The sequence below is a fragment of the Thunnus thynnus genome, chromosome 9 (genome assembly GCF_963924715.1).
Source record: "Thunnus thynnus chromosome 9, fThuThy2.1, whole genome shotgun sequence".
Lineage (NCBI taxonomy): Eukaryota > Metazoa > Chordata > Actinopteri > Scombriformes > Scombridae > Thunnus > Thunnus thynnus.
In genome coordinates, this window is record NC_089525.1 from 20,208,474 (window position 1) to 20,496,831 (window position 288,358).

The 288,358-nt window shown below is 39.8% G+C and overlaps 14 protein-coding genes and 1 long non-coding RNA gene across 44 annotated transcripts in view; 7 read left to right on the forward strand and 8 right to left on the reverse strand.

Annotated features, from left to right (window-relative positions):
* lnx2b (ligand of numb-protein X 2b) overlaps positions 1-5,665 on the forward strand; it is a 16,424-nt gene extending 10,759 nt beyond the window's left edge. For all 3 annotated transcript variants that reach the window (XM_067599561.1, XM_067599563.1, XM_067599562.1), the window contains 6 exons: positions 506-937; positions 2,016-2,162; positions 3,084-3,258; positions 3,425-3,668; positions 3,768-3,926; positions 4,031-5,665. In XM_067599561.1, the coding sequence (XP_067455662.1) occupies positions 506-937; positions 2,016-2,162; positions 3,084-3,258; positions 3,425-3,668; positions 3,768-3,926; positions 4,031-4,166 (1,293 nt within the window). In that variant the 3' untranslated portion in view covers positions 4,167-5,665. The remainder of the gene's footprint in view (positions 1-505; positions 938-2,015; positions 2,163-3,083; positions 3,259-3,424; positions 3,669-3,767; positions 3,927-4,030) is intronic.
* A 1,733-nt stretch (positions 5,666-7,398) lies between these two features.
* On the reverse strand, positions 7,399-14,308 carry chic1 (cysteine-rich hydrophobic domain 1). The gene is made up of 6 exons (XM_067599564.1): positions 14,137-14,308; positions 11,581-11,635; positions 10,441-10,596; positions 9,989-10,045; positions 9,436-9,495; positions 7,399-8,864 (listed from the first exon to the last, which is right to left on the reverse strand). Exons 1-6 carry the CDS (start codon positions 14,280-14,282, stop codon positions 8,814-8,816), a joined length of 525 nt encoding a protein of 174 aa, XP_067455665.1. The 5' UTR covers positions 14,283-14,308; the 3' UTR covers positions 7,399-8,813.
* A 2,495-nt stretch (positions 14,309-16,803) lies between these two features.
* cdx4 (caudal type homeobox 4) lies at positions 16,804-19,885 on the reverse strand. The gene is made up of 4 exons (XM_067598377.1): positions 19,444-19,885; positions 18,897-18,899; positions 18,056-18,201; positions 16,804-17,249 (listed from the first exon to the last, which is right to left on the reverse strand). Exons 1-4 carry the CDS (start codon positions 19,883-19,885, stop codon positions 17,016-17,018), a joined length of 825 nt encoding a protein of 274 aa, XP_067454478.1. The 3' UTR covers positions 16,804-17,015.
* An 11,689-nt stretch (positions 19,886-31,574) lies between these two features.
* Positions 31,575-76,589, reverse strand: kdrl (kinase insert domain receptor like). The gene is made up of 30 exons (XM_067599565.1): positions 76,041-76,589; positions 69,476-69,566; positions 68,151-68,350; positions 66,561-66,688; positions 65,257-65,416; positions 64,990-65,126; positions 64,720-64,891; positions 64,346-64,472; positions 63,994-64,163; positions 62,474-62,630; positions 60,337-60,451; positions 57,601-57,709; positions 56,130-56,414; positions 55,794-55,940; positions 54,925-55,053; positions 53,707-53,813; positions 53,094-53,223; positions 52,508-52,612; positions 49,826-49,939; positions 49,519-49,607; positions 49,189-49,342; positions 48,338-48,435; positions 47,552-47,674; positions 47,084-47,195; positions 43,831-43,930; positions 41,156-41,261; positions 39,303-39,427; positions 37,768-37,846; positions 36,468-36,571; positions 31,575-33,882 (listed from the first exon to the last, which is right to left on the reverse strand). Exons 1-30 carry the CDS (start codon positions 76,102-76,104, stop codon positions 33,699-33,701), a joined length of 3,921 nt encoding a protein of 1,306 aa, XP_067455666.1. The 5' UTR covers positions 76,105-76,589; the 3' UTR covers positions 31,575-33,698.
* Positions 76,590-80,334: 3,745 nt separating this feature from the next.
* Positions 80,335-97,108, forward strand: tex11 (testis expressed 11). 3 transcript variants are annotated; one of them, XM_067599567.1, is made up of 30 exons: positions 80,336-80,578; positions 81,640-81,752; positions 82,134-82,218; positions 82,365-82,444; positions 82,514-82,594; positions 82,685-82,804; positions 83,029-83,109; positions 83,203-83,288; positions 83,388-83,445; positions 83,553-83,648; positions 83,761-83,842; positions 84,252-84,330; positions 84,478-84,629; positions 84,783-84,868; positions 85,399-85,536; positions 85,680-85,782; positions 85,923-86,047; positions 86,668-86,753; positions 87,221-87,274; positions 87,351-87,391; positions 87,500-87,577; positions 87,770-87,840; positions 88,472-88,585; positions 88,807-88,879; positions 88,998-89,147; positions 89,259-89,367; positions 89,476-89,596; positions 90,230-90,397; positions 90,629-90,714; positions 97,020-97,108. In XM_067599567.1, exons 1-29 carry the CDS (start codon positions 80,551-80,553, stop codon positions 90,698-90,700), a joined length of 2,730 nt encoding a protein of 909 aa, XP_067455668.1. In that variant the 5' UTR covers positions 80,336-80,550; the 3' UTR covers positions 90,701-90,714; positions 97,020-97,108. The 3 variants fall into 3 exon arrangements, with proteins under 3 accessions (XP_067455669.1, XP_067455668.1, XP_067455667.1); XM_067599566.1 differs by lacking the exon at positions 97,020-97,108 and having other exon boundaries at positions 80,337-80,578; positions 90,629-90,978; XM_067599568.1 differs by lacking the exons at positions 82,514-82,594; positions 97,020-97,108 and having other exon boundaries at positions 80,335-80,578; positions 90,629-90,978.
* On the reverse strand, positions 91,053-174,685 carry dlg3 (discs, large homolog 3 (Drosophila)). Of its 9 annotated transcripts, none has more exons than XM_067599571.1 (26): positions 174,667-174,685; positions 174,257-174,283; positions 172,276-172,407; positions 164,574-164,659; positions 159,301-159,405; positions 123,619-123,672; positions 123,031-123,081; positions 121,611-121,735; positions 120,989-121,158; positions 120,509-120,645; positions 119,029-119,173; positions 117,641-117,785; positions 116,656-116,781; positions 110,944-111,100; positions 109,869-109,971; positions 101,610-101,724; positions 99,158-99,334; positions 98,949-99,024; positions 98,275-98,374; positions 96,653-96,694; positions 95,694-95,744; positions 95,493-95,594; positions 95,235-95,407; positions 94,829-94,938; positions 94,648-94,739; positions 91,053-94,274 (listed from the first exon to the last, which is right to left on the reverse strand). In XM_067599571.1, exons 2-26 carry the CDS (start codon positions 174,270-174,272, stop codon positions 94,168-94,170), a joined length of 2,697 nt encoding a protein of 898 aa, XP_067455672.1. In that variant the 5' UTR covers positions 174,273-174,283; positions 174,667-174,685; the 3' UTR covers positions 91,053-94,167. The 9 variants fall into 9 exon arrangements, with proteins under 9 accessions (XP_067455672.1, XP_067455673.1, XP_067455671.1 ...); XM_067599572.1 differs by having other exon boundaries at positions 172,276-172,411; positions 174,667-174,671; XM_067599570.1 differs by lacking the exon at positions 174,667-174,685 and having other exon boundaries at positions 174,257-174,602.
* On the forward strand, positions 173,351-179,008 carry LOC137189610 (uncharacterized). Its single transcript, XR_010929674.1, has 5 exons — positions 173,351-173,553; positions 173,804-173,949; positions 177,401-177,486; positions 178,251-178,282; positions 178,955-179,008. It is a non-coding gene; the product is annotated as an uncharacterized lncRNA (long non-coding RNA).
* On the reverse strand, positions 176,122-190,498 carry gdpd2 (glycerophosphodiester phosphodiesterase domain containing 2). Its single transcript, XM_067599578.1, has 16 exons — positions 190,385-190,498; positions 187,722-187,959; positions 186,813-186,916; positions 186,557-186,650; positions 186,310-186,369; positions 186,100-186,198; positions 185,906-185,999; positions 184,867-185,012; positions 184,272-184,354; positions 180,761-180,920; positions 180,401-180,607; positions 180,159-180,307; positions 178,578-178,725; positions 178,365-178,447; positions 178,237-178,265; positions 176,122-177,556 (listed from the first exon to the last, which is right to left on the reverse strand). The coding sequence occupies exons 2-16, from the start codon at positions 187,806-187,808 to the stop codon at positions 177,480-177,482; spliced, it is 1,620 nt and encodes a 539-aa protein (XP_067455679.1). The 5' UTR covers positions 187,809-187,959; positions 190,385-190,498; the 3' UTR covers positions 176,122-177,479.
* Positions 190,499-192,660: 2,162 nt separating this feature from the next.
* pdzd11 (PDZ domain containing 11) lies at positions 192,661-197,900 on the forward strand. 3 transcript variants are annotated; one of them, XM_067599580.1, is made up of 6 exons: positions 192,661-192,764; positions 193,510-193,616; positions 193,841-193,981; positions 194,092-194,190; positions 194,771-194,831; positions 196,346-197,900. In XM_067599580.1, the coding sequence occupies exons 2-6, from the start codon at positions 193,524-193,526 to the stop codon at positions 196,378-196,380; spliced, it is 429 nt and encodes a 142-aa protein (XP_067455681.1). In that variant the 5' UTR covers positions 192,661-192,764; positions 193,510-193,523; the 3' UTR covers positions 196,381-197,900. The 3 variants fall into 3 exon arrangements, with proteins under 3 accessions (XP_067455681.1, XP_067455682.1, XP_067455683.1); XM_067599581.1 differs by lacking the exon at positions 192,661-192,764 and adding an exon at positions 192,783-192,979; XM_067599582.1 differs by lacking the exon at positions 192,661-192,764 and adding an exon at positions 193,075-193,098.
* Positions 197,901-198,064: 164 nt separating this feature from the next.
* On the reverse strand, positions 198,065-204,479 carry stard14 (START domain containing 14). The gene is made up of 6 exons (XM_067599579.1): positions 203,934-204,479; positions 203,657-203,804; positions 203,008-203,111; positions 202,641-202,758; positions 202,458-202,510; positions 198,065-199,575 (listed from the first exon to the last, which is right to left on the reverse strand). The coding sequence occupies exons 1-6, from the start codon at positions 204,108-204,110 to the stop codon at positions 199,378-199,380; spliced, it is 798 nt and encodes a 265-aa protein (XP_067455680.1). The 5' UTR covers positions 204,111-204,479; the 3' UTR covers positions 198,065-199,377.
* Positions 204,480-205,468: 989 nt separating this feature from the next.
* On the reverse strand, positions 205,469-213,507 carry rab41 (RAB41, member RAS oncogene family). Of its 5 annotated transcripts, XR_010929676.1 has the most exons (9): positions 213,280-213,507; positions 212,072-212,130; positions 211,235-211,288; positions 210,839-210,944; positions 209,747-209,858; positions 209,208-209,301; positions 208,691-208,784; positions 207,715-207,781; positions 207,433-207,504 (listed from the first exon to the last, which is right to left on the reverse strand). XR_010929676.1 is itself a non-coding variant. In XM_067599594.1 (8 exons), exons 1-8 carry the CDS (start codon positions 213,356-213,358, stop codon positions 207,440-207,442), a joined length of 636 nt encoding a protein of 211 aa, XP_067455695.1. In that variant the 5' UTR covers positions 213,359-213,507; the 3' UTR covers positions 205,469-207,439. The 5 variants fall into 5 exon arrangements, 4 of the variants coding, with proteins under 4 accessions (XP_067455695.1, XP_067455694.1, XP_067455693.1 ...); XM_067599594.1 differs by lacking the exons at positions 209,208-209,301; positions 210,839-210,944 and adding an exon at positions 210,200-210,305 and having other exon boundaries at positions 205,469-207,504; XM_067599593.1 differs by lacking the exons at positions 208,691-208,784; positions 210,839-210,944 and adding an exon at positions 210,200-210,305 and having other exon boundaries at positions 205,469-207,504.
* Positions 212,185-241,107, forward strand: inppl1b (inositol polyphosphate phosphatase-like 1b). 5 transcript variants are annotated; one of them, XM_067599587.1, is made up of 30 exons: positions 213,781-213,871; positions 214,371-214,464; positions 224,002-225,063; positions 225,288-225,446; positions 226,707-226,770; positions 229,009-229,147; positions 229,327-229,447; positions 229,949-230,089; positions 230,294-230,381; positions 230,537-230,614; positions 230,895-231,032; positions 231,155-231,269; positions 231,387-231,487; positions 231,574-231,676; positions 231,794-231,990; positions 233,674-233,791; positions 233,974-234,070; positions 234,163-234,301; positions 234,462-234,561; positions 234,870-234,958; positions 235,576-235,657; positions 236,129-236,218; positions 236,310-236,423; positions 236,508-236,596; positions 236,693-236,780; positions 237,290-237,442; positions 237,855-237,936; positions 238,274-239,063; positions 239,154-239,269; positions 240,357-241,107. In XM_067599587.1, exons 4-30 carry the CDS (start codon positions 225,310-225,312, stop codon positions 240,448-240,450), a joined length of 3,663 nt encoding a protein of 1,220 aa, XP_067455688.1. In that variant the 5' UTR covers positions 213,781-213,871; positions 214,371-214,464; positions 224,002-225,063; positions 225,288-225,309; the 3' UTR covers positions 240,451-241,107. The 5 variants fall into 5 exon arrangements, with proteins under 5 accessions (XP_067455684.1, XP_067455687.1, XP_067455686.1 ...); XM_067599583.1 differs by lacking the exons at positions 213,781-213,871; positions 224,002-225,063 and adding an exon at positions 212,185-212,604; XM_067599586.1 differs by lacking the exons at positions 213,781-213,871; positions 224,002-225,063 and adding an exon at positions 212,185-212,604 and having other exon boundaries at positions 214,376-214,464.
* Positions 213,940-219,376, reverse strand: arr3b (arrestin 3b, retinal (X-arrestin)). Of its 3 annotated transcripts, none has more exons than XM_067599589.1 (17): positions 219,287-219,376; positions 218,981-219,014; positions 217,698-217,728; positions 217,496-217,556; positions 217,353-217,397; positions 217,070-217,263; positions 216,897-216,956; positions 216,720-216,796; positions 216,481-216,616; positions 216,307-216,391; positions 216,092-216,164; positions 215,820-215,957; positions 215,574-215,651; positions 215,441-215,464; positions 215,289-215,342; positions 214,993-215,022; positions 213,940-214,431 (listed from the first exon to the last, which is right to left on the reverse strand). In XM_067599589.1, the coding sequence occupies exons 2-16, from the start codon at positions 218,986-218,988 to the stop codon at positions 215,010-215,012; spliced, it is 1,077 nt and encodes a 358-aa protein (XP_067455690.1). In that variant the 5' UTR covers positions 218,989-219,014; positions 219,287-219,376; the 3' UTR covers positions 213,940-214,431; positions 214,993-215,009. The 3 variants fall into 3 exon arrangements, with proteins under 3 accessions (XP_067455690.1, XP_067455689.1, XP_067455691.1); XM_067599588.1 differs by having other exon boundaries at positions 219,291-219,369; XM_067599590.1 differs by lacking the exon at positions 214,993-215,022 and having other exon boundaries at positions 219,291-219,369.
* A 5,759-nt stretch (positions 241,108-246,866) lies between the features above and the next one.
* Positions 246,867-250,459, forward strand: p2ry4 (pyrimidinergic receptor P2Y4). Of its 6 annotated transcripts, none has more exons than XM_067599597.1 (4): positions 246,877-247,354; positions 247,434-247,748; positions 249,062-249,122; positions 249,229-250,459. In XM_067599597.1, the coding sequence occupies exons 3-4, from the start codon at positions 249,114-249,116 to the stop codon at positions 250,408-250,410; spliced, it is 1,191 nt and encodes a 396-aa protein (XP_067455698.1). In that variant the 5' UTR covers positions 246,877-247,354; positions 247,434-247,748; positions 249,062-249,113; the 3' UTR covers positions 250,411-250,459. The 6 variants fall into 6 exon arrangements, 5 of the variants coding, with proteins under 5 accessions (XP_067455698.1, XP_067455697.1, XP_067455699.1 ...); XM_067599596.1 differs by having other exon boundaries at positions 247,486-247,748; XM_067599598.1 differs by having other exon boundaries at positions 246,877-247,115; positions 247,233-247,748.
* Positions 250,460-274,021: 23,562 nt separating this feature from the next.
* Positions 274,022-276,185, forward strand: sox3 (SRY-box transcription factor 3). The gene has a single exon (XM_067599601.1). It carries the CDS (start codon positions 274,489-274,491, stop codon positions 275,389-275,391), a length of 903 nt encoding a protein of 300 aa, XP_067455702.1. The 5' UTR covers positions 274,022-274,488; the 3' UTR covers positions 275,392-276,185.
* Positions 276,186-288,358: the final 12,173 nt, after the last annotated feature.

Consider the following 288,358-nt stretch of genomic DNA (forward strand, 5'->3'; position numbering starts at 1 on the left):
CATTAGCTGCAGTTTTTTTTGGGCTGCTGGATGTAAAGAGATATGGTGACAATTGAATCAGTTATTTCTTGAAACTCAATCTTTCTCCTCCACTTGAATCGATGCATTGATTTGATTTTTTTTTTTTTTTTTTTTTTTGGTGAAGGGTCACTGTTACATCAGATTTGTGAAGCAAAGATGACTTTGACAGAAGAAGCATTCAATTCCTATCTTGTTATGGTTCTGATGAGGAAAAGACCAAGAAATTAACTGAAAGTCAGATATTCAGATGTCACATATTGAAACAGAGCAACAAGTTTCAGGAAGATCAATTAAATGCTTTTTGTCTGACTTTAACATAATTATCTATTGAGGAAAAGTAAGATATTTGTTCAGTCTTGCTTTCCTGTTTAATGTAATACTTCTCATATCTTGCCATAGTGGCACTCATGTTCAGTATGTACTGACTTGTTGGTGGTAGACTGTTGACTCTCTTGTTTTTCCGTCTGTGGTGTCGTGTTTCCAGGTGAATGACGTCAGTCTGGCTTCTGTCCCTCACGCTCGGGCCATCGCAGTGCTGAGGCAGCCTGGCCCTCTCAGGCTCACTGTAATGCAGGAGAAAGGTTTCAAATCAAGAGATCCACGCTCTGATCATCACCCTTCCTCGTCCAACACTTCCACTGCCCCCCAGCCTTCCCACAGTAACCATGGCAACGCTACCTCCAATCACAACCCTGGCACAGTCCTGCAGGTGATGCTAATGAAGAGTCTGCGCACCGAACCACTCGGCATCAAACTCATCCGCAAATCAGATGAGAGTGGGGTTTTCATCCTGGACCTGCTGGCCGGTGGTTTGGCAGCCAAAGATGGAAAACTGAGGAACAATGACAAGGTGTTGGCCATCAACGGACATGACCTGAGACATGGTACACCTGAGAGCGCCGCCCAGATCATACAGGTATTTCTCTGTCATATACAGAAAAGCCACATTAAACATTAACTACAAACTGAGTTTGATAGGCAGTCCATTACAGTGAACATTTAGACCTTTATTTTTTGTCAAAGTTTTATCATGTGATAGTGTGGAACTGTTTTAAACTCATCCTTGTTCGTGGATTTAAGGAAGCAACAATAGCTGCCAAAGAGCATCAAATTCCTGTAAAAAAAAAAACCCAACAAAAACAAGATGATAAATAATATGTAAACAGTGACATTCTGAAAAGGATAATGATACCTTTTTTTTGTTGCTTTTACTAAATCTTTTAAACATACACAGTATATATGTACAGCAAGGTAATATATTTCATCCAAATACATATGACATATATATTGTGTGACCTTGCATCAAACAGTGTCTCCTATTTTCCAGCCCATTCTGATGACATTCCCCAACCAACATAACCTCCACCCCAAGAATGTAAAAATCTCAAAATAAATGGAGATTACAGAAAAAGACAAACACTATCAAATTGATAAACAAATAAAACAAATAACAAGGATAATGTGAGTTAAGTAACTAAAGCATTAAAAAAGCAGTTGTTCAGTAGCCAGGTCTTATTGGTTGTTTAACACCATCAGTAATTGGAATTTCCACCAAATTCAGTAGGAAATGTCCTGTGAGGACCATAAAAATCCATTATTTTTTCATAGTGATCAGGACGGTTCTTTTCCAGATAGCTTGTTCTGAACTGAAGTGTTACAATACAAAAGGACACAGAAACCATCATGGTCATTCACCCCACTGCTAGCAGAGTAAACACAAAGCTGGTTAAGTTTTACAGTTCAAGCCATTTTTAAGAATTAGCAACTTGATTTTCATACCATCCTGAAATTAATGTAAACCAGTATCATCAGGAGGCCTGCAAATCAATTTGAAAACTCATGATTTTGTTTGTAAAATAGTTGGCACTAATGTAAAGTACTGTATGTTTGTTCATTAGATAAAACATGGAAAACTATTGGTGACCGTGATGGTATTTTACATAATGTTCTGTTTGCATTTGTTGTCTAATAAAATGCTTTTTTCTTGTGTGCAGGCCAGCGAGGTGCGTGTGAACTTTGTGGTGATGAGGCCTGCAGACACTCAGGAGGAAGGAGGAAGCAGCAGAGAGGGACAACACAGCAGAGCAGCCAGGAGGGCGCCTGAGCCGCAGTACTTTAGACGGCGGTCCACCTACATGAAAGTAATACGGAACATTTGCTTACATATCAGTGTTCAAACTAAAGATTGCTCTTGGCCTCCCTTTTTAATCAAATATATTTTTGTTTGGGCCCTTTCCAGCTGTGGGCTACGTGAATTTAACCTCATGTTACGCTACTAGCAACAATGCTGATTGTAGTATCCTGTGCTTCTGTTTACACAGTGTAATTGTGAATCACACTCAGTTGTACCATACACTGTCAGCAGAAAGAATAGCAACCCCCCACTTGGGAGTGAGAAGCTTTGAGAGCAGACACCTGCGTCGGTGAACAAAGATGAAAGCCCTTCTCGAGGGCCTCCCTCTGTCCTGATCAAAAGGCCCGGGGTGCTGCTCACTCTGCCACTACGGGGCCACTGTCTTGTTGTTTTTTTGGTTGTTTCTTTGGGTGGCAGAGGATCAAAGCTAGTAACAGTTAGCTTTCGCCTGCAGAGTCGAGCCTTTTCGTCTTGCTGGGGGGGGATGGGTTCCCTGCTGGGGGGGAGGAAGAGCCTCCCCCCCTCCCCCAAGCTTCCCTTCTGATGGTTTACAGACTCCAGAGAGCAACAAGGAGGCTGGTTGAAGCTGTCATTTTCCACACATCTTTTCCACTACGAGAGCTTAGTGTTGATCCTCACACGTTGCCTCTACCCTTACCTCTCAGCTCCATCTCAAATGTTTCACATTTGTTTCTACGAGTGGTATCAATTAAGTCAAAGGATCCTGGAAAGGCTAAAGTTAATTGGCAGCACAGATTTCATGTATGTAACTTGGAAACTTGATGTTTTTGCGGAGAATTTGTGGAACATGAGATCTTAAAAACGAGTAGAGATTTTCAAAAAAAAAAATCCATACAATCTTGAAATCTAATCTTGATCAACATGTTTGTCATTATGAAGTATTAAATCTGGCTCATTGTTCATACAGGATCCTCCAGGTGGGTTTTCCAGCCAGGAGAAGACCGTGAGCCTGAAGAAGGAGCCTCGGCTTTCCCTGGGCATTACTATTGCTGGGGGGAGAGACTGTCGCAGCCGCCTGCCTGTCTACATCACAAGTGTGCAGCCCGTCGGTTGTCTGCACCGAGATGGCACCATCAAAAGAGGTACAAAACAGCATCTGTGATTTTATGTTTTAAAAAAAGTTGTAACAGAAACTACATGTTGTGGTTAAATGAAAATGCATAGGAAGGGGTTTATATTGTGAGTTTACAGATATAAAGAATGGGATCACTTCTTTAATTTCAAACTCAACTGAAAAATCATTTGTAGGTGACGTTCTGCTGAGTATCAACGGTGTAGACCTGACCCAGCTGTCATACAACGAGGCCGTTTCTGCACTGAAGGCACAGACAGCTCAGCCCCAGGTGGTGCTCCGTGTCATCCAGACCGTCTCCGAGGACTCAGAGGAGGACCCCGAGGCTGCCAACAAGGATGAAATGGACCCCATGGACGACCCACGAGAAGACGCCCTCAACTGGACTCCGCTGTGGACTCGCTGGCTTGGATTACCGAGGTACACACCCTAATACCATCACTCAACCTGAATTCTGTTCCTCCACTTCACCTGTGCACATTGCAAGACTTACCTCTGACTCTGTCTGTGTCATTCCAGTCCAATGCACTGGTGCCGGGACATCGTCCTGCAAAAGACCAACAATGAGAGCTGGGGCTTCAGTATCGTCGGAGGCTACGAGGAGAGCCACGGCCAGCAGCCCTTCTTCATCAAAACCATCGTGCCTGGTACACCTGCTCACTTTGACGGACGCCTTAAGTGAGTCAACCCCAGTTTGACACCCGTAACATGACATTATCGACTCTTGTGTCCTTTCATCACTCTTACTCCACATTCACCGATGGGCTGTGGTTTCTCTCCAGGTGCGGTGATGAGATAGTGGCGGTCAACGGAGCCACAACAGTGGGAATGAACAACTCGTCTCTCATCCCCATGCTCAAGCTGCAGAAGAATAAAGTCACGCTGACTGTGGTGTCGTGGCCTGGGAGTCTGGTGTAGCAAAAAAGAAACTCACTCACTCTTGTTTTCCTTTCTCTCACTCTGTTTGGTGTGCACACAAACATGTACGTGTTCAGCGGCATTCCTTGCAAGGCCACTCACTGTCCCTGCCACTTTGTTAGGTTACTTTGTTGTAAGGGCTTTTTATCAGCTATGTAATACAGAACATGTGTGTACTTAAGAATCACCCCCGTGCACAGAAGAAATGACTCTCACAAGCATAATCTCGGCAGTTACCTGTTTGGTTGTATTGTCTGGTGCATGCAAAGGACGTTGATTGTGTAACTCGGTGAACACTTTGGGGTTTATTCAGGGTGCAAACATGATGACAATCAGTGAATTATATGCAAGGAACAAAGTGGAAGGATTGTTATTTTATTGGAACACCTTTTTGATCCTTTTCTGAAGCTCAGTATATTTTTGCTTACCTGTTAAATGATGTTATCATTTGTTAGTCATGACTTGATTCAAGTAATTTGCATAAACAGCATCCAAAGATGAAATACGGTGCAAATATGTAGACTTATATATAGATGAGTACATATATCAAAATGACTCCTGACTGTATAGACTGATGCCAAAGACACAAAAATCATCCTGTCATACCTGTTATACCACTAGTGTGATTTTATCAACTTTATTTTTATTGCACTTTTTAAAACCTTGAAACAGAACGCTTTAAGTAGGATAATAAAGCCATTATGGAAATTTGAGTAACGAATCAAACAGTCACATTTTCCTACAGACGATTTGCTGGAGTTGACTCAAGCTGCATTCAAGTTCTTAAGGGCTTAAAAGGTTGGGAATACTTATAATGCAAAGATACTGTCCTATCCAAGTAACCACTTATATTCCACACACTCCTAAAATTAATAGGAAACCTGTATAAACCATTTAATTGGGATTGCACTGGCAGGAAACTGCTTGGGTCCAAGTTTATTTCCTGTCAGCTGTTGATACTTGTAAACAGTGCAGCAGGAAATACGTTTGGACATATTTAGAAACTGTGAGTTGGTGAATAGAAGGTAATATTAAGGTATCAATCCCATTGCGGATGTTTGTTTTTTCTTTCTTTAAAAGGGTTTGTCATCAATAAATAAAGACGTTCAACAGCTTTTCATTTATTAATTGATACATGTAAAATTGCCAGTGCTCTGTATTTATTTTGAAATGATATAATGGCTCATACTGAATGGCTTTGATAAGTGAGTGCTTTGTAGACACTGAAGGACAAACCAGAATGTACACTTGCCTTAAATGTCCACAGTACCAAAATGTTTTTTCCCCTCATGATTGTTGCGGCCTTGTTAAGATCATTTGTGTTACCTCTTTCTTTTTATGTCGACACATTCCCAGTGGCCTTTCTTGTATTGATACAAGACATTATTGAACAGTTCAGAATATTGTTTTCAAGTCCGGCTGTGAAATAATAAAGTTGGTAATATGTGCGTTGGCCCCGTCCGCTGTTTCATCACGTTCAATAAAAGCATAACAAATGATGCTGTTTCTCTGTTTATCATGGCTTCTAACTGCACTGCTGGGGGTCAGTTGTCTAAAGCGGTATGAAGCTGTTCTGGGAAGATCACACAGAAAAGGCTTTTTGGGGAGGAAGTTAAAGAACAAGAACAAATAGAATCACAATATTTTATATTTTATATATACATCTTCAGTGTGAGGGAAATGGCACAGACTCACTGCATCTTACAAGTTAATTTCATTGTACAGTATATTACTTGACTTAATGAGCTGCTTTTTGTTCATCATCATTTTGATCAGATGTTTTTTTTTCTTTCATTTTTGGTGGTTTTGGCTGATTAGAAAATAACATTTAGAGTAAACCACAGCATGAGTGCAAATGGTTGAAATTATTTACAACCATAAATGTCCACTACACTGCACAGTCTGTTCATGGCTCAGTGTGACACCTAGTGGACAGAAACTGCATGAAATAAAGAGATGATCCAGGTTATGTTCATTCTTTAGCTTTCAAAATTACAATCAATCAATTTTAGACAACTGAAACACTCCTAAAATGTATTTTTTATTTCCACATGACACTTGATTAAGTGATATGTCCATGCATGCAAAGTTAAAGATGATCAAACTTAGTGCATATTCTTATAAAGTCTGTGCACCACACAGGATCCAATGAGACACGGAGCATCTGAATACTGCACAGTGTGTACATAGGCGGCAGGGTTCAAGTGTGTCAATATCTGCATGTACAAACACACACACACGAGTTCTTGACTTTCTAACACTCTCTCTATCACACACACACGCACCCAGACACATTTGTGTTTGTGCTTGTAAACACACGAGGCTGTAAGACCAGTACAACTTGCTAGGAATGTAAAAAGTACACATGCAGGTCACACAGACACTCAGCATAGTGTTATTGATATGCAGTATGAGCAGCAACCCTCCATAAAGGTGACAAGTGTCAGAATACAATGTATGATTTACTTCTGTTAATGTAAAAAGACCTTTGTGCTGTTTGCTAATTGTAAATTTGTTTACATCTAAATACCTTTCAGAAAATTCAATGTACCAAAGTTTGCTTGTAAACTATCAGGATGTAGAGACACACAGCCTAGTTTTCATGCATTTTTAAAAATGTTATAACTATTTCTAAATGTATGTGCTGTTTTTTTCATAGGAAATCCTTAATTAATTCAACAAATAAGCTTCTTGGCTAAATCTTCTGAATATATACCGTAATGCTGTTAATAATTCTTTTCCAAATCAACTAAAACTAAAGCTGACAGCTACTTGAGTTCAAGCTCTTAAGAGCACTGGTGAAGCACTGTGCTGAAAACCTCTGTCTAAACAAGGACAGACAATGTGAAAACAATAAAACAAAGGACCATAAAACCAGCCACACTGAAGTGAAGCCCACTGCTTTAGTATTCGGGGGTTGTGGTGAGATGCAGCGGTCTGGTTCAGTATTCTCTGCTCTCTGACCACTTATCCAACATTAGAAAGTAACAGCAGGTTATGGTAACAGTACTCATTCCTGAGTTTTACAAAAGTGTCGAGTAATTGCAGGCTGTCTTGTTAAAGTTAACGATTCAACACCTTGTTAAACATGACAAATTGCCACATTTCTGATAGCGGGGCTGCAGGCTTTGAGGAAAAAGGTCTATAATGATCTGTTTTGTTGTTTTTTTTTTACAAAGATGAAACAGAATTGTTTCAAATTAAAAAAAAAAAAGATAACAGCAAAGAAAAATCAAAATCGACAATTTATTTTCTCTCTCCATAGGGATTAAGTCATCATGACAAACATTTACAAGAATTGTAACAGGGACAATACTGGGTGGAGAATTTCAAATCTCCTTTGTATAAGAGAACAGATTTCAACCTGTACTTCTCTGTGGTTCCACAACTACTCCAGAGGCACTCTAATACAAAGCAATGCAGCAATCTCTTGACAAAGATGCAGGAAAATAACACTAACACCGGACAGAATGATTGAAACAAAGGAGCCATCTGCTCAATACGCCATGTACGGTAGACGAGTGTGCTTCCTAACACATCAGGAGGACCAAGAACACCACAGGGAAAAGTACAAAACTATAAAAAAAATTAATGCAAAGTTGGGATAAAATAATTGAAAAAATATTTAATAAATGAGCGGAAGTGCAGAGTTCAAATCGTTACCTTCCAACTGCATCTTGAACGGTCTCACCGAATGTCATCTTCATTGGCAAAAAAAATAACACATGATAAAATGCACTGCTGTTGTCACTGGATGAATATTCAGGATGCATGAAATGCTGAAATCCTGACTTTCTATCGGGCTCAAGTGCAATTATCAGTCCTAACTGTGGCATCATGTACATTGTAACTATATGGCTTACAAAGGTAAACAGGTCCATATAAACTAGAAAGGTACATAGACATCTTTCATTAATCAAAACTATAGTACAGCAATATATTGGCAAAAAAAAACAACAACTAAAGAGCTAAGTAACTTTATGTAAACAATGGTATACCACTGTACAGCTTATCCTAACATGGTATTTACAGGTCAACTTCCTTTACTAGCTAGTTCCCATGTACAGAGGGTTAAATGTAAAGAAAACACACAGGGTGATGGCGTACACCGTACATTAGGCAATTTCAACCGTCCCATCTACTTGCAAAGATTCAAAGAGGGGAAACCCAACAAACAGCACTGGAATCTACAGACTTGTTGAATCACCCGATGCCTTCGTCCTCCTGTTAACATATTTTTTTTTTATAAAATCATACATAAGGCAAGGATACTTGAGGAAGGTGGAGGCATCACATTCTTTGCAAGGATTCACTGATATAATAGATGGGATACAGGCTGATGGTTCTTTGGGGTAAATGCACTTTTCGAGAGTTACGTTTTGTTTTTTTTTTCACTCATTTGTCACATGTAACAAAAACACATCAGAGTGCAACAAAAGGGGACATGTCCTAGTTCTGTCGGGAAAATGTGCAAAATCTGCTCTAAAGCAAAGTGACAGTGTTGCAAATTCTAATGTACAAGGTACTGGGAGATGTACAGGGTCGTCACGAGAGACACCAGTGCAGACCCTTATTCCAACATACTGTATATACAAGGCACTAAGGATAAGATTCAAGGGCCACACGTCCGGTCTGTTAACAGCCTCCTCAGTCTGGTCGGAATATAGGATATTTGGGTAAGAATTCTATAAGAATCACCTGCGGGAGGAAAAAGACAACACAAATGATCTTTCAGGACAATTGTAAGACGTTTGTTGACTAGAGCTGATATGATGAGTCAGTTAATTGATAGACAGAAAACTTATTGGCAACTATTTTGATCATTGATGGATCGTTTCAGTAATTTTTTGAGCAAAAACGCCAAAAATTCTCCGGTTCCAGCTCCTCAAATATGATGATTTGCTGCTTTTCTTTGCAATATATTATAGTCAAGTGTAAAACTTTATAACTGCAACTAATGATTATTTTTATTATTAATTAATCTATCAACTGTTCTCTCAATTACAACCAAAAGATAATCAGTTTATTATTACAGAAGACTTAAAAAAAACAGAAAATATTCACATTTGAAAAGGTGGAATCTGATAATTTGGAAATGTTTTTGATCATTTGAATTAATAGGTTGCAGCTGTACTTTATAGACAAAGCAGTTGATTGATTAACCAAGAAATATTAATCATTTAAATCACATAGAAAATAATCAAGATGTTCATGAAGTTATGCAACAATCCAGTAAATTATAGTTGTTTTGTTGTGATAGCCTACTTACATATTCCATCATATTACTGCTTTCACATTTTCTTTTACTGAGTTTCCAGTGCAGCCCCAGCTGAAGAGAGAAGAAAAGACACAGACACAATGAATGAAAATCTCTCTCATTCTCAAACAGACACAAAGACACACACACACACACACACACAAATACACACACAAAGGAAAATCTGTCTGAAATCTCCCCTTCAGTGTCAGGGGAAATTTGAGAGCAGGGCTGTCTGGTCTCGCCGGGGTCAAACTGTGGCCAGACACCCTGAAGAGCTTCCTTTATGCCTTTGCACAGCTACTAGCTGTAATTTGTTGCTGCGAGACAAAACAAAATTAACATGGCATTTTACTGCTGACCTCACGGTCCTCTCAGGCCCCGTGCACCAGATCTGACTCAAACAGCTTTGAAGAAGAAGACCCTGTGTTGCAGCTTAAGAGTTTACAAAACAGATTAATGGTCTTTATCCATCATGATGATACTTTGCCTTACACTGATCACTGACACAGACAATTAAGCACTTTCACACAGGTGCTTATTCACAATTTGTTGCTTTTCTTACCTTGTGGTATAGTCTGTTATTTTCCCACTCTAACAACTTCTGAATAGACCTTCTTGTCTGTTGGAATAGAAAATAACATGCATGTACATGAATGAGAGCAACAGAATATAAATTACTCAATTTTACAATTTAACAGGTAACAGTAAACAGCTGCAGTGTTTGGATTTATGGACTGAACTCCCAATTTACCAGCTAGTAATGTCCACTTTGTTGTCAGTGATTCTGAGTGGTAATACCACCTTTAAATGACACACCCTTGAGCTGGGTAGAAGAGGAGCTGTGCGGCGCAATGCGTCATTTCTACACAGAGCCACTAATTGAACACAAGTTGTTATTACCCTCTATACTTAGACCAACGTGGCTGAATTGCTATAACAGCCCCGGAGTAATCAGCGCTGATGTAAGGGAGAGTTAAACTGTCCAACTCGTGTCACGGGAGGTCTGGAACTTACTCTCTTGTTGAGGCAGATAACAGGCCATAGACTGCAGCCTACTGTACAGCAACAACACAGGCAGCCGCAAAGAAGCCACTTCACATTCACAGGCAAGTTCTTCTTCAAACAAGCGTTCACCCTGCTGATGCTGGTTTTGAATTCTTCTGGCGCTACCTAGAAAAAAAACAAAACAAATGGATGCATGTATATCAAAATAAATAGCTCCTATGTAGTTGGGATGCCAGAATCAAACAGCAATGGTGAGAGAGGGGGGGGGGGGGTCTTAGGTGGTGCTGACATGAAAGATTCCTAATTGCTCAAAAGAAACCTGTGCAGAAAGATCAGAGAGCTTAAGAAAACCAACAGGTAGATATTTGTAGATGTTGTCCAGAGATGAGATGAGATCTCTAAATACTCTGCCTCTGACTTGCTAACCAAGCTCTAGACTGTTCAAGGCAAGGAGGGACTCAAAGGACAGATAAGCTCAGTGCCTGTGGCAGCGCCGGCCAAACAACTTGAATGGATGCTCATTCCTCGCCGAGTCTGTACGCCATAAAACAGGGGTCGTAATCTTTTATGACAGGATGCAAAGGTCTCTTTGCAAACAGCCAAAGACCTCAGAATAAAGCCCAGCAGGGCCTGATCTGCACCCTTCAATCATCATAATTGTGACCTCATCCATCACATGTCACCCTGGGTCACAATACTGAAGGTACTTTTTATTGCCCCACACTTCCCTCGGCCTGCTCTTACCCCTGCAGCCTTTTTGTGTTTCTGCGTCCGACCCAGGAAGCTTTCCTTTCTTGTCTGCGGCAGAGTCTTCATTTCATTATTTTATCACCTGGAGCTGGACCCTCCAAAACACTGGGGTCCCCGACAACCAAGCCCCATAGACGGCTTACTCATTTACAGAGCTGGACAGCAGCACATTCAGGCTCTTTTCTATGCACTGTGGTGTGTTGCTTGAAATGCATCTCCATCAGATCAAAACCACTTGGAAAGGTTTGACTGGGGCGATTTGGGGAAGTCAGGGTTGTTAAAGCCCCAATAGAACAATAGAATCACTGTGGCTTTAATTACTTAATTCTTCCCACTTGGAATTGAACAGAAAGCAGCCTGCAAGACTGAAGTGCAAGAAAGCTTTAAAGCAAAATGTACCTTTCCCGTGAGAACAGACGGAAATTCTGTATCAAATCTGTTGCTCAGTCCAAACCTGAAAAACAACAACAAAAAACATTGTGAGCATTAATGTCATGATACAATGTGTTTTAAACTAAGTACAAAGTCTGTTATCAAAATTTATATTCAAAACATAAACAAAAATAATCCAGAGTACAAAGATATTTTCTGATTCCATGATAACTTGTAAAATGCGGCTTCACTGACTATTAATAGTAGAGTGATGCAGTAGATGTAGTGAACTTTTTTAGGCTTTAACATACAGTGACAAACAAAAGTGCCCACTTCTCACTGGGCACTTTTGCAATGTGTGTCTGCCTTTTTCTGTGTCTCTTGATGTGCAATATGAATAAAACCCTCTATCACTATATGTGTTAATTTATATAATGACATCGACATATATTATGATAAAATACATTTTCTGGAAAATCAACTGAGTATGTATAAATGAATCAGACAGGAACGTTTGATTTTGCATAATCCAGCGAATGAAACCTGACAAACTACTGATGCAAAGATCATGCAAAAGTTTAATACTGGCTTAAAGTAATTCTGCTCATTTTCTTTGCGACATTGCCAACATTTACCTACTTATTTCTGCAACTAACGATTATTTTTATTATCAATTAACGTGCTGATTTTTTTCTAGATTCATTATTTTGTCTATAAAATGTCAAAAAATTGTGAAAAATGTCTGTTATAATTTCTTCGAGCCCACGATGACGTCTTCAAATGTCTTTTCTTGTCCCATCAAGGGTCAAAAATCATAAGGAATTCAGTTTACTGTCATATACGACACACAAGCTTCAAATCCACAAATTTGAGACACATTTTTGCTTAATAAATGACTAAAACGTTTATGCAATTATCAAAATAGTTGCCCATTAATCTTCTGTCGATCAACTAATCGATTAATCGTTGCAGCTCCAGACTTTCTGCACCCACAGATGTTAAGGAGATATCTTGTATTATATGATATCTTATCTTGTATGTGTGAACCTACTTGGCAATAAACCCGATCTGCCATGGTATAAACAGTGAGGCAAAATCTCAGTTGACAAATTTATATCATCTCATCTCATGATATATATTGTTATATTACTCACAACTACTTGATGATATGCTGTTTCTCTCTTGCATTTCACTTTGCTGTTTTGAAATATCTTGACTAGGAAGGCAAAGCTTGATAATAACAATGTCCGTCTGACAAATGATGATAATTTGATTGTGTTTTGGATGAGCATGAATTTCCTCCAGTTAAACAGCAGCAAAACTGAAGCTCTCCTTGCCGGCACCAGGTTCAGTCATCCCTCACACCTCATCTCACCTTTGACTGCCACGACATCCCCCTTTTCCTCCTCAGTCACAAATCTAGGTGTTAGGTTTGACCCTCACCTGACTTTTGATAAACATATAAGACATCTGTGCAAAACCTCTTTCTACCATCTCAGAAACATCTCTAAACTCTGCCCCTCTGTAACCCTGTCAGATGCAGAGAAACGTGTCCTGGCCTTTATCTCCTCAAGACTGGACTACTGCACTGTGCTCTTCACAGGGATCCCTGGCAGGAGCATCCAGAACAGTCTCCTTCAGGGTTAACTACAAAGTCCTGCTACTCACATACAAATCCATCAACGGAGATGTGCCTCCCTACCTACAGGAACTGATCACACCACAAACCTCCACCTGCACCCTCAGATCTGCCAGCAGCTCGCTCCTCCAGGCCTCCAGTACTGAGCTCCGCATCATGGAGCCACACTTGTGGAGCAGCCTTCTTAACCATCTGAGGTCAGCACAGACCCAAGTCTCTTTTAAAAACAGGCTTAAAAACCTTTTCATTCAGGGAGGCTTTTTCATCTTAACTCTTCTTATATTTTCTTTATATGTGTTTTAACGCTGTAGCACTTTAAGATTCACTGTGAATGAGAAGTGCAGAACAAATTAAATGAATTATTATTATTTTAAAATTGTTTTTGTTGTTGTTGTTTTGTATCCAGATGCAAAGCTGGCTAAGGAGGCTGAAAAAAACCCTCCCCAGCTGGGAGTCTCTGGTCAGGTTGATGTCAGGATGAAGATGATGACGACAGTCAGCTTTTACAGTTTGTTTTCACTATGCTGTATGACGTCACACTAGGGGGGATGGGGGGCACGCTGAGTGTGATACAGACCCACAGCCTCAGTCATAATGTGGTCAGCTAACTCACTGACACCCCCGGTGATGAAACCTACAGTGAAAAACATCTGGGATAAAGCTCGTATCGGCAGACAACTTCATCATGTCTGTGTTTAAAAGACAAGACTGATGACGATGTATTTTGCTCGATTATAACGTTACTACGTTTACAGTTGCCATGGGGATATTAGACAGTTAAGGTTAGTTTATGTCGCAGTAATGTTGGGAACCGTTCGTGGTCAAACCTGCTGTTCCTCCGAGACAAACTGTGAGTTGTTGTGATTAGCGTTAGCAGGCAGGCTAGCAGCGGCTAAACAGGCTAAAGACCCCAAAACAACCGCGACAAACGCGGCTCCGCTTACACTGTGATGTGCCCGGCCCCTCGCATCACCACGGGCTCCGGACAGTATCTGGGCAGGTGTTCCTCACTCACTACGCGCTCATCCTCTTCGTCTTCTAACTCATAAATGGTATCAAAGTCCGCCATGTTGGGTAGTAAGACGCTCATGACGTCTCCGACGGGGACGCGCACGGACGCACGAGCGCGCGCGGAGCCGGAGTTTGTAAAGTAATCAGATGAGCAGAAAACTAATCAATCACTAATGTTACTCACTGTTTTCATCTTAAAGTTATCAATTGTTACTTTTACAGTTTGAGTCACACGTCTCTAAACTATGTTGTTAACTTTTTTATTTGATAGGGAAAATGTTTTATTCACAAACGGAAGTTTTTAGGTTTCCAACCGTCTTTCCCTCCTTTTTTGGACTGAGTTTAACTCTTTCTCTAACAAACAGTAAAGAAGCAACAGGTTCATAAAATTTAACAGAAATATATTCGATGAAACTCCCAGAGGTCAAATTAATCGCCATTTTCTAATGTATATCTTTATTTTATTGTATTATTTTAAAGACCTTTTAATCTTTTTAAAAATATTTTTATTATTCTTATAATTATTTTATTTTCAACTTATTTTGAATATTCATGTGTCTCTCATTGCATTGATTTATATTGTTTTCATCCCTTATTTTTTTAAAAATATATTTATATACTATTTTTTGTTGTTATCAACACTCCTTTATTGTGTTGTGTACTTATTTTGTGCCTGATGTAATATGTACAATTTTTTCTTGAATAAAGTTTTGCAGTATAAATAAATAAATAGATCATTTTACATTAATGAGACATGACAGGAGTCAATAAGATAACTGACGTATTTACTTTTTCTTCGACATTAGAAATGATAAATTTTGCAGTTTGCATCAGAGATAATTAAGTTCTTCAGTCATGGACACGAGGTCAAAGTCGGGAAAAGTCCTTTTCCTTAAACAGCCAGTCTAGCCACATGACAATTAACATGTCACTTCAACTAATTACGCATGAACCTACACTTTGAACCCAAAAGCCTCAACTTTCGTTGCTTTAAATGCTTTACAGTGTCTTACGTTTAGTAACCTATAACAGACAAACTACCTGAAGTATATGGACAAAATATTTCACAATATATTGGATGTATTGGATTAACTGACAATAAATACGAAATCTAAGGGCACTTTATGATGACATATTACCCTATTTGACATGTGTTCAAAAGCCAGAAAATGTTATTCTATTTTAACGAGTGTTAAATCAGATTAGTGTTATATTGTCAAGTGTTAAATTGAATAGAAAAACTAAACCCCATCAGTTTAATTGCTGTATTCATTTGTGGACACTCACACTGGTTCTGGTTAAACTCGCAAGTGAAACTATTTCAGAGATAACTACAATAACAACAAATTTACCTCGACTGTAGGCTCCACATTTACATAAGATGCAGTATAAAGTCTGGTCATTCTCCTTTGCTAATGTTTTGTCTTCAGAAATGAAGCTGACATCTATTCTATCAAAAGTTTGGAAAGTAAAGATAACAAGTAGATGCGTTGAACTGACATATATGTCAATTTTATCACCTTTCGAAAACAATATATCACAGCTAACATGTTTTACTCTTGATAGGTCTGTATGTTGATTGTTTTGGACATTTTTAGATTTTTTTTCTTTTTTTCGGAGAAGCCTGTCAGTATTTAATAGATTTTTGAAATTAGCAACAGAATAAGAAACCTCCATCTAGCTTCAAACTCCTGAACTGAAGAGAAGAACAACTTTATGTTGAGACCAACGCGTTTCGGCTTGTGGCTTCATCAGGGTCAACACGCTGCAAAACACATTTAAATAAGATTTAAGATAAGAAATCTTGTCTAACAAGTGCGTGTTTGTATATGATTGGTTGTATTATACATATATTGTAAACCTTTGTAAATGATTTTTTATTTCACATCTATCCTGTTTAAATGTTTCTTTGTAGTTTGTGTTGCCTGCTGACCCTGAAGGCCACAACTCGAAAGAAACGTTTAAATAAGATGAAACAAAAAATCATTTACAAAAGTTGAAAAAAATATATAAACTACAACCAGTCATATACACACACGCAGTTGTTAAACAAGATTTTTTTTACCTTAAGTGTCGTTTAAATGTGTTTTGCAGTGTTTTGACCCTGATGGAGCCACAAGCCGAAACGCGTCTCCGAATAAAGTTGTTGTAGTTTCAGACTTCTTTCCTTCTTCAAGCACACTGGAAGAAGGTGAACTATAGATGCACTGTTCAAAACAGATAGATAGATACACAATTCAAACCAGAGAAATGACAGAAAACGACAGGTTTACTGCAAAAAAAGCAATTTATTTACATTTTTGAACGTTGCCATCAAACGACCCGTATCATCAACAGCTGCTCGCTTTTCTTTTCCCTGCTTTCACTAAAGAGGATAAATTGTGCTGAAAAACTGGTGTGAATGATTTGTCAAGTCAAAGCAGTTAGTCCACAGTGTGACATCCAGTTTAAAACTTCATTTAAAAAAAAAAAGGTCCCTGAATTCTCATTTTTTTATTCACAAACACATACACGTCATCACATACAAAAAGGATATTTATATCTTATCAACTCACAAACAATTTAAAGCTTTTAAGTTTTGAAACACGTTGATTTTTTCGTTTTTTTTTTTAAATCCCCCATTTTATTAGAACTATTCTATTTAAAAAAGCGATATTTCAAGAGCCTCCAGCATTTCGTTGCTGTGAATCAAATCTTTATCCACAGCTTGGTGCTTCAGGACGTGAGCTGATCCTCTGGCTGCCTATCAAGTGTCCTGTCAGCGTGTCGGAGTGCTCAGTTATGTTATGATGGTCCAGAGGGTGAAACTCTTTCACTGAGTCACAGTCACTGGCTGTATATTCCTGATAGATGGCAAGGTGTTCATTCCCTGTGGAGGGTACAGAGAGCCGTGGATGTCTGTGGGGCTGAGGGACCCCGGCACCGGCAAAGGGCTCACTGAACCCGGGTCACTGTGCACAGACCCCCCGCTGCCGTCAGACTGACCCATCTTCTTCTTGATGAGCTTCCTCTCTTTGGCTCTGCGGTTCTGAAACCAGATTTTCACCTGAGAGTGCACAAAGAAAATAAGGTTAAATATATTGTATGTTTTTAATCTATGTGCTATTCTATATAAAATAAACATGTATGTACACAGGGAATTAATACATTAATAATACGTAAATAACAATAATAAACATTATATATAGAGGATATTTCTGGGCGTGAGCTACTTCGCTTATGCATCATATTCCTCCAAATACAATAAAATGCCTTTAAAAGAATAGATAGGAAATTTAAGAAATAATAGATAACAAATATATAGGCCTAATAATAAATAATACATAGGACATATAAATATACATAAAAAATATATAATAATAAATGTAAATTTAATTTAATGCATTTAGTTTAAATTTAAGTAAATAAAGTAAATAAATAAAGGAATACATTTCCATAATTTAGGACTAATATTTGCTGACTAACTATTTAAAAATTAAATTAAATATATTAACCTGTGTATGCATCCTGAGCATATACAGTATATTTCTAAATATCAGGAAACGTATTACTTCTGTATTTCAAAACAGAATTATCACACATTAATAGCCTAATTTATTTAATAAAATAGCTAACTAAAGATAATAATAGTTATCCCGGGTTAAAACTGCTTTAAATATATCCAAAGTAATGCTTTTATGTTCCGTAACTACTACGTATTGTAACGGCTGTTATATTGTTTAAAAGCCTATAAGGAGTCCACTCATGAGGGCTATGAGATATACTGTATGTCGTGTCTTTAAATAGTTTGTTGCAACTTTCTACGTTGAAAATAAAGCCAGCAGGAGTATTTTTTGGATCTTTTAGACCTACCTGTCTTTCCGACAGACCGAGGTTGACAGCCAGTTCAGATTTCCTCCTGATTGTGATGTATCTGTTGAAATGAAACTCCTTCTCCAGCTCCAGTCTCTGATGGTCTGTGTACACTACCCTGTATTTCTCCTTCGTCCGTGTCTTACCTGTGAAACAAACAGAAACAAGATTTTTTTTAAATTTTTTTTTTTTAGACTCCAGTGATCATCTCCTGGCATCCAGGTGGTTGAACTGGAAGATTTACCCAGAGGAGGCTGCATGCCGGGACCGGCCTATCTGCGCATAGCATCTTTATTAGCTGCGTCTTAAATCCACATCTCTTTGCTTTGTCTACACATACGCAAATTGGGCTTTTTGATGTCGCTTTGATGACAGCTGTAGCACAGTGAATTTCAAACAGCCACCAATCAGATCCTCTAGTGGCATGTTAAACATCACACACGACACTGAAAATAAGAAAACATCAAGTCCTGACAGCGTGCAGTTCATGCTGGAAACGGTTGTACTTGTTTTACAATCATACAGGCCAGTTATGAGGCTGCAAGTTTGAATATAAATGTGACAAATGTTATCACAAAATAACCCATTATGGGCACAACTTCATATAAATTGACAAATATAAGTTAGTGTAAAGCAGAATGGCTCTTTAATTCTAAGCCTATATAGGCCTAAACACATATATTGGATTGGTATCAGTGTTATTTACAGGCTACTGAAAAGGCCTACAGTATGTTGGAGACGTTAGCTGTGAAAAACGTCACTCTTTCCGGCAATATAACTCTCGGAGAGGAAGGGAGCTTGGTGCATATCAAAGTGAAGAGGTGTTGAAAGCAAAGGCCACCGCCTGGATATGACGGATAACACTCAAAACACGAAACAATGTGACAGGGAAGTCGACCTCACATCTACAGGAATTAACATCACAACTGGGCCTGGCGCCGGTTCCTCACACCTTTGTTTTTTTTTTTTTATTTCCACAGCAGACTGAGATGATCTTCCCATCAAAATTTATTAGCTATGGAAATAATGAATGTGCACATTTGATTCTGCTGTGCTGTTATTATTGCACATGACTCTCACACACCTATTAAATGTAAGGAAATTGCACAAGGCTAGTGTCACATTAGTCCATTTTTCCCTCTCTTCTTTTAATTTTCGACGAGGTTCTTGCGCATTTTCATGTTTTATACTTTTGACATTATTTTCCAACAATGCATTTTGCCTTTTGATGTGTATCATCCTTATTTAATTGGACAAATTGATATGCAACTGCCAGACAAACATAACAAATTGTGCACAATTTGTTTTGTATTACAAATGAAACATAAGGCAAATATTTCAGCTTATAAAATGACACCACAAAGGGAAAATGATTTAGATAGACTCACCTGTGGAGGACGACTGCGCGGTTTTACTCATCCACTGGAATGAATTGCGTCTTTCTCTGTCAGGAGAAAGTTGTGCAACAGTAACGTTCTCCGGTGGCGGCTGTAACACCGCAGATCCTGGAGGATGCATATGACTGTACTCAGATGAGCAGTAAGGAACCTGTCCAGGAGATGAGTTATTCATGGGTGTGGGAATAGTATTAGGTGGTCCCAGACTATATGCACCCCAGTCCTCCCGTGGAGCGCCATATGTAGGTCCCCAACTTCCCGCAGACTGTGTGTGTGCGTGCGTATCCATGTTCGGCACATGATGGTATCCAGTAAAGTCGGGGTACTGAGGCGTAGAAACAAAGTTCTGTGGAGGCAGATTGATGCTTGATCTTCTTACTGGACCTTGGTGATACATGCCGCTTTCTTTATCCAGTAGGTATCCCACATACATGATTTGTATTAAAAACAATTATATATAATAAAAACAGCAAAGGGGGGTGTTGTGGCCTGTTTTAAGGCGACATGGTTGCCCTGAAACTGTTAAAAAAAAACAATCCCTGTGCTGTTTTTGTAGTCCAAATGGGTTCCCCAAAGTCAAATGCGACGTAGTTCCAGTCTTTCTCTAGTCTCACATGATGTGGCTCTGTTGACAAGATGGTAAAGGTATACTAAGGCCTTCCTGACGTCAGCCAACTCCTCAACTCTTGGAGATTTGCATCCAAATGAGAGTGGACGGTGCTGCCGGCCCAGCTGTCCCCTTGCGCCTGTCCCGTAGCGCGTCATCACCTGACAGCGGGCCTATCCTGGACATGAGTACTCCACTTCATGAATACATTAACACCACGGCCTATCAGCTGCACATGCTGCACGAACCAGCAATAAACCGAGGCAACAAGTCCACAAACGCATAAAGTAAAAAAAAGGCCTGTGCGTAATTGCGCGCTGATATATTTTATCATAGACTGTTACAAGAATGCACTTTCCATTTATAATTAATTGCATTAAAGCCCAATAGAATACAGTTAGAAAACTATTTTCTGCATTAGTCCTAGAGGTTTTTTTCTTTCCCAACTAAATCCAGCAGATCCAATACGTTTAAGATTGTCTTGGGCCTAAAAACCTGTTATTATGGGAATTCAGTCGTTCCCAACCACGCTTCACGCGTAAATCCTACTTTATTTGTCAAGATATTCACTTGCAAACGAGGTGCAAAGTATGAGAGACTTTTTGTTGGGGCAAGCCGGACCTTTCGTATTCCGTGTTCACACCTCAAGGTCGCACTTCACAGCTAATTCCGGTTACAAGGAAACTCCAACAACCCCCTCTGTGACAAACAGCGGCCTTCGACACATCATCCTCTGCTGCCGCGTGAAAATACATTCAGTTTATTTCTCTGTGCTTTTTACTTGATTTTGATGCAGCAAAGTTTCATGAATGTCATGAAGAAACTAAGATCCAGTCACTTGGTTACTGAAAAGTGACAAATTCAACCATTCTGATGATGGAAAATAGTACATTTAGGTCAAGACGTTGAAACTTAAATCTAAATGTCAGATGGGATGTTTAACAATAATTTTACAATGTCCTTTTTCCTGTGGATGTCATCTATCAGGCCCAAGTTTTAGTCAAACTCTTGTGCGTCTGTAAAGATCTTCATACTTGGACAACTCTACACACCACTTTGTGGCCTGAAGCAAAGTTATTTATGCGACTTACTTCTTATTCTCATATTTATCTGTCATTTCTTGGTATTTTTCAAATAATTTGGCAGGTGTCTGAGGCCCTATTTAGCTGAGCTGACTAATTGGCTTGTCTAAAAGTCATAAACACTGATGGATGCCTCTCAAGCATCTGTTTATTGACCACAAAATATTTATGAGACAAGTCTAATCGAGTTGTCCTCTGACAGTTCACGGCCAACTCTCTGTTCGTCAGCTGTTTAAAGAAGATGACGTTAAGTATCAAGTTTTACCAGTTTTTTCTGGCTTATCAGTGTCTGCAGCAGAGATTTTACACATTTTGGTGCACTGCCATGTTAAAGCTGGAGAAAATAACAAACTAACAAACTAAATAACTAACTGTTACATTCACTAAAATAAACACATAATGTGGCTGTCAGAGCTCTATAGTTTCTGTATATTGTGTCTGATTTATCAAACCCTCTCAGTTTCTTTATCTCAGAAAAGAAATACTGATCAGACACAAAGGTCAAACAGGTCAAGAAGTAACTTCTTGAACCAGTAAACACATGGTAATACTGTACATGACTTTCCCATTGTGCATTTTATTAAATTTATTAAAATCTTTTATATTTATTCCCAGCCAGTTTTCATCAGTCTACACCTCTACACTGTAGACTACTGTTCTTGCACTGAGTTTTATTGTCCTGCAGTTTCCACAATGTGTAGGTGGATGATTGTGACTCACTGTTGCCCTCTTGTGGATTTCAGAGCTGCTGTAATTAAAGTGATCATTGATGAAAAGCTGTGCGACTACTCACACGAGTATTTACCTCAAGAGGGCAGCCTCCACCAACAAAGAAGATTTCATAATGTACAGTAGACTATATCCAGATTGTGACCAGAGTCAGAGCACTATGAGCATTATTTATTAAGGAAAAGGTGTATTTCCTGTTAACAAGCTCTCCAAAATTGTTAACATCGCAGGGAAAGTGATTGGCAAGTCACAAAAACAACTATGCAATATATCTGACAGTGCTGTACACAGGAAGGCTAAACATATAACTGCAGATGCCTCACACCCACTATACTCAGAGTTTGAGCTGCTCTCGTCTGGCCATCGATTCAGGGCCCTGAGGACCAGCCAGAATATATACAAGAAGTCTTTTATTGCCCATGACATACAGGCATTGGACACAGAATGACTCTATCAGATGACTTGTTATTATATAAGACTTGCTCTCTGGTATTATGTATACCCATTTGCTGTTACCTGCCCATTTGTTTTTTTTTTAAATATTGTATTGTATGTACTTTTTACTGTATTCTGGGAGAAGCCAAAGAGAAAAAAATCCACTGAGATGGACAATAAAGTCAATCTATCAATCAGTCTATCAAACTGTAGGGACTCAAAGGGGAAAACCCGCCTCGAAACTGAATTTACAACCTATTATTCTGCCGTTTGTAGTCAATAAATCATCATGTACAGTGTGCACATCAGACAACTGTCTCTCCGAGCTGTAAATCCTGAGATAGCCTAATATTTTACTTAGTAGTTCAATTAGAGTGTAATAAAAACTTTGCACCGATATTATTCCCTGCATGAAACAATCATAAATAAATAATGTTTCAGGTGGATTTTGGTGCACTTTTTAATGAACACATCGTAGAGAAAGAGTGTTTATAAAAAGGGGAAATACTCGGAAAGATATCTCAGTTGTTGGCAATTGTTTCATTGATAGTCATTATGAAAATGTGCACTGAGGAGTAATTTAAACAGGAAAATCACATGGATACTCATTTCTTGCTACATTTGTTGCTTCAGACTGAACAGTTTCTGTTCATATTTGTGACCTTCACCTACCAGTATATACTCTATGTTTATATGGTCCTTTCATGTTAAGAGGAAGCTTAAGCAGAAAATTATTTGTGCAACTGATAACGTCATCAGATAATTCATGATTAACTGATTTGCTTTGAGATATTTTATCCAAAGTGATTTGAATGAAGTGCCTATACAGCTGTGATTCATGTGTAAAACAGCGTTGTCCTGTTATTCAGACTCAGAGCAGCTCCAGTTTCTGTCTCAATGACATCATCGCCTCGGTTTGTCTGATGTTCAACAAGAACAGACTCGTTACAGATTAAACTGAGCACACAGGAACAAGATGTGACCTCTGTTTGACGGCACACTTTCCCTTAAATCTGGAGTGGATAAACATCTTACTTCAAATCCGCCTGTTTAGTATTTCTGAGCCATTTAATAAATGATTTATTACACCCATAAAAGGAGGCTGGTGTATGAACAGATAATGAATGACAGTATGGTAAAAGACAGTTATAAGAATATAGTGTATGTCTTCATGAGAGAAGTTATAATTGGTTGTAAAATACTGTAAATACATTAATAAACACTTAAAATGTCCTTTAAATCTTCTTAAAACCACATCATAGTGCTGCTTATAAATGATAAACAGGAAGCCTTAAAGTAAAGTGATACTCTTGAGGGTAATGATTAATAGTTGATTCATCACCTTTTATTTTTCATTCCTTGTGGAATATTTATAGTCTAAGATTCAATTCTTCAATTCTTATACTATCTGATATCTTATCTGTGTCACCGGCAATAAACACGCAGAGATTAACTAGGAGTGTCCAGTTGTATTAAGAGTAATAAAATAAGGTGCAGCCTTTGAGTGAGGCACAGTAAATACCCTCCATGAACAAAGTGCACATGTATTCACTAGATGGCACAATTGAGTCAATTATATGATGTCCTTGGTCTCCTCAAGGATGCACAGATATAAATTTCTTCAGCTGTATCTGAAATATTTGTAGATTTAGTGTGCTATCATTTGAGATAGATCGATAAAGAAAGGTAAATAGATAGATAGACGGATATGAATGTTGTCTCAGTGTTGAAACACGTCAGTTATGTTGTTATGTGTGAAGTCAGCAGAGGTTTCTCTGCACAGCTGTACAGCTCAATATACTGAGGTACAGAGTTCAAGCCAAAGGATTGACGGGGTGATTGTGATGATATCCAACATGTTTTGGGTTTAGGTTTCCTGGAGTAAACCCAACTGTATTGTAATACCAGTTTTATAGTACATGTTTGGACAAATTGCATGAGCTCTGAGCAAAAAAAAAAAAAAAAAGCAGTTAGTTTGTCCATTACAGTGACATTGTAGGTGCTCATATATCCAGATTTTTTTGTTTTTTGGAAAACTTTAAGGACATCCATGTCCATGTTGGCTTAGAAGCTGAGGTTCAAAAGTTCATTTTTGACCTCAGAAACCACAGTTAAGAAAACAATCTTACCTCAATTTAGTCAGCTGCTCTCATAGATGCTTTGATTGTTTAAGAAAGTGGAGCAAACCTCTAGTTTAGAGTGACCAGACGTATGTTTCAGTATCTTTAAAATGACTCCAGTTATTGCATTTGCTGTGCATGTGGTGATTAAGTGAAGTAAACTCTTTCATGCTTTTTGACAAACGTCCTGACAATCACTGAATGGACTTGAAATGAAATGACAATCCCTCAGATAACCTCACTGGACTGGACAAAAGTCACTTCTTTCCCTGACCTCAGCAGTCTGTATATGGTGTAGATCAGCAACAGTCAGCAATGAAGCAGCCCAAGAATTTAGTTTGTTGCATAACTTTATTGGTGTTATTGAAGTGGCCACAGCGTTTCTCTGCGGGGAAGGAGGTAAAACGGGACCATCTGCTACTATTTTTAGAGAAACTCGCCTTGCATGGCTGAAACACAGGCAACGATCTTTAGTTTGTCGTCTGTAATGTAAAACACATGGAAAGAAGGATACTGCAAACACAAAGTCACATCCAAGGATATTTGATTTATTTATTCCGGCTATAGCAGAAATAGATGTTGGCAAGATTGTAAAATATGTTTTACGAGTTGTTTTTGTTTGCGTGAACATTTTCTACACCCCGGGGGTAAGTGTAAAAAAGGCCTAGAAATTATAAGCAGCAACCCTGTGATAGACTACTATGACATCATAACCGCAGGGTATTGTGGGAGTTTTTTCTAGTGGGAAGACACACAAACTGGTGGTGTGGGAAGTGAACATTTTGTGAAATTTCACTTTGACTTTGACATCCACACATTCTGTGGGAAATGAGAGCGTCATCATTTGAAGCCCCCAAGATAAAACATGTGGATAAAACATTTAGCAAAGAAGTTCAGCTTCAGTTTCTATCTCACTGTGCTCAAGGATCTTAAAGTTTGCTCTCATTTCTCAACTTTTGGCCAGAAAAGAGCAAACAAGCCTTAAGATTAACAAACATCTGGTGACTCCACCTGTGAGTACCACTTGCCTGTGTAATTTCGAGGAAATGATTCATGAAAAATCTGTGATCTTGCTGATTTTTTAGGGTTTTCAGAACTTTAAAGTCCCCCTCCGGTCAAAAATGTGTTTTTCTTCTTTGTTCCCTCAGTTGGATGTTTGAGCTTCACTGTGCAGAATGATGTATGTGCAGAGTTTGTTACTAGAAGTCTGTTTTCACATTCATCTGCTGAAAGTGGAAAGTTTCTCTGCGCTCATGTTAAATCTGAGTTTAAGGCCTGTACTTACGAGCATGTTTTGTGACATCACAACTAGTTTGGAGCCAAATGGGGTCCGGTATACGACTTCCTAAGCCTGCAGTGCACATAGTTTCTGGATTTTTAATAAGGAGAAGATGCCATTTTCAGGATTCTTAAACATGTTTTTGTGGAAAAACATGTCAAACACAATTTATCATTCCAAGCAGAGGATTTTTATATGTCCCAAATCATGTCTTTAGGGGATCTTCAAGCTCACTTCAGGAAATTATAAAGTGGCATTTTATCCCAGTCAGGCAACTCATGTGTTGTGCATTAGTGAGATCAATTCAACGGGGTTCAAATATAATTTTTTTTTTTTACTGGATCTGTTAAAAACACATTCTACGAAAGCTTGTAACGTTGGTCTGAATTTGAAGTTTGAAGTCCAGCCATATATTGCTCAATGTTTACTATATTCATAGCATGTGTTCACCCTCCTGCCATTCCCTGTTTGTTTACCGATGGAAAAAACAGAAAAGAGGCTTGTGTCTGATAAGTAAAGCACTCCTGATCATCTCCTGATTCTATAAGATTCAGTGATAACATGAGCTGCATGATGCTGATCTTCAAATAGTTTCCAGAGAACTAACGTACGAATGTCAGCCATGCACCCTCGGGTGCCTTCAGATTCATCAATGCCCATTCAAAGGCAAAAGTGCAGAGAAACCAGCTCACCCACTTGCCCCCATTGTTTACCTCTCTGGCAGGGGGTAAAGGGTGTATAGAACGCTCGTACACCAGGAGATCATGGGAAAAAATGCCGGGACCACAGGGGCATAATTAATGTGAACATGGTGGGGTTATTTTGGAGCTGTGATGCATTTTTGTGTGTGTGTGCGGTAATCCTTTTTCTGTGAAATTTCTTCTGTCGACTCACCCTGCTGCTCTTGTGGCTGCTCTTGGAGGACAGTTGATGAACCCAAATGTGGGACATCAAACGTCCTGTTTGCTGCCACGAGCAGTTTGCAGATGTTGTCTCTGATCTCTGCTGCATTGCCAACATTTGCGGTGGTATTATGTGGCTTAGTTTACCATGAATCATTCATGAATCAATATAAAATGCCTGATTGTTTTTTTTTTGGGGGGGGAGTAATTGGTTTGCTGAGTCAACCAGAGTTTGCTGAGTCAACCAGAGAGTGTGCGGCTTAGGTTATCATACATTATTCATGAATGAATATAAAATGCCTGATTTTTTTTTCCCTTGGAAGTAATCGGTTTGCTGAGTCACCCAGAGTTTATAAATGATTTACTGGCACAAAATCGTAGCGTCTGCATGTTGCTTTCTAGTGACGGCAACGTCCATGAGTCCACGACTCTAGTCCAGACTGAAATATCTCAACAGATGTCTCAGTTTTGAGTGAAATTACTCAAAAACTAGCTAATGGATTGTTATGCAATTTGGTACACAAAATCAGAATAAATTGTAATAACTTTGGTGATCCCTTAATTGTTCATCTGGCACCATCATCATGTTACAATTTCTTTTTATCCAGAGCTTTGTTTTTTAAGGGAGTTTTTTCTTATTCAAATTGAGGTCTCAGGACAGAGGATGTTGTATTGCTGTACAGATTGTAAAGACCCCTGAGGCAAATTTGGGATTTGTGATATCGGGCTATACAAATAAAAATTGACTTGACCAAATAAAATAAAAAAATAACATTGCTAATTAGCAAATGTTAGCATGCTACGTCACTAAACTAAGAAGGTTTAGAGCTTGCTTGGTTTAAAACATTCATGTCTGCAGACTCTTCGTCTTATGAGTAAAGAAATATTGTGTGGGAAAAAACTGTGTGCAGATTCTGTTTTTTGATATTTTCTGTTTTGTACAGCACCTTCATAATTTCAACATTCACAAAACTATTACACATGGCATCACATTAAACCTGATGATGTTGATCTGTTGTTTGTTTTCTCATTGACCTTTGCACCAAAATCTTTATTTAGCTTATTTAGCTGCTTGTTAAAGTTGGACTGGAGTTAACGCTTTTTAGAGGGACAGTATCCGGCTTATTGTTCTGCATTTAGGTGAGAGGCTCGGATGTGGCCTACCCACCATTCACCTTCATGGGCAGGGGTCTGGGAATAGCATTGTGTGGCCATTTATATAGGGAGGAGGAACTTTTTTTTCTTCTTCATTGTAGTGTTTGGTCAGTGGCCCCCAAATCAGTGTATGATGGGATTTCAAGCTGCACCGATTCAGTTGGATCCCGGATGTGTATTTGGCTTCAGTTTTAGAGGCTACTGAATTAATTAACATCATTTTTTCTCGGTGATTGATGGAGTGTTTTGCAGCTCTGTTTGCTTTGGGAAGAGACCCTGGAAGTGGTCAGGGCGGGGAGTGGTTGTTTTCATAAATGCAATTGTTAAATAAGGGAAATACAAGCAGACTGCTCAGGTTCTTGACACAAACCGGACATTTCTAAATGTTATAACCTCTCAAACCCTGATTTTTAAAAAAACTCTATAAGTCCTGACGGAGCAGATCTTGGAAGATGGATCCTTCCTGTTGCTCTTCTTAAGGTTCCTCCTTTTTTCACCCTGTTACAGTAGCTTTTTGTGCAGTTTCTCTTTATTTATTGAGGGTCTAAGGATAGAAGGTGTCATTTATTGTACAGATTGTTCAGGCCTCTGTGGAAAATTTGTAATCATTTTACATTGGCCTGTATAATTAAAACTTACCTCACTTGACACTTAGGAGTCTTACAGGATTCTTGTAGGCCAAAACATAGAAAATTAACTACTATCACTATTATTACTATTATCACTTCTAACAGTGGTGTAGCACAACAATCTGGGACAAACTCTGATATAGATCAACAAGACTGTTTTATAATGTACAATAAATATTTGATGTTAGTATCGCAAATCTCCTTTCAGTGTAAACTACTGCAAACAGCTGTGACTTCTCAGTAGCCACTTTATGATTTAGTATAGTTTACATATAATGTTAACAATCTAAAATTTCCAAATTGCAGTTAAAACGAACTTTTAATTCCAGGATTTTTGATGTCAGGGCCCTTTCTACTCACTACTACATGCCTGGATACTACTAATAATATTTATAGTAATATTACATTGTGCCTTTTTCAGCTCCTTAGGACACTTTGCAAATTCATTACAAAAAGGAAAATGCACATGCAATACTGTGTAAAAGTTTTAGGCACTAAATGTAAAGTGGGGATTCTTTCAAAAATAGGGCCATGAATAGTTTTTATTAATAGATTAGCATCATACAAGCTTCAGTAAACAGAAGAAACCTAAATCAAATGAATATTTGCTGTGAGCAGCTTTAAAACAGCAGCAGTTCTCCTCCTGCACACAGATTTTCAAGGTACTTGGCAGGTCGGTTGTTCCAAGCGTTTTGCAGAACTTGGCCGAATGTTTTGGGTCGTTTAAACTGCATCATTATGATTTTTTTCTTTAATATACCTGTCAGATAATTTGCACTGGACTTGGAGCAAGGCAAAGACTCCCTGTGTCATTTGTCATTGTCATTATTGATATAAACAGTGCTGCTTTGACTAAAGAAAACTGGACTGGCTTTTGGGATTGGAAATGGTGAATTATTATTAAGGTTTTATAAACTCTCTTTAGTGAGTGCCAGAGCTGCTGCACAGCGGTCCCTCAGGAAAGAAGAAGGGCAGTCCTCATACCTCTGCCTGTATGGAAAAACACTGTGTGTAAGTGTTTTTACACGAGCCTGTTATGTTTGTTACCAAAAGAAAAGAAAAAAAAAAAAAAAAACATGACAGTCAAGAGCCCCCCTCCCTTCAACATCCTTCCCTTGTTTGTTTGTATCTGATATTCTGGAAATAGTCCACAGTAGTCAGAGGTTGTTGATATGTGTTTGGGTGTGATGTTGGGCGCTCACCTTACGGTAAACATAGTAAATCCTGTGAGGACAAGCGGGCCCTTGAGGACAGTTGATGGCCCAACCTGTCCTGTAGCGTGTGTTCCCCGCGGACACACCCAGTGCCAGTAAGCAGGGGCACTGCGCTCCCATAGGAAGCCTTGTGTGTGGCGTCCTCCGGTCGTGACCAGGATGATTAAGAGTTCCTTCCTTTCCCGCTTGGAGGGGCATTGTCCCGGTGAACAGACAGGCTGCCAACACCTTGTTCTGGCAAGGAAGTGAGTCTCTCAGTCCAAGGAGCCACAGCGGGGCTGAACACTGATGGCACATTCCAATCCAAACATACCGCTTCATTAATGTTTTAAGAATTCAAAGGGGAATAATCAAGGCGCATTTGATTCTGTGAATCAAAAGTAGGTTAAAAAAAAAAAAGGCTGAGGGACTTTTTATAGGTCATACTTACTTGTGCCAACGGTTCCCAACCTGGGGGTTGGGATCTCACAAGGGACTGAGGGATGAATCTGAGGGGTCTTAGGAAGTTTCAGCCACAGAAATTCCTTTAATTTTTCTGTCTTTTCTCTCTTTCTTTTAAATTCTGAAATAGAGGAATAAAAACTGTTTATTGTATAACTATTACAAAAAATATTCAAGTTAAAAATGGGAATACACCTCTTCGGTGCAATGCAATGTTGACGAGGAGTCAAAACAGTTTGTCTGAAGGGTTACAAGTCAAAACTGTTGGGAACCACAGACTTACATATGCTACAGTTGGCTATATTATCAGTCTTAATGTGGACTCTATTTTACTAGCAAATACTGTAATAAAGAAGCACATTTGGAAGACTGTATATATATATATTTTTTTCTTTTTCTGTTGATTGAAGATTGAGTTTTCTTTTTATTTATTAAACTAGATGTATATATCTTAAAGCCCCCCTCCACTCAAAAACATGTTTTTCTTATATTTTACTTCACTGTTTTTCTCTGTTTCCTGTTTTCAGAATGATGGATGTGTTTTCACATTTATCTGAAGAGGTGAAGGTAGGAGGACAATTTGTGACATCACAAATATGTTGGAGACCAATCAAGCAACTTAAAGAAGTGTGATTTACACTCTTATAACTTCCAGCACACATACAATGAGAGTGGACTTCATGGTGAAGTAGGAGAAACATTGTTTTGAGCAGTTAAATATTTAAAATGAACAGTATTTACATATTCAAAGATTCTGAAGTTTTCGATGAAAGGAGAAAGTGTTGATGTGCTTTTAAGAACTAACAAGTTAAATCAACTTTTCTTGTGGAAAAACCATATGTGACACACTTTATTTTTGAAAGGAGAGTCATTTTAAATGTCTCAGTGCATGACTAGAGGAGACCTTTAACCTTTAGTGATCATCACTGAGAAGAATGTGCATATGACTCATAAATAGCCTGTAGATTTATTGGATTTCCTGGATTAAGAATTAAATTAAAGTTTTCATTGGACTGATTGAAACCATGTAGTCATGATGTTTTGAAAACTTATCCAAAGCTCACAAATTGTGCATAGATCTGTGAGCCTTTTAGCTGGATTTGAGTCATTTTCAGCAGATTATTTCTTGATTAAATTAAGCAAAATTGCTACATGTTCATGCCAGTCTGTGGCCATGCTAGCAGATTTGTGAGGGTGTAATGCTAATTGTAAAGAAAACCAAATTGTTAGATAAATCAAAGTATTGGATGCATTTTAATTTTTACCTGATGATGGGGATGAAAATCATGATATTACGAAAGTCAGTCAGATTCATCCTCTGGAGACAATTGATATCAGCGCAGAATTTCATGACAGTCCATCCAAAAGTTGTTGAGATATTTAATTCATGCTAAATTGGCTAAAAAATCTTTTGAGCATTACCAGTTTGTGTTTTAATAAAATAGAGATGTAACTAGTTTTCTGTATTTCATGGTGTTTCCAGGGCTCCTCATTAAGATTTCTAAGTAATTAAGAGTCCAGACAGCAAGTAATGTATAAATATATAGATCTTTATTTATTTATTTACTTCATATGCTCAGTTAACAGTGTTGGGGAACATTACTTTCAGTAAAACTAACTCGTTACACTACATGAACAACACAGGAAGAAAAGCTTGGTAGATGGTTTGAACTGCTGCAGGTTGTCATTAGTTGTGGTTATTTATCCAAATATATTTATCTTTGCGTTCATGTTTAAATCTTTGTATGTCATTGTAACAGCAGAAGCTGAGATGAAGCTTGAAATTTAAGACAGATAAGAAGTCAACATAATCCATTAAGTGAAAACAATACATTGATGTTAGGTTGGCAAAAAAAAAAAAATAATAGAACAAATACTGTAAACGTTAATTTCCTATGTAAGATACTGATGTTAAATAGAAAAGCAAAATAAAATCAGTTCTTTGTAACATGTGACCGTCAACACTGCTTGATAATAATATAATATACCTTTAGAATACAAAAACATTATATTTGATATACAGTATCAGTGCATAATCATTTCCTCTCCACATAAACAACACGTTATACAAATAAGACATCATTTGGAAATACACAGGGCTTCAAAATATCCATTTTGTAGTTTACTCACTGACAAAAAACTGTTTTCTTTAGTGGTCAAAAAGCACAAAGCTAGCCGCTCTCCTACAGGGTATCTGTACTGTAATACATGTGTGAATGAAGGTTTGGTCCAAAGTACTTTCAATATATCCTGAATTACAACAAATGGTGTTAAAAACAAGGAGATTTGAACACATAATAAAACCTACAGTGAACCAGAGCAGACTGGTGCTACTTTTATACACATGTAGAGTTTCTGTAGCCTGCCCTGCAAGCTTCACTAACACTTACGCACATGACGAAGGACGGAGAATACCTACACACACATTTCTGCAGAAGCAGATTCCCTCAGATTTACTACCAGTGAATACAGCAGCACGAACAGCATATAAATCTGGATTGAAGTGTCGATATCAGGAAGACTGAGCCGGTAAATCCTCAGGTTAACCTTTAAATATGTATCTAAATGTACAACAGAACTGGATGACTAAGTGACAGTGTTTACAAACTAAATAAATACACAATTTATTCTTACTAGTGCTTTTGAAGAAGACTGTTCCTATGAAATCCTGTTCCAATCTCATGTTTCTAATGTTTGTACACAAGAAAATAAACAAATTCATGAGGCTCTCTGGTTTTCCTTTTCGCTGTCATTCTTAGTTTGACCGAGCAAAAAACACAAAGCGTTTGAGTTTCTTCAACACCAGATCGGACAGGAGGAAGAATCGAAATATAACTCTTCATTTGAATGCCTTCGAGGTTGAGCTGTAAAGTTAAATGTGAAGCCGTCTGGTCTCTCTCTCAGCTCTACCCTGTTTCCTCCATTAACATGTGATTTTCCATAACTTGGAGAGCTTAAAAAAAAGAGCTAGATGACAGAGTACCCCTCTCCTCTGTCACTCTGGGTCAACCTGAGTTAGTTGAGCTTTAATGAAAATACAGGAGCAATTACACCTCAAATAAGAGACCTTTCATAATTAATAATCAATGTCATATTGGTATCCATCTGCTTTTTGCTTTAAGCAAAACTGAACCTTCATATGGATGGATGTAGCCGCATTAGAAAATACTTTCCAGTTTTTAATTTATGAAAAGAAAATTAAAACAGATAAAATAGTCTCTATATAAACTTGAAAAGCCTCAAATTGTAGTATGTTTGAATCTGTGGTAAAGTTGGAATCTTTGCGGTTTTTCACAGTAGATCAAAGAAATACCTGAGCCTGTTTTCAGCTGTTTGACATATCACAGTGAATGTGGAACGGACCAGCAGCATAAACGTCAGCCTACGTCTGAAAACTGGGAAGGAATGATGAACAGTTTACAGGTTTCCTTTAGTTGCACAGCAGGTGCCCTGTAAGTTGGAAGATGCTAGTTACAGTTGTTTCATGAGTCATTTCAGAGTGTCTTTTCTAAACACTTTGAGAGAGAATATCACGTTTTTTTCCCTCTCAAATGTTTGGTAAAGAACAGTCCACAGATTAGAGTCAAAACAGAGGAGAACAAAGCAAAGGCTCTGAGGCTGTCGGTCAGACTCTCCAGGGGTGAAGCAGGAGGTTACACAGGTGGGGTGGAGTAGCGCACCACGTAGTTGTAGTCAGGCGGCGGGCTGTGACACTCCAGGTCAGCATCCAGGGCTGAATCATCCAGACTGAAGTCCAGAGAGGAAACAGTTGGTGGATATTTCTCCTTTTCTGTGTCAGTTAGCACTGACTCTTTGCTCTTACTCGCTGCCTTCATGCTGAAAATACACACAGACAAACAGAATATATACATAAGCAGGAAATATCACCATCACAAGGCTGCTGTTACACTAATCTGTCACTATATGGAAGCAGGTTTTATGCCCTTTACACTCAAAAATGTGTTTTCCTTGTCGTGAATTCACTGTGATGTTTGAGCATCACTGTGTAGGACAATGAATGTGCAGTCTGATACTAGAAACCTGGGAAAGTTTCTCTTTGCTCACAAGTATAATTCTGTGTAATCACAACTAGGAAGTGAATCATGGTCCAGTATGAAGTAGCAGACATCTTATGATCAGTAGTCAAACTTTTTTGTATATTCATAGATTTTTTCAATGAGGGAGAAGGAATGGATGTAATTTTAAGGATGTTTAACGAGGTATTTGAACTTTTTTTGTGGAAAAACCATATGAGATTCAAATTATTGTCTTAAAACATGTGTGGACGGGATCTTTAACCCCGCAGCAAAAAGAACGGCAACAAAAATGCCTCCTGGTTCTGTCATGATCTCAATTTTCAAATCTATCCGCTGTCTTTAAAAAGTTCGCTTCATTTCTCCTAGTCGTGGCAGCATAAACGTGCCTAATAGAGATGAACACATCATCAGCCTTTTACAATAAACAGACACTGCTAATTCCAAAAAAACACTGAAAAACAAACACAGACACAACAAACCAATGTGGCGTAACAGCATGATCAGCTGACTTTCCGGTAAAGAGATGAGACACAGGACCAAAATTTGCCACAAAGCTTTTCTCTAAATGCATGACTATGTCCTCTTTAAAATACTTGAAACCCCTATATCAAGACTTTTTATATGATTGCAGAGTCTTTAAAATGATTATAATGTAATAAGGTTTTTATTTGTAGAAAAAATAAACAATCAGGGTGAAAACTGGTGCTGCGGTAAACAAACAACTGTGAACTTATCAACCCTTCTGTGAGACAAGATTGTTTTTTCCAAGAGAACTTGACTTAATCGCTTTCACAATGGAACCAGGAGTTGTTTTGATGTTTTTAGATGGAAAAAATGCTCCTTGTGAAGCTGTGCGACCACACAAACCTTTCCTCATTCATATATTATGTAATCAATCATCCTGAGATTTTCTGCTTCATTTGATACTCAGAATATGAGTAATTGCCTGCTATTGTCTTTGGAGGTTGCCAAGGGTTTCCAGAGCTCCTCTCTCGAGGCCAAAGGGTCAGAGCCCAGCAGGGGTAAGTGACACCGCTGTACTGGAATGCTTCCTTGATGAAAACCTGCTAAACCAGGCATCAAAAATAGATGACAATAGTACAATGTGAATTGAAATGAGTCATCTTAATGCAGTTTACAGAAGTTCTTTGCTCTAAAAATCAGCGCTGACTTAAAGCTGTCCTGCGTGTTTAGGATTGCTGAAGGCTGAGGGATTAACAGGTGGACTTGTGATAAACAAAAGGAGCCGTGGAGGCTTTTGTAAACCCCTCCTAAGTTCAAAGGTGGCAGTGATTGAGCGGTTGCCCAGCAAGGAAGTCCTCCCCTCAAAGTATAGATCATTCTCTGCATGCCTGGACTGATTGTCTTTGCCATGGCAGGGGCCCTGATGACACGAGCGGGACGGTAACGAGTCTCTTTAGCCTTGACACCAGTTTCTGAGGTTTTAAAGAGACGTGAGAGGATGTGGGTGTTTGTAGAAGTGAGGAGATTAATTACAGCACTACAGACGGTGACATTAACTTGTCTTACACTCTTTCGTCTTTAACGTAACAGAGATTTGTGGAACATTAACATTTGCTTTATTGCTGTTCCTCCGTTTAATCTTTTAAGTGGAAACCACAATACTTTGAAGGAGTATCAATAACTGCTACTGTGCAGAGAACAGCAGAATAATGATGTGAGGTTTAAAGTGTAATTACTGAGTTCAGGGGTATGACCATGAAAATTAACCCGGTCCTGGCTGCTGTACTTAATATCTAAGCCTTAAGACACCTACAGAGACCCTCATAAGAAAAAGATTTACAGAAACTTTACTCAGATTTGACTTTATCCTCAGATAACCTTGTAAACAAGAACATATTGTCTCAGTATTTTTTCCGCTTTCTTTCAGTTTTATATACTTTTCTTCACAGGATCCACATCTTAAAGTCATCAGATGATCCAAAGGATTTTGGGGAATACATTGTAGACGTACGTCACTCTTGAGATCATTTGTTACCTAGCAGTGGATAACAGCGGACAGCTGTGACTCATAAGTTAAATCAAGATGGGAGGAATGTCATTCAGGACTCTTTTGGTGAAAACAAAGAGGTTTTAGTGTGTGCTCTTAAAACAGCTGAAATGTCCTTCAGTTTGTAACCTTCAAGCTTCATCCCCCCCACTTTTCCTTTGTTTATCTTCAGAAAACTAGCCACTGACTTCTTTGTGGGCCAGCAGCAACTTTGTGTGTGTGTGTGTGTGTGTGTATGACAATTATTGTGTCTACATTCCAGCACATCAGGGAGGTTTCCAAGCAATATTCTGCACTCTCTTCCAGTGTATATATGTGTTAATGTATGATTGTCAGAGCATGTAGAGGGTGCTGATGTGGTTTAGTGTACGTACGCCAGAGCCATGATGCTCAGCGGTCGGCCTGCCAACGATTCCAATCGCTTCAGAGTCTTCATGTTGTCAGAGGACAAACCCATCCCGCTGTCTGACTGACCGCCCTGTTGAGGATGGAGAGACGGACAGAAAGTCATTAATTAAAACTCCAAATGCCATCTTTCTTTCTTTCTCTCTTTTTTTCTTATCTAAGGTGAACAAATATCTAAAAATAAGAAATAAAGTAAACTTTGTTTCTATAGAATCTTTCAAAAATGTTACAAAATGCTCAAACAGGTCAAACAGTGATATTTCACCAAAAAAAAAACCCCAAAAAACTCAAAATCATAAAAGTGTTAAGAGTAATAATTTATAAAACTGGCTGCCTATACAGGTAGGTTTTTAAAATGTGGCACAGATTCAGAGTTTGTTCTTCAGTGTTGGAGCTAAAACAGTAGAAGTATGATCCCTCTTTGCTCTGAGCCTGGACCGGTTTGAGAGGCAGACTTTCTTGATGCAGAATAAGGAGTTAAAGATCAGAAATATATAGCCGAGCCAAACCACGAACAACTTTAAAAGTAATCAACAGCAGCACTGTAGAGATGTGTGTGTTCTCTTCATCTAGTGTTGGTCTGACGCCTTGCCGCTGCATTCTGCACAAATTGCTGCATCATATTGAACATAGTGCAACTAATGAATTGTAATAGTTGAGACTAGAGAAAATAAGCATGGATAATTGCTCAGCTATGTTTTTGGGAAGCACTGGTTTTATTTTGAATTTGGCAAAAATTTGCATTTGTACAAAGCAAAACTGTACAAGACTCTTGTTGTGATGATTGAAGTTGATGTTTGGATAAAAAAACAACTCCTACATTTCTGTGTGAACGTTTTAGGATAGCTGTGGACTTTCCAAGGTGGGGCTGGCGGTTAGAAATATGATAAGCACCAATAACCAGAACTTCAGTTTTATCATAACTCAGTTGGAGAAAGTTGGAGGCCATCCAGTGTTTGATGGCAGCAGTGCAGGGAATCCTGATTCTCGGGACTAAATGAAACATACAAACTTGTATCTGTAGGACACGGTGTTGATATGACAAGTAGTAGCAACAAACTGAACAAAATCGAGCCAAGTATTAAGTCTGCTGGGATCTCACATGACATAAGAGCAGAGGAATAAAGTTATCAACAGCTACTTTGAACACTGGATGAAAACCAATTCAAAGCAGTTTTAAAATGAATGTTATACCCTCTCATACAGTAAACAGTAAGATTGAGGATCCAGGGTGGAGTGTCTGGTTTAGCGTCAGGATGAATAACTCACCCCATGGTTCTCATTTGTCCCGTCCTCTATGGTAACCTCGTCGAAGGTTTTCACACTAGCGGGACGGATCTTGATGTTCCTGGCAAAAAAAGAAAAAAAAATTCCAGGGTAAGACTCCAAAATAAAAATGTTCTGTTTCTGTTCAGAGAATCGTTTGATTACACTGGAGCCAAGAGGCAAAGTTCAGCAACAAAACCGCAGGAACTTAATCACTTAGATCAACAACGTGTAGCATCTATGACATTGTACTTTGAAAACACACCTTGTTGACTTTGCATTTCAACACTGAGAGGCTAAAACGACTGCTTAATTTAGCTTAAGGGGTAACTGTCATTACTGCTTTTCAACACCTCCTCAATAAACACACTTGGAGGATCTGTGAAAACCCAAGAGCTCAAACAAATGTTATTTTAAGTGGACATAAATCTAAAGGGAGGCGCTATGGTTTTTGGGGAAATTCCTTACAGAAGCCACAATACTAAAAGCTCTCTGGCCATCGAGCTGGCCATGTGGTGTTCTTATCATGTGCCAATCTGGTCTGTCATTGTCCTCAAGTCAGACCTTAATGTTCTGCTGGAAGAGTTTAGTCTGAGTGCTGCAGGAACAGTAATTGTTTTGGATAATATTCAGTGCAAAGTGGGAAAATGATTTAGGCATTTCCTTTGCATAACAGACCACAGTGTTGGAACTGTAACAATTTGAGGGTAGGTTTACATGCCTTCAAGATAAGGAGATTTATTTCCTTTGAATGTCTTAACAAGTTCATTGGGGACTGTAACAGATTTGAGCCAATAAGATTAAGAGTCTACAGCCATGCTAGCGGCTCTGTGAGGCTGTGCGTAGACACAGAGGTGCTTTGAGCAAAATGCAAATGTCAACATGCTAATATGCTCATGATTACAATGCTAACATACTAATGTTTAGCAGGTATAATGTTTACCATGTTCACCATCTAGGTTTTCTGTGTTAGCATGCTAACACTTGCTAATTAGCACTGAACACAAAGTACAGTTGAGGCTGATGGGAATGTTGTCAGTTTTGCAGATGTGGTAGACAAATGGCAATTCATAAAAATGTTGTCAAGGTTGCAGACAAACACAAATGTCAAACTCATGGTGGCACTAGACAAAAAGTCAGAGAATCACAAAAGTCAGCAGGATTCATCCTCTGGGAACCATGAATATCTGCACAAAATTTTGTGCCAATCAGTTTAGTGGATGTTGAAATGTTTTACAGGATAAGTGAAAACTCAGTAGTGCTAGAGGAAAAGTCAAGGTATCTCCCTAAGTGATAAGAATATTTGTACTAAATTTCCTGGCAATCCATCCAATAGTTGTTGAAATATTTCAGTCTGGACCACAGTGATAGACTGACCAATCATTGCCTAACATTGTCATGAGCCACGGTGCGAGCATGGCTAAAATCATCTCAGCATTGAGAAGATTAGATAAAATAGTTAGTCTGTGAGTACATGAGTTTACAGTTACAGCCTGTTTTATGTAAACTAGACAATGAGCAATGATTCATGTTCTCACCAGTTGCCCCCTGAGTCGCGGTGTGAGACGGGCCGTGATGGCGTCTCCTCTGATGGCTTGGTGGCAGACGGGTCTCCCACCTTGGCCAGCAAGGCTGTGTTGATGGGTATGTAATGCTTCCCCTCCTAAATCAACCAAGCAGAGACAAAACATCTTAGAGTGCAGCCTTACGCTTGCACAGTGTAAAGTATAAAGCACTGAGGGCGATACGGTGTGCACACTATGTAAACACACACATCCACAGGTCGTGGCGAGCAGCCATAGAAACTAAGGTCATGCCTAATAAATCCAATACAATGCGCATGATTTTGGTGGAGACTGCAGAGTCCATGACCAGCCTTCCTGTACTGTAACAATAGCTTTATTAATGAGAGTCAAAACCCTCTACTGTTCTCTCTGTCCAGTCTAGATTGTTTCTCATGAGAATAGGTTTCACAGACTCATTTGTAATGCAACATGTTATAGTTTTTATGTGATGTGTTGTCTGGCTTTGTCTTTATATCCTATTAATTCACTGATCAATCTACAGTCTTCTGTAGTCACTGTAGCAGTAGTAAAATTTAATTCCTTTATTGTGTGCGTATCTGTCTGCAGTAATGTAAAATCTGGACAAGAAGCCAGTTCTCTTCAGTGGCTGGAAGTAGGAACTTGACTGTAGGCATCTTGAACATCCTGATGACTGAAAATGATCTGGTCTTGTTATGGCTCAGGCCAATTTTCTATCATCAGTGAGAGTTGAGGCTAAGTGCCCTTCCCTTTTCAATTTCCTTCTCCTTTTTCCATCCATCTTCCTTTTTTAGTATCATCTTGTTATTCCTTTGGTACAAGAATATTTATTATTTTATTTCAGTCCCTCATTAAGATACAAAGTATACAGCCATAACTTATTTTGTGCTTTAGGGAGGTAAAGATGAGAGCTTCAAATATGTTGTTCATAGTCACATGAATTGAGAATAGGACTAGAAGTCGTCACAAATTCACTTTATCTGAGAGAGACCAGTATAATTAAACAAAAAACAAAGAGACCCGATCCAAAAGGGACCTGAAGCAAGTGAGACCCAGTCTGACATAGACACAATTCTAAGTGCTGTTGACCTGAACAGACCCAAATAGAAAAAGAGTAGGAATACATGTCATATTTTCAAACACTAAAGATTCTCCGTTTTGCCTCAAGAAACAATTTTTTCTTCCGTGATGATTATGATGCGTCGGCCCAATTTGGGTCCCTTGGTTAGCAGCAACCAAGTGGTCAGATGAAGACATCTAAATTGAAAAATGAATGTTTCTAAATGTTTACATGAAAACCAAATACTGTGATTTTTCCTGCGAGTATTTTGCAACTTTTTTGACTGATGGGAACAGGGCTGTTTTACATTCTTACCAAATCTATTAACTTTCAACAGTTTGTGACATTTCACAACATTCATGCCACACAATGATACTTTGTGTCAAAGAATGAAAAAGTTTTTCCATGCATTCAGACATGTGGTTCCTCTTACGAGGCTGATAGTACCATTTCTAAGGGAGCTAAGTGTTTGTGATGACTGTTACTTCCCCTCTCCGTCACTCTGAACACACCCACACTGCATCTCCTTTTAGAAGTCTGATCAGTGAGTGTCAGCGGTGATTGTGCTCATAATGCAGAACTATTGACAAATATTATTCAAAGAAGTGTCTGGTTGGTTAGAATTCCAAGAATATGAGTAAATTAAATCTACCGTCATGAGTTTTTAGGGTGAGTTCACATCACAGCTGTTGATGATAAACTTTCTCTCAGATATTTTCTGAGAATGGATGTTCTGTTCAAATCATATGTGGTGTTCAAACAGCACACTCTAGTTTGTCTATCATACCTGCTGCACGCTGGCCTGAAGCAGGTCTCCCAGTCTTTCCACCAGCTCAGTGAAGGTCGGCCGCTCCTGTGGCTCCCCCTGCCAGCAGTCCAACATGGTCTGATATCTACGAGCAAAGAAAACACCACTGAACAAACACCGCAACATACATGGCACACACAAATCCTCAGCATACTGGATGGACATTCCTAATGCTAATGCCAAGATAAACACATATTTGGGTTGAGGTATTGTAAAATGGGACCTTATTGGTGCCAGAATATTTAGCACCTTGAGGGAGAAACTATCAGAGTTGGTCGTCTTTTCACATCTCTGTGTTAAGACTGGTACAGAGGTGACCACATCTGGTCCACCTATACATCGACTGTCATCTAGAACATTAGTACATACCCTATTCATTATTTTCAGGGGATTTTAAGCCTCTGGGGCTGTATCTGATTCTCTCCTGGTCTTGGGTGTGAAGACCAGTGAGAGTGCGCAGTCTGTCTGGTCTCTGACAGGCTGTCAGCGTCTCTGCCCATGTGGGAAGACTCAGAGCCTTTATGTGAGTTTCCATCGCACAGCTCTGTCTCATTTCATGGAGGAATTTAGAAACAGAGCACCACGGCTGCTGTTTAAATTAAATTCACAGCGTGTTACTGATTGGGATCCGTCAGTGATGGACCCCTATCCTGTTTCTGCTGCAACAACCACCGCTTTCCCCACAGAAATCTTAAGTTTTTATGTAAATATAGCCATTATGATTCCCTTCTGGCATCGTATTTAATCAATCTCAAGTTTTAAGTTGCTGACTGTAAAAAGCAGATGGTCTGTTGCTGCTGTATTGCACACCCTCCTCTCCATCTGTGTTTTTGTGTGCAGGTCACACTCTCAGTGCTGTCAGGCCCGGCTGAAAGAGGCCAAGCGGCTGTGAATCCCATGTTAATAAACATAGAGTACACTCCAACAGGTGGTAGCCCTCGTAACGGTGACAGGATGTGGAGAGCATGATCGCAGCCCTTATGCATATCATTGATGGGGGAAGAAGATACATGGTATGATTGCACAATTTAAACCACATTTCCTGCCTGGTCTGTAATGAGAATAAATAGCCTTCCCCCGCATGTTTTAGGTCTTGAGGGAGTGCGGTGTGTCTGAGGGAGGGGAGATTCTGCAGAACTGAGTTACATTGTGTGGTTGGGCAAGTGTGTTAGGATAGGAAGTGAGCATCCTATTTATTGTATTCCCACTCTCTGAGAGGCATCCGCTAAATTCCTCTGCAATGCATCAGGACCGGGGATCCTATTAACAGGCAGTAGTTCCTGATGAATCAGAACTGCAACATTAAATACTCAACACGCTGCGCAGCCTCATGTGTTTTTCATCATTCGTGTATTAGGGGTTTGGGGTCAGGGTCAAGGTGTCAAAACCTGAGCTTACAGACACAAGTGATCAACTGCAGACCTCTGGAGGGGATCAGCAGAATATATTTAAACCGATAACAGCAGGTTTTTTTATCTTGGCTTCAAATCAGAGACCGGCCTCACAGTCATAAGAATGCAAAATACATAATCTGGCAGTTCAATTTTCATCAAATGGGTTGCCTAAATCAAGCCGGAAAGTACTAGAGATTCTTGGCACCAGTAGGTCTGCATCTACAGATCTTATGTTCTGACTGAAACCTACAGTCTGGATTACATTTTGTGTATCATTTCCAATCACTGTCTTCTTTGTAAAGCTGATAAATTCATTCAGTTAGCTTTACTTGGCACACGATGCTTTAAAACTCTGGACCTTTTGATACCACATCATTATTAAGCAGAAGTGTAGTATTATGCTTTCAAAACAAATAAGATTTGTGGAGTTTCACTATATGAGTCATTCTAAATGAAAACCAGACAATGTATGCACACTTGTTGAGAGCGATCGCTGGGTCTGGATCCTGAGAACATGTAGGACTGCATACTTTTTCAAAGTTTAGGCATTTGACAGAAAAGTTACAGTATCCTGCATCACTAACTGACAACACTGATACCAAAGAAGAAGACTCTCTGTTCTCCCACAGATATTTATATCTGGCAACATCCACCAGCCCCTACTCAAAAAATATCCAGTCTCACTCCAGACATTCCCTTTAAATACGGTGCTCAGTTACATCTGCGCCACTGTCAGTCAGAAAAAGTTTCAGAGCTTCAAGCTCATGGCCGCAGAGCCAATCAGTAGCTAATGTTTCCTTCTGCAACATTCAGAGCTGGATTACCCATGATGCTTATCAGGCACCCCTGACCTTTTGGTACAACCACAAAGAGGTAGAAAGAAACAATGGCTCCTCTCAGTTGTATATCGATATGGGAGACAATTGCTGCCTTTATTTTCTTGGCCTCTATGAGGTCCCTGTTAACTACAAAGAGGAGAACATACAGCTGAGGTTGTCGAGTATCAGTTTTTTTCACTGACTGAACTGCCTCTCACACATTTTTGTTTTCTCACGAAATGCAAACAATAACATGTTGATACTCCTAAATGTCTTAAAGAAATATACACAGGATAGGACAGAAAATCAGTAAATGCAAAGTTAACGTTACCAAACACAGTCCACTTGACTGTTCACTTCATTACCCCTGACTTAATTGACATGGACAGTGTGAAGGAACCTTTTTCTTTCATTTGCTGTTATTATTCATATGAATTCTTACATTTCAGAGGAAGAGTATTCTGGGGCTCTCATCCTGGTCCCCTCTTTCAGCCTGCAGCAAAATTCCTCGTCAATTTGGACGCCGGGGTACGGTGAGGCACCTGAGAGAGGAGAGAGAGGGATATGCTCATTACAGAGTTATTTGTTGTGTATAAAAAAGGCAATACACACTCCATTTACTTTATAATATAGACATGATGGAAAATATGGAGGCATGATGTAGATTGCTATCACACAATAAGGTGTTGTTACAGTAAATTAGATTTACATTTCAAAATCAAATGTAACAGTAAAGTTAAGTTAGTAGTCTGTGCTCAGTGTTTTCCATACGATGATAATACCTCGACAGACTGTCCAGGTATTTTAATAGGCTCCAAAGCGAATCCTTAGGATGCTATGTTTTATAAAGATGGTTCTTGCCACTTTCAAAATAGTAGTAGTATGCACAGATAATGTTTGCAGAATGGAGAAAAGTTAAAGGATGAAGAAGATTGTGAAACAATAATTTTGCAATGAAATTATTTTGCTGTAAATTGGAAACTGGGCTCAAAACCAAGTCCCAACTAAATATACACATTCTTAGTGATTCATACATTAAGGTTTTAAAGGATCATTATTTGCTGTTACAAAGACACACCTGCCCAGTCTCTGTTGCATTAGTGATTCCCTACAGATTATGATTACTGACCTAAGCCAAAAAAGTAAAAAAAGTACTTCTGACTATTTGTCAGCCAGCTTGCTAACCAGTTGTGACAGAAGAAGCTCACGTTTATGGGAAACATTAGACTTTGTTTGCTGGTGAGTGTGATCACTGCAGCTTCACATCCTCAATAGTCTACACGAACAAGAAGAAGAAGAAGAAGAATTCTTCTTTTCTTTGGAAACTCTTGCAGATTGCATAACAACCTCTGTATACATGTATAAAAAAGGCTACTACTGAGTCATGAATCTGTTAAGGGTATCACTCATCAACCAAAAGGGAACCACCACCACTTTTATTTACTTTTGAACTGTAATGTTGGCAATAAAATTTGAACTTTGAGCCAAAGCCTACCTCATGCTCGGCTCGCTATAAAAACATAGTCACGCACTGAACCATCTTGTATCAAATATCTAATTTTATTGACTTTGGAGAATGTTGCCCATTCTGTGTAATCAACAACATTTCGTAACTCATCAAATTATGTTTTTGTGTGCTTGCTTGGATCCCTAGACATAATATCAAATACCATCTTTGTAGCTTTCCAAATTTATAGGGAAACCTATAAATTTGAATCCTGGAAGAAAGAAAGAAATATTTACAGAATAATAAAAGGCACATTACAGTCACACTTAACATGGTCCGTGTTCCAGTTGCAGCCAATGAAGACACTACCACAATGTGAAGGTCGGTGCATAAACATGTTGTACACCAACTGAGCCTTAAATGGTCCTTGCCACCGACTGCGAAGTGAATTTTAATTTAAACTTTTTTAACCCCTTACAGCCAACGTTATATTAAATACTGGGAGCTGAAGTCCTTGTTCCAAATTAATATAAAGGTTCCAAATAATACTAGAATTTGCACAAAAGTTTACAGATACATGTGGTGTCTGTTAAAACAGTTTTTGTACATTGTATTTGAAATGTTTGTTACGTTTGTGTATCTGAGATTTGATGAATGTTTTGTGGAAGGAATAATGATCTGCTTCATCTTATTGTGCAACTGAAGCAAAACTTGTAGACAATTGAAAGTGAAATTCTGTATTATACCTTAATATATTGTACATAACAATGATGAGATAGAATATTCTTTCATCTCTTGCCCTATATAATTATAAGCCAAACAGTTCCAACATTTGATAATGTGTATATCTAGTATGACAAACATCATGTAGAGCTGATTCACATTTTGCCATCAACACTATATAAACAAAAATAGGATATTTAAACCCACAAGACAGAACTGACACACGTTTGGTTCACAGAGACATCTCAAAAATACACTTGGGTAACCATCAAACGTTTGACCTCCAAACATTATCAGGTTGCAAAGCTCACTTCTTTGCCTTTTTTTTTTGGTCATTTTGTATCCTTGTTTCCTGATTTATTTTTCTGAGGGCCAGCTAACACTACCCAGATGTGTAAGTGTTTCTTTAACAGAAAATGTGGTGAGAATATGTCAAGAGTGAAGAAGAGGGAGGAGAGAGAATGAGGGGAAAAAAGGAGAGAAAAAAGGAAAGGTGTCACTATGACGTCAGTGTGCTTTACATCTTAAAGAATATGCAATTTGACACACTTTTCTTTCAACGGCAGTGGGTGACGACTCCGTATGGCGGTGATTCAAAAGCAGCACAGTCGAAAGTACAGTATAGCAATACATCCATTTGAGGCTCTCCACATTTTTATGTTTACTCTTATGTTTTCCCTGCTTCCCATGGTGACACTTAAACATACAATATTTCATGTTGAGTCTAGCTATAGAAACGTGTGCTGAGCTCTGTGCCTCAGTACATAGGCAGACACAATGCTGCCTTAAAGACTGCAGTGGTTTCACAGCAGGGGCGCACATTTACACTGATCTGGCTGCTTGGTAACTGTGAGTTTGTGTTGCCAGCTGGGGAGAAACGAATAGCTTACATAGGAGGTGTTTTAATGTCCCATGCCTGTACTAAAAATCACAGTCACTAACGTTTTTATACGAGTGGCATGAAAATTGTTTTCTTAGGCTGACAATGCAAGCAGGCTCTTTGTCCCAAAAGCACAATTACACAGTGAAAGAAGACTATTACCCTGTGCATCTGGCGAGGCTGTACAGCCGGGGGCACAGAACGAGTCTACCGAGCTACAGCTCTTTTCTCACTGAACATCTCTAATAACAACCCTGTGTTTAACTGAGATGCCAAGCTGTATGCGTATGTGGGGATGTTAAGAATAAACACAATCTACAAGTAAATGTGAATTAAATGTCAATATTTTCATGTCACTAGGAAATAACTGTATCATCATATTGCAGACAGGGGTGTTTTAAATGTAGTATTTGTATGTAAGGTATGACAACATTGTAAGAAATTCATGATAAAAGCTTTAAATTTAAAATAAAGTCCTTATACCAGTTGATTGTTCTTCATGTCAGCATAAGACATGTCTGAATATGTGTAAATGATCAGTTTGGACATGTGATTTCTGCATAAGCAAGGTTACTTTGCTTGCTTGTATGTATGTAAAACAGTATGCGTGTGAACTATGAAACTACAATGAGCCATGACACTTACCCAGAGAGAAGATCTCCCACATGAGAACACCAAAGGACCACACGTCACTCTGAGTTGTGTAGATCTTGTCAAAAATGGCCTCAGGTGCCATCCACTTGAGAGGCAGTCTAGCCTGTATACAAGTATTGAGATAAGAGATCATTTACTGCCTTATCTCACCTGTGTGGACATGTGACTTGACAACACCAACACTGATTCTACTGTCACATCTGTGGAGAGTCAGTAGGTTTAAATTGTGTGAGCAGGTGCTGCTTTTTGGATTCAGCTAAGCTTTGTTCAGTCTCCTAAGCAGGGAGATCTCAATTATTTTGTGACATTTCCAAGAGCTGCTGAATGATTCAGTCCTCCTTTTTTCTGCCAAGTAGCTTACTGTTTTGCATGTTCTGTATTAACGGAAATGCTTTTGAGCTGAGACATCTGGAAAAATAGGCTGTAATATACAACAATTCTAGTTTTTAATAAACTTACATCTCCTTTGCGCACATAATCCGGGTCTTTGTAGATGTCTCTGGCAAGTCCAAAATCACAAATCTTCACAACATTATTCTCAGAGAGTAGGATGTTTCGTGCAGCCAAATCACGGTGGATGCACTAATGAAATAAAGGAATAAAAGAAATCTTATTTTATGCAACGTTTACATGTACAAGTTGAAGGTTTGTGCATGCAATCAACTTCACAGTAGTACACTGCCTGCTTATAATGCATATCAGCTTGTGGAGGAACACATGGTCAAGTCATCAGTGATATTACAATGGGAGATGATGTTTTCCATATCCAGGCTAAGAAATGGTCTTTAACAGGTTATTTACAGCAATGGCTTCATTGTCTAATCAGTCCCATCCGCTCTGCGCAAACTTATGAATGACTTGAAAAATGAATGAGTTCTGGACTAATAGATGTACTAAACACTGGGCTTACAAACACATTAATAGTTTATTAAAATGTGTCAAAGTAGTATTCAAAGTGCAGAGTAGTCAAATCTTTTAAAGTTTAAAAAAGTTTTGACTATTCTTAACTTTGAATGTGAACAAGTTTACCTCTACTGACTTTGCTGGTTTAAACGCACCAGTCAAACAAGGATGAGTGCAGTGATCCTTCACTATACTGAGTAAAATGTGTCCAAATTTAAATCAAAATGACATTATCTTTAAATTAAAAAAACAAAAATTCCACAATAAATTTAAAGAAATGTATATACTACGGTTTATATTAACAGACATTATCTTAAATGATTTGTGTGAAGTAAGGAATACCTTGCGTGAGGCCAAGAACTCCATGCCTTTTGCAACTTGGAAACTGTAGCAGATTAAATCTTCTAATGTCAGGACCCGCTTATATAAATCCTCAGATTCTGTGAAACAAAAAAGAATACGTGAAGTCTTCCCAGTGAGAAAGATTTTTCATACTGGACGTATATGATCTTTAAAGTTAGGACAATAACCCTACTCATCTAAGCATTTTTTTAAATGCAGGCAGCTTTATACACCTGTCAGATAAATCAGGTAAGATGAAACAGTAATGATTCTCATGGGGAAACTGCAAATGTAAAGCCCTGGACTGCAACATGTCATCCTAACAATCCATCCTGTCACGTATGCGTCTCCTCCTACACACTCTGTCTTTAAAACATCCTTTACAGAAGAGAGATAAAAGCAAATTACAATTCCTCCTATTTGTCAGATGTCAGGTGAAACGTGTGGTTATGGGCCCGGTGTGCTGGTCGGGGGTCTGAGAGAGGAACTCACGAGGAGTCCCTCCACTGGCCCACCTGAGTAAACAGCTAATCAAACCAGAAATAACACATCAGGAACAACATGGCTGACGTGCCGGGACTGAGCTAGAGCTCGAGAGGAGAGTAACACTCAGGTCAGGACAGGAAATAAACAGACGCCTCCCCAGACTCAGTGGGGTGACAGTGGCTCCTGCTGAAGTGATTGTACTGCTGAACAGGAGGAGGAAACGTCCCATCAGACTCAGGCTAGAAAACATTAGGCAGGAGGGGTGGAACAGAGGTGAGAGGGGGAGGAGGGAGACAGCAGGAGGGACAAACATAGGTGGGAGGAGTGCGGGGGTTGAAGGGAAGCAAGAAGTGCTCGGCCTTTACCTTCTTCCTCTTCCTCTGAGTCGCAGTAACTCTTATCTTCGATGAAGCCAGAGCTGGCTGAGCTTCCGGTGCTGGCCACGCTCTCTAGGCGGCGCTTCATCAGCTCGCTCAGCTCGCAGCCTGATCCTGATGACACCACCTTACCGTCCTGGCTCTGACCAGCACACATACAGGATATCATGATAAATGCTTGTGGTTTTACTACATGGTTGTTAAAACAGTCACTCACTGCTCACATTGCTGACTGCTCACACTGCTGACAAGCTAATAGCTAGAATGATGAGAAAGCAAGAGTGCTGGAAAGTCTAAACCATGAAACTTGTTACTCACCCTATAAACAATGAAATCATCTCTCTTGCTTCTCAAATAGTTGGACAAGTTGCCGTATTTGCAGAACTCCACTATCATCATCAATGGGCCTGTTAAGAAGGTATATTTTTGTGATTATTCAATTCCTACAGCATGTGATAGTTCACAATGAAGAAAAACCGGCAGGATACATATGACAATTTAAACTTTTAAAGTTAAACTGACAATTCAAACAAGCAATCTGCTAATTTAATGTCCTGTTCTTATACTTTCTATTTAACATACTTAAATATAAAAAACAGAAGTATTACTTCTAAAAAAAACTCACCTCCAGGCTTTGTGCACGCTCCCAGCAGGTTGACCACGTTCAAATGATGGCCAATGTGGATCAGGATCTTTAACTCTGACATCAGAGCTTTCCGCTCATTTGATGTAGCGCCTCCTGTAATAACGTAAACACATGTAGAGCTTGTTCACCATTGGTTAATTATCATTAAACATCCTGACAAAAAAGATTTACTTTTGAGCCCTTTTGATTTTGTTTTAAGATCTCGCCAGCAAGGTTCATGCACGCTTGGAATCCAAACTGCATGAAAAAATAATAGGGAACAGATTTTCACTTTTATAGAGTAAAGATGGAAGACAAGACCTTTTCATTAAACAAAATAAGCCCATCTCACAGGAAAATTCAGTTAAGATTGTATGCAGAGATAATAATATGAAAAGAAGCAAGTCTGCACAGGTCTGTTCTCATCTTAAAAGGCATTTTTTTCATACATAGAAGGGCACAAACCTTATTTAACACATCAAACACACAACATGGAATCAATATTTTAATAGTAAACATTTTCCTCACCTAAAATAGAACATGAAGTTTTCTGAGGTTTCATGAAATTATTTCCACCTTCATCTGGACTGTGAACACCATGTGATCATAAATCATCATAAAGATGCCTGGTTTCCTAATTATTCTAATTATATTTCACTGGCTTCATATTTAAATAAATATAAGGTAGTAAAGTGTTGCTGTTTCTATGTGTTTGTGTAAGGATCATTATTTTTCAATAATACAAAATTCCCAGTAAAGTTTGCAGAGAACCACTACATAAACATAGTTTAACGATCCATTGTTTTTACTTTGATGCATAATTAGCAGCTTATTTGCACTTTCTCGTCTTCTTGCGGGAGGAAACACATGTAACATACGCATAGGGACTTAAAATTCATGTGAAATTACTTTAAACTCCTTCACCCCTTGAAAAAATCTGTAAAAACAAAAGATGATGAGCCTCAAGTTTGTTTTACTTACAAACTCTAAATATGTTTCATATATTTACTAATCAATGATTAATATTGTAATATCATATTTTAAGCCAAGAAGTGCTTACGAAACACACTGCTAGTTCCACGAAAATTGGGCAATTTTTTCTCCCGCTGATGAAGATCATGTGATGTGATTCCAAGTTCCGGAGTAGCTACTAAATTGTGCTGTTCTTGTTCTTTTGAACTTTGAACGTTTTATATTTATGATATTAATTTATAATATGTATAAAAAATAAAAAGGTCATTAAAAATATGAATACAAAATTTTCACATATAAAAACTACTGTGAACACTGAGATGATGCATCTTGCGTCATGTATTTCAAGAAGAAATTCTTCCTTTGCTTTTCTCATGTGTACAGAGAAAGCATTAAAAAAAGGGTGAATCCCGGAAGCTGGATCACCTCGGAATTTAATTTTGAGAGTTCATTAAATATAATGAAAAAATAATAACATTGCTTTAGAGCCAGTGATATGAACCTGCTTTTGATGGAGGACATAAAACAACAAAACTGGTGGTGCTCAGATTACATGCCTGATTTTGATAAATTTGAACTATGATGCAGTGTCTTCATCTTGAATTATGATGGCAATGAAAATCAAGATGTAGAGATGTAGAGTTTGTTTTATGTTGCTTCGACCAACCAGATATTTATGAGTTAGAAGCCAAAGCAGCCAGGGAGTCTCTAACCAAACCACGGTCAATTTGAGGAGACCTGCTGCTTTCCATTAAGTTTGACCTAAGACTAACAACAGCCAGAGAGTGTGTTGCTCTCAGAGAGTCTGTGATTTATACTGAGATATGATTAATGCTATGACAGTGACCAATACATCTAACCAACAGCCCTATTTTTCATCCTTACTGATACATCATCCCTATATCACCAATCACTGGTAGGTCTGCAGTTTACTTATCTAGTACCACAGAAGAAAGTTGGCTTTTTCAAAAATTAGATATGTCATTCACACATTAAGTTGTGGTGGATAGAATAGCTAAGTGTCTGTAACTTATTGGTTTTCCTGTTTTGATTTTACAAAACAGGAAACATTTATGGCTCTCTGCGAATCTGAAAATATGTTGGAATGAGATTCTAAATCATTCCTCCTAAAACTCAAGGCTGGAGGCAGAGGATAGTTTCCAAATGTTTGAAACTCCAAAATGTGGACAATATAAACATACTTTTTTTTGCTCATTTTGTACTTGTATCTTACACTAGTGAACCCTTCATAACCTGCAGATCTCGGACAGTCTGATCCGAGCTGTCAAATCTGTATACTCTCAATCTCTTCATCAAGGACAGAGGTTAGAGGTCTTCGCCTTTACCTCTGACTGCACTTTCTGAGGAACAGACATTGCATGCTTTGGTTTGAACTGATACTCCATACAAACATTAATTGCAGGCACATGTGGTTCTGTAGCTCATGAGTCTATCATGTGCACAAGAAATAAATCTTCTGCTGAAATGACAGATAGCTGCTATTCATCTGTTATTCATACAACAGTAAATGCCGTGATGTTAATGCTAGCCAGTTTATCTGGATGGACTCAGTGTTACCTCCATGATTAATCGGAGAGGCCATGTAGGCAAACTACAGTTATGTGAAAAATAATCATTCAATCAAGCCTATTATTTTCCAATAATGTCAGAGTCACAGTATTAAAATCCATGATATTGATGACAATGTACCTTTCAGCATTTTGACAGCAACTGTCTTGCAGGTTGAGAGCTTGTCGATCCCAAAGGCAGAGGCCTCCACCACTTTTCCAAAAGCTCCATGGCCAAGAGTTTTGCCTGGCAAAGGAAGAAGGTATGTGATAAGTGGGTCGACATTAGAGCATCCTGTCCCTGGGCAAATCAGACTGAATTCCCTGTCAGTTAGACTATGAGCCTGTAATTAAAACAACATGCTCGGGCTCTGATTACCAGGCTGTTTTTCTAGGGGATTTATGGTTCACTTAAGACTGGATGACAGCACAGGTCAATGATAAGTAATGACCCTACACACCAGCTGCACGAGCGGTAACACCTATTCCATGTACTTTAATGTGGTTGTGTATGTTATTACAATGAACTACCTTTAAGATAAACTTTTAATCTTTTGTTAAAATATTCAATTTATTAAGATGCCAACTGTCATATGTGGTTGCTGCTACCATTGCTCTGACTAGTTGCAGGTGACTATGTTTCTGGTATAATGCCCATAAAATCTGCTAAAAAAAAATTAATAAGAAACTAATTTTTCCCCACATTGATAGGATTGCACAGTGCTCACCTAGTCGCAAGCGGTCACGGGGAAACTCCCATTTGCTGCTGTCATACTGAAGGAGGTCATTCTGATCCTCGAGGGGACACTCGTCAGGGTCAATGATGATGGATGGACCCATCTTATAGTGTGCTGGTTGCTGAAGGGGTTAGAGGACAAATATGCATTTCATGATTATAATTAAGATATAGTTTTGAAATTATAGATTTGAGGTTATGTTTAATTTTGAGTCAGCAACAGTCCACATGACTAACATTATTACTCTGTGTAACATCCCTACATAGTGTTTCCATGCTGTTCTTTTTGGATGAGCACATTATGTTCTCCTTTTAAGCCATACCGTAAATATAAACATGAGCTCAGCCCTTCCCAGCTGTCAGGAAATGTGGAAATTATTAATACTGGCTAAATTTATCCTTCCATTAAACTATATTTCACAAGAGTGCCTCAGTCACTTCCATAAAATCAGCAAAGCGAAATTTGTTGGTATCAAGTTCCTGTATGAAGTTCTTCAAAAATATCAGAAATGTAATGCCACCTGTTTGACTGTTTGAACTCTCAAATCTTGGCAAACGCTGATTTTGTGCAGTTTGAGAGAAAACAAAGTAATATAATGCCTTACCTTCCTTAGCTTGCGGATGAAGAGGATAAGCATGAGCCAGAGGAACGTGGCTGCAGCTCCCGTGCACACCAGAATGATTACCTCAATGTTTGGCTTCCCTTCATCCCCTGGAAAGAGAAGAAATGTCCTCAACTACCAGGCAGCTTTGGTTAAAATCACTGTGTTCTTTTTGTTATCTCATAAACTGTCATATTATATTAACAAGACAATTGTGCTTAAAAGAAAATAGTATGTTAAAAATTTGCAAATATAGAGAGCCTGGTTTCTGACTGAAGATACTGAGACTTCTATTTCACGTCATTCTTTTGTTTATTTGTTTCTTCCTACATTTTCTCTGACAGACTGTATACAAAAAGCAAGTGGAAACACGCTTTGATGTTTATTCTGGTTTGTTTGGGACATGCATACCACACTTTTTCCTATAGTGTTTTTCTTCAAAACACTGTTTTTCAAACCATCCATGTCAATACTCTGTAAGCTCTTATCCCTTAAATCTGCATACAGTTTCTTGTGGCTTTCATGTGATCTTTGACTAAACAGCCAAAGCAGATGATGATGATTGAATGAATAACAACGACTCTGAAGTTGAACATCAAGAGAAATCAAAGTGTGGCTTAATAAGACTTGAACTATTGGATTATTTAAGTGCCTGCACATAGACAAAACATGGTTGCATGATATCTCATCTACATTACAATAACAACATTTACATGTCAACTTAATTTATATGTGGAGCATACAGACACACACAAGCACACACACTAACAGACAGGTCTTTGCCAATAATCTACTGTGTGTTTCCAGTCCCTTAGCTGTCGTAGCAGTCAATCTCTTTGTAGTCATTAGTGGACCTCTTAACACTTCACAGAGGTCATGTCCTCAAGGTAAGGACTCTCAGCCAGAGCCTTGATCATAAAACCCAAGGAAGAATTCACTTGACATTCCTGGCAGCCCAAGATTTTCTGTCAGGGGAGACTTTTCATACTGAAGTCAGACCAGAGCTATTGGTAGTAGCGACAAAAAACATTGCGAAGACGGCCTCTGAGATGTTTTGACTGGACGTGCAGTAAATGCTGCTGCTCTGCTGCTTTTTCTGAAGATTAGTGTATCTAATGTGATCTATAGCCAGACTGACTGAAGCACACAGCAGTTCAAACTGACCAGAAAGCTTGGTGGTTAGGTAATTAACATCTCAAGGTGCAGTTAAGAATGACTTACCGAGCACAGTGACGACAGCACTTGTTTTCGCGAAACCCTCATCGTTGCTGGCTATACACTCGTAGAGACCCTCATCATCTTTCTTCACCCTGTCAATGGTCAGGTTACCGTTCTTTCCCAGTGTGATTCCTGCAACACACATCCTCACAGTTAAAAGGGTACCATGAAGTTTTAAAAAGACTTGTGTAGGTGCAGGCTGGCAGTAGTGCAAAAGCAGGTGCAATGTCATTTTCATCAGGTGCTAGCGCTTTTGTGACTAAAAACAAACGTGCTTGCACTGCAGTGGGTTAATGTGAGCAGCTGAAGTTATATTTATGCAGATCAGGTGGCACATTGTAATCTTAATAGATCTCCTTAATAGACATTTTTTCATTAATCCAAACTTCAAACACCATTAACGTGAGATAATATTTTCTCTGGTTTTAAATGCAAAACTCAGTTTATTTCTGTGCATGTAAACATAAATATGATTAACTGAAACCAACCAACTTATTATTTTACTATACAAAAGTATAATCAACTGACTATATTTAAACACACTATATTTATACTTCAAGTTACTGTAAGTGTACAAGGGACCACAGACAGGGACCTCAGTCTCTTGGAAATGTAAATTCAGTGTAGGATGGGACATCATCTACACTTTGAATCATATTTGAGGTTTACTTGTGCATCTGTGCCTTGCAATGAAGAACAGTTTTCTCTGAGATGTTGGCCTGCTCCACCTGCTGATAACTTAGGTCTACTATTAACAATGTATTCTTTCTCTTCCACCCCCTCCTTTTGCTCTTGTACTACTGGCCAAAATTATAAAAAAATTGTATATTATATCATGATCATAGCACATGCAATACTATTGTCAGAGTTACCTGGGGCTTCTTCCACTGGAACGCCATTTTTGTACCATGTGATGTCTGGATGAGGGACTCCCAGAGCTAAGCAAGTCAGAATCAGGGTGCTGCTACTGTTCACATCCTGATTTGTCAGATTTTGACTCAACCATGGGTGTTTTCTTGCTGCACCGAAAAAGAAAAAAAAAATCAGAGGCACTATTGCTCAATCAATCTTGTTTAAACAGTGACTTATCAAGTGGTGCAAGACTGTTTTCTGTGTTCCTGTGTGTGCTAATGTACAGTATCATGTGCAGCTATCATTTGAGTACAAGTGGTTTTGCAATCATAAGCTTCTCATATCCTCTTTCTTACCATCCACAGTAAGTGCAGCAGTCTTGAGTTCAACCCTATTGTTGACCTTGTATGCCTTGCACCTGTAACCTGTACTGCTGTTTTTGGACACATTATGCAGATAAAGAGTAAGGAAGATGGAGTAGTTGCTGAACTGGAGACTGGACACTCCAGAGGTGACTGTTTGATTCCTGGAATCCAACCACCGTAGGTCTGTGTAGAGGTAACGAGAGGCTCGACAGGTCAAGTTGACGTTAACCCCCTCGATGGCTGTCCGAGGTTTGATGACAATTTCCTCATGTTGATCTAGTGTGAGAGGGCAGAGAAATGTGTTAAATCAGGATCATGTCACAACATCCAGAGCTCCAGACATATTAAACGAACGGCTGGGGTCAACTAAAGTTACTGAATCTGAATAAAAAAGCATTTTACAGGAGTCATCTGTTTTTACGTGTATGAACAGAGACACGTATCCTTCTGGCCAGAGAACCTGTTTTGGACAAAAGTTTTGGACACAAAGCTGCTCGTCGCAAGGCCAGGAATGTCAAATTTGCAGTTATTTCCTGTTTCATCACTGTTAATTGGAAGCACGTTGCCGGTGGACAGCATTGCGGATGGCGCTCCTGCAGTCATCCAATTGGAGTTAAGCTGAGTCTGGGCCCCAGGGGAACCAGACTGTGCTTGTTTATTCAGATCGCTGGAAAGCATTCTGTGTTCCGTAAGAGAAGACAGCTGTTATTACAGTTCTGTCCTCTTTTTTAGCAGCATTCCATCATCTTCCGTCTTCCCCACCTCTGGAAGAAAGAAGGATTCCTCTTGGGAACTTTCCCACTCTGGGAGACTAATTTTTGCTACTTGGCATCCCTTCAATTATGGGTTCACCTACTTCCATCTCCTAAAACAATCCCTCACCCCTTAACTTTCCAAGAGATGTGAATCACTCAACTTTTAAGGAAATGTGATTCACTTTGTTGCAAAGTGAACCGTGCTTTTGTGCAGTGACACCTCATCCCTGCTGTTATTACATAACTGTCTCAATGGATACTCATTTTGGGAACATTTGGAAATGCTCAGATGCACAAAAAAAAGTAAATTCTCATAGCAGAAGGCTCGCAGAGAAAGAGGAATGACCTGCTGGCACTGGAGCAGGAATGCAGTTATTCATAGCTGTTTTTAAACGCGTGCCATTATAGCACTCCATATGGCTCAGGAGATGTTTGCCTCTCTTCCGCCCTGAAGCCGTTCAGCTACAGTGGAAGATGGTTTCAATTAATGCCCCCCTTTGGTTTCTTTATTGCACAATACAATCTGTACATTCCTTCCCTGTTCTTGCAATTCATTACAGTGTGTACTGTATGTGTAGATCATTTGAAATAATCCTTTGCACGGTATAGTACGCTTTGCAATCACAATTAAACTCAGCAGAGCGGTTAAACTTGAAATGTTGATATTTCAGCTGTCTTTTTATGTTGTAATCTAGTGACCCACTTACCATTAACGTAGAAAGGGAACGTCATTTTGCTCTCGCCATCCTCATTCTGGGCCACACACAAGTACTTTCCTGACGTGTAAGCTTCTCCTATCACCAGGGTACTCACAGTCTAAATGGGATCAGTAGGACAATTATTACGGATTATTCAAAGAAGAACAAAACATGTTCAGATGAACAACACATTTTTAACATCACAATTCAGATTTCTCCCTGTGATTTGCAGTGCAATTTAACTTTGGGGTTCTGATCACAATCAGAGCAGTGAGTCGCTGTTAACAGGGGGGTGAGAGGTCTGGACCAAGCCTGCTCTGTTTTATACTCTCCAGTGCGTCACATTAATGAAAGGATACATCTGGAGTTTTAAATCCCTCTGAGTCTCCTTCAAACCTGCACTATAGATCCGGAGCAGGGGTTCTATGTGATTTCCTGGAGAGCACTTCTAATGCCACACTCGATGTTGTCATTGCACCGGTACATTTTAATGGCTTAAATAGACAAAATAATAAGTGAAACTTGGGTGAGGGCCAGACTGCGTGGGGTTCTGTTTAGTGTTCATTGTGACATCTGTTTTTTGGGGGCACTCAGCCACATCAAAGAGAGTGAATGATGTGGGTGTATTGTCTGGGTGTATGCTTGCTACACTTCCTGGGCTTGTAGAGGCTATTGTGCTGACTCTCAGACACAGCTGTAGCCATGAAACAATTTCAACGTCCCTGTACTTATCGTACAATATACACCGCAGTAAAAGAATAGGTGTTAAAAGTTATATCATATCGCCCAATTCATGCTGCTATGACATTTACCAAAACACTGATGGAGTGGCCTTCTGGTATTATGTTACAGCCATTACTCACCATGATGTAACCCAAGCTCAAAAACAGTCATTTAAACGATTGCGCACAGTCCCTGAGAGGTGACCTGACCAGACGCACTGTGACCTCTGTGCCCACGTCTTCCCCCTGTGTTTTCCTTATATTATGACCCGGGCCAGTATCCGTCTCTACTGGGCCTTCTGGGGAGCCGCTCAGAGGCCCGGCCCTGGCTACGTTCTTATTCACGGGCCAACACGATTTATGTGGGGTGACAGAGAGGAATTCACCTCCAACAAATCCCTCTTCTTTTAAACCGCTGCTTGTTATCATTGACCCTTAGTCCTAACCCTCATAAAGCATTTGGTTTGCATTTGGCCACAAGTACTTGTAAATAAGTGGTGCCTCCCTATTTATGACAGACACATATTAGAACTGATGCCCTGTGAAAACGGCCAAATTTACAATTACTAGGGGAGCGAAAAACCAGTAGGATTCTGAATTATGTTCCATACTTAATCAGAGAGTAGGAGTCAATAAATCATCTAGTTAAGCACCAGAAACACTGGTTAAAGCACTGAACAAAAATGTTTGGACTTGGACGTTTGAACAATCACTGATTCGTTCTCTTGCTGGAAACTTGTATGCCAATGAATTTGTGCCCTAATTTGACCCAGCCTGCTGTAATTGGTTTCTTTAACCTAATCCTATAGACAGACTCTAGCAAGGGACCTGAGGCCTGCTCTTAATTATGTTTGGGGTGAACAGTTTTAGTAATAGGCTCCCACAGGACATTTGCGGAGTTGTCTACAGTTTCCCCATTGAGTGGCATGTTTTGGGTTTGCATGACAAAAATTGTTTTTGATATTTTCTAATAACAGTCATTTAAACATTAATTTAAACATTAGTGCCTTAGCGTTGATTTTTCAGAAAACTAGATTTTATATTTTAAATGACTAAATCTGCTCAAATTCATAGATGTGACAAAGACTATCTCTATCTACTTAAATTCATGATCAAATTTTGCTTCTATAATGACTTCTATAATGAAAATTACAGCAATATGGGTACATAACAAAAGCACAATTCCAGCTGTATAGTGGCTAATATACACAAGTAATGGTGTAGTGTTGAATCTATAAAAGTCTGTTCAAGAGTCTTGGCACATGCTTAAGCCATATAGTCTTTATACTTTTTACAAGACACAACAGCCTGATTAACTGATGTCACAATAAAAAATGGCCTAGGATGAAGCTGCAGCTGCTTCATTTACAGATCTGCTTTATATTGAAAAATATGTGATATGGAGGATGTGTTTCACTCCAGTAGGGGGAAATGAACTGTGTCTCTCTGTAATGGGTCCAATGTAGGCCTCAAAGGGCAGGAATGCTCTGGTAGAGATCTTTCTCCTTATAGGAAGGCCTTTATACCAAAGGAAAACCAATGCAGTTATGCTGGTATGTTAGTTCCTTAATCTACACAATCTGTTACAAATGTACAGTAATTATCAATATAGCATCTTCCTTTTCAGATTTAGCACATCATATCCATGAAACCATGTAATTTCCCCATATTTTCCTGGTTACTTAATCTAAGAAGAAATAATTTCTTTTTGAGTACAGCAATGCAAAAGAAAATTTCTTTAAAAGGGACTGCTGAGGGCCTTTTATGGGTTTTGGTCACAGTTACATAAGTCAAAACTACTGCATCATTTTCAGTAAAGAGAAGTACTGCACCGCTGCCAATAGGAGGAAAATTGTAGATGTAGATTTATGGATTTCAGATGTTGAATCAGACCTTCAAGCCCTGGTCATGGGGGATATCTACTTGAATCTGACCTAGTTATTTGTTAGGTCTCTAGACATTTTATTTATCCAGTTGTCATAAAAAAACATTACATCACTATGCATCAGAGTAAACCACATACCTTGTTTTTCCCTTGAACCACTTCAGGCTTGACGTTTATGCTCTTAATCCAGTTGTCAGAGTAATTTCCTCTGTTTTCAACGTTGACCATCTTTGGCTTGGTGTAAGAAATGCAACTGAAGGACAGAGACAATGCAATTAAACTGACTATCTAGTCATGTTGTCAGTATGTACAAAAAAATTGTACACGTGTTGGACTTTGAACATGTAGAATGCATAAGACAACGCAGTAGACAAAAGCAGTCTTTCATATTTTGTTAATTAGGAATGTTAATGTAATGTTAAAACACATTCTGTCCAGATCATATGATTATAATATACAACTTGCTATCTTATACTGATAGCCTTAATCCTCTGTATTTTAAAAGACCATTTTGACTGATCTGGGTAGAGTCCAGGTAAAGACGAGGCTGTCTGGGTTATAGAGGCAAAGTAAGCCTTGATTTGCCTCCCACCTCCAAACCCTTCACCGCCCATGGTGGGGAACAATCAGCCTGATGAGAGGAGAGGCAGAGGAGGAAACAGCAACAGCGACAGGAAGGGCTGTGCTGTGCGTCACCTTGTACAGGAAACCCCCCCACGTTCTGGCCAGAGGAGATAAGGTTGATCCTAAGACCTTGGCGGTCAACAAGGGACAGCTGATAACTTCTCAACCTGGTGATAGAGACACCACCATACTTCTACCCCACACTCCTATCAGCCTCATTCCACATCCAACGTAGCAAGCTTCCCTGACCTCTAAACCCTCACTAGACCAAGCGTTTCCCCCCTTTTTTTTCTTTTCTTTTTTTTACAAAACTGCCAAAGATTTAGATGAGATATATTTTTGAAGGGCTACATGATGAATTTACAGTGACAGCTACTTTGCGGGGTCAGAGCTGTATAAAACAAACATTTTGCACAATTGGCCTCCCACTGGGCTATAGCTGTTCCTCTCTCTCATTAGCTGCCTGCCACAGCCCAGCCACTGTTCCTGGTGCCAGCCCTGATTATCTTTAGGCCTGCAGAAAAAGTTCATTTGACTCAACTTACCTTCTGCTATTATTTGTCGTGAATATGACAAAATAAAGTGTTTTTTTTTTAAACAATTTAATACATGAAATAATGGAAATCATGGTTGATTAACAGCATCTAACATGTAACATAATTTAGTCTTTCTAGTGCAGAAGTTCGCAATGTTGTTTTTGCTAATAGTGTTGGGGCCTGATAACCCAAGGGTAATGGCCCATTGTTTTCCTGATCTTACGACTCGCAGGTCTCATGCTGTCATTGACGAGCCAGGATCTCAGGGAATGTTCATCTTGTTTGTGGTTCATTACCAGGCCGGTATTCATGCACAGTCTCTCATACACTAAGTTCTGTTTGGCTCTGTAACAGCCTGGGGAATCTGAGATTAATATATCTCCCCACTGTTTCCCCTTCAGCATACAGAGCCACTGACCACAAACGAGAGGGCAGTTCTCAAGGGCTGCTTTTCTTTGATTAATGTCCCATATTTTGGGCCACAGTCAATTCAGTCAATGTAGTTTTATAGTGGGATCCCCAGGCTGGACTGGTGGCTCTAGACTCTATACTTATCTACTGTTAAGTCTCTGGTGCTGTATGTGTGTGAGTTTGTGACAACTACTCCACAACTGTGGCAGCAATAAAGTTTTTGCCCTCCAATGTAGCTGTTCACTTTTTTGAAAACATGAAGTCATATTTACAGCAGTAGACACATTTGCATGCAAAAATACATGTCGATTTTGCTCGGCCTGAATGATAATATGCAAACTGAATGATAATATACAAATTGTGTAAACAAAAGAGAAGAAGGTAAGAGTAACCTGAATCAAATCTCCTGTAAACTGGCAGCTAAAACTGAACATAGAGCACACAACAGTTAACAGGGAGGAACACCACAGTTAATGCAGTATCACTACATGGCAGCTTGTGGCACATAATTGATTTTTGAATAAGATTATGTTGGGTATTCATAAGCAATGTGGTCATTTCTAGCACAAAATGTATACTTACGATAGACTTCACCTTTGATAGGCTTTTCATTCTTCAAGGTTGGAGCAAGTTAACAGACCATACAGGAAGAAAGTCTAATGTAAACATTTCAAAGCTAGGGACATAACAAAATGGTGACTCACTCTTTAAGCGTTGGGTCTGAGGAACACGGTTGCCATAACCAAGTGATGTTTGGCAAGGGCAACCCATAAGCAGTGCAGGTTAGCTGATGCTGTTTGTGAAACATGTAGGGCTGCACATCCACAGTTGCAAGCTCAGCCTCTGAGATAGTTGGCTTTACTGTGAGAGAGATGTGCACATAAACACACAAACACACACACACATGCAAAGAGAGAGAGAGAGACAACAGGTTAGATCAACCATCCGCCATCCCAACCCAGCCCACTGTGGAATCTCATAATGTCTTTATAATGAGGGATGACAGTCATGATGGATAGCCGTGAAAAAGGTGCCATTGACACCAGTTGTCCTTTAGACACTGTGTACAAGAAGAATGGCAGGATGATTGGCTAGCCTGGGGCTGTAGGTCAAAGAACGACCCCGCAGTGGCCCATGCCCAAGACAGTGATACAACCATGTGGTCTATAATCAACAACAGACAAAAAGCCTTGTGCCACCTCAGAAGATGTTCCATATCACTAAGCCATTCTCTCAAATTTTCTCTCTCCAACAGCTGAAATAGTCAAGTTACACAGTGACAAAGCTTGGAAAACCACAAAACGTGCACCCCCCACCTCCCCCCCCATACACACACACACCATCATGTAGAACACATTCATAATCTGGAGCACTGGGACAGCTCTAAACAACTGATGAACAAAGTTTAAAATAGTTCCCTAATTGATACCAGGAATCTCTCTTCATTTTGTTTGTTTGTGTCTGTGTGTATTTTTTGTCATTCCAATAAATTTAACGTTGTGAAGTGGGACAGTCAAGGACCATAAATAAAGCTTATACAAGCCAGAAGGGGTCTGATTTTTCCCTTTTTGGCACGCTATTGGGATTCCTAGATAATGTGCAAAGAATGCAATGAAAATAGCTCAACCCCCTCCCCACGCCCCCTACCATGGTAAGCTTGAAGTAACTGACATACACCGCTTGGTTCTCTATAGCAAGCAGACTTCATCCAAGTTTCCACACAACACCCTAGAACATGAGCAAACCCCACAAAATGTATAGTCTCTGGTGTTAACAGTTATCAGTATTCCTTACAAAGTCATCATGAGAATGCATTACATGCTCAATCCTTGTTTTCCTCAAGCTGTATACATACTGCACAGAACATGTTGTTTATATGAGCTGCACTGTATATACACATGGTGAGGATGCAAATAAATGCTGTGGACTAGGGGGGGTCTGGAGCGGCTGGAGTCTGCGTGCAGAATAGAGCCCGGGCAATTTACACACTGCGCCAAGCCCCTTCAAAAGAGCCCCAATAATCAACAACAGCTGCCCCTGCTACGTCAATCCAGCCCTGGAATCAACAAGCCCCCAAATTCCTCTCATACTAGAGCTGCTACCTGCCGTCCAGTGAACTAGACTGAAGCAGCTACAGTGCTGAGGCAGCCTCAGTCCACAGCCAAGGCACTGCTCTATTTCCTTAGGATCAGCAGTCATTATCAGGTTTATGGCAACAGCTTACCTTTCACTACCAGAGTGTAGCTCAGATTCCTGTACAGGCCCTTCGCTTGGTTGCCCAGGCTTATGGTGAAGACACCAGCGTGTTTTTGCTGCAAATCCTTGATGATCAAGTTGAAGTTAGATATCTTGTAACAGGTGGAATTCTTCTCGATAGGGACTCCATCTTTAAACCTAAAAATCATAGGCACAGGAAAGTTTTTACTAACAGTATACCGATATAATAACAAAACAATATCATCAAAAGAATACAGTTGACTTACAAAATTATAATTCAGGAATTCCTGCTGCACTTTATAATGGAGGCACAACATTCACTATACATTATCTGCAGTTTGAAATTGTAATTTACTTACCATGTTATTATGTCTGGTTGTGGCAGAGCATTGACCTTGGGATCAAAGACAAACCTCTTTTTACCTTCCTTGACAATAATCGTACTAGGCAGCTCGTGCCTATAGGAGATATTGAGGAATGGATGCTCTGGAACATAAGATCAAAGACATTTGAATACATGCCAATATAAAAAGGACAAGAAAAGTTCCCATCAAATGGTTGAAGAATCACCTCAGTGATTATTTGAGTGAAATTTTGGTGTAAAAAAATTCTTTCTTTGTGTGATAATTAAGTTGTTCTTTTATACTTTCAAATGATGATAATAATAAAGAGCTCATGGAAGTCCAATTTTAAATACATTATCTGATTTTTATTCCACCCAAAGCATACTCACCAAAGACAAGCACTCTTGCTGAGACATTCTTGTGTTTTGTGGGTTCAATCTCAGCTTTGCAGTGGTACCATCCCTTATCCTCCATGGTAATGTTTGGTAACACTAAAGCCTTGCTCATCATTAAAGCGTGAGCAGGGCTGTCCTTGGTCTTGTTCGTAGAATGACGATTTTCCTGAAGACAAAAGAAATACCATAATCTCCACTGTTACAATCTGTGATGGTCCCTTTTACATATGGTAGTGCAGTGTCGACAGTAAATCCTGAACTCACTTTTTTCCTTGGAAAATCCCAGGTGAAGTTGATTCTTCCATTATAGGTGGTCTCCCCAGTACAGTTGAGGATGAGGGTGTCTCCAACCAGCACCCTGGCACGGTCTGGGGTGATCTTCACATTCTTAAGAACAAGAGCTGTAAAATGACATGACATGACATGAACACATAAAGACTGTGAAATTCTTATGAAACACAGAAACCTCTTTATTAATACTAGTCTTAATTTCTCAATGAGCAGGTTCGGCAAGAAAGACAACACACTCACTGTGTCTTTGAGGGATGTACATTGACTTGAATTCACTTCCGTTGACCATGGTAACACAGAAGATCATATTGTACCAACTCTCCTGAGTATAGGGAATCTTGAACCCAACCTCTGGATCCCATTTTATTCCCTTAGCAATCTTGTCTGAAAAAGATGGAGTCTGTAATAAAAAAAAGCCAGAGACATTTTGTCAGTACCCGTACCAATGTTCATTAAAGATCACTGAGCCAGACAAACCATAGTGTAATGCTCTCAACTTCATTTAACATGTAACTCATGCTCTGCTGGGCTCAGCTGGGGACATACATCTGTTAGAGTTAAGGTCTAATTTGCTTTATTGTTTTGTGGAGTGTGACCTCTGCAATCATTTATGCAATGGAGCACAAAACATTGTGGACTTGGAAAAGGATGTACGTGCCTGTCGATGTTTGTTCTCATGCCAGTTGGGCTGGGAGAGGAGGCAAGGGAAGGGAAGGAAGGAAAGGGAGAAGGAAGGAGGAGTGCCATAGATTTACTAATAGCAGGAAGGTCACACAACCACTATCTATGCCATCTGAGTCAGATGTGCTTGTCTACAGTAGGCACTATGTCACATGGTCATATATCAGTGCCAAAAACATGACCAAAACCAAACCCATGCAGCTTTGTGATTGGCATGGCAACCCAGTCAACATGGATTTCATGCTGCTGAAGGAACTGAATTTTATTGAGCACAATCAGGTTCAACTGAAAGAGAAAAAGCATTGTGCAAACAATATCACTGAGGGAGCTCTTCTCCATTGACATCTTTTGCTACATTCTGGTATCAAATGTTATAATCCTCAGGATAAATTACCTGTTGTTTCCTGTGACTGGACACAGTGTGTACAGTTTTTTGTACTGCATTTCCTGATGTTTGTAAGAGAAGAGGCACTAAATTTAGACTGAGAATCTATTCTAAGAAAAACACTCTTGGAGCACCTTCCTGCTCTTACAGGATGCAGACAGAATGACTCCCTTTGCTGCCCCTGAGCTTCCCTCAGACAAGCACTGTCCCGGCCTGTTTCTATGTGCTAGAGTGATTTAACACACAAGGGTGTGAGAACCAGTGAGATGCCTTAAGCACAGAGAGGAACCACTTTATTTTTTTCCAAAGATGACAAGTAACTATACCCTGCTGTGGTATTAATACAATGGTACTGTGTGATTTACTTCAAAGTCAATGTCCAACAAGGTCTATGGAACCCATGCAGTGTATTGCTATATACTATACAGTACAACAAGCATTAGCAGAAGGTGCAAAGATTGTCTTTGTGAGGCCTTACCGCTTTCAGTGTTACATGAGTATCAGGAGAAGACGTCTTGCAGGGGATAATGAGGCTGGTCTCATGTCTGTAGATGCCCACGACGTAAGGTGTTGAATAATAGGGCTCCACAAATGGTTGCTTGGGATCTGAGGGACAAAAAACAAAAAAGTGAGATTTAAAATACAGGTCAGACAGAAACTGCATTTCAACACAGATGTGGCCCCTTACATTTTGTCCTTTGGGATAAACATGTTTTGTAGCAAATTTACAAATGTTGTTAAAGGAGGGTGAAGAAACTGTGCTTAGCAGTGCAATTGAACCAGGGCAAGGTCAGGGCATCCAATACAGAGATCAAATAAAGAGAAGAATCTCAGATCAGTTCATTCTAACCGGATAAGGCAGCAGAGCACAGATAGAGGGATCAGTCTAGTAGTGTGTTCCTACTGGGTAACCAGGCATCACACGACTACTGTGGGAACTTCAGGGCTACACAAATAGTGTGCAATTGGTGTGAGGTCAAGCAGTAGCAGTGTGATAAAAGAACTATTATTTGAAAAGTAAGCATGGAAAATGATCTAATAAACAGCTGAAGGGCTTTGAAAAGAGGGTGTTAGACTAAACACAGGCACAGCAGGCCGCTTGATAGCCCGGCGAACTGGGAACCACATTCACAGATCAACAGGAGAAAGAACAAAGTGCATCCAGCAGTTAGTTTAGTCTGCATGGTCTACAACTATTTCACACCCTTAGACTGACATCGCCTTATTATACAATACACATCTCAGTAAAATGGTCTGAGGCTGACTCAATACTCAAATTTGCTCTTCTTATGCTGCCTAGCAAAATCTTCATTTGAATAATACTATAACTGTAACTGGTGCCATGTGACGCTTCAGGGGAGACTTAGGAAAACAGTAGCTGAAGCAGGAAATCACAGTCAATGACTAGGGCTTCCCGTGCAATCACGCTCTCCCTTCCACCTCCAGAAGAAACCATAGTATCAAAGAAACCACTTCCTTTCTCTGTCTCTCTCTCTGAGAAGGAAAGCTGTGACACTTCAGTCTGAATGCCATAGATTAAAGTCAACTTCCTTCATGTAAGGAATAACTGTAGTTACACTGTAGTGCATACAACTGTAGTCTTTTTCTTTCTTTTCTTCTGTCTTTCCTTGCTTTTTTCTTGCTAAAGTGTATGTCTTCCAGCTCTTGTACTGCTCAGTTCAACACCAGACCCTTCTGCTGGCGTCAGCAGATAACAATCATCTTGTGAAAACCTTTCTTTTATCAGTCTTATATGACTTTCACAAAAACAAACACAGCAAAATCATGGATCGAAGAAAAACAATTCAATTCAAAATGAAAGAATTTCTTATCTGTGTTACAGTTTATAGACCAGTTCTTTGTATTTCTAAACAACATCACATTCAGTTTTTCTCATGCTGGAAAATCACTAACATTCAGTGGACTGGAGAGGATAATGACAGTGTTGTAACAAATGTTGCACTGATTTCTACTCTGTCATTCCCATTATTTAATTGACTGTGTTTGGTAAAAAAGGACCTGTAGTTTTAAACAATATCAAATGTGAAGAGGGTTTTGCAAGTCTCACCTCTGACATAGATATAGGTCTTGGTGATGTGGTTGCGGCCATCTTTGGAGTATTTACAGCTGTACGTCCCTGTGTTATTGGCAGTCAAGTGTGTGTGTGTCAGTTTGCTGCAATTAGAGTGACGTCTGGATTCACACCGCTGCTCCTTAATCCCTTCTGATGAAAGGGATGGGTATGTCCAGGTCAGTTGGCCATGACCTCTGACAGAAGACAGAAAGGGATAGTATGAGATAAAGTGGAAGATGACATCTCTTAAATCAGTACAGCTGGCTTAAGGTTCGATGACTGAAGCTAATTTGTGTCAATTAAATATGTTTTTTGAGATTTGGCCTATCAACATTACATGACTGTTGATCTGGTCCCCAGAAACAAAGCGCTGTATAACCTTGATCTATTTTAAGGACAAGTGTCACAGCTGGCAATGAACTTATGAGCTTTTTAGTTCAGGGTGGCAACGGCTGCTTCTCCCCTTGGGGTTTTTGGCATGATCTTCATTTTTTCGTTTATTTTGAGTTAATCTTGAGTCATCTGATAACTTGAACTTTCACATGGGAACATGTTTCTCTCGAGTGATGGGCTTAGCTAACACATTCTTTCCACACAGCATCCATTTTAAAACTCTCATTAAAGAGATCCCAGAGGAACATCAAACATGTCTTGCATACCACTGCCTTTGCCTGCAGAATTTTGGGTCAAACCTCCAGCTCTCATCCAGTGACAGAAAACAAGACAGCTTTGGCCAGGCGTCTTAGCAAATGGCCTTGTAGGGAAGCATTACATTAGATGGATATGAGGTTCCTAAACATTCCTTGCAGGCCTACGAAATGATGCAAGGCTCTTTAAATTCTTAACAAATGTGAATGCAGCACACTTTGGATCCCACCATCCCTAAAGGAAATTGCGTGAGACTGATGATGTGGACCACCACCACTGATTCCTCTCAAGGATTGTCCCATCTTCATTGTAGCCAGCAAGTGTCCTGAAGCCCAGCTGTTTATTTTCCCCTCAGCCTTTCTTCCATGCATGAGACTAGTCTCTAAACTTTCTGGTTATTGTGACAGTTAGGAAACAGATCACTGCTCAGAGAAGGACTCCTCTTCTCCTGACTGACATCTGATAACCGACCAGGAAAGGGCAAGAAAAACTGGAGTCATAAACTTGTTTGACTGATGTAAAAAATGTGGATTTCTACTATAAAACACATGCCTCCTTTGTCACACTGATAAGGAACTGACATTAATAGCTACATGTTACATTTAATACTCATAGTATCTAAGTGTTGTTTTGATTCACTTGACATTGACACAGGTAGATGTGTAACATACCTGCACTCGAGGTTTAGCTTGTCCCCCTTATGAAGAATGATGGGATTCTCAGAGGGCAGAATTTTAGGCAAGTGCTCTCTCTCTGAATGTCCTGTTGAATACAGACACAGACACACACACAAAATGAGCACTTAGGATGAAAGCCCAACAAACCTGCACATTTACATTGCTTTAATGGTGTTTGTCAGTCACTATCGCAGTAAACAACAGAATGGAAAACATTGTTGAGGCTTCCCATGAATCACTTCACCCCTTGTGCTTGTAGGTTCACTTTGTGCTGATCTGCTCCTGCCTCTATGGAAATGATTATCTGCTGTGAGAGAACTTGGGGTTGTTTAATGGACTGTGGTCTGGGATGAGCAGTGTGTGTGTGTGTGTGTGTGTGTGTGTGTGAATCAGGGAGAACCGAGGTAACCCACAATGAGTGTCTTCCAACATGTCCACATGCGTTTCCTCTAAATCAACTGCTCCCTTCCTCTCTTTTTTGGAACAAGTCATTTTTCATTTACTGTTGACCTTGCACTGTAAATGAAATTACATTATCAAAGGTGGCCTCTATTTGGTGTACAGCCAGCTGTATCTGTTGATGTGTCCCTCTTGCAGCGTTCAACATAGGAAACACTGTGATTCTGCATGCTGTCCAGGAGGTGTCACAGTCCCATATGTGATTTCCTTCTTTTCACTGAGCTCCCTGAACAGCTTGTCATTGTGGTCAGAAAACAAGTTTATTAAGTTGACCCTCCAAATATGACAGTCTTCAGGGAAACCTTTATTTGTAGCATAGAATAAAGAAAGACAATAGAGTTACACAACAGCTCACTGCCAGGCTGACATGCTGACACATGAATTAGCTGATGGATACACATATACGCACATGTGCATGCACAAACCCACACACATACAGTACTCAAATACACCTGCGTTTACAATTGCAAGCACACATATACACTCAGAGAAAAGCACACACTCACAAATACACATATGCCTAGTATTTGTCTATTATTCAGAACAGCTGTTGTGCTAAGAATGAGCTGACAGTGCCAGTGTTGGCAGTGGCACTCAATACCGACTTCCTCGCAAAATATTATAACATCATTGTTTTATTGTCCAAGGTTATACAGAGGGGAAGGGATGTGGCTCTCACTCTTTCATGCTGTGATACCACGTGCTTTCAGCTGGATATTAAGATCAAAATCAAGGTTCCTGACTATCATACACTATGAGAGAATCTACAATTCACAAGTTAATAATTATCTGTTGTTGATTTTTCCTTAGCTGTGACACTAATTTCCCATAAGTGTTCTCATAAAGTTTGTGTTTGTCTTGACTCACATCTGAAAACTGGCTGCAAGTTCATGTAATTGAATAGCTGGAAATGAGTACTTTGTAATAATGAATCAAACAGAAGTTGAACCCTGGGACCTGTTAATTACAAAATGGCAAAAAGAACAATGTATCTTTTGCTGTTTGCAAGACTAATTTCTGCATGTTCAATGTGTCAGTTGTTTGACTTATGCTCTGATAACAATGCAACACATGTATGAATGTGGACATCTGCTTGCATAATAACCAATAACAAAACCAAAAACAGCATCCTGACCTCAAATTGCACTGGCAGGCAGCTCATCTCTTAAAACTGGCCAATTTTCCCCTATTCTCCTCAGTAACACACTACAGATGGATGAATCAGCAGGGGCCCCCAGCAGCCCACTAAAAGAAAAAAAAAAAAAAACATCCCGCGGTTGTCTCTCTACACCCACACCCTCAAAACTCCCACCTGCCCCAGTGCCTGCCCAACGCTGACCTCAGCAAGCGTCCCGACACCCCTAACCCCCCGTAACAGCTGTGTGCTGCATTCCTCCAGCAGATTGCCTGAAAAATGCCAGAAATTGTGCTTATTGTGTTCAAAGAGCCCTGAAGCTGGTTCTCATTAGGAGCCATTAAGAAGAGGACAGGCATGGAACAAACAGTGAGGGGGGGAGAGAGAGACGACTGACTCCTGGTTCAGTTTCTCAGTCAAATGATGATGGGGGCTTTGAGCCAGTCACACAGCATCAAACAGATTACTGACAAAGGGCCAACTTAACTAAGATTAGACCTGAATTACATTTGTATGTCCTTGTCCTCACTTAGCATTGAGCGAGGGAAGTGGCACAGGACATAGTGTTTGGAAAATATTTGTGGTAGGTTCACTACCTGTTAGGAAATAGACTTAAAATTTAAACAGTGTTGGATTCCAAGATCTACTCTACACTATTCTGAAATACTTGTGGCCGAGATGCAATTTAAATATTTAGCCAGAAAGAGCCAAACAATGACAAAAGTTTTTCATTAATCCAAGCTGGAGACAGTGAGAAGTTCAGCAATGCAACTGAAATTGTTGACCCTAGACTAACCTAATTTCTTACCTTTCATCAAATGTTTTTAAGGCTATAGGCTAATGAAAATTTTGTTGTTTTTTTTGGCTATTTTTTATATCTATTTTGTATGTACAATAAATAGCATTTGTAGTATGTAATTTCTACCAATGGTGGATTGATTTTCAGCCATCTGTTTTGGTACAACCACTGCATCGAATCAGCATTACAATTACAGCATTACAGATCTGCAGGTTGAGGATAAAAGAAGCTATTACAGAGGTGAATGATATGTAAAAGACAAGAAGCTGAGAGAGAACGTGACAGGGAAGGATGTTATGAGTTGGCATAAACTGTTGGCAAGATGTCACCAGCCATACTGTTGCAGCATTTGACCAGTATCTCATGGTTGATGCTGCGTAATAAAAACCACCATTACTGTAAGAGATGACTGTACTGCCAGTCAATTGGACAGGAAACCCCAAATCACAACCCTTCAAGTGAAGGGAATAATGTGCGGAATTCCCATCTCTTTTTCAAAGGGTACACTTCATGTCCCCATACTTCCTGTCCTATCATGAAACAACGTGACTGTCTTGAGAGTTAGGCGCAGAAGATCTTTTTTTGGCATTTTCAAGGTAAAAGTAACAATACAGCATGATGACTCCCCTGTTTAACCATGCCACTTTATTCCGTATAGTGCGGTGACAACAAAAGACAGAATGGCTGGAGAGTAAGTGTTTAACAAAAGAGTGCAGGGTCATTGGTGGTGAGTCATCTTCACTAGAATGTGACCATGGCGACAGGAGTGAAACAGTAGCGAATGGTTGCCAATCTTTGGCAACTACTGAGATAAGCTTCCTGTCCTAGTGTACAGGGATAGCATGTGATCTGTTGAGCCTTGGGAAGCATTGCAGTACAAAGATTTTTAAACGATCTCTTGATGACTGTAAGTGATTGTAAGTGATCTTTTAAAAGGGATATGCCATTACCCTTCTACCTGTTAAGGAACTGGACTGTAAGGTAGATGCTTTATGTCCTCTGCATCTGAGTTTAGCAAGTTAAAAAAAAAAATTACACCTTGTCACAGTGTCATTGCTTCACGGCGTAGAGGTGCAGCTACAGTATGCTGCTGCACAAGTGTTTAATGCCAATTATATTTCATGGTAAGTTACCTTTGGGTGGATATTTTTTAGACTAACACTCTGAGACAAATTCACAAAAGGCCAAAAAGTGGTGGCAGATTTACAACACAAAGTTGAAACCTTTGACAAGACTTGGGACCACCTGCCAAAATAAGGAGTAGCTACTACTACTCTAGCTGTGTTACATCGTCTGTGTGTCTTGGACCATTCTCTCTCACAGAGCTCTTCTGAAACCCCTCCACTTTGCCAACTGCAAGGTTAAGACAACAGTTAGAGAGAGTGCCTTTTTTATTAGCTGTATATTAGCCTTTGGAGGTTTGAAGGCAAAATGCCCCAGACTCCCCTTAAAAAAGCAAAATAAAGGAACATCTGGCCATGATGGGTGGCCATTCTAGGTTATATAAAGTTGAGCACAGCCAAAAACAGGAATCTCCTGCATGAGATTCTTAAACAGTAAACCTGAAAGATTCCTGTTCCATAATATATGATTAAGACTAGTAGTCAGACAGAAGCTCCTTGAAATTGAAATCTCATGCAGGATTTAAAGAAAATATATTGCTGGCTCAGAGTGGATATGTCTAGTATGGACCAGATTCTTCTTTCATCCTATAAGAACAGCTACACAAAGCAATTTGTACAGTTAAATATCCCTGTGTAAGGAGACTTTTTCTGCTCTGCTGGTAAGTCTGCCAATCCAGGTGAGTGTGTGTGAACATGTTTTTTCTTGTGCTGCCTGCATAGACTCAGACATACTGCCAGTGAGCGATGAGCCCCCACTGCACTTGGCTGACCTCTCATCACTCCTAGTTTTCACTCCATTTAAAGTGTCCAAGGAGAAAAGAAAGAATGACAAATCATACACAGATACTACCTCTGCTAGAAAGCCGTCTTTAAAAGAAATGACCGTTCTGGTTGTAAAAAAACAAATGGTTGACTGATATTGTATTGAATATTGTATCTGATAAAGACGAATTCTGAACATGATGAATAAAAGAAAAGGGAATTTTATTACAAAAAAAGGAACAAGGCGGCTTCCAGTTTCAAAACAAATCATCCCTTCAATCGTTACTTCTTTGAATCATCATTTTGCTTCATGTGTTTTTCCAGAATTTGGTCTGAACCATGAAACACCACTGATTCAAATAATGTAAATCTACATATTGAATTTCTTTGGGTTTATCTCACAATTCTTGTGCAACACAAGATATTATTCTAGTAAACTACCTGGATATGGAATAACATCTATAAAATTCACAGATACAGTTCAGTAAAACTATATTAATGAATGGATCACACCCCAAGTGATATGCAAAAATATTTTACTCATATACAGACCAACAGAAAAGAAAACTGAAATTAAAGCATAATGGAGCAGAGTGCTGCACAGAAATCCCCTCCCTAAGTCTGAGCTGTGATGTTGAGACTGATGTCAAGAGGCCACGGAAGCAATGCACTTGACCTGTGCTCGTTTCTGAATAAAAAGCAGACACAAGTTAAATGTTAACAAATCACTGGATGGGCCAGACTATGTTCTGGATAGCTTTTTGCTCCTAACTACTGAATATAATTACAGTGAAACAGGTTTGAGTGAAAATGTAAAAACAGCAGACTGTTAAAATATGTCTCAGTAAAATGATCAAAGCCCTTATCAGTGCAATTCTGAATTATAACTTTAGTATCATGTAACTGCGGCATCACTGACAGGATGTAATCTGAATCTTAATTTTGGTGGCTTATCCTACATTTATTATTTCCTTACAGTTCTGTGCTTTAATTAGCAGAATAAATCTGTTACACACTTCAGCATAAATAAAGACAGCTTGATGTACCATCAATAACTAATGGCTCTACCAGTCAGTGACTCCTATGCAGAAACAATGCTCTCCTTTCCTCCCTGCTATTGTTTTGTCGATGGAGTCTGACATAGCTCAATATTAGCACAAGGAGAATCGGGAAGAAATCTTTGCTCAGGTAGCATGTCACATTTCCGTGACCTTTACTAGCCAGAACAATTCCAGGCTGCCTTTTGCCCCTACGTCCGCTTCCTCCTTGTGTCTTTCCCACGCTTTGTGTGTGGACAGTGAAGGAAATCTACTTAAAAACATTGTAGACAAAGCTACATAGGCTGAAAGTGTGTGCGTGTGCGTGGTGGGGGTAGGGGTGGATATGAACAGTATTTCCTTTGTTTGGATGGGCTGTTTATTTGGAAATGGTGAGGAAGGCTTTCTGCGTACCTCAGTGGCACACCAGACCTGGCACAAGGTGGAGGAACATCCACCTTTTATACTCATACATTGTTTTTGTGCAGTGACACAGAGACAATGACGCTGATTGCGCCATCAGAAGAAACATGCATTCTCTTCTCAAGATGTTTAATCCTCTTTACTCACTGATAACAATTACTGATAAAAATAACTGGAACAAAACATTTTTCCTCATAATATATGACAGAGGCTGATTTAGAATATCTGAAATAACGCATCTTAAGCCAAAACAAACTATTATTTCATTAAACTCAGTTACACTCACATAAAAATATAAAGTCTGCTCATCTGTTACAATTACATATACCTGTCAGAGTCATCACATTTTATTAACTTGCTAATAATCACCCAATTCCAATGGGACAAGACTACCTCTGGCGGCCTAAGTGAGAACTGCAGGTACAATGACAGACTTAACCTGTTGACACATAATTTTCCTAAAACATGCAATTGGATATTCAGCTATTATATTTAATACAATTTCAGGTGTTCCAGTAACACTAGGGTCAAACAAACACTGCCCAGAAATCTAAGCCTTGGTTACAAGGTAATTTAAAATAGGAAGAATAAGAGTATTATTAATGGGCTATTGCCTACATTTTTTTAAAAAGGGGCCAATGTCATTACTTTCCCTTCTAATAACTGGTGGTTGGTTACATGAAATGTCTGTCAAAACGATAAAATTACTCATCCATTCATTGATAGATCTATGCGGTGTTAAAATTCTGGTCTTTCGTGCAAAAAAAAATCTACTACGCGTAAAAACCTGATCGATATACAAGAATGAATGACGTCTTACCTTCTGTGAGTGATGAACAATACAAGATGAGAGCCAATTTGAAGCAGTCGGATGGGACCATCATGCCAACTCTGCCAAAATCCAAACCGTGTGTGAGAAATAAAGTAATAGAGTCCCTGGCAGACGCTTATAATTCCGGGTGACTGACAAAAATCTCTTCTTTATGGCAGTTAATCGATGAGTTCTTTGAAAAAGCGCCTTTTAATTCCACAAAAACCTCAGGTGTACATGCAAAAAGCGGCGGCGATTCTCTCGGATCCCATGACGCGTTTCGCAGGGGAGCTCTCCTGCGCAGCTGGATAGTCCAACTCCCGATCCCGCAATGAGAGGACGGATGTACCGCTGTATCCTCCGGGCAGGTGCTCTTAAACCAAAAAGTTAGATGAATGGAATTCAATGGAAGGGGTACAAAAAAATGTTAATTGAGTCGTATATTAGTTTTTGACTGGTGACTGGTATAGTCCACAAAAAGCAGGATCAATCAGCCCCTGCCTTTCATGCGCGCCTTAGACAATTCCTCCTCCCTTTTGCCTCTGTGCCACACTCAGTCCATGCGTGAGGCACGTTTTATGGAGACACAGAGGAAGGACGCAACGTCACTTTTTGGGGGGGACAAACTCCTTCCTTCAGGCGACTGAGAAGGAGATCACTACAGTATATGAGAAATAATGATTGTCCATGGTAATCATGTTATTACATTTTGTCCTGTTAGAGTCAGAACATAAGGAGTCACTACTAAAGGGTTGTTAAAGTGATACCATTAGACATGAAAATATGTAATAGAAATCCCTAATTATACTTATCTCCAGTGGAAAATCCCACTCTAAAGGCAACTGAAATTAACCTAAATGGGATTTATCAAAACATTGTTTCAATTATGGTAAAATTAATGAGTGATATAGGTCTAACCTTATTGACCTCTGCTCACATTTATGTGAAGTTAATGTGTGTTGTGTGTTGTGTGTTATTAATACTGTGGCACTTTGAGCTTCACTATGAATGAAAAGTGTGGTACACATTAAATGTATTATTATGATTAAATTAGATCATTAACCTACATTTTGTTATTTTTTAACTGACCTTTTGTGTGTAATGCTGCCTTTGATAAAATCACCCCACTGTGTACCTGAGGTTAAAGGTAACAGCAGTTATCTCGTCTAAAGAGGAAAAAAGGAAAAGGTAAATAATCACTGTGATATCAGATAGAATCCATCTGTGTAAGTGTTTAAAATAAATATTTGCTGGATTTATTTTTAACTTCAGAAACAGGATACCCAGCTTTTTATATCAATGTAAATAATCTTCTTTTGTCAAGCACTACCCTGCAGTGTGTGGATGTGCTGCAGACTGTTTTCTTTTATCATTTCAACAATTACTTTGCTGCTGTAGGTCACAGTAGCAGGTATTGTAAATAAGAACATCCTGCCCTCACCTTCCCGCCCACATCAGGACTTAACAGCCACCATTTTGGGGACATGATCTGGAGTGGTGCGTCCTGGGTGAGGTCCAGCACAAGTGGTGAAATGCAATGAGAACAACTCCTCTATCCCTGCAGCAGGAAAACAGTGATATGACAGATAAGAACATAGGAAAAACACTAGTTGTGGGAGTTGTGGGAGTGTGGTTTCTGTGATTTTAAGTCACTGCTGAAGAATTCAAAGATCTCCAACACATTATCAGTGTTGTAGTTCACTGTTTACAGTATGTTTTAATTGAATGTTTTCTTACAAAGTCACTAAAAATGATACATGGTTTATCTTGTCTTTCATGTTTTTTTTCCTTCTGTGTTGAAAAACTACTTTGTTGCTAGACTTGAATGAGATTGTGGTCACTGTTCACTCATAGTCCACTGGTAAAAACCGTAAAAACTTTCATTTTCACTTTGGGGATTTGGGAATGAACTCAACATCTTGTGAGAGTGACTATACTTTCAAATAAAATGTCTAGACGATATATGAAGTCTGAAAAGTCTGAACGGTGACACATCGGTAAAGAGGATATAGGCTTATGCAATTGAAGAGTGTGATAGTAGCCTACTAAATGCACAAAGAAGAAGTGAGTTTGGCAAGAAACCGCCATGTCTACTACAACAATTTTCTTAGTGTGTGTTCACTTTCAAGTCTTCAGTGAAGGAGACATTCCCAGCGAGCCAAGAGGGCAGCAGATAAGTCTCCTGATGAACAATTGCTGGAAGTTGCTAGCTGAGAGGGGTGGATTGAAAGCATTTTATTTTAGATTCTGCTGTTCAGAACACACAATGGGCGACTAACTGGTTCTACACACACACACACAGCATGCACTCTTCCCTTTGCCCCAACAGTAAAGTCTTGGGTAAATGAACCAGTAGAAATAAAGTCTTTCTTCAGGAGAGGACGGGAGGGGTACTGACTGACTGCCCTGCTGATCAAATGACTGCAGTCAGTCTTGAGTGGAGACAACGCCACAGTCTCCACATGCCTTTCATACTGCAGCTTTGGAAGAAAGGAATATAATTTTATGGAGCAAATGCTGGTCAAAATAAGATTTATAGTCCACAGTACTAGCAAAACCATTTCTTGCATAACAAAAAAAATATAATAAATTGTGTGTTTTAAAGCCCGGATCATGGACAGGAGTCTACACTCTGGTTGGAAAACTTAAAGATGTCTATAAACCAACAATGCATCAACTTTGACATGCAAGTAGGTGGCCTACAGTTTAAGAACTAAACCATATGATATGAACTATTGATAGATATTAACAGATTTTTGTTAAATATTTTGTGTTTGATGTCCCCATCATTGGAACCAAGAAGAATCAAAGTCCAACATAATGTTGAAAATATGGAAAAGGGTAATATGGAATAAAAATGAATCAATTCAATATGTAATCCAAAAATATATATTATTTCAACAGATGTACAAGTTAGCAGAAGTCATGTTTAGGGAACCATTGACAATCCTGTTTTAGAACAGGAACAACTGAACCACAGAGCACTCAGATTAGATAGACAGAGTACACAGAGTAGAGTACACAGAGTAAATGTGCATTCATGCTCTGATTACTCTGCTGTTTTAGAAGTGGAAAGATCTCAGGGTTTAGTCATGTTGACCAAGCTTTCTGGTTACTTTTATTAAATGGACCTGTTATCCCTCATTAAAAAGTACTACTGAATCAGTACACAAACTCTATTCATCTAGTAGCAGCTTTGTTGTGACATGTAGGAATTGTGCAGTGAATGTGTAGTTTATGTACTACTCATGGTACACCAGTAGAGTCCTGTGGCGAAACAGTAGTGTTTCCAGTAGTAAACAAGCAGAGAGTTTTGCTACTTGGTGTAATAGTGAGTAAGTTTTCCAAAAACACCACTGCTTTAGTACACAGGCTTTCAAGTAGTAATTGTGTAGAGATTCTACTACTTGCTTTTATAGTGAATATGTAGTCACAACACTACAGCAAGACTACATATATTTTAAGTGGTGATCAATAGTTCTTTACTATTGTGTTGTTTATGTAGTTAGTTACTAGTCATACACTCTGACAAGTTTCATTTCTAGAGGTTATATAACCATTTTGGAGAAAACATTGTTTCCATGTTCATTGCTCAACCATACAGTTGAGTAAAAATTGGGTAACTTATTGGTTTCCAAAAATAGTGGAGTGCATTTTTTACATGTTGTAAACACAGACCTGCTGTACAATGAAATCTACTTAAATCCTACATTGCTCTGCCAGAGATGCTGTATAAGACATGAACACTTAGGCCTTGAGCTTTTGTTTGCTTGGCACTGCAACTAATATGTAAAAAGTCACCTTAACTCCACTTTTTTAGACAGGAAACTTCAGTGTCTTGAAAAGAGTAAAATATGTCAGTGTTGATGTCAGTATACAGTAGATAATATTTTCGTTGTTCTGACTTGTTCTTATAGGAGAAAAGCACAGGTGTAACTTATATTATGAATAATTGCACTGTTCCATTTACAGTCTACTGTTTGTCTATAATGTCTATGTTGTGCCACTGTGTCAGTCTAGTATTGACACTAAATGGACACCTAACGTTAAATGTAATGCAGCATTAATTAACTTTGGTGGCTGCTGCTGTGTTAACGATTCAAAATGTCCTTTGAGAGATAGACCAGTTTCTACAAGAGGGAATTTGAAAAAGAAAATCACTGTGCTTGGTAACCATTATGGTGTGTGTTGGTATAACGCTAATTTTAATTTAGCTTAGTTTATTGATTTTTACTCTCGGCTAATGCAAGCTGACAGATAAATGAACTTGGAATACATTTGTCACATAATTGTTAACAAGAAATATAGCAATAACCAAACTCCGACGATATTGACTAGTCTCATAGTCAAAATAGGCAAAACTCTGATTTTGTTAAGATTAAGTTACCTGGTACTTTAAGTTTCCTGTTAGGTCCCACCCATACAGTCCATGGTCCCACCTGGACAAACTTCGCGGGCATATATGACAGTTATCGCGGTGATAAGTTAGCCAACTCTTATCAGTAGTAAAACCTCAAACATGGACCGCTTTATTTTAACTGTGAAATGTGAGTAATTCCCAGTTACTACCGTTTCCAACACCAAGTATTGTTTTAAGGCCGTTTTGGCTGCGAGTTGTATTTGTGCGAAGGTTAGCTACCCAACTTCCAACCTAGCTAGGTCACTTAGCCAGGTAACCATGGCTACAGTAGAATCCCACTGTCAGTAGCTTAGGCTAACTAGCTAGCGTTAGGTTAGCTTGTTTATGAAGGCTAACATTACCTCTGCTTTGACTTTTTCAGATATATCCCTATTGTAATACAACAGTAGGCTATTCCATACATACAGTATTATGTACATCATGATGGAAAAATAATAAGCCCTTTTTCACTTCATCTTCGACCTGAATATTCTAAATGACACTAAGTTAGCCATCGTTAACTGGCCCGAATGAAGTCACAATCAAACGGACAGAAAATTAGCTAATCAGTGAGGACTTCAAGAATTGATTGCTGAACTCATTTGTTACATATATAGTATATGTACCAACTAATTACAGCTTCTCACATTCTGAGAAGTTGTTTACTTTTTTCAGATGTCTGACTTGTCTGGTTACTTGTGATATATTTGTGATTTTAGACTAACTTAGATATTACTGGAGCAATCAAGAGTAAACATTAACAGGTTAATATGTAATTTTAAAATGTCTGCTAGCCCTGCAGTTTGCAGAAATCCAAATCAAGAAATATTATTATCCTAATGAAACAAAGACTTTAAAACACACATTAGAACTGATACTGTGTGTGAGAATGTGGAAAGCATTTGACCTTCTATTTCAAATGAAAAAAGTTGAGGGTTTTCCCACTCACTTCACTAGTGTTGCTCCTACAATAGGAAAGGTCATGCTTCTTGATAAGGGAGCATAGTTGGGTGACATGTACTGTTGCTTAATTTTTGTATACAACCAGAAGGCAGCGTTGTGATGAGCACATTTTCTTTTAATCTCCTATGGTGAAATGAGGATTGCTGTCAGGGAAGTGATATGTTTTGATATGTGCTGTACCATCTCAGACATCACTTGTTAGGATCACTTGTCAACATGTCTCAATTTGGTTTTGTTCTAACGCAGGCCTCACAGATAAGTTTCTGCAGAAACAGCAGACAGATTACAGTGAAGTGATAGAGAAGATCTTCTCTGAAGTCTCTGGCCTAGAGGATTCCACCAAAATACTAGATCCACAGGTATAAAAGTGTGAGAGTGAGTCACAGGTATTGTCTATGGATGTATTGTAATAGTAAATAAAAAACAAAACAACAAACAACATTCATATATTAGCAGAAATCTTCAATTTCACAGTTCTTGCCACCAAGCCTTTTTCTACTAGACAGAAACTTTTTTTCACTTTCTGATTTAATGTGGCTCATTGGTCTGGTCTAACTGTCAGATTCAAAAGAGGAACATTTTTCAAATAAAAATATACATTTCTACACTACTTCTGTTTTCCTAGTATTGAGTCAAAGATTGTTTTTCTAATATATTGTAACATGTCACCTGTATGTAGCCTGTAAGTTGGCAGAATAGGCAACTTGTATTAATATTTATTTTCCCTACTCATATTACAGCTTGAGGAATGTGCCATCCAGCTGTGGAACTGGGCAGTTACTAAGAATGTGGGCACCACCATAAGTAAAATTCAGAAAGCCAAAGGTAAACTTACCCAAATGTTACTGATTATCATGATACTTGAATATACTTGGTTATATCATCCAAAATATTGACACAATGTAGGAATACAAGTGGGGATAGTCAGGGTTGTGTCATGTCATATTCATATTTTATCATCATGTGCACAGTGCGCCATGTCGCATGCAGTCTTTTGTACTGCTGTGAGCCTGAGAATCCAACAGAGGGCATCATCCGCAAGCAGATCCTGGTAAGCTATAGTGTAGTGCTGAACATCTCAGGAGGACAAGGTCTATTTGTCAGTGTCTATTCTTTACAGATGGCCAGCAAAACAGGAAGAACCTGGCTAGACTGCAAAAATCCCCAGATGGCAGATAACTTCTTAAGGCTTGCTGTCAAGGTCAAGAAAAAAATTAACACTCAAACTGAGAGAGTAAACATAAATATGATCTGGTGTCTTTACACATTTCTTTATATACAAAATCTCTAGAGCCTGGAAACCCTCTATAGTCAACTAACATCCAGAAGTGACGGCGCAGCTGACATCAGCTCATCCAAAGGCGATGTTGAGAAGGATCTGCTTCGAATTCTCTCCTGCCAGGCAGAATCGGTGAGCTGTGGTGCATGTGATGTTCAACACCTTCAACGTGAATATTTGTTCTTGTGATATTTGGCAGCTGAGGAAGTGCTATTCTGACAGACTTGCAGCGTGAAGTGTGAGACAGCTAAAATGTGAACTGAGAAACAAGAGGGGGAAATGTCATTCTGTTAATGAGGATTTTTATTTTGTTTGCTGACATTTGATAGGAAGTTAAAGTATCTGCTTCTTTTCAGGCCATAAGTCAAGGGAATAACCATGAGGCTGTGGTCTGCATGCAGCGCTGTAAAGACATGCTGCTGCGGCTACCAAAAGAAGTAAAGAAAGCTTATTTTACATTTTACATTGCTATTAAAAAGGAGGATATGTTTACTGTATCTTCTTACAGTTTTTTTTTAAATATCATGCAGACTGTGTACCTCTCCCTTATGTGCTACAACTTTGGAATAGACACTTACAACATGAGAAAGTTTGAGGACAGTGCATTCTGGTTGAGGTAAATATCATGATGTTTAATTTCAACAGAAAAGTGCAGAGAAACAATTCTGCTGTAAAAGCTTTTAGATTCATTTGTAATCATTTGTTTGTATTTCAGCCAAAGCTATGACATCGGGAAGATGAATGTCAAATACGCTCCTGGATCTGAAGTCCAGGTTAGACAGTGTATACATAGTTTTATAAAAGCAAGGCTGTATATTGTATGTGTACAAATTAGAAATCACTGTATTGTTTCAACTGTCTTCAATATTCATCACTTTAGGCCAAGGTTTTGCGGCTCCTTGCCACTGTTTACTTGGAGTGGGACTGTCAGAGGTTTCATGAGAAGGCTCTTAATGCTGTCAGCTTAGCCAACAAGGTGGGATATGAAAAATAATTTTCACCGTGTAATTTATACGTACGTTTTGAATCATGCACAAAAAAATATGTCTCAGATGCTCTGTACCTTGTAACACTGTGCAATTTGACAGGAATGTGCGAGCGCCTCTGGGCGGTACTTAAAGATCAGAATACTCCTGAGATGTGGGGCCTCAGACGATCATATCAGAGCAGGTTAGTTATTACTAGACCTCCTTGAATAATTTATACAGAGCTTGATTAACATAGGCAGCAGTGGGGCATCAGTGGCTTAGAGGTTATAGAAGTAGACACTCCAAAATAGAATGTTACTAGTTTGATTCTCTGAAGCTACTGGAACAAGTGGATTTAGAAAAACTCCAAAAATGGTCACTGATGAGTTTACAGTAATAGCTCTTGAACTGTTGTAAGTCTCTACAGTGGTGTAATTCCTCTTTAGGCTTCTACAAGTCACGTCAGGTTCTCCAGAAGAGCTGCCCAGTGTCCTTTAGTAAAATATCGTGGTTATACTGGGTGCCTCGTAAGTGTTAACGAGCGTCGATGAGTGACTTAAGCAATGTTTAAAATGCACGTTTAAAAGCAGATCATAAAAATATGTTTTCAGGACTTAATGAGATGCTGGAATCTGAGGTTTCTCTTGAAGTGTGTCTCAGCACAGTGAAACTACTCATGTCTGAAGACAGGTAAAAACCCTCACCTGGCTCATCGTAGAAATTCTCAGATACAAACATAGCCTTACACAAACTTGTTCACATATAAACATTTTGTATGTAAACATGCCCAGACATAAACTATTTAGCTCTGAATAATATCCGTTTTGGTTTTTCTAGAGAAGTGCTGGGATTCGAATATTTGAAACGTGTGGGTCAGCACTTTGAGTCGTCCCCCGACCTTGGAACTGCTCTTGTTTTGCACGTTGAGCTGCTACTACAGAGAGGCAAAGAGCTGTTGGGCAAACAGAAAATAGAGGATATCATCACTGGTACTTTATTTAGCAATCCATTTTTGGAATAAGTCTGATTTTAATAGAAATTTCATGATACATTTCATAGTAAAGCAAGTGTAATCAATTTTATAGATAGCTGTGTTTCATTATTTAAGTATTACCTATATATTTTTTTTTACATCCACTCAGGCCACTACACAGGTAAACAACTGACTCCACAGGCTCTCACAAGTCTACATGTCATGCTGTGGGATAAAGCATCCAAACATTTTGAGGTATGTCTAATACAATCTTGTTTACTCTGAAATTCACTTGATGTATTATATTATGTATACATGTATAATTATCATGACAGTGGGTCAGTGGTAAGCACTGTCACCTCATAGCAAGAAGGCTTATGAGGGGAGCGCCCCAGTAGCTGAATGGTTACTGCACATGCCACATAACCTCAACATCCCTTTGATTCTAGCCAGGGACCCTTGTTGTAGACCCATCTCTCTCTTCTTTTATTTCCTGTCTGCTCTCTCATCCAATAAAGGCAAAAATGCCAAAAAAATCTTTAAGAACAAGAAGGCTTGTGGGCCCAGGTTGGCACACCCTTCTGTGTGGTGTTTGTATGTTCTGTATTAGGAATAATCCCACCATTGCCTTTGACGAAGACAATGGCCTCAATTCTATAGTTAGTCCCTGATCACTGCACTGTGACTACCCACTGCTCCTAAATACTTTTGATATTTTCAATGCAGAGGATAGATTTCCATACGAGGATTAATAAAGTATAATTTAATAATGTCTTCCTTTCCAGGCCAGAAACTACTCTGAGGCTCTGCAGTGGTATAACTACTCCCTGAGTTTCTTTAAGGCAGGTCAGATGGACTCCAACTTGGCTAAACTGCAGAGGAACAGAGCTTCCTGTTTCCTGCAACTAAAGCAACTGGAAAAGGTAAGACAATTTGAGCCCCAACAGCAAGTCAGGTAATTTACCTTCTTGTCCAGTTGCAATGGCTGACACATCTCACTAAGAAATTTTTACTGTTTATATATGTGAAGCATGTATACATGTATGTAAACACTTGTGTTTATTAGGCAAAAGAAGCAATTAAAGAAGCAGAGAGATGTGATCCTGACAGCATTTTCACTCAGTTCAGTGTTTACAAGATTGCAGTGCAGGAGAACAATGTGGAGAAAGGTATCTACAAAACATAGGTTGTGTGCTACATATACAGTAAAAGCACACATACTAGTTGTAATGAAATTTAATTACAGCTAAATTTTCAGTATCTCCTCAGTGTGGTGATGAGAGTATCATAGGTTATGTGTTTGTACTAGCTGCAGAGGCAGTGAATGCAATGGGACTTCTGTCCAAGAGTCCTATGGCCAGTGAGGACAAACTCCTGGTATCTGAAAATGCTGCTTCCAATCTCCTCAGTCTGGCTGCTCAGATTGCTTTGGAGGTAAGACTCATCTCAGGGCTCTAGACTGTGACTGTACACAAGTCTGAAAAATCTTCGAAAATATGAGAATATAGGTCCCGGCAGTGTTTGTGGGTGGGAAGCCTGTGAGGAATCATGCCCTTGTCACTGCACACTCATACTGGTTGGTTGGGGTGTCTGTGCAGCAGTGGTTGGGATCTGGGGAGAATAGCATTAGATGTTTGTGCATGATGCACCTTTCCAAGAAAAGCTCTTCACTGTTGGGTAAAAGAATCGGCTGGGTTCATAAATAGCCATTACTGTCTACCACCTCCACACTTACTGCACATAAACATATGAATAAGTATAGACAAATGCTGATGTTCAATTTTAATAGTTACATAACACAGTTCATATTGTTGTATAAATTGATATAATTTCACTTAATTGTGATATTTACAAGTTATAAAAAATGTACAGCTTAGTGGACATTCCCTTCGCTAACTATCAGCAACATTTTATAACAATTTGTGAGGGTAAGGTCTAGACAAAGATTCTTGTATATAGAAACATATACATATGTGTTGGAATCCTAGTTTTAGTCTACTGTATGATGGTAATGATATTAATGCTAATGAAGATGTTTTTTTCCCCTGTGATAGAATGAACAACAGGACACGGCCATGAAGGCCCTGGAGAGTTTGTGTGAAAACTCCAAAGATGAAGCCCAGGTTCTGACTGCTCTCAGGTCTGTGAGAACTGGAATATACAGTACAAATGAAGAGTTTCATATTAAAATAAACAAATACCAGCAGAATAATCACATCTATCATAATAAAATATCCCCAACATGAAAGCACTTTTAAATCACAGCATTTCAAAAAAGCATAAAAGACAGCTGTGAATATTGACTACTGTATTTCAGATACCAAATAATTTATTTTGTCTGTTTGTCTGTTTGAGTGTCCTGTGTTTATGTGTTGAGACTGTGTAAACAAAACATGATGGTAGAGTTTCACACATAAAGTGACAGCATTTAGTAGAGATGGCTTATGTGCTGAGAGATTGTAGCAAGTATGTTAGATTTCCATACACCTCAATGATCCACTGACCTATATTCCCTTGCTCCTCCACCGAAAGTGTGTCTCTGTATAATACAGTTAGTAGGTGAAAGAAAGGAGGTCAACACCAGTTTCTCCATTCATCTTTTTATAGGTGTTTGGTTCGACTTGTGCTCTCCACAATAGAAAGATCGAGTGATGACATGAGGTGAGGGGAAAGTACCTAATAAGGAGTGTTTATATAATATTGCTTGTGCTGCTTTTTGATATATCACTCCTTGTAGGAATGTCAATCTGGATGTCCTGCTTCCATATCTAAAAATGGGTGAGTACATATTCAACAGCGGTTAAAAGCCTTTGTGGAAGAAAGTTCTAAACTGCAATATCTGCTGTGTGTCACATCCCACAATAGTTTTGTTTGCCTTCACTGCAGCTCTGCAGAAAGTTTCACACCAATCTTGCATGACTGTTGAGAAACGCACAGAGGAAGCTAACTGGTTCAGGAAGATTGGTACCAAGGCTCTTTCTTTCTTTGTCACTTCAATCTGACATGGTATGCTATCACTTAAAATCTTGCAGCACCTTCATTTTGTCTGTGTGTGTGTGTGTTTGTGTGTGTGTGTGTGTGTGTGTGTGTGTGTGTGTGTGTGTGTGTGTGTGTGTGTGTGTGTGTTTTGTGGACTTGTGTGTGTCTTTGTTACAGCTTGGAACTCGGCTCTGCAGTGCGAGAGCAGCCCTGACAGAATGAGGGATTTCTTTGTGCTCTCTTACCAGGCAAGTGCACTTATTAGCTTTGTCAAGTTAATTAATCAATACCTACAGTATAGTATGTGGGTGTAGATCAATAAAACCTGAACAGGGTTTTAGCGCATTAAAAAGATAAACATCAGAACAGGATAAAGAATCACAGTGACCCACAGTGCTTCCATCCTGATAGTTACCACTGTCGTCTGACTTTCTGACCTTAACTTCACCAGAATGCCTATAATTGCACAAAGTATGCATAGTAAGGATTTTTAAGCTTTATTTTTCCAGAAGCTGTTGACTGAGTGTACGTTTGATTTTATTACATGCATTTATGCCTGGCAACTGCCCTATACAGTTAGAAGGTTCTGCTGTTGAATATTGAGTAAGTATTTCAGAGAACCTGACGAACTTCTTTATCAAAAATAGTTGCTTAATGAAGAGAAAATGTTTTGAAATCTTTCCCTACCACAAATTTTCCAGTTTGTCTTGTGCTCCAAAACCACAGACCCTCAGGTCAGAAGTCACAACATCACTCTTGTTCTGAACTACCTAGCTTTTCTTATCTTATCTTATCAAAATGGAAATAAATAAGAAATGCTATACTATCACACATTACTTCCTATGTAATACATGTGTCTGCATCTGTATGAACACGTAGCTCTCCCAGCTGTGCCCTCCTGATCGCACAGTGCTCATGGGCCAGAAGACATGTCTGCTAATGGCTGCTGCTGCCTCTTTGGAGCTCTGCAGGAAGTCTCCTCACTCAGCCCAGGTGTGCCACCCATTTCCTCTGCCCATCTCCTACATTTAGCACACTCTCCATCCACATGGATAGAAATTAACCAAGACCAATGGAGAGGAGAGGCGACTATCCACATTACTGGTGCTGGCCTAGGTGTTTTAATTTAATCCCTCTGGCCTGTAAGAGGGACTGAACACTAGATGGAGATGATGAGTCCAGAATGATTGTTTTGCCTTTCCATTTGTTCACAGACTGAAGAGCTTACTCAGGCTCTGGAGCATATTCAGATCTGTTGGGAGGTGTGGAAAACCCTGAAAGCATCAGGTACCTTATTGTTATTCTAAAGTAGCTACACTATCTCAAATGCAGTCATTTTTATTCATTCGCACACATTAGCCTGATAACACAAAGAACAATTACAGATTTTGTCATCAATTCATAGGAAGCTTCCCAATGGACCCAACAGACACTCTGCTGCTGTTGTATGAGTTTGAGGCTCGTGCTAAGCTGAATGACCCCAAGGTTGAGACGGTACTGGAGTCCGTCCTGGAGCTTGAAAACGTTGAAACCAAAGTGCTAGAGACCATTGCAGGTAAGACAAAAAAAAAACATTGCTGTATTGTTGATCTTATATCGGCTGACATGCCTAAAGAAACACACACCAGTATGAGCAGTATGCTGGCATCTTCTCTTCTTTATGTAGCCTTAGCCATGGAGCCCCCAGCCCACTTCCCTCTGCTGTGTAAGAAGGCCTTGAGAGTTGCTCTCTCTCTGCACAAGAAACAACCACAGGCTGACCTGGCGCGCTGCAGGCATGCCCATCACTCCTCTGCATGAAAATACCCCAGACATTTCATTAAAAAGAAAGTGCTTATTAGGATGAAAGGGTTTCTGATGTTTCTTTTCTGTCCCCATCTTAGCAAGTGTGTTCACAGCCTGATCAAGCTGTCCCTCCCAAGCGGTGTGTCAGAGGTGGAGGCCCATGTGCTTGAGGAAGTGTGGGGCTACTATGAGGAGGCCCTGTCCATCATTGCAGCCGCAGTGAGTCAGCACCAATCACACACTTCCATCGCTTGGCTCCCACCTCCTGTTCCCTCCAACAGAACTGCTCCCAGCTATATAAGTGACCCCCTCTCTTCCACTCCATGCCTGCCTGCTGTTCTAGAAGCCTCTTTTTATCAATGGGCTTTCAACCGCACTTCAATTAGCAGATGCTTCCATTCACCACCCCCTTCCTGCCAATTTGAATGTTAATGTGCTGTACAAGTCATCACACTGCCGGTGAGCTACAGCTCTGAAAGAGGCATCAAATTATTGAGACATTACCCTGCTTTAGAGGCAGTGCATATTTCCCTTTTCATATTGAGTGATTACTCGAAAGCTGTGGAATTCTTTGGATCAAAGTGAAAGCCCAAGATTAAAGTGGAGTGAAAAACGAATTAAACTTTTAAAATGATAGACCTTGGAGTTTGTTTATGGTCTGGTTATAAGACTTACAAGCAAGCATTAGTAAAGGTTAACATACAGTAGGACAGGATTGGATGAAAATGTACTTGTCATTGCAGCCGTAACACACTAAAAAACAGATTTCCTTCCGTACATTTGGCTCAAGTGAGTCACCAAGGTGGCTGCCATTAAATGGCGTTTTGACTGTCTTTCTTCTCTTCTCTCTAGCTGGACGACTTCCCAGAGATGGAGATCCTGTGGTTGCTGACTCGTGCTTGGAACACAGGAATATTGCTGTACAGCCTGGCTCAGTACCCCGAGGCTGAGAAGTGGTGTGGGCTAGCCATGAGCTTCGTCCGCCACCTGGGATCCCTGCAGGAGAGCTACGAGATGCAGGTAGAAGACCGGGGCACTGGGCAGGCAGAGGGGAGGAATGAAACATACGTGGATGGTTGTAGCAATGGAGCGTGACAGAGTCTCAGTCATCCTGCTAGTTAGGCAAATGTGACAAAGGCTTTAAGCCAGGGATACACCCAGGTCCCACTCTGACATACAGTATATAGGCATCATCGTAAACCTTTGAGAGTGGAGACATTTTAATCTTAAACCTTTGGTTGTTACCCACAGATGTCTGGTCTCTACAGTGAAATCCTGGACAGGTTGGACAAAGCCAAGAGGAACCTCATAATGGAAGAATAACCAAACTGGGACAGGTCAGCTCTTGTCAGTCAAGTGTTTAAAGAGGTTAAATTGGTCCTTCACTTTGTTGCAGTTACTGTAGTTGTGGTAAAATGTTCATCATATTCCACAGTTTGATAAAATATTGCATTAAAATCTGGTGTTTGGTGTCCCAGTAGCCTAGTGGTTAAAACAAATACCACATACATTCCCAGTTCGATTCCAGGGACTTTTGTTGCATGTCACCCCACTCCTGCTATTGCCCAATAAATAAAGGCTAAAATTTCTGTATAATTATATATATTTTGACTATTTCCTAAGCCACTGAGTCATTTCAGTTGTAGTCAGTGGAATAACAAGCACATCAAAATCATAACTGAGTCACATATTTTATTTTCAAACAAATAAACTCTTGTCAAGTCCCAAAATAAAACCCAAACAAAAGTAGCAGGACTGTGTTCCCTCATGACTAGGACAGGGAAGACCATGAGGCCAAGTGTCCTATTAGGCTGTACCACCTGCAGTGACAGGAAGGAAACTACTGTACAATCAAAGGGTTCATGTTTGCAAGCACTTACTGCACAGATGTGCTATAACATAAACATCATCACCCAAAAGTACAAACAAGAACCCTGACCCCCCACCCAAAAAATAAAAGTATATATGTCATCATTTCTCTCATCAGAACAAAGACCCTCATCAATTATACACACACAGAGGCATTCAGGTTCCATCTTGTTATATATCACAACCTCAATGGAAAGAGTAAAATGAAATCAAGTTCTTTGGGCTTTGACATGGCTGACTGAGGTATGAATACCACACACATCGTTAACAGTCAGCTGTATTTCAACTAACACCAGAGAGGACCAATTCTAAGCTTCTAAATGATGTATTGATCAATGCTCCTGGTTTCTGTGATATTGTGTAGGTTTCTGCCTGCATCTCTTTTTAATTATTTTACAATATATTTTTTTTTAATCTATACACCCAGACACGTTCCACAAGAAATCACATGTAGACAGGCCCTACTTTAGGGAATTGAATTCCCAACTGACTAGTTAAGTGTTCCAATAGGCATTTGAAGAGAAATACCAACAATACAGCACATTTGTATGGAAATTATATCTCAAGAGTAGCTCAAACTTTACTTACCTGACATTTGTGGTCTATAAAACATGTTTGTCCCAGTTTGATTCACACATGCATGAAGCACAGGTGAGGGGGATCTGCTGGGGGCTTATTTACATTGTACAGCTACCACACCCTTTGAAACAGTCTGCAAGCAGTTTATAAATGGCTCTGTTCCCTTCGGTTATTCCCTGAACTCTGGTTTTGACACAGGTAATGACAGCTGGTTTAGCAGTGGTGCCTGGCAGGTGGGCACACCTGTTCAGAAAATGCCTGCAGGTACAGGTGCTCTGTGGGTGGGAGAGAGAGCAGAGGACCCAGAGGTCTAGGTTACCACTTCCTGTTGGGTCTGGCTCTCTTGAGGAGGAGGAAGAAAAAAAAAATCCCTTTGCACTTTTCAAAAAAGTTGAGGAAGAAAGCGAGAACGTTCACAGGATCAGGGGCCACAGTATTCCTTCTTCAGACGTGCCCTCTCGCATGCACACATTAACATACAGCGCCAAGATCTGCATGGGAGGGTGGAGCAGGTCATTTCAAATCCTGGTGATGCCATACAGCCAACTCAATGGTTACTACACCGATGGCCTTGAACAAGCTCCCCATCTCACAAAAAAGAGAAGACACATAATACAAACCTGATTACACTATTCAGTTGAAAACGCCTTTAGCTTTAAGCGACAGTACCTTGAGTACTTTTTCACATTTGACTGCTATGAACTACGTCGTCGCCCACACATGGCCTTTCAGTCGCAGGGGAAATGGTATCTGTACGTTTAGATTCCTGAGCTGGTCTAGCTCACCCCAGACACACTTAAGAGCTCAACACAGTGGTTCAGCATCTGCCAACAACAGATTCATTAAGAATTCATACGTTTGTAGATACACAAAGCATATAGCTTTAATTAAACCCAACTTTAGTGTTGTTTTTGGTGGGGGGACAATCCAAAACAGGTTATATTGACTCTTTAATTGTTAGGACATCCAATACAATTATTGTCTTGTTCTACCCGTTTTAAAGCCACCGTCATGGCGGCAGATAGGACAGTACCATGTGACCATTCAATCAGAAGAGAATCCTCTTGGAAGGCAGAGAGTGTAATAGGGTGGTCTGCTGCTCAACATGAGTTAGGAGGCTTTGGCTGTCCCAAATTGTAATCCAATGGCCGAATCTGTCTTAATTACACAGGAAAAAGACTGAAATACAGAGGAGAAAAGGCGCCCACAGAGGTGAGACTTTGTTTTATCTATTGCACTCAAGTTAGGCCTCCTGGCAGTTGGAGGACACAAAAAGTAAGGAAAGATGAGAAGGTTTGCTCTCGTTTCCTTGTCAATTGTGTGCAGCCTCCCTCACAGACAACAGGTAGTCACAAAACAGAATTTGTATTTGATGTAAGGCAGTTTGGTGTTTTGCAGAGAGCCCAGTTACACTTCTCTACCCCCAGCCTTTACACAGAGCAGCTAAAAACCACAAGCAAAAAATCCCACAAAGAAAAAAAAAAAAAAAAGAAACAAAAATGAAATCTAACAGCCCTCCAAATTGACAATTCTAGTGAAGTGTAAAATGTGTAGTTTTTAATATGTAGTAAAATCTCAGTAAGATTTTATCATTTATCTTGTGATTTCATAATATAAATGTAGAGATTCACAACGCATTTCTTCCTCTTGATCTGCCTCCCAAGATGTCTTTATCGGCTGCAGCACAGACAACTGGCAGACGACCAAACAGCAAGCTGGTTTGTGATAAATAGATCACCAGTTTGTAGACTCCTCCAATAATTTCCTCAGTCATTATAAACAAGAGAGATGACTCCTTGAACAGTACCATCAGCAGGGCTCGATTTTATCCAGTCATTTTAGAAAAAGAAAAAAAAAAAAAAAAAGAAAAAACAACCTTAATTGGTCTTCACTTCTCATCTTGCGTGTCTTTTTAAATGTGATTTGATGAACATTTACAAAGTGTTCCAACTTGGTATGATTTGTCTCTGTTCCCCTGCAACTTCTTTTGAATCCCAACTCCTCTGTCCAGATTTCTGTAAAACATTCTGATCTTCAGTCAGTCCCAGTCCACAAAAGGATTTATTCCTTTTCCCTTTTGTATTCATTTGACAAATTCCTTTAGAATGGCATTTCCAGTCTTGAATGGATTTGTTGAGAAACTCATGCAGGGGTGTGCACAGTCACAGTAATGGTGATAAGACTTCTTTTTCATTTAGAGAGTAACATAATGATGACACTAAAACTTGATATGAAACATATCTGCAAAAAGGAGGTGAGGAGGGGGGCTATTTGGGCTTGGGTGGGGTCTCTGGGAGGCAGGAGGGGAGCTCTGCACCGATGCAGAGGGGACGGCAGGGAGCTCAGAGCTTCTCTGAGGAGGGGATCCAGATGTAGGGACCAGACTGCTCCTCAATGATTAGCTTGATTTTGTTGTAGATCTCCTCTAGTGAGTCACCCTGTACAATAGCTGGAGACACAAACACACAACTAATCAATCATTTAATCCATCAAGTGGATCAACAGAAAATAACTCTGTGGTAATTTTGATAATCCGTTAATCATTTCAGTTTTTTTTAAATGAGCCAAAATGCCAAATATTTGCTGGATCTATCTTCTCAAATGTGAGAATTTGTTTATTTTCTGTATTTTCCCAAATATCTGAGTTGTTTGTTGGAAAAAACATTTGAAGGCAACAGCTTGGGCTGCCAGGATTTCCTGTTTGACATATCAAACAACATATCAAAAATATAATCAACAGATTAAAAGATAATGAATACTTGTTTGTTGCAGCCCTACTTATAATTACAAAAATCTGTGTGACCCTATACAAAAAGGCCTACCTGTGAAAAACTCTCCAAAGTCTTGCTCCAGCTTAACTGCCTTGTCAAAGACTTTATTGGCCTGCTCGTACGTCTGCCTCTTATTCATTTCCCTAAAAAAAGAAGAAGTTATGGTTAGTATCACAGACAAGCTGACATGCACTGATATCTTGATTACAATATGTACAAAGCTCCAACTTACATTAGGGCTTCAATGGATTTTGGTTTAATAAAGATGGCAATCGGATAAAGTTGTGCTTGCTGCAGTCGTTTTATGGCATTCCCGGACACATCCAGAATGCAGTGTTTCCCCTGTGGGCAGGTAGAGTAAGGTTTGTTAAAAATACTAAGAAGTTTTAGATTTTAGTCACAAATAGGCCACACATTCATGAAGGATTCTATGTGGAAGCTCTGTGTTTCTTGTAATGCTGCAAAAATGACTACTGCAAACTATTATGAAATTTGGGAAAGTTTAAGCAGAACATCATTTTACAAACGTCTGCTTTTCCAATTTAGCAGATGTGCTAACATGCCACCGGTTACACCCCAACTACACCAAACCCAGTCTGATGCGTCAGCCCCAAACGGAAACAAGTCTTGGTGCGTACCCTCTCAGCCACAGTTCTCACAGACAAGATGCTCGTGCCGTAGAGGTTCTCATTGAACTGGCCTGCCTCAATGAATTTATTATCTTGAATGTCCTTCTCCATTTGCTCCCGCGAGCCCACAAAGTGGTAGTCCTGGCCGTCCATCTCATTCTCTCGCCTTGGACGAGTCGTATCTGAGGAGAGGAGCAGAACAAGTTTATTTTGGTCACTGTTGTTATTTTTAGTGTACTGTCTGGATCTGTTGTGCTGTCAACTCACGGGGTACACAGGAGCCAAACTTGTGGGGAAACTCAGAGATGAGGTCATCATTTACTCTGTCCTTCATTGGGCCCAATATGATCACTGGTCTTGTGTAATGGACTGCATTTGAGACAGAGCAGGTGAGGTTGGACGTAAAAACACATGATCCATTGTTAAGATTATGCAGAAGTTCTAGATGTAAAGAAACCGTTCACTCACTTTCCTGTCGAATGACTGGCTCATAGGAGAGAATTGTGTCCTCCTGGCCCTCTGTGATAACACACAACAAAATAATCAGAAATGTTATGTCTCATTTAAAGAAATACAAGAAGATTAACATGTTAGATAAAACAGCAAGAGAAACATTAAGCGACTGAAGTAAAATTAAGGACATCCACTCAAAGTGGGCAAGCAATATGTCCAAGGTATTTTTGCAATAATATTTTTGGTGATATATACATTTTATATTCTGATAAAACTACAATATAAATGTGATTAAAATACACTGGTTATGGTTGTGGTTGTGTAGGAGGAGCAGAGAGAAGCACAGCTGTGGCTCTGTGCTCTGATTTAAAATAACTGATCAGAGTCACTGATGTAAACGGACACTGCTGTGCTGACGGTGGACAACTGAATCAAGTCATCAATACTGGACATGAGACTAACTTCAACTCAGGGCAAATGCAGATACATCGTATGATTATCAAAATAACTTCAGCCTGGTGTCTGGCGACAGTGTTAGCTCTCCTCTGTGCAGTAACTTTCCTCACACATCCCCAACCAACTGTGACTGGCTGATCTTTTAGCCTCTACTATTCCCAACTTGTAAAAAAATGACCACACAGAGAACATATGATGCCATGATCGATCGATCATTGTCAACTGAGCTGAATCAGATTCTGGTGTGACTTGTCTCTTGGTCGTTATGGTTACTGGATGGCAGACTATGTTGTGTGTTGTGCCTTTGTTCTTTATCACTGAAGGTTGGTGTTATCAAACCACTTCCACACAACTTAAGTTTTTTTTTTTTTTTTAAATTAACTCTGCTTATGTGCATATTAATACATCAACATGTCACACCATAAATATCTTAATATGTCAAATATTACCATGTTAAGTCATTTATGTGGATAGTGTAAAACAAATAACAAAAGCCATGAGAGATCAAAGTGACTTACTCGAACTGCTTTCACTGTCACTTGTGTTGGATGTCAGGCATTCTGAAAAGGATATAAGAACGAGTTGCAGATCATCCCAAAACCAGCCATAAACACAGTCCTATCAACATAAATTCTCTTCTTATGGGTGAAAATTATTTTCACCTGCCTCAAAGGCTTAATGAAAAAAAAAAAAGCACCCTGTTTCTCAACATCTAGGCCATTAAAAAAAGGGGATAAAGAAAGCAGAAGTCTTGCTTGGTGCGGTAGCCATGCTCTCACAATATTAGGGAAGTGGTTTTAGGTGCAAGCAATAGGAAATTAAGTGTTTCCTCTGACAATATCCCAAATGACCCACAATTCCCTTGCCAATGTTTCCTATTGCTAGATGTGTGCCGGTGGCAGTGGATCTCATATCAGGGAAAAGACAAAGAAAACATACAGGCTTTACACCGTCCACAGGAGGGAGGCAGGAACTGGCTGACTCGGGGGAACTGGAGGGAAAAGGTGTTTCCAACCAGGCATAACAACACCCTGCTCTGGTGACAGATATATTCCAGCTCTGTGTGACCTTATCTGACAAAACTCTACTAAACATCTATTGTAAAGACCCCATGAGACATTCAGAATAAGTGTAACGCTCACTCACCCTCCCTTGGGAATGCATTTTTTATATGTACTGTGAATCTGAGTAGGTGTGTGTGTGTGTGTGTGTGTGTGTGTGTGTGTGAGTGTGAGCACACACACATATAGGTCTGTGTGTGTCACTCTAAATGTGTGTGGTTTTAGCATTCCCAGCTGGGTCCGCAGTGACAAAGCATTTTTTTTCTCTGAGCTCAGGGGACAGCTGCTTGACACAGTACAACCACACACTTACTCAAACTCTTTGATCCATAAAAGTCATCGCTTAACCCTGGGAAGTCCTAGGTGTCCCGACAGGTGATAGCAGAAACCAAGAGAAGAGAGCAGACAGGAAGAAGAAGAGGTTAGTGAGAGTCAGGGCAGAGAGGGAGAGGAGTGGTGTGTAGTGCTCGCCAGGCCCACTGACACATGGCGCTGTGCTGTACTCATTAAGCCTGAGCCCCACTTTGTTCATAGTAAGCCATGGCCTTTCAATTACACAAGCCCAATCCCATTAAAATGGGATTTTGACCTGTTAAGTGTTAAAGCTTCAGTCCAGTTAATGAGATTCTTCTTGTTGTGGGTCAGTGACTGACTGGAGAATTGATCAGGACTTATACAAGGAGTAGCATCTCAGTGTTAGAAGGCCTGTGTGTTAATGCAGCCAAGAACTTGCACAGACACACAAATACACACACACACACACACACCCACAGCTGGCAGCACACACAGCTAGACACTCCTCTGGAGCCCGTAGACAGATGTACAGACACACCAGAGAGAACCCCGCATCTCCAGCCTGATGCTGGCTCTGCGTGTGGGGTATCTCCCTGGGACAGTGAGAAAGGGATGAGAGTGGTGCCATCACACAAACCATCCCTGGAGGTGAGCGGAAAGATGAAAGTTGAGAGACAGAACTGAGGCATGAAGGGGAAAGAACGGAGAAAAAAAAAAAAAAAAAAACAGCACCCCCCCCCCCCCCCCCCCCCCCCCCCCTCCCTGATCACACAGCTGGTACTCACGTTCAGACTCCACCAACTCCTGCACAATATTCTCCTTGCTCTTGTAAAACGGGAACTTGCGTGAGAGGTTGAAGCTTTTTTTGCGCTTTACTTTGACTGGCTGCTTGTTGATGCGTGGGTGAGAAAGGGGGGGGAGGGGGGCAATGAGAGGGTGAAAACAAAAACAGAATGGGTTTCAATGAACGGTACTCAACACCCATGCAAAAAAACAAATGAAATGTGAACAAAACAATACACGTCAAATAATGAAAATGAGAGGCAGGTAATGGGTGAAAATGAATGGCATATCAATGTGAAGGAAACAGGCTTCTGTTTACCAACTTAAACACTGTTTTCAATAAATTGAATCTCCTTGCATTATAGATGATACAGACACAACATTACAGCTGATTTATACTTCTGAAAATTAAATCTGACAGATACGTCTCTGACAGGCGTGCAGACATTTTGTAAGTGCACGAGCTGTGGAGGCTACAGAGACTTCTCATCTCCACTGAGCTTCTGTGTAATCTATACAGTAATATGAGCGCTCTTTCTGCTTGCTTCAGTGAGCAGGTGCTGGTCTCTTTCCCACACTCAGGGGGAAGTAGGCCATCTCCCTGGGAGCCCAGCATCAGCTCTGAAGACAGCCTCTCTGGCATCAAGGCACAGCGCAGCTGGCCCTCTACACTTACCCTGTTAGACTCAATCATGCCTGTCCTGGCGTGGAACTTGACTGTTTTTAACCTGGCCCGCTCCTTCTTCTCCACTCTGAGAGGAAAAAAAGGGGGGGCAGAGGGTACATTTTACACCAGAAAGCTGAGACAGACTGGGCATGAATGGTAGCAGTCATATTAGCATTGTTTGGTATTAGTACACTGCTGCAAATGAAGAGTAATTGTACCTTTTCTTGCTTGGAATGACCCCAATCTGCTCACTCTCTCCATGTGGTGTGACCAGCCTCGCCTGCCACCACTCGTCATCAGAAGCATTAATGACATGGAGGATATCCCCATAAGAGAAGCTCAGGCCTTGGCTGGGCAGGCAGCTGTCCCTCGTTCGGTCATAGTCAAACAAAGCTCTACAAAACACAAAAAGCTTTGGTTATATTCTTATCTTGAATTTGTGTGTAGAGATTCCACATTTCAAGGAGGTCAGATTATTTAATGTCCCCGCGGGGCACAAAATGGCAGTTATGAATTTCCTGCATTACATTATTCAACTTTGCTTTCATGTGGGCTATGACTTGACTGTTGAAATTTAGATGACACTGTAAAATCTGATGCATTCAGACACACCACATATTGCATTCCAGTGTTGTATTAACACAGTAAGTGTATGTCACCAAACAATCACAAGGTGGAAAGAAGTGCCAGAACCTATTATGTACAACACATATTAAAGAATGTCATTCATAAGTTTCCTCTTAGCATTCCCAATTGTTGTGACCACATACTTTCCACTACAAACATACACTGTTTATTGTCTGCCTGAGTGCGTCACTATCTTGTACGACAGGTAAAACCACAGTCATGTCTGAAAAGGTATTAATACCTGCTTTACAGGTTTATACTTTACTTGACCTACAAGCCTATATCTACAGGCAGTAAATCCAGAAGACAAATGCTGTGGCCAAAATGCATTTTTCTCCTCTGGTTAAAGATTTCAGCTGAACTATTCCTGCCAACTGAAACTGCAGCTGGCAATGAGTAAACAGTACCGCTGAAACTGATGTGATGCAATCTGGCTGAAGCTTATCTGCTAGCGTGCTTTACATGGAAAAAAGTTCATTTTTCAACAGCGAGTGATAATAAAACCTGTAGCCTTAACAGTGTTAGTACACATGTGACACTGTTATTTTTTATTTTCTGAGTACACCTTGCAGGCTTAACGCCTCCACATTCCTGAGGCTGGGCTGGGAGGACATGGCGGCTCCTGCATCAGCCGGCTAAGTAGACAGCTTTTCCAACATAACTGTGGGCTTAGTCAACCGCACAGGAGCAGGCTAGGCTCTACATGCCTCATAGGAGCCGGTCTATAAGAGACGCATGAGTCAGACTGCTAAACACTCCTCTCTCTATAGCAGGCGTCCAATCAGGTAACACCTATATACTTTTGATATATCCTGGTAATGTCCAAAATCAATCTGGTAATGTAGCTATTAAGCTCAGGTTAAGTGAAGCGCATTATGGCTCTAGTAGGAAATATGGTGAAGCACTTGAGCTATGGAGTTACATCACGCAGTGCTTTCACCTTCACCCCTGTGAGTCCTGGGTGACTCGCTTGCATGTGTGAGAGCAGAGGGATGCCACCTGTTTTAATTCCTAAATGAGCCTCCATTCAGTTTGGCAACAGGCCCAAAATGTCATAACACAGGTCAGTTCAACAAGCTCCGCCATCAATCTACATTACACAAAGTAGACTCAATATCTTACGTGGGATCAAAACAACAACAGGGAATGCCCCGTCCATCAGCTTTTTGATGGTGATGAAAAGTACCGAGAGAAATTGGTCTCAATATTGGTTACAAACGCACGTTTCATCACCTGCAAATACAAACGATATACAAATGTATGACGATTTCTGGTTTTCACAAATCCATTTTCCAATCCACAACAAAATAAAAGAACTTTTACAAAGAAATATAACCCAACTTCAATAAAGTCAGTATTCTACATAAACATTTCCAACCTCAAATTCATTAATCTCACAATATTTGCTTTTGAAAAGCTGACAATTTGTGATGTGTAACCTCCACAAATACATGCTGCATTTAAGTGCTGGTGGAAAACTTTGACGTCCGGCTTTTCAGCGCATTCATGTGAAATCATGAAGTGAGAGGTGTTTTTCCTAAAACCTACAATAGCTCGTCACCCTTTGATTTGAGAGTAATTAAGTAAGTGTTTTTGAATACATTGCTTTAATTTTGACAACTTGAAATTCACGGACTGAACTGTTTTTTTGTCAAGTCAAGCATGTCGATGCCATGTCTCACAAATCATCATAAACATTTGTAAATCTTTTTATTTGTGGACCATGAAACACACATTTGTCACCAGTATTGAGACAAATGTATCTTCATGGAATAGTATCACCCCGATGTCTTGACGTAGACATTATCCTTCAAACAGCTCAGAGTGAAGTATCAAGCTTTATTCTATCATTTTTGCCATATCTGTCATAACATTGTACTCTGACAGTGTGGCTGCTTTTAACAGCATGTGCGATCTGGCTTTATTCTTCCCTCATTGGCAGGTAGAGGTTTATTATGTAAGAGTGGTTATTTTGACTACACATCTTAGAACTCGATGTTGTGAGTGGTGGTATGAGGGTCGGCGTACGTGCTCCAGCTTTACCTGACATAGAGGGAGCGTTTCTCACTGGTGCGCAGGGAGCCTGATCCTGAGCTCATGCTGCTGTTCATCATCTGCTCCCTCAGGTCGTGGATCTTGGACTCAAAGCGACTATATTCTGCGAGGAAACAAACAACAAAAGAAATCTTATCAACAGCTTCCCCCAAAAATGGATCCTCAAGCATACACTACCATGTTTGGGCCTTCAGAGTGATAAACACAAGGTTGAACATATTGAATGAAGAGGCCAAAAGAGTGCTGGAGCCTGTTCCCTTGTCTCACTGGAAAATTATTGGGAGATCTCAGTTCACGCCGCAGTGAGCTAGAGTGAACAGAGGAAAGGTTCAGCGAATCCTTAGGCTGATTAATGACCCCAGGAACAGATGGTTTATCACAGATCTGTCTTACACATCCAGTAATGTCTCATATCAGGTAATTAATTATACAGATTAATTAAGTTCAACATGGGCTCTTTAGGGTGGTTAAAAAAAGGGAAGGCCTCCAACAAATTCGAATGCATGACCATTTGTCATAGGTGTGTAAATCCAGTTGCTGCTCAGGAGCACAGGGATGATGTATGAATCCACCTGGACCTCCTCATTAAGAATGCTCTCATTAGCCTGCTGTGCGCAGCGTGCTCTGTGCCCAGGCTGCTGGAACAAGCTAGGCCACCGCACCACACGGCACACAGCAAGATAAACAGACCGGCAGATGCAGCTAGAAAAACAAGTAGGCTAGGGTGCTCATGTGATCACACAAAGAAGGCACTGGGACCCACAACACAGCAGCAGTGTGAGCAACTAATTTTGTCATAAATGTTCTGATAATTTTATACTTTACACTGCTGCTGAAACGAAAATAATGCAGTTAGAGTTAATAAGTGTTAATGTTTTGTGTTGCACCGCTGGTATGTGCCCAGGAATTTAAATGTATACAACAACCTAAGCTACACTAATGCTCTAATGAAACAACACATCTATGCCGTGATCATAATTAGCCTATAAATGTATATTGTCCATATTTATTCAACATAGCCCTTTAACTGCCATGTCTGTAGGGGTTGACTCCTACCTTACAGCTTAATCATCCATAGCTGGCAACACTTCCTGTAACGTGAACGAGTGATCAAAGTCCAACCGAAGAAGCCCACAAGTAGCCTTGAAAAAACAAACAACAGTGCCTACAAAGATGATTTAGCTGAAGTTACTCCAAGCTCCCGGGAAAATTCTGGGCAGGTGTGAAAACAAGCTTCAGGTCAGCTAAACTCTAACCCCCCTACCGAAAACTAAAGGGGATTCAAAGCAAACACAGATTCCGCCCCAGGCCTGGTGCCGCTCTCCACCCAGGTCTCTGCTCAAAGGGTTAACAATACAGCAATGTGACGCTGCAAAGGTGAGGTAACCAGACACCGCCTGACTGCCGGTAACCAAGAGCAACGTCCTAGCACTCCTAGAACAGGGACAGCACATGCGGAAACAGCCATTCAGACTTGTCCACTTGGCTCTCAGGCACAGGAGAGACGAAGAGAATGGAGCACAAGGAGAGGCGGCTTAGGAGAGGAGGGGCCGAGGGACAAGACAAAGAGTAGCTAAATAGAGAGAGCAGTCTTAATGCCCTCCTTCACAATACCACCGACCTGAAGGGCTGGCTAAGAGCTGCACCGGTGAGATAGTGGTATGAGTAGCACAGGTGGTTGGAGCTAAATGCTTTGCTTGTTCACATTCCTAACATCCAAATGATTCATCTAAATACTGTGGACACTGATCTACAGCCAGCTTTGAGCGGCTCTAGGGAGGTAGGGTAGAAATCATAAACTGAACCATAAATTGCCGCCACGCCTCGCTGATAATAACAACAGAATACAGGTGATTCTGTATCATCTTTGTCGACACATTACGATATCTGCGGAGTTGAGTAGGAAAACACACTATAATGGCAAGATTTCTTTTTTTTCACAAGCTGGGGATCAAAATCTTTTTATCTTTTTGCTTTATAATAAAGTGCTTTAAATTTACTGTCATTTTTTTTAATGAAGTGAAACAGTTAAGGAAATTTACACTTGTTCCACAGAAAAGGGAAGATACACCTTTGTCCCTCGCACTGCAACAGAATATATGGTGTCGCCTGTTAAAGTGTATCGATAAGGTATCAGACCTCATACATTAAACTACAAAACATTACCAATTGTTGATATCGTCCAAACAAGGAGCACATGGAGCAACAGTGAGGGAAACATATTTTTCAGTAGAGAGCCTGGATTGTGAGCAAACTCACAGCCTGATTAAAAGAACGCAAATTCAAGTCACATCAGTAACAGTACTCAATCACTCACAAGGAGGAACTTAAATTTATGCAACTTCCTCAACTGATTGCAGGCCATGTTAATGATCAATGACTGATTAATGATTAAAGGCCTCCAAAACAGGGTGCCCTAATAGTCTAGGAGTTAGGGCGATGACCGTGGGGTGCAACATCCACAGTTCACATCTGGCCTGATACCATTGTTCCCCATCTCTCTCTCTCTCTACCCTACTGTCCTGTCATCGCTCTACTGTCAGCTATCAACAAAGGTTTGATTTTGCAATACAACCCAAGTAAATTGAATATATGACTCATATATTAAATGAACACCTGTAAATGATTGGAGTCAAATTAAAAATGAAAAAAGAAAGGTAATGTCATCACTTGAAACTTACTGCACTGGCTTCCCTTCTGTCTGCCTTATTTAACAAATGAACAAAACTGAAAAGATAAAGCACAACACAACTGTGCAACTTGCCATTTGTATCAGATAGCATGTCGGATGGACAAGCAGGGCACTCAAGGTAAACCCATACTTGCCTCACCGAAAAGGGCTGTAGACTACAGGAACAGGAAGTGCTCATTTTAAGTGAAAATATGTTGCACGTATCTGATCACACGTCTTACTGGTTTTATGTAGGAACATAACCACATCCTCCTGGTTAAGACTGAGTCATATGTCGATCAATATACATTCTTGACCAGTCCGGGCTTTTAACAGTGATCAATCCAACATCAATTATTCATTAACATCTCTATTCACAAGCACACCCTTGAAATGCTGAGAAAACTGGGAGTCTACAATTATGAACGTTAGTACTCGGTCCCCTTAAAGCACTTAATACACAAGAGCTAGCCTATATTTTTAGGAAGTGACCCACAGGAAGAAAAGACAGCTAATAGAAACTGGGACTATTCTGTATCTCTCACTCCCACTGCGTGTCCTCATTAGTCGTACAGCTTTTTTATTTTGGGGGACGGTCGCTTCTCTTTTGATCCAGTTATGCAACACAGCAGGCATGTACTTGTAATGTGAGAGTGTGTTATGTTCTGAGGGATAGTTGAGCCAGTAAACACACAAACCCCCTCCACAATAACGCACTGCGGGAGGAACATATAGACCCTGACGAAACTATCTCTACAAACTTCTGTAATGCACTCTGGTGTGAGTTTGATGAGGGTGCGTGGAGTTTTAACATTTCCTCCGCAGCCCTCCTCCCATTTCCTACATGCAAAGATTTTAGGGTAATTACGCTCCTTGATAGTGGGGCAGGGCAGCATGTGGGTGTAAACCCCTCACTTCCATTTCTCTGAGATGAATGTGAGTTAAAGACTTGGTGATACTCCAGTGAGCCACTGAGAGTCAGGGGAGGGCGGGCGGGGGGGGTCTGTTGAGGCTTCCTGTAGTCTTCAGCGCTGGCCTTCCATCAGAAGTCCGTGGAAGCCGGGGCCCCGGCCCCTGAGAATACTCTCCAGGCAGCTTGCCCGACATAAACTAGTATTCGCTCTCTGCTTACTCCTCCCCCCCAACTGTCTGACTGTCCTTGTACAGCACACTGGGGGGTTCGTCCTGCTCAAACTCAAAAGCACGACATGTTACACACCGGTTTAGGATGCCAGCAGAATTACTGGCGACAGATCTTAGGTTACCAGCGGGGATGCAGGAAGTCAATCATTTGCAGGCACTCGACTCGTGTGTTTAGAGTAGTTGAGCATTGTACACAAACAGATAAGTGTCCTTCACTGGGTTACAAAGAGGGCGCAGAGCTGAAAGCATGATTCGGTATGGAAAACAAAGGTTCCCTTCAACTAACCACATCGTTATTCAAGATGCTGCCTGATTGGTCTGGCATGCGCAACAACATGAACTCACATGGACAAGAATGAGGCATTAATTTCAGCATTTTATGGCAGTGGGAAAGCCTTTATCTCTATACTGTCAGTTCTGATCTCAACCTCTGCCTCTCTTCAGCTGAACTCCGTGCCAGTTCGCTGATCCTGTTCCACCTCAATTTCTGTGACCTTGGAGAGTTATTGGACTTATTTAAAGCTTCTGCGTTATTGAAAGAGAGAGGAATATAAAGCGAGAGCATGCTACAACTTATGCCCCTTCACATTCCTGTCATAGTCCAACCTGAGAACTCAGCCTCGATCTAAAGCTCACAATATCCCTTTCCATTGTTGTTATAACATTACTGCAGCATGCTTGAGTACACATGCACAGACTTACAAAAACACCGAGAAGAACGTACAACTACACTAACATCTACAAAATGTTATTGCAAAGGAAGACTGATGCCATTTTGTGAAATAGACTCCCTTAAAAGTAGAAAACAACTTACAGGCTTGTCAACACATTAATTCCGCTTTAGTCAGCATGAAAACGGACTTGTGGTCAGAGTATTGCGTGTCCAAAGTCTGGTAGTGTCATACAGATCTAAATGTAAAGAGGTGAGTTCACCTATGAGGTCACTGGTAAACCATCATCACCAAGTTGACACACACACACAAACACACACACACACACACACACCTGTTTGACCACACCTCTGTGTCCCTACCTAAAGGTTGAGGTTACATAAGAACTGTTTATAGCATCTAAATGAACCCTGCGGGTCATAAACTACTACAGCTAGCCCCCATGTAAGTGTTCAATTGAGTAATCACAAAAAATAGACTGAAACCAAATACATGCGGATTCTTAGCAATGGCAGGAGTTTTCAACAGAGCTACTGTAAGGCTGAGGCTATCACATGTCTGCCATGGTAACCTAACATTAATTTCAAGGCTGATATAAAGAGAGTCATTTTAAGCTTTGAAGCCCTTTATAGGAAGTTGCTTCTTGCTCGTTTTAGAGGCTAAGACATGAGACAACTTTGCTTCACCTCTACTGTAACCACTACCGGAGTGAAACTACAGGTTGCAACTTTGAAGAGCAAAAGGCTACCTCGCTATACAGAAGCAGTCAAAATAAATCTGTTTGACAATGTAATTTACACAGTTTGTTCCTGTTTCAGAGTTTTCGACACCTTCCTTCCTCGTCTCACCTCAGTTAAATGAAAACTGTGGCTATTGTTTCGCTGTCGCTGCCGGTAGTTTCATGCGGCTTCTGCTCTGCTGCTGTTGTGCTCGAGCCCATCCCCCATCCACACAGGCTGGTGGGCAGATAAAAAAAAAAAAGTTGGAAGTTTGGCGCTTTCCACCTTCGCTTTTAGCTCTTTTTAAAAAGTTTCCTCTGGTGTCGTGGTGGAAGCACAGCTCGCACTTTCCGCTTACTCCCCTCTTTCCATCGCTGTCCCGGGTTTGTGTTCACGAACAGCGGCTGCTCACCGGGGCCCGGGGTTTGAACAGGGAAGGACTACAGCAGCGATTCGTTTGCCCGCCTTGCAGTTGGCTCAACACTTCAGCCTGCTAATACAACTGCCTTTCCTGAAGCCACACTTCTTTTCCTAGGATGGCGAAGTCATGGCCCGCCCTACTCTGCCTCTGATTGGCTAGAACTCATTGTCTTCGTTGATTGGATTTAGGCAGAGTGCCATTGGTTAGAGTTAGGGAAAGACTATCAGGGCGAGCCAATCAGAGACAGACTAGGGCGGGTCATGACTTCGCCACCCTAGGACAAAAAAAAAAATCACGCCCCTGAACCTGAATACTTAAAGTGAGACTATCAGCAGCTCTGCCCTCATTTGTGCAGCCAGAGCTTATCACGCATCCAGGACCACACCAGGTAAATGTGACGTTTCACTGCAACGTTAAAGGTGTATCCCAGTGATTTAGTTTCGCACTTTCATACAGTTTAGGGACTTGTGAGAGACAGATGAATGAAACAATGCATAAAATCAAAGTAGCAGAGGCCGAGCAATCCTGGGGTTTAGTCCCTAGTATGAGTTCCAGTGTTCCAAAAATGCTGAATCCTATATTTCCCATAGTGCAACTTGATAGTGCCTTTCCTTTCTGATTAGAGCAGCACATCCATGTACTTTGCCCTTGTGTCATGCCCCCGCCCCTTTTTGGGTTAAAAAAGTCTCTCTAATTTGACTGGCGATAAATGCAAATTCTGAGTTCTTTGCCAATGTCATTGCATAAAATAAGAAAACTTTATTGCGTTTAGCTATTAGGAGCCCAGATCCTATTGCCAGTCAGGCAAACAATTACGTTATGTCGTTGCTGATCAATGATCAGTGTCATTATATACAAAAAATTAAAAAGGGGTTGATGAGTGTCATCACTAACCGCTAAGCTAAAGTAACTTGCAGATCTGAGTAGCATGTAAACTGTGGGATTAGTGAGAAATTTGCTAAAAGAAGGAGAGAGCTATGAGTGCTTGGGCAGAACTAGTGTAAGTTTAAATGTACAGTTGGTAATTAGCTGCAGTAATGAAGAATATAGCTAAATTAATGGGGTTGAGAGCAGCAAAAATCAGACACAAACACAGAAACACCGGCAAGTGGAAATTGGATGATGCGCAAACTGCAGCACGACAGGTCACAACTTCATCTGGGCAGAGGTTAATGGAGCATTTTGACACACTTTGAATTTTGATTATTATGAGGATAATCATGACATAAAATCACTTTAGGGAACAGGCAGATGAAGCCATTTTACTTGGTACCTGTTTAAAGAAACCAGAGGAAAAGCCAGCTTGCTGCAGCCAGTGCTAGCAAGCTAGCTGTTAGAGGCTATCAGTATGTTCTATGTACAATGCAACATCAACATTGACTACTTTGACTGTTAACATTATACCTGTTGAATTTAACATCATTAGCTAACCTGTGATGAAGTGTTTGCCACAGATGTATCCCGCAGTTACCATTTTCATAATCTCTGCAGATGGCCTGAAGCCACAGATCTCTTCTTTAACTGTCCTTCACTCTTTGGGGATGTAAAGGAAATAGTTTTTCCAATTTGGTGCTGGCACTTTTACAGCGCTTATTTTCACCCAAAAGGGGGCGTGGTCGTTCTGACAACATGGAAGTGACGTATGCCAGCACTCATGTCATATTGGAGTTACCATGATTACGAATTTCTGAATAAAGAAATACATATAACACAGAAGTGCCTGAAAACCAAGCAAACACGGATACCTCACGTCGGCCAAAGTCTCTTGTTCAATGTAATTAAACCTCAGTTTAATCGATACATAAAGTAATTTTGCTAATGCACATTATTTTAAGCCCTCATACAACCAACTCAGTTATCATACAACCTTCCTGAGTTGTCATATGACGAGAAGTTGCTCGCAAGTCCTTAACATGGGAATCTTTCCGATCTCTCCCATCCATCTGACATAGGATGAATGCGGCACAAGACCCTCCCTCCCTGCCTCCAATCAAACTCATGCCTCTAGTCTGTAATGCTGGCTTTCCAATAAATAAATACATTTCAAGCCTGTAGCCTGAGTAAAAACAGTGTAGTGCCCCTTTAATATGCCTCAAGAACAATGCTGGATTACCAGCAGGGCAAAGCGGGCAACAGCAGACCCAGAGGGACCTTTAAAACCAGTTTCACTGCATGTCAGTTGGTTTGGTACTTTGATTGATTGCACATTTCTTACAAACTGTGAACCATGAAAGTACAATATTAACATAAGGCGGGTCTTGTATTATTAGCAAATCTTGTTGCTTTGTCTTGTAATGTGTCATTCTAAGAGCTTTATTATATTCATTGATATTGTGCACACATGATGTGTATTCCTTATAAATCTGTGTTTAAAGAAATTACCAAAAATGAAGTATTATTCCTGCACAGGAGTAGAGGAAGGTAGGTGTTTTTTGGTTTTTTTTTGCATTGGACAAAAACAAATCCATACCTAACAAGGTCATCCAGCCATGTTCAAGAATGGTTTTGGAAATCTAACAATCAGTTGAACAAATAGTTGTTTAATGATCACTCGTTCCAATACAGCCCAATAAAACTGTGACTTCAAGACCCATTTGGCACAATAAAGAAAACGAGCCTCACCTTCAGGCCGGTACTGAGCAATGATGGTGACAGTCTGTCCGGCTCTCTTCAGTGCTGCAGCTGCCTGCTCATGTGTAGCGTTCCTTAAGTTCACTCCATTCACCTGCAACAAAAAACAGAGAGAGAGAGAGAAACTTAGCCAGAAAAAACTCAGATTTCATCTAATTTTGTCTAATTATGGAGCTCTGTAGAGGAAATAAGTCTGAGAGGAAGGAGCAAAGCATGTCATCAAGCTGGATGGGTTTTTTCCCAGTGTGTGGAGATAAGATCTGCCCTCATCATGTGAACACCTAACATTAAATATGACTAGATTATCAGTATGTATGACAATTACATTCAGGATAAAAGATCCTTAAAGTAATTCTTAAAAAAGTAAGTACTGTTTTCAGCAGTAAATGTTGAAACTATGGATGCAACTACAATTTATTTTCATTATGCCAATTATTTCCTCGATTAATGAATTAATCATTTGGTCTATGAAATGTCAGGAAACAGCGAAAGATGTCCATCACAGCCTCCCAGAGTCTAAGGTGACATCTTCAAATGTTTTGTTTTGTCCGACTAACGGTCCCAAATCCAAAGATGTTCAGTTTACTATCATGGAAGGCTAAGAAAACTAGCAAATATTCACATTTTAGAAGCTGGAAGCAGTTGTCTTTTTTGCTTAAAAATGATATGATGAATGATGAAACAGATAAATCAATTATCAAAATAGTTGCCCAATTATTTTCTGGGGATCAACTAGTCAATGAATCCGCTAATTGTTTCAGCTCTAGTCACCCTACAACTAGGGTGATTAGGCTATGATAAGGTTATGGAAATACAATCAAGGGATTTAAATATGTTTATTTGATACAGGGCACAGCTAAGCTCCCTCTGAGTTGTTATGGATTGAATGCCTTGCTCAAGGACATTTCCGCAAGACAGATGTGTTGGCTCTCTAAGTCCTGGGCCACCTTAATTCTATCATCATTATTCTGACAGTGGGAGTTGGCTGAAGATCTCCGAGCACCACCTCAAGCCTGTTACAGTCATTGATGGGAGCAAACAGAAAGCTTGAGGTTGAAATACTGACTGAGAGAATCCGGTCGCCCCTCCTCAGCTCGCCGCTCAGGTCAGCCGGCCCTCCAGCCAGGATGAAGGAGACGAAGATGCCTTCTCCGTCCTCCCCGCCGACGATGTTGAAGCCCAGGCCTGTGGAGCCCTTGTGCAGCAACACCTTCCTTGGCTCCCTGCCAAACAGAGTGACAGCGTCAAGTTGAAGAGCAGGACAGAGAGCACAAGAGAGACAGCAATGACCAAAACTGAAAAGAAGTAAGTATAGGGGTACAGAGAGGCTGTTTCAGACAGCCATCTTCTATTGGTTTACACTCTGTATAATTCCAAAATGTCGAGTGCTTTCAGTTTAGGCTGCTACAAAGAGTATGCCTGCAGATCTTGAGATCCAGATGTGTATATATTTGAGAACATTATAAAGATAAATCTACTGGACACCCATCCACCAGCAGAATGCAATGATTAAGCAGGTAATAATCATGCGTTAATCATAAGGCTAATAAAGATCATTTGGATTACACTGATAACCATTTGGATAACACTGTTCATTCATTGCTATGTATGCAATAACACAAGCAGCAACACGATTGGTTCCAAATGCCTATTATCTACTGGCTATAGGACTTTCTGCTCCTCATGGCAGTCTCATGTAAATGTGCACACGTGTGCACACTTTAACACCCACACATATTAATGTACGCAGACACAATGAGCCACCTCCTGCTCGACAGACCCGCTCAAGCTCTGTTTTAGCTTTAGCCACTATGACTCATCCTCCAGCAGGCTTTTCAGACTGCCTCACTTTTTAAGATGCTAGAGAGGCCAAACCGCTGCTGTGGTCCAGCAAAAGCCCTCTGAGAACACACTTCACACAAATGCAAACACACACACTCTAGGAAGCCCAACACTGGTCTCACACATACACACACTCAAATACTTTATATACAGATGCACACATAAAACATACATGCACGCACGTACGTAGGCATAGACAGACACACACACACACAAAAACACACACACATACACACACACAGCATGGTTCCCATTAGTGGTCTTCTCTCGAAGTACTCAGCCTGCGGTCTACAGGAACAATTCCTACTCAATCCCTAATGGCTGCGCTCGAACTTGCTGTTAAGACCATTTTCCCATCGATGGCAGCTGAGGCAGCATTCCAGACTTTCAGAATCATGCCCATGACTGGCTGGAAAAAGGGTTGATTGCTCCACTTGAAGACATGAAGAGCAATGGAAAGTTCAAACTGGTACAACAGTGCCTGAAGAAACAGGACTGTGAAACTATTATATTCATTTGAAATGAACTGAACTCGTATGCAGCATTGCCTAAGATCACTGAAAAAGATTAATCGAGGTCTGCAAGATTCCTCAACAGCATTGTTTCTACAAGGCACAATCACAGACAGATTTAATAAAACTGTACTAGCAAGGCTCAAAACATTTGCCATTTTATGCTCTTGCCTTTTTCCATAGCCTTTAAGTGAAGCAAAAACTGTTTTTTTAGTACCAGAATTAAAAATGAAATTAAAAAATCAAGTGGCAATGGCCTTTAAATATGCTAAAACAGCTGACGTGCCTTCAGTCAAGTCAAGCTTAAAATAACCTTGCTTTCCATCTTGAGCTTTTCATCCCAGCTCGACGAGGCACACAAATCTCCATGGTTACCTTAGGATCCAGATCCGATGCTTGCTTCCGAAAGAGCATTTCTTAACCGTGCATTCAGGCTGGCTCCTCACAGGCGACATGGAAGATGAGACGTTGACTGTGAACATGGCTATGGCACATCACTCAGCTCCTGAGTTACTCCTCGACCCCTCTTCCTATCTGGCCTTCCACTGAGAGGGGCTGGGCAATTTTCAAAGCTCCTGTGCTCGGGGCCTGGTGTTCCCTATCTCATGTTTGTGTGCCGTGATGGGAAACAGCTCCTCTTTGAGCTGTCACACATGCTCTCTCCTCATCATCACTAGCAAGGCAAGACTTAACACTTAACCCTAACGCACCCACACAAATCATCATTCTACAGCAAGAAGCCAAAATCCTACATCCCTCACATCCGGAGTAACCTACACTGTGTTACATCAAGAGAATCAGCACTCAGTGGATGTGTGGAAATGGGGTTGGGCGGTTATCCAAGTTTTTTCCCTTTTACACCATGCTGTCCCCTCGTCTTCTGCTCTGATGCTGCTTTAGGTCCAGCCCCCCTCATATACAACACACCAACATTCCTGTTTGTCAGTCTGGCCCTCTGGAGACTAGGCAGACAGATTCCCAGAAGCTCCTTGCTAATTTGTTAGAGTGTAAACAAACTGGGGAGCTCATGAACTTACTTTCACGACTTTCGGGCCTTTGATTTGACACCCTCAGATTCTGTGACATGGCTAGACAGAGAGCTTGGTTGCCTCTCAGGGAAAACAATGTAGACAACTGTGGGATACGTGGACAACAAAGGCCAAAGTCTTTGTGTGATCTCAAGGTTGATGGTTCTCTCCAAGGGAGCCATATCCATGTGTGTTTCTGCTTGTACTGTTCATCTATAGAATAATAATTGCCTGGCCTTTTTCAAGGAAAGTGGGAGTGAATTCCTACAGTTTTGAATGCAGTCCTCCCTCCCTATCACAAGACCTGCCTCCCCTCCCTTTCCCCCCCTTGCCTTTTCATCCATGCCAGGAATGTAAACAGTTATAGAGAGGTAAAAAACCCTTTCTCTCTGCCCAGCCATTTCTCCTGTGAGTCTTTCTCTAATTCACCACCCCCCACTCTCACCGCAATATTTTCCCTGACTGCGTTCAGTGTTTTGGCTGAGGCGGTCACAGCTCAATCCTAAAGCTGTGAATGGATATGTGGACTGCAGGGTTCAGTGGGTCATGCTGCCCTGGACTCAGCCCAGTAATTGGCTCTGCTTGGCTGATTAATGGTGGACACTGCAGATGGACGCCATTTTCCATAGACAGACACTACCTCTTGCAGCACTTTATCTCTCCCTTTCCCCAAATGGATCACATAAGCTTCTGTACAGGCATGTACATATACAATTTAAATGCTGCTTTGTCTTTGTCTTCCTTTTCTCTGTGGCTATCTCCTCTTCATGGCCTGATATTTTCCTCTAATTTGATATAGGGAAATTTTTATTAACTGCTAAGGTGATAGACAGGTTAAGATATTTCATGCCTCTCACTGTGACTAAGAATAAAACTGGAGCGATGAATGATTAACACCTAAGATGAGTACTCAGCTGAATCTGATTACTTTTGTTTTAAACTCCCCTTTATGCTTTTACAGCTTTTAATAATGCTAACCAAAAGGTCAAAGTGTTCCTAATTATTGATGTTTGATTCTTGTGCTGATCAGTTAAAGGTTTAATGTTTGTGCGTGTGTGAGACGCATAAAGTTACTGATTAGTTCACCTGCTGCTGCAGTCATCGGGATCCTGTATTTGCACAAGCTGTGCCTGAACAAAGCAGCCTAACTAGAAGCATTGTTTTGTATATCTAACAACTGCAGTCCTGATAGGGGCAGCAGAGGGGAGATGCTTGTTCAGTGATTGTTGACACTGTCATCAGTGCACACATGTATGTTTACACCAAACACGCATATTAAACACAGAGGTTTTATCTCTTATCAAGCCCAATGTGAACAGGATGCAAGGCAGCTATGTTCAGGACTGACATATCTCCAGAAAGGGGGTAATATCAGATGAAGAGAGAGGGGGGCGGGGGGGGTGTCGGGGATGTGTCGGTGATGACACCATTGAGGGGGATGTGCAGATGGGCAGAGGGCCGATACAAGCTCTGACTCATTCCTCACAACCAGCCTGCTCCACTTCTGCGGAAGCTTGTGCTTACTATAGCATCCATCTAAAATAACCCCTCACGGTCGGAGCCAATGGGAAAGCTGCTGGGGTCGGAGGGAGGTGTCTGCTATCTGCCTGTCAGTCTGACGGAGCGAGATGCTCATCTGCTGTGATTGGGATCAAGTCGGTTGTCGGCCATGATGTCCTCGGAGACAATGCCACTCTTTTCTGATTATACAGCAGACATGACACACAAATCCACTAGGGGCAAACAGGTGCGTGCATGGTCACAGTATGTAGGCCATTCTCATTTGTGCCTTTGATTTACGAGTTGTCTGGATGTGCAGGATGTATACCCACAGGTATGTGCCTGTGTCGTAATTGTGCATTGCATTTAAAGTGTGCGTATCTGCATGTGTGCTCGTATGTGTCAGCACATTATGAGGCAAATGTCTCTGTGTACAGTATGTGTGTGTGATTGGTGCTGGCAGCATGGGTGATGAGAGGGGTAAGACCTGAGTGCATGGCCTGGTTTTCCCAGCATGCAGATGAATCATGACAGCTGCAGGACTGTCTGCTGCTACTGGTTGGCCCGTACCGGTTCAGGCTCTTACTCCCCATTACATTTATGGTAACAGCGAGGCTCTGTGTTTATATTTACATACATGGAGCAGCAGGCAAAACATTCCATCTCTGCAAAGGAGAATATTGGGTGGCTTCAGTGTGCCCTCCCATCCTCCTGTACTGTCACTTGCTTTTAACACCACAACCTGCCTTTAGTTAAAGCCAAACAGCGAGACCAGGGGCTGTCTTTCTCTCTCTCAAACACACAGGCACAAACACATAATGGCATCAGTGCATGGAATATATGCAACACACACAATTTGAGCTAACACAAACACATTACATAAAACCAATGGTTCACACACAGAAAAATTAGGGCATTCATCCATGAGGTGATGCATGATGTAAATAAAAAAAATGAAACAAATAACTGAAACTTAATCAGCAAACCAGGAGATCTTGTGCACATTTGGTAATGCCAAACAGAGGAAATAGATATTATGTATATTATTGTCTTCAGCAGTAACCACCAGTGAAACTAGCTTGGCCCGAGACAGAGGCTCAGCTTTATCGATGCCTCCTGACAGATGGAATTGAGCAGCTTGTGGGAGCGTGAAGCCCTTTCGGCTGCACTCCTGTGGAGATATGTTTGTGAAGAGCAGGTACGACTCCATTTTAAACTGCGACAAACAGGGCAATATTGTTTTAGGTTCATAGATGTGAGCAGATTAGTAGAAAATTGATGGACAAATAATGACTAAGTGGTAGGTAGACACTTGAAAATATGAACAGTAGAGCTAAAAAATAAAAACAAAAACATACACAAAGGGCAAGAGAAAAATAGGCTAATTTCTTATGAAATATTTCTGCTCTACTGTCACTTTGCTGCTGTTGTTGTTTCAGTATTTTGTTGTTCAGCACCTTTCAGTGGAGGTTATAAAAGATTAAAAATGGCTGCATGTAAGTACAGTATGTCACACAAACATAAAAAGCAGCAACATGTTTAAAGTACCAACAGATAAACAGTACAGTAAAGTAGACATGAGGTGTGGAAACATTTACATGCAAACATAGAGACAGAAAGATAAAAGAAGTTAAAAGATGGCTCTGCTTGAAAATAAGAACTTTCTACAAATATCACCCTTCCACCCCCTCCCTTCCCTCCTCTTTCTTTTCTGTCCATTGCCATCTTTCTCCTCTTCATCTGTCTCTTCTGTTTGTGTAATTTGTGCACAGATGTGGCAATGAGGCAGGTGGCCTTCGTCCCTCCCTGGCCCAACTCCTGTCTGATGCCAGATCCAGATGCTGAGCTATACAGAGGAGGGTTAGCTAAGCAAGGCATGATGGACTAGGTTAGTACCTGCCAGAGAAGGGGAGTGGACCTTGGCACAAGGGAGCAGGGGAAGGACAGAAGCCTCTGTAGAGGGCCTGGGGCACCTTGCTGTCCCCAGGTTTGTGGATGACACTGTAAATAGGTTCAGCCCTGCTGTGGGGTACAGGAATCACAGTGAACGGGACAAGTGTAGGACACAAATAAAGCACAAATACCAACAAAGATGCGACAAATGCACATACAAGTCATGTAGACAGCTTGTACAAGGACATTACAGAGCCACAGGACGAACACTCAGTGTCATCCTGTAACACGTTCACGCCACAACACACAGACACAAATAAACGCCTGCATGCAGTCACACATGCACACACACACACACACAGGGGGAAAACAGCCTCCTCCCCAGAGCTGTGGGTTAAGATGACTCAAGGCCTCGTGGGACACTCCAATCAAGCCTCTATGAATGCTACTTCAGATCCAGTACTTGGATAGGAGGTCAAAGGTTAAAACACAGTCATAACAAGTACAAGAAGTGACAAGAGGCCCCTCTGCAAAGCATTTGGTCAGCACATAGCCACCACACACTGTCCAGTTATAACACAGTATGCACCACCAGGGCCCTGATGAGCTGAAAACTGTAAACTGAGGACTTGTTTTGCTTCATGAAACACTTCATGAAGGCACTTTAAACTGTTTAAATGTGTCATTCAAAGAAAACCACACTATGACGACACCTGGAAAACAGCAACTAAACGGAGCGGAGGCTGCTAAAAACAAAAAGAAAACCAATGCATAACTAACATAATTGTTTTACAGACTAAGACATTTAGTCTTAATTTTGTTCCACAGCTGTGTTTCTTCACTTAGGACAGCAAAGTCACAAAAAGGCCTTCTGCTTTTGTCTACAAGCAAAATATGTGCTATAATTTTTTCCAACCTACCAACCAGCCTGTGTGAGTGTAATGTATGGGGGCAAAGTCATTCATGGAAGAACCAGCCTGCAACCTACCTTGTGAAGTCTTCCTCCCCCAGCATGTGGCGTGGAACTGGCGAGTACCTGGACGGGGTGACCTGGGGTGGCGGGTACACTGGCTTAGGCTCCATTGCCCCCATGTAGTTGTGGCTGACGTGGTTGTCCACCATGGTGGGGAAGGCTGGAGGGAGGGCCAGACCAGTAGGGGGAAAGAAAGAATGATTACAATACAGGCACAACAGGAACACTGCACAGCTGATTGAACAGGGGACTCTACTGTTCGCATGAAATGACAACTTCATAATCACAAAAAAAAAAAAAGATTTTATTACAACATGGGTATTATTTGTGTAGTTTTGGCCGTCATTTCTATCAGTTATAATAACATTATACCCTACAAAATGTTATTGTTTAGATGTGGGAATGCAGTGACATTGCTAAAACAAAGTTGGGGTGAGAAACATGAGCTGTCAGACAATCAGACAGGTTGTAAACAAGCCAGATTATCAAAACCAATTTATTTGGAGGTACAGTAAAACTGAAATGAGTGCTCCACAAATATCTGTAATAATTCCTCACTGCACAGGAAAACTGTGTTCACACAAGTACGGCAAGCACAGTAGGTCAAAGAGGTGATGGATGATTACATCAGAGAGTTTGTATTGTAATCAGATTGTTCAGTTTTGTTTTCTCTTCTAAATAAATAAAGTGTGTGTAGTCCCTTATGATTCAAAAACAAAAACTTTTCCCCAAATTTACATTCTTCATGGAGGCAGTTGAACATGACAAAACAAGCGTTTCAAATCCAGATCATCTGACCACGGGTTATACTGTCAGAGCGGGGTTAAGTCTGCATTAAGGGCTCGCGTAAACCCTGACAACTGCAAACATTTAGAACATACAAAAAAAAAAAGCCCTAAGTAGCCCCCTCTAATACTAACTCACTGTTCTGTGTAAATTTGAGATGCTGCAGCCCAAGATCGTGGGCTGTCATGAGCAGGTGGGATGTGAGAAACCATCCACACTCAGTGGGAGGCAGAGAACTGCGCTTGTTGTTGCTGTGGGAAGGATTGTGTGTGTGTGTGTGTGTGTGTGTGTGTGCAAGCATTCACTACATTCACTATGTGGGTGTCTGGGCATAGCAGTTTTGGGGAGAGAACAGTGATCCAACACTAAAATTCATGCAGGTCCACTGAAACATCTCTGATAAAGATAAAAAGACGATTCCCAGTGCAAAACACGCTAACATGGACCTTGACTTATAAATCACTCTTTACCTTATGTCAAACATTTTGTATAAATAAACCTGTTCCAGTTTTGGAGCTAACTGCTTATGGATTAGTGAATATAAAATGTAGTTTCTGACATTTACTTTAGGGATTCAGCAGACTAGACTAGAAGAACAGGAAGAGGTAGATACGTACTGCTGGAGTAGTCCGGAGGGGCGTACATGTCATTGAGATGCACGGGTCCCGGCTTGGCCACCTTGAGGTAAACCATATCAGAGGTGTTCTTCAACGCTGCCACCGCCTCCTCGTGACGCACATCCTGTAGCACGATGTTGTTCACCTGAATGCGATGATTGTCGAGAAGACAGGAGGAAAAAAATCCTTGTATCAACACCTGAACACCTCGTGTCTTTGCTGTACTGTGACAACATCACACCAGCCATCACACCAGCCAACACAATAATGAATCATAGCTTGAAAGTATTATGAGATTTCAGTACATTTCATCAGAAGGTTGGTGTGCTGTGCAGCGTTAACAGAGGTCAAAAGCAGTAGGTAGAGGTTCTGAAGATGCTCTGAATTTCTACAGTTTTAAGACTCAGTTCCCTGGAAATAAACTGCAGAAAGTATTTGAACACCATATTTTAGCACTTTGGGTTAAATCTCAAAAAATGCGCTCTTTGTAAATAACTCACAGCAGAGTACATGTGAACTGAGAAATGTTGGGTTTTATATTATTGAAAACTACCTAAAACCTTTATAACTCTACTAAGACACCCAGAGTGCAGTAGAGTTGATGTGTTGCAAATGAAATGTCTACATGTTTTTACCATACAGGAGGTATGACAAACTTATTTCCAGCATCTACATGCCTTTTGATAATATATGAAACAGTCGTCAGTTTCGTTTCTCCGTGGAATGACAGCTTGCCTTTTCTCTGTTGTGAATTGACATTTCCCTCGCACAATGACTGAGTGTCTAGTGTGGTACCAGATCCGTGTACTTAAGGATCTGTTAACTGCCATGTTCCTATAGGGTTTTTAATTTGTCCTTCATTAAAGTCAGGGGCACTAAAAAGGTCAAGCATATATACATCATCTTTAAAATATTAAGTGTTCAAAATATGTGATATATATGTGTTTTTATGATTAAAAACATGGCTGCAAATGCACACTGTATAAATCTGAGCTCTGTAGGAAGTTCAGTAAATGATTGCATATTGTAGCTCAAGTTATTTGCAACTTTTACAGAAAGATTGTAGTGATAAGTGTTTTCTTTTGTGATATGTTGTATCCTTAAACACATAAAATATGTCTTACTCTTACGCCCAGCAGGCGGGCCTATTTATCGTCCCGTGGTATGGCATAAATGGTAGATTATCGATCATGCTCAGAGCCATGAATGCTGATGTGAGTTGACTGTGGTTTAGCTTAAAATGACAGGATGGGGCAATCAACCAGATAATGTACTTCTCTTCTATGTCCATTACGAATCCACTCAGCCACATAAATAGGTGTTTGTATAGAATCAACAACTACTGATGGCTTGTGCCTCATTGATTTAGTCTGTTGAAAAGTTGCTAACTTGCTAGTGAACAACATAAACAACCGAAACAAATTCATTTTGACTAGAACACTTGATGCGACTGAGTCAGAGGGGATGTTTAGGCTCATACAGCTAGCAGGCGGTCTCCGGTCTGCAGCCGTCCATCCTTTTGGGCAGCTCCTCCTTCTATGATCTTGGTAATATAGATGCTGTTGTCTCCTGGGATATGCTGGTTGCCAATCCCTCCGGCAATGCTGAATCCAAGCCCTGATTGAGTAATATAGACAGTGAGAGAGTTAATAATTGTGTTGGAAATCATCTGATTTTACACATTTTTTATATATATTCCATAGCTGGGGCTGTCCCTTATTTGCTGAGTGGTCGAATTATTTGTCAGTGTTGCCTGAAAATAGTTAGAAAGCCTATTATTTATGAATTGAATGTACATTTGTCCTGGAAAATAAGTTAACCCCATTCCTATATGTACAAAGTATCTTTCATTAATCTAATTCTCTTGTGGTGTTTCAGCATTAATGCAGTGATTTGGATACAAGACAATGAACTTCTATATTTCTATCATAGTGTGTGATGTGTGTAATGTCTCCCGGACCTTTTGGCCCTTTCAGCAGGTTGACCTCCAGAATCGTCTCAGGTGGGGCCTGCCTCCGCCGGACCAGCAGCCGCACTACTGGCCCTGCCTCCTTCAGGGCTTCCACCGCCCGGCTGTGCACAACCTCAGACACGTCCACATCATTCACACGCAGCACGCAGTCGTTCACCCTGAGGAGAGACGGCTTTTAATATATATCATACAACACCTTCACCATATCAGTCAACAGGTGACAACATGGAGTTAATGCGCCACACAAAGACGGGGAGACCCTAGCATGGCCAATGTAATCAGAAACCTCCAAAGCACATAAAAAAGCACTCCATATCATAATTTTTGCATGTTTCAGGCTTTGGTTTTCCTGTGAATCATAACTTTGAGGAAACACACAGAGCCTGGGGGCAGAGGGCTGTAGAAACTCTGCCTCCCACACAGCACTGCCTGGCGGGACACGTTGGTGGTGAGCGTTAGAGAAAAAGAGGAGAGAGGTTAGAGTACAGAGAAAGAGCTGAGAGAGGATGGAAGGAACAGAGGAGCTTGAAAAGAGTAGAAGGAAAGGTGAGGATGAGGAGGAAGAGGAGGAGAAGCAGGGAGGGTAACATGGTAAGGAGGGGAGACTTACCCCAGCCTTCCATCCATAGCAGCTGCTCCTCCAGGAATTATCTTGGTGATGAAGATCCCCGGATCATCGGGAATGTGGGGATTGTCTATTCCTCCAGCAATGCTAAAGCCCAGGCCAGAGTTCCCCTGCACACAGGTTATGATTGGCATTTTCAGTGGGGGTACAATAAACAACATACACACACACTTAGATGTAAGTGATGGACCCAATGTGGGCTCAAGGTCAGTACAATATGGCTCTTAAGTGTATTGGTATCTCAGAGGAACACGTGATCGATGCAAACTGCTCCAGGGATTTCTCCAGGCATTTCTGATGTCCATTTTCGTGGACACGTGTGTGTGTGTGTGTTTGTCCTTGCATGTGACGAATGATAATGCCATGTATTCCATTAGATGAGGGCACTTCATTCAAAATGTCACGCTTATTCCATCAACCCACAGAGAGGCATTAATGGTGGAACTGCCCTATGTCTGCAGGGAAGTGGATTTATGATCTAAAGTAAAGATGAGTTGAGAAGCGTCATTGCTATTGCATGATACAGAGCTTCTCACTCTCTGCAGGAGACAGACACAACCATCTCCCGTCGTTCTTGTCCCTGAAATGACAGAGGACCCATTTGGATCGAGTGGGTCCGGGCACACTGCTGCATCTGACAGCCGTGGCCACAGAGACAGGCAGCAAACAAGACAGCTGAGAAAAGACTTCACTTTATTATTTTCTATAATTAATGAGCAACAGTCGCAACAAATTAGGACAGAGGGAGGCTGAGGCCTCCCAGTGTGCTGCTCTGGAGCTGAGAGGAATAGACTGGGCCTTACCACCAAATGTTACACACCCACAGACCTTTTAAAGTGTGGCTTTGCATACTTTATTTAAGCTTTCTGCATGCAGAAATGCCACTTAGAGTGGAAGGGGCAGAGAGACACTGTGCATCCATTGTGGGTTCCGAGGTGCATCTATATGTGGGTGGAATAATGAGAGCAGAAACGTATAGCTCTGCCACTACAAGCTGAACCACCGCTGACAAGTGCAGTGGTGCCTGCTGAACAATTGAACAGGAGAGCACTTTACATTTCTGGCGTCTGCTGATGACATGTGCATCAGGATTATGTAAAAAGCTATGCCTCACTGGCGTTATTCTGTGCTCATACTCACATGAGACATCACACATAAGACATTCTTACTGCAGTGATGTAACAGCTATAACATCACCATGTCATTTGATTCTCATATAAATGTATTGATACCAGTATTAAGATTTTTCCTTGGTTTTTATGTTCTTTAGGCTCAGTAAGAGAAGACTGAGCTGCTTACTACCACCTAGTGGGGAGAAATCCATCCATCATGCAAAAATACATCAAAGAGGAATGTGCAAATTTTGGGAAAAAAAAAATGTTACAAGGAAACTGGTAAAACTCACCCTCTCTAAAATGATCTCCTCATATTTGTACATCCCATCACTGCCATTTACCTGTCAAATGCAAAAGAACAATAGTTAGTTACATCACCGAACCTGAATTATGTCATTTTCTAAAAATAGTTAAAGAGAAAAAAGAGATGCATGCAAATGTTTTAGCTAAATCCTTTACCATATAATACCACGCAGACCTATGTACAGACTGAACACTGAGAACCGTGAAAATAGGATTATTGACAAAATATACTGAAGATACATTCACCAGATTGTTTTAGTAACTAAAAATATCACCATGAATTTCTGATGCTACAATAAAAAAAAGTTTCTTTTTTGTAAATGCATATGCGCTGTGACGCTAAATGTGCAACTGCAGAATGCACATTCCTCACAAACAGGCAGGGTCAATGGGATAATGGATGTCGGTCCACATGGCAAACAGCATGTTGCTACCAGGAGGAGGCCCTTTTATACACACACACACACACACACACACACACACATACACACACAATCACGCTCATGCTTGGACACAGAGGAAGTGTGAATGAGAGACATGTATACTGTACAGAGAGAGAGAGAACAGATACTTACATAAGGGCCTGCATCTAGTGAGTCTGCGTTGACGATGATGGGGGGAGGGTTGGCCTGTGAATATGAAGAGATACACATTATCTCAGTGTGCGAGGCTGGCAGCACACAGACGTAATGCGGTACACACACTATCACTTGGGAGCAAAGTGAACGGATGCCATGGGAACAGTCAGTGAGTCTCCTTGGGGCTGAGACTGGGGGGGGTGGGGTGAGGGAGAGGAGGGGAGGGAGGGGGTTGGGGGGGGCGTCGTTTGGAAGGTGTGAGGATTGAGAATGAGGACTGGGGCAGAGAGACCGCTGCTTATTAACAGCCACAGCGAGACGTCCTGCGGTCACCTCATAAAACAAACAGGCTTGTGTTGCAGCTGTTGGGACAATAATCTTATACCACGTCAGCCCCACCCTTTCACTTTCATTTCACACACTTACAAAAAACCAAAAAAAACAGCACGTAGTATAACATACAGAACGCATGATTTCATGGTTCAGTAATTACTTAGTTTATATGAAACAGAACTGTAAAAATACTGCGCAACATAAGTTAACCTATGTATGTTTAATTTAATTTATTATTAGATCAATGTGTTGAGCCAATATTGACCTTTTATCATTCATTAATATCAAAACACATTATCCACCACCTATTTGGTATTTCTAGTGCAGAAACAATTAGATTAATAATTACAACAGTTAGCAATTGTTAATCAATTACATTAACAAGTAGTTTAATTGAATTGTTGACTGACAGGAGATTACAGTTCTTCTCCACTACTTGCACATAATTCTTAAAATACATTACATACATACAAAACATTACAATACATTATTAAACCTCCAATTTCCCCACCAATATAAAGCATTAGTATCAATGGTATCAATACAGTCAACACACTTTACAAAAACCTTCTTACCAAAATCAAACATTACTACATAATTTTCAAACGCCCACCCTTACATAACACAAACTTACTATTATATTATACTGCTGTATACACACACACACACACACACACTTCCCATTTGAAACATATCTATCTAACACATGCTCTGAACATAGCACAGGTGGGAAATTTTTGGTACACATTTAGATTCTGCAGCATTTGTGTTTTGCAACATAAACATGGAGAAAAAAAGATGGAATAGAAAAGTGAAATAAAAACAGAGTCAGTAATACAGAGCATCAATTGTATTGTAACTCTTGTCTTCTGTTACTGGGGATCAAATGGAAAAGCTACAGTGAATCCAGTACAGTCGTACTATAAATGCAGCAAAGTTCAGGCAACCAGAAACCAAAGTATGTTCATCCTCAACCAAGATGCTGCTGCTTGCTGGATGTGGAGGAGTTATGTAAAGGCATGTCATCTAGCTGTTGTTGATGTTTTGACTTGTGTAAATCAAATACTTCACAACAAGACTTTAAGATGATATCATTACAAATCATATTTGGAGCATTTGTCGAGTAAAGGATGTGTAAGTGCTCTTGTGTAGTTTCAATTGCATTCTGAAGTTTTGATCTGATGGAAAATCACAGAGATTTCAGACTTTACATAGTGAAGGGAACACAAGCCCTGTTCATATTATTCTCATACAATCACAGTGAGAGTTGAATGGATGAAATGTCTTTAGTGCTGTGCAGACTTGGTTTAGAGATGAGGCACATTGTGTTTATATGCAGAAAATAATGTATAATGTAAGAAATGGAGAAAAACTGTAATCGATATAAATTCTGACAATTGATTAATTATTTAAATAATTCATTAAGAAAAATGACCAAACGTTTGCTAGTTCCACCTTCTCAAATATGCAGATTTATATCCTTATAAATTGACTATCAATAGTGTTTGAATTGTTGTTTGAACAAAACAAATAATTGATGTCACCTTGGGCTCTGGGAAATTATAATGGGCACATTTCTCTCATTTTTCCCAGGGAAAAACGCAAAATACCTGTTTACATCCTTGCAAAATGAATATCTTTGGGTTTTGGGCTGTTGGTCAGACAAAATTAGATCTGATGATGTCACACTGTCTTCTAGAAAACTGTGATGGGCATTTTTCACTGTTTCTGACTATAATTGCAGCCCTACTGGCAAACAGATTGTTTCATTTCTAAGGTAATAAATGCTGATGTCTCCTCTGCTACTTAATGATAACTGGGTCAACTACAAAATATATTAAAAATACAATTAATTATAGTATTATTATTTAGAATACACAACACTGACAATTCTTAAGTAATAAGTCTTTGTTCTGTGACATAAATGCTATTTTGTGGAAAACACTGATCACCCTGATTTCTTTGGGGGCTTGAAAAGCGTCAAATGTAAAATACAGATAACCTCTTGCCAATACAGATCCACGGTATCAGCCTTCATAAAACCCAGCTGAAGCCAAGTACAAGTGCTACACTTCAATTCAATTCTTTCACTTCAACTAACTTGCCAGCTCAGCTCTATTGTGCCACCTGGTGTTTCTTTCTCCACTTCTTTAGGCCTGCAGAGCGGCCGCAGAAGCTATGAGACCTCGGAGGAAAGCTGCCAGAGTGGAAACAGAGAAGCAGAAGTGTGAAAGAGGAGGCGCTGGTCGGTTTAGGAGCGAGCTCGAAGGCCGTCCTCTAGTTCAGCACACCGGGCTGTCTGCTTTTTATTGATTTGATTCAGCTGTGTGGGTGAGGGGATGCTGACAGCGCTGCTCGGGGACCTTACACTTCCTGAGGTCCAACACTGAGGAGAAAATCACTAGCTGTCTATCTTACCCCTACCCTCCCCCACCTCACCCCATCTCACCCTCTTATACCTCTGTCTTACTGATATATGCAGATACTGCCTGTGTCCAATCAGCTGACTCCCACTGAATCTGATCTTCCTCCTGAACCCTCATCATCTTATGCACATATACACATTTTTAATTATTTAAAATTAGATTTTATAAGTAAGTCATATTGTGTAATTTCCTTATATATTGTGAAAATGTCAATGAAAGTCTCACAGTCAGAAGTACATTATTATATTTACTATGATGAAGATCTGGGGAAAAACAATCAACATAATATCAATATAATGATTTCATGTTGTATTGAAACATAATAAATACCTTCTTTTTTCAGGGCTTTAGAGCTGCATTACATTTACAGTAAGTGATTGCATTTTCTGGAAACATTTGAGTGTTGTAGCAAAATGTAATAAACCTTGAACCATGTTACATGTATGTTCATCATATTCTTAATATTCATCATATTCTTGTCATTAAAATTATTTTTAAGGTGTTCACTAAAGCTCAAATAGTGATCCTTTTTATATTATATTAAAATTGAGGTATTTATTTAAAAAATATTAACATTATTACATTATTTGAATTTGATCACATTGCCTTGTGCTATTTTATTTAGAAATGTAAAACTCTCAATTGAACTGCCAGAAAAAACTACTAAAACATAATACAGATCACTATCATTAGGAGTGAAAAGAGTGGAAACATCTTTTATCATGTTATATGTAATTATAGAATATATATTATCATATATTGCTGGAAAAACAGTTTCAGTTGAGAAACTTTGTGGATAAAATAAGCAGAGAGAGGAATGTCTGTTTTTGTCTAATGCAGCAAATTAAATACCCGATTAGTCAAGTTACTTCATCACATGTATCACATAAATATCCAAAGTGGTCATAAAGCAGTGCTGTTCACTGCATTACAAAATTACCCACAATGGTGTAATACACCCAGTGACATTAAAGGAATAGCTATTATGGTATAAATTCTATGGAAAAATCTCTGGCGGTTGGCAAATATATCGCCAGCCAATTTTCTTTCAACCCTTTGGACATGCATACTATTAAAACATTTCTAAGACTACACTACTTAGTATTTAAAAGCCACTGTTCAAGGGTTTTCCATCAAGCTGCATGAGGATTGAAACTTGAAACACTCTCTTAAAAGATCTGATCCTTAATGAAAATCCTCCATCTCAAACTCTGCGCAGGTGTCGTTTCATTTCTCCAGTTCCTCACAGTTCTTATTGAGTATGTTTGCTGGTAATGAAGGCTGCCCTGCAGATAAACAGGAGCTGTAGATTTGACCTGCTCCACTCGGTGGTGATGTGATATGACTCTGGACAGCTGTGTCTGCAACCCCCCCAACCCCCCTCAACCCCTACCCCACCAAATCCCCTCCCCCCTCCCAGTCAGCACAATCGGGCCTTCGTTGTAATCTGCATATGGACTAACAGATGCTCCCGTCTGTGCTTGTGTTTGCACATTTCTCATCTTAAACCCAACTCTTAACACGCGCCCAAAATCCAGATATTTTAATAGTAAATGTATCATGGGTTTAGAAGTCAACAGCAGGCGCTTTAGTGAATGGAAACTGTAAACTCAGAAAACAAATGTCCATACAGCAAGCAGTGCACAAGGCAGGGATGAAACGCAGCCTGAGGGCAACACAGGGGAATAACATTGGCTACTGTTGTTCCTTCGTGACTGACAGACTAAGCTACTGAATCCGCATGTGACAAAACACACTTGTTACAGTATAACGCTTGCGGTGCTTATCATTAAGTATCATAGTGAACCAATGCTGCCCCAATGGGATCACTGAACCTACAAGTCCAGCTGAAAGACAATAAACCCATCAGTCTTATAAAAAAGTAGTATTATCCTGTTCTGGGATTGCTGCGTAATCCCTCTAACTGAATCTCACTTAACAAGCAAACAAAAAGGAATAATGGACGATAATCTCAACACGAGTTTGTTTAACATTTAGCAATTTACTCAAGTAACTCAGATTAGATTGGATTACCCATCCCTTCTTGGGACTGTTGGTCACTTGCTCTTACCTCAACGCTAATTTGCTGTCCAGAGGAGGAATTTAAGGCTATAAGATCTGACTGCTACTGAAGTTTATGACATATATTTCAGTGTCTGTGCTATAACAGGCCATCAGGGAACAAGCAGGGGACAAACACTAATTTACATCATCTGTATGGGATACTTTGATGGGAGGCAGGCTAAGGATGACAGAGGTCAACCCAAGAAGGGATGGGAATGTCTGTCTGTGTGTTACACATGAATGTGGGTCAGGGAACTCGAAGTGGTTCAATAGGTGAAGCAGTTAAAAGTAGCAGATGTTGTAAAATGCCAGAGCTGTAGACTTGGACTTGAGTCAGACCTAAAACAGCTATAATCGATTCTATTCTATAACAATGGATCGAATGATGAACACAAATGTGATGTGAAAGGTTTGCTTGTAGTGACAAACACACAGAGAATTTCTCCCTCAACATTGTGCAGTTCCCCTAAGCTCCACAGAGCATTTGAGTGTGTTTCAGCTCATTGTTTTGGCTTTTCAGCCCACAACTTTACTGTTTTGATTCACTTACTGCTTTTATGGCCTCATTTCTAGCAGTAGGCAGACGTTTTCAGCAAAGAGGCTCTAAAAATCTACCTGCCGAGCACCAAGCGGCAGACAAAGTTAGCAACTAGTTGGTAAACATAGTGGAGGATTTAGCAGCTAAAGAGAGAGATGTTTCTGTCAGGAGCTGGTGGAGACCAAAACAGGGCTAAAAGGAGAGTGAATATTGGACATTTATCTGGTGGTCAAAGCACAAATCCAAAGGAATGCTAACGTCGCTCCATATATGCTGGATGTGTAAAAAGGGCAACTGTTCGCTAACACGTTGAAGCATGACATATTAATTAATTGAAATGACTTGGTCTCATCTAAGTAAAAACACATTTAAGAGCTTAGAAAAGATTGTATCAATTAAATGATCATCATTCAGACACCTGAAAGATTCGACTATGAAAACCTGAGACTTGACTTGATATTTGCTTTGTCAAGAGAGGAGATGTGGACAGAAAAGATTTAAAAACACCTCTGTATAGTATGTGTGTGACTGACAGATATTGCGGAAACTGACCCGATCTGGATATGATTATCACAAAATTCCCCTTTTCGTTTTCATTTTCATAGACGGCTGTTGCTCTTCACCTCTGCAATGCAGAGTTCAGGGTTTGTAGCTTTGAAACTATGAACATTCATACAGACAGGCTGCGACATGGAGGAAAGTGAGCATACTGGACACAAAGACCTCATGCACACACAATGACAATGAGTCCAGACTGCTTCCCCAGCATGAGAGCATTACAACAAGTCCCCGCTGACCACCAGGAGTGATGAAAATTCACTCGCTACAGAGCTTTCTTTCTCCGACTCCCTCTTCTCATTCATCCATCTGTTCATAATAGTTCTACTTTTTTATTCATCAATCTATCATCTTGCTCTTCTGTCAGTTTAGATTGTGTGTCTGTCTTCTTGTCTCTCAGCATCATAGTGGATGTGTATCATGTCCTGGCGCTGTTGGACCACACAACACTTACTTGGCTGCAGACCCTCGGGACAGTAAAGCTACAAAGACTCCCACTGAACCTTGGCAAGTGCAGGGCACAGGCTTCATCCAAATTGTTAAATAATCAATGTGTTCCCATGGTAACCGGTGCTCGCACGGTATTGGCCGGCAGGCCCACTTAGCCACCTCCCCCTGCTTCACCTCTCAGGGCTCTCACTGCAGTTTATGCGGCTCTGTTCTCGCACATGCCTGGCCATGGGCTGGATGTGCCTGACTGCTTTCAGTGCTGCCTGTCCACGTCACACACACACACACACACACACACTCCTTCTTCAATCCATATGTCATGAGTTAAATCGAGAGAAGCTGCGTTCAAAAATGACAATATGGCTGCAAGTCAGGAGGACTGATTTGACTAAGTATCACACATTTTTATGTGTTGAAAGATATGAATCCTGATCATTAGAGGCACAAATACATCAGCTGACAGCCACTTTGATATGACCATACTGTATTTGATAGCAGATTGTTTGTGAGGCAAACATAAATTGCATATATATCATATATAAATCATACATATTTCACAGGTCTAAATATAGTCGGACACCGCTTCTCTTTAATGAATATGGTGATGTATGTGGTAAATAATTGGCCAGAAAGCTAGAAACTGCAGATAGTCAACACTGACACAAACATATTTTTAAAAGTCGTAGATCATTTTATTATTATTATTATTTTGGTATATCCTGCATAATGTGTACACCTGTGGATGCCTCTGCATCACTGCCGATGACAATGATGTTGCACCTCAGGAAAGTTAAACCCTGGCTGCTCTTCTTCTACCTGTCAGCATAACTTTAGGTGTTTTCAAACCCTCAGCTTCCTCGCAGGTAGAGTGGAAGGGAAGAACAAGAGGGTTCAGCATGTGCACAGCGACGGCGTGCTGACAAGGCAATAACCCCTTCCTCCTTAGCAAACATTTCCACATCAGTTCCTCTCTCGCCGGGCACACCGACATGGCAGCTCAGTCTCCAGTGGTGACATCGCAGTGAAATATGACAGTCAGCCCCGCTCAGATGATGCACCCAGTCAGTCAAATGATATAGCCAATGCTGAAGGAAGCTCTTCCTGGAACTAAAGTCAGAGCTAATAGCAGATAGGGAAACAAGCTGTGCTATGATGTGCTTATGTTAACTAAAAATGTAATGTTCCTTTGGTTTTCTGATGCCTCTAGTGGTACAGTGTTTACGTTTTCCTGCAGAATGTGGGATGAGAGACGCAGTCAGCGGTGCTGCTCTGATCCTCTGGCTCTCATTGGCCTCTCGTATGCCACGCTGCAGTCCAATCAATACCTACTCAATTACCATGCACCCAACATCTCATTCACGCTGTGGCCCCTTGTGCCGGAGGGAAGAGGGAAGGAGAGAAGCAAGGTGAGAGACAGAGCCACAGGATGGATGGAGCAGAGAGGGATGAGCACATGACAGCGAGAGATGTTTTACTCGCAGACGCTGTCGAAACTCAGTGCTGCATTCTTTGTCAGGAACAAAGGCGGAATAACGAGATGTAATAAAGAAAATCCCATAGCGGTAAAGGTCAACTGCTCCTTCTCTCCTGCTACAACGCCAGCTGAATCCAGGCGTTCATTTCAATGAGGCAGCCACAAGGAAATTAATTAGTTCAAACATAAAACGGCCCCATTAAAGGCTCAAAGTTTTTTGATTTGATGGCTATGATTGAGCATTGTGACTATGTTGCCCCCCCCCCTCCAAAACCCTCCCAACACACACCACAGAGGCACATTCATGAAACCATAATTAATAGCCCGTCACAGCTGTCAGCAGCAGCGCTCTTTCCTCATCTTTATGTAATATTACAAAAGCATGCTCTGGCTTACCTCTCTGTCATGCTGAGCAGCTCCAAATGAGAGCTGGCTAGTTTGACCTTCACAAGTGCAGCCACAGAGGGAAAAGTACTTAGTGTAACGAATATTCATAACAGTGTTGCTCGAGAAGGCCTTCTACAAGTCTGCTGACAATCGATTAGGGTTGAACATGAGAATGTCTGTGTGTGTGTGTGTGTGTATGTGTGTGTGTATGGGCTTGCTGTGCTTTAATCTTGATGTATATATCTTATGCGGGCAGGTGGAGTGTGTGTACTTACAGGACTAGAGCTTGTGGATAACTAAGTATTGTCATTTATCTGCTCTCAGTGGAATCCTATCATTCAACAAATTTCTGTTGTCCAACGTAAAAATTTAGAGAGCTGTGGCGTTCTGCTGGCCAAGTGATTGAGACACATATCATATACAGTAACTGCAATGTCTCTGGTTTAATGCTGATGGGAAACTTTTTTGCATGGCTTTCTCTCCTGCCCATGTTTCCTGTATACTGACAATAACAGCTAAAAATGCCCCCCCCCAAAAAAATTGTTTTGGAAGAGTTTGGTCGCATGAACTGCATAACAGTGTAACTGTGACTATCAGTTTGATGATTGAATCTGATTTTGCATAAATTTGCCAAATCATGATATATATCCACATAAACTACCCTTTTTAATATCATGATGATAATTTAAACCATAACCATTTTTATCATCTCTAGGGCAGCAACTAATAGGATTATTTTTATTTTGAATAACCCTGCAATTCATTTTTGATTAGTGTTTGATTGTTTAATTGTTTAATTGATAAAATCTAAGAGAAAGTGAAAGTGTTCAAACTGCTTGTTTTGTCTGATCAACTGTCCAAAACCCCAAAAATTTTCAAATGTACAATTATATAAAACTGATGTGAAATGATGTAAAATTGAGAAAAGCGGCAAATCTTCAGATTTGAGAAAGAGGAAGCAGTGAATGTCTGGTGTTTTAGTTTGATAAATAACTTGAATCCACTGACTTGATTATCCAAATTATTGCCAAGTAATTTCATGGCAATTGATTAATAGATAAATGGACTATCATTTCCCTTTTTCAGCACTGCCCCTCATGGCCACATTGAATTGTTTTGCTAAAGATGTTCATTGTGATAATATAAACCTTGTTATTATTCTTTAAAATCCAGATTCACTGCTTCATTAGTTACTGTCCACTGCTAATTTACATCAGTCACTGGTCTCACACTCAAACAGCCAACACCAAGACAAACCAACACTCAATCGCAAAGTAACAGCACTGGTGAAAGTTACCACATGTGCTGTGCTGTGCGTATATGTGTGTATGTGTGTGTGTGTGTGTGTGTGTGTGTGTGTGAGGCTCCTTAATGAAGGAAGCTTGTCATGTGTGAGTGTCATCAGTATGCTTCACATAATCCCGCCCCCACTGCTTCCTCTACATCAGAGGTCACTGCAGCATGTTACCTCACAGCTCTTGACTAGTTGCTACCCCTTGTTGCTAAGCTGAGAGAGCTGCTAAGCTTGTTCCTCTCTGGTGTTTTGGATCCTGTGCGGAGTACCGGTGACAGTGCACAACCACACACAACTGAGCGCTGCCATTTTGATGCTTTCACGACTGCCACGCTGCCTCCTCAGTCAACAGGGGTATATATTACTCATCTGCTGTGGTGTCTTGATGGAGAAAGTGGATTCTTTGGTTTTATTTATTTGAATGAATCTTCATTTTTTGGGGGCTTTGTCTGTGTTTGTGTGTGTGTGTGCTCTGCGTGATGCTGCGAGGAAGCTGATGGTGTTGCTGAGGTAACAGCCTCATTTTTGACATGACAAGGTGAGACGTTTCACCGTGCGAACAGCCACTCACAGACTCCAATAAAATATAGTGATTAATTTCCATGTTTTGAGATTATTTTCATCTTTGTTCAGAACACTGGAATAATTTTTTTGAGATGGTAAAAACTACAAGTTGCAGCAAGATGAGTGGTTGAGTGAGTTAGGAATTAAAGCTGCACAATATATTCCTTTCTTCCATTTAAAGTTTTTCGGGGGACGTTTTAGAGGGTAGAGGGTGTCATAAACTTTACAAATCCTACAAACTTATGATTTGTTATATAAAAATAAATAAGTAAATAAATAATAAGTAAATTAAATTCGTAAGTAGTAAGTAACTTGACTTGAATATATCAGTACTGATTGAGAAAGTGCACAAGTGCATTTCACTTTACATCTTAGTCTCTTGAAATCTTATAAAATATCATATTTCCAACTTGTAATCATAAAACAAGCCTCTTTCTAATAAAATGATGCTAAGCTACCTCCTTCCCCGACTCTTAACTCTCTCTTTATATCCCAAAATTATTGACTACAGGAAAGAAAGTAAAGTATCTCGCCACGGCTAAAAGGGATCCACATAAAAATTAACAATCTAAAACCAGAAAACACACCGGATGGTCTAAAATGCTCTGTACTTCTTGAACGAGAGCACTCTGCTCTGATTCACTTTAGTCACGTTCATTTTCCCTATTCCTTTCCTGAGCTCTCCAGAACACAATCTTCTGAGCTGCAATTAGACCCGTCCAGTTTTAGACTTTTTGTTTCCTTTAATTGGGGAACACTGGACTGTGATTCCGCTTCATGAACCCAACTACGTTTACTGCTTTAATCCGTCTGATGCATTTTACTGCAAAAAAGGAAAGGAAAATGTTTCTCTCATTTCCTTAACACGCCATTTCCACCACATGCCTCTACTCCAATCTTTCGTTCATTCATCCGTTTCCTGTTTCTTTAAATGTGACTGTAATTTTCTGGACATGAATAAATGGAAATTACTGTTCAGCTGGTATTGGTTCACAAATCAAAATCATGAGACAGTGATAAAACTACTGAGCAAATACAGACTACTTAGAGCTCCACTGTTAAAATAATATAGTGACAATAACAAGACTACCTTTGACCCAAAGCCCAATGAAAACAATTGGTCCCCACCTCCCAGGGGACCGAGCCTCTCTCTGCAGCAGCAGCAGAGATCCTCCTGTCATGGTTGAGGTTTCATGCTGTTCTATAAGCTCCACTCAGGAACGCCCACACATTCACATATCTCCATTCACTACCCTTGCCTGAGTTTTGGCTCACAATAAGTGTAGGTGTTGAAAGTGATGAAGAATTACAGTAAGTAGGACAACAGGCGAGGCAACAAAAACAAGAACCGTGCCTCTAGTTTCCCTGTGATAGTTATGAATACATGAGCACATTTATCCATATGTTGATGTATTTAGCGCCAAACAGCGTTTGTAGCACTTTGGTGATTGCCAAATCAATCTGCCTCCTGTTGAGGGTCCAGATTTGCCCTTCTTCTCTGCCCACCACGGGTTGTGTTCAGGCACGACACACAGACCTCTGAAGAACGCGTCACGGCCGAGATCAGAGCAGCCATCTTATTGGACTGGAGAGATGACACACACACACACACGCTGATCTGAAAACATTCAAACCTTTAAGGCTTTAAACAGAAACACAGGTCACCAGCTGGCTGCCAAAACACAAGAAACCTGTTCTGTTGGACTGTTATATTTGGACAAAATATATGGACTGTGGCCATGAAAATAAAACATGAATGCATTAAGATGTCAGAAAGCTGTCAGAATGAGTGCTTAAAATGAAAATCCTTCCTGAAACTGAAAAGGAGCTTAAAGGAATAGTTTTGACATTTTGCTTTCTAGTGAAAGTTGATGAGAAGATTGATATCATTCTCATGTTTGTCTGTCAAATACGAAGCTATAGCCAGGAGACAGTTAGCTTAGCTTAGCATAAAGACTGGAAACAGGGGGAAACAGCTAGCCTCACTCATTAGGAAGGTAACTAAATCCACCTACCAGCACATCTAAAGCTGAATCTGTACAAAAAAAGTATAAAAATGAAAAGTTTTACAGAGTGTTATGTACCATTAGACTTTAGAGGTGCTGGTACACTGTGATACATACTTTTCCCCTACATTCTGTAGACCCAAGAATTTATCAATGAAACCAAAAATTGATAACATTTAAACCAATAATGAGAATAATCATTAGTTGCAGTCCTTGCTCATTAAATATTGGCTTGAGTGTGAAGATTGCTGTAACAAAACAGAAACTTGCAAATTTGTAATGTAATACTATGTCAAATTTTATAAATCATATTTTTTCCATAAAATCTGTCAGCTTTGATTGTTAACAAAGCAACTCTGTTGCAATGAGATCCACACGCTTGTATGATAAAGTATTGCGTTGAGATTTATTTTAAACAAACAACATCATGAGATTAAAATGGGGAATGAAGTTTCAGGACGGATTTGTCCCTACTAAACAGTTGTGAACTGGATTAAAATTGCTTATCACTCAGTCAAAGTGTTCCACAGGATCAAAAAGAGAACATATGTACTTGACTTAATATTTCATCACATAATCAAACTCCAAAGATGCTTTGACAAGTGGATAGTATGTACAGTAATGTCTGTATATAAATCAAATCAAATGAGCAAAAGGCAGAAAATGTAATTCCTTGAAGAGGTCTACAGTTTAAATGACATACCAAACAACTAACTTTTGATTAACATTTGGACCTGGTTATACTAAGCATTAATTAATTTCTTCAACACATTTAGATCTTTGCTTGAATAAGAACAATAATTTTCTTGAATTCTCTGTGCGTGGACTGATGTCGCATCATTCCTCTCATTCAGACTCGCCCTCCGATCATTCCTGCCTGCTGAGATATTCTAGTGAGCATATGCAGAGCTTGGATTTGGCTGATTACATAATTGGAAATTTTAATGGTGAATATTAATCCACAATGGCCCATATTGGGTTTTATAAGCAGGCTGATCAGGATCTGCAGGCTCTCGGTAAGCAGCGGCAGTCGACCGACAATGAAGCTCTGGGTTGGAAGAGCTCTTTATATTACACAAGTGGCATGGCTGACACAGCAGAGCACCACTACAGTGTTCAATAGTGCTGCTCACCATATACCTACAGCACATTTTTAGTTGGTGTTCTACGTCATCGCAGATACATTTTACTACATATAAATAGATGGATTGTTCCTTGACTTGTACTCGTGTGTCAGACAAGTGCAGCAATCAAAAAGCTCTTGGAAATTCAGAAGCCTTTGGCCGCCTGCGTATCAACATTGCAGTCTGTGGGTAATTAGCTAGCTGAGCAGCAAAGCTACTGTGCAGCTCTGACTGAGCCTGCACCATGGCAACACACAGGGCCGTGTCTGAGCACAGGCTCCTCGCTGCCTTCCTTTCCTCTGCTTTCCTTTCCTTTCCTTTTCTCCCCCCTTATTTTTCTTTCCATTCCTCTTCCTCGTTCGCTTTATCCCCTTCTTTACTCCACATCTCTCATTTCCTCCCTTCTTTCTTTCTTTCTTTCCTTCCTTCTTTCTTTCTTTCTTTCTTTCCTCTTCCCTTCCCATCCTTTCATCTCCTCTCCTAATCATTCTCCCTTGCATCCCCTCCCCTCTTGCATCATCACGGCTCAAACTGACACAACTGAAAAGACACTCACTGGTTCACATTCATGGCGGGCTCTGCGTCGTTGCTTTCCTCGACATTCTCAGCACAGGACTGAGCACTTTTGTGACATATGACAATTGGTTGGACAGCGCAGCCCTGTCTCCTAAAAATGATGTTAAATAAATCACACAACCTATCTGAATTAGCCAAATATGTTTGTTGGAGACAGAGGTTTTTATCAACATAACGATAAAGCATTTTTATTCAATGTATCTGCAAAATGTTCACTGCCAATGTACTGTGTTGCAATAAATAAAGACATTTTAAAGAAACATTTTGGAATATATTCTTATTTGCTCGGCAAGTGTGAGATAAAGAGGGAGATACCACTCTCTTGCATGCGTGCTAAATATGAAACTAGGTTAGCTTAGCTAACAGCTATCCTGACTCTGTCAACAGTAAAAAATATCCACCAACACGCACATATTGAAAAATGAGATATAATGTGTTAATAGTAAGGTTTAGAGGTGCCAGTAGGTGGATCATTTTGTTTTTACAGCTGTTTCCTAATTTTTCTAGTCTTTATGCTAAGCTAAGCTAACCATCTCCTGGCTGTAGCTTCATACCATACAAACATGAGAGTTGTATCTCTCTTCTCATCTAGGTCTTGGCCAGAAAGCTAATAAGCGTACTCTCCAAAATGTTGGAATATCCCTTTGGTGTTTTAATGGTTTTTTCCACTCAAAGCACTTGGTTAGGGTTAGGTAAAGATGTTCAACTGAAATGAAAATCTTTTCCAACTCCCAAATTTCCTTGTCCGACAACGTCCCTAAAACCTCTGAGCAGTATAGGAACTTCACAGTTCCTGGTCTGGAAAAAAAGATTGAAAAGTAATTCAAAGAGCAAATTATATTTCCTCTAAAGAAAATCAGTAGTATTTTAACATATTTTGCAGAGTGGCTGCATTAATCCCATTTTCTGCACCATACGCTCATCCTTGGTATCAGCTTATACATTCTCAAACAAGATATTTTCACAATATCAATGCAGTTTGGTCATATTGATGATCAGCTAAACAGTTAACAATAATTAGAAGGTTCAATGGTGTGAACCCTTCGTCTGCGTGATCATGGACACTAACACTAAGAGATTTTTCTGCTACACTGTGGAGGCAACCAACCAATGTAGTTCAGAGTCCATTCAGCCCTGCAACATAGGAAGAGAAAATTGCATAAGATAGGGCAGCTTTTTGTTTTAAAACCCTTTATATACACTGCAGCAGAGCTCTAAACATGACACTGGTATTGCATGATGAAGTATTGTGATTTATTTCCAGCTGGCATGTAAAACACATTACACTACAACTGTCTGCTTTGTTCTTCTCTCACATGTTTGAACTTGTGGGACTTCAGATTGTTACACAGACTGTCTGTCTGTGTATCAGATGAATTTTTTAAAATGCTGTTAATGATAACAGAAAATAGGTCTACATTATATCTTTTAAAAAAATCACGGTAGCCAAAAGGATCTGTTTCACGGTTTATGTTTTTTTCTTTAGTTAACATTTGGGCTGTTCTCAGAGCTTTACAGCCAAGAAGGGAGTTTCTTTGTGTTCTGTGATGATTTTTTGGGCTACTGAGTGGATGTGCACAAATTATCCTGTGCCCTGACTCACTAATAAAGGCTTTATTTCACCATTTAGGCATGAAAACATGTTTTAAGTTTAAAGCTGAGATGCATTCAGCAAGACAAGAGAGTTTGTTAGTTAAAAAATCGCTTGCTTAACATGCAATTTCATACATTAGATATGTAGATTGCATATGAAATCATAATGTATCGTATGATACACCACAATATGAGTTTTTCTTTTTAGGTTCTAAGTGTTAGGTCAGAAAATGTACATATTTGAGAATTTAAATTCCATATTCTTCTAGGTGTATGTGCTTCTGCTGAAATTGTCTCAGATGTCATGGATATAAATTTGATTTTATCCATCTGACCCTGTTCTCATATCTGCCTATTGTCCCATGACAGTACTTTAATGTTGTAATGTTGTAACTTCAATGTTTAGTGTTTTTTCTTTACCACGCAGAATTGTCATATTAGATTACCTTGGTAGAACAAGGTACATACATTAAAAGAATCCCAGAATGAAGATGCTATTTAAACATATATGTCTTTCTGTTGGTTATTGGATACAAATCAGGATTTTAACAGATAACTGAGGATTACTTTATTGTAGCACATTCATATAGTACAGCACTCCACACTGACGCTGTCTGTCAGTCACACATGAACTCAAATATGCAAAACTTCTTTGACAGCAAGCCTAGACCATCACGACCGCCAACACAAAAAGCTTATACACCAAAACATAAAGATTATAACATCAGCTATGAATTAAGTTATTATTACTGTACTGGGCTTGAACCTGACCTGTTGGACAGTTAAAGTTGACTAACATAAATATGAGGTTTGAATTCTTTTAAGTAGGTTTGCTGCAGACAAAGTGTGTCTTGTTGGCCTGTGTCGAACATATACAGGTGAGTAGGAAACAGCCTGGCTGCACTATGAATAAGCAAACAGAAAAATACTTCACATACTTTCATAACAAGCACCAATCAAATCAACGACTGAATGCTGAATATAGAAGCTCCACTAATGCCTGCTAGATGCTCCGAGAAACAGAAAACTCAGTTTAAATAGAATTCATGGGACAAAAATCGAATTTTCTCTAGAAAGATATAGAAAATATTTTTTCCCACAAGCAATTAGGGTCTAAAAAGCTAATGGCATGTCACTTCAACTAGCATGTGTCCTGCAGGTGATTTCTTTATTTATATATTTTCTTACTGTTCACTTAAGAGGCTATGTGTTTGTTTGATTGACAGGTGTCTCAACCTATCACACTCAGTGGTGTTGGTTGCTGCTTTCCAAACAAACTGGCAAGATAGCAGCTAACAATAAATGTCGCTGTACAGCTTACTGCAAATGAGAGCATTTAAAATAGTAATCTACACAACTACTGTAAAGGCAATGACATAAGGAATAATTCAGATTCGGCTTGTATCGGGAAATGTTGTGTTACATTGCGAAGACATAACAAAAATGCACAGACACACAGAGGGAAACAAAAAGTAATAAATCCATAAAAGCAATTTCAAGGCAGAGATGTGCTATCAACAGTGTAATAAGATGTATGATATTAAGCTGGGATTGCTTGTATTGTTTATATCTGTGACAGGGTGAGGGCATGCTCTCTCTCTCTCCGTCTCTGGGATTGAGATGTGTGTTTCTGTTTTTCCAAACTCAGTGGGTAGATGGAGTAGATGTTCATTAATAGAAAATAATGACTGATAATAAACCGGGGGACATGTTTAAAGATCATCTATAGCTCTGTGTACATACAACAGACATATGTCTGGGTAGTGTTAGCTGTCCTCTCTACTTGTCAGCTCACTAGGGGGAAAAAACAAACAGGAAGTCCATGGCTGCCTCAATATATGCATACTGTCCGCTGTTCATATAGTAGTTGCAAATACAAAATGCAGCAAGTATGCCCTACTGGAGTGAGACAATGTTGTTTGTGCACATTAAAGAAGACTATATGTTTTTTCAAAGATCATAGAAATGAATGTTAGCTCAAACTTGATTTTTTTCTTCAAAATGTTTTGTCTTATAAAGTAATCAAGGGCTGCAACCACAGTGAAAGAGGCAAAAGCTCCCGAAATTTTTCCAGATTTGAAACATTACGTTAAAAGATAATTATGTCCTCCCAGTCAGCAGCTGGATCAGGAATTTGCCTTAAAACAAGTCACCAATAATCCCATTTATGTATGCACAAATCAGTGCAGACCAGGTCAAGTTCATCCTGATTATTACATTATAAACTAATTACTACTGACCAAACTGGGCCATCGATCATAACAGATCAGATGTTTAGCCGTCTTAAAGCACAACTAGACCTACATAAAAGGAACAGAAGTATGAGTTTGAGTGGTTTTTTACAGCCTGGTTCTCATTTTTGTAGTTTGGGTCATCATGCCTATTTCTTTTTATAACATATTACTGACATATTTAATTGTTGAGACATGGACCAAGATGTAAAACCTATTGGATTTGTGTCTATTTTTGTCTTCACTTGATATTTAAAAAAAGTGGTTCAGATAATTGGGGTAAAAAGAAGTTGGAATAAAAACCACACCACTCCTGCTTGTTTTCCATTGTGAACTGCACCGTAAATCAACTGTATGTTTTCCCTGAGGAATAAGGGGGAGACTTTTCACAGAAAATGGGAGAAATGGCTCACCTTTCTGCAAACAACGAGGATGCTATCTGGATATGGATAAATCAATACAGACAATGAGACAATAGACCAAGAAATGTATATCCCAGTTGGATCCAGTGCTTTGTTAATGTTTGTTTTCTCTTTCTTTTGTAGATATATTTTATTTGTTACAAATAAAAAAATGACAAAAAAAAGACACTGTATGTTAAGCTAAGTCCCCAAAAGCCCATTTTCCTGTAAGGAAACAGAGCTAGATATATACTGCATATCAGTGTGCCATTAAAGGTTTTCCAGCTAAAGATAAAACCACATTTTGGCACTGGTGGTCATGATCTCCACTATAAATCAAATTGTTGCTAGATCCAAATATGTGATTAGTTCTAAGAGATGCTTTTGCTGCATACAATTCTTACCAAACTCAGTCAGCTTTAAACAATAAGTTACAAGACATACATGTGGTATTCACTGCAAGCCCTGCATATGATATTAAACTGCATTAATCATACTGAAGCGCAGATCTGGAGTTGTTTGCCGCTGCAACATCCTCTCTGAATACTGCTCTACACCCGAAAATGAAGCCTTTGATTCGTACTATGTATGAAAAAAGAAAGAGCGGAGGAGGAGAAGGGCAGTGGAAGACAGGAGGGGGATGATAGAAATGAAGAACACTGAAAAACAACACACACACATGCACTCACTCACATACACACACATACACGCATACACATACACGCATGCACATGCACGCGCACACACACACACACACACACACACACACACACACAGAAATGATAGGCCAGACCAAATGGCTGAAGGGCTGCTTGGATAATGCATTAGACAGAGATGGCACTCAAACCAGCTACACATGGTAAGAAATGCATTGCTTTGCCAAATGTCCTCTACACACACACACACACACACACACACACACACACACACACACACACACACACACCAAATATTCAGTATCCTGTATGTTGATTTACCTGAAAAATATGAAGGTGGGTTCACTAATTGGAGCCGTACAACTTGATGTATGGCAGGATTTTAACTACCTGTGAACTAACAGTCACACATTAATGAATGAAAAATGAAACAGTTCACTATAAAGACTGGAAATCTTGCACCTGTGCTTTTCCTGCTTTGACATGTCACTTTTTTACCGCCAAAACAAAATGTAATATTCAAAAATGGTCGAGTAGCAAACATTTTGAAAGTGTCTGCTCAGAGTTGTAGTCTTGTTAACATGCTATTTCAACAGACAGTTCCTGATTTAATAATCATTTTGACATTTATAGACCGTATTTGATTTTTTGTTTTATTATTGCTTCATTTAAGCAAAGCTCTTGTACGATTATTATTATTAGCATTATTATTGTTTTTTATGTGTTTTCCTTTAATGCAAGGTGTCAGAGGAATAGTGTTTTGGTTTAAAGCTTGGGATAAGGATATATCTGAACTGGGACAAAACTTAGATTGGGATGCAATTTGGGATCATGTTACTGGTGCTTCGAAAAACCCAAATCATCAGTATATACATTTGAAATTTTGTCATAGAGCATATCTAACACCGACAATTAGACATTGAATTGGACTGGTACCTGAGCCATAATGCTCAATCTGCTCCCACGGAACCATTGGCTCTTTATACATGTTGTATGGGAGTGTCTGGGGGAAGGTTAGTAGTACCCTTGTAGATCTAACAGGGGTACAATTACCAATGGACCCTGCTATACATCTTCTATATGATGATTCCGACCTTTCACTTATGAAAAAAACACGCAAAGTCTGGCTGGCAGGCCTGACTGCAGCTAAAGAGATTGGAGTCCAGAGTTGGAAACCTCCTCATGACATTTCAAGTACTCACTGGTTTTGGAGCTTTTTGGACATTTCCTTCCTATGTGGACAAATTTGATATCTAACTTAAAGGATCTTCTAACTACATAAGGATGCTCTGTCTGTGTGGGTATTAGTATCCTGTTGGTTGGTGGAGGGGGATAGGGGTTGGGGAGATAGGGATGGAGGTAGAGGGGTAGTTGTGCTCCGGTTACACCAGACAAGTAAAAAAAAGACTTTTAAATAATGGCTGATTCTCCAATAATATCCAGCATGAACAAATAAAGGACTGTTACTAACAAAGGCTGGGTGAAAAACATTGAAGAGGTGTGAGATGACCTGGACTCTGATTCAGAATAATGTACATGTGCATAATGTACAACAACAGAGTCATGTACACTCACATCTCTGCTGCTTTGAGTTTCTCTTTTTAACAGAAACACTCTTTTCATTCTTCCAATCCATTCTACTCTACCGACTCCTTTTTTTGAACGATGTTAAGTTAAAGAAACTCAACACTTCTTGCAGATGTTTCAAATTAAAAATTAACCAGGGATGGAAAAGATAAATACTCTTTGAGGCTGTGTAAAGCTGTCAATGTGAAGCAACTTTGCAGGAAGTGCTGACTTTCATGGAAAGTAGCTAAACAGCGATAGAAAAACCACTAAATGAAAGTTATTGAATTAGTGAATAGAAACTGTATTTCTATAAGACAATAGAAACTGAGAGCAGACAGGACTCTGTTGTCGCATTGGTGTTGTGGAATTATACAACAACAGGTACATGGATGATGTTTTGAGTTTTTATTAGCAGCCAATTATAATGGGAGTAGAACAGAAAACAAGGAAGAAAGCAACATCTGTCATTTGTTTCAAATAAAGGAGAATTTACAGTAAGAAATTAAGAAAGTGGTCAGTACACAGATGCAAATATAGTAACTAATCATGTACATATACAGATATACATATTATCTTGCACGTAGTTCCTGATTTATTCTTTAGATGTTCCTTAGTTCTGTAACTACGCAGAATTTTGTGTGTCTTTACTGTAAAGTGTTACCAAAATACCAGCTGATATAATGGTTGAATAAAAGCAATAAAAGCACAAGCACTGTTGAAAGCACCCACACACCCCCACAAAAATGAAGAGGAGTCAGAAGGCTTAGGGACTAGCTCTTCACTGATATTGATTGTGATATACACATATTCCACGGCAGCATGTGGGTGATGGAGCTGGTGTACCCTGCAGAGAATGCTAAAACGAGACTAGCTAGCATGGTAGAGAGAGAGAGAAAAAAAAAAAAATCATCTCCTGTCATATCTGTACATACAGCCTGTCCCTCAGTGACATGTGATTCTTTTAATTAACAGCAACAGTGGTGTATCATTTAACTCTGCTGTCTCATTCCATCAAAGGCCCCGTGTCCCTCGCTTTTCTCTCCAACAGAAAATCTGATGCTTCCATCGCTGAATCAGGAGTCCGCTCTGCCCTGCACAGCACAGTCACATTTCTAGGCCAGTCGCTACTGTGATCAGCAAAAACCCCTAAATAAAACAAAGCAGGCAAGCAAACAAACAAACAGCGTTCCCCTCCCTTCTCCTTTCTTCTCTCCTCTCCTCCCCTGGCTGGCAGCGAGAGGCAGAGAGGGGAACAGGCGAGCTGATATGGGGCTGAGCCCTGGCAGGGCCTCTGACAATGACCATATGGATCACAGGGGCATGGCAGCCTCGGCTTCCAGCAGGACACACACCTCCACACACAGGATATGCAGCTTCGGGCGACTGCACCTGTAACACTGTACAAAAGCCTATATGCACACACATCACATGGCTGCTATAATGAGTAAACCACTTGAGCAGAAAACCGCGTTGGCACACAACACGTTCCTCTGAATCCTGCGTTTCACAAAGGACCTCCATGTTAAAACAATAAAGGCAGCCTCAGTCTGTGAATGCGAAGGTAAAGAACAACAGAGCGACAGAGCGGAGGGAAGTGTAGGAGGTGGGATTCAACACCACTCAGGTCCTGGGTCACCGCTACAGCAGCTCCACATCACAGATCAAGCTCTCCAGCTCCCATAATGGTGGCTCAGTTGTCAAAGTCTCTCGAGCACACTGACGTCAACGTCTGACTGGCTTTTTCTCAAGCGCTTGGTCCCTACCCCCTATTATAACGTATAAAAAGCAAACTTTTGTCAAAGTGCACATAAATATTGCAGTGCACCTTGTCTCCCTTGTTTTGTATTGCATTTCCCATGATTCACCACCCTCTCTTTACCCCCCAAAATCTCATGGGTCTGGAACACTTTGTTTTTAGGTAAAGGTCTGTGTCAGGCATGGGTGTGTGTGTGTGTGTGTGTGTATACTGTATGTTTGTGTGTGTGAGAGAGAGACAGGCAGGCGCAGAAGGGTAGATATGATGTAGGAGGTTCACTAGCAGACAACTGAAATTGAATTATGTGCTCTGAATTTGTATGAGATCAGTAAAATGGAATGTTGGCATCTGAATCATAATTTTTGTGCCCGTCTGAAAAGCTGAAATTGCTGAAATACAGTTTTTCTAAAAATCACTTCCAGTGTAATTGAAAAAATGTTTCAAATTTAGTGTTTTATGCAGTGTACATTTGCAAATACCAAAGCCGTGAGTGCAAAGAGATAAAATAATTTTCTTGGCTGAACTGAATATCTAATTTTTTATTCCGTCTCACGTTTATCAAAACATAACAAGTTAACCAACATGTAATATTTTTTCTCCTTTTGCTATCTCAACATAATGACTTTTTGGCAAGAAACTGTGGATTTGGAATGTTGAACGTGCCGGTTTGTTTTACACTTAACAGCCATTTTGAAACTATTTTCAGTTAGACAGTATTGGCTTCAACGCGCTTGAAAATTGTCAGAGCTTATTAAGATTATAGAGAAACTACATTGAACTGGATCTTATTGCCTGAATCTTTTCTTTGCAGACACAAGGCAAATACAGATCACACATGAACGAAGGCTGTGGAACTAATTTTTCATAAAATCCACTTATTCTGATGACTGTAGCTGTTTAACAACTTGAAACTACCAGACAGCTGTTCACAGTGTCACATTATTTTAAACGTTATTTTAAAATTGCTGGGCACAGTTTGAAAGAACACTTTCAGTACAGGTAATTGCAAAAATATTGGTAATAATTGATAATAATGCTTTGCAGTATGGTTAACCACAGAGTTATGTATATCCCTAAAAAGAAATACATTAGCCAATAGTAGATTTGTCCTGTTTGCCCAAAATGAAATTCTGGTGATGGTCGTGTGCATTTTTTTGCCATCAGGAACTAACAATACAGTGTTTAAGAAGTCACTGTGACACACACTAAGCTTATTGTCTCCTAAACAACAGTGTGCATCTAGAGAAAGCTGGAGGCACCAACATTAGCTTTTTTTTTTTTTTTTTTTTAGCTCTTTTGCATCTCCTGTCCATTTTAGTGTGGTCTGAAGTAATCAAAGCTGCAGATGAATAAACTGAATTAAATTTTCCGACATCACATTACATGGTTTCAAACTCAAATTCTTTAAACAGTTGCTGCAGATTAAGGCAGATAATGTGTAAGTTTGTGGGCTAGTTGCCATAATGTACCACAGAACCATAAGAGCACTGTCTGTAACATTTTTCAAAACATTTCACATTGTTTAGTTGAATACAAGGTTTGAGTTTAAGTAGCCTGTAGGCACATTTCAAAGAGTAATGTTGGGGTGAGTGTGGGACAGAGGGAGAGGGATAGCATGACAAGCTTTTGTCCTCAGATAAAATGTCAATCTGATGCCAGCATAATGCTGAAGCTTACGAGTGATGTCATAGGAATTCTGACATCAGAGGCGTGCTGACATCACTGGCGGGGTAGGAGTAGACAATAAAATAATGATGCTTTTTTACTATTTTTGTGCTTTATGATATTCTTTCAGAATTGTTGAAATTACTGGCATACGATATTATGTTTCATTACACAGAAGACTAAACAATGACCTCTTGTTTCTATTTAATTCAGTAAATGTACAATTGTTCACTTAGCACTACGACTGCAATTGCAAACACCTACTTACGTATCATATCTCCATATCTAATACATCCAATAAAGAAAAGTGTAAAAGAGGATTTTGGAACATACACATACACAAAAAAACCCCCAAATCAGTCAGTAAAACCTGAAGTCTGAAATCTCGGATCCCTGCAAAAAAGAGAAGCACATCATAGACTCACTCACATCCACAGCAACGAGTACCAACGCTGGATTAAAGAAGTAACAAGAATCCAAAAATGCAGCCAGTGGACAGTAATCTGGGATTAAGGGGCCGACCAACTATCCCACACCTGTCCTGATCTGACAACAACTGAAATCAGCGTCTGTACACTTCTGGCAAGACAGAAACATGACCAAAATTATGAAGGTAAACAAACAACAAATGTTAACTAACAAGAAAAATCTCTTCTTTCAGGATGTCCTTATTTCTAGAGGTCAAGGTTATCCGGCTTTAGGAGAACTCTTTTCATGAGTACACTTGGTCAGGGAAGATGGAGGACTGTCTGGTCCTCTCAAGAAAAACACAGCTCCATCCATAACATCAGACCAAACGTCTTATAGCTAACCATGTCTTCATATTTGTCTCCATTCTTAAGTTTCCTCTGCAGCGCTCACCTGTTACAGTAAACTTTAAAGGTATTTACCCTGTTATTGAACTAAAATATCCTCTCTATCATCTTCCTTTTACTTTGGTCACCATCATAAGGGGAACCCCAAACTGACTCATCAAGACTTTTCTATTAGAGAAAGAAATATTAGCCAATGAGAGTGCCGACATGAGATGTTTTACACTAAATATGCAAATTTAATCTTCTTCTTTTAGAGCACTTGAAACAACTGTGCAATAATTATGTGTCAGAGTGGACTGAATGTATTGACAGGAACTGCACCTGCAGGTGTAATGAAAATGTCATCCATCTTGGAAGAACCAGATTTTGAAAGAAAATGTATGGATATGCTGAATGCCGTTTCATTCAGATCACATATCTCTTGCCTCTTTTTTTTTTCCCTGAGACAAGCTCATAGATAAATCTCTCTTGATCTGATGAGAATATTCCAGGTTTTAGATGGAGCCTTTCAAGATCACAGTAGGGGATCCAGCTCAAGACATTTGGACATGGAGCACATGTAAATCCCATCCGTTAATACTCTCTGGGTTGCTGTTACAGGAATGGCAAATCAAATCTGGCCGAGCAAAATCTCATCAGACAGATGTACAAACCAATGACACCGATAAATCAATCTGACTGTAAAAGACAAGCGCATATACACACAGGGCAAACATCCACCTACAACACACACACACACACACAAACACACATGCACAAACATTTCTGATCAAGGCCTGAAGGCTTTCGAGTTGTAATCACCTATGGGAGTGTTCAACATGGAACGCCCACCATGCCAGTGCATTAATCTAACACACCACTGCCACTACAGAGGCCTGTGGTAAACAATAGCTCTGGCAGAGCATTTTGGACAAAATCTTGATGGTAATAAATAAAGTAAAATCCAATTAATGTTTAAAGCTAATCATAGCCACAGAGCTGGAGAACACACAAAGACAGATTGGAGCCCGCGGGGGGAAGAGGGAGCTTTCTGAAGCTCCCAGTAGACTGAGGTCTCTACTTTTCTCAGATTTAAATTCAAAAGCTCTTGTTTTAAAGAATGTTATTATAATCCCAACTGGAATCATCCATAATTAACCAAGCAAGCTCTTGACAAAAGTCACACAATCGTTTTGTAAATAGATGACAGAAGGGGGGAAAAAAAAAAGATTAATATGGCATCATTATGTCTCGTCTTGTCTAATGATTCTCTCAGACGTACATGAAATGCTCATGGCTGCAGGAGCCATTTAAAATGTCAATGATCCAGCTATAAAAAGCAAGCTCAAATACTTCTGAATGACTGTGCAAGGTTGCTGCTTTTTCATCGTGTTAGCATCCAAAAAACACGAGTTGTTATGAAAGCAATAAGATAATATAACGCGTGTGGCTGAGTGTGTGTGTGTGCGATTGCTGCCCTAGCTCTCCGGATGTGTATAGGTAGTGGAGGAGGGGTGGCTTTCACATTTCCCACCCAAGGATGAGCAACGGTGACTGAGGAGAGCTGTGAGGGTGGGGGTGGTGGGTGTGCATCTTCATCCATGCTGCGCTGTAGCTCGTTCATAGGAAGGGGAGCACATTCTGGGCATTCACGTGCCTGTTTTTTAAGAGACGGAGGGACAGATGCTTGTCCACAGTGTCAGGGCCTCTCTTTCTTTCTCTCTCTGACAGCACCACCAACTGCCTCCTCTTACATAACCCCCTCCCCCTCTCCAGGCCCGCTGTCTGCCTTTATTGGCTTATTTCTGTCTTTTTCAACCTTAGCATTTTCACCTCACTGACTGCTGCTCACTCCCCCCCCCCCCCTCCATCATCTCTGATTCATTCTCTGTAATTCCAGCTCTTTTCATTCCGCTGTTCATGGTGCATGTACCGTAGATACTCCTGGACTGAAACCATGAATGCCAGGTTGGATATTTTCTCTACAGAGTTTTTGCGTGGTGCACATTCGTATGATACAGCGAGGGAAACAAGAGTCGTTGGAAAGGATAGGACCAGATAGGATGCTATCATCAGTGGTTTATCTATTAACTGTGCTGTTTCAACAACATAAGACAGAAAACATAAATCACAATGCGGTTGAAAAAAACCTTTTTTCATCAAGCAGATTCTAATTTGTTTCATTGTATGTTGAAACGAGCAGTGGAATCATTAGGTTGTAACTCTGATGAGAGAACAAAATCAAACAATAATTGCTTACATAATCACATCTACTGTGAGCTTTTAAACGTGTGAAACATGAAATAAGCCTGATTGGTCTGGATGCTGCTGATAAGAAAAGGCTTGCATTGGATTTTTAACGCAACATGAGCCCAAAAAAAGTGTCAATCTCTTTTTTTTTTGCCTCCTCAAAGCTAAAACTTCTCCTTGGCTGTAGTAATCTGGTAATATCAACCAGGTTACAGCTCATATGTGGGCTCAGCTCAGGGGGATCTCTTCCACTCTGCCACTGAAAACTCAGCCTCCATTTTACCCCTGTGCTTCTTCTCACCTTCTTCCTCCTATTGCCTCGTGTTTGTTGCTTAAAAAACGCGATCAGACACGAACGGAGGAAGTACAAACAACGCAGCGGCTTCTCCTGCCGCAAATTCGAGACTAAATAGACACATACTCATGCATAGCAAGAGCCATTCCTTGAATCTCATGCTCACCAAGCTACCCTTCCCCCACCCAAGCTCACTCTCATGCTCACATATATGCACCTTGCTTAATTAAAGACTGTGCTTCTGAAGCTGTTCTGACCTTTTATCACCTGTAATTTACAAATACATGTAAATAAATGGAGATAATAGATATAAAATGGAGCGCATGTAAAGAGGCGGTTTCATTCACACTGTGTGGCATGTATGACAGGCAACGTTTAGACACAGATTATTGCTGATTCTCTATTTTTTCTGAAGACACAGTCATTATATTCTGATTCTTTTGGGTAAAATGGTTTTGCTTAAAGAAACGGAGGCCATGAATAAGAATGAAACTGGTGTCAGTGATCGATTTCATCATCTCTTCTTCTACTCTGACCTAATGAGACACAATTCCACGATTAGTTGATCTCTACTGTACATTTCTTAAGTCAGTGTGTAATGTTGGACTCCCTGGCTCGAGAGATAACTTAAAATAATTGCAAACTGCATCTCAGTGGTGCTTCAATGAATGGAAATGCACCATTTTTGGCCTATGGTAGCTGCATCAGCGTAAGCCTTTGACGACATACACTAGGTGTGTTAAATCTATAAGCATTAGTCATCTGCATCAAATCCAAACATGAAGATCATCTCCATGTGTGTGCAGTGAAACTGGATCCTGTTCTGTTCTCCTTACTCTGCTGCTTCCAATAGAGGGACCACAGTCAACAAATCACAATCTGAAAAGGAGGGCTTGACATGAATGCTAAATGTGAATTCTCTTCCACAAACCGACAACGTTAGCGGTTGATACATGATCGTCAGATCCCACTCCCCCCATGCCAGGCCCCACAGGCCTGAGTTATCTAACTACTATAAGTGAGGAAGATGAGTTACCTGGTCATACCACTCCCGGTTGGTACAGGTGCATTCGGGCCACCATCCTCCTTGTCCACTGGAGTTGTTGCCGTTTACTTTGGGGCCACCTTTGGATTGGCCCTTTGGGTTGGGGCCTCCAGGGCCCCCACCAGACATAATCTTGCCCTTACTTCTCCCCAAAGTGCCCCCTCCTCCTCCCATGCTTCCACCTCCCCCTGAGGCTGGAGGGGGTAAGGTTTGGCCTCCCCCGTACCCAGGCGGGTATCCATAGGGCTCGGCCTGCCAGTCTCCTCCATATGACGGGGCATCCATCCTACGCAGGGCAGCCATACGGGTCACCTCATAACATTCTGGGCACTTGCAGCAGTGGTGGTGTTTGTGCATGCTGGCTGTGCTGGCTGAGCTGACGCTGAGCTGAGCGGCGTGGCACTCTGTCTCTGCTGCCTCCTCAGATCTCACACAGCACGCTGTGATCGGCTCACAGAGCGCTAATGCCGACGGAAATAACACTAATCACAGGAATTTCTACAGATTTTCCCTTTTTCGTCAAATCCTGTCGCTCTCCGATTTATTCCTCTCGGATGTAAAAAAAAAAAAGATGATTGAGAGGGACGGGATGCAGCAACAGGAAAACAAAAATACAAAATGGGCATGTAGTCTTTGTCCTCTTGACATAGAAGATCAAAGGAAATATTCAAAATATTGTATTCGACCACACAATCAGAGACCAGCCCCGATGATAGAAATTTCCTCTTGCTTCTCTTGGTTCACAGTGATACGCATATAAATTCATAGATATATATATATTCTTTTGTTTATATATCATATATATTTACACACACAAATACATATAAAAATATTAATATAAACAGACAAGCACAAATACAGATATGTACAGGGATAAATGTATATATATAAATATCTATATGCGTGTGTACAAATATATATATAGATATATAAACAATATGTATAAATAAATGATATCCGCAGATGAAAATCTTCCTCTGTTAATTCTTGGTATCTTCCAGTTTGGTCAAAATCTCACGTTTTTCCTCCTGCGTTGAAAATCGTTGTCTTTCTCTCTCTGTCTCTTTTCTCAGCCTGCAGAGAGGAGCTGAGCACTGGATCGCCTCTCAGCCAGCTTGCCCTAGATGTGGATTATTCAGAGGGATGCGAGCAAGCAAGAGGGAGATGGAGAGAGAGAGAGAGAGAGAGAGAGAAAGAGAGAGAGAGAGAGAGAGAGAGAGGCAGGGAGGGAGGGGGGGGCAGAGAGATACGTAGCAGCATCCCTCTAGCACCTCAGCCCTGACAGCCACAGCCAATCAACTGGCAGCGCTGCCATCAGCAGCAGCAGCACCAACAGCACTGAGCGCTTCACTAGCTGCTCTTAAAGGGGCCACAACATCTAAAACCTCACTGCCGCCTGCCTTGAGTGAAAATGCACTGCTTCACAAATAAAGGCACAATAAAAACATTTTACCTCTCGATTTTGTTTGACATCTTACAAATATAAGGTCAGGATGTCTTCAATTTGCCAATCAAAGCCCTCAACCCCGATCCACTAATTGTAAGTCTAATCCATGTTTTTCATCAGACCAATGCAGCCAAAATCCAACTAACAGTGAGCACCCCTGTCCCTCCGACTGGTCACTGGTCACCTCCACGGTCATCTCTAGTTCAGCTGCAGACTTAACAGCTTCCTTGTGCTAGTGATTGGCAACCTCAGGCTCTGTGTCACAGCACACATCTGTAAATAATCTCACAATGGAGCAGGTGCAGCAGATGAAAATCCCTTTTCTCCTGGGTATCACTAGACCTGCCTCTCATCAGAGGATGCCTTTGAATCATGCTGCATTACTTTACATCATCCTGTATCCATCTTCCTTTTTTTTTTTTTTCCTAGTATTACTACTGGCAAGCTGCACTGCTGTTGAATTATTTTTATTGTTAAGCCCTGCCCGTGTGCAGGGATTGGGTCAAAATAAGCACTGTGAGAGAAAACTGCACTCCTGAAGCCTCGTTTAAGAACCATAGGGGAAATATCTTACATTCACAATGATGACATCAACACATGTGTACGAAACCAACAAGATTACACGCTTGGGCTTTCGAGTGGGTGGAGGAAGAGATTGAGAGTGAGAATGTGTGAGGGGGGGAAAAAAAAGAGAGGCTATATGGCTTTCATGTATCTGTGGCAGTTATATTTTCAGTAATGCGATAGGACTGCCTGTGAACCATTTTGCATGCTTATGAATTTGTGGGTTGATCACAGCTAGATATAAAACATCCTGACACTGAGAGTGAAGGTTCATTTTTTAGTGAACTGAGAGGGAATGTTTCAGTGTCGCCATTAAAACCCTGCATATATGCATTATTAATGAAATGTGACGGGAATGGAGCTGGGTGTGTCTGCATGGGGGGAGAGAGTATATTTGTACATAGTCTGCATGTTACAGGGTTCATACATGAATGCTAGTGCCTTCTCTGTGTTCTGATTAGCATATAAGACATAAAGCCTTTAAATTAGATGCATATGAATGTGTTTTAGTGCAACCTTCCTGTTTAATTGAGCAGGATTTTTAGGGCGAGGGCATACTGCAGCCCTACCAGGAGGCACACACAGCAGGCTCAACTCCACTTAATTACATGCAACAGTAACTCACTTCTTTTTAATGATATTCTTTCACTCTAACCTACAGAGATTTGCCAAGCTGAGAGCAAAATCAAGGGAAACTTGGGCATTTTTAAACAGAGACTAGAAACCACTGAATGCCTCAAGTTACAATGCAGGATGCAGCCACAAACCCCGCCGAAGCCAATCAGAGTGGTGAGGCGGGACTTCGAGGCAGCGGCTTGAAAGGACGATGTAAGCATATCGATCACAGCACACATGACCGAGCACATGTTGCAACCCTCCTTCCTTGCCTCACTCTGTCGCTCTTATAAACTGTCCACATCGTATTTACAATTCAGTACATTCAGATTGCAGTAAAAAAAAAACCAAAAAAACCAGAACAAAACATAGTGTACTGTACGGCACACAAAATGAGGGAATGGCAAGCAAAATGCACACAATACAGGCAGGAGAGATGGACAGAGAAAGGCTGCGCTGCACTGAATGAACACAGATATGTCATGGGTGGGCATGCATGTACACACAAACATCTACGATATGGACTCTGCAATATGTAGGCATATCTAGTAGGGGAAGGAAGCCTCTCCCTTTAAATATTACATAATACAAAATACGTATATAAAAATGTTAGTAGGTCTTCGTAGAGCCAATCAATTGCTGGTTTTCTGTAGAAGAGAGATATGGAGAGCAGGAAGAGGAATACAGGAAGTTAATATGAACTAATCAAATCAGAGCTACTCTAGAGGACAGGAAAGGTCCTGAAGGGTAATGTAGTGTTGGTGCACATGTCTTATACATGTCATTTTTCTACATAATTTTGCAGATTTTTCTGTTTTGATCATCTCTTTTAGTTTTGAGCCCTAATGAAATTTAATGTTTCTAAACTTCTTCTGTTTCTTTATGATTAAACATGTCAGTGGGTTGCTGATGATGTGTAATCTAGGCAATGGTAAGCTTTCACAGGTGCTATAAAACCAACACTAGTATAATGTAATCTGATCTAATAAATAAACTATTTGTGAAGATTATGTTACATTTATGTTTTGACTGTGTTGCGTAAGTTTTGGTTGCACTCAATTATGCAATTATTTTTGAGTTTGTCGTCTGTGGTGTGCTTGTGTTAGATGCAGAAAAATCTGTATTCAGTTAGTGGTAACTCTTTGGTGGTTGTACATAGTTTAGATACCAGTGAAATGGGATGATGGTAAGATGTAAAACCATTAAACAACAACAAAAAGCTTACAGTAAGCCACACAGTGATCTGCCTAGTACATAAAAATATGCACAAAGATGTTCAACACATTTAATGAAAACTGAAAACATATGTGTCATAATTATTGCAACAAATTACAATGCACGGTAGGGCATGATTGAACTGCTAGCTTGTAATTGTAACACTCTGATTCTTACCAAATGTAATAATAACAGTGCTATAATAGTGCTATCCTGGGAAATACAATAACAACGATTTGGTTTTAGTTCACACAGAAGAATAACAACCCTGTAAGGCTCAATACAATTTGAAAAATACAACAAAACGGACATTCACATCACACAAATCCACTCACAATTAGTATATATGTACATGCATCACTGAATGAATGAGTGTGCAATCCTTGATAAATATTGTTCCCAATTAAACAGCTTGGACTGGGGAGATGCGGATCAACAGCGCTAGGTAATTTATCTTGTGAAATGAAAGCGGTGACCTCTGACCTTCTGTAGACAAATGAAAAAGACGGACCTTTGATTTATGGCATAAGCGAGGGAATTATCCTGTGCTTTTCAACAGAGATGCTTCTCTGCATCCCGCCTTGCAGCACCCCCAACACTATCAGCTGAGCATCAGCCTGCACAGTCCTTATTACATAAACCCACCTGGACACCCTGTAACACACACACACACGCACACACACAGGCACACACACAAACACACACTCATACACATGCTATCGTAATGAGCATTACAACCCCCAACCACTGCACAGACCATGTATTGAGCTTTTCAGTCATTTCTAGGCATTTCTCAGAGAAGCTATGTGACTACTCCTTCGTCACCTGATCGGATGCAGCGCCATATAAGGAAAGTCGGTAGTGAGGCAGTCTTAAAGAGGCAGCTCCATATCAACATGTACTAAAGCTGCTCTACTCTAGCCTTAACTAACTGCAAGAGAGGGTGAGGAAGCAAGACTTATAAGCCTCTCTCAGGCATCATTACATCTTAGCAGAACACACTAGTTTCTTGCAGCCACTGAAAGGCTAGAATATAGGTGAATCTTCACAGTTAATGCTGGCACCGCTCGACAATTCATAGCTTTGTAAAGGTGCAGGTCTGTGAGTGTGAACGTGCAGGAGGGAGGGAACGTGCAAGCGGGAGAGAGAGATCGTGAGACAAAAAGCCAGTCAGGCTGAGAAAAATTACGGAGTTACAGAGAGATACTCATCAGTTTTGTACTGAAAGATTGCAAGAAACCTGCCAAGGAGCCACTACGACATTCTCTGAGTGATGCAGACGCAGAAAACAAAGGCTACACAACTAAGACTCCTATTAATAGGCCTCAGTGGCAGGGAACAGCTGCTCCACCACACATACCAAACACAGCACCTCCAACTGATGGAATAATGAGAGAGAGAAGTATACACATGGAGGGAAAATGAAAGAAAGAATGGAGGGAAATGAGGGAGAGCGGAAAAGAGGAATACGAGAAGGCAAGAGTAGGAGATTATATCAGGAACAGTGTTTAGTGTAGAGTTTGTAAATGCAGAGAAGCAGAAATAAAGAGAGCTATGAAAAGGAGGTTAAGGTACGTGCGGTAAACCAACAGGGGGGGGGGGTGAAAGCAGTTGATAAAATAAGATAAAGGTGCTGTATGTCCATGACAGACGCCATAACTGAGGAGAAAAGGAGCTAAGGTGCCCTGTGTGTGGGCAGAAATGCAATGACTAGAGGGGGCATTACTGAAGCATGGTGCTGAACAGAAGGGGGAGTAAAAATAGAGAGAAGAAAATAGAGAGACGCAGAGAAAACAACAAAGTGTTTATGTGTCCACGAGTGTATGGGAATGCAAAATAAACTCTGTGTAATTATCCATTCACCCTGCTACAGAGAGAGAGGCATCTGAAATCACAGCGCTTGCTGAGTTTGCATCATCACGAATGTGCTCAATGTGTGTTCGGTGTAAAAGCAGAGCAGAGCAGAGCAGAGAGAGAGAGAGAGAGAGAGAGAAGGGGAGGAAGAAAAAAAACAGACACGAATTAAAAGAGGGAAAAAAAGACAGGATGAAAAACAGAGAAGCGAGAAGAGAGATAGATAGAGAAAGAAAGAGAGTCAGAGCAGTCTGTAGGGATGCAGGCGGGGGAGGAATGTGGTTTCCATGGCAACCCGAGGAAGGCTGAGCTCTGGGTGTCCGTTCCAGCTCTGCACTGCACCGGCCCTCGCCTCTCAGCTGCCTTGCTCTCTCTCCAGCCTCCCCCACTATATCTTCCTCTCTGCACCCCCCCCCCCCCTTCTTCTCTCCCTTTCAATGCCTCCCTCCCGTTCCCTGCCCCTCCTCATCTCCCCTCACCTCCCTCCTTCATGTGATAGAGGGGTCTCACACACACACACACACACACACACCCACACACACATACACACACACACACACACCCAGCTCCATATTATCTACACCAGCTCCTCTCACAGAGCCAACCTGTACTGTCACTGTATTCTTATGCAGACATTATCATACGAACACAATGAATCCATGTGCTTACAGCCCGCATCCCCTTTCTGTTTTACCCCTCCAAAGCCCACCAATCCTCACGCCTCCACATCGCCAATCCCCCCACTCAAACCACTTGCACTAGTTCTGGGCTCAGCTGAAAAGCCAACGCCTGCGGCCGCTGTGCTGCCATGTGCCACTGGCCATGTTGTAATGGGGAAGGCATGTGAACACAAGGCCTTTAGCAATACTGAGGAACATGGCTAGCCCATGAGACATGTTTCTATCATGAAATATGAGGTCTCTGGTTCTTACTCATGTTGACCACAGTCCTTCAAGAAATAGAACCAGACATTTTGGGAAGTACGCTTCCTTTCCAAGGGTTAGATGAGAAGATTGATGCAACTCTCATATCTGTACGCTAAATATGAAGCTGGAGCCAGCTGCCTGTTAGCTTAGCTTAGCTTAGCTTAAATAGACATTTTCCGAAGTACCTTATTCGCTTCTTTGCCAAGGGTTAGATGAGAAGATTGATACAACTCTCATATTTTTACGTTAAATATGAAGCTGGAGCTAGCAGACCATAGCTTAGCACAAAGATTGGAAAGAGAGGAGAGACAGCTAGCCATGGGTAACAAAATCCAACCTACCAGCATCTCTAAAGCTCACTATTTAACATACAAAACTTACAAAAACTGCAAATACTAAATATATTTTCCAAAATGTCAAATTAGTCCTTTACAACTATAATATTAGCAGTTAGGTAAAAGGTATAAACTAAAACTTTAGGATATAATGTGTTTCACAGCAGAAAGTGAGGACAGTGATGAAATTTTTTTTTTACAAAAATTAATGTGCCACATAATTACTGTCCAAGTATGATCAGCCTAAATATTATTAATTAATGTGATCTGCATGAGCATAGTAGATGCAAATAACCTCTGGAAGTGTTGAAATAATGAAGAGAAAATAAATGATTGTAATTTATTTTTAGCATGAAATATCAGCATTTCCTAGCAGTCCACACAATTCATATTTCATCAAATCAAACAGATCCAACAAATCTCTAGAACTATATCTGGGGCTTCTTGGCCTGCGTTATTATTTAGTCATGTCTCAATGTTATCAAAATGTTCCAAATGCTTGTGATGGCTCGTCTGTGATGCCTCACTAAACCCTCATGGAGAAATGTGTAATCATCACATCATCCAGATCATTAGTATCTGCTTCCATGAGCAGCAGCTGCCCTTTGAAGAAGAACTTCAGAAGGTTCAGGAGACCCCTGAGAAACTCCTCATTGCTTTTTGCTCTCACTTACCTTTGGTGGGTCGACATGGGAGCGAGTCACCAAGCCAGACACTCGCTCCACTTTGTGAGGGCTCCTCCTGCTGGTCACTCGCACCCGAGACACACCCTCCTCGTCCTGTGGGACAAAACGACAGCAGAGGTTAAAGTATAAATATCTACCTACCAGCACCCCTAAATCGCACTTATTAACACATTACATTTGGTTTGTTAAAGAACCCAAAGTGTAAAAATGAGAAGTTGTGGCTTTATCTGAGGTATTTAGAACTCTTTCTTTGGACTGAGCTAAGCTAAGCTTGCACAGCCTGCTGGCCCAAGCTTCATATTTAGTGTAAACATGAGAGTGGTATCAATCTAACCCTTAATAAGAATGGAATGAGCATTTCCCAAAATGTCACACTACTCCTTTAAAATGTTGTTGAACAATCAGCAATTTTCAGCTATTTGTTGTGGAAACAGTGACGACAAAGCAGCACAGAACTGGAGTGGATACTTCACTCCATCTCAGCTCATTAAGTATTAAATAGCTCAAAATGTGTAACTAATAAAACCATCCAAACAAATAAGGTTTGACATGTTAAGTTTCTCAATACAGCGACTGTCTACTGGTGGTGGACATGAACACACAGAGTCTACAGTACCTGAAATCCATTGAGATCATTGCCACAGTTCAGACCACAAAGACCCTTAACTGACAGCAGAGGGCAGACTTTAGAGCAGGCCATCACTGGGGCAAAGTTGCAAAAAGTGTTGCCACAAAACAGGCCCAATGATTCTCCAAATAAGCGGCGTGTTCTCTCTCAGCGGAGTTAAAATGAACGCTGCTCTCGTGCCCAAGTCGAAAGGACAAATGTGTTAAGTGTTTATATAAATACACACACACACCCCTGAGCATGCAGGCTGCTGTACCTGGTATCACTGCAACCAACAGAAAGAGAGTCGAAAGCAAAAAAAATCAACCGTTAAACTTGAATCTATGTCAAGTTTACAGTATTCTCACAACATTTGTATTTATTTTGGCACTGGTAAGGATCACATATACTATGTGTTACTTCAGTGATACCAAGTAAATTTTTCTTTGACGGCTCCATTCCCACATGGCAGCGCTGACAGGCAGGTCAACTGACACTGCCAAAGCCAGAGCTGCTCTGTCTAATAGTTGCAGCTAAGAGTGTGATCTTTGTGAACACACACACATACACACACAAAATTGTGCAGACATATTTGAAATTAGTCCATCAATTATTACGATTTATGAAATGTTTCATGTTTATCTATTTTTTCTATGATTGTTACACATAAAGTCAAACATATGACATCCAGATGTTCTTGCAATCAAAAGACAAATTCCTCTCTAATTATAAATTCAATCAATTTACCAAAAACAGCTTCACGTCTCATAGTTTCTTTCATTTCTTTTTTTTTTCTAAAGCAGCTATTCTCCAATCTCACCTGCTACTCTGCACCAAATCAGGGAATTTGCAGACTCATTTAGTTTCCCTCCCATCCTCCACTCAGGTGACAGCATGGCTAGAATACTAATGAGCACCTCACTGGGTGTCCATTAAGCATCTCTCTCTTTCTCTCTCTCTTTCTCTCTCTCAAACTTCCCACTATGACTGCTGCATCCTTCCATCAGCCTCTCTCTTTCCAGGACTGTGCCTGCATGGGCTCCACAAGCAGCTGGGATCCGGAGAGGAGAGGATGGGGGAAGGATCAGGAGCCATGCTGCACCGAATTAGAAGCTAGACAGGGTGGATCACAGAAATGCTTGGAGAACAGCTTAGGGTAGCAGAATAAAGTTCAAACCACAGTCACGGTTTGTGGTTTAGGTCTTCTTCCATGGGAGTGACAAATTATGAACAGATGACACTGCAATAAGCAGCAATTCATGCAGTCATTGACTGACTAATCCAGCGTGTTAAAGGTCATAACTTTTGCAATACTTTCCAGAAAATAGATTAATATGTTCCCTAATATGTCCTTTACACAATATTACAAATGTATGAGAACCATTTTCAGTTGAAAATAATGTCGCTCACTCAAGCTTGATGTGTTGAGGAGCAGTCATAAACTGGAAACAGTCTCCTGCATTAAGACCTCCATTTAATACAGTCTAGCAAATTACAAGTTTATTGCAGTTCCCCTGCTCAACTGACCGTACATAATCCAGTTCACACTTAGCTCATGAATTTCAAAAATCATATTGCCATTAAGTGATTGACCGGAGGGAGGGGCTGCTAAGCATGAAGGAATAATGTTAGATTGAAGTTTTTATCTCATGTCGGGCATGAATTATGTAATCTCACTATCACCTTTATATTATAAATCTAAAAGCCACCAGAAAAAAAGGTTGCCATGTGGGAATGACTGACATGCACCAGTATAAATGTACAAAAATCTATTTATTGTGGTTTATATGACATTCAGTATAGATCCAATCAACCAAACATATAGAGGTCTTAGTCAAATCCACAGACACCTGCTCCCTGTTTATCCCTGTTCACTGGTGACTCTGCCTGGATAGTGGATTAGAAATGTGAGGCCCCTCCTCAGTCTGTCTGGTTGACATTGTTGCATTCACTGTGCCGGGTTGTGACCCATCAGAGGGAGTCCCAAATGAAAAAACAGAAAATGGACAAACCTCTGGAACACTATTTTGACTGAGGAGGTACAGAGCCAGCTGCCCTCCCAGTGATCAAAGGTCAAACATTGGCTACTGTATTATATGATGCAGCATTATATAAAGTTTACAGCTTTTTACTCTTTATAAAGCTTTTTAGTGCAAAATGTTGTTGTTTCTGTCCCCCTGCCATGGCACTGTCCAGGGATTTCATACAAAAAATACTGCAAGTTTGGAACATATCCAGTGTTTTTATTTAACTCGACTAAAACGACTAAAAACCTCAAATTAGCTTCAGCTGACCTTTACAATGCAGAACAAGGACTTTCATTGAAATCACTTTAGAACGGGATATCTATGTGGCAGTAACTTAATAATTAGTAATAAGGAACTAACAACTAATCACTGTCAGTGTCCATATGGGCATGTGAGTTTTGTATTAACATACACTTGAAGAAATGTAAACTTATCCTTTAAAGTGCAGCAAAAAGCTGCAGCGACAGCAGAGTTTCTCAAAACTAAAGCTTTGAGTGAAGTTGTATAATGAGCACACATAAATGTTGGCATGCAACATTTGGTTTGGAAAACAATGAAGCTATCCTTTAATTTGTAAAGGAAAGGGATTTGGAAGGGCTCATAGAACGGGGAATTCCCATCCAGAGCAAACAGGCAACACATGGGCAGTGTGACAAAATAACAAATCAATGTTAAAAATTAGCAGATCAACATAAATATAAAAACAGAAAGGGGAAAATAAAAGGATGAAATGATTGAAAATGTGGGTATGTCACAGAAGAAGAAAACATTCACAACAGCAAGTGGATTGTCTCAGTACTGGATCCTTTGAATGCCTCATGTTTGTGATGTTCTGGCTCCACCACAACTGCAGTGATGTTTTCCTAATCTTCTTAAACAAACAGAAAGGTGCGCTGGTGGCCTGGTGGTCTAAGTCGCTTACCAGATAACAGCTGGGGACCTTTATTGTATATTGTACAGTACCCCTCTTTTTCTCATGTTTCCTGTCTGGATTTCTACTCTAAACGACTCACACCAAGGCAAAAATCTTTAAATAAAAAGATTTTCTTCTGCGTCACACCACCCCAAAACTAGGATATTAAAGGTTTGCCTTGTTAAATTTCCATGCAGGTACGGTTACTAACAGGACAGCTGCTTCTCCCAACAATATTTTTTGAGACTTGAGCCGCATATGGAATGTCTCTAGATACATCTCTGTTCACTGGAGAGCTTTTCTGACACATCAGAACTGAGAAAAGCTCTAAAACTGTTTCCTAGTGGGCTCTTTTCACCTCTGAAGTATTTTGGAGTTGAGAGTGAAGGAGTTTTTTATTTTTTCCCACCACTACCAAGACTCCAATTCTCTACAGGCAAGGTAAGTGCCCACGTACAGTATCTGCCCATTCCTGTTTCTGTGGTGTTACAGTATATTTGAAAGGAACTGCTAATATTGTTACATGCTTGCACAAATAATTTGAATGCAGACCAGAAGTTTTATTGAGTATAATAACCAGTCACATTGTTCCCTCACGGATAATAACGGAGAGCTTTGGAAAATGGACTGTTGCTCTTCCAGTTACGGAATAAGGGCCTTTGAGGCATCTTATAAGCCGATCCTCAACCATAACTTGATAAAATTAGTCTGATATTTCAGCGGAAGAATCCAGTTTGATGGTTCAAAGGCTTGGCGGTGCTTTGCGTGCTGCACCTTAAATTCAATTCTAAAAAATTCAATTTTTAAATTTTATGATAAAATTGAAATCACGTTTTTTGTTTCTGGCATTGCAATGATGTTTGTGCCTCCATGTACTTCACGTACACTGAGGCTGCATGACTGTGTGTGCAGATGAATAAGCAGACATAAACACACATACAGCAGAAGCTATAGCGTTTTTCTAATCTCTCGCTAAAAACCAGGCCAAAGATCATTCAGTTAATGGGCTACAGAAGTCAGCCAAAGATCAATTTCATTAACATTTTGGCATAGCTGAAGGAAAGTTATGAGGCAATATTAAATCACACAAGTGATATGAAGTCAGGGGTTCCTACCCATCCAAAGCCTATTAGGAGATCAGTGACATGAAACTATAAAAAAAAATAGATCCATATTTAACCACAGAATATGGATGTATTGATATTTAACTTACTCTTTGATTTTTATCAATAAACTTCTGAATAACATTAAGGTCTACACAACATGCAGCTCTCACACTTAAAACCTAGCGTTGTTGTTTTCTGTGTTCTACACTAAAAATATTCTAAATAACCATGTGACTGCGAACACTTGTCATAATGAAAGTACTGGCTGACTTCATGAGAGCAGCCCACTGATGAGCAAATGCTAATCAGCGCTCTTTTGACTCTGCCTAATTTCCTCCTCTCCCTCTACCCATGCGTCCCTCTCTCTCCCAACTTTTTTTTCTCTGCCTGACATTCACTCACCAGGTTGAAGTCAGAGCCGCCGTGACTCACGACAACATTTTCAAGTCCACGTAGGAGTGTGAGGGACACAGGTAGTGACACCTTGCGTGTGCCGCTGAGTAACCTTTCGTGCAGCCAGGTGGCAAAGCACGGCACACGACAGCACATGTGAAATGTAAACATTTAGCATATTTTCGCCAATCTATAATGTGAAGCAGGAAAATTACCTCCCACGCGTCCTGCCTGCTATCTTCTTTCACAACACTTTGTTCCGTGTTCAGTTGCAAGGTCACCTCGTAACATTCTTGAATATCTGTAAGAGAAAAAAAAACATAAAATAATGAGCTGTTTATGTTCTTTACTTGGATCATTACAAACATCAGAGATACAAGCTTTTCTTACTCTGTAATGTTCATTTCTTGTTCATAAATCCGTTGCCATATAAAGTGGACTTCTTTGGTTGTATAAAAGATTCCACCAATCAATCATGGGCACATTGGGAGATGTCTGCTCTCCTCGGTGGTGCACTGGGTGCGAACGTGGGGGTGGGAGTCGTCTGTTTACATGGAATTTATGTCTCCACATTTGCAAGTGTTCTTCTTATCTTTCTGCAGAACTATATGACTCAGGTACCGACTGAGTAAACCATCAAATCAGAGTCTAGAGGGCCCACATCATAATATTCCACACTATCCTGAAAAACATGCAACATAAACACCATTTCTTTACTTTTTGATTTTCTTTTTAGAATAATAGATTAATCACACTTTCTATCCTGTGTGTCTTTTCCAGTCTCGTTGCTTTGAAGCTCCATTTTGGAGGGTACGTGAGCTCCTACTCATGTTGAATAAATGTAGAGAGCGCCCCCTAGTTGAAAAGTGGCCAATTTATATCCTGTTACATGCTCTGATTTGAATGCCATATAGAGTAAATGGAAGCTGGTTTTTATAAAAGTTATTTCCTGAATCTTGAAGAAATAAAAAATGTAAATTTATACTGGATGATGCTTTAAACTTTGGATGATTGTGTAAGCGGTAGAAAGCCAAGACAAGAATCCAAATCTATAAAAGCAGGAAATATATCAATAAGAAAAAAATGTAATGATAGTATCTTATTTTGAAGACTCAAAGAAAACCCAATTCTTCAAAGAGAGAAGATGGCAGAGAAAATAACGCTGTTCTCATGTTTCGTACATGTTATAAAAGAAGTGAATCGGGGCTCAAGTGTACATCACTCTTTCTCAAGTACCACAGAGAAGTAACAGTACTAGTATTGGTGTCTCAGCATGTTCCTCAAGTCCTCCCCTGTTCATCTAAAGTTTTCCTTTTCTTTTCTGACTGCACTCCCCTGCTCTCTTCCCTTCTGTCCTCATTGCCATTCATCACCTCTTGGGTCATTACACGCCCATGTCCCTTGGTCACCTATTGAGTGGCAGTCATTTGACGAGAATGCACTGGGACAATTTTGCTGATGTCACATGCGGGGCCCCGTAACTGCGCTGTTGACATAAAGAGGTTACCAGAGAGTGCATCAACTTCCCAAAGTTCAATGTCAGGGCAAGGCGGGCTACAAGAAACCTTTGAGAAGGACATCTGGAAAGTTGATATAACTGAAACATGCGTTTTTTTATCAGTAATGTGTAGCTTTTGTTGAAACAGAGACTCAACGAAAGTTCTGCATTCTTTGTGTGTGAGACAGAGAGATAAGAGTCAGTATGTCCCAGGAAGACGCTGTGAGAACAAAAGTGTAAGAATGGAGCATGTGACTCATCACTGTGTCTGAATGTGGAGGAGTGAAGCCATGTGTGGGCAGAGGAGTTTGTTGCCCAGCTCACTAAAGAGCAGCCTCACTTACACAAACTCTTATATACATACAGACACATACACACACACTTACAGGCACAGACACACAAACATACACACAAATACACACCTGTGAACCTCCTTTTTTGCCAACATACAAAACTATTTCGGGTACAATGTGAACTATTCTGTTTATGAAGGGGGCTTCGAGCGCAAAATAACCACTCATGAAATGGGTATAAATATTATTGTTGTTACATTTTGTTTGTAGTTTAAAATGATTGTTATACAGATTATGAAATGAATAAAACTGCAACATGATTTAGATTGTTGCAGTTTATATTTATTTGATTGTTCATTGTATTCTATTTATTTACAAAGCACTACTGGACAAACTTACTACATATATCTCATGTCTTCTCAATTATAGATCATTTTGATTATTTGGTTCTCGAAGAACATCAGGTCAGTACTGAAGTTGGAAAATTGGATTTTAAATATTTCGTTGATGTCTTTGGTTGAATGTATTTGAATGTTGTCTCTGTTTGTCTACTGTAGATCTTGTTGTTTGTTACTTTGAATTTGTGCACAATAAATATTGTTTTTATTTTCTGTGTGTTCTGTATTCAGGGCAGCCTTGGAAAAGAGAACATGCTCTCAATGGCCCCTCCCTGCAGAAATAAAGGTTAATAATAAAAAATAAAGATACAAAATTTTAAATCTCAACACAAATTTATGTTTTTGAGCAATTTGAATAACAAGAATGTGCCATTTTTCTGCAGGCTCAAAATATAGAATCTACAATAATTGATTTTTTTGCCCTTTGGAGGCAGAAGAGCATAAAACACAACATTAACATACCACCTTATGAAGTTGACATTGCAAATGTATTGCCTTGTATATCTGTCTACGTGATTAATGTAGGTCCATTATTCACTCTCCTTCTAGCTCTGGTTTGGCCACTACCAACTATTTGGGTGAAATATTTGTCTCTTTAGCTGCTAAATGCTCTGCTATGTTCACTAGCTGGTCGCTAACTGTTTAGTTCTGGGCAGGAAACAGCTGCCTGCTCCTGCTGGAAACAAGGTACCCAAACAGTATAGATGCAGGTCAGGAAACCAAAACAATGAGCTGAAAGATGCTATAAAGCTTCATAAAGCTGAAGGGAACGGCAGAGTCAGGTGAAAATTCACCATGAGTTTGTCAGTTTGAGTGACCCCTTTACTTTCACGTACATATAGTCCTTTAATCCTTTATCCACATGAAAAATTAATTAGTGAAGCTTTAAATAAGTCTTGAAAATGCTGCATCTGTTAAGTCTTACAGGTTTTGCTCTTCAGCTGCACCTTGGCTACCTCACTTGCCATCACACAACTAACACTTCTATTTGCATCATTCGTCTATTCCTGGAAGAGGTAACAAACAGAGAAAAAATGCTCAATCAGGCCTCGAAGTGTTCTGAAATCAAGGTTCACAGTTGCACAAGTAGAGAAGTTGTTTTTTTTTTTTTTTTTAACATCTGTGACTTTCCAAAAAATCTCTGAACTGTTCCAACCCACACAGGCCACATAAATTCCTGCCCATGGAATAAAATGCATAATCCAAGCCAGAACTGTCTTGTACAGGACTTATTCCCAGATCTCTTTTTGATGTTGGGACTATTTTGGGACGCCCTGGTCGGAGCTCTGAGCCTTTTTGTCACAGTCGTAGGGGGTTTCCAGCACCTTCTCCCCATCCTACAAAGACTTTGCAGAGAGGATTTGTGTGTGTTTTAGGCCTCTTCTATTTGTAATGTACCTATTCAGTTGGACTGAAGTCATCTCTCTATTGCCTCCCTGGGTGAATCACACGCAAAAAAATGTGCCCCTGATTCTTTACATGATGATGAGCAACCCACAGCTCACTAGAATAACACATTCAAAGAAAACTAGGTCACAATTTCAAGGCAGGGCAAACAATTCACCCCCTTGTCAACGCCTCGATAAAATATTCCCCTGGCATTTAGGGTCCTCTGTAATTTAACGTGTGTCTGTCTGTATGTGTGCCCCAACTCCCGACGACCAGCCCCCCATGCCTCCCACTGCATGTTTGTATGCTGGAACAAAAGGGTGGATGCACAGTTAAGGCAACCTTTGTTCGTGACTGTGCAACCATGCAGACATCCAATCAAGTGGCCAGTACCAAACCTTCCCACACGGCAACCACCTCTTTACTTCCCACAGTGCATCAAAATCAGCAAAATTTCCTAAAGACAAATACTTGACTGTAATGTTGGCGAATCATCCTGTTTTTTTTATATCACAAAACTTGTTTTGTAAATTTTCATCTGAACATTAAGTTTAAAAAATTGTCAGCTCTGCTCAGAAATCTCTCCCCTTTCTTCTCAGCGCATTACCACAAACTGGTCCAATCAGAACCGGTTCACATGGCCCTGAGCATGTGAAGGCAAACACAACAGGAGAGGATAAGGGGATGAGTAATGTTTATACTGCACTGTATTCCTGTTAGTGCTGTGAAGCGGCTGCTCCTCCTCTCTGCCTTGCCATGATGAAAACCACATGTTGAATGAAAGGCGACGCCTCATCAGCCCTGCACCTGAGACACACTGACCGCAGGCCTCTACGTCTACCCTCACACTCTGCACAGATGATCCAGAGAGCCAGGAGAGTAGTGGAAGAGCCTCGGCATAGCAGCCAAAAGCAGTTTATTTTCCTGTCCGCCTCAGGCTCGGCCCTGATTGAACATTCTTTGTGAGGAATGTTTGGAATCCTGATTTGGAAACCTAATCCTCTCTGAGTCTCTTTCACTTAAATATATTACAAGGTATATTACATCTGATGTCAATAGTTACTAGGTTAAAATTTCACGGAGCATCAAGCTATTAAATCGATACATCTTTAAAACCATTTATGTATTCTGCAGAGGTACATGAGTTAATGCAAATGTCTAATAAAAATGTTGTTTCAACATATTATGCAAATCAGTACCAACACTGGGGAAATGGACAAGACTTGACTGTGTTTTTTGTGGCCTTGTTGCCTTCAGAGAGAAGCAGTCCCCTGGAAACCCTGGAGCTACAAGGGAATCAGTGCCTCGATCAAGGACACTTTTACATGAGTCAGTTTAGCATGAATTGACAGGTATGAAAACATCCTTGGAACGGATCTGTGTCTAAAGAAACTTTAATTTCAGAAGCATCAAAGCATTTTTTCTGTGCTGAATAGTAGTGTAGAGTACTTTAGCCAAACAGCAACTATGACAGCTTGAGGCTGAAGCCAATGCAGAAGTACCTTGAAGTGCAATGCCACAGACGGCCACTAGATGCTGGCTCTAATTGACTCCCATTCAAAAAAGTGTCAACTTCTCTCTTGAAATACTAAGACAATGATTTTTTTCAACGAATCATTATGGTCTCAATTACTAAAAACTAATGAGTGTACTGGTGGTCATTTTGGAAATTATTGCTCCAGCCCAAGGTAGCGAGGCGTATTTCCAGAGTATTGACAGTAACGTCCCACTCCTTATTTGGAAGGTCATGGCTCCAAACTGGCCATAAGCTGCAACTCTGCGCTTCAAACCGGCTCCAATGTAAACCAATGTGTGATGTCACACTTCGCTACATCCATCTTCATATACACTCTTTTTTATTCCATGCATTATTATCGTTGTCAAAACCTTATGTAAGGTTGCAGCATATAGGCTCAAGCAGGTCTTTTAAGCTCACTTCTTTCTAAATTCTTTTTTTATTATTTTTATTGGTAAAATGTATGAATTTGACGCATTTCTCCTTTAAATAAAAATGCAAGTTATCAAAACTGATCAGTAATCACCATAAAAGAGGCAATCACCAATGTAAACAACAAAACAAGTATACCTTTAAACTTTTGTTTAATGTTCCTGGAATAAACAAAGGCCCAGATTTAGGACTCACAACCATCTGTCCTGCTGAAATGTCCTTTATCAACACAGCAGCTTCAGCATGTCACAAGCCAGAGACTTCCTCCTTCCGTCGACACGCCCTGCAAAATATGAGCCTTTGCAGGGCAGAAGGCTAGAGGGCTGATCATGCCAGAGTGAACTAATTCTTTCTTATCAAAAGGCTAAAGGTGATGGTGTGTTCGGGCAGTTCTTGTCAAATCATACATTTGCACCTCAATGTTGCCATTGAAAAGTTACAAAAATCTTAATTATGAGTGGTAACTTCAGGGCAAGATCCATGACATCCAAATATACTGTACAAATATGTTTAAATGTATGTATAATTACCTTATAAAATTGGTCATGTCAGGAAACATTTGCTTATTTACACATCCAGCAGACATAAAGCAACATAAGCATTTATTTGGAGGCGGATTTCTGCCATGTAATTAAGTTCCATATTTACTCTCCTTGTAGCTCATATTAGGTCTACACCAACATCTGGTAAAAATATCTATCTCTTCAGCTGTTAGATGCTCCATTATGTTCATCAGCCAATCACTAACTTGAAACTGCGCTGATGAGAGCGATGAGAGTGAATCAAAACAGCAAAGTCGTGGACTATAAAGCTAAAACAGTGAGCTGAAAGACACTAAAGCTCTGTATAGCTGAGGGAAACTGCAGAGTCAGGTGATAATTCTCTGATGGTTTGTCACAACTAGTGACACCTCTCACATACACATACTGTAGTTGCTTCAACACATAATGGGAAACTGGCAATCAGTGAAACAGATTAAGATAAATATGTTCATGTAACTTGTCTGTAACGTCCTATGATTAAGAACATGGGTAAGGCTGCTAACAAGAACACAAGAGTTTAAGTCTGGTTTCCATTATTTACTCTGTGCAGTGGCTTTTTTGGTCCAGTTCCTGTGATGTAATTACTGATGACCACCTACAGGCAATTACCACATGGTCTCATGATATATCTTTACATGTTGACGAGAGCCATTGAGCAATGGATTACAGCATACTAAAAGCCATAAAGGATGCATCACTTGTGTTGTCTCAATTGGGCAAAAGAAGACCTGTTGTGTCATATTTAGTCTTGAAATATGGACTTGTACATAAAATTATTTCCTGCCACCTCTTGGGGTGTTGTTACACCAGATCTATGACATCACTCTGGTGGACAAAAAGCATAAACATGAACAAATCCTGTCTTTGTGCATCCAACTTACATTAACCTTGCACGACAAACTTTACTATAAGGTCGGTAGACATCACTGTCAAAACTGCCATAATGTCTTTATTTAACTACTACCCCTCCCCCCTCAGATCCCCAGCAGAGTGGCAGCAGTGGGTCAGCAGGAGCAACATCATTATAATGGGTAACTGTCATTATAACATGGCTAAGGTAATTAAAACAACCACTCAACCATTGGTTAAACTGAAGTAATGTGCTTTATTTGTTTTAAAACTGAGGTTAAGGTTCAGATTGGCTGCATGACATCTAAACTTGTCATGAAGGTGTAACCGATTACACATAATAATGGAGAAACTTAAGATGAGTTCCAGTAGAAACTGCGCACACTTCAGGATTAGTAATATCTGTTTAGTCAGCAGCAAGTTCAGTTGATGACTACTTCTCTCTGGTTGTGGTGCATTAACCCTTTCAGCTTTTCTGAGCACGTATGTAAACATAAGTTGCTGATGGGCACTTTGTCAAAGTCAGGGGAAGAAGTGTACTTTCACAATGAGAGAAGTCTGAGCTAATAACAGTCAGTCTATAGATAGACTGTGTTGTGTGTGCCTTTATTGGGATTTCATTACAATCTGAGTACAGAGGGGGGTATACAGCAAACCTCTGTGAGGCGAACTGAAAGGCCTCTTTCATAGGACTTAATTGGGAAACATTTAGACTCAGTTAACTTCTCATACAAATTAATACAACCTGACCCTGTCTACATCCTGTGTTTGCCTGTAGCCAATCATAAGAAAATACAAATCATAGTGTGTAAGATACACCAAATTAAAGAACGATATAGTATGAATACGAAGTGTAAAAAAACTCAAAAAGGGCACGTGTGCAGGAAAAGTTACTTTAAAAGTCCACTCTGGGAAAAACCCCTGATGTGATGGAAATTAGAGCAGAGTTATGAAAGACTCTCTTCTCCAAAACAGGCAGTTTTACAATGTTTTTTCTTACCAAGAAGGGCTTGGAACAGCTGGCTGCCCAGGATGGTGGACACTTTGCCCACGCTAGTCTTCAGGGCCTGCTCGTCAGGACTGGTCAGGTTGGCCTGGTACTGCCTGAGCAGCTCCACTGCCCGCTCTGTGTCTGCCTCACAACATAAATACATGTATCAGGACAACAGCAGCAAAGCATCTATGTATGTTAACAATCCTCAGTTCATAATATTCTTTAAAACTATAGAATTAACGTTAACATTCATTAGACACTTAATCAGGGGACAGAATACGACAATATGACAAAATAGAGTACCTCATTAAATCTGTTATGGCTGCAACTACTCATTATTTCTGTTATTGATTCATCTAAAGCTTATTTCCTCGATTAATAGTTTGTCTGTAACATGTAAATGGTAAAAAATGCAAATTACAAGTTCCAAAGCCTTTGCAGACATCATCATATGTCTTGTTTTGTCCGACCAAAAGTCAAAAATGATATTCAGTTTACTGTCATATAAGACAGGTTGTTCCAAGTGCAATAAATGTGCTTTATTTGTACTAAACCTGGACTGCACTGCTAAGCAGTACTTTATTATGACCACCATTCCAATGGTTTGATATTTTTAACGAACAGATACCTTTTGTTTGTTGTTGTTGTCTGCTGTAACTGTTGTGATTAACGTCCTGTGTACTCTTGTATGTTGTGTTTGTGTTTTTTTTACCCTCTACTGCAAATCAAATTTCACCTTGAGGGACAATAAAGATCTGAACTGAAGTGAACTGAAGAGACTAAGAAAATCACACGTGACAAGATGAAACCAGTAAATTTCTGCCATTTTTGCTTAAATCATTTGATGCTACAACTTCATTTTTGTCTATCATGGACACACCGTTAAGTACAAATATAGGTATTAATCCTACTGACTGGGGTACCTGCAGACGCCAGAAGTATACTTTTAATCATATCTCACTGGTGCTTTATTGATATTCTATCATTCCAATGTGGCATGACTTTGTCAATCAGTTTGTTCCTAATCAATTCATATCATTGTTTTCTGTTTCTGTTTTAATTAGTTCTTTTTAAAAATACCAATGTATTGGGGTCCTGGGGGACCCCAGTCAAAAGCACCAAATTCAACTTATGCAGCTTGAATAGATGGAACTATTTACTGAGTTCATGTTTGCCATGGGTCCTAATTTAAAGTATCACACACTATCAGGGGGGTAGGAGCACTCTGTCAGTCATTTTGAAGGCTTTGTGGAAAGATTGTACTTGGGATAAAAACTCTGAAAAGTATATATTTACGTTTTACACAATCTGCAAATTGACTGTAATTTTCCCAAAATAACAATGTTTGTTTTTTTGTTCAGATGACACTAATTACATAACTAATAGTGTTTTGAGAAGGAATAAATCAATCAACATTTTGCTATGATGGTTGTTTTTCTACAGTAGTTTATTCTCCTTGTATGTTACATAAATTGGTAGGACGAGAGTTAAAAGATAAAACATATTCTAATAATGATTTATATTTGTCTTACAGCCAAAATGCAGCACTTGTCTGTCTGGTAAACTCTCCTGCAGAGCACATTAAAGGTGTTTTTCTCTTGCAACACGACTGTACAGCCGGTTGTTGAACCCGGTGGGTGGTGAGGAACACGGCAGAGAGAGATGATGCACATCACGGAGGTAAATCTACCGCTTCACAGTTTCCTAACCTGATCCTGAACATTTAGAAAACCTGAAAACATTTCACTGCTGCAGCCGCTGCCCGGAAGTCCCACAGATTTTTTAGTTTACCTTTTTTTTCATTCCCTGAGGACAAATAATTTCCTGTTTTCTCGATGGATGATAAGTGACATTAGTGGGACAGTGAAAAGCCATGTAAACAGTTTCATGGAGTAATGAGATGACGTTAACCTAAAAAAAAGTTAAAAACAAAACTTTTTGACACGTGAGCAGGATGAAGACGCAACGAAATGTTAACGGTACTCACCATATTTATGCACCATGCTGTGGCCGACTTGAAAAGTCATGTAAATGACAGTTTTGGGAGGGTTAGATGAGAAAAAAACAATTACAGTTACAGTAATAGTCCCGGATAATCACACAACAAAGATCTGTCGCTCCTTCTTCACAAAACAAAATGATCTTGAGTTTTTAAATCCAGTCGCTGGACACTCCCAGTCTATCTGAAATGTGCCTGCAGCAGTCAGCAGTGACACCCACAGACAGATGTGACGATGTGACAAGAGGAGATTGTTTACTTCATGTCAAGTTTCCAGAAGTTGGGCCAAAATACGACTCCAGAGCGTGACATGTGTTCCCCCTCCCCTCTCTCACATGCCTCGCCTTCATGGAAACCTGCCCAGCCTTATTGGGACACAGTAATACTGACACACTTACACTAAGCCTCCTGAGAAATGCTTAGATTATCTGCTGGATGACATCATCAATATAGTGATCAATCAGTGAGTTAGTGAAGCTGTATCTTGTCCATAGTTAAATTTTCCTCGGATCAGCCTCAGGTCGCCTCTTTTCCAAATTATTGGATTGAGTGCCATCTAGTGGTGCGTTAAGGTGTTGCTGGATCAAGCAAATCAGTTTTATCTACTCCAGTGGTAGGAAAATAGCGACCAAGTGCGGCCCTCCAGAAATATATTTGGCCCCACGACAAAAGCTGAAGTTTTGACTTTATTAATTTGCATCAAAACCTTTACATAATTGTTCACAAATCTACTGTAGGTGACAAAATATACTGTCAATCCCAATAATTATGTTACTTCTGTATTGTCCCCACAGGAGTGGTTGCACCGTGCTGAAATTACATCTAATAAACCTACCAGAAATTAAATTTTAATATGTGAACTCCACAACTTTAGTCTATCAGGTCATAACAGATTTATTTTTCACACACATAAATAGGTGGCAGTTGAACAGAAATGGTGTGTTGATGCCATTTTTTTCTAAGGCAACAATAACAACGGTCCTGTAAGTCAATGATGAATGACGCAGGCCACTGTGTGTGGATAACAAAGTAATCTCTAGTCTCAAAGTGCAACACAGAGCATGTATTCATGTATGAATCATTTTCAGCCAAATGACTATTAGAATAAGCGGACACTGTTAGCCATCACTTGTTAATGGGAAGATGACATCTGCCTGCAGATACAACCCTAAACAGAGTTATAAATAAACATATAGGCATGTGTTTCCACTGCGCTGCTTATTGGCCCTCCAATGAAAAATCCTTAAAAAACTGGCCCATGGTTGAAACTAATTGCTGACCCCTGCTCCACTCTACTGCATATGGTGTCCCTGAGGCAATAAAGAGTCTTTTTTGACCCTTGAACCTCCCATTTATGAATATTTACATTTTTACACGTTGTAATATCTGATGCAGCATTTTGAGGTGGGGACACACTCTCAGGAAGCTGCCACATGTGGCACACTGTCTCAGTAGTGTGAGATATATTTGTCTCTCTATCACCATGGTGGTGGAAAAAGTATTTAGATCCTTTACTTAAGTAAAAGGAGCAACACCATAATATACAAAATATCCTTCCTTCAAAATTTGACTTTAGTAAAAAGCAAAACGTGTAAATATTCATTAAGCACACAAGATGGGCTCTGTCAGTGTTACATTATCACATATTATAGTATTGGATTAATATAACTGATGCATGAACATATAAACAGCATATTAATGTAGTAGTTGGATGTGGTGCATCAAATACGTTTGAAAATAAATGCTGAGTTATTACATAAATAAACAAATAAACAAGTAAAACTTTTCTAATGTTCAGTACTGTGCAAAGGTTTTAGACATTAAAAATAAAGTGAGGATGCTTTGAAAAATAATACCATGAATAGTTTTTATTCATCAATTAACTATTTACAAAGTTCATTAAACAGGAGACACCTAAATGAAACCAAACCAAACCAATTTGGTGTGACCACACCACAGTCTATGGACCACACTCACCAGTTCTTCTCAGTACACCTGCACAGTTTTTCAAGATACTTGGCAGGTTGGTTATTCAAAGTGTCTTGGAGAACTTGTCACAGTTCTTCTGTGGATTTAGGCGTCTCAGTTGCTTCTGTCTCTTCATGTAATCCCAGACTGACTCCATGATGTTGAGATCAGGGCTCTGTGGGGACTATATCATCTGCTACAGGACTCTTTGTTCCTCTTGTAACTGAATATAGATCTTTATGGCTCTGGCTGGCTGTTTTGGGTCATTGTCATGCTGCAGAATGAATTTGGGACCAATCAGATGCCTCCCTGACAGTATTATGGATATGAATCTAAACATCTAATAGGTTACACCTCTGGATAAGTATAGTCTTCTTTGTTATAGGATTATTACTGTAGGTGTAGCTCTCTTTGAATAAAGTGTACTGTCATGTTCAATTGTCTTTAAATTTGTCTTGTTTTGTTTTGTTTTTTCTAACCACAAAAGGATATCAAGAAGGGTTGGGTGTGAGTTGGGTGGGGATTTGTTTTGTTATGTACTTGTTATTTGTTAAATGCCAATAAAAATAATACTAAAAAAAGAATTTAAACAACTAAAGTGCCTAAAGAAAGAGTACTGTATATGTTGCTTGTATTCACCTGAACAGTGTTCCACAGAAATCAGATTTTTCTGGGAGTTTTCATTCCTACATGGCATTGATACATTATCACAAGACCCCAGTTTTCCAAAAATTAGTCTTCATGCAGCAGTAGATATATACACAGACACACAAGAGTATAGAAAATACTTTTAGTGTTTTGGGCTCTAGTTATATACACATCTTTCCTGCAGTAATGACACCATGAAAAAAAGAAAAGTTTTGAAACAAATCAAAGCAACTACAACACAATGACATAAAGTGCTGAGTGGAAATTCAGTGCATGTGGCGGTTATACAATCAGACAAAAGCTTCATATTTTCAGTAGCAACGGAAGAATGATCAAACATGAAAGACCCTGTCAAAAAAATAGGTATACCCAGTAAAAAAATACTAAAACCGCCATCCAGTGGCACGGTGCTGATATTTGATTCATATCTTATAATATCTGTAAACATTCTCATTTTCATGGCTTCACAATGCAGTTTATGGTAATTCACATCAACGTGCTTTCCTCCTGATCCAGGTCCAAACTGTTCTGGCAGTGCAGACAAGGATATTTATCAATACCGGGGCAGAAACATCCGCTGCTGGAGTCAGCTGAACTACACAGTGGGTAAGAACGGGGACAGTTCCTTCTCATTCCATGCGGAAATATTGTTGTTGTTGTGTTTCCTTGACCCTGTTTAAAAAGACAAAAAAGGTATGAAAACAAATGAAGGGATCCATTTTGACACTTTCAATTTCAGTTTTACTTAAAACATTTACTTGACGTTCTATTAAAACATTCTCTGATGTGTTGTTCTTGTAAATAAAGGGTATATTCTCATGTTTTTTTTCACCACTTTACCCATTTCTCCATTAGAAAGCCACATATATAAGATGTATGCAAACCCACCCATTAACTGTGTGAGCTGTTATCTGGAATACTGCATGCAACACCCAAATGTTAATAATGTCTTATTTTAGTATGATTATTGACAATATGTTAAGTAGAGCTGAAACAATTAGTTGGTTAATTGGTTAGTAGATCAACAGAAAATTAATCTGAAACTATTTTAATAATTGATTAATCACTGAAGTTATTTTTCAAAACATTCCCTGAATCTACAGCTTCTTAAATATTTTCTTTCTTTTCTTTTCTCTATATTTACAGTTAACTGTGAAAAAGACAAAATAAGCAATTTGAAGATGCCTTACTGTAGGACTTCAGGAAATTTTGCTGAGAATTTCTCACTATTTTCTGACATTTTTATAGACTTAACAATTAATTGATTAATTAAGAAATAATGTGCAGAAAAATAATGACAATCTTTAGTTGCAGCCTCAATTTTAACATATTAAAATCTAGACTTATGTTACCTTTTCTGTGACAGGAACAGTGTGTTTTCCTGGCAGAGACAAAGAGGTGGATGAGTCATTTTATAATAACTTTCACAGATATTTTGAATATGACACAAATATGTATAAGAAACATCATCTCTCTTTACCACTGAAAGACGTAGAGTGCAGTCATCATCAGAATAGATACAATGTCCACTGTAATCCATATTATTTGGTATTCAAGACGTCCCTGAAACACACAGACATGCCCTCAGGGTCAAGGTGTGTCACATATGTTGGGAAACACTCCTCCAACCTCCAGTACAAATATACGCTTTAACCGATGGGATTATGTTTGTGCAGCTATACTTGTTGCTCACCATAGTCCAGTCAGGCCGGTTCATGTCTTGTAGGAGGTGGCAGGAGTTGGTGGTAACAGAGCTGGCTCCTGCGCACCACAGCAGAGAGAACAGCCAACGCTCATTAACCACCCATAGGTTCACTGTTATGTTTTTGCTCCGAAGTTCCCTGTTAGATACATTTGAAACAGAACATAGAAGAAGTAGGAAATGAGAAGTATATAATATTGGAAGACAGGAATCATTTATCACAGTGATTCAATATCATTTATAATATTGTTTATTGGTATTAGTATTGTTTGTATCTATGTGTGTGTGTATCTGTTAGTAGGTGCACATATGTATGCAGGTATGTATACATATTGTATGATTGATTCTCTTTTTATTTTCCAAAACAGGTTACAATGTAATATTCATGATGCCCAGTGGAAACGTTCCTGATATATAAAGAACATATTGTCTGATGACAAACAACTACAGTGTGAAGCCTTCTGTGAAGCAGAATTTATCCAAAAGTCAAAGATCTCTGTGTGCACAGTTATGTTCAGGTAAATTACCATTAGCTATAGAAACAGGCAGGTTTACTGGTCTCCCTGAAGAGAAAATGCTCTGTTTGCTGTGTGACTTAGGTGAGACTAAAGAAGAGACTGATTCTGTTTTATTGCTCATTGTATGATGACTTAAAGGCTGCACTATTCAGTAAAATGTCCTTAATTTCTGAAGAGTTTTTCTGGATGAATGATTATAAGAAACTTGAGCTGTGTGTCAGGAAGGGAGCCTTTTGTGTGGCTGATTTTATTTGTAAAGAAGACAAAGTTCTTTGTTTGAAATGTAAAACGAGAAGTTTTATTCTTGTCTATGTTTGATTAATGTTTCAATGCTGCAACTATATTTTGGTGTCTTGTACGTCCATTTGGTTCTGGGCATTTATATGTGCATGACACAATAACTAACTAACTAACTTATGCATGAGAGATTTTTTCTGTTTGTTTAAATTGCAAAATCAATAAAATATAAATAATTAGAAAAATAAATACATCTTTAGATCTTCATGTAATACATCTTTTGACTGTATGCATACATGGAATGGATAGCTATGGATATATGGATTTATTATGTACGTTCATGTGCAAACAGTGTCAGTTTGTGCTGTCAAGTGATTAGTTTTAAGCAGGTGATGAGGAAAACACACCTGCGTCATAAACCAAAGGCAACAGTCCGCATGCAGTGTCTTCAGTTAGCACTTCAGCACTTTATTACAGTAGCCCCGAGGTGCAAAACACAACATTTCACAAAACAATTTTGCACCTCAGGGCCACCATATTTTACCATAACATGTTTCTACACTGCATTTCATTCTTTAGCATGTTTTTAAGGCTGGTTTGCTCAACAATTAAACGACACTCCCGGGTTGGAACATTATTTGAATGTCATTCCCTGGAGGCCGATCCTTCGTCTCTATATTCAGTGCCAGCACTGTGTCTCAGCATGTTACAGATACACTCCTAATTAACTCACTACTGTGCTTGCCCCCTGGCACCACTACATACAATATAATATGGGTGTATTTTGTTTGTTTGTGTGTTTGTTTGTTTTTTTTGCCTGATTTTTGATGTAGTCAACTTGCTGTACTTCACATTCAGGTGGTTCCCTCCTTCCTTAAGCATATCCCTTACATTATCATAGATCTGGATGAAGCCTGGAGCCGTCATATTTACATACTCTCTTTGTTTTGGAGGAAGCCAGAGGACCTATTAAAAGGAAAATCCATTACCTTAATAAACTTTGCAGAATCATGAAATATGTCTATCAAATTCCACTGAAGAAATTAACAACAGACTTACCAGACTTTGGTCAATGCCAGACTCCAAGATGGTGCTGACTGTGTCTATTGTATCATTTTCTGGGTTGGAACAACGTAGGTCAAATATCACTGAAATATTGTGCTGCTTGGCAAGGTTGAGGAGCTGAAGTAAGGAAGGTATCGTCTGATTCCTTGCTATTTCCTTCTCCTCTTTTGAGAGTTGGGACACTGAACGGAAAGGATCTGTCTGGATATCACAGAGGTTAGGACAGGATGTCATTTTGTCATCAGTTAGAACATATGATGTTAAAAGAAGTCAGATAATACATCTTGTAGTACTGTAGAACTGTGTGATACAGCTTCATGTGCAAGTATGTAAACATTTAAATCAAGCCCTCACCTTTAGGAACCATTCACCTGCATTCAGACTCTGTAATTCTTCCCAGGTCAGGTTGGTGCTGTGGCTAAATTCAATATCAGGGAACCTCTCTTTAACGTTTGTCGTTCTCCTCAAGAACCCAGAGGAATGGTCATGCATCAGGAAGGGAATTCTGTCTTTACTAGGTTAGAAAAAAACAGTAAAAATTAACATATGTGAAGACAAAACAATTGCAATTTAAAGCATAAGGCTGGTGATTATATTTTTCTTATTGTCAACAAATCTCATGTGCGGAGCCAAACCAACAATGAACTGCTTACAAGTATTGTGTGTCTATCCAAAAGCACATATGTTCTATTCCTCTGTGCCATAGACCTCTGTTGTTGTTCAAAAACTATTAAAAACACGTAAATTGTCACGGGTTCACCGTCTTGAGTATTGCCTTAGTTCCTTGGAGTTGTCTGCCTGGTTTGTGACCCTGCTCGTTTTTTTTGGACTGATTAAAGTATTTTGGACTCTGCTCCTGTCTCTGGTATCGTGCTTCTGGGTTCTGAGGTTCTGAGTCGTTACATAAATAAGCCGCACCGCTGCACTGGGTAGCCAATTTCTTACCTGAGTGTGTGTAGCTGGTTTTTCAATTTTTAAATTTCTTTTCTGTCCTATTATTTTTATTTCTTGTGTGAATGTGTGTGTTTGATTTTTATTTGTTGCATTTCTGTATTTAACTTACCTGTATTAAACTTTGCTTTAAAATGATTTTATCATGTTTATCAATTGCTTTTAAGCTGATGTTATGCACTGTGAACTGCTGCTGTGTATGAAAAGTGCCAAACAAATAAAATTGACTTGACTTGACCGTGACATGTTCCTTCACCACGAAGAGTACAGTTTTGGAAGTTTGTTTAGAAATGGCTCCATAGACGAAACAGTGATCCCATCTTCAGTCTCAGGAGAGAAGTTCCTTGTACAGCAAACTCCACTACGCATGTGTGGGGATACGTTTACAGAGATTCATTAGCTTGTTGTGCTACATATCGCCTCTTGAATTTGTGCTACATTGTAAATTCCTCAAAGAACTTAAGTACAAAGTCAAGAGGCTGTGATATGTAGCACAACAAGCTGGCAAAGCATTGTAAAGCATTTGCCGTACAAGGAACTTCTCTCCTGAGACTGAAAATGTGATCGCTATTATTAGTCTTTGAAGCAATTTCTAAACAAACTACCATAACCTTAGTCTTCAGGGCAAATGAACATGTCACCTAGTGCAGTGGTTTGACTCACTGATGTGTTTTTAATTGTTTTTGGACAAAAACAAAGTCTACGGTACAGAGGAATAAGACATATCAGGCTTTGGATAAACACACAATACTTGTAAGTAGGATGAGTTCATTGCTGATGTGGCTCTGCACACAAGATTTGTTGACAAAAAAAAAAAAAAAATCTACAGTGTTATCCTTCAAATGTACATTAAAGGTACCCTGTGGAGTTTTTTGTAAATGTAACATATGCCTCTTGCATGTTACATTAAGTACATCATTTCAGCTTTAAATGGTCACTATGTCTAATAGCAAAATCTTGTAATATAGGATATAATTTTGTGAGTAATTTTACCTTTATTTAATAGTTGTAAGGTGTACATATTTGTGTTGTTTTCATATTTTTATGCTGTAATCTTATATTACATATTTAATACCTGGCCACACAGTATCCAAGGTAACGATGCAGCTATAAAGCCCATCACCGGGGGAACAAGTCAGATCGGGCTTGTATCCCCCAGGTGAGTGTGTGACTGTTGAATGGAAACCTGTAAATATTAATGTATAGCTGATATGAGAGAGAATGAATTACTAATTATAACTATATTGACATTCAGAGTGATTATCTATGTGTACTGATTCATCTGTATCAATAGTGTCTTTTATGTAATTTGTAATATGGTAAGTCTTTGATCCTGGTTAAAGTTAGACCGTTGGCCATGTAATTTGTTATTTAACGGTTATTAACAAAAAATCACAGAAATCATTTATTAGTATTGTAAGTTTCCTTTGATTATGATTTTATTTATTTTAAATAGTTTTACTGAGACCGAGCTTGTATCCCCCAGATCCCGAAGTGCTTGTAAGCAATAAACAATCATCATTGAATCGACATCGGAGCTGACTGTGTGTCTTTGTTGGAGTTAACGTTTCCATCACTGTAGGGTACTGGAGAAATACAATTTACTGAGCTTTTACAATTTTAGATCAATTTCAAATTTGTGCCTAGTTTATAAAATTTTAAATGGTTTGGCCCCTCCTCCACTATGTGACTTTGTGTACACATGCTCAGTAAGTTCTATTAGATCCTCCAGAATATCCTCTATACAAGATTGTACCATACCATTTTGTTGCACTGCATTTGGGCAGTCAGCTTTCTTTGTGAAAGCCACAACTCAGTGGAATGCCCTACCTGTTTATATGAAGAACTGTAGTTCTATCAGTACATTCAAGGCCAAACTAAAAACATTACTAAAGACCAATCACCTGTGTGACCACTGAGTCTAGTTTGCGTTGTTAGTTTCTGATTGACATTGTGGGTGTATGTGATGTGCTGTTGTGTGTAGCTTTGTATTTTGTGTTTTGTATGGTGTGTTCTGTGTGTTTTTTTTGTTTTTTGTTTTGTTTTGTTTTTTTTGCTTTGTACTGTTTGTTGTTGTGCTGTTGTATGTTTAGATTGTGGGGGACTACGGATGCAAATTAGCTTTGAGCTAACTCCGGTACAGTGCATCTTTAATATTTAAAACTGCACACCGTCCCAATCAATAAATCAAATCAAGTACTAACTGTCAGCTGTTAGTCCACCATCATCATCACAACACAACGCAGAGATTGTAGGCTGTCACTATTATCAGCCATATAAAAGAAACTTAACGGGGGCATTATAAACTGTGAGGTTGATATAGTCCCCCGTTACATAAACAAACAAAAGTTATGTTTGCATTCATTGTTTCTCACCAAAACACAATGCATATATCTTCGAGGCCTAAAAATCATGCAGAATTTATTCATGAAACATTTGCAGAACTGATTTTTGGAAAGTTTGAAACATGATTGTTTGCTAACAGTCTTCTTCTTTACTGCCTTTGTTTGAGCTTTGCTGGATTATTTAGCATAACTGCCACCAACTGTTGATCAGTTGAACAGCGTAAGACCATTGGCAGGACTCTGTATCTGTTACCTGTTGGTGCGCATGTATGCATGGGCATCCTCGTGTGTGTGCACGAGATACTAACAAAACGGGCACCCACTCTTAAAAACATTGGTCTATAGCGCTATTACTGGTCAAAAATTCCACAGGATACCTTTAAGTAATTTATGACCCTTATTGACCTTAGTGGGTAAGAGCATTGGTAGTATATTGATAGTAGCAATTATGTGTTATGGAACAGTAGAAATCAACGTTATTTCCCCTTAAAAAACTTTATACATATGCTTTGGTATTACAATTCAGACACAAAAAACTCCTCTTAAACATGAACCCATTTTCACTGTACCTGAGCTGCACGTCTGTCTCAAAGGCTGTCACGCCGCACGCTATGCTCCTATTGAATGACATCATGGTGTTCTCCGGGGCCAGCTGAACACAGTGAGGACAGATGGGTGAGACACACTCATGTGCTTAAACTCATAAACTACCCCAAAGCTGTGTGAACACACACAACCCCATACAGAGTGTTAAATTGAGCCTATTGGTGACCCAGGAGCAAAGCAAACTAACAAGAAGCAAGAGCAACACAGCATATGGGGCCCTCACATGACTGGACATGTTCACACCTGAGCCAGGCATAGAGTGTTTGCTGCAATGTGAACACATGAAAATGCAAAGTCATATAGTGCATATGATGGAATATACTGTATAATTTGTTTTGAATTACAGAAGATGATGATATTTGCATGGATCGTAGACACATTTTCTGTTTGGGTCACTTAAAAGTTAAATGATAATAACTTGACTAAATTAACAACAAACCTGAATTAGAATTGCTATGCCTCAACTGTGACAGCTTTTTCCAAAAGTGTACTAATAACAACATGAAACATGGACTATTTGTGTCTTTAGGGTGTTGACAAAGTAAACAGGATGCTCACCATCGGTGCACCTCGGTGGCCAACAAGCTTTGGCTTTTCAGGTAATTCCTGCAGTTTTATCAGACAAGGTGAATCAATAAGCAACGGACACAGGAAGATGGCTGCTGACACCACAACAAACACCACTGCAATCAGGAACTTCGAGTCTGGTGGAAACAAGAGTTGAACAATAAGATAATAGTCTTTTGTTATTTACATTGCTTTGAGTCTGAACAGAGGGTTTGTACAGAACTCCCTTGAGAAAAGTGAGTAAATAATGAGTATTATTTATACTGTGGGAGAATCATAAGCATCAAAAGTGATTTCCAAATATTTGTATCCTTCTTTTGTATGCCTTTTTCCCTTGGAGGAATTGACACATGAATATTTCACAACATTGTTTCAGGCAACATGCAACATTTCTGCAGAGCGCACAAACTCTAGTTTAGAGGGTTTGAGAACAGATCCTCAACAACATGCTGTATTATTGCAACACATCCTAAACATAACACAAGACACAAGAAGATTGGTGGTGCTGGTGAATTTGTCTCTAATTTTGTAATTTACTGTAAATTGTAGGAGCCATAGCCTTAGCTGACAAACATTTAATTAGCATCATTAAGATGTTCTTTTTTCATTTCATATCTCTACCTTTAATCCTTTATTTATTTTTATTCACTCTGTACTTCAACCTATAGCATTAGCTCAAGATAGTTAATCTTTATCTTATCTTGCAGAAACAGTTTCCTCATTCTCAAAGTTTAGTCTTTTATGTTTTGGCAAGCAAGTGATGATGTTTCTGTCTGGGAAAAAGTTGTGTCTGTATGCAGTTTTGTAATTGCTTGTGACTCATGCCAGTGTGTGCTTTTAAATGGGAGTTCTTCCTTGCTGCTGTCGCCAAGTTCTTGCTAATGTGGGAATGTTGGGTCTCCGTAAAAGAGTCTAGACCTGCTCTATGTGAAAATGCCCTGAGATAATTTCTCTTGTTCTGTGATTTGGCGCTATATAAATAAAACTTGACTTGACTTGACTTTTTGAATGATGTTGATGTGAGACATACATTTGTCCTTGGCCATGTGGAAGCCCTGGAAGACAAACGAGCTCAGCAGGGTCAAAGCTCCGACGGCTCCAAACTGCAAGAAAGGAGCTGTGGCCTGCCAAGAGGTCGACATGCACATCAAAAACACAATGAGAGCCATGCACAAAAACACGTGATTATCATTCCCACGTACTAAACTATTATCCTTATTGTACCTGGAGTGAGAGAGGAACAATTGGCCATTCTTGTCGCCACTTCAGACTGATTCCAACAACTCCAAAAGAGATGAATAGCACACCAAAAAATAACAAGATCTGTGGAAAAAAACCCAAAAATTACATGTGGTGAGAATGTGGTAAGAAATTTAACCTCAATATGATGATGAGGTTTTGGAAAAGAGTTGAACAGATAAATATTTACAATACCTTATGCAGCAAATGTAAGTTGAGTGGTTCTCTCAAAGCAACTTGGATCAGTGCAAAGACCTGTAATGAACAGTGTTGAATGAAATTGCAACTATAATTCAAGACTGGAAAAATAAACAGCCAATTTTATGATTTTTGTTTAGTTGAAATTCTAAACATTGATGTTTGTAATTAACCACTAAGGTATGATGTCCTGCAGTTACTCATCACATCATAACTGTTAAATTGCAAATTATTATATTCTCACCAGCAGCAGAACGCAGTAGCTGGTTAACACTGCGTAAATGATGATCAGTACCATGAACCAGTTCACCCACCGTTTCAGTTTTGCGAAGCCCTCCCTGATAAAAGAACAATAGAGGGCACAACAGGGTTAGCGGAATAAAGGTCACCAAAAAAAAAAGAAACAAAAGAAAAAGAAAGAAAAGAGAGGATTCTGGGCTTTTGTGCTAGCCACAATGTGGGCAGTGAGTGTGTGTGTGTGTGTTTGTGTGTTAACTCACCAGTTAACATCTTCTCGGTCATTAAAAGTAACCAGACAAATGTACATCCAGCATAAGGAAAGCAGGGAGACCACAGTGACAACTGAGAACCAACAGCATGCATACTAGAAAAGAACAGGTGGAGTATAATTTGCTTTCAGTTTTTACGCTTTCATGCTTTTATGAGTAAAATAGTGATAAAAATCTTGAATATTCCATGTGTGAGTGAAAGTATGTGTGAGTGAAAGTATGTGTGAGTGTTCTTCCAGGGTGAACTTGATCTGAGAAGACAATGCCAAAATTCCAACATTTTTTCTTAGTCTGTTTCGCTCTGTGCAATGTGTCGTGACATCTCAACACAAACAGCCCCTTCATTTTCTTTCACCATCAACAACACACCTCCACCATCCACTATATTCTTGTTTCTTGTACCAAATGACAAGCCGCCACCATCCTCCCCCCTCTTTGTAATCCTGTTCCAGATAAGTCCATAACAAGCCTGTTAGGGCCTGTGAGTTTGCCTATTATTCTTGGAACATAAATGCATATTTAGCATTTTAATCATCACTTCATGTTTTCTTTCCATAAAATGTTTTCCCAAAACAAAGGTATTCACTTTATTTTAAAATGAATTTAAAGAAGGGGATTTGTATAGGTCATAGGCAATATTTTATATTACTGAATTCAGCCTGGTGGAATGTTAATCCCTGATTAAAGGGATTTGTAAAGGTTATGCTGCGGTTATCTGAAATCTATAAAGTAATTTGGATCAGATTATCACATACTACAGTGCAGTAAAGAAGAAAATTAAACTTTTACAACATCTATGACTTATCTGAATGTACTATTTATCATATACATATATTTCTATTTACATACACACATATTCAGTTTGTGACATATATGAAAATATGCTCCCAAAACACTTACTTTTCTCTTATTTGTACTTGACTTGTTCCAGTGGCAGCTATACAAGCCCCTGCTGCAAACTAGGCAGCAACTATTGTCTTGCGACATCCCCTCTTCTCCTCATTCACTGTGTAAGGAATGCAGATCCTGTTCTGTGCAGTCTGGATACCTGATACACGTAGCCAGAAGAAGGATGGAGGAAGCCCGGATAACACTATCTCTGGATACTGAGGAGCTGACCTCATTCACTGCTCTCAACCTATGGAGTGCAGGAGAAAAAAAAAGGGATGACTGTGACAGAGAGCAAATGGAGGGAGAGGGAAAAAGGGGGTTTCTTTGGGTATTAAGGCAATCCCTGCTCAATAACACCATCAATAGAGCCTGTGTGCAAAGGGGGTATAACCACTGGGAGCACTTACAATGGCCAGCACCATGGGGTATTGAGAGAAGTGCACAGACTGGCGTGAGAGTGAAGTCATAGTTTGAGCCTTTGCTGCACAAACAGACGCAGTGACAGGCACATCCATGCACATAGAGGGGGTGGAGAGACTAAAGTGTCCTTGTAAGAACAAACAGTTTACTAACTAGCTGAGTGCAACCGAGCTCTCTGGACATGGATGATGATTGGAGTGTAAATCTGGTTTGCTACATTTCCATGATAATAAGCAGCAGCCTGGGAATGGGCTGCAGTAGGAATTTAGTAAACAGGTTGGGACATATCGTTTTACAGCTGCAACGGGTTTCAGTCCATTGGACGTGGGAAATTAAACATATTATTTGTCACCCACCGAAAAGACACATTGAGCAATCTGGGTTTCCATTGTGAAAAGGCAATATGACCAACTGTTTTCTTGTTTGACTTGATTTGACTTGGAGTCTTGCCAGCTATCTTTTCACATGAATTGTTCATTTTGTTTCGATGGTTCAAACCCTTCAGGGCAACAAGTTTATAAATGAGAAGCAATAAGTGAGTTCAAGGTTAGGGCATAAATTTTGAATAGATCAAGCAGGCCAAGTCGAGATAAAACCTAACCATCACTTACCACTCTGTATGACAGACAAAATGACATCTTACCATTAAGCACGACTGAGTTTCTTAAAAAGAAATAGGAGATTACCATAAAACATGAGTGTGCTTGGACAGGCTAGCACGTCCAAATGTCACCTTCATGAAACACAAGACACCTTATTTCAATAAACAAGTGGAACATTTACCAGGAAGTTTTAAACCTGAGATGAATGTTGAGTAATAATCATAATACGTGAGCAACCAGAATGTCAACGGCTGATAAGGTGACAAAAAGAAGTGCAATAAAAAAGTCCCCTCTAGGATCAAGGAACAATTAAATACTCCTTTATGGTTTAATGCCTAACCACAATGTCCTAGTCAAGTCCCTTTTTAACATTTTTATTTATTAATGATTCTCTTATTGTTGCTCTGGTGTTGCCAGAGGTGGCGCTGTCATGTCTTGCATTGTTGAGTAGATTAAAAGATACACACACAAACACACCTTGCCAATTGGTTCATCCACATTCTGTTATCATGTTATGCTCGTTTGGCTATGTAAACTCCAGTTAGGCACAACAATGTAGTGGGTAATAAAATTGATGATAAATTTTAAAAAATTAAAAAGAAAAACCCAATGAGACAAATATATCCAATCAAATAATAATAACTAATATATTTTTATGCACTGAAATATGACAACAGAAATATTTTTTAAATCATTTTCAAAAGATCTTTTACAGTGACATGACATAAAAAGACACAAACACCTTAGTAAGTCAATTTCACAAGCTCTCAATCTCATAGCAGCTGTGATCAAAGATATTTTTTTCACACTTCAACAAAAAATTTGGAAATAGAGCCTGTAATCATGTGCATCACCTGGCACTCACATGCCTTTTATATGTGCAATATGTGCTTTGGTTCTGTCCGGGTATTTCCTTTTTATTTTTATCTGTCTTGTGATTTTATCTTGATTTCTGGAACACCGCTAAATATGTAAAACAGTTCTCAACAGGTGTACAGTGTTTTAACATTATTTGTCATATTCCTTTTTTTGAAAAAAAAAAAAAAAATCCTCTGTATATCTCTTACAGGATCAGAGATGGACTTTGTTGAATTGACTGGCTTCTCAAGTTGTTTTTCAATTTTCTTTTTTTCTTGCTGTGGTCATTATGTTCAAATGGCAAAAGAGTGCCACACGGAGTTGTAATCTTTAGCATTTCAATAAAAAAAAATAAAAAAAATAAAAAACAAAAAAAAACAGCTAACCTTTATCCAATGAAACAATTTTCAATAATATACAAATTAATCAAACGGTTATGATGTGAAGAGACATTCAATCAGAAGCTTTAGTGTGGATTCCTTGTGACCACATGGTTGACTACAAAACCATTAATGTCAGTCACTGTCAGTGCAATCAAGCAACAAATGTGAGGTTGTCCATGTACACAATGATTCATCCATTAATAGTTTAATCCTTTGCACCACGGGACAAAAATCCATTATGTATTTAATCACTTATCAGAGTGTCCATAGAATGAGGATGAGGTACACAACATATGCTTTTATATAGGATAGGCTACCTTAAACTTTATCTATCTATCTATCTATCTATCTATCTATCTATCTATCTATCTATCTATCTATCTATATGTGCATAAGCAGATTTACTCACCATAAATCCCTCTCGGTCGTTAAAAAAAAACAGACTCACACGCTTCTTGGGAAAAACACTCTCTTCGTCTGTCATCCTTTCCACTCTGCGGATCCGTGGACTGAATGTGAATGGTCCCACATGAATGACTGCGGGTGAAGGGGTGTTACCCGAACTGAAAGGGAGGATCCATTAAGTTCAGCTCAGGTACTTCACAACATGAAGCGAGTAGGTAGGACAACTACAGAACTACAAATAGCCTTGAGCTTATGAGGATAATTTCGCTCCTCAAGGTCACTTTTACCAAAATACATAAAAAGGGTCAAAGATGAAGCTATAATATCTTAAACTGAGATTTAAACAAACAACACACTTATTGAAGATAACACATGGGCTTACTTTTGATTTAGTCTCGAGCGCTCCAACACCACCGCGTGCCTTTGATGTGGTAGTTACGCTCATTACGGGCTGGCACCTGCACAAACTTTGGTGGAGAAGTAAACTTAAACACTATTATGATATTATAATAAAACAAACAGGGCGGAAATTGTAACAGTAACAATGCAGCCAGTAGTATTGTAAATATCTCATTGAATAGTCCAGGAATCGCATCATAGCTGCCACAGAGTTTTAGATGTGTCGTGCGTGTTCTTTTCATGCCTTTCAGCAGTAGGTTTCTCTTCATGTCTCTCAATGTAAAAAAATAAGCTTGCACAGACTTGAAATCTGTTTTGTAAAGCTCCATCACAGTGAACATAGGGTCTGATTTAATTCTTATCAAAGGGATTATTCCTCGATGAAGCAACGCAGACTTGTCAAATCAATGTGCGCTTCTGACTTCATCACACGCAAGAGCAAAAGCGCACATGTGAGGCTTTACTCTGATCAAGCGCATCTCAAGGCTCTGCGAAAATGATTTTCATAGTCATTTAAAAGAGCTTGAGAGAACTTGAGCTGTCTGCTGCTGTCAGCTGAAGTAGGAAAAATGTGTAAATGAGAGATTGTAGCAGATGTAAAAGCAAAAGTGAAGTTAGAAATACCAAAAGAATGGTCTTCGTGAATGTGAAATCTTGATTTTGGTTCTGGATCTACTTTCTATTTCATTTTGTGAAGAGGAATGTGTTTGTGGTTAATGTGATGAGATATGTAAGAGGACATGAATAGTGAGCTGAACTGTCAAGGTACATTTACGTTGCATGAATTAGATCTATAAAGATCCATGACTATTTTTCTAGGAATGCTTACCTACGTCTCAGTTTACGCAATTCTGGTCTCTCAGTTACGCACAACGAATACTGTTTGTGTAAAAATGTGCAGAAAAGAGGAAATAGGGAAATTACACACTCACTGGCCCCACTGAATCATTTGATTGTTAATACTAAAGCATCAATGTGTAAGCAACATTTTCCTGCTGTAGCTGCTGGAGGTGGAGCTGGTTTAAACTACTTTGTATACATTTGGTTAGTAAGTTGTGGTTGAGAGGAAGATGAGTAGGCCTAATGATCAATGGGAGAGGAAAGAAAAATAAACCAAGCTCTGAATCACAAATCTGTTCTCAGTTTTTGAAATTTTCCTGTAATCTTTGATTTATGGTGAAATATTGGACCATTTGAACATTTGTGGAAATTAAACCATGTGAGAGGTTTAGAGGGAAAAATCACTATTTGATGGAACTGTTAACAACTCATAAACATCTGAAATGTGACCCCGACTACACCCTGCTTTATGTAAGACGTCAAAAGCCAAAAAGGTTGGAAACCACTGATTTCATCTTGAACCATGTGTTGTGTTATAAAAGCTTGTTATATTATCCATTGTGTCAAATCTTCATCTGAAAAGTAACTAAAGCGTCAAATAAATGTAGTGGAGTAGAAAGTACAATATTTCCCTCTGAAATGTGGTGAAGTGTAAGTATAAAGTAGCATCAAATGGAAATACTCATGTAAAGTACAAGTACCTCAAAATTGACCTTAAGTACAGTACTTGAGTAATGTACTAAGTTACTTTTCACCACTGTCTAGTTGACTGTTTTCTGGCACAGTGTGTAATACTTGAGTAGTAAAACTGGTTTTATTGGATTTGTTTTGTTTATTTTGTAACAGACACTGTTTCACTGCACAGTTGGTAAGCGTGTAGCAGAGTTTACAACACTTTGCACGCAAATAGTTTCTCACATACACACACACACACACACACACACACACACACACACACACACACACACACACACAAAATACTTGGCCTCAAGAAGAATTATGAAAGATTTAAACATCATGTTCAGACAGGTGATGGCAGATGGGTCACACTCCATTACAGTAGGTGGCGATAAAGCTCCGGATCACAGTCATTGTTTACTATAACACAAGAAGCAGTGCTCGTCGCTGGCTTTCTGGCTAGCTTGGTGAGATTATTTGTTGTTTTTTATGAAACCTACTCTGCGTTTTCCTTTTAGAGGTTACTCCTTATCTTTATCATTATAGCTAAGAAGATGATAGTAGTGATTTATGTCTTTCTGTATCATGTGATTAACGGAGCAAAGCGAGCTCGTCCCATTAGAGCTGAAGTTAGCTATTAAGCTAACTGTAGCATTAGCTGGCAGTTACCCACAGCTGTTAGGTAAAACATGATTCACTTTATTTTATTATTTTTATTAGATCTAGATGTCCTTCAGTATATTTACATTCGCCCCAGGATCTTCATTATGTTGGTTGTTTTGGAAATAGTTGTCAATTGAAGTAAGTTAACTGATAACATAACATACATTGTTATGTTTAGTCTCCTTGGTCGTTTTGCTGTAAGTAATGTTATATGCATGTAGTTTGTAATAATGTGGACTCATTAATATGAGTTACCTCAGCTGAACAACAACAAGTAGTGAACTAAACGTTAAGGAAGTCTTTGTTTTTGTCCACAACTCAAAGATATTCAGTTTATTATCATAAAAGACTAAAGAAACCAGAAAATATTCACATTTGAGCAGGAATCTGAGAATTTGGACATTTCTTTTCTTAAAAAAATGGCTCAAACCAATAATTGATCATCAAAGTTGTTGGTGATTTATTTAATTAGTTGTCAACTAATCAGTTAACCGACTAATTGTTGCAGCTCTTCTAATGATGCTAGGGGTTAACTAATACTTTCTTTAGGTGTTTCATAAACGATGGATCAGAAAATTCCTTATGATGACTACCAGCTCCCAGTGGTGTTTCTCCCCTCTTATGAGAACCCACCAGCATGGATACCTCCACAAGAGGTATGTCACATCCTACTAGAGCCTCACTGTGTGCTTCAAAACCAAACATAACTTTTCTGCTGAACCGTCCAGTTGCAAAGGTGCAAAACAGTATGTGATGTCCCATAACACCAATTTATACGGGTTGTTAAATCTTCCTCACAAGAATAGTTGAGCTCTCTGTGTCATGATGCCATCATTTTGGAAGTGGTACAGTATCACACTTTTCTGTGTGATATTTTCAGCGGGTTCATCACCCTGACTACAACAATGAGCTCACCCAGTTCCTACCTCGCACAATTGTACTGAAGAAACCTCCCGGAGCACAGCTGGGCTTCAATATCCGCGGGGGCAAAGCCTCACAGCTGGGAATCTTCATATCCAAGGTGTGTGTGTGTATCTCTGGTGTTTGGTGTGTTTTCATTCATTCGCTAATTGTGTGCTTTTCAAAAATTTCCACATTGTGATTTCTGTGTGTGTGTGTGTGTGTTGGCAGGTGGTCCCAGACTCTGATGCCCACAGAGCAGGGCTACAGGAGGGAGACCAGGTTCTTTCTGTGAATGAGGTTGATTTCCAAGATATAGAACACTCAAGAGTAAGTCAGAGTGGTACTTTCATGTTATTATTATACAGTATACATCTATACAGAGGAGTGTTATTGATATTGAGAAATGAGGTTGCACATGTTAATAGATGTATTTGAATTCACATCACTGAGATCTTCACTGTGTACCTACAACAGAATGCAGCTTCAACAAACATGTGACATCATTTTCTCTCCAGAATGTGGAGGATATTTATATGATACTATAAACACAACTTTTCAACTGAGATGTACAACAGGTATATTTATGTTTGGCAAATTATTTTTCTTTGTAAGTCACGGCCGATCACTCTCTAAAAATATTTGTCCTTTTGGGTTATGACACCGTTACACAAATCGAAGTATCATTATGCAAACAATGTTAAATGTAGAAAAATACAGCAGGCATCCACCGAGTCTTTGTCGGTGCGTCATAGCTGATCTGATCTCCCTGTGAAGGGGCAAAGATCACATTACCTCATTAAGGTGATCCCGATGTGGTATTTCTGACGACATTTGTGTCCTATCAATTGTTAATGAGTAATAACTTTTTTAATGTACTCTATTAAGTTTATTTCTTCTTTCTTTTTAGGCTGTAGAGATTCTGAAAACTGCACGAGAAATCCTGATGAGGGTTCGCTTCTTTCCTTACAGTAAGTCTGGTTTTACAGATTGCTATTAAAAAGCATTATGGCGATCTGAAAGTCATATAAATAGTCTGTCAGCCTCCAGAGTTGACATTTGCTATAGCTTTGCTTTACAATGCAACTATGAATGACCATTTATGTAGTTGCATCATTTCGTACATATAGGAATACTACTGAACACTGTTTTTAAATTTGTATTATTAGGTAAAATGCCTAATAATACTTCTATCTATACTTATTGTGAATATACAGTCCAGACCGTAAGTATTCGGACAGTTACACTGTCAACTCTGAGCCATGTGAGAGTTCTTTTGTGCGTGAACTAATGTTGAAACGACACACATCTGCTCAAGAAACATTTAGTAGCCGAGTGTCCGGTTACATTTGAATCCCTTAACTTTGGGCACCACGTGTTAAAAGAGCTATATCTCCCACACAGTTCTTTCTATAAAGCTGAGACTTGACACTTGAATGTAGTATCCATTTTTTTTGTTTCAGATGAAATGTCCTGAAGAACAAAAACAATGTAGCTTATGATCTGGACTGTTTAAGGCTTTGTGATCTAAAAACTACATTTAGATTTTGGTTACAGAAATGATGCCCATGTTTAAAAAAAAATCAAATGATTGATTTCATTTATGTTGAGAGGATACATCCAGTAACTATGGAAAAAAATGTTCATTATGGTAATAACGTATGCATAATTTGCTTTAAAATACACATAATACATGTTGGAAGATATGTTTAATCTGTATTTGAACTATTGGGGTCACTGTTTTCCTTTTTCTGCCCCTTTTCTGTTTGTACTGTACATCGTATGTCAGCAGCATCCTTTTTATTTACTATTATTATTATTATTATCATCATCATTATTATTATTAAGTTTTCTGTACTCTATATATGTTTTCAAAAAGCCTAAATAGTATTTCCTGACCATAAATTGCAAATAAATCCACATATACTGTATAATAAAGTGCTAATATATGTAACAAAAAAACAACTCAAGTGATAGAATGAAAATATAGGCCTGTTTTCTTGCTTTGTATACAAACATTACTCGGGCAATCAAATCTTTAACAGCAGGAAAGTCAGAAAAAATAAAATAGGATAAGATAAAATGTAATTCATCCTGGAGGCTATGTTTGTTCCCGTTTTGGGAGTGATAGCAGATTCTAATCAGTTTTGGATTTGGACCGTGGACTGTGCCTTTTGAAACGTCACGATACATACGCCTTACCAAAATGACAATAAAAAGATGAAGGGTGTGGAAAAGAAAAAAAGCTTCTGTGAAGAACAGATCTCTCTTTGTTGGAGCAAACCAAAAGAATGTAAAGCTTGTCGGCGCTTAAATGCCAACAAGTTAGAGCACCCACGTACTGCAGCAACGATAACTATCTGCCTTACCTTACTGCATGCCTTCAACAATGAAACTGGCTTTTGAGTCATACTGGTAGACTAGCAGACTATAATAACATCTCTTTTGGTATTGTGATGCTGTTGTATTTGTGTGCTTTCATCAGACTACCAAAGGCAGAAGGAGAGGACTGTACACTAGGCGGCAGCATTATCAGAGAGAGCGAGGTGGACTGACACATCACTGCACCGTCATCACCCTCCTCCCACAGACTCCGGCCTCCATTCTGTCTCAGCTTCAAGATGACTGATGTATGACTAACAGACTCATTCACAGTCCCTCATGTTATACACTCAGTTTCTGCTCTAATCTACTGTGATACACGATGATTGCTACTCCATCAGGATGTTTCACAGAAAATCCTTTTTATAGGTTCTTGGCATTCAGAATTTATAAGCAGAAGCTTTGCAGACATATTATATGATAAATTATAGAAGCGACATATATTTTTTGTCACGTACAACATTTATAGACCCTGAATAATTTAACAAAGCATTTACTCACTTTTCCCTTATTAGATTTTTCTTTGACATATACAGTAGGGTCTCAGACCTTTGGAACCTACTGGATAGACAAGTTCAGAGTAGCACTTGACACTGATATAAAGTAGAGACATATTTCTATGTATATGTAGAACATTGTGTATAAAATGTACATATGACTTAGATTTCAGTACACACTGACACATACTGTAAGGTACAAAGACAGCAGGGCCTTACGTACTGTAAGAGCAAATGAAAAGTGCAAGACTTCTGTTAGAATTTCAACTAAATATCACTGTGAAAATACTGTTTTTAAATGTCCATAACTGTGTAAAAAATACACAGTAATGTAAATACATTTCCATGAGTGCTTTTAAGGGCCCAACATCACTCTGATCTTGTCAAGTAGCACATTTAAAAAAAAATGTTACTTTTTCATACATTGTGATTTATATGATGAATTCATTACATGCATGTATAGCTTCTGAGATGAACTATGGATTATATTGTATTAATTTATGTACTGCAAATTTAAGGTGACATAATGTCGACAAGGAAAACTTCCAACATGGGATTAAAATGCATGATAACAGTACCATGCAGAATATGTACACTCACCAGCTGCTTTATTAAGGACACCTGTGCAATCTAACGCAAAATATTAGGAACACTTTCCAATAAAATGCACTCCAGTACACCACCACCACCCACTAAGACCACAATAATAAATATAAAGTAGAATTATCACCTTTCTGACAATGTCAACAAAATCAAACGTATAAGCTTCATAAATGTAGAATATATGGCAGAGCTGTTGTATTGGATTAGATTGCACAGGTGTACTTAATAAAGTGGCTGGTGAGTGTATATCTTAATATATCATGACAATAAATAATGACATGACTTAAACTTCCCTTTGGGATTGATAAAGTACTTTATCTTTAGTATAACAGTGTTTCATCTGTGTGCAACACAAAACTTTCTTTTTAACCATTGTGAACACATATGTAAATACCTGCCTGCTGTCTCATTCTTTTGTACACTGCTTTTCATTTTTTTTATATATATAAAAGGAAAAACTGGTTTTCCATTTGAACTTTATCTTCATGAACTTGAGCTCATTATGAAAAAAATATCTTGAAGTGTTTTTCAGCAAAGAAATAAAAGGTTTGAACCATTTTGACCTCGTCTTTGTACTTGGAAACTCTTCAGCTTGAGCTGGAAATGGACCGGTTTGCACAGGTTCAAGTAGCCAAACTTGTTCTTGTTTGTAGGTCGGTTTCTCTTGAGACTGATTATCACCTTCAGAGGAATGCAGTCAGTACAAGTAATTACCAAGCATGTTAACCTTGTCAGGTTTATTTTTTAAAAAGTCAGCACCATGTAACGTTTTTAAACATCAAATATCAGAGGAGAGAAAAACCTATCTCAGGCTACCAGGCTTCATTTTACGGTCTTTTCTGCATCATAAGTTGATCTGAGCTTATGGTAACTTCAAATAAATAAAATAAATGGAGATCCATCACTGCCATTTCAATCCTTCAGGTAAAGTCATGATTCAACTGACAAAATACAAACTTATGTACATTTTACATGTTATTACAACCACCTAGACAGATCAACACCTGATCCCTTCTTTGAGTGCCGATGCAAGTCTAATGTCTGTACAACTTATATATAAATCACAATGCGTACACTTTGATTGCACAACAGAATATATACAAAGAACCTTCAGACAGTTTTCCTGTATTACATATGGAAAATATGAATACAGCATAATTGGTCACTAAAAATAAAATTAAATAAAATCGAACTGACAAATAAAATGAGCATGTTTAAAAACAAAATCAGTGGCAAAAGTAGTGATAAGTGAAGTGTTTTTTTCCGCATTAAGCTTAAGAATAGTGTAATAACTGCCTGAGAGACAGATTCAAGCTGCTGCACAAACCCAGAACCTTTCACCATCATAGGTTTCATGTTAATAGGCTGACATGAAACCTATGTTTCAACAGTGTGACTAAACTATATCAGTGTGATTTAACAAGATAAAAAAGTGATTTGAAGTGTGTAACGCAGGTTTCAATGATTTGGATCTGACATTCAAAAAAAAAAAAGGCTAAAAATGAAAGAACTTGCCAGAAATACATATATTTTCCCTTCACTCAGTACTTATACCACTGACGGTCACTGATGTAATTTCTGTTCACAGTCACTTGTAAAGGCAAAGACTCACTAGTGGACAACTACACTTAATTTCTTCTCATTTAAACTTTGTTCACTTGTAGTGTAGCTGCAACTAAAAAAAAGAGGCCTGAGGGAGGACTCATTGTAAATACAGTGCTGTAACAATGCCACATTCAAACCCCAACACCTCTAAACCTGTACATTAAAAAGAAAAAAAAACACTGGAGAGATGTTTAGCTTAGTTCAACATGGTCTGAGGTGAATGGCAATGTGTTCTGTGCTCATTTCCATCTGGTAAGACAGTTGTAAACACTTCATGCTCTTGCTCATCCCAAAAGGCACACTGATTTGAACTGGATAACCGTTCGAGAGTATCAGGATGACATTGCAGAGAGTTGGAGGTCTCAAGTATACAGTCTATCCCTCCAGTCTTTCCCTCTTGGCCAGCATCCTCCCATCACTTTGATGTGATTCAACTGCCGTCCTCCACATCCATTTTGGAGCTCTCATCCACGTTTTCTAGCGAGCCCGCTCTCTGTATCAACAGTTCGGCGGGGTCCATCATTGGCAGCGTGCTCTGCTCTGGGAACAGCCAAGGCTTCTGGTCGGGAGAGTTCTGCTGTTTCCACTCTGGGTAGTTCTGTCCCGCCTTGTGTACACTCTTCAAAACCTAGAGGGAGTGGGCCCAAGAGAGGGTAAGATTATCAGAGAGCAACAATCTGACACACGCCACACCTTCATATCAACAAAGCTGGTAATAAAACACTATGTAACAGATTTTATGGCAAGCAGCTGAAGTGATTGTGAGCAACTATTTACAGCCCTGAAACTTTTTTAAAAGGTGAAATGTGAAAACCGAGATGTTAGCTTAAGAGTGATACTACTAAGTTATCTACATTTTTACAAAGGTGTTTACATTCTACAAATTGCAAAATGGCAATCTTGCATTTGCCAATAGAGGTCACACAACCACTGAACTTTTAACTATTTGTTTTTCCCTTTTACATAAAGTCAGATACAATTTAGTGAAAACGTTTGCTGTGGAACCATTTTAATTGATGCTGTGATGCTCTGTCAACTCCATTTTCTTTTAATACTATAGATTAAAAAAAGTCTACACACCCTTATGAATTTAGAAGACAGTAAAGATAGAAACAACAACAACATAGATGTCAGACTTGTTCCATCTTTAATGTGATCTAATGTGATCTTCCAACAAACAAAAATCCAGAGAAAACCAAATCATTAATTATTAGGAACATTTTAAATAAAAGAAACTACTACACCCTGTTTGCATAAGTCTGCACACTCTGTCCAACTAATACCTTGTGGAAGCACATTTTGCATTTATTACAGCAGCAATAAAAGTCTCTATTAGCTTTGCACATCTAGACTTTGGAATTTTGTCCCATTGTTCTTTGCAAAAAAGTTCAAGTGCCTTCAAATTATGAGGGAATCTCCTGTGTACAACTCTCTTTAGGTCATTCCACATGTTTTTGATCGATTGAGGTCTTTTGATCTTCTGAAGCCACGTCTTGGTCAACTTGGATGTGTGCTTTGGGTCATTGTCATGTTGGAATGTGAAATTCCTCTTCAACTCCAACTTTCTGACAGAGCCCAGCAGACTTTGTGACAAAATATCATGATATTTCAAGCTATTCATTATCTCGTCTATCTTGACAAGAGCCCCCTGACCCAGCTGAAGACTAGCAGCTCCAAAGCATGATGCCACCACCACCATGCTTCACAGTCAGTATGGTGTTCCTTGGATGATGAGCTTTATTGGCTTTGCACCAAACATATCTTTTAGAATTTAGGCTGAAAACTTCAGCCTTTGTTTCGTCAGACCATGACACATTTTCCCGCATAGTTTGGGGTGACTGAATGCATCTTTTGGCATAATTCAGACAGGCTTGGATATTCCCTTTTTGTAAGAAAAGGTTTCCGTCTTGCCACCCTACCCTATAGCTCAGACATGTGCAGAATACAGGAGACAGAGGTCACATGCAAGGAGTGACCAGCACATGCCAGAAATTCCTATAGTTCCTTCAATGTCACTGTTAGCCTCTTGGCAGCCTCCCTGATAAGTTTTCTCCTTGTCCTCTCATCAACTTTGGAGTGTCGTCTTGATCTTTGCAATGTCTCAGTGGTGCCACATTTTCTCCACTTATTGACTCTGGTTTTGACAGTGCTCTATGGTACATCCAACGCCTTTGATATTCTTTTATATCCCTTTCCTGATTGGTACTTTTCAACAATTACATCTTGCAGTTTTTTTTGGTAACTCTTTGCGAACCATTGCTCTCCCAGTAGGATGTAACCCCAAACATTCAAGCTAATCCTACAACAGCTGAATCACTTTCATTGATGGTAGGTGTATGCTATTTACCTACAGGCATGGTTTTGAATGTGATTGGTTAAATTTGAACACAGTTAGAGCCCCAATTATGAAAGGATGTACTTATGCAATCAGGGGGTTGTAGTTTTTTGGGTTTTTTTTTATTTAAAATGATCCTAATAATTAACTGTTTTTGTGTTGCAATTATAAGGGTATTTAGACTTTTTATATCCATTGTACATTTTGGACATTGTAGGTCATCATATAAATATTTTATATGACTATATATGACAACTATAAACAATTCCCTTGTCACTCAGATTTAAGCATGCAAGGAAACACTTTTCCTGAGGAAACTTAGCATGATCCCACAGGTATTAACAACTACTATATTAAAACCTGCTCTCGACTGCTAAAATGCACTTTGTATTCTTTGTAAGATTTGTTTTAAAAAAAAAAAATTGCTATTCCTTCCTAGGGGACCACAGCCTGTTTGAAATAGTGCAATCTATTAAATTACTTACAGACTTGCATTTACACTATTTATTTTTTGTCTTTAACTCTCTTCCTCTTGACATTTTCCTCTCTTAAAAAGATATTGTTTTGCTTTTATTGCTATTTACTGTTGAGTTTACATTGTTGTTTTATTTACTCTTGTAAAGTGATCTACAATTAAGGATTGCATTATTTTCAGTCTTTTCTTTTTATAATAGTCACAACTTATCCAAAGGTATATGTTTTTACCCTATAATGTTTTAGTTTATAGAAATCACTGTTACTACGTAAAGGAGGTCAAGTTTTCTGTCTAGTTAAAAAGGCCTGAGTCTGTAAGTGGTAGTTTCACACACTCATTGATACTGACTAAATAGTTTCAAACTGTAGAGGATATGAAACCTGGAGAACGAGTTCTCCCAGGCAAGAGAGCAACAGCTCGAGCTGAGATACTCCTTTGTCAGCAACATTACCAAGACAGGCCTTCAAATTGGGTTTCTATGGTTACCATTGTCCTTTAAGACACATGAAACTCTCACTCCCTTAGGTGCACAATCACCTACTGCACACTTCTTAATCACATCGTGGACACACACACACCCACACTGTCAGACACAGTTAGGTATTTTTAACCTTATCACTTTCAACGCTGCTGTTAACTGGACGTGAACTAAACTTTTACTGTAAAGAGTTTGTGACAATATTTGTGTTGTGTTACGTACCCGGGGAGCAAGAACTTGAGATGCTTTGTTTACCACCCACTTTGGAAGAGAACCTGGAGCAAAGACAGAAGGGTAAACATTAAAAAGCTCTAACAGCTCTAACAAAAAAAAAAAAAAAAAAAAAAAGCTCAGCAAGAGTTCTCAATTTGAAAACAATAATGTAATTGTTAATTATGGACTCACCTTTGGGGTCGGCTTGTGAAAGGTATATGAAAGTGCAGCTATTTGGTCCTGTGGGCTTAATGTAATAGCCGGTGAGGATGGAAATGGCTCTTACAAGGTCGCTGCGAGGAGGGTGTTTCTGTAATTGAGTCGAAACAGTTTGCAGAGCAATGAGAAAAACTACAATTACTACCTCTTTCAAGACACTGGACAAGTGGACATGTAAACAGGCCACTTTAAGTATGGATAAAACAAGTTTCTGTAAATGGTAAAATAACTTTGGTGCACAGAAAACATTAAGACCATAGGTGTCAATGAGCTGTAGAAATGTCACATTTAAAGACAGTGGTTGCTACGGGCCTCGGAGTGTGTGGAGGAGGTGGCATACCGGGTGTTTGACGGAGAAGTTAACGATAATGTACTCGTCATCCGTCACCTGCCATGAACGCAGTGTCACCACGTCTCTGTTCTTTATCGGCTTTGGACAAAGCCCTGCAGAAAAGAAAAGACATACAAAGAAAAACAAAATTGGGTTACAATGTGTTAAGACGTCCTTCGTGAGTTCAGTTTTTCACTGTCAAAACCTTTGTTTCAACAAGTGCACCCATGTTATGACAATAAATACACTGGCGGAATAAGGGGTAGCATCAGCTTACAACAGTGTCGACAGAAGAAACAGATTCTAATAAATTAGAAATGGAAGTAGAGGAAACGCCACAATGTGATATGGACAGAAAAAGGTTTAAATATGTAAATATCGACAGAAGAGCTTGTTGATGAAAAAATAATGGTCGCATTGTTTAGAACTATTTTTTCCATACTGGATAGTACACAAGCTTATCTTCAAAATCCAAACTGATAGTCAGCTTCTAAATATGCATGCACATTCCCTTTCCTGTGTTTGCATTTCTTGTTTGCAACAGGTGAAACTGAGTCAGGCCACGCACTGGAGACCGACAGGTTAATGGTGGGTCACATTAGAGAGACAAACGCACAGATGAATGTGATAAGATTAAACAGATAGGAGAAGTTCTCACATGAGTAGTAGCCCACATCAGCATTAGCAGAGAGCCGAGCAATGTCAAAACTCTCCAGCATGGTGGGATCCCATTTCTTACGGTACTGGCTGTCATGAAGGACATCATACATGGTAGCAGCTGAGACATCCTTGATTGTCATTTTGCACTGAAAATACACACAAACACACACTTATATATTAATTTATGGTAAGCTTACAGTAGACCAAGAGACATCCAACTATAATATCCCAATGGAGTTAAAGATATAGTAAAGTCAGTGTTAAAATGAACTTACCTTGATCTTGTGGACTTTGGGTGGAATATTATGTCCTTTATTTGCTGGAGGAACTTCGACCCACACTTGCATCCCATTATTGTCATACTTGTTCAACCAATTCTCCATTGATAAACACTGCATTTTGAAGTCAGAGAAGGCCGCCTCGTCAGGTAATTTAATCGAATGGTGAGACATTTTTCTTAAAATGCGAATCAGTCGGGTAAAAACCACCACCAACTTGTCTTCTTTCGTCCCTTTAAAAAGAGCACAACCTGCTCAGGTCAGCCAGGTATATGTGTTTGATGTGGTCGACGGTTCAACGACTTTAAGTCTTCTGTAGCTGCGTGCCACTGGCGACACGAATATATGCGACTTGATCGCCAATCAAGTCGAACAGGATTTTTGTGTTGAATTCCTGAACCATTCCTTCAAACGCCTCTCTCGCTGACGTCACAACGCTTCCTGAGTCCAGGTGTGCTGCACACGTGCCTAGTTTGTCCTGCCCCCCCCCGAAAGGACCAGAAAGCACCAAAATTTACACTATAACATGCAAACTACTGTATGTGTCTAAAGTGATACCAGTGGAAGCAGTGAGTTCAAGAAAATAGCTGTCTTGTCGTGTTTTGTTGTCAGAAGTGTGAGAGGGTTACACACACGCACGCACGCACACACATGCACGCACGCACAGCAGGCTGAGCACTGTGGGCTGCTCAGGGGAGTGGGTGGGTGAGAATTGGTCAGTGTTGATGAATCAAAATTTTTATCACGACTAAGTTTTAAACAAAAAGTATACGAGGTGGGTAAAATATAATATGTAGAACTGAATCTATCCTGGTAGATTTGGGCTGTAGTTGGTTTTAACAAGAAATGCTTCTATTTAAATCTAAATTAACGTTGAAAGAAGTGATAACCTCTTTAAAAACGTGGCTATAATGGAGGTGAATCTTCACTTAGCATTCATATATATAATTAGCTGTTTTATTTCAACAAGTGTCAACAAAAATATGTATTTATTTTACATCTGGCCAAGACATCTTTGCTCTTCCCTCCATGTGTAGAACATACACACACACAAAATTATCCAAGTAGGCGTATATAGGCCTATATTTTAGATATTGGCAATAACATTTATAAACCTGCCATTTATAGTCAGCTTTATTACATCACAAGCTTTTAATATCTTCGGCCAAAATACATTGTCAAAGTGAGTAAAGCCGGCTCGTGTTCATTCTGTTCTTGGCCGCACCTTTCTGTTGTAATCTTTCATGTCTGTGATGCATTGCTTAATAGTTTCAGTCTACTTTGGCAATGTGTGACTCAAACAGATACACACCTATTATATATATATATATATATATAACAGGTTCAACTTAAACTCAGGTACTGTATGCAGTTCATTATATGCTGTATTACCAAGTAAAACATTATGTGTGTTAACTAATCCTCAGTAATTGAGAAGGAATTGGGTGACAAAACACCACTGTTATATAATCTGTTATGGAATGTTTTGTTATGTCAGTGCTTCATAAAGAAAGGCATCATAGAGGTTACACTTTGGTGAAATATCTTTATTTTATTCCATGTGATAAGCCTACACTTGTGTTTCATTAACTCTCCTTTTTATACATCAGATAGTAATAGTATTCACACAAACGTTGCTAAACACGAGTAGACAGCATATTTCAAATGGACAGACACAATTCAGAATAGCACAAAGCTGAGTATTTAGTCGTGACAAGTAGTACAAGAGCTGCTCATGTTAAAATGTTTGATGTAATTAAATACTTAAATTTTTAAATCCATTTTTAAAATGTTGACAGTTCAAAACAAGCTACTATGCAAATGACCAGTGTCTTATGTTGTGCTATGGCTAGTTAGTTGGCTTGTATTACTGTACACTGTGTGTGTTTGTGTATTTGTGTGTGTCTGGAGACAGTGCAGCCTTTAACCTGTGACTGTAAACCAAACTACTGACTACACACACTGCAAAAAGTCCTTTCTAGCAGTGCGACAGGAAAAACATTACCAGGCCTAAATGTTGCCTTTGGGTGGAGTCCCAGCAGACACGCAAACAATAAATAAAACAAACTTCCAACATGCGTGTCAGCATCTGTACTTTTGGTCAAGCGTACAATGTTATTTATGTCCAAGTTACAAAATAAATAAACACATAAAACCAACAGTCCTACACAGGCAATAGCAATACAGCGAAGGATACTGCAACTAACTTCTCTGCAATTTTTTACAGCAAGGGTGTTAGTAAGCGTTAGCTGTATCTGAGGACAAAATCTTTATCTACCAGCTCTACAAAACAACTAGTGAAGCCATGAACCAGTCAGCAGGCTTCTTTTATATTTTACAATATTGTGGCTTGATTCAGTGCACAACGTTGGTGAACAAACAAGCAAGGCATCTGTGTTCTTATCCATATAAATCCTGCATGGTGAGCATGCTGCAAGTTCTTGCAATAGTGTAATCAACACAACACAAATTATCAATGAGATGGTGGGTACGTCATAGCGACCAAAGTGACAACTTTCCATCAATGTGGAAAAACTAAACACTGGCCTTCTTTTTTGTTTATACATTAAGGGGCATCTAATAACTGAAAAACTTCTCCTCAGACATGTTAGTATGCGTGCAGCTAATTTGACAACGTTGGAAAGAGAGTTGCTATAAATTTATTGACATAGTTTCAGGTTAGTAGCCATTCGAATGAACTTGGGATGGCCTCCCTTTGATGGAAATGATCCCTATTTCCTCATTACTTGGTTTTACATCCCTTTTGCAGCACTGTTTGGCTTAGGGTCTAAAATTATGTAAATCTAGTTTACTAAACACACTGTTGTATTTGGCGGATTATGCCTACAGATGTGTTAAGATAATATCTAATGAATGGTTCCATTGATACTCAGTGAAAAGGGTTAATTTGAATCTTATGTGGCAATGTGATGAAATTCACTGGTAAGATCCTGTCTGTACTTCCTCAAAATAAGACAAAGTGGAGAAATAATCAGTCATCTGAGAGAAGATATAGTTTAGAGAATGTTTACGCAAACTCTCCATTGAAAATTTAAAAAAAAGAAAAGAAAATAAAAATACATGTAACGGGCTGAGAACTCAACCTTGCAGAGTCATTTAAATAATCCAAAGCAGTTTTACTTTACAACAATGACGAGAGTAACAGCACTAAGATTCTGAACTGTGCAATAACTCATGAGCAGTTAGCTATGTCAGTCTGCAATCCCATATAATGCCATGCAACTGGATGAAAATCTGAACATATCATTGAACTTATTCCTTGTTTTAAATGTTTACTTTTGAACCTTTTTTTTCCCCAGATAATCTGTTTCAATACAGTAATGCACATCCACACGGTTACTCTGAAAAGTCACTGAGTTGAAAAGGGAAAAAAAACGACGGGTCCTCCATTCCAATGGCAGTGTGCCAAGGGGTGGAGAGAGTGGCCACTGAGAGACAAGCTGTTGGTGGGGAGGAGACAGGCTGGGTGGGGGTGAGGTGTACTAGCATGAGCAGCTGCTCTCGGTGACAGTCATCTCTGGCTGTTTCTCCAGTTTGATGTCGATCACTGCGAGGGTTTGGTTAAGCAACAACATCGATGAATGTGCAAATTTCACTTCAGTATTTTCTGCAGTGCTATCTGGCTACCATCTCATCAGTGAACATACTATCGTTTCTGCACAGTAAACTAAGAGGCACATGATTCCAGGCCATGGTACTAACAGCGTGACAAAAGTAAGGTGACAATTTTTTGTCGAAGCAACTTTAAAAAGGATACTGTCCTCTTTGCTTTTCTCTGGTGTGCTATCCATACCAGGCAATGCAGCAGCAACACGACGGAACAGCTATAAAACAAAGTAAGAACAATTAAATGTTTGTTCTTACAAGGATGTTATACAAAGTAAAATGCTGTAAAATAGGGGTGGGTGATTCGGACAAAATCTTCCATCTATCACAGTGCACGTTACATATTGTGAATAGTACAATTTCTGGAAATTCAATTGAGAAACTGTTAAAATAACCAGCTGGGAATACCTGTTGCAGTGTCTGAAAGTGTCTGAAAAACAATGGTACTTATAATCACATTGATGCAAAAATCCTGTAAATCCAATATTGCCACAATGCAGTCATGCTCAGTGATTTGCTACATTATCCATAATGCCCAAATACAAATGGATATTAAAGGGATAGTTAACTTAGCATAAACAGTATAGGAAAATGAGACGATAGACAATTTATATAATCTCTATGTATGTATCGTCATATCACCCACCCCTTTTGTCAAATGGGATATACTGTATATAGACAGAAAGTGGTCAACTAGTCACTCCTAAATAGTGCATTTTATTGAACAGGCAAACACAAGAAGCAGTTAAGCAGTGACACAGAATGTGACTGTAATTACAGGTTGAGGTAACAGCATGAGAGTGAAGGTTGTCGTGCTAACCTTCTCCACTGAGCAGATCCATTATACTCACAAAAACATTTTTGAAAGCTCCAGAAATTTTAGTGAATCAGACATGAAGTACTTGAGCAAGAATAAACACGGTAGCAGTAAACCTGTGCAGAACAAGTGAATCAATATCCAGACTAATACAAGCAAAGCTTGTGGGGGGAAAAACACAACTCATATGTACTGAGAACGCTAGGATATGTCATGATGAGCCACAAGAGGGGAAACAAGAGGTAAAAAGGAGAGTGTAGTCTTTGAGAGCAGAATGAGCTTAACTACCCTGAGAGAGCAGAATCTCTACCTGTTTGACATTGTAGCCAGTCTTTGCGCTGGTTTCAATGAACATGACATTCAGTTCCTTAGCTCTCTGCTCGCCCTCCTCCGTGGTGATCTGTCTGCTCAGGTAGAGGCAGAAGGGGGGAGATGGACGAACAGACAGATATGGAAAGAAACATCGCAAAGAGGACGGGCCAAAAGGAGAGGGAAGAGATGGAGAGAGAAACAAAGAGAGAGCTCAACACAGAATCTTTTTTGGGGTGAAAAAGAGAGAGAGAGGTTAGTTTAGTTATAACAGACAGAGAGGAAGACAAAGGGAGAGAGGCTGCTGTGCTGAGTAAAGATGAAGCAGCAGGAAAATGACTCCATAGGTCACCCATTCACTCAACAGTCGCACTCTGATCCATATATAATGAATACATGGAGTTGTACATATTCCAGACGTCACAGTTGGGCCTCCCTGACCTAAAGGACATCGGGACCTGTGCTGGAAACAGTCAAGATCATTTGTCAGTATACACCTGCTGTTGCTGGACACCAACCTGTTTGACGTTATAGCCAGCCTTGGCACTGGTCTCTATGTACATCACATTGAGCTCACGAGCTTTCCTCTCTGCCGCCTCAATAGAAACTTGCCTGCCATGGTCCCGGGAGAGGGGGTGGGTGAGGGGAGGGAAGTGTGGTGGTATGGGGGGGTGGGGAAACACACACACAAACAACAACAACAACAAAAAAAAAAAATCAAAATGACATGGAGAGATAATGAAAGGTAACAAAAAAGCAAAGAAAAAAGGCAGAACAGAAATGTGATCAAATCATAAATAAAAAATATATAAATTAAAGATCTTAAATCAGTAATTAAAAAAAGACAAAATATGTAAAATACCAAGGGATGATAAAAGTCAAAATTGGATGAGGTGCACTGAGAGGAAGAAAAGTGGGATTCCAGGCTTTGGCAGAGTTTATACAGATTATACCACCTACTTCTAATTGTAGTAGTATTTTTAAATTATAGTCTATTCATCAATCTAGGTAAACAGAGTTTTAACATGTCATTCACACATCTCATACAACCATGTACCTTTTATCCGCCAAGTCTGTTTTGTTTCCAACAAGCATGATAATGACATCACTTCCTCTCTCTGTTCTAACATCATCAATCCACTTTGAAGTTTGTTGGAATGAATTAAGATCTGCAGAGGGGGGAAAAAAAAGCAAAATTACTTTACACATTAGCCACATGTAGCCCCCAAAAGACAGAAAGCATTCAGTATTTTAGCTATAGTTAAAAGTGTGCGCAAGCAGGTATTACTCTTGGTTAAAAAGGTAGAACATCTTGTGTCAGAACAGCTCCTCCAGTACTCATGTGTTAGTAAGCAAATGTATTGAGAATAGAAGAATAAAGAAGGAAAGAATAGTTCTAGAAATTTGGGAGATTTTAAGCAGCAATATATTAAGTGCAACTATGCCAAGACAGCGTCCTTCCAATTGCGCTAGTCCCCTACAGAACGGTTAGAGTACAGCCCTGACTCACTGGTGATGTCATAAACAACCACAGCAATGGTAGAGTCACGGATGTAGCTGGGAATAAGGCTACGAAAACGCTCCTGTCCAGCAGTGTCCCAAAGCTGGAGCCGGACCTGAGGGTTGGAACGGGAGAAGAAGAAGACAAGGAGGTGGAGATAAAGAGGGGGAAAGGCAGAACAAAAAAAGTGGCGAATAGGAAAGACATAAAGGAACTGCAAGCCAAGCAGCAGAGATGAAAATTGCTTTTTTTTTTTTTTTTTTAAATGGAGGAATGGGTCAGAGATGACCAGCTTTATGCATGACCAGCTTTGTGCATGTAAAAACATGTAAATGGAGGCCCAGCTCAATCATTATTTAGGCAGATCCTGTTTCAGATGATCTGAGGTGACATCTGAAGACATTTTCTGTTATTCCTTCCATCAGCCTCATACATAACAGCATTTAGGAAGCATAGACCCCCCTGGACATCGCTGGAGAAATGCTTTAGTGTCACTACGGCTGATGCGAACAGCCGGGAATATCCCCTCATCATGCTGTCCAGTGGGGTAGCCAGGCTAGTAAATGCTCTTTTATGCCCTTGCGCATGTTATGCCCTTGCACATACTAAGCGAAGGACAAGGAGGTGAGGCAAGGCCATGATACCTACTGGCTATGTCATAAACCACAACAGCAGCGGCTGAGTCGCGGATGTAACTGGGGATGAGGCTGCGGAAACGTTCCTGTCCGGCTGTATCCCAGAGCTGCAACCGAATCTGTGGCCAGCCGTGAAACGAATGTAGGAACAGGGGACATTTCATGACCCAGCCAGGGGGATGGAAGGAAAGCAAAAACTTGAAATAATGATGGGAACTAAAAACACGTTCACATGTGTGACAAAAATAAATAGTAAAATCTAGGATAATTCAGAAACACAATGTAAAATGGTGAAAGGGAAATAAATGGTGGCTACTACATTAAAAGCTGAAGCATGATTTAAGCAATTTCTAACAATTTTAATTCTAAGCCAATGGGAATGATGAAAATAACAATGACAAAGGCTTACCGTGCGATCTTCTAGGTACATGGTTTTTGACAAAAAGTCAATGCCAATAGTTGCCTGTAAAACAATCACTGCATCAAAACATAGCTATCAGAACAATAATTGACAAAGTACTGACCTCTATGGACAAGATAAACTATAACAGAAAGACATAAAGGAACAACTTATGTAGTTTTCTACAGACCTTTTTCACAATAGACATTTTTGACTTATTGGGTTTTTAAAGTAGGAACTGCTAACATTAATGATGGCTCTCTCATAACTGGGTGTTCCAGTATGCCATGTCAGTAATAAGTTAGTATGCACATTAGAGGTGTTCATACTTGTATGGACAGATCTTTTAACACTGAATCTTAAAACTGAACTGACTGAATCACCATTGTCGCTGGCCGAATCAGTGGCGCTTCCCCTCACTGGCAACTGAGAGCACCATTGTTGGCACAGTCATGATTCACTGTACATGACTTCCTTGTCAAAACCTTATCAAAAGACAGTGAAACCCACTGTACTGAAGTGCATTGGAACAGTGATGTGATTGCTTATTTTAGGGAAAAAGTGAATAATCAACATAGTCAGTGACTCATATCTTTGAACTGAACTCAACTGAACGAAACGATACAAATCGGTAAAGTGATTCATTACTTAAACCTCTAGTGCACACTGCCAAAGGCACAGGAACTGGAGCACATATTTAAAGTTATTAATTACATCTGTGGTTGACAAGTCAAAATGTTTGCTGTGAAAAAGGTGTTTTGGCACATTCAGTATACTGATAACAATACACTCTTAATATTTACTTTGCACACTAGTTCCATGTCAAGTTGGAGTATTTGCTTTTACCTGATAAGTGTTGTCGAAACTGTCATACATAAACCTGGTGATGAGCGAGGTCTTCCCAACTGTACAAAAACAGTGACAGACATTTTTAGACTTTAGTCCTGGTACTCAAAGATCATATGCAAAACTCCACTGTTGATATTAAATACCCAGTTGCATAAAGTCTAATTTGTCTTTCTAAGAAGACCAAAAAAAAAAAAAAAAAAAAGACTCAGTGACATCACATGGTGAGTAAATGGCTATCATCACTGATGCAATGTGGACTGCTGAACCCACACGCTGAGCTGGCACTATGGGTGGAGCCACAAAATTCAGAAAATGAAAATGGCTAGACTTCTAAATTTGTTTCATTATCACAGACTGTCACTATCAAAGTAGATAAGCACCCCTACAATACAATCACGCCAAGATAATGTCTGTATGCGTCCCTGTAAACTAGCGCTGACCGGTCGGGGAAAAGGCCGATTGCTGTAGACTCACTGGCCGACGTGGCTGTGCAAGGTGCTGCCGTAAGAAGCCAACAGCTAGCTTTAAGAGTTAAGTAGCGCTACAAAAACAAATAAGATAAATATTTATACGGAGCTTATTTTTTGAAGTAAATGTCTGTAACAAAGTCTTGACAACCACATTAGGATTTCAATTAAGCGGTGAATGTTAACATACCGTACCGTTAACATATATTGCCGTTAATGCTAGTATATTTCAGCCTAGCTCAGCTAACTGCTAGCTAAAAGTAGTTAGCCAGATACCGTTAGCTAGTTTCATTGGTGAGATGATGCTGAGCAAGGACCAATATACATTGCTTTAATTTGGCAGCAAACACATTTGTAGATAAATCACGAACAGTGCTGGTATGTTACGTTAACTTAAATCAATCTTTGAAATTATCAGTAAGACGAAGAGCGAGATGTTTGCTAATTTAGCAATCTGCGGTTAGCAAGCAGTACAATGACATCATCACGAGTGAGAAAATTTGTCAGATTCATCATCTTGCTCTCATATTTCTCTCTTTTAGACACTTTCTTAACACTGAAATGTTGAATTCTTGCTACGTATCATCACTGGCCGTTCATGTCTGAAGGGTAACTTTACCCCGCAAGCCAGCAGCAGGCTAGCTTTAGAAGCTAGTTAGCTCATCGTAGCCACTTTTCACATATTCCCTACATCCGCCCAAATTAACACTTGGTTAGGGTGCACTGTTCCCAGCTTACCACTCTGTTCGCCCAGGAAGACGAGCTTGAACTTTCGTAGAGGGTTGCCAAACTCTCCGCCGCCGGTTGTGGTTGACATTTTGTCAAAAAAAAAATACACAGCTAACTAGCTAGCTTGGCTAATGATGTGATGTCTGGACCGGAGAAGAGCGAGTAGTGTATATCTTTATCCTGCGCTAGCCAGAGCTTTTGTTTTTTAAACCTGCAGAAGTGAAATAGCGCAACCATGAGGCATTCTCTAAGAAACAGCAGTGACTGCAAAAGAAACTGTTACCGGTTACACCTTTTTACAAGCCCACATTTTCATTAAGACTTATTTTCATTTAAGTTATAGGTCGAAAAAAATAATTTTTCATAGATTGTGGCTAGACAGAGGTCATGGACATTTAGCCTACACATAGGCTTACTGAAATATTTATTCAGCTTTAGATGCTGACATTTTACTAACGCTAAGTAATATTATGATATTAAATAAATAAAGTAAAAAATAAATAAAGTGTTTTGCGAGTGTTTAGAAAACAGTTCAATAAGGGCAAAAAGAAAAGGAAGAAGCAGACGAAGAGGAAAGCTCTCTAAACAGATGGTTTTCTATGTGAGTCAGTTATATTAAACATATATATTTCAATTTGGAATTTTTGTAACAAAACAAACAACAAGTAATTGGGGAAAATGTGTTTATTCCCTTCTCTTGTCTTTAAAGAGTGACACAATTACACAAAACAGTATTTTGGGAATGATCCTCCAACGGCTCGACAGTCAGTCATAACATCTCATGGCTCTAATGACACAGCAATAAAGATTAAGGATAAATGAGTCTCTGCAACTTTAGTATTCACAACACATGGGAAGAAAAGTCTACACTTGATACTATGGGACGTTTTCTTTGTCAGAGAAAAATGTACAATACATGTTTATTTCTATTTCATCCTATGATGGCATTCAGAGAAAAGTCACAAAATAACTGGGGTTATTGTCAACCACAGCAATGCCTAATAGAAATGTATATGTACAAGGACTGTTGTGATAACTCAATGACACTTTGTGCTTTTCTTCATTGATGTTGAGTTCCTTTGTTCTGTTTTCTCTGTCAGAGCAGCGATCTTCCCTCGCTGGTCGTCTCAGGCTTCCACGGCCTCAATTTTGATGTCTGCTCTGTGATCATGAAATGGACAGATACCTGCTTCTGTGAGTCCATCATCACACCAAGATCACTCAGATTAGTGCATTTTATGTATATGAAATTGTTTTCCAGAGAAAAGTGTAAACCTGCTGACATGCAATTTTTTTGTGAACATAGTGTAGTCGGACCCTTTTGCAGCAAAACGTGCATATAGCAATATATCTAGTGCATGCAGTTGTAATTGTACAGTTGTAATTGTACAGATTTCTAAATGGGTAACTAATGCAGGATATCCGAAAATATGAATTGAGCATGGAGCAGCAATGTTTCAGCAATAGTATGGTGAAACATTGGACAACAGTGCACTTATTCAAGGGCGATCTATAGTTCTTTCAGAATACCTCATGTTATTTATTATACAAATGCTCGTCTTACAAATGAAACAATTTTATGATTATATTATGATATATTGTCATGAACTACATCTAACATTATCGTGTTCAAATTAGGTATGTATTTCATAGAAGTGACATGCATTGTAGCCCCTGAAGAAGTGAACAGCACAAAATGTACTGAATCAGCAGTGACCTCACCTGAACTAAAGAGGCCTTTAATCCAATTTGCTGTGGTTCATAAAATATGCAAGCAAACAAGAGAAAAGTATCAGCAACATGTCACAAGCATCACAGTCACAGGCGGATATATGTGTGTTCACAGAGAGACTTCTTAATACTTACACTTCTGCTCAGTACGCAGCAAAGAAATGCATTGAACAGATAACAGGAGAGAGCCAATCAGATTAGATCAGATAAGTGACAGAAGATTAAATGTTGTCTTTTTTGTTTAGGAGAAATTTCTCAAGAAGAATTGAATTGGCAAAACACTGTACTAACCTGCAGGTTTTGGGGACATCAGAGTCAGAGGAAGTTCCACGGTCACATCACTAAAAATAATTAAAAAAAAAAAAATCATCAGAACAATATAATGCATATTTCTAACGTAAAAACACATGACAAAAAATGTAAGGAAATCAATATTTACCTTGCTGTTAGGCCACCCAGGAGGCTTTGGTGAGAGAAAAACAATAAAATAAACCTTTAGTCTGCACAGTTTGACACAAAATGTTAAAAAAAAAACATTGTCCATGCATATTTACTCTTCAGTTAAGCCTTACCCTCCGCTGGACACCATTAGATTGACCTTGACTTTGTAGGCGACAATGATTCCCTGCACCTCCTTTTCACCTTGACTCCTGTGAGATGACAGGAATAGTTTACCTTTCAGAGCTTGAGGATTTGGTCTAAGACACGGTAAGTGGATGACACAATGTTGAGTTGTATCACCGCCACTCAGTAAGAGGATGAGAGCCTGTCTCGGTTCTCACTGTAAGCCCTGTGATGAAAGACCTGGAATGGCTTACAGGGTAGTGGATGCAAGGTTGGTGTCCTCATCTTTTAGCCGTCCGTCCACAGAAAGACCTCGCTTCTCTTTGTTGTTGGACAGCAGGGGGGTTATTTGGAAGGACTTCTCAAATGTAGAGTTGGCGTTTATTGTCTCCCTGTGTAGAGCAGTGAAATGCAGAAGGTGAAATAATAAATAATGGTACGTTGTAACAATACATTATAAACAAAATATAAATATATTGGGATGTGAGAACGTTTTACAGAAAAGGATTTCCAGTGAAAGCCTTACCCAAACTCTTCAGAGCAGACAGGCTTGCTGTAAGTGTCAGAGGAGTACAGCACTACACTTGTTAGCTGCTCAACTAAAAAGAAAAAAAAACTATCAGTTACAATGTATGACTCTTGAACATATATACATACACACATACACTTATTCTTTACACACTACACACAGACACAAGAATTAAACATCACTCAAGCTTAAATCCTTTCCTAGCTACTCACCTGAGACTTTGATTTTCTTCACAACCTTGGTGGTTTCATTGTTGACTTTTACTTTGACAGTGATTGGATCTCCATGATAATAAATCTAAAAAGAATAATAATTTATTTAGATTCATATGTTACATTATTACATATTTCTATTGTAATATAATTCACATAATGCCTCCAATGCACCTCTTTTTCAAGGGATGCTTCCAAGTGAACAGGTTTGTCAGTCATCAGAAACTGCTTGGTGACATCAGCCTTGGGTCCGGCTTTGTTGTTAGCTGGTGCAAACTGAATTTTTCGAATCATTAGGCGACAAGTGTCCCTAAGATCAGGAAAAAAAAAAGATTAAAGAGCGTTAGCGTATTTTAATTTACTTGAAATACAAGATAGGTTTGACAGTATGGCTAGACTGTGGGCATACGTACTTCTTTTCAACAACTTCATCTATGTTGTTGGGTGCATTAGCAAGGTATGCTTTGACCTCAAAGTCCACCCCACAAGCCTACAATTGAACAAGATCCGAATGAATAATTAATAATTTGTCAAACATTTAAAAGCAAAAGTAAAAGAGAAGAAATAATGAAAAAGATCAGTAGTAGTACCTTGCCACTATCATTTGGTCCAGGCTGTAAGCTGACTGAACATGGGAGATCTGTTGGCATCTGAAACAAGTAAAGTACAGATGAAGTAATGATCTGTGGGTGATCAATATAACACTGGGTTGTGGAACAGGAGTGATTTGATATAATATGGAAAGTGTGAGATGCTTCCTCACCTGGAAAGAAAAGGGATATCCTTGCTCTCCAACTTTCTTCAGGAGGGATTCCTGCATCGGTGATTTTGTTGAGTTTCCATCTACAGGTGGATACACCTGAACACGCTGTATCCAAATGTCTCTCCTGAAGGAGAGCCCAATCACATCCAAGTCTTCGCTCCCATAGCGGAACGCACAAGCAAGGTAGACATATACTGCAATAGAAAAGGATATAATCTTGAGTATGTCGGTAAATTCAGGCTCTGTAAGTTTTTAGCACTGACAGTAAATGAGGTAAAAATACCTTTTCTGTCATTAAGACCAGAAGGGTCCACTTTAACCACCCCATCTGCAAATGAGAAGAGGGCCAACAGTATTAGACTTCACAGAGACACGCATTTATGTAAATATATGTGAGGATGCACAAGCAAAAACTTTTGCACACACCGACTACTTCCACTGAATCCACATGGTCCACAAAGTCTCTCTTTCCCAAGTACAAGGCAATCTGGGGGAAGCAGAGAAAAGCAGACCGAGGTTACAAGACTTTTGGAGTTATTTCTGGGAGTTGGAAGAGCTACATATAAATTTCACTCCTCCCTATCCTCAAAGGGTTCCCTGTAATGACTATATTACAGGGGCCACTTACATGTCCATTGCCGCTGGTCTTCTTGAAAACCCTGGGAAGAGAGGGGACAGGAAAAGATAGTGAAGCAGACTGTTATTTCAACACTTTAAGTTGAACTAAATGTATTAGAAACACAAGATTTTGAGGACATAATGCTTATTTATCTACACTGAGTCACAACAATTTAGTTTCTTTTTCACACTTCTTAAGTGGTCTTAGGCCATGATTTTGACTTAACACAGTTGTCATTTTCAATTATAGGATAACCCCCCCACCCCTCTCTCCATCCCACTCCTGTGAGCACGGATTAGTGCTCAGGATGGAAATGCACCTGCTGACACCACTGTCTAATCCGGACCTAAGATACAACAGTGATTTGGAAAGTTAATGTGCAATACTTAGTAATATAATCTGAAATAAAAATGTCCTCTTGTGCTTAGTATTTAATCAAGTAAGCAGTTATATGTTGGGTATTGTTCATAAACTTAATACCTCAATAATTAGATGCATAGTAGTGATGTATTATTACCAAATCCACCAAATCGTCTGATATTTCTGCAGAGAGTAGACCTGTAATGCTGAATGTTCAATGCAGTTTTGGAAAATGTGTTAAATGATTTATCAATATCCCAAAATAACCAGTGTTTCCCTTAACATTCCTAGGATTACATAACTGCAACCACTATCCCTTTGCTCTACGCGCACAGCCACAAACAAACACGTAATCCTCGGTGGTGTTTGCCTCTCTCTGGTGTGTGCCAAGTAATCCTGTTAAAACTTTTCCATTGTCTTGTAAACCTCTCTGCCAAGATCAAATCCACACAATCCATCTTAATCAGGATTTATCCGTATCCTGGAAGAGTCAAATGTAAGAAGAGTCGCAGAAACTCTGCATGCCTCCACCAAGATGTTAAATTGTTACTTCTAAGCTACTCTGCTTCTCTTTTGTGAAGGAATGATCACTTTTAATTCCTGCATAGGTCCTGAGCAACTCTTTTTTCCCATCAAATGTCAAGGATCAAACAACAGTTTATTAAAGAACAACGTCAAAACAGTACCTCAAATGTTACAAGTTAATTTGAAGATTGTTAACATTTGGTATCTCCACAAATATACTGTTTATTTTGAGATCAGAAATCATGACTGTTACAGTTGTGTGTTTATTTAACTTCCTTTTGTGGCATTTTAATACTTTAAACAAGTAAATTAAAAAGGAATAGGCATAGCTTTTAACATCTATTCTAAAGTAGTAACTATGTTGCAATTATGAGTGTAGCAAATGAGCCAAAACTTTTCATACTCACTTTGACATGTTGATGGCAAAGTTATAGATCCAGTCTGCAAATGAAAAAGATTAAATGAGTTATCAAAGCATGTGATACTGATAATACTAATCAGTAGACTGTTCAGTGTAGGATGATCCTGATGTTATGGCTAACTTCTCATGTAAAGAGCACATGTTTCTGTCAGTGTAATCAATATACATAAAATGTGAAGTAACACCAGTGAAAAATCTTCAGTAAATGCTGATTCTCTTCTGTGCAATAACTGTATTGTCATGCTGTTGAATGATAATTTCCTCAACTATTTCTAATGTTGCTGTTGGTCACTTACCGTGCTCTACTGTCCTGTCCTTACTGTTGTCTCCTGTAATCCGTCAGCGTTGACAGCGTGTAGTGTGTGTGCTAATCACTGCCTCCCGTTTGCCTTTATACCATGACCTCCCAACCTTGGAGCCCTGCCCTCAGCTTACACAGCCTGTCAAAGACGGCTGTTTTAGAGAAAATCTGATTAATTCATTAGACTACTGTTTTGGTCCACAGAGCGAGTAAAAATAATTTTGTGTATGTGACTTCAAAAGAGTAAGCCCGGGGACGTATACAGGCAAGTTGAGTGTTTGGGGGGTGGGACAGATCTATAAGGCAATAAACAGGCCATGTCCGATATTAAACTACGTTGGTCACTTGGCCTCCTAATGTATGTCCTGCATATTTTGATATGTGTTTAGACTGAATGTCATGACAGACAGTTGTGTATAATTTTCTTTATTACTGAATGTAAATGTTCAAAAATCTGATTTTTCTATGACAGCATAATTTATAAATAGCAGTGGGACAAACTTTCCACTTTCCCTTAATGTCTTTTTAAGAACCATGATCATAAAATTTGGTTAAAATATTGGTTTCAGTGGCTCGATGATAAATACTGAGATGGTGTAATTTCCCCAAACTGTGACATAGATTTAAAAGGCTGTTAGAGCCTCACTAAGGTTAAAAGATTGTGTTGTGAATGGATTATGCGTGAATGTTCAAGGAGTTGCTTTCTTATGGCTTAGACAGGAGTAGAGTGGTATTAGTTGGATTTTGGTTGTTATGGTAGCTAGGACGACAGATGGCTCCTCTACCAATCCTTGTGCAAGCTGTACACATGGCAGGTTTACAGAAATATAAGTGACCTGCTGACTTACTGCTGTGCGAGCAACAAGGCTTTGCAAATAGTATCACTCTTATTACAAAATGATCATGCCAATTAATACCACTGTTTATGGTTATGAACAAGGTTACTTTAGCAAGTTAATGGCATTAGATATGTTGAAATGTTTGATACACATCAGTTTAATGTCTCCTTGATCATAAACTCTGGAATATCTAACTCGAGTTGACATGAATCACTTGAATGCACTATGAGTCTTGGTCTCTGTGAAGGTAGTGCCTCATCTTGGGAGTACACAGGGGTTTAGCCTGGCCTGTAGGTCAGGACACACATTCTCTGGCAGCATCATTCACAGGATCCAGCTTTCGAGTTGGCACCCAAGCTGTAGAGGTAAATCCGTCTAGTGGAGGATCTTCTCACTTCCTCAGTCAGGTGTAATTGATTGATTAATGAGGGAGCTGGATGATAGGTTTTATGGAAGACCGTGACACCTAAGATAATGAGTTGGCCTCCTTTCAACAGTCAGATGGGGACAAAGTTTGAGATCTCGTCAACAGTGGACAGACAGGACAGTGCTACTGTACACCCTCGGACCAGCAGCTGGGAGCTGACAGGGAAATCCAACGTTAAACTGGTTAATGCGTTAAACTTAAGTTCCTGATCATTCTTCATTAGCGCAGCACATATGACTTTTACATTCACCTCCATGCAATGAAATCCAGTAATGCTAAGAAACCGTGTTAAAAACTCTTCAGACTGCAAGACTATACACTGTACCAGAGGTTATTCTAAGAAATTGTAGCAAATGATTACTTTCGGAAGAGTGGTAATAGGTGGGAGCAGTGGCTCCTTTTATGTGAGGATTTAATGTAACATTAAAATTACAGCCACGATTTGGCAAGAAAGGTTGTGCAAACTGTTGCCTAGACTGAAAACTGCTCAGGCTTTTCCAATAAAAACACACAAACACTTTTGTAGGAACAGTGTGTGAACAGACTGTGTTGTTTCTTTTGAAGTCTTTTATTAAAACAACTCTACAAGTATCCAAGCGGCTCTGTCATCAGATACTGAAAACTAAACCTTAATCTAACCGGAAGGCGCTCAAGCTAGCTATGTGACCCGGAAGGAGCTCGTTTTGTGAAACAAAGAGATTTGAATTCTTTTTGCAAACAACAAATCCTTCAGAAAGCCACAAATATCTTGGCTTCCTCTGGACATGTTCTAGCAAGTGAATTTTCTCTGTTGCCATCAGGGTGTCGTTATGCTTTGTCTGCTCGTAAAACTAACCACTATTCTAAATGGTTCATTCCCTTTGACAACTAAACACTCCGTTGGTCCATTGTCATTGTTGGTGAATGCTTTATCTTGATCTTTTTATAGTGTTTATCAAACTTTTGTTTTTTATTCCATATTCCATTCCCTGTTTTTTTAAATTCCTTTTGTGTGCTGTTTATTGTATTATTTATCTGTTTGTTTGTATGTTAGTGTGCCGTACAACAACCTCCTCCCAACAAATTAACCCTAGTGGGATTAACAAAGTTGTTTGTATCGTATCGTAACAAGTTTACATTAATAGATTTACTACTCGTGTCTATTATAGGCATCTACAGTCATTCTGATACAGCCTGTGCGCTTCAGTGACCAAACAAAACAACATCTGGTTTGAGGTATATAATGAGAAACAGCATTGCCTGAGACCTTTACACCTCATCGGCATTTTATTACAACTAAACCGTTCATCTTATTGATGAATCAGCAGACACACTTTGTTAATGCTGAAGAAATACTATATTTTTGTTTACATCATTTACACAGTTGTATTTTTGTACACCACTCAATACTAGCCAGGATTAAAACACTAAAAGGAACTAAGATAATCTACTTTTCTTGTCCCTTAATGATGAACTGTCTAACTTGAATTTTCTTCTTCCAGTCTTAGCTCCACAAGGTTGCATATAGTCACATAAGCCCCTTACAGTTAAGCTGATGCCACTGTAGGCAAGCACTTTATATAGACAGTTTGTTCCTCAAAGGAGACCACTGAGTTGTCCCAGTAGGTTACAGCACCGTGGCATTACCATTTCTTAACAACATGGTCTTCAGTGTGTTACTAAACTGACGCAGTGATGCAGTGTTTGTTGCAAAAGGGAACAAATTCAATTAGATGCTGAGCCAATCAGTGCTTCCTTATGACTGATGGTGAACCGTGCGAAGTGCTGTTTCCTTCCAGTATAACCTTCAACTCAGACTTGTTGATGTGGTGTACCAAAATCATCATCACTGCTTTGAATTATAAACGCACTAGGAACACACAAGCATGAACTCAGACTAAATGTTGAGCAGGTACTGAGCGCTTACTTGTTCAACTGTGCTCTGCAACTCTCATTTGACTTTAAGCCAGATGTACTTTTGGCGGCTGCAACTCGCTAACTCAACTCGACTCAGCTGCCATCAGTTTTATGGCTTCAAACTGTATTTAATATTTGTAGTATTTCTGCTGTTTTAGAGTGTCTTTTTTAGATTTATAGACCTTTCTGAGGATATACTACTACTTTTAATAGTTATCAGCTCCTTCCTCAACTAATTCTTGTCCTATTATTCTTCACATTATATAATCAAACCCTGGCTTTCTTCCTGGCCTTGATTATATAAAATGAAACATAAATGTTTCTGCATCTTTCCATATCAGCAGAACTACAGCTCTTGAAGTATCTCTATTATCAATATAGGAGGTCTTACTAAAACTAATCAAAAAATGCTAATGCGGTTTTTAGAAATGGGGTACATCTTGCCTTCTCAGTGTCTGTCTCAGTATCCTGTCCAATTCACTGCTTGCATAAGCAAAACAGTTGGTAGAACTGGATGGAGTAACAGATGAGAGGGAGAGGAGTCAGATCTGTGTCATACAACCACTGCTGTTTCTGTGAAAAACAAATGTGCTAAAAGGAAAACTATCTTTAAATAAGGGGAATTTTTTTTTTGGTACTAATGGTGGTAAAGTTTTGTGGTTTTTGTAAACATTATCGTGACTCAACTAGAGATAGATCTTCACTACAGATTGTGTTCAGATGTATGACAGACCAAATAGTTTTTTTTAAATTGGTCTGACCAAAATGGATTGAAATCCTCTGCGACCTAAGTGGGCCACTGCGGCTTTCGATGTTGTGAGAAAAACTTTCTGATTTCTTTCAACCTAATGAAGATGTGAATAAACTGCTTATTTAAATTTGGGTGAAGGCCTTTCAGTCGCCTGTACTGTAAGAAATATAAAAATTTCTATATTCTAAAGGTCCACATGAGTGCTATCAAGTTACCTGTCAAAGTTAGTAAGTAATCTGGAATCATACAGTATTTTTTATTGATATACCTTTCAGTTATGTGCTGTAGAGAACTCTCATAGCAACAATAAAACAAGCTGATGAGTTAGGGTAAGCAGATACGTCATCAGACGGGGATGGACTGGTGTCTATTTGTTTTATGGGGGCTGCGGTTGGTGGTCGGCACATTTCTGCTGAGTACTGAGAGGCAGAACAGCAAATATGGGACCAAACAGCTTCCCACAGAGCTCTACTCCAGCTAATGGAGAAGGAGGGAAGTAGGAGGGCTGAATGATGGCCGATGTTCTAGCAGGACAAAAATAAGAAAGTGAAGGTTGATCATAACCATATGGAGGCTGTTTTTTGGGCTGAAAGGGAAGGACTGAGCAAGGGAGGAACGGGAAGTTTAGAGAGAGTGACAAAAAGGAAAAAGGTTAAAAGAATGGAGAAAGAAGCGATGAGAGAAAGCAAATGTATCCACAGATAAAGATGATAAAAACAAGAGAGTGAAACTGAGGATTAGCTCGGCAGCTCAACTGTGAGTGGAAAGCTGAGTTTTCTGTTTTGAATTTCAGGAAAGAGGAAAGGCAGGAGCTGCAGGAGGAAGAAGAAAAATAGACGGGAGCAGGGAGAGAGAGAGAGAGAGGGAGAGAGAGAGAAAAAGGAAGCAGACTGCTGTTTCACACACTGGTGGTGAAGTTGAGCCCCTCACAAGAATTCTCCTGGCTATGTCCGCCATCTGGAATGTCGAGTCACTTCCTCTGTCTGCCCTGCGCTCTAACGGGGTTGTCCTCTGCCTGTCTGCACCCTCCCTCTGCTCTGACAGCACTGTGAGGAACCACTGGAGACCACACCAGCACGGACAGGACGCTTCTTCTGACAAGACACACACGCCAGCACACAAACAGCCAGCATGAAAGCAAGACCCCCGGAGCAGCCCACGTCCAACCAGACACACTCTAAATGGAATTTGGGCCTGGAAGAACCAAAGACAAGTGCAGTCATCAGCTGAACTTTTTGGAGGGTGTTCCTATTCCCTTATATGGCAACAGAGCTGGGAAATCATTTGAATTAGTCTGGTTTCTGTTGCATGCCTGTCTGGTTTTAGTGCTGACTGAGTTCCATCTGGTATGTTTCTGTCTCTGCCGTGTGCGTGTGTGAGTGTGTGGGCGCTGTGTGTGCGGCCTGATTTGTTTGTTTTGCCATTCTTGGTTCTTCTTTTTCTGTTGTTTGCATGTGGGGTTTTTGTTTTGGGACAAGAGGAGGGCTTGTGTTTGTGGTTAAGCTAGAGGCACCGTCATTGCCTGAGGGCTGGCTGCTTCATTCAGACTCTGCAAGCACCTCTCGCTATTTTTCCTCTCCCTCCCTCCCTCGCACTGCTGTGATGGTCTGTGTTTGTTGGAGCAACACACCCACCTGGGTTAAGAAACTTGCAACTAAAAACTGAAACCGGGTCTCTCTACACAAGGATATTATGAGAAAGGTGGACTGGAGCTTCTGCTGAAGAGGAGGCTGTTGTTCATGTGGACAAACCGCACAATCGGTTGGATGTTTCTTTTTCCTTCTCCAGTGCAACAGGATGTGTGACCCAGAGGGAGCAAACAGGGACCCAGGAAGTGCTAGCTGATAAAAACAAGGTATTGGGTTGTCTCTCTACACAGACTTTGATCATGACGAAAAGGATCATGGGAAAGTTTCACAGCACTAAAGTAGACAGCTCGACACGTTCTGACAACTTGAATGACAGATGTGATGTCCTCTGAGCAGGACTGACACAGAAAACTTACGCGCATGTGTGTGAGTGTGTGTGTGTGTGTTATGTCAGAGTCCTCACCTCATGCGGATTATCTTTATTGTTAAGGCATCTCTCAAGATTGATTGCCATGGCTACGGCAGCATGGTATCATCGTGACATCAGCCGTGTGCACGCAGAGGACTTGCTGGCACGGGCAGGGAGGGATGGCAGCTACCTAGTGAGAGACAGCGAATCTGTGCCAGGAGCGTATGCCTTGTGCCTACTGTGAGTATAGTACACATACACACACACACATACACGCACACAAATTCACCTACTTATAGGTCAGCCAGTTTATTTTACCTACCACGATGAAACATAATTGACTATAAGAGGTACTATAAAGGTATTATGATCTCTTAGACTATGTTTTATACTAGCACTAGCGAGCTGTTAATGTAAATGTACAGCTCTTGTCAGTAATACTGTGTAGATCTTAATTTAAAAGGAATGGAAAATGCAGTCCTTTTAAGCAGTTAAGTGGGTGTGACTGTTTGCACTCACTAGAAATAATTTTGCAATAGTTATTGAATGTTACTCTATATGGCTTGATATATTTGTTCCATCTCCTAAAATATATTAATGAATGATTCACTCTGGATAGCAGTAAATGCTTCCGTGTTTTAGAAGAGACAGAAAACAGTCCTACTTTATGTAAAATCATACCTAATTAAGACCTAAACTTTTAGATTTTGGCATATAGGAATGGAAAGTATTCATAAACTCAACATTCCTGCACAATGTCCTCATCTGCAAATTGAATCAGCAGCTTCACTCCCCCTGTCATATCCATCAGCGACACAATCATCTGCCGGCAGGCTGCATTGGAACTGCTACGGCTGAAAAACGTGTACAGGCTGGGCCAGCTTCACACATACACCCTCTCCAGACTAGTCAGACTGTCCTGTGCAAACACAGTCCATCTCCGCCAGTTAAAACCCTGGCTCTGGACTCCCTGTTTCCCCTCTTACCCCGCTGTCTTCCCTGGGGCCCCTGGAAGAGGGCGGGAGCTCCAGCGACCGCACTATGCTGACTGCTCTTCAGCCTGAGCCAGATACATTCCTGAAAGCTGAGCCGGTCCGCTCGCAGTGCTCCCTCTTTCCCTTCGTTCTTTTCTCAATATCTCATTCCCACTTTTAGTTTTTGATTTATATTCAGTCATTCTGCTATTATTGTTCCCCTTTGGTAATGCACTGAACAGTAGCTGCCATTTATCTCTATCTAATGCCTGAACCTAATTTCTCTGATGTTACTGATGGGGATGATCTACGTGTCCCTCACACATTGTAGACCTAAAACAAGCCTCATCATTAGTGATCTGTAAAACGACTGGTGCCTTGTTAAGAAAGTCACAGTGTCCTTAATAACTACAACCCATCTGGTCCCTATTTCAACACTAAACTGAACTATTTTTTCCCCTCGAAGGTTATATTTGCTCTGTTACTAGCAATGTCAGTGATAAAAGTGATTTTTGTTTTTTTAAAGGTTCCAACGTCATGTTCACACCTATCGTATTCTTCCTGATGCAGACGGCCTCCTAGCAGTCCAGGTGAGTAGTCTTCACCACACAGCACTGAATCCTCAGCCTGACAAAGGAGGAACAGAGGAAAGAAACACTATAGAAGTCTGAAACCTTGGCACAAACTGGACACAGAGAGAGAAACATAGCTGACGAGATGGAGTTTAGAGGGATCAAACAATGGTTTGTTATTGCCTCTTGTAAGGAGAACAGGAACATGTTTGTGTTTCCTTTCTGTACGGGCTCTGTTACCACTGCAGTAGCCTTGTTGTTTGAATGGCATCTCTGCCATGTGGCTGCATGCTTGAAGCATGAGCTCAGCAGTACAGAGGAGAATAGTTTTTATGTCTCAGAGGTTCCTACTCTACCCACACACTAGGTCACTGACCGATGGGCGTGCTTATTTATTATGTGTATATACGGGGGTGTTTGTATTATACATAATGAGTCTGTTGGATAAGACACAGTTTAAGCCAGTGATGGTATGTGTCTGTTTTTGATACTCTGAGCAGATGGGGCAGGGGGGCATTTAGTCAGAAAATGACCTAATTATTAGACAATAAAAATGCACACAAACAGGAAAATTTGCAACCACACCAGCACACTCACACAGTGGGTGAGTGGAAGTGTGAGAATGAGTGAAATAAACACATAAACCACATGTCATCCGTGGCTTTTTTTAAAAAAAAAACAATGTCTGCATATTAAACTCCAATAACGAGTTTAATAACGATTGTCTGGCAGTTGTTTTCAAACTTCTGACCTGGAAAAAAAAAATTCCTTAAACTCTGTTGCTATTTCAGTTGTTTTTCCACTGCCATCAGTATAAACCTCCAGTACGTATTTTCCCTCACTGGATTCGCTCCACTAACTCACAAGTCGCACGCTTGCCTTTTTGTTTTTCCAAGAGGGCCGTGGAGATATTTTGGGGCCCGTTTTGTCTCTCACTGTCTCTTATTACTTTTCATTTCTTTTTTAATTGTTTTTCAAGAGATCCTTGTGGTATAAAAGATACTATTTGAAGAGTTCCTGGCAAAACAGACAGATAGCTCAAGCCAAAACACGGTTTCTTTCACCGCACAATGAAAACAAATGACTAAAAAGGGGACACAGGAAAAGAGCTTGCTCGATATTGTGGTCTAATGTGTACCATGTTTATTTTGTGCATGTGAGTGGAAGCTCTGTATAGGCACAGAACTTGTACACAGCATGTGTGTTTATTTAATCTTAATGTTTGCCTGTGTTGCTTTTAGTACCACTGAAGTGTAGCTGTGCAGGTTTTTTGTGGAAAGTTAAGAGTACTCTTGCTTTCTTGTGTCTTAAATGTGGGAATACATGCATGTAAAAACCTCCATGTCATGTTTTTTGGGGGCTTTTTAGACTTGACTTGGAATGCTGGAGCACAGTGATCATGACAGCTAGCTGCTGCTTTAGCCAGGAAGTAGCTGTCAATAATGTCACTTCTCCTGTGGGGTGCAGGGCACAGCTTTCTAAATCCCCCTGGGACGTCTTTTATCACAGAAAATCATGTGCATGTGTCTTTTTCTGTCATGCAAATAGATACTTCTGCTTTGTTCTATCAAGCAAGTTTTCGGAAGAGGGTAGGGGAGTTCCCTGAATGGGAACATCCATTAACAACCAAAGTTATTAAAACTAAAGTATACAATCAAAAACCGGGCAATTATTACAGTAATTGCACAGTTAGTGCAATTTAATGCATATAATTCTCTATATAAACATTAACTTATAGCATAAAAAATCTTCCTGACATTATGTGACAGATTTTATTCTCTCACATAATTTTTCCTAATCAAATGTTTGGACTGCAGTGGATTTGCAGTTGAGTTTGATTTTAAACTTTGTAGGTTTAGTTACCAATGCTTTGACACTGTAGACCACAATGTTTGTCTGAACACACACAATACCTTATAGTTATGTATTTATTATTACTGCTGTCTGTCTTTTATGCACAAACTTTTCTTGAAAGTGACATCTTTTTTTCTCCTTTATTACAAAAAGCAAAAGAAGGAAAAGCTAATTTAATTTAAACTGCTATATTCAAAGATGTGTTTACGAATGCAACATCAGTGTGTTGTGTGTTTGTAAAGTACAGTATGGGTCACTAATCATCTACAGTACATTTGTTTACAGTTTCTGTGGACTTTCCAGTTTATGTTTCATGAAACGACAGACTGATCATGCATACATGTTCACGTGAGTTATACAGTGCGTATAATGAATGGCTTCTTGTGTGTGTGTGTCTAACAGACAACACAGGGAGTGCAGGTAAACTGTTTCCGGACACTGGAGGACCTGGTTTTGGGGTACCAGCATCCCCACAAAGGCCTGGTCACTCCTCTGCTCTACCCTGTTCCCCGTGACACCGACAGCGGGGATGAGAGCTCAGGTGAGTCTACTAGCTGTTTTATGTTGTTAAATACATGTACAAATACATCACACCATCAATAATAATAATAATGATCATGCACACACACAATAAATAATTAATTCCTATAAAAAAGTATTTTCCTTTCAATGCAATGATGATGATTATTAATGCATGGTTTTATATTCATGCATACAAAGATGATGAGAAGCCGCCTCCAGGTCTAGCCTCTGTCAACATGGTGCCTGTCACAGCAACACCAGCAAAACCAGCCCCTCATGCCCTGTTCCTGGATAAGTTACAGGAACTGAACACATCCGGGTATGATTATCCAGCTTAAACTGTTATCAATTGCCAAAACTCTCTTTCAAAGATGGCCCTTGCATAGTGCCTGTCTATGCTGCATGAATTGTTTTTCTTAATATATCTGTGTTTTATTTAAGATCTACTTAATTTTTTTTGGCAATATCAGATATTTAAATGTGAAGTGACTTGTAGTGTAGTTAGCCAGCTGTCATGTTCACTAATAATCAGTGTTTTTAATCAGTTTTTTCTTATTTAAATATGCACCTGATGGCAATCAAGCATAGAGCAACCAGAGGAAGCAACATGTGAAACACTGTTGCCCTTTGATTTTTTTGTGGTCTCTTAGCAAACAGTTTTGATATACGGTTAGATCTGCTGTGTGCTGACTATTTCTCAAACGTTTCAAAGAGGGTTTCAAGAGGGATCAAACTTAGACAACAGTGAAGTCTAGAGAACAGAAATAGCTTGCACAGTTTATATATTGTCTGAATTCTGCCGGTTTTATCTTGTTTACAGTACTGCGGGTGAGGTGATTGGTCTGCTCAACGACTACCTCTTCAGTGAGCTGCCTCTCGACATTGAGAATGTGCATAAAGGAGCGACGACTCTCTGCCACCTCAAGCGTACTCTGGGCACTGCCTGCCAAGGTCTAAACAGGTTAGCATTATCTTGCTTTCACTGCTAATGATGAACTCAAAGTGAAAACCAGGAGCAGTTTGCAATGTACAGACTGTTATTGTTTACTGCATGTATTCCTAGATGATCTGCATCTGTGTTTAATTCCCATAAACAACACTGGAAAATTTACATTAATTGATGCATGGTCACTAAACAAATGTTGTGTATTGATCTGATCTACAGTGAGATTGACTTGACTCTCTCAAGTCTGGAAACCCTGGCCAAGGTCTTTGACCATCCTAGCTGCTCTATATCAAACACAAAGGCACAGGTACGATAAAAACTATACAGAAACAAACTGTAGAATTTCTAAAATGGTGACCCAGTACTGTAGTGGATGAAAGGTTATAATAAAAACTGTGACATCTGCATTGACATACTTATACGTGAACTAGTTAGAACTTCCTTTTTGTCTCTTTGAACAAGGGTCCGGAGATGGAGATAGACACCTTGTTGTGTAAGATTTCAGCGTTGGTCAGCCTTCTTTCTTCGCTGGAGAAAAAGGTATGTTTTCATAGAGTAAAACTCAGGAAACATTTTTTTTTAATTTCAAACTGCAAATCTTGTTATAAAACTTAAACTGATATCAGCTGGTATGTTTTAATCCCCCAATTTTTCTGCCTCTGCATTATTATCAGGACATTGATATAATCCACATTTGTCACAATAGTTTAAATTTTAGTAGATGCAGCAGTCAGTTATTAGATGAGTAATGATGTGAGGAAAACCAAACTTATTTTTGACAACTAAATTGTAACATATAAGATTCTCTGTGGTCATGAAGGTATTAAAAGCGCTACAAGATGCAGTGACCAATCATAATCTGGCAGTGCAGCCTAACCCACCTCCTCCTGAACCAACACCCACCAATGCAACTTCTGTCAAGAACCATGACCGGCAGCTGCCAGTCCACTCCTTTCAGGTAAATCGGGGTGAAAGAAGCATTTTACCATACAACCTGCACGATTCAGTCGCATATAATAATAAATAACAGAAGTGATGTCTGACTCTTTTAATGAATCAGGAATTTCTTTCTGTGTTCAGGTGAAGATGGTGCGCTACGGCAGACAGACTGTTTCAGTGGATGTGGATGTAGGAGTGCTGCTCTTTGATAGGAAGGCTGGCTCATTTGGTGTAGAGAGGGTCTCACATGACAGAAGTAAGGAAATATTTACGTTTATATCTTTATATATATACTTTTTGAGTGCATACAACACTTCTCTTGCTTGCAGATGTGTTGCATAACTGTCTTCTGGCTTGTGACTTTGTGTACCAGTCCTTCAGATTGTCAAGTTCCAGAGTAGTCCAGCCAAGGTACGCATGGTGGTCGACAGCCACCACAACACACCACGGGAGATGACGTTTGAGAGTGCACGGGTAAAGCTGAATTATATGTTTTATTATTAACTGGAATCCACTATTTCCTCACCCGTAATTCACTGACTGACTGTCATCTCTTTCAGAAACGTGATGCTTTCTGCCAACTCCTCCAGCTGATGAAAACCAGACACTCTCAGCTGAGTGAACCTGATGTCATCTCCGTTTTCACAGGCACCTGGAATATGGGTGAGCATAAATGTGATGACAGTCTCTTTCATTGTGAGACAATAGAAGACTCACTAAGGACTCAATGACAGGAGTAGAGTCATGTTGATAATTTAGCGTGTTGTTTTGCGTGCGTAGGTGGTTCACCTCCTCCTCGCAGCCTGCAGTCGTGGGTAACCTGCTGTGGTTTGGGGCACACCCCTGATGAGTCGATCGCCTTGCTGCCTCATGACATCTACGCTTTGGGGACTCAAGAAAACCCTCAGGGGGAGAGAGAGTGGACTGAGCATATCAAAGCAACCCTTCGCAGCTATACTCAGATCGACTTCAAACAAGTAATTCACCGTTTTTCTGTTTCAACTCTCCTGGTGAATTGTGTGTATAAATAGGCTGCATTATTCATAAAACTACCATATTTCCTAGAGGAGAAATTCACACATTATGATGTCCAGAAAAGGTAATAGAGCAAAGCTTCCCAGATAGTGTCTGTTTCTCAGGATAGTTTGTACACTTCAGATAATCAGATAAATCAGATAAATCAGATAATCACCATTTGAACCGAACAACTCTTGATTTTTTGCAAAATAGCTTCCAATTAACTGTTTTATCATCAAGATAAACTAATTTGTGCCTAATAAATACACAAACTGAAAAATATGCACCAAATGTTTTACTTATCATTCTATAATGAAGTCATACACACAGTTTCTCTGCATTAATCTGACACATTTCTCCAAACCAAGATCTGTGTTGTCAGTACCGTTAATGCAGCCATCTAACTCTAAACATAACTCTAGATATGAATTATTGTTGTCAGTAAAAATATTAATTTATTTTTTCCAAATGCTGACAGAAAACTCTAAATCAACATTCATTCTCTCAAAACATTCAGAAAGAAATAATACCTTTCACTGTTTTTACAAAGTAAAAACAATAATTCCTTGGGACTGACAGAAATAAAAAGGTTGATGAAAAATACAGCCATAACATAACTTATTTTGTGGTTTTATTTCAAACAAAAAATGCTAAAACATTCTCATTTAAAACAATATATAAAATTATTTGTAGAACATGTTAGACAAAGTAGTGCTAGCAGCCATATAACATAAATTATATTCAAATAGCATTCAGTTGTCAGTTTACTCTGCAATGCCGATCTCAGAATAGTTGGACAAGCTAAGTTTATGCTAAAACTGTTGTTCTTTTTTAGGTTTAGGTTTATTGAAAACACTCAACGCTAGAACAATAAAGAACAATAAAGTCCTAGAATTATTTCCGTTGTTGTCCCGGATGTTTTCACAGACCCTCAACCATTCAGTAAGATGGAGACAGGAGTTCATTGTCTGACATGAAGCAATATCAAAACACCAATCATAGACAATTGAATCCAAAGTACAAACAAACGACAAAATGTTTTTAGGATATCCTCAAGACAAAAGGCAACATCACATAGGCAACTCACATAACATCATATGAACAACAGTTGTGTGATCCAGTCATAAAAAAGGTGAATCAAATATAATTTAATTTAACATTGTATAACTCTGGACTTTTATCATCTTGTATGGTCATACATGTAAAATGAAAACATAATTGTCAGCGGTTAAAATGGCATCCACTCTCAGGTAAAAATGTGAAATATTATATCTGGTAGTACTTCAATAATGTTAAGGAACACACATTAGTAAAATGTCTCAGCACCATCTCAGATCATAGGAAAGTTTATGATATTTTATAATCAGTGTTCTTGTGGGGATAGATCAGAAAATATCATCTACTCAGTTGATACATGTAGTTCTGATGTGAATATTTGTTTTTACAAAGACATGATCTTGCTGAGGGGCTGGTTTGTTTTACAAATTGAGCATGATTCATCTGTGTTAGCATCTGTGTTAACATCTTTGAAAGCCTGACTTTAGAAAAATGGCTCAAATATATTAAGAAATCTGCAGCAGTATAGTTTGACTGGCTGGAAACTCTTCTTATCATCAGTTGTAATGTGGAGCAATGTCCTGTAGGTGGCAGTACAGTCCCTCTGGAATATGAGGCTGGCTGTGTTTGTGAAGCCGGAGCACGAGAGTCGCATCAGTCATGTGAACACTGCCAGTGTGAAGACTGGCTTGGGTAACACTTTGGGTAGGCTGCCCTCTATAATCTCACATCATATCACATATCTCATATCACATACACACAGTAAAGAAAATACAGAAAGTGAACAATATCATGGCTCACAGCCAAAAATATCAGTGCACGATAAGAAGAACAAATGTGTTTTTATTAACTTAGAGGTTTGAGGTTGAACATTTCTGTTATTTCAGGAAACAAGGGAGCGGTTGGGGTCTCCTTCCTCTTCAATGGAACATCTTTTGGGTTTGTTAACTGCCACCTGACCTCTGGAAGTGAGAAAGTACTTAGGTAAATTGTGTGTACATGTGTAAGTGTGTGTGCTCCTATTTAATTAATTGCTCTATTAAAAAATTCCATCTTGTCATTTATGTGATATTCAGGAGGAACCAGAACTTTGTTGACATCCTCAGACTGCTTTCTCTGGGCGACAAACAGCTCGGCGCCTTTGACATCAGCCTGCGCTTCACTCACCTCTTCTGGTGTGGAGACCTCAACTACAGACTGGACTTGGACGTACAGGTCGGACTGATAATCATCTATAATTCATAACTATTTCTAACACAGTGCTCTGATGTTGAACCCTTGAAGACTGACATAGTTGTACATGTGGCATTAAAGTCAATTTAAAAGATCCCACACATTAATGTTACTGCTTTTCACCACTCCTCATCAACTCCAGGACATTCTGAAACACGTATCTAAGAGGGAGTTTGAGGAGCTCATGTGTGCAGACCAGCTGACCCGAGAAAGACACAAGAGGAAGGCCTTTCTCCATTTTAGTGAGTTTCACTTTTACTTATGTGGAAGCCCCTCTGTTCTAACACTACTTTCTGATCTTTTATAGACAAAACAAATAATCAGTTTATCAAAAAAATAATTAGCAGATTAATTGATAATAAAAATAATCATCCATTGCAGCCCTTATTATTATAACAGGCACAAATAGTGATAATAGTAGTTCTCGAAGGGCACAGTGTGATATATACTATTGCGCTATTACTAAATAAATAAATATTAAAATGTGATTAGTCTTTACATTTGCTTACCTCTGTATTACTCTGCATTTTTTCTGTTTATGATGGTTAAGAGGAAGAGAAGATTGCATTTCCACCCACCTATCGGTATGAGCGGGGCTCCAGAGACTGCTACCTATGGCAAAAGTACAAGACTTCAGGGGTGAGTCATTTCCCCTAACCGCATTATACAAAAAGCATTTCAGAAAAACGGAATGATGTGGACATACAAAATCTTCATCAGGTACTCCCATCAGGTTCCTGATGAAGTGTTGAGATGTTTTTTGGAGCTCCTAGGTGTTGTAGTAATTGTTATGTTAATATTGCTCATATAAAGGTACCTCTTCTTAATCACTGTTGTAATCTAATTAACATTTTCAAGTCTGGTGATGTCATATTTTCATCCTGGAGGATTAAAATATTTCAGACTGTGATGCTAAATATATAACACATTCTGCACCAGTAAAGTACAACAAAAAGTCCCTTGTTGCATTCTAAGTAAACAGCTGACTTTCTTCTTAAGATATTTTTATATGTAATTTAATCCTATTTAAGGGGTCTGCAGGGATAGGTGACTTTGACAGCAGCAGCCATGACCACTAAAAATAGGAGGTTAAGAATGAACACACAGTCTAAAACTGGAATGTCTGGCGTAACAAGGATTAAGTCACCCTTTACTGCATACTGCACATATAAGTGGCATGAATTATAATTTCATGAGTAAATACAAGCAACATACACAATATATTCTTGATTTATAACCTATTTCTTTTTCTGTAGGTGCGAGTTAATGTTCCATCATGGTGTGATAGGATTTTGTGGAAGTCCTACCCAGACACACACATTATCTGCACGGCATACGGTAAGATCTGGAGATCTAAACGGAAGTATGCAAAGAAATAGAAAAGTAAAGTGGTAAATAAGGCATGAATAAAATGTAGAAGACAACTAAGAAAAGGCAGCGTTTAAGACTTGACATAGCCAAAGGATTTAGTCCAGCATACTAAAATTAGATGTCTGTGGTAAAAAATTTTTTCATCTACTGTGAAATGAGAGCAACCCTCAAAATGAGTAACGGTCAAACCCTACATCCTGGTCTGTGGTCCATAAAGAAACAGAGTCATTTCCTTTCTTTCAGCCTGAGCTTCTGTTTCTAACTAACCTCAGCAAACTATCAAAACATAACACATACTCGTTTGTACTTTTTGTCTCCTAAATCACCTTTTGTCACATCTTGTCATCTGATTTGCCTTGCCAGCAAAGTTATGTACAGTACATATAAAATACTTACTTACATGCAATAATTTAAATGGATGGATCTGTCTCTTACCAGGTTGCACGGATGACATCTTCACAAGTGATCACTCACCTGTTTTTGCCACTTTCCAAGTGGGAGTGACATCACAGTTCAGCTCCAAAACAGGTGTGTAATTGTTGTAGCACTTTGTACACAAAGATGGAATATAACTGAATCCCTTCATTAAGTGAACAGTGTGGACTTTCATGTCAAACAGATCCAAATTCAGGCGTAGAGAGGGCCTGGATAGAGCTAGAAGGCATTGAGGCCATTGTGAAGACAGCAAGCAAAGCAAAATTCTTCATTGAGTTTTATTCATCTTGCCTAGAAGGTATAGTATCACATCCAAATCACATTTTAGAGAAAGCATTATGCGCCACGGTAGCAGAAATTCAACTTCCTTCTTACTTCACAGAGACACGCCGCTCAAGCGAGAATGACTCACAGAGCTGTGATGTTCCTGGGTTTCTCAAACAAGCCTGGTCGTTCAAGCAACTGCCAAAGGTCAGAGGCTCAGTCTGTCCATTTGGAGATGTGTGAAAACACAGTATGTTATTTAAATCAAGCTGTTAACTTGTGATTTGTACATGTTTGTCTAAGCTTCTTCCAATCAAGTCCGACATGGAGTATCTCCAGGATCAGCACCTGCTGTTGTCTGTCAAGTCATGTGATGGGTTTGAGTCATACGGTTGGTGAAGTTGCAAATTCATTCAAAACTTCCCTCTATTTTTGTTACTTTTTCTAATCAATGCTCTTGGCTAAAAACTTGAATTATTTTAAAAATGTATTTATTTTTAACTCTTACTACGAGTGCTATCTATCAGTCCAAATTACAGTTTGCAGATTACTGCTTGAGCTGACCCCAAATCAGTGCAATGTCATTTTGGTGTTCAGTTTATGGTACAAAATCACATTTGAAAAACTACTGAGTATGCAAGCAGTTTCTTATCTCTATGCAAAAGGAAAAAAATGTTCATGATAAAGATATTGAATTGAGTGTTTTGAAATATTGAATTTATTGGCCTTTTTAAGTACTCCAAATCAAACACCATTGACTTCCAATATAGTTGTGTCAAGACAAAGGAAATCATATCCTTATCCAAGAAATCATGCTGAAATTATCTGTATGGATAAGTTGGACTCACTTTGTCGCATCTCAGGCTGAATTGGCTCATTGATCTAAACTGTTTTTTATAGGCGAATGCTGCGTGGCTCTCCGCTCACTTAACGGTGCATCGGAGCAATTTGAGACATTTCTGAGTCACCGAGGTGAGGAAATGGGCTCCATAAGAGGACGGGTCCGCATCCATGTGCCCAAAGACCGGCGAGGAACTCGAGAGAAAATTTATGGTGGGTCAGCCGGAACTGGTGCTTCCCTATCATCTGCCTTCCTTGCACTATCACTTCCTACTAAACTTTCAACTCCACTGTCACTGCATTCCTTGACTCTCCTATGAGTCTCACATTGCTTCCTCTATTTGGTTCCTCAATGATCCCTGGCTTGGCTTTACACTTGCTGGTATCTATCGACCGCTTCCTCTTTTGGCTCCTGATTGACTGACCCTGACCAGATGCATCCTGAGACACTGAAACAGGACAGATGAGTATTATTTCACCAGGTCAGGCCTCACAATACACACATAAAAACCATCATGCTGTGTGATTGCATAACCTTTGCCCTTCACACACACCACACACTTTTTGAAGAAGTCTTGCTGATTGCGAAAGGCGTTGTCCATTTCATGTCATTTGATTTTTTCAGAGTGGTTCTGTTTTGAGAAAGAAGATAAAGGTCCTGTAAGGGGACACATGTCTCCTGCATCCACACGGGTCCCAATGAACAGGTGAGCTCTGCTTTATGTTTCTGAGCATCAGCGCAAAGCACCGGAAAGCTCAGGCTCTGCTTATTTTGAGCTCTTAAAAAAGTTAAGTCTGAAGCCCTGTTTTCTAGGTAGCAATATTTTTGTTTTGGAAGTTTACAAATTTGAGGATCACCAAGCTCAAAGTTTGATTAATTCCACTGCACTCTTTTATTTAGAAAGAAATCCCCAAATATGCTCCTAAGCCTGTTGGCTATGAGCAAGTTATTTGATTTGTTCCTCCAAATTTAAACAGTACGACTTAATTGCAATAATTTCAAAACTTAGATGTTTGACAGTCACAAGTATGTGTTAATTGCAGGTCTTCGGCAGCTCCTTCCAAACTTACCCCGAGCAGTTACACCAATCCTGCCTACTTCATCTTCGAAGGTGTGTCAGTGACACGCAAGGTGGAGGAGGCTCTTCCCCAGCGAAGGGACCCTCAGGTGATCTGGTCTGGAAATGAGGCTTTGCAGCTCCCAAAACTCTCAGGACGGCAGGGCTTTGAGAGGAGACCCAGCCGTAGATCAGACTTTACAGAGATTGAAATTCCAGCCATCCTGCCCCAGTACACTCCAACCAATGAACTTCATACACCCCAAACCAACTCCTCCTATCAGCTTTTCCCAGCCAAAAACCCATCTCCTATACCTCCACCTTCAAGTAACGCCATCTCACAGTTCCAGGAACAGACTGCACAACCCAGAGACAAATACCATGGTAAAAATATTGTCCAGGACTCCATATTGCCAGAGAAGAACCTGAGGAACTTGTACATGAATCACTCAGCAATCATCAGGGAAAAAGCCAGAAGGGACCAACTTCTTCCAGAAAGGACCAATCCTATCCGGACAGCCAAAGCGCCATCAGTTTTCCCCTACACGTCCACTCCCTTAACACATTGCCAGGCCTCTGTTCCCTGGATAGTGGGGCAGCAGCCCCCTGCGCCTACAGGAGACAACTCTCTCACTGCTTTGCAAATTGCCAAGTCCCTCAGTGAGGTCGACTTCTTCCCCACAGAGCAGAGAAGCCCATCCATACCCAACCAGAGGCCAAACTATAGGAATGGCCCCACAATGCATGGAGAGAGGGGCTACAGCTGGGAGAAAGAGGTAGGGCACTGCTGTCAAAGACATTTGTTTTAAAGGACATGAGTCCCAGTTCTCTGTAAAAAAAATTCTATCTGCTTTATCTTAATGCAGGTGTCTGTCCTCCAAGGAGCACCTGAGACCGTCCGGGAGCTTCTCAGTACTCTGGGTCTGCAGAAATACACCTTGGGACTCAGCCTCAATGGCTGGGATGATCTAGATTACTTCAGGTAAAATGATTGTGGATAACATGCTCTACGTGCTGTACTTATGTAGGCCCATTACTGCACAGACAGACTGTTACTTCACAGTTATTGGCTTTTCACAGTTACAAGAGTTTGGACAAGCAAGGAGCAACTCCCAAACCTGAATGTGACAGGCTGTGATGCTAGTACCAACACCAATCGAGACAATTCCCCCAAACATGCACCTCTTTAGTCCCGAAATAAAATAAAATTAAAAACAAAACCAAGACACAAACTAGAAGAAGGGAGAAAAAGCTATTTTGTGAAAAACATTGTATTGACTTTGTATTTCAGGAGGATGTTTGTGGGTTTTACTGGTCCCTTCAGTACCGCTTCAGTTCTCTTGGAGCCAACATCTGGCAGCCATTACATGAAATGCAAATGCTCTTAGCCATTGTCTTCACTATTCACATTGTGATTGCTGCTTGGAGCTTACAGGCCACCTTAATTTAAGCTCTATTTGTTACAGGAAACCATGTTTTATTTTTCCACTACTAATGGCACCACTCTGGTATTCGCTTCACTCTGTGATGCATTCAAATCATCAAAGCACTTAAAGAAACCAGAATACCAAATGTAGGACACAGACATGATTAACTGGTAACATTGATGGGTAACCCACCTCTATTAATTGAGTCATACCTTTGTTCAATTCTTAATATATGTTGTAATGTCTGTTCACAAGACAGTTGCAACACTCACTTGTAGGTGTAATCAAATTACTAACGTTCATGTGACAGTCATGCACATCTGAGTGAGATGAATGAGCATGACTGTCAGTGTAGAGGTTAGAACTTCACTGGGGCAGCAATGCTTAAATAAATCCTGTCATGATGCTTTAATGATATAAAAATAATGATAAAATAATTACATCATCAAAAGTTCTTAAGGTATGAGTTAATATATACATCTCACTTCCTACCTTCTACACCAATATAAAAGTGCTGGCACCAAATGCGTTTTCAAAAAAATTACAGGACTATGATGTAATCAATAAATAGGATATGTAAAAATTACTACTGTATGAATGACTTGTCTGAGTTTTTAGTAAAGTCATTTTTGCACTCCACAGTGGCATCACAGAGGAGGATCTACGCGCTGCAGGAGTGACGAACCCTTCACACCGACGCAGGATCCTCGAGAACCTGCCCAGGAACTGGAACTGACATGGATGGATGAATAGCGTGGACATTAGGAAGCCTCACTGTCATCTGAACTAGAACTGGAAGAACTATAATCGGATCACATCAGCTGGGCTTTTACCACAGCCCTGCCATCCTTTCATTTACTCGATCAATACTGTAACAATAGTATGTCTGTGTCAATACAGCAAAGGGAACATAATGCAGGAAGTACTTGTCTGTTTTATTCATCTCTCCATCTTGACAGATAATGATGGAGTGTGGGAGATGCCACATGTACAAATACTGATTATGGTATCAAGGTCTCATTGATTTTATTTTAAATGACTTTTAGACGACTATAAAAATATAGTCCTTCAATTTTCAGTGTTCACTCAAACCTAGTGTTTACCATTCACCTTCATCCCTTCTACTGTGTGCTTTCCATTACTCTGCTATTATTGAGCCTGGATCTGAGCTTGTAAAAGCCCTCAATTAAACCTATGGAGCATAAAATCCATAACTGTACATACTGTATCTACTGGAACATTGTCTGTAAAGTTGGCAAAGAAGGACCTGCCATATCTCATTTGGTTTACTGTCTCATTCTGTTGCTTATCATGTCACTTAATCAGTACCTATGTCCACTGTGCATGTTTTATGCAGCCTTTGTAAAGTGCATAAAGCAACTCTTGACTGTCACCAAGCAATCACAAGTGTCATTTCATGCTGTCGGGCAGAGAGTCTTTTCTTCTCTTCATGTCCGTTCCATTTCAGTGCACAAATCACATCATCACACTATCCTGCTTGTGTGTTCTTTAATGTCACCCAGTTCTCAGGTGTAGAATACGTATCTCTCTCTGTGATGCATCTGGGTGATGCTTGTTAAATACATAACATTGGTCTCTAAATTCAAGAGCATATAAAAGCAGATACAAGTAACTATTTTTTTTTATCTTCATTGGAAGGAAATGTTTCACTAAAAGAATAATTTCTGCACTGGACAGTCTGATATTCCCACAGTGCTTGGTATCTTCAAATTTTCTATGTTTAAAGTGTAAAACAATCAATGGCACCAATCGATACCAACTATAACAAGCTTTATCCAACCACCAGTCATTGTGTTTCATCAAGCGACATCAAGTATTTGATATATCTCTCCCTACTTTCACGTTTTTGTCATGTAGAGAATATTTCTACAGTCTGGATGACTGACTAAGCACCAGTGCTTCTCCACTGTTAAACGTCAGTTATACTTGTGAGTACACAATGACTGTCCGTGAACAAACATGCAAGTTATATTTGTCAGCTTAGTTAATACTAGACCATTGCGAAGAGATGAGACAACTGTGAATCTGATCCTAACTCTGAAATACTCCACTTGGTGTGTGTGTGTGTGTGTGTGTTTTTTGCTTGATGTATTCAAGTTGACATAGTTACTTATTAAGGGATGACCAAACACATCCTTCTGTTTACCGATATGTGTCATTGACCTCTAACTGCTACAGTACTGCATGCTGGGATTTTTTGGCACTATGCAAATCAAATGTTTGGGTTGCAAAGTCCTTAAAGTTTGTCCTTTGAAACTCCTACTTTATGTCTAACTAAATAGGGGTTTGAATTGACCTAGACGGTCCTTGACTATGCAGCAGCTTGTTTTTGTAAATCAGAGTGTAATTATATGTAAAATGCAATATATATACTGTATGTTTGTATGTAAATATAGTAAGCTTTAAGACAAAATAACAGTCTATAGAGAAAATGGGGGGTTTTAGAAATAAAACCAACCAATCAACAAATTAAGAATCTCATAAAAGTGGGTTTTGTTTAACATGTAGTTCATTTGTAAGGTACTGTTAATCCATCTACCCTGCACTCTTGAGTGGGTTTCTGATGAGGAACATGCTGTGTCAGAGGCCCACTCACATTCCAGACATCTAAACCACAGAAACCCATACACACACAAACACACACTGCTACCACCAAGCTGACCTCTACATACATGAATCACTACTGTATCTTTGGCTAGGGAGAAGGGGCCATGCAGTTTCCACATGTGAGAGAGAAAGGTAAAATAAGGAATGTGTTATCACCAAAAAATAATCTAAATAATACTTTGGATTTGTGCAACCCACATGGGATAGCTCAAATATGACTTATATTCAGTGGTGGGATTAGTGCTCAGATTCCATTACTTAAGTCAAAGTAGAGATATCACAATGTAAAAACACTCTACTACAAGTTAAATCTACAAGTAAAATGTTACTTGATTAAAAGCATGAAATTATTGTCAGCAAAATGTACCAAAAGCATAAAAAGAAGTACTTGTTATGCAGAATGACCCCTTTCAGAGTATTTTGGATTCTCATTGTTGACACAATAATGTGTTAGGAGTAGAGCTGCAACGATTAGTCAATCAACGGAAAATGAATCTGCAACTAAAAAATGTGCTGGTTTCAGATTCTCAGATGTGAAGATTTTAAGCTTTTCTTTGCCATACATGATAGTTAACAGAATATGCTGAAGTTCTGGACTGTTAGTCAGACAAAACAAGACATTTTAAGACGTCACCGTCAGCTGTGGGAAATTATAATGGACATTTTTTAAGCATTATGTGACATTTCATAGACAAAACAATTATTGGAAAAATAATCTGCAGATTAATCAGTAATGAAAATAAGCATTAGTTGCAGCCTTAGTTAGGAGTGTTTTGTTGTGGCAGTTTTGCCTATTTTTTTCTGGTAACAATGCATCATAGTTAATAAGTTGATTACAGGTTTTGTGTGTAAAATCTTATTTGAAAATGTATGAAGCAGTATAAAATGGAAGCCCTCAAAAGTACCTGGATAAATTTAAACTCAAGATAGTTGGTCTGCCAAAATGTATGTGGTATCAAAAAAACATTACAAGTTAGAGAAATACCATTTGAAAAAAAAATGTACTGGTGACTCTACTTGACTACTTTTGGGTCAAAGCATGACAGATCTCAACTATCCAGTCTGAGTGTAGGACCAGAAAACTGAACATAACAGTGAGATGTGCGCCTGGCATGTGATCTCCCAGTTTATCTCAATGTAGACCATAAAAGGGGCATTCAAACCCAATGTGTCCATAGACTTTGGGTTATTGGAGTGCAAATGATCTTGTTTGCAACTGTGTGTCAATCAGACCTCAGTTTTTGGTAACTTATTAAGTAAACGCCTCTTATCACCTTCGTTTATCATCTGTCTCTGACAGCAACATTACTCATCCTACTTGCTTTTTATTTCTTTATGATCAGACTTTATAATTCCAGGCCTTATCATGTGAATCTTACAGACAAGCCTAAAATGACGAAGATTACTGAAGTGACAAACCAGTCAGTCACTCAAAACTTCCCATGAGCAAATCTTGCATTTTATAACAGCCATACAGGCTACTGTGCAGCTGTGCAAATATTAACTTCTATGACATTTCATTATTGACAACCCATTGACAACCCCCATTAAGGGTTGTCATGGGATTGATCATTCCCGAGACAGATGATAGGTGAAAGAAGATTTTTGATCTTTTATTTAAGTAAAAGTAGCAATATCACGATGGAGAACTAAACAAACAAGGCTGAAAATAGCAAGAACAGGTACAAGAACAATAGAATATGTGAATATGTTGAAAGCAATACTGAATAAATTGTTTAAAAATGTTCACAGAGCTTGCATCTTTTGCATGCTTGGGTAGGGAATTCCATAGTTTTGGTGCATAGTTAAAAAGGCCGAGCTGCCGATTTTCTTATTTGAGTGACAGTTTGTATTTAAAAAATTAGCAACAGAGGATCTAAGAGGCCGTGATGGATTAGAATTAGTAATGTTGGCTGGTCTCAAACCATTAAGAGCCTTGAAAACATGTAAAAGAACTTTGGAAATCAATTCTAAAAGACATTGGAAGCCACTGCAGGTTAGCAGGTTAGCTATGCTCCCTCTTTCTTGTTCTGGTTAAAAGCCTGGCAGCTGAGTTTTGAATTAATTGTAGCTTATCAAAGGATTGTTTTGGCAGACTGGTGAAAAGAGCATTGCAGTAGTCTAATCTACTTGAAATAAATGCATGAACAAGTTTTTCTGCATCTTGTTGGGATAGGAATGGCTGTACCTTTGCAATATTTCTTAAATGAAAGAAAGCTGCTTTTGTCACCCTCTTTATGTGGGATTTAAAATTCAAGTCTGAGTGGCATAATGCCCACGCTTATGACTTCTGATTTAACCTATGGGGCCAAATTGCCAAGTTTGGCGAGAACTAGCTTTCTTTTTGTTTGTGGACCAACTAATAAAACATCTGTTTTGTCACCATTATATTTAAGAACATTGGTCTGCAACCACTTGCCAGAACAGCTGTTAAATGGCAAAAGGTTTGGTCATCACTTGGGTCCAACGAAATATACAGCGGTGTGTCATCAGCATAGCTGTGAAAATTAAGCTTACGTTCTCCGGTAATATCACCTTAAAGAAGCATGTACAAAAATAAAACAAAACAGAGGACCAAGTCAGCTTCCCTGAGCAACATCAAGGTAACTCATATTTCCTTGAGACATGATCTCCCCCTCGATCTCCCATAGTGACAAAAACTTTCTCCCTGATATGTAAGAGCAGAACCAAATTAAAACACTCCCAGAGAGGCCAACCCAGTTCTCAAGGTGCTAAGTAAGAATATTGTGATCAATTGTATCAAAGGCAGCATTTATATCTAATAGAACCAGAGTGGAGACATTGTTGGCATCAGTGCTAATCCTGAAATAGCTGACAAATTTGGTGAGGGGTATCTCAGTGCTGTGATTTGCCCTGAACCCTGACTAAAACTTTTCTAAAATATTATTTTTGTTCAGGAAATCTGTAATTTGGTTAAAAACAACCCTTTTCAGTATCTTACTTAAAAACGGGAGATTTGATATAGGTCTATAGTTATTTAAAACATCAGTATCTATGTTTGGTTTTTTTACACAGGGGTTTTATAGCTGCAATTTTAAAGGATTCTGGAAAGCATCCAGTTTCAAGAGACATGTTAATGATCTATCTAACAGAGTGAAGCATACAGTTAAAACAGTTCTTAAAAAAATGTAGTGGGGACTGGGTCAAGCCAGCATGTAGAAGACTTACTTTCATTCACAGGCTTGTATAATTTCTGATCAGAAACAGTGATGAATTTAGACATGTTTGCAAAATTTTTGCAAGGTCGACTGATGTTGTTACCACCATCTATGACAATAGCCACTCTTATGGAGGTAATTTTATTGTTAAAGAATATTGCAAATTCTAATGGAAGCTATTTGGTCCAGGATGTCATTGACAGGGGCAGGATTGAGCAACCAGTCTGTGTGAATATTAAATTCCCCAACAGGTGCTCAGGTTGTAAAGACTGATAATTACACCTTGAGGTGGACGGGAAGTCCACGCCTTTACATGAAGAGTTTACCAACTCTTGCGTAAACAGTCTTTTTTCCTCCACTTTCTACCGCTGCTCTACAAGATCTCTTTCGCTCACAAACAGTATCTGATATCCATGGTGATATTTTATCAAATTATCTCTTTTCTTCCCTTAGTGGTGCAACTGTATTTAAAAAATTAGTCAGCTTGCTATTGAAAAAGTCAACCATTTCGTTTATATAAGATAGATTGGATACAGTAACCAGCTCAGAGAATTCACACTGGGTTTCGGTGTCTAGTGACCTTTTGCAAACAGTCATTTCTTTTGTGTTTGTGGATAAAAAAAGGCACCAAAAATAATACCCTGTAGTGATCAGAAAACATGAAGTCAGGGGTGCCACCAGGGATTTTGGGCCCCATGAAAAGATATGACACTGGGCCCCACCACCCCACCACCATAGGCCACACTAACCCTGCGCAATTGCTGTAACGACACCTCCAGAATCCAATCAATCCATTCAAAGCTTTAAAGAACTCTACCTTTGCAGGCTTGCAACTCTCTTGTAGTCCAATACTTACTGTATGATATTTACTGACAGTGAACTGTGAAAATATAACACTGTGCAGACATGCTGGGGTGTGCTCATATCCCAACTCTAGAACCAACACACTTTTAAAATCGCTGCTCCATCCCTGGCTAAAGGTCATCTTCTACAGTCTAAACATAATTTTAATGGTGAAACTGTTGAATAGAAAATTATCGTAACATTAATGAATAACTTAAAATAAATATGAATCAAATATACAATTAAAATAAATGAACATTATCATCTATAGAATGACAAACAAAACAATAAAATCAGCAGCAGGTTTTGGAACTAAGTATACATACCAATTGAGTATACTACCAATTCTTACCTTTTTAGGGATTTAGGATTTATACACTTTTCTTTTTTTTCATACTAATAAAAAAAGGAATTCCCACGGCCCCCCTGCAATTATGACAGCTGGCATATCGTTCAACAAAATGCTTTCAACCTCCTCCTTCAGCTGGAAGGAGGGCTGGTTTATTGGAGGGGGGGATGGGGATGAGGAGAAAGGGCTGCTGAGCTGCGTCTGTTGGCCTGGCACCAGGCAGGGACAGGGACAGTAACAACTGGTTTAACATGAATGGCGTCCAAAAAGTTTGCTTTCATTGATTAAATGTCGGCTAAGAGCGGAGCGAAATGTAAACACCCAGAATCTTCCGTGAAGATATTGATTAACTAATGTTTGGGGAGCAATAGTAACATCTTTCCCTGTAGACTGAGCCAACAGGTTAATTTCAACCACTCACGGATTACATCCACCTCTCATTGTGAAAAATTGGGTGACATATTGTCGCAATTTCCTTTTTCTCTCTTCCTTTTCTCTCTATTTCTTTTTGAAAACCAGATTTTCCTTAGGCTACTGGGTGAAGTCTAGTTCTCAAGTAAGGTTTTGATAGGATCTGTGCGTTTTACTGCACTCATCACACAGTTTAATGAAGAATGGTGACATTTAAAAAGACATGAATGGTATGTATGAAATGATCCCTAGCAGCACCTTCAAGTGGGCGTTGGGCTCAGTAAATTGAAAGTGACTTTTACACTGCAGACTGTTTTAGGCGGCTCTTCTGCACACTCAGCAATGCGACTTCCCATTTCAGCCATAGTCTGTTGTGTCCGCGTACGCTGCGCTCGGTGTTGGCTGTGTGTGTGCAGCGGTGCTATGGACTACTACACGACTTCAACTCACCTAAAAAACAACTCTAAGAGCGTCTCTAATGTAGCCCACGCCGATGAAACTACATAAAGACGGTCAAAAGAGAAGCCGCTAAACTTCTGCTTTAAGGTGAAACTTGTGAAAAGACGACAGCACCGGGATCAAGATCAGCCTGCCAGCAGCATTTTTCTAAGGATCCAATTTGGGGTGAGTGCAGTCACGACAACGCGATGCTTGAATTCGTGTGTCTGAGAAATATCGACCGAGGATCATGTTTTGTTAAATACATACTGTATGTAGAAGAATCTCATGTTGAGCAATGCAGAAAAACTGGACAGATTTTGGAAAAAAGTTCATTTTTGTTAAAAGTTTGAAACTTAATCAACCGTAGTGGAAAGTAATTAGTACCTTTGCACTTTATGTTACACTTTCAGAGGGAAATTTAGACTTTTTGCCTACGTTTTACCCCAATACATTTATTTGAGAGCTATTAGTTAATTTACATGTGAAGATTTTTCAACTACAATAATGTCCTGATGAAATATGATATAAATCACCCAAAAAGTACCCTCACCTCCACCAGCTACATTAAAATGTTGCTTACATGTTAATGCTTAAATAGTAATAATGATAATCCCATAATATAATATATTTAATATTAATATAAATTCTGAGGGCTATTTTGCAGAGTATTTTTTGATACTTTAAATATGTTTTTCTGATAGGCAAGGCAGGTTTATTTGTATAGGACATTTCAACAACAAGGCAATTCAAAGTGCTTTACATAAAACATAAAAGGCATCAAGACAATAATGTAAAAGCAACACAAGGCAATATAAAATGACATTTAAATACAATAAAAAAGTATTAAATTGGAAATAAAAATAAACTAAAATAGAATAAGAGATAAAACAGGACAGGAAAGTTAGAGTGCAGTGTAATATATTAAACAAAAACCCCAAATTTGATTTAAATAAAGGCAGAAACGTCTTCAGCCTTGATTTTAAAAATAATAATACTGAGTAAAAGTTGAACATGACAATGTGAACTCATCTTACAGCAAGGCTGCATTACAGTTGCGTGTCGAATTTAGTGGCATCTAGTGGAACTGACTTGGTGAAAATGCAATGTAATATTCTTAAGTATGTTTAAATTAGTTTATAATCCCATGAAAATAAGAATTGTTGTGTTTTCGTTACCTTAGAATGAACCCTTTGTATCTACATAGGGAGTGGGTCCTCTTCCATGGAGCCTGCCATGTTTCTACAGTAGCCCAGAATGGACAAACCAAACACTGGCTCTAGAGCAGGCCTTTTGCGTTTTTTGCGGCCACTGTAGGTTCACCTGTGTTCTCCCTCCTACATGCTTGGAGGGGGAAAAGGGGGTTTCTGATTTGTTGCAATCTGCAACCTCATCGCTAATTTCCACTAAATCTTACACACTGCACCTTTAAATGATTATTTTCATTATTAATTAATCTATAGCTTATTTTCTCAATCATTTGTCCTACAAAATGTCAGAACATTTCAATGGCTCATCATAATATCCTGGGAGCGAAAGTGACATCTACAGATGCGAATGGTTGGTATTTTTGCTTGAAAAATTACTTAAACAATTGATTGATTGATGAAATAGTTGTCAATTAATTTTCTGTTTATTAACTGTTTTGAATTACGAATTGTTTCAGCTGCAACCTGCATATCTCAGAACTTCCTCTTCCTTTGACGGTTGTGTCATCTCCTGGCATGGAAGTGCTCCCCTGAGAGGAGACATCATTATGGAAACGGTCATCAGCAGCAGATCTGGCACACACAACCAGTCAACAACGTTCACCTCAGTATTTAACTCAAGCTGTCGCTTTGATGAGGAGTTTAAATACATCCTGCTGCCTGTTTCCTACAGTCTGGTGTTTGTGGTTGGCTTCGTGCTGAATGCTATGGCTTTGTGGATGTTCCTCAAGATGCGTCCGTGGAACCCCAGCACGGTGTACATGTTCCACCTCGCCTTGTCTGACTTCCTGTACGTCCTCTCCCTGCCCACCCTCATTTATTACTACGCCAACCGCAGTCATTGGCCCTTTGGCGTGGCTGCCTGCAAAATAGTGCGCTTCCTGTTCTACGCTAACCTCTACTGCAGCATCCTCCTCCTCACCTGCATCAGTGTGCACCGTTACCTTGGCATCTGTCACCCCATCAAGGCGCTGACCCTGGTGAAGTCCCGCCACGCCCACCTGGTGTGCGGCCTGGTGTGGGCCATGGTGACCGTGTGCCTGGTGCCGAACCTCATCTTTGTCACCACCTCCAGGAGGGACAACGACACCCTCTGCCATGACACAACCAGCCAGGATGCCTTTGAGGAGTATGTGGACTACAGCTCTGTTGTCATGGTGCTACTATTTGGCATCCCTTTCCTGGTCATTGTGGTGTGTTACTGCCTCATGGCACGGGCCTTGTGCCGGAACAGACGGGGATTATCTGCCAGCAAGCAGGGCACTGCCTCACGTCGGAAGTCCATCAAGCTCATCATAGTGGTGTTAGTGGTGTTTGCTGTGAGCTTTGTTCCATTTCACATCACACGAACCCTCTACTACACCGCCCGTGTTCTGGATCTGAGATGTGAATTCCTCAACATTGTCAACTTTACTTACAAGATCACCAGGCCGCTGGCGAGCATCAACAGCTGCATTGACCCCATTCTGTATTTCCTGGCTGGAGATCACTACCGCTCCAAAATGCTCTCTGTTCTCACAGGAAAAAGACACACAACAAGCAGCCAAATACCTGAAGAGGCACAAATACAACCGAACAATGACATTGCTCTGGTCTACAAAAACACAGACTTTAAAGCCAGCAGAAAGGATGAGAGATGAATTCTTATAATCTTTTCAGGAATCTAAAGTATTAAACATGTATTTAAGAGTTCTGCTCCAGACCACGCTAATGTTTTCAGCACCAACATTTCCATCACATGGGTGATTTTCCTTTTTTGAACTGATTAGGAAAAATTGCAGTTTACTGTAAAATCTACTGAAGTATGCTTTCACTCCATGACATCTGCTTCAACAGATGTAAAGACAATGTTTTAATTCCCCTCATTTCCTTGAGGTGACAATGTTTGTAGGACAAATAAGTGTTTTTTTTACCCTTTCCTGAACGCACAGCCTCCTACCAAAAAGGGATTCTTTCACAAAATGTAATATATAATACACAGTATACACAGTATATATATATACACTGCTGTATATGTACTGAAGTAACTGTAATCAAAGCTTTTCTATTGGGAAAATGGTGCCTATGGAGAGGAAAAGTTTTAGATTATGTAAAAAGTGACTAACCACTAACAAGTGGTTACAGGTGCCATAAAATCACAGATGTTTCAGTCAGTGAATTATTGTCATCTAAGTAAGGAGAACTAAATTGGATATGGCAAACGCTGATATAAACATTCAGCTTGATATCTGACCAAAGATGACAGATCGTCTGGCTATTGTCTTTAAAATGAGACGATCATGATGCAATCCTTCCTGTTGTATCAACAATGTCATCGTGTTTCTCAGAAACCGTGGCTCCAAAAAGTGCAGCGCCTGATCTCAGCTGTTTTTGTCCTTCAATTTTCACAGCTGTCTTTCGCTCAACTATGAAGAAAAACAGAGGGGCTGATTTGGAGGAGAAGTACTTTTTCAAATCACCCACGCCTCATTAGAGGGAAAAGGGATTTTCCTTTTTTGCTTTTACCTTTGGGATTGATCATGGAATTCGAATGCCTTTTTTCTATCAGTGATCTAGGTTGAACTTGATAGTTTTACAGGATGTGAAAGCAGTGTTGGAAACTTTCACTTAATGCCACAAAGTTGTTTTAATGTTGCTGTATGAATCTATACTGGAGCAGATGTATCCATACAACACTGCGTCACTCATGATGTTAATGAGCACCATCTTTGAAGAAATTGTTACTGCTTGAGTAATGTTATGGTTAGTTATTACTACAGTAACTGTGTTACTGTATGTCACACATCATGAACTGATCATGCAGTTTCATTCTTTCATCCTTTCATGTTTCTCATGTATTTAGCAAAACTGAAACTAACTTCTGTGACCTTAAATGGTCTATTAAACAGTGTAGTTAATGTTTATGGGAAGTCAAAACATGTGAGAGTATGTGACAAAAACAGGAACAAAATATTTTCCCATTGAAATCTACCTGAAGTCATGAAGCGTGAGAAAGATGTATGATAGCTGGAGGACATGAGGTACAAAAGGAAACACCACCAAAAAGTTTGGGTCACTGATGTTTTCTTCTGACTGCAAGAAAACGATGCAGGCTCCTTTTTGAGATAAGGGCACTGAATACATAAACACTGTAACAATGATAAAACAGTTTCATGTGAACAAAAAAAAAGAACTATGCATGTGCTTACAAATGTCTGATTAATCCCGTCAATCTTGATTTTCTCCTAATGATAAATTTCCCCTGACTGTAAGTCACTGTAAGGTTACACATTACTTTCACACTGTATGATAACATCTAATGTACACTGTATCTCAGCTTGTTCCAGCACTGCATTGTAGCTACACAATGCTTTCATTTAGGGCTACAAGGATTATTTTCATTATTCATTATATCAATTAATTGAGAACATAATCGACAGATTCATTAATTAATCATTGGGTGTTATGGAATTTTCCAACTTCAGGGGTTACAAATTGAGTTACACTGTAATTCTTAAGCAGGTAGGAGGCAATCTCTCCTCTCCTTGAGACTCCAGCTGTCTGTGATGTTTTGGGGAAAGCAGAAACCTCTCTGATAGAGGGTGAATCAGCATTGCCATGGTCACCAAGGTCGGAGGAGGCTTTCCTAGATAACACAGATAGGTGGATGCGTAGATTCTATTGACACAGTCAGACATTCAAAACCAAAATGTGCTGACAGCGACCTGAGGTTCCATGCAACGTGACCTGAACTGACGCGGGTAAAATGCAGTTCCTTGTTTAGAAACTAGTGAACCAAGAGAGACTAATTTTTCATATTGAAGGCTGATCTGCTTGAGTTAAAGACTTTCAGGGGGCAGAATGGAAAGAGACAGCATCCAAGTTGCAGATGACTTTGATGTTTGATGTTTCAGTTCTCCTTCGCCAAGTACTTCAATAAACATTTTCAGCTTTAACACATCAAAGGCTCGTGTCCACTTTTCTCCACTGAGGTGCTGACCATCGCTCAAAACATCCACAACATTGGGTCTTTAACCACTTATGTTAAAATATTAAGTCTACTATCAGATAAAATAATCACACTTAAGAAGCTGGAACCGGAGAGTTTTAGATTTTTTTCTTGAATGACTCAAAACAGTTATCCATTATCAAAATAGTTGGCAATTAATTTTCTGACAATCAACTAATCGATTAATCACCTAATCATTGCAGCTCTTGCATTGATTGAAATATTCAAACCAAAGATCCTGTAATTTTATGCCCACACTTTTACATCATAAATAGATTTGATGCCTCATTAGTGTTTGGTATATTTGGATACTTTCAGCTTTTTGACAAGAAACTATAATAATGTTCTGTGTCTCTGTTTTGAACAAAGTTTGTCCACAGCATATGAGTTTGTAATAGTGTTGTGGAATTGCTGTAATAAAGATGAATTCACGAACAGCGAGTTGTCTTTTAGAGTTTAATTGACACACATACAGTATGCATTCGGGATCCTAAGTCTGGATTAGACAGAGAGACCGAGAGTGAAGTCAAACATGCACGCTTATAGTCACAGCCACACCTGCCACAGAAAGTTACAGAACAAAGACCCTTAAACTACACAAACTTGACCAATTAGATTGACATTTGGTCCTTTGTACATCACTTGTCAGTGTTTCTTCCTGGAGTGAAGAGGCACTTCATCTATCTGCTGGGAACAGGAAGTTGAAGGTCAAATCACACAGCTATGAATTGATGACATTCCTGCACTTTCTCACGCAAGGGTTATATTAGTAAACAAGTTGCACATAATCATAAAAAACATGAGTGTAAATTTCCATTACAAACAGGGATGTTGTTTGGTTGAAGAGGTCAAACATTATGCAATTACACATAACCCATGAACAAAATGACACAGCATATTCACCCAGACATAAATTTAACACGTGGCTCAGTGGATCCAGACCATCAGTGCTGTCAGTCATTCTTTAATAGTTGTTTTCCTTTTATAACATCATTACAGGATGCATCTCATAAGTCTTCACGCATTTTTTTCTTTATCAGCAGGCCTCTGAACAGTTACTTTCATCAGCATCTTCAGCTTGTACTTCATGAACCAATAATTCTTATATGAAAAACAAGTCAAGGTGACCCTGACAAAGATCTGCTAGATTGACACATAATCTTATTTTTGATTGTTAAAACGAATCTAATGAAGCTTCAGACTCTTTGCTAAAGAAGGCAGATCATCTCTGTGCACTGTTCAACAGTTCATCTAATTATGAATGGCACATGTCTCTCAGCTGCAGTGTAGCTTGTTCTCTCTTGAGATGTAAGCTTACTAGCGCCTCCCTGTGGTGTGATTTTGTCAAGACGTCTGGTGACTGTTGTAGTGACAACTCAGGAGAGCTCCAGTTGGATTTCTCAGTAAAGAAGTCAGATAACTTTGTGCTGAAGCGCCTTGTGTGTTTGTTATTTGAAAAGGGATGAGATGTAGTAAAGTCTGTCTTGATCATATCACAAGCAGCTTCTGTCTTCTTGGTAGTACCAGGTAGTGTATGTGGACCATGTCTTTGAGAGCAGACCTAATAACTGAGAATCTGACTTATTGTGACATAAATCATATGTCAATTTTATTTAAGGTTATTCTGCAGCATAACTCTGAATTTATATTGTTTATTTACAGTATTTGATCTGCTGATGTGTATTAGGATCGTACTCACAAAGGTCATAATGCATTCTGGGCAAAAATTCACCCTTTTTAGTTTACATTGTTGACTTGCTCCTTCTGCCCTTGATGTGCTGATCTCAGAAAAGTTTGCAAGCTTGCTTGTCTTGAAATTCTCCTTGAGGCATGAAAAGAGTATTTTGATTAAATAGACTTGGATTGTAATTACATCTTTTAGTGATTTTCATGTTTCATGTCACACTGAATGATGAGCCACATTCTCAAACCTGTCTCTGTTGGGCTCATAAAACACTTGAATATCCACTGAGATAAAGTAAAGGTGTACGACTATCAAGGTAAAACCACAGCTGGTTTTCTTATGTTACTGTGTTATTCTGTGTTGTAATATTGTGGAGATGCAGGTTTTCCATGGTGACAGGATATGTTGGTGATATGCTGCCTTGTATGACACATTCTTATGAACACAATAATTCAAGAGCAATATGTGATAGAAACTTCCTAATTACACTGATGTGACAGTAATGTTCCACCTTTACACTGCATGAAGATTTAAGAGGATATAATTGGGAAAATTGGAAAAATTATGTTCATGTCCAAATTCTTGTAATTCCAATAAGGTAGTTTAGAATGAATTAACTATTGCTTTTAGAGAAATACAGGTATGAAATTATGAATTGGTTTAAATAATAACTGATCTAATAGGCTATAAACAGCGACAGAGAAGCTTTCAAAACTGCACTTAAAGTCTGCTTTATTGACTAAAGTCATCAAAATGCTCTGCTGTCATTCACCCCAGAGTAGCCTAACTTAATTTTACACTTAAACAGAGATATGTGTGTGCTTTTGGTTTGAAGCTATGTTGTCCACCATTAGATTTAGGAATAATCAATGATAATTGGAGGTTGCAATGTTTGAATATGATTATTTTTTGGTAAGGTTAAATGTTTTGGAGTTACTGCGGGGCCCCACCCCTCGTCTGTAAGACAGCGCTGCGGGTTTAATCGCCCTTTTACTAAGATAGTTAATCCGTGCATGTTTATGTCCTCCATTGGTTTCATGTAGCTATATTTGATAATACTGAGGAAAACGGCAACCATTAACTGAGTGAGTGAGCTCACTTAAGTTGACAGACGTTTAGCCCACAGCTGTTCTTGAAGAAAATGACTAAATTTGCATTTAGCAGTTACACAGAAGTACGAAGGAAACGTGACGCTGAGGCCCGTTCATAAAGGTACATTATGGTGCTATTTGATCCGTCACTCAATTAGGAATTTTAATTGTCACTCTCACTGTGAATAAGCAACATATACATGATAAAAATGTTCTTGAGAAAACCATATTAACAGAAAATTGTATTTTAAAAAAAATATCCATATCAGACTTATAGAACTGCTGAAAAATCCCCGAATTACAATGAACTAATTTTTACTCAGAATACTTTAGAACAAGAATAAGTTTTATTATTTTCATTAATGTTTTTAAATAGCAAAGAAATACAATGCTTTTGCCATATGGTCTTAATATTTAATAGCTTAACTAAAGATATTGACCAGTAGTCGCAGTCATGGAGGAAAATGACTTGATAGATACAAATCTTATGAATTTAACAGTTATTTGACCACTGCTGTTTAAATGGCCTCATTGTTTGATGGTCTTATTTGGATCTCGATTCTCCAGCTTTACTTGAATTATTTGCACGTTTTTTTTCTTCTTCCTTAATCGACCATCATGCAGACCACTGAATAAAGCACTTGATGTTCTCGGGCAGTGAGGATGTCTGTGCTCAAGGACACTAAGGATTGCGAGTGCAATCAATGATCGAATTCACGACATTTAGAGGAAAGAAACACGTTTTTTTTTTATGTTATTCTCATTGAAATATAGAAAAATAACCTGGCTGGGGAGCACGTGTCAGACTGCTTTGAGAAGTCTATTCAGCTCCATGTATTCATCATTATTAAATGTGAAAGTAGCCTTGTCGTATCCCATCACTTTAAAATACTTTGTGGACGCTTTCCATCAGCTCCAAGTATTCACCCTGCAGCAAAAACGGCTTCAAGTTGATTGACTTAAAGGCTGTTGTTGACATTTGCAGTTGTGGAGTGCAGAACTGAGGCAGTCTGAAATTTAAAATGCCACCAAAAATGCAAAAAAAAAATCAAACTAATTTCAACTGATATTAATGGCCTTGAAATCTTGTTTTGGACTTTCATATAACTTGATGGATGAAATTAAATGATTATCATCCAAGGAAAGCCCATCACCAAAAAAATAAAATGTAACTGCATACAAGTATGTTTTAATTAAGAGGACATATTCCTGCTAATAAATAATAATAAAAAAAATACACTGTGTAATGACTGTGAGCTACACCCACGCCTCGGCCTAAAGTGATGCATTTGTTGAGCCTTGAACATTTTTTTCTGTGTTTTTCTCATTTGGCAAATTATAAGGCAGAGACGAGGGATTTCAAGGACGCGTGGACTTCAATTTAATCGAAGAGGCTGAGAGTGGAGTGGAAGAGTGACACACAGAGGAGAGAAGTTCATTATTCCGCTGAAAAGGAAACCAATGGCTTTCACAGTCACCATGGTAACTGGCCTTTCTTTTGCTGTCAGACCTATGATAAGGTACTTCACAGCATTAAGCACAATTATTGCAAGGTAAAAGGGGAAATATTGCTTTCCAATGCTAATAGATGTTAGATATTGATTGGCATGGCAACTCATATAGAAGTGTGCTCCGACTATTTCACCTGCCTGACTCCGTGCAACCTTTAATGAAATTTGATCTTGCATCTTTGCTTCGGCTGAACATCATAAAAAAAAACAACACTTTACTTCTGACATCAAGAAGATGAAGATGGATTCAGTAGTGAAACAGTGAGATTAAGCTCCTACTTCCCTTTTTGCAAAATTTCTCATAACATAAATACTAAACACCTGCTGTTTCCCATCATTAGCATGTCATTCTGTTGTCAAGTGACCCTGCTCGCACTCTCACACAATGGTGGGTCGGCCTTGGCAGCAGTGAGGTCAGCGCCAAGCACAAGTCCAGGCCATGGGGGGTGGTTTGGTTTGTGGCAGCCTGCTTAGTGGGTGAGAAGACTGAGGATTAACATAGTGGAAAGCATGAGAGCTGGTGTGTGTGTGTGTGTGTGTGTGTGTGGGGAGGGATAGGGTGGTGGGGGGCAAATTGTTTTAACCCCTATTACAGCAACTGCATGGCGCTTCTCTTATCTAGGCCGCTGCAGCCACTCATTAATATTCCGTACATATGGCAGTGCTTTCTGTATCATTGTCTATTAATGGGAGGGATAATCGCTCATTCAATTATCAAGCAGTCAGCAAAAGACCAACCGCGCCTGCACACCCCTGGTTCACACAGTGGCACAGCCCAAAACAGAGGTGTGCCAGTGAGAAGGTGAGAGCGATAGCAGGGATTACAACATATTAGCTACTTTAATAAGTCAGGCGTCGGGAATAATGTGAAGCAAATAGGGATCTGTTGGCGAACAAGAAACATGCCTGAACTTTGTAGCAACAAAGCAGAGGGGGGTATCTTAAACCTTTCTTCCTTATTGTTCATCTTTAAAAGTCACACATGGCTCTCTTGCACTTCAGTGTCATGTCCGTGATCTATGTGACGGTTTCGGAGAGCGTTTCGTGCTTTTAAACACTGAAGCTACTCCTTTGTGACCATGACCTGTGGTCAGAAAAGGCCGTCGATAGCTGTGTGATAGACTCTGATGGCTCCGGCTGAATAAAGCTTGACCCTGATGTCTGCAGGCCAAAGATCTGTGAAGTGATCAAATGAAGTGTTCATCCCTGTTGATCTGTGCTTTGTGGCCTCAGGACCCTGAGCTGTCTGACTCCCTGCTGCCGAGGCCACAGCCTGGATATGAGGGGGTTACTGATAATAGTACGACCTCTGGCTGTTTTGACCTGAGGAGACCTTGTTGAGTCAACACAAGCACACACACACACACACACACACGCACACACACACACACACACACACACACACACACACACACACACACATAGGCCCTGACTATGTTGGTGCCCTAGGCGAGATTTTGGAATGAAGCCCCAAAAAAGGGCAACAATAGTTCCTCCCGTCCTAGAAGTTTTAAAATTAACTCACACTAAAATGAAGTGCAACAATGGTACCTCCGGTCCAGACAAAGTCCTCCTAGTCCATGCCATTCAATGAGTGTTTGGTGGCATTGCCAGAAGTACCACATGAAGTTTGGTGGCTGTCAGGTGAAAACTGACAAGGACCTGCACACTGAATCAGAGCTCCCTTTTCTTTATTTGCGACATTTCAACCAACTACAAGTCTTCCTCGACTTGTGGAAGACCAGCTATCGATGGCCTTTTCTGACCACAGGTCATGGTCACAAAGGAGTAGCTTCATTGTTTAAAAGCATGAATTGCTCTCTAAAACTGTCACATAGATTACGGACATGACACTGAAGTGCGAGAGAGCAATGTGTGACTTTTAAAGATGAACAATAAGGAAGAATGGTTTAAGATACCTCCCTTTTCTTTATTTGCAACTTTTCAACCAACTACAGGTTTTCCTTGACCTGAGGAAGACCTGTAGATGGTCCAAACGTTGCAAATAAAGAAAAGGGAGCTCTGATTCAGTGTGCTGGTAGTCCTTGTATCTAGTTAAATTGTTTTTTTGTATCCAGCGCCTACCCCACCGATGTTGGGTGTGCACACGACTACTTTGTTTCATTGAAAAAGAAAGGAAAAACATTAAGAAAGGAGAACAAGTGCATATTTCCAAAAGTTATATAAAAGCAAGCACACCTGTTGGTAAGAAAAAACCAAATGAAAAACATGTCCCACTCATTTGGTGCCCCCTCCCTTATTCGGCGCCCTGGGCGACTGCCTATGTGGCCTATGCCACGGGCCGCCCCTGGCCACACACACACACACACACAGGGAGAAAGAGGAAGAGTTGGAAAAAGGGTGTTTAGTTACCCAGTGCACTGAGTTTCTTCAGGAGGTGGGCCAGGAGATTGGGATGCAGAACTGTGGCAAGCGGGGGTGTTTTGGGGAAGTGTAAAAAAGATAGGAGGTGAAATGTTAACAAAATCTTATAAAATCCGCAGTTTGATAAATTTTCGCATTTTGAATGAACCGAAGGCGGCTGTGGCTGTGGAGGGCCTTTGTTGGAGGTCCCATTTTCTCTGGCAGAGCAGCACGCTCACAGGGTCAGCGAAGTTACGAAAGTAATTAAAGCTCGGTGATTCACTGCCTGCTGCAGAGAAAAGAAAGCAAGCTGTCATTCTGATTTAGAAAAATAAATTACAATTTTAATAATGGGGGAGGATGGGGGTGCGAGAACGTCTAGAGCCTTGGTGGGTTGGGGGGAGGCGGTGGGGGGGGGCGGGCATGTTGGGTGGGAGGAGGGGTCGAGGGGGTTGTGGGCTGCCTACTTATCAATAGTTGCAATTTTTTGAAACCGCATCGGTTGTACATTGCGAGAGCACAAGTGCCCTTAAAAAAAGAAAACCCTGGAACATTAACATACTGATTTCATGCGCATGGCAAAGGGCCTGAGCCAATATCAGAGAGGACTCAGCAGTCCTATTGTCTGCTGGGACTCTGGTCCCCTCTGATATGAAAATTCAATTATTTTATAACTAGATCTGGCGCTGCGTTTTGACAGTCGACGGTAGCGCCTTGCCAGCTGCATCAGTGTGGGGGACCAGAGGCTCCTGATAGCGAGAGGGAGGCCTTTCAGACATTGACATGTTTTTGGGGGACAAGATTGCCTAAATGTGTTGCATTTAAGGACTGAAAGTTAATCTAATGCACCACCATTATCTCACTCAGGTAATTCCAATACCGTCCTCAATCTATGTTTACGCTCATGCACGCACCCGCATACTCGCACATCCATTCATTCTTCAGCACTTTGAATCTGATTCCCAGGCTTTCTGCATCCAAACAGGTAATCTATTTATTTATTTTTCAGCAGTGCATATTCTCAGGGAGCTGGAAACTATATGAAATAGAAGTTGTTTTCTAAGACACATCAGCAGTTTCTAGGTAGTAATTCTGTAGAAAGACACACAGGAAAGCCAATATAGTACTCAGTGTCAAGAATCTTTTTTTTTTTTTCAGAACTGTTTTCCATGTACTTTTACACTTTTGCATTGCTGGGTGCAAATCGCATATACATAGAGTAGATATGTACTGAGTTATACACACTTCACAGATCTTTTTTTTTTGCAAATATCTTTGTCTTGAAAAAGCATAGTACAGGTTGTTTTGTTGTCACAGATTTTTAAGTACAGAATTTCCTCCTTGTTAATTAATGTATTTACACCAGTTCAGACACCAAAACTTTCGAGGTAGTATCCAGGCGGGGACAATCAGCTGGCCTATTTTCTGAGTTTATGGGACAAATCCTTTCATTACCTTCGTAGCCCATTGTGAGTGTTCTGAGGGGGGTCTGTTAAGATTAGGGAACAGGAAGCAGCCCCCCGGTATGGCCCTCTCACTCAGACCCCACAGTGTTGTGCTTATTAACCCAGCCTGGGAGAAGACGTACCTGCCTCCCCTCATTAGGCCGCAGTGGAGTACTTGCTCAGCCCGTGGAAGAATGGAACATTAATTAGTATTCTCTGCAGGGGGAACCGCCATTAGCACTTAATTAGCAGTAAGAGTACCATTCAGTCGGCCGGCCAGTAATGTCTAACACAATATGTTCTGTGTCTTTTCCCTGTGTGTCATGGCAAAACGCTGATGAAAGACCTTGTTGTTTGTGAATGTGTTGTTAAGCAGCTTCCACATACATTTTAAATTTGTTTAAAATGTCTTCTCTTATCTCTTTACTGTCTTTACATGCAGCTCGCAAACCAAATCGTCACAGTTTGTTGTCCTTTTTTTCTGCAGAATATTTGTTTGTTTCTGTATGAAAACTGGATTTAAGGCGCACTGTAGGCCCATGTTCCCCAAGTCAGCATGCCTCGATCCTTACCTTTATAACATTTAACTTTGTGTGCTGCCCTCGCACTGTTGTTGACCTCCATGAGGGCAAACGCTCTATTCTCAGCTGCCCACACAGCTCAGCCCGTGGTGGTAAAGTGGGTGATTAGGGGATCGAGGTCAACTTTTCCCATTGGACTCGGGGAAGTTCCTTTGATCTGCTGAGTAGGCATTCTTCTCTCTTTTCTCTGTGTTCTGTGTCCAGCACCGTCACCGCCGAGGAGGACAAGGGAGGCTGTTAACCCGCCTCGGTCCACTCCTCGGCCTCGTTGGTACTCAATCTCCCCTCTGCACCAACCCTCCCCTCCTCCTTCCCCACCTACAGCTCATTGCCTTTGGAGGCTCAGGCGGGTGGTGGCGGTGGTACCTTTCACTTCCCGAAATCTGAGAGGCGGAGAGCTGTCATTTGCCAATTTGGTCTGAATGGGGCGGACAGAGGATTGAATGTCGTTTTCCCACCAGGCTGCACCATCCAGACCAGCAGGGGAGGGAGGGGGATACAAGGAGCGGGGTGTAATGCTAGAGTAAAATTAGAGCTTTGATGGCAGCTAATATGATGGGTGGCACTGATGTGGATTTCCAGTAAAGACGCCACAGGTTCCCTGCCTCTCTCTCTCTCTCTCTCTCTCTCTCTCTTTCTCTCTCTCTCTCTCTCTCTCTCTCTCTCTCTTTCTCTCTCTCTCTCTCCCTGTCTCCCTGCCTCTCTCTGTCTTGCAGCCAAGCACTGACACACCTATAAGATTATGCGATCCCAGCCTTCTTTCTCAGAGCTGTAATTTCTCCCTGATCAATGTAATTATACATCTCCAACTTCAAGCCTGCCCCTGTCTAAGGGCCAGACCGGTCCTGTTTCTCTGCATGGAGAACGCCTTCTTCTCTCACATATACATTCGCACACAAAAAACACACACGTACACGTTCATAGATCAGCCTTTGAGCAAGGGAATACACTGCAAAACAAGACTCACAATGTTTCCTCTCATATTCCAGGGAAAGTGGAGATGAGAGCAAGCACAGATTTTTATTACAGATGTCTTCCACTTTACATTAGTATATGACACTGTTGAAGGTATTAGTGCTGAAATGATTAGCACTAAGACATACTTAACATTATTTTTTCATTCCTAATTTTAAGAAAAGTGCTCATAACTGATGACATGTTTCAGAGGTCTGCTACAAAAAAACGACACATTACTTTCTGCTTGTCTTAGAGACCCAAGCTGTAAAACATGATTAAAACATGATTAAACACAATTAATTTTCATAGTTTCAATATCTGAGCTCAGTATTGACATTTCTTTCTTCTCAGAAGTAGCCCTCCTAAATCCCAAATAAGTCTATTTTGATTTCTGTTTTTTAAGTTTTATAACCCAAACATTAGTAACAACACAATGTAGGATAACATAAACATAAACATCTTATTCTCAAATGGAATATATATTTTGTATTTAACATATAAAACATATAATATTTTCTTGTTTGTAAAAACAACGTTTATGGTCATTTCTGTATTATGGCACATTTATCAAATGTGCAAGCACATACAGTCATTTTCTACATGTTGGGTTTTAATGATGTCAGAAGAAAAGAAAAATATTATAGGGAGGAAAAGTTACTTTTGCAATTCTTTTTTTTCATACAGCACCGGGGTCTCCCAAACACTGACTATGTAAATCCAGTGTCAACATAACACAAGGACAAATTTCAGCAGAAAATTAATCAACAACAATTGTAATATTCAATTAATTGTGTAAGTAATTTAGCAAAAAAAAGGCTCTAGCTTTTTGAATGTGAGGATGTGGATCTTATTCCTATTTCATATCATTATAAACTGAATTACCGTGGGTGACTGTTGTTCAGGCAAAATAAGCTTTGGAAGAACAACTCACTGGGCTCTGGGAACATGTAATGACCATTTGCTGAATGTGTTGCATTAGTTGCATCCAATGTTTAGTCAAACAGTAGATTAATCAGCAGTCAGGTCAGCAAAAGCAATTGTACAAGGGCTTTTTTACGTTTTACTCACTTTTATTCACTTTGAGTTTACAGTATTGTGATGAGGTGTTAAATGAGTAGATGAGAAGAGTCCTCAGTATTGGAGCTGTTTCCTTCAGGGGTTTTGAAAATCCACATTAATCACTCAGGCCCTGAGCTTCCCCTCTTATCCCGCTCCCACCACGAGACACGAGGATGCACGAAACACAACACTGGGACCTGCCTTAGGGCCACCAGGCGAGCACACATTCACATACGCATTCACACACACACACACACACACACACACACACACTATGTTAGATGTTTTGATAGCTTGTGAGGCACGAGCGGCACTGTGATGCTCTGACATATGGAAGGTTAAAGGCTTCTTAAATATCCATATCAATCTGCCTGGCTGTCAGCTTGACAATGACGGAAACAGGACACCATTAACAGCGTCAGGCTGTATCGTCCTCATCGGTGCAACATTAGAGAAATAGATGACTCTCTGCAAGACATTCCTCTGGACGTTAGCCAAGCCAGTGCATGAAGAGCGACTGACAGTTTTGACTTTTGATTTGGTTTGAATGCCAAAATACTTGTGTTGTGAATGTTGTGGGTTTGATGTTTGTATCAAAATGATATATGAGGCTGGAGCTTCCTTGTTTGGTTCAAGAGTCAGAAATATAATATCCTGTTTTAAAATGGCTCTGATTGCATTGATTTCATTGTTCTGCTTTTTCTTGGTAATGTGTATATGCTTGAGACCCATGCGAGGCGATTGTCCTCTTCCTGCTGCACAGAAAGCATTGTACTCTGCTCTCTCGGGATGGGAGATGTTTTGTTTTTTGAGCTCTTTCACACCAGCTCTCCTCTTTTTTTTTTTTTTTTTTTTTTTTTACACAATAGCCCTCTCTCCTCTCACCCAGCATGGCAACCCTTTCAAACGGGAAGCTCCAGGTCAGTTTCCCTTGCCAAGTTTTGCAGCCTGCCATGTTGTCTATTCTGCTCAGCTATTTAAAAAATGTTGAATATCAACAATGGCTTTCACTGGTGCATTGTCAACTTTTGTATGAAGCAATCTTGGTTGAATGAGATGGGTCCCAGAGCAGGGAGAGCTCAGCTGCAGTGTGCACTACCACACCAGTGACTGCCCAGCTCCCTCGCTCTTTTTATATTTCTCTGCTGCACTGGGAGCTGCCATGGTTGTGGTGGTGGTTCTCCGGTCTCAATGGCCATGGCTGGAATCTGAGCTGAGGCTATGGGCTGTGGATGTCAGTGCTTTCTTCCAGTCTATTCTCTGATAACTCCTCTCGGTCCTTCTCCTGGGCCTGCTGACAGCCAGCTGTTGAAGGTGTGTCTAACTGAGTTATTGGGAAGCAGCAGCCTTGGGACCAGTCAGAGCTTGGTGAGTGTCCTCAATTTTGTGGCCAGAGTGGGAGGAGGTTAGTAGTAAAGAGAGGATAGAAGAGGGAGGGGGCTTTCAGGGAGATAGTGCAGGGAGCTTTGTGTTGTGTGTGTTGTGTTTACTCGTTCTATTCATGTATTTATTTATTAAGACATTGTCTGGTTTATCCAGTCGAAAATATTTTATATCCTGCTGCAAACAAACTGACACAGAAAATCAGATATCAAGCTCCATTTCTTTTATTTGCCAACGCCATACCCTTCACAAGCATTTTGACACTTTAACAATGTTTAAATTCCCCACAATACTAAAGGTTTGCTCTGTCTGATATGCACTCTGGATGCATCAGTGACTTTTATGCTGAACACCGTGTGTTTGCACAAGCACATACATCTATGTTTGTGCAAGTGGAGAGAAAGATGAAAGCAAGAATGAGAGCTTGCTTCCAGATAATAGTAGCTTAGGCTCTTTGTCCCGCTGTCAGCCAGGAGAGGAGCGAGGCTGGAAATCGCTCCAATGCGGCAGCAACATCTTGTATGTTTCATTGACATATCAGTCTATGGGGCAATGAGCCGTCGCCTCTGCACTCCTCAGCACACTTCTGGTCTGTGTGTGTGTGTGTGTGTGTGTGTGTGTGTGTGTGTGTGTATGTGTTTGTGGATGTGTGTATGTGTGTGTACAAATAGGTGGCACACAGAGGTAGTTCTTTATTAGTTGTGTTAGTAAAAAGCAAATGTTGATATAAGCGAAATGTAAAAGTAAAGTATCCACAATGGGTTGAGACAGACTAGCATTTCTTTTCAGTAATTACACTGAGAATTCAGGGTAGTTATTTTTGTATGCTTTTACACGTCTTTCACTTTTTATCTTTTTTTTTTTGTACACTTGGACATCGTACTCAGGGGGTAGGAACAAGCGAGGTAAGGCACTAATATTTAATATCACAAATCACAACTGTCAGATACGGGAGACAACTAATTCATTTGAAAATTACAATTTTATTGCTTATCTTGCAGTGTCAGAAATTAAATGTGTTTGTCAGAGTGGGCACCAAATTTTTAACTGTTTATGTTAAACTGTCATCTAAATTTTAATCATTTTTACATGTTCTTGTGACTCAGATATAATTTAGTCATGCATCTTCCTTTATCATATAAATGGCGGTAAACAAGAATTTACTCGAGTGTGATACAGACTTGTCAAACCTTATTCAAACACTTACCTGAAAGCTCTAAATATTAGAGTCCCAGTAAACACAGCGGAGACATCCTGCCTTCTCCAGGACCTGTGTTGTCCTCTGTCTCACCTCTCTGAGCTCAACCCAGGGCAAGGTGACCAAATTCATCTCAGGCCGGCCCATCCATTATCTTGTCAACACAGCCAGCTTCCCACCTTAGTTTGCTCTTCTCCCAGCAGACTTACTGTAATGAAATACGCAATAATCACCACGCTCATCTCGTCATGCTCAAGGTAATTAATATATTTAGAGGGCGATGGCTAACTCTTAATTAAATTATGCCTCTTTTAATGAGACCTTGACTGGGACTAAATTTATGACCACTATCTGCTTTATCAAGTGCCTGGCACGCAATAGAGATTTGTCATTTTCTCCCAAATCACAACTAGATTACGCATAATGGTACTCATGATTTATATATCAATTTATGCTTGTTTGTTTCTTTATTTAAGGTTTAATAAATTACCTCTTATAATTACCTAACCTACTTTTGGGTTCTTAAAAGCCTCAATTTCTGCAATTAATGCCCAGCGCTGTATCACTGTTACATATTCATTTTGGAGGATAATACAGATAACAACTTGGTGGCATTAATCATATTACAAAATTGGGTGTATTTAATTAATTAAAGTTACACTGCAAATTAATTGTGCATTTTCACAATATTATCTTAAACTAATGAAGGCCTGACAAAGAGACAGTTTCATTTTTTAAAAAGGAGGCTAGATTAGTGGGATCTCAATTATGGCTAAAACAAAAGAGGGCTGCTTGCTTGGGCATGGTGCAAAGCAAAAAATGACGATTCAGCACTTTCTTCCAAACAAAAAACGGAGAAAGTTTCCTTTGTTTTTGAAAAACTGAACATGGCAATGATTCAAAAGATACATGGAAAATAATGAGCAGTGTAATTAGCCACTCAGGCAATAACAGTATTTAAAATGATCATCATATAGAGGAGCTTGATAATGCCATTCACAGACAGTAGTTTCCAAGCAGCAGGCATTTTGCTTGCTGACAGGCTATCACAACTTTAGTGCTGGAGCAAAAAGCATCTGGGGGCTTAATTTAAACCGTATTCTCTTTTGTTGCACATATACAGCATTTGGTATTATTCAGATTACATCTCACAATGCACTGTCTGTGTAGCAAACCCTTGAAACCGGCAAATGAGATACATTATGATGTGTCTGTATAAATTAGATGACAACAGATCGGAGGATTCAAGTGTGAGCTGAGCTTTAGTCGAGGAAGTTCAGGCAGAAGTGTTGCACGCTAACTGTAATACATTAATGGCTTAATCCAGCCTCACCCAGTGGCTCAGAAACAAAACCATATTTATTGAAATTTTCTGCTTAATTAAAAATGAATTGAAATTAGCTTCCAATGGATAGGAGCTTATAATTCACAGTAATTTAGTATTGTATTTTTCATTTAACGCATCATATACCAAATGTTTTAATATGAGTGTTTCTCCTAATCTGCTAAGTAAATGTAAAGACTCTTTGTCTGAGAAATGACTTCAAGGAGCTAATAATCATTGTATATTCATTTAAAATTGCTTCCACCGATGTCCTCCCCTGTGATATAATTTCATTAGCTTTTAGCTTCATTAGTCAATAACCACAGGAGAAAAAAAATGCTGGTGTCAATTATGGGAACTCCAAGGGTCAGTGAGTATATGAATTTTTAACTGCACACTGCTGCATGTGATTATATTAAGTGGTCTTGTAACAATCATTAACCCTGTGTATGTGTGTGTGTGTGTATGTGTTGAGTATACTTGATCAACTGTGTTTGAAATGTGCATCCCTAAATGATAAGCAGCTACAACCAAAGAGGTTGAGGTGGTGAAGTGAAAAACTATTCCCTTGGCTAAGTGAGATGGAGCAGAGAGCGTTGGGTGGTCACGCCTTGTCTGCTCATGACAGTGGCGGGTTAAAGAGATTACACTGGGTCTGTGTCAGCAGCCTTGGCCTTGCTCACACAAGAACATAATGAGGAAGGACATGCTTGGCCTGCCGGGGAGAAAAAGAGGCTGAAGTTTGAGGCATTCTTCCCAGACAGCCACAGGAGGCAAACAGCTTTTTTTGCATGTTGTTTTACAACCAGAGGTCAATAAGTAAGACGGTTACATTCCACAGAGCTGAACAAGGTGGTCGTGGAGTGCGGACATATCACGTTTGGGTCTCACTCCCCCCCCACCATCACCACCACCACAATGAAAACACAAATTACCGTGCAACAGTGGAGGTAAGAATGAATCGTTCTCCATTAGCCCCCGTGTCCTCCTGGCAGACATGCAACACTTCAGTAAAGCTCACTTAAAAAATCGATGCATCTGTCCTCTGAGTGTGTATTTTGGTTTCTTTTGAAGGTTTGAGTGACAGTCCCTTCCTTCACCTATAATGACTGAACTTAGACGCTTTCACTGCCTCAGATGGGCCCACAGTGGGAGATGATCCTCGGGGTTTGCGTCCCAACTTGTGGTGAGTTTACAAATCTGTCTGCGGGCGCGTAATCGCCGCGGGGGGCGTGACCTTCCCGCAACACCCCCCACAATGTATGAAACATGGAAATCCCCCCCCCTCCACCCCCCCACCCAATATTTGTAACTGAAACGACATCAGATTCGCCCAAAAGCTGAAAGAAAACTAATTTGTTCCCTCAATATTGTCTGAATTATTCACAGAAAGCCTCCTGCGTCTCATCTGTGTTTGTGTCAACAGCAACAGCGATTACAACAGCTGTGATCGCGGTGCCAAAGCTTTGGGTCCGTCCTGTAGGTCCTGAGGGCCGCCGCTGCTGCTTCAGCCTCGAATGTTTTGCCCGCATATTTCTGGTCCTCAGAAGTGGTATTTTAATGTAACAGAGCGGAACTTAACGTGAAGCGACAGGAGGAGGGGGAGAAATATCGTGCTGCACATAACCAGAAGCTTACAGGCCATGGATGTGTTACAGGCAGGAAAGTTAAAAAAAAAAAAAGTGTTTCAGGCTTTCCTCCACATTTCAGCGCACAGACTGGCACATAATGAAAAGTGTAGAGAGCACAAAAGCCTCAAATTGCGTGTCTTTAATTAGAGGTGCGCACACACAGAGCTCTCCAAAATCACAAACCAACTTTCATGTATTTTGCTTCTTTTACGTCTTTAATATTTCGCATCTGTAACAATCTACTGAAACGTCAAATGTCAAAATACAGCTATTAATGTGACTCAAGCGGATCTGATAGATTAATGTCTGAATCTTACAATAATGTCGTTCAGGTGTCACTAAATGGATCAAGGATTTTGCAGAAACATTAGCACTGATACTCTGTTTGGTGCCCACAGCTGGCTGCGTGTCACAGCTGGCTGCAGCATCACACGGCAGCAGAAACGATAAGTGCATCTCCAAACTGAGAAAGAGGCTGTGCGCATTTACGCACGCGGCACAGCATTCATTCATTAACACCAGGTCGGTCAGGATCTGACGGTAATTAATGTTCTGTACACATCCACACAGGTCAGCTGCTGCTACACACTGATTCCAACTATATATATGGTGGAATTGTTTGTAATAAAGCAGCCTTATAGATGAATCCTGAGCTCCATCAGAGCTGTGAGGATATTTTTTATTTTAAGTAGCTAAAAGTCCAAGATAAGCCTACTTTCCCATATCCATTTGCCCCCCCCCAATGTCTGACTGAAGATTTCGCCCTTTTCTGTCTGCTTCTTCCCCTCTTTCGTGATTACTGTGGACCAGACAAGAACAACATGGTCTATATGTTGGAACAATCAAGTAAAATTGATGACACAGGGCAATACTTAAGAAAATCACATTTCTCTTATTCTTTTTTTTTTTTTTTTTTTTTTGCTATTTCTTCACATTTTTGACATTTTGACAAATTGACTTATTAGTTATTTTGAGGAAAATATATAAATTTTGATTTTTTTTCATTGTGATGAAAAGTAAATCTCAGTAGGTGAAAAAAGTTTTTATTTATTTGATGTTTGCATCTTAAAGAGAGTTTATCTTTCCTGAGGACACGTTTTTAGTTAAACTGGACTTTCTTTACGCAGCATCAGAGTAAACAACAAATATTCTTACATTTTTATTTATGCCACGAGGATATAGAAATGCCTTTATCCATTACTTTATTATTTCGAAGGAAGCTGCTAACAGATCTGGCATAAGATGTTACCAGTAACTGATTTGATTTTGGCTTTATATGGTACCTGTTGCTATAGAGTAACTTATGATATAAATATACATTTTTTAATTTCCCAACACTAAAAATGAATTTTGCAGAATTCTGTAGATTTACTGTTGCAACTTTAGTAAGAATTTCCTGACATGAAATATTGAATCATTGGGAAAACATTTGTAAAAAAAAATGTTAACGAGGTGATATAAAACATGTTATCAAAAAAGAGAGAGAGAGAGAGAAAAGAAAAAAAAATCTAAGCACCGACAGAGTAAAAATATTTCCACAACCATGACTCTGCGTTACACACAGACATTAAACATATTAATATATACATATTAACTATTTTTGTTCAGTATTTTTGTCAACGACATCTCTTATGGGTCAAATAAGTCAAATTAACGTCATCAGGAACACTATAGGCCTGCTTTGTGCAATAAAGAGGTGATAATAGCAGCACTTTTATTCCTTTAAATGACCCGTGAATATTATTTTACCTGTGTTGAACTGGGAGGACGCAACTATTCACGCCGACACAATGGGAACAGCAGACCGTGCGTAAATTGCATCGTCATTTGCATTCCTGGTCCAAAAATCATGCAAATCTTAATGAGACAGTCTCTATTGTGGCTGTAATTGAAAACCCATTCTTTCTTAATTACTTTTCTCAAAGGCCTTGTCCGCAGTCACTGAGCTGAAACAAAAAAAGTTATTGATTCTGGAGGTCGTGGGGTTTAAAATGGACACGTTAAAATAATGTTGTTTGTTATGAGTTTGAGATGCGATTTTCCATTATGAAAACGTCCCTTTTCTTTGGAGGAGTTATGAACAAAAAAAAAAGGATAAAAACATAAAACTTGCAAACGCAGGCCTCAACAATCAAAAGCTGTAAACGACCATAAATTACAAGCTATTATCAGTTAGTTATTTGCAGCTGAAAGACAGACATGCAGCCTCTGCGCTTTGTTGTATATTATTAGAGTTGGAGCATTTTGTCTGTCGTGAATTCAAATTGTCTGACCATAAAGCTCTATTGACAGCCGAGCAAAGGATGCGGACATGCAGGGAAGTGAATTGTTTTCAAAGGTGGGATTAATGTCCTTTTGTGTCAATTAGTCCAAGTGAATAGATTTTAATTCCCCTAAAGCTCTTGGCAAATATAACTGACATTTTTGGTTTTGTTTAGGCCACAATCCTTCAAAAAGAAAAAAAAAATCTGTGATTCCTGTCAAATTTAGTCACTAGATTTAAAGCTGTTAACTTTATTGTCCAATTTAAACAACATATTCCCTTTAAATAATCCGATATATATTTGTTGTAACGAAAAATAACTAAAATACATTGAATTCCTTACAGGAAAACGATGATTTCCTGAGCAGGTTTTTGTTTTCATTCACGGTGCACGCCACACGCACATGCGCAATTCATTCGTTTTTTAAACATTAAATTATGTACGATCAAGCTGATTGTGTGCAGGTTATATCCTCCCATCAGGACATCCACATATTTCCCAACATTCAACAGTGGGATCCAGCAGCCTCGCGCCCTGAGAGCCCTTTGGGCTGTCAGGCTTGTTGAGTCTGAATCAGAGCAGACTGCGCTGGTGGTCCTCCGTTCCTTAATTAGGAAATTAGCTGCACAGAGGCCCTCATTACCAAACCCCGGGTTACTCCTGGTGTTCTCTCTCTCTCTCTCTCTCTCTCTCTCTCTCTCTCTCTCTCTCTCTCTCTCTCTCTCTCTCTCTCTGCTACCGGTCAATTTCCATAAGAAGATTACAAGCGGATCAGTATTGAGATCTGCCCAGATAAACAAATAACTGGTCCCTGAGAATTAGATGACTGCTAATTGGACGTTAGTTTTATTGCTCCTGCTCTGTTTGTAACGCCCCATTGAACGTGGAAATTAAATTCATGAAGTGATGTCTCTTTTCAGTTGATTTACTACAACTATATGGCTGAGGGACTATAGGCTTTCCCTCCCTTTAAGATAAGAGACAATTTTATTTAAGCCATTTGTGCCTTTATGTGTCGTCTAATCCTACAAGTCATAAACATTATTTACACCCTTTTCTTTACTTCTGTTTTCGAGCCATAGTCATTATTGCTGCTTATATAAATATCCATATAAACATTAATGCAATACAATACGCTCTTATTGAAAACAGCCTCAGCTTTTTTTTAGTTGTATCTTCAAAACAGAAACTTCAATCCCTGGGAAAAAAATGGAGCAACATCTGGTTACTGACAGATGTCATCGGTTCATTGATAATTTAATAGGAGCAGCTCGTTAAACCCTTAAATTAGATGGAACACGTGATCTTGAAACAGTGTTTTCAACTAAATGACCAATTTTTCAAATAGATTTTGTTGGGTTTTTTTTATGTTGATCTTTTCTCTCCACATGAGTGATAAGTGATTAAATAAATATTTGTATATAATGTAGATCCTCCAGGTGGACGCACTGCCCTGCATCAGTAAATGCAGGAGGCTGCATTTTAAAGTTTGAACACTCCAGGAGGTGAAACGCTCTAAAATGCACATACCACGACGATCCCCGCAGAGCCCATCTAAATACTGAGGTGTTAATAGTGGTTTTCGATGGGCGATTCGCGCGTAATCATTAGCAGGTGTGAGTTTTGCCCCGTTGGGCAATTGGTTTCAATGGCGAAGCGGCGTTTCAGGTCGTTTGTAAGGACACACATGCAAATGAAGGCAACTCCACGGCGATCATTTTAATAACCATTAACACCGCAGAGAGAAAAACAAGTCAGCAAACATCAGCTGTGGTTTTTAGGATGAGCACATGAGCGGGCGACTTGTTTGCCATGCGGCGTCTCAAACCAGACGTTTCCTCCGGGACTAAAGAGATAGCCCGTCCCCTCCACAAGAGGTCGTTGATGTATTAAAGTTTTGCGTTGGGTGCCTCAACACTGCAGAAACATTTAGAATTAAGTATCTTTGTCTTATTTTCCCAGTAAAAGAAGGAGGTCATTTGATGAGATAATAAGATCAGTTAATTTGCATCTGACACACATTAGTTATATTTAAAAAAAAAAAAAAAAGAATCATGAATCATCATTACTCTGTTTTATTTCAATACATTGATACTAACATAGAATACTTCTACATGAGGTATCTGAAAGAAATTATTCAGACAGGTTTTCACTCCAGTTTAGAGTAAATCCATACTGAGGATTTTTTACTGCGCTGAAGGAAGCTACAAAAACTACCGAGCAGGTGGTCAAAATGGAGTTTAATGAAAAAAAATAAGGCCATCTTAAAAAATATATACATATATATTTATCAGTCTGTTGGGGTTTTGCCTGCACTGAAATCCTGATATGAGACTGGATGAATGTTTGTGAAATTGTGATTGACGGCATGTTTGACAGCAGGTAGAGATGAAAGGCATAATTTCTGCGCCAAAGGCCTTTTTTATTCCAATATTCCACTTTTTACTTGAAGTATTTGCATCAAGTATTTGGTGTGTCGGTTTTAGCCTGTTGGGATCTGCCTCTGTAATTAGTATAGTGACATTTAGCCTAAGGATTTTTTTTTACCCTTCAGCATGCACGGTTTCATATGAAACACACTATATTTCACACTTATTATTTGCATAGTTTGACTCTTGGTTCTATTCAACTTGAGTCACATATGTAGAAATGAATAAAATAGACAATTTGTGGATTTGATTTGTTCAAAAAAAATAATTATTGTATGCGATGAGGCAACAGCTGTTTCATTGTATAAAATAAACCGGCTGCATTTTCCAAATTCTCATTCTCAGATTATAAATATTGTAAATCTCTCATGTTTTGCGTTCAGTTTGCAGAACTGCGCTGCTGTTTTAAAACTTTACCTCTCCTTCCTCCTCTAACCAAAACACAGCGCTGCCAGCTCTCATTGGTTAGGCGGTGGATATAGGGAGCTGCGCGCTGATTGGTCGCCTCCTCCTCATTGTCATGCTGTCAATCCACATCACATGGTTCGGCCACTAGGCCTATTAACAGATGAGCTTGGCGAACAAGTTTTCAGACTTCTGTTTCAGAGCCGAGGGGGACAGAGCAGCTGTAAGCGGAAAGAAACCAGAAGCACCTGCAGACACATTTGCCTCTTTGGGCAGAACTTTTTTTCCAATCTTCTTATGAGACTGGTCAGTAGCTCTACCTCTTTGACTTTTGGTGGTGTTTTGTGAACTTTTTTTTTTTTTTTTTTAAATGTGCCTGTGAGTGAACACTTAAAGTCGCCCGAATGTATAACATGATGGAAACCGAGCTCAAGACCCCGCTCCCGCAGTCCAACTCGGGCTCGGCGCCGGGCGCAAAGAACAACAGTGTCAGCGACCAGGAGCGGGTGAAACGGCCGATGAACGCCTTCATGGTCTGGTCTCGGGGACAGCGGAGGAAGATGGCACAAGAAAATCCCAAAATGCACAACTCTGAAATCAGCAAGCGGCTTGGTGCTGACTGGAAACTTCTGACCGACGCTGAAAAGAGACCATTCATCGACGAGGCCAAGCGTCTGCGCGCTATGCACATGAAGGAGCATCCGGATTATAAATACCGTCCCCGCAGGAAGACCAAGACCTTGCTCAAGAAAGACAAGTATTCTTTGCCCGGGGGACTGTTGGCGCCAGGAGCCAATGCCGTCAACAACTCGGTGTCGGTGGGGCAGAGGATGGACGGCTATGCGCACATGAACGGGTGGACAAACAGCGCGTACTCCCTCATGCAGGACCAGTTGGCCTACCCTCAGCATCACAGCATGAACAGCCCCCAGATTCAGCAGATGCACCGATACGAGATGGCAGGGCTCCAGTACCCGATGATGTCCTCGGCACAGACCTACATGAATGCGGCTTCCACGTACAGCATGTCTCCAGCTTACACGCAGCAGACCACCAGCGCCATGGGACTGAGCTCCATGGCGTCCGTGTGCAAGACCGAGCCGAGCTCACCGCCGCCGGCCATCACGTCCCACTCTCAAAGGGCGTGTTTGGGGGACCTGAGGGATATGATAAGCATGTACCTGCCTCCCGGTGGGGACAGCGCAGAGCATTCCTCCCTGCAGAGCAGCCGGTTACACAGCGTCCATCCGCACTATCAGACCGCAGGGACTGGCGTCAATGGGACGCTACCTCTCACCCACATCTGAGAGCAACAGAAAGAAAAGACTTCAAACTTTAAAAAAAAAAAAAAGTACTTGGATACTTGAACTTTTTGGTTGCTAAAGAAACAACGTTCATCAGTTTTGTTCAAAAACAATTTTATCTCAATATGTTTTGAGTTGTCCATTTAAAAAAAAAAAGAAAAAAAGAAAGAAAAGCATTTTAAATGGACCGAAACTGAACGTTGAGTCCATCAGAGTAAATTGCATTGCAAAGAGGCTTTTTATCACAAGCATAAGCAATCAACTTATGTAGAAGAATCGGACTTCTATATTTTAAATAATGCCATATTTTCTCTCTATGAAAAGGCATGTGGCCTCATGAAGAGGCTGGTGTATTTCAGAAAAGCTGGATGGAAAGTTGGTTCATAAATGTTTACACTTAATTTGTAGAATGTCAGTTGTCTCGACTGTGTCCAAATTTGTAGTCTCTCTCTCTCTCTCTCTCTCTCCCTCTCTCTCTCCCTCTCTCTCTCTCTCTTTCTTTTTTCCTCCCCCCTCATGATCTAGGTTAAAATATGTTAAGACTGTGCGGGTCGCAAACGCAAGTTTTATTTATAGTAAGATTTTGTTTTTCTTTTTTTTTAGCTTGTGAACCCGATGTTCTTGTCACGTGAAATGTTCAAATTTTGTTTTGTAAAATGTTCTGTTCTGTGATGGTTTTTGACAGTGTCATGTTTACTCATTATTCTGAACGAAAAGGTTTATTTAAACTGACGTTTCTACATATTTTAAGACCATCCTCTATTCTTAAATGCTGAATAAATTTGTACGAAACATGATTTGTGACTCTGTGTTTTGTGTGTAATTTAAGGTTTGGAAATTTCGTGGGAATATTTAGTGTGTTTTGTTTTTAAAAATCTCTTTGAGTACATGGTATCTCCCAACAGTCAAGTGAGCATAAAAGTGATAACAAAATGTTATTGATGTTTAAAGATGTGCAGCTCACTGAATGAAAATCTGCTCCTAATATTTTCTCAGATAATATGGTGGAAATGACCAAACAATTGGTCTTCATTAGAGTTTGCTCCATCAATTCATTTTTAAAAAATCTTTCTTGATTACTTTCTTGAATATTTCTCTACAAACCTTGAAGAGTGATTGGATTATAAATTGCATTCAAAATATATTTGTAACATTTTCAATATCCAGATGAAATTAAAAATATAATTAGACTTCTTCTTAGGCCTGCTGAATTTTAATATGATACACTTAATATTGATTGAATATAAATACACTTTTTACAGGTGCTTTACTTTTTGTTTTGATATTGTTTAAAAAAGTTCTTTATTAAAAAAGCACTCTCATTTTTTTTTCTTAAAATAGTTGCTGATAAACTCGCTCTTTCCTTATCCAGGTACAATTTTCCTTTAAGTTCACCTTTCCTCACTTATTTCAGTATTTACTATATAGATCAAGGCATAATATCACTATTTTCTTCCATAGGCTGTCATCACTGTGTTGCCTCAGTATGAACGTGTTTCTTACAATTTATCACAAGAATTCAGGTTATTTCCACTTTTTAAAATGTAAGAAACTCAATTTAAAATGGTGTAACTTCACACATTATTCTGATTTTTAAAAATTCAATTTATAAATTATAATCCACCCTTCCCCCCCAATAAAACACAGGAGCTGTTATCTGAAATTTGCTCTGAAAAGCTTTATACATGTAATTTACTTTGCATGTCAGTCTTGATGTGCCACATCTTATACAATTTGACAGTTATTTACCGGTGGTAAACATAAATAATGTAATAAATTATTTTAAAGGATCAAATCAGGTATTTAAATGATCGATAATGATGTTCTGCTTGTTGAGAAGGCATTTTCTAATTTTGACATTTTTGTGTATAATTTCTGATGTGCACAGCAGAACTTTTGTTGTGCTCATTTTCTCCTTCTGCACATTTAGAAATTTTTAAGCAATGCAGAAATCTGTCCACCTCTAAGCTGGTTTATTTAAAATGTATAATGTTGACTGAAGCAGTCTTTATATTGGATCTTATGTTTCAATATATTATACTGAACTTAACTGTCCCTTGTCCCTCAGCAAACGTACTGTAGCTGACACTCTTAAGGCAAAGGTGTTTGGAATAATGAACTGGCCCGCTGTTGCAGTGTACCTTGGAATGAATAAGCTCTGGCCACCAAGAGGGCCGAAGCAGTGGCGGTCCTGCTGGCCTTCCCACACTCCCTGTAGGACTTGATCCACAGCTCAGTACCGCGGCCTGGATTAGCCCCACGCACCTTTGTGGAGGGAAAGATTATCCAGACCTCCCTGCATTCACTGACAGGGTCTTAAGTCACTCCAGCGTGCCAGCAGCCACCCGTCACCTAATCACACTCTCCAACTCATTTTTTTGTAATTAAGCAGCTTTTCTCTTCCTGCTCCTTGGTGTCAGGGGTGTTTGCTGTGGGCTGGAGAGTGATGGTTTTTAGTCATTTATCAAACGAATATAACCTCAGGATGTCTTTCATCTGCACAACTCCTATGATAAATACGCAAAGTTTTCAACTAAAATGCCCAACTTTCTGCTTAAAATCTGATGCTAAATTTCTGTACAGTAAAATATTCCTTACTTAGAATTTCTGTTTGGAAAGCTGAGGTTTCCTGTGTGATTGCTGAGACTGGCACAGAAATTTCTTGCCGATTAATGATTTAGGAATGAAAATCTGTGCTCGGCGAAAGGTGTGTGGCTGGACACTGCGTGGCTATTGATTTTGTTTGAATGTTCTGGCAGTGAGGCCATCAGAGTTGGGCTCCCCTCCACCCCCACCCCCATCCCCCCTCACTCTCCCCCTGCTGAGCGCCCGGAGGGCCTCTCTCTCCTGTCATGTGGAGCTCTGTGCCCACTCAGCAAGTGCAGGCATATCCCACTTCCATCTGCCTATGACCTCACAGCCCCTGTTTGTTTAACCCCCTCTCCAAAAACTAACCTAATTATAGCCCTGTAGAACATGGATTCAGCAGATTCCCAGTGGATTCTGCCACCGTGCCTGTGTGTGCACCTATGTACGTGAGCGTCCGTGTGCTGCACATGCAAGGCTGCAGCTTAACAGCGGCAGTGCCATAGGCCATGTTTCAGTCAATCCTGTTTTTTCACATGCGTCTATCCCCATATTATGCCAGAACATGCCCTGCCAGTTGCATGTCTTGTGGGAGTATATGTGAAAAAGGTGGTAAAAGCAATAGGAGTGTGTTTTGACTGTCTCTTTTTTACGTCAGTGTGATGAGTGGAAAAGTCATTACACAAATCTGGCTGACAGACTGACGTTGGTGACATCACATCAGCCTGCTCGACTGGCTGGGCAACTTGCAGAGGGAACACACCTTCTGAACATACACCCGCCGTCATGTAATCTCAAACTCAAATCTGGAACCTCCTCTGATACACAGATCAGACATCACCTAACAACATAGTCTGAGTGTAATGGGTGAATGGATGAGTGCAGTCTGGATTTGCACCTATGACACAGTCAGGCTGTATTGATTTGCTGTGGCTGGGATCTCCAGGAGGCCTTCTGAGCTGAGCCTGGAGGGGCTTAGAGTGGCCTGTCCAGCTTTGGCAGGCCTGTCCAGAGCGATGGGACTTGTGCGAGGTACTGAGATTGACAGCAGAGCGGTGTGTTTATGTGTGTGTGTGTGTGTGTGTGTAGAGGTGCGGGGGTTGGGGGTGGGGGTTAATCTCCCTGAACTGGGGCAGATGTTGTTAACGAGCTCCTCTCAGGTCGACTCCCTGCGTGGGAAAATGGCATCAAATCCTCCTGGGGTCAGGGCTTTTGGGCTGACCCACTGAGAGCCATCCCTCTCCACTGCACTGTCCTCTCAATCCCTCTCCATTCACTCTCCCACTCACTCACTCATTCACTGACAGCACTCAGAGAAAACACTAGAAAATCACATTTGACCATTTTTATACCTCTCCTCTTTAAGTACATCCCCAATTTTCAGCTCCTTGTCTGAACGTATGTGAGCACCGACAGACTTGTTCCGTGATGCAAATGTCTCATTAATGATAGCTGTGGTTGGATCTCCATGCCTTACACAACCGCAAGGAATGCTGAGTGGGAAATGCTTCAAAGACAAGCATGCCGCCACTCAAGAAACTGCATCCGCCCAGCAGCAAGTTACTTGAGTTTATGTCAGTGGAAAGTAAATTGGTTGAATTAAGGCCTTATAGACTTTCTGGCGCCCAGGCTTTAGGGTAGGATACATAAAGAAATTGAGAGTGAAAATTACATCTGAACTACAAAAAATGACATTTGATATAATGTGAATGATTTGTTCAATCAGCATTAGTCAAAACTTTGGCTTTTATCTGATATAATAGACTGTTGAAGGATATGTTAGAAACACCTGACACCTGTATTACAATCTTGAGTCCAAGTCAAATTCAAAGAAATTTATCAACAGTCTATCTCAAATAACTAAAAGTAGGAAAGCGCACTGCGGAAACTGATAAACCTTCCAGCAGACTTTTATTTACTCACAGAGAGAAGGACCATGATATTGTTCGACCTATGTACACACTGTATACGCGACACAAGTTGGCTATGATGGTGATACTTCTCATCAGTCATATCCGGAATGGGCATGTCTCTGTACAATATCATGTCAACATTCCTGCTTTAGGATTTATCCTGACTTAGATTTTAATACGAGGGTCATCCATTAAGGTGTCTGCTTCTGAAGGTGTGTTTACTTTGTCCCGGCAGGTGTGTGTGAATATGAGACTCGTCAAATATGAGACAGGATTACCGCCTCTTTTGTCCCAAACAAAACAAATATAAATCACACGAACAGTTGAAATGGAAGGATTCTGCTTTTTTGCTGCCTGTGTTCTATGTTTAGAAAGTTTTTCTGATGAGGATCCTTTGACTTTTTGTTCAACTAAGCGCTGGTGAGGTTTACTTGAACTTGTTTTTGCTTGTAATTGTGGTTGGAGGAAGAGTGTAAAACCACACACACACACACACACACACACACACACACACACACGCATATACACATATTTACACAAGCACACAACCTAAGAATGAAACTGGATTAAGAGGCCTCTTCCTGAATAACCTGTAAGGGCAATTATATACAAACGGTTGGTTCTAATGTGCATTAAGGAAAGTGCAGACACCAAAACGAGACTCTTGAGTGTGACTCTCGAGTGTGCCGCAGATGGTCCCTTTCTGTAACACACATTACTTTGTCTATGAACACTGGAGCATGTAGCGTTTGCTTTAATTTGCCGAACTACAGTTCTGACCCCACTTCTGACCTGTCTTGGGAGCCTAGAAAAATGGGGCCAAGTGTACGTGTGCAGACGTATATATGCCTAGGGACAGTGAAGTGAGTATGGAACTGCTGCAAGACAATGCAGAGGCCGGGGGGATAAGGAGTTAAGGGGGTGACAAGGGGGAAGATTAGGCTTCTCATCTAGGCCACAGCTATTGATTAGTGTTTGTTGAGGACAGTGAGAGGGAACACAGATTGACAGATACACAATGGTGGTGTGGTGACTCTGCTCCTTCAGAAGCCTTCTGATCATATCGCTATTGTCAGGAGCTGTGTTCATTCAACAGCACACACATAACCTGTGCCCAAGCGTGCCCCCGTCCCAACACTCACACACACACAAACACACAAACACACACACTCCATGTGTGAAAAGCGCTCGCAAATGCTGAAAAAAAGGTATGTTGTCAAGCACACCCAAAGTATGAAGAAAGATTTATTTTCCTGGGGGCACTGTTCAGGTTGATGGCATTTTGTCTTTTACCGTTGCCCAGTCTGTATGTGTGTGTGTGAGGTTTATGGGAGTGTAACCCTGGGAACATGGGGGGAGGTGGAACACACTCGGCTACGGGTCAGTCCTGACTGACTGTGTCACTTATTGATTAGTTGCCATGGAGAGTTAGTCAGGCCATCTCTCTTGGAGGTGTGTCCCCGAGGGCCAGCAGCACTGCCCAGATGAGCCTGTGGAGGCTTTGTCTGCAGGGGGTTAGTTTGTGTGTGTGTGTGCGTGTGTGTGTACATTTTGTGAGTGTGAGCGTGTGACCTCACTAACTCTTACTCGCGCTCCTCTCGTCCTTCCTCTTTTCGGCCCCCATTGGTACTTTTTCTTGTACTCGAGACACTTTTGTGTCACTGCTTGCGCAGGTCTCAAGTAGTGGACCGACTCGCAGTTAGTCTGCAATATCTAGTCTGAGAAAATGCATCAATGTTTATGCATACACCTACTCCCGTGGGACCTGTAATAATGGGGATTGTAAACAGATTGTCCAAACTTATTGAGCTGTGAAATCCCCTCATAGTCCCTGGATTTGCCTACTCATATGATCCTCTCTCATCTCTGTTCTTGTATTGTCATTGTTCCCATCAAATGTTAAGAAGGAGGGGTAGCATGAGTGGGTGAAGGAGGGGAGATGGATGGTCAGGACTCAGTGGTGCCAGGGGTCCACCTGCAGTAGCTGACGACTCCACTGACAGCCCAGCAGGGGACAGTGAGGGTGGTGGTCTTCACACCTCTCTGGAATAATTAGTAGGTTTGGGACCACAAGTAAAGAACAAGGTATTTTATTTATTTGTGGAAACACTGTGGGAACAGAGAGATAAAGAAGCAAAAACATATGCAGTTTTCCATGCTTTAAAGATATTTTGACTACAATTGTACACAGATTTTTATCAAGATCATCCAGCCTCACAGGATCATTTTCATTCATTGCAATATGGGCCTTTTTTGTAGTTTGCACAATCTTTCCTATTGGTTATGATAAGATCTGGGACCAGAGCAGCATTGCTAAAAAGAAGTCAGATGAAGCCAGAAACACAAGTACTCAGACCATCAGACAGGTGTTAAACTCCCAGGTTAGCCAATCTTATTTGGAAAACAAAAACTTAGGCAATACGTTTTTGCCTTGGGTCAAAGTTCAAATTTGGCCAATCATACTTTCCCTGGTTGTACATACAGTTTTTCTCTGCAATGACATTTTATTACCAACATTTTGGATTCACTCACTTTACCTCCAAATAAAGTAGTTTAGATGATTTGGCCTAACTTTTGGCTTGTTTAAGCCAAGACAGATCATCTAAACTAAACAACTTGTCTTGTCCCATTAGAATATAACTATCACCATTTTCCCAGATCTTAGCAGTTACTTTTCTCACTACAATGTTATCAATAACCAACAGAAAAAAATGGCCCAAACTACAAAGTAAGACCAAAGTTGTTATGAAGTGAAGTTATCCTTGAATGCCTCTCTTATGCTTTGCCTTTATAGCTGGCTGTAAATTTTCTTAAAGTTTCAAGAATAGTCCAGAAAGAGACAAAGCAGCATTTTGGGCTCTATTTTCACTTAAAATTGTAAATTTAAGTGAAAATAAATCGTCCCAATTTATCGTCAGAATAATGCGAACTTCTCCTTTTAAGAAAATGCGCACAAACTTCTCAACCCGAAACTTGACGACGGGCCCCCACTATCCCTCCCTAATATCACACCTTGGATGCATAAACATGACTGTGCTCCACACATCACCCCAGCCCGGGGGGCCTGCATGGCTTTAGTGCCGCACTGTGACACCAATCAGGGGAGATGGCGGGCTCCTTTGTCATGCAAACACCAATCGCTTCTTGTCTTATTCAAATGTCTGCCCTCTCTCTTTTCTCCTCTCCCTCACTCTCACTCAAGCCCTACCCCGCTTCACCCCCTCATCCTCACCCCTCCTCCCCCACTTACCCCCGACTTCAGCCCTCTCTTCTGTCTCTCCCTCCTTCTCAAGTCCAAGTAAATCCTCGCTGAGAGAAGAGGGAGCCTCCAGGCCCGGGGCTGCTGAGGCAGGCCTCTCTCCTGGGGGTCAGCCTCTGTCTCAGTGCATGGGGCTGTTTCCAGGCCCAACCAAGTCTATTTCATATTCAAATGTTACAATCAGGCCTCTGACCCACAGGGGGCTCTTTATGGTTGCGGCCCCAGGTCGCAGGGTCAAGATGGTGATTTAATAGCTCAGGCGGAGGAAAGGAGCGGGTGAGCCAAGTGATTTAGGGGATGAATGAGTAATAAAAAAGCATTTTTCCTAAGTTGTCATGTAAATTTCAATCCGTATTCAATATGAGGCTCCCACCACACTAGAGGCCTTCCTCAATGGCTTTCTAGTGGACTTTAGTCATTCAAAATTAAGAAAGTCCATTTTCTACTTTTACTCTTGACTTGTGGTTGGTGTAAACAGTAGCTGATTTTGAAGCAGCCGAGGATTAGGGATGGAGATAAGAAGACGTTAAAGAGTCATCATGCTTGTATGGTGCCACTGTGTCTCAGATGTCCTCATGCTCTGGAGTGGCCTGTTATTCCTGTCCCTGAGGGTGTGTTCCCAGCACAGCAGCTCCAGTAACATAGGCAGGTTTGTCTGTTTATACATGTATATGTGACAAAGAGCAAGGTAGAGTGTTCTGGCATATTATATGTATGTATAGTAGTAGGTAAGTCATGTGGCTTTTTGTCTACAGGTGGAATTTAGAGGCCCAGTCAACACTTGGACCTGGCATGCTAAGTTTTTAATTTGCCATTTGATTCGGTTTGGTGTTTCCTCATTGCTCTATAGGTGACTCATATGGTTTGTCCTGTTCGGAACTTCCCCTAACCTGACTCATTAAATGCGCAATATGTAATTTTCTGCCGCCAAGGGTCACTCAATCAAAACAATGACAAGGAGGGAGGTGTTATCTTCATTGTTAAACAACAACCATTGCCGTCGTTGCAGTCAGCTTCTCCCAATTAGGGTTTTCCTAGAGTGTTCATCGCTCAGGAGGTTTTTACCGGGAACCGAATTATCCACAAAGGTCCCCTTCTCTCCAAAACAAATGGACCCGGTGATTGAAACTGGTAAAAACACTGAATAAAGCAGTTTCATGTTAAAAATCATTGTTTCTCTGATGCTGTTCAGTATACACAGGACATCCAGAGGGGCTGTGAGCCGAGCTGCTGCTAATGTTTGCTCAGTTTGTTTCTCTGATAACTTAAGATCCAGACATATTATGACTAAAATCCTTCATCCAGTTAAAAGATATAGTTTAAAATGACCAAGATCTAAAACAGGTATCATAAAAATGTGGCTTGAAACTGGATAAAAAGTCAATTTATGTCAGCTTCTCGCAGACAACCACAACACTGACGCATGCGTGAAGATGATATGATGCTATTGACAGGTGACAAAATGAACATTAACTTGATTAAAATTATAGATTTCTCAGTGTGTGAACATTGTTGAAAACATTTGGCATAATATAACACAACTCAACAAAATATATAACACAAGTCTTGTTATTTTTAGACATTTTAATGTGAAAAAGTTACATTTTGGGCCTTTAAACATCAAACAAACTTTTCCATTTCACAGCCTCTTTGATGATGAGGTGGAGTTTGTATTTCTTTATGATCATTTTTTAAAACATTATGCTCCTGGATTTGAGGACAGTCCTCCTGATCTTTACATTTTCAACTTAAAAAATCATCAAAGAAATGCAGAGCACTAAATAATTATGGTTTAAAAATGATAAAAATTAATAAAGACATCTACTGAGTGGCATCAGAAATGAGTGAATGAATGAAAATTATTTTCAGGTCTTGTCGAATTGATAATACACCCATCAGGGTCATAGGACAACATCCAAAAAGCAAGTGTATCTAATCTATATAAACACATCACACGCACACTGTATATGCAAATGTAAATTCAAATAACCAATTAACATATGCTACCTCATTGTACCAACCTCCAAATGCTGCTCTACACATAAAACATAAAACAACAAAAATGTTATTTTCAACTAAAACTCACCTTTTTCCATCACAGATCACAATAATTTCCACTTGTTGAATTTCCTTAAACAATTTAACATGTAGGTCATAAAAGGGACAATAAACTAGTAAAACACGACTGTATTCATATTTAATTTCACCCACATTACAGTACAAATGTTCTTCAGTTCCACCCATAGGGATAGCACCCAGTTTTAGTTAGAACTGAAACAGTTTGTCAATTAATAAATTAATCAATCAAAAAGATTCATTGGCAACAATTCTGGAAATTGATTCTTGACTCATTTTCTTTAATGGTTTTAGACTGGTTGGTTGAACAAAAAAAATGATGGTGATGGGCTTTTTTTTTTTTTTTTTTTTTTTTTTTTACTGTTTTCTGACATTTGAAAGACCAAACAATTAATTGATTAATTGAGAAAATAATCTTTAAGTTAATTAATAATGAAAATAATAATTTGTTGCAGCTCCAGTTTCAATACATAAAAGCAGAACCATTGATCACAACTGTGTACTTAGTGATATATGTGTTTTTGAAAAGGTAAATTAATGCATTTTTACATGAGTAATTATATGCCAGAAAATGAAATGTGCAAAACTTTGATTCAGGCTAAATAAAGTTAGATAATTATTTTATATTCAATAAACATCATGATAATGGTTTATTATCTCTAATTTTTCATACATGTTGAGAAATGTCTTCAGTACCACTAACCTATGAAGTAGCCTTATAAGTGACCAAGATTTATCTCTTTTGAGAAATCTCACCTTGATTTCAGTGTAGAAAAACATTCATACTCTGTAGGTTGCACTAACAGTAACGGGGGCCAGAAGCAGAGGGCAACATAGTGATATGAGGCTGAGGGGCCACTGCAGGGCAAGGTAGGGCAAGCCTCAGTGGGCACAGCTGTAGCTCATAGTCATTACTGCTCCTCTACTGGTTTAGAAGAAAAGGGCCGGTCCCGCCACATGGCCACTCTGCCACGCCTGCCCCCTGTCCCCTGCCACACACACACACACACATACACACAGACACAGACACACACACACACACACAGGAAGGCCTGGTAGCGCCAGGCGGCACCACTCGCAGTTTGCACTCCTCTCACGTGTGGCAAGGCAGTGGAGCAAAACAGAGAGGTGTTGCAGGGTAGGGATAGGGCCAGGGTAAGGGGAAGGATGGGTGGGTGTAGAGGTTAAACCAGGGTAGGGGGGCTCTGTTCCTTCCTCTCTTATCTCCCGACTGACCATTCTCTTTCCCATCCCCTCCTCCACCCCTACATCCCCTCCACTCCCCTCCTTCCCCCTTCTCTCTCTTTTGTGGCCTGTGCACCTGCAGCCCTTGAGTCTGGGCAATAAAGCCGAAGGATTTGTCTACTGGAGGTTGGAGGAAAAGTGGGGGAATCATTAGACAGCATGGGAAATACAAAAGCAACAGGTTCAAACTGTGGTTGTTTGATATGGTGCTATGCCATATTCCAGAATGATGGGCTTGATGTAATGCAGTTTGACATAGAAGGAGTGAGTTTAAGCAGATTTGCGTCCAGATTTACGCAGTGTTTGGGTTAGTGTCATTATGAATCAGTTTGATCTGACACATGATCAGCTTTCAACCCTTGGCATGCTTTACTTTCATTTTTGGAATACATGTATATAAAATGAACAAATCTAAGCTGTATGAAAACTGTGTATATCCAAAATGTCAACTTTTCATGAGCTATAAGAAAAGCAGGCCTGTTTGTCAGCATTGTGACAATGCATTTTTAAATAATCCAGTGAATAGTTTTTTAATGGTTTATTTAGCCTAAGAAGTAGAAGGAATTTATCCACCCATAAAGGAACACTTAATTCTTCAGCTTGAACATGATGAAATATGAAATGAACTGCAGTCACAATCAAGTATAACTAATGCGTCTTATAGTAAATCTGAACTGACATTTCAGACATTTCAGGGTCATTTCAACCCAAAGCACCTCAAATGATGACTTGAATGAAATTTTCAGCCTGGAAAAAAACCCCAAACATTTCCAAACAATTACACTTAGGGGTCAAATGACGTAAGTTAAAGTAACAGGTGTACGTTTTACAAGTATATGTGTAGGTATTGAATATGCTGAAAACAAAATGGATCACTTTACTTTGTGTTTGTTTCTCATGTACATATGAAACCATGACCTCAATCAACAAATAGGTCATTTTCAGTAAGTTGAACATATTAAAAAACATGTTACTGGAAAAACAACACTTAGTGTATTCTTTTTAGCCTGATTTAGGTTCCCAAAATTAACACACAGCAATGGAGATATAGCACTAAGCACTGGTTCTGACAATGGTTCCCCAGGGAAGCTGGTTGTAAAATCATAAACCCACATGAGGGTAAGTGTGCCACAAAAATAAAACTGAAATAGCGGTTGAATGTAACGACAATGTATAGGTGAAGTAAAATTCTTCTCAGCCATGTTCTGTGGTGTCTCTGTTCAATTCCCCACCTGTTGTAATGTTATGTTCAGTCATGTAGAACTTTTCTCTCACCCGTTGCATGCCAGACCCCCCACATTGTAAATCGTCGCAAAGGGAAAAAGATTCAGCTCTTTCAGAGTGAGACCATGAAGGCAGAGGAAATCACTCTAAACGGTCTTAATTCTGCCATTAGATGAGAGGGAGTGCTGTGGGGATTGGCTGGCCCTGTGCTCCATATTCACAGAAGCAGGATGAGGCTGGGAAGCCTGCTGAGAAAATGGTGTCGTAATCAGGAGCCGGCAGTTCTGCCTGATCAGGTACACTAGCCCCTCTCCTCGTTTCCTCAAACCCCTCCTCCTCTTCTTACCCCCCTCATTTCTCTTCCCTTACCCTGCCCCGTAAGGAGATCCTAATAAGAGTTTGGACGTACTGAGCTCCTCTTATGTGAGGACCTGGCAGGAGGGAACAGAGATGAGGCCTGAGGTGGGGGGTTGAAGCTCGAGGTATGGAGTTGTGGTGGTGCGATGGTGGGGGGCTCGTTTTTTTGTTCCCACATTTGATTATTCAGGTTGGCTGAACTAAATTCTAAACCCATAAAATTCGTATCCCCTCTGGGGGACCATTTGCATATATTTCAGTACCCCCCTCCCTCACATCCCAATTCCCCTTTTTTCTCAGAAAGTGAAAG

Coding starts and splice junctions, on each gene's coding strand:
- chic1 (XM_067599564.1), bottom strand. CDS start 14,282: ATGAGCGTCTTACTACCCAACATGGCGGACTTTGATACCATTTATGAG. Junction 10,597..11,580: donor CGTCTGTTCTCACGGGAAAG/GTACATTTTGCT, acceptor TTTTTTTTCTAG/GTAGCGCCAGAAGAATTCAA. Junction 9,496..9,988: donor ATAACAGACTATACCACAAG/GTAAGAAAAGCA, acceptor TTCTCTCTTCAG/CTGGGGCTGCACTGGAAACT.
- cdx4 (XM_067598377.1), bottom strand. CDS start 19,885: ATGTATGTGGGATACCTACTGGATAAAGAAAGCGGCATGTATCACCAA. Junction 17,250..18,055: donor TCGGTCTGTCGGAAAGACAG/GTAGGTCTAAAA, acceptor GTGCACTCTCAG/GTGAAAATCTGGTTTCAGAA.
- kdrl (XM_067599565.1), bottom strand. CDS start 76,104: ATGATGGTCCCATCCGACTGCTTCAAATTGGCTCTCATCTTGTATTGT. Junction 62,631..63,993: donor CTACACTCTGGTAGTGAAAG/GTAAGCTGTTGC, acceptor TCTCTCTCACAG/TAAAGCCAACTATCTCAGAG. Junction 49,608..49,825: donor AGCGTGCACAAAGCCTGGAG/GTGAGTTTTTTT, acceptor CCTTCTTAACAG/GCCCATTGATGATGATAGTG.
- tex11 (XM_067599567.1), top strand. CDS start 80,551: ATGGACCGCTTTATTTTAACTGTGAAAT. Junction 85,783..85,922: donor GGAGAACAATGTGGAGAAAG/GTATCTACAAAA, acceptor TGTTTGTACTAG/CTGCAGAGGCAGTGAATGCA. Junction 86,754..87,220: donor CAGGTTCTGACTGCTCTCAG/GTCTGTGAGAAC, acceptor ATCTTTTTATAG/GTGTTTGGTTCGACTTGTGC.
- dlg3 (XM_067599569.1), bottom strand. CDS start 152,027: ATGCACAAACACCACCACTGCTGCAAGTGCCCAGAATGTTATGAGGTG. Junction 94,939..95,234: donor TGAGAACTGTGGCTGAGAGG/GTACGCACCAAG, acceptor ACCTGCCCACAG/GGGAAACACTGCATTCTGGA. Junction 94,275..94,647: donor CTTTGGAGAGTTTTTCACAG/GTAGGCCTTTTT, acceptor TTGTGTCTCCAG/CTATTGTACAGGGTGACTCA.
- gdpd2 (XM_067599578.1), bottom strand. CDS start 187,808: ATGTCGCAAGACAATAGTTGCTGCCTAGTTTGCAGCAGGGGCTTGTAT. Junction 180,608..180,760: donor CAGGTGAATGGTTCCTAAAG/GTGAGGGCTTGA, acceptor TGTGATATCCAG/ACAGATCCTTTCCGTTCAGT. Junction 178,266..178,364: donor GCACTCTACGTCTTTCAGTG/GTAAAGAGAGAT, acceptor TGTCTCTGCCAG/GAAAACACACTGTTCCTGTC.
- pdzd11 (XM_067599580.1), top strand. CDS start 193,524: ATGGATCAGAAAATTCCTTATGATGACTACCAGCTCCCAGTGGTGTTT. Junction 193,617..193,840: donor CATGGATACCTCCACAAGAG/GTATGTCACATC, acceptor TGATATTTTCAG/CGGGTTCATCACCCTGACTA. Junction 193,982..194,091: donor TGGGAATCTTCATATCCAAG/GTGTGTGTGTGT, acceptor GTGTGTTGGCAG/GTGGTCCCAGACTCTGATGC.
- stard14 (XM_067599579.1), bottom strand. CDS start 204,110: ATGTCTCACCATTCGATTAAATTACCTGACGAGGCGGCCTTCTCTGAC. Junction 202,759..203,007: donor ACTTCTCCGTCAAACACCCG/GTATGCCACCTC, acceptor ACTCAATTACAG/AAACACCCTCCTCGCAGCGA. Junction 202,511..202,640: donor TTCACAAGCCGACCCCAAAG/GTGAGTCCATAA, acceptor TCTTTGCTCCAG/GTTCTCTTCCAAAGTGGGTG.
- rab41 (XM_067599594.1), bottom strand. CDS start 213,358: ATGTCAACCACAACCGGCGGCGGAGAGTTTGGCAACCCTCTACGAAAG. Junction 212,131..213,279: donor CTTCCTGGGCGAACAGAGTG/GTAAGCTGGGAA, acceptor GTTTTTGTACAG/TTGGGAAGACCTCGCTCATC. Junction 208,785..209,746: donor ACAGACTTGGCGGATAAAAG/GTACATGGTTGT, acceptor CTACCTGAGCAG/ACAGATCACCACGGAGGAGG.
- inppl1b (XM_067599583.1), top strand. CDS start 214,445: ATGGACAGATACCTGCTTCT. Junction 230,090..230,293: donor GCCTGCCAAGGTCTAAACAG/GTTAGCATTATC, acceptor TCTGATCTACAG/TGAGATTGACTTGACTCTCT. Junction 237,937..238,273: donor ACACGGGTCCCAATGAACAG/GTGAGCTCTGCT, acceptor TGTTAATTGCAG/GTCTTCGGCAGCTCCTTCCA.
- arr3b (XM_067599589.1), bottom strand. Junction 215,652..215,819: donor AACCTTGCATCCACTACCCT/GTAAGCCATTCC, acceptor GTCATCTCACAG/GAGTCAAGGTGAAAAGGAGG. Junction 215,343..215,440: donor CTGGGTGGCCTAACAGCAAG/GTAAATATTGAT, acceptor AATTATTTTTAG/TGATGTGACCGTGGAACTTC.
- sox3 (XM_067599601.1), top strand. CDS start 274,489: ATGTATAACATGATGGAAACCGAGCTCAAGACCCCGCTCCCGCAGTCC.